At 43.4% G+C, this 213533-nt stretch overlaps 4 protein-coding genes across 16 annotated transcripts; 2 read left to right on the top strand and 2 right to left on the bottom strand.

Moving 5' to 3' along the window:
• Positions 1-25244: 25244 nt before the first annotated feature.
• DEPDC7 (DEP domain containing 7) lies at positions 25245-45488 on the top strand. 2 transcript variants are annotated; one of them, XM_062198043.1, is made up of 9 exons: positions 25245-25349; positions 34568-34958; positions 38395-38522; positions 39318-39507; positions 42980-43191; positions 44247-44389; positions 44579-44704; positions 44801-44879; positions 45176-45488. In XM_062198043.1, the coding sequence occupies exons 1-9, from the start codon at positions 25277-25279 to the stop codon at positions 45367-45369; spliced, it is 1536 nt and encodes a 511-aa protein (XP_062054027.1). In that variant the 5' UTR covers positions 25245-25276; the 3' UTR covers positions 45370-45488. The 2 variants fall into 2 exon arrangements, with proteins under 2 accessions (XP_062054027.1, XP_062054028.1); XM_062198044.1 differs by having other exon boundaries at positions 45222-45351.
• A 7704-nt stretch (positions 45489-53192) lies between these two features.
• Positions 53193-107669, top strand: TCP11L1 (t-complex 11 like 1). Of its 12 annotated transcripts, none has more exons than XM_062196341.1 (11): positions 53193-53281; positions 56840-57026; positions 73838-73970; positions 78518-78638; positions 81064-81284; positions 87376-87512; positions 90409-90605; positions 93396-93577; positions 94433-94605; positions 102961-103140; positions 107367-107669. In XM_062196341.1, the coding sequence occupies exons 2-11, from the start codon at positions 56864-56866 to the stop codon at positions 107381-107383; spliced, it is 1524 nt and encodes a 507-aa protein (XP_062052325.1). In that variant the 5' UTR covers positions 53193-53281; positions 56840-56863; the 3' UTR covers positions 107384-107669. The 12 variants fall into 12 exon arrangements, 11 of the variants coding, with proteins under 11 accessions (XP_062052325.1, XP_062052326.1, XP_062052318.1 ...); XM_062196342.1 differs by lacking the exon at positions 107367-107669 and adding an exon at positions 101032-101086 and having other exon boundaries at positions 102961-103032; XR_009866370.1 differs by lacking the exon at positions 94433-94605.
• On the bottom strand, positions 58671-70204 carry LOC133764839 (translation machinery-associated protein 7-like). The gene is made up of 2 exons (XM_062198490.1): positions 70001-70204; positions 58671-58714 (listed from the first exon to the last, which is right to left on the bottom strand). Exons 1-2 carry the CDS (start codon positions 70185-70187, stop codon positions 58671-58673), a joined length of 231 nt encoding a protein of 76 aa, XP_062054474.1. The 5' UTR covers positions 70188-70204.
• Positions 107670-112127: 4458 nt separating the features above from the next.
• On the bottom strand, positions 112128-203713 carry CSTF3 (cleavage stimulation factor subunit 3). The gene is made up of 21 exons (XM_062196333.1): positions 203502-203713; positions 175784-175885; positions 175566-175661; positions 138253-138285; positions 137249-137346; positions 136046-136112; positions 135931-135965; positions 135344-135470; positions 132269-132346; positions 131366-131528; positions 128058-128167; positions 127204-127320; positions 125872-125946; positions 124360-124503; positions 123660-123762; positions 119033-119102; positions 118025-118220; positions 115567-115720; positions 114515-114609; positions 114314-114374; positions 112128-112960 (listed from the first exon to the last, which is right to left on the bottom strand). Exons 1-21 carry the CDS (start codon positions 203526-203528, stop codon positions 112758-112760), a joined length of 2154 nt encoding a protein of 717 aa, XP_062052317.1. The 5' UTR covers positions 203529-203713; the 3' UTR covers positions 112128-112757.
• Between the last annotated feature and the right edge of the window lie 9820 nt (positions 203714-213533).

Genomic DNA, 213533 nt, shown 5'->3' with positions numbered 1-213533 from the left:
AATATCTGCTACATACTATATTCTCATTAAATATTTGGTGAAGGTTATGTGAAAGAAAAGTTACAGGGAATATTAAAAAGGTAAAGACAGCAAAGTATAGATTTTGCAGTAAAGACACAAATAACCCTAATGAGAAGTAGTAATTGCAACATTAGAAGAAAATGAATATACTGAGAGTTTGTATAGTATCAAAAATTGTTGTTTTTGAAAAAGTGAATTGCAGTAGCCATCTTTTTTTTTTTTTTTTTTTTGGACAGGCAGAGTTAGTGAGAGAGAAACAGAGAGGAAGGTCTTCCTTTTCCGTTGGTTCACTCCCCAAATGGCTGAAATAGCTAGAGCTGTGCCGATCCAAAGCCAGAAGCCAGGAGCTTCCTCTGGGTCTCCCATGCGGGTACAGGGCCCAAGCACTTGGGCCATCCTCCACTGCCCTCCGGGCCACAGCAGAGAGCTGGACTGGAAGAGGAGCAACTGGCACAGAATCCGGCACCCCAACCCAGACTAGAACCCTGGGGTGCCAGTGCCAGAGGCGGAGGATTAGCCTAGTGAGCCACGGCGCTGGTCTAGCCATCATTTTTATATTTTGTCCTCACACATTATACATTCCTGTGTCTTTGGCGCTTGAGATTCTCCAACACAGAATGATGGAGGGAGGGAAGAAATTCCTGGTAAACATTTTAAAATATTTGTTACATTCCTTCACTGTGAGCGGAGTAACCCAATAGAGGGGTTTATTTATTTGGGGAAGTTCATGGAAGTAGTAAGGATTCAGCTGAGCCTCAGGCTAGGAACTTGACAGATCTACATGAGAAAGAAGGCAAAACACTTAAGTTTGTGGTCAGGAGAATGGTGTCTGCTTCAGTTCTACCACTAAACTAGCTCTGTCCTCAGGCATGACATTTGAAACCTAATCTGATCTTACTTTCTTAAGATTTATTTATTTGAAAGGAAGAGACTGATCTACCATGCCCTGGTTCACTCCCCTAATGGCTGTAATAGCCAGGACTGGGCCAGGCTGAAGCCAGGACCTAGGAGCTTCTTAAGGGTCTCCCACACAGCTCAATCACTTGAGCTCTTCCCCTGCTTTCCCAGGTGCATTGGCAGGGAGCTGGATCTGAATTGGAGCAGCAAAGACTTGAACCAGTGCCTGTATGGATTCCGGCATTGCAGGCGACGGTGTAAGCTGCTATGCCACAACGCTGGCCCCTGAATCTTTTCTTACCCTGAAGGTGAAGTAAGAAACAAAGTCTTTTGAAACTGTTACTGTTCTTTGATTCTAGATGGACTAGAATGCTGAGAGCAGAGTGGTTCTATCTGGAAGCACCAGATGAGCAGAGTAGCAAAATAATGAAAATGGAAAGGTTTTAGTATAGTTCTACTTCTTGCAAGACTGAGTTCAAAATCAATTCCGTTATGTTGTACACACACATGCTCCCCTCCTCAGCAGTGCTTCCTTCCCCATGTGACACCAATATAGTATTAGAGCCATGTCAGTATCAGTTATGGAATGCTTAGGACCTGTATCCAGAGCCTTCATTCTTCTTCAGCAGCACAATAGGCTCCTAATAGGTCTGTGTTCAATAGATTAGTAAATATATAAATGAGAGCTTACCTGGAATCAATTTAAAGTGTTTCAAGCTTGGCCTCTTAGGTAGTTCGGAATGCCCTGTTGTCAGTGGTATGTTCCATGCTTCTTCTTTCTTGTGCGTGGGGTTTTGTTTGTTTGTTTGTTTGTTTGAAAGGCAGAGTTAGGAGCGGGGAGAGAGAGAGAGAGAAAGAGATCTTCCACCTGTTGGTTCACTCTCTAAAGGGCCACAACAGTTGGAGCTGGGCCGATCCAAAGCCAGGAGCTTCTTCCTGGTCTCCCATGTGGGTGCAGTAGCCCAAGGACTTGGGCCATCCTCTGTTGCTTTCCCAGGCCATAGTAGAGAGCTGGATTGGAAGTAGAGCAGCTGGGACACGAACCAGTGCCCATATGGGACACCAGCACTACAGGCCGTGGCATTAACCCGCTGAGCCACAGTGCTGCCCTCCCCCCGTTTTCTGTCTAAAATGTCTCTGACAATAGCCATCCTTTTCTTGTCATTCTTAGTTCTCATTGTGCTTGCTTTTCAACAGACTGGAATCCATACTCATATTTAATTATCATATTTAGATTCCATCCAATCTGTGGATGTGAATTGGCCACAGGTTCTTTGAGCAATGAAAGAGAGAGTTAAAAATACTAGTAGCAGCCTAACAGAAGGAACCTGGCTATAGAAGTCGAGAAGTAGGATTTTTCACAGCAGATACTAATGTAGGTACATTAACATTATCACAGGAGTTTGCAAACAATTCACTATCAAAAAATTATATATTAAAGCATCATTCAAAAGCACTGCAAAGGAAGAACTTGCCTTTTAAATATGCCCATACTGCTCATGAACAAGTACAGCATTCAAATGAGAAATATGAGAAGTCACCCCGATGGATACAGCTGACCACTATTCTGCTCACGCTTCCATAACAAAACAGGCTGGTGGCTTAAGCAACAGAGATATTTTCTCACAGTTCTGGAGGTGGAAAATCTTATATCAAGGCCAACAAAGTTGGTTTCTGGTGAAGTTTCTCTTTCCTGGCTTGCAAACAACTGTATTCTCACTGCCCTCACATAGAACAAGTATTAACAACAGTTAGTACTGGACATTTGGGGAATGAGCTAGTGGATGGAAGATCTCTTTCTCTGCCTTTCAAACAGATTAAATAACTAAATAAAAATTAAAGCAAAAGTAAGGGTGAAAAAATATACTATTTGTAAGTCAGTTGGTTAGCTCCCAAAAGGATATATTTCTGTATCCTCACTAAAACCTGTGAATGTGACCTTATTTTGAAATAGGATCTTGGGGCCGGCGCCATGGTGCAGGGGCTTAATGCCCTGGCCTGGAGGCCAGCATCCTATATGGCTCCAATTCCAATCTTGTCTGTTATGGCCTGGGAAAGCAGTACAAGATGGCCCAAGTCCTTGGGCCCCTGCACCCACGTGGGAGACCTGGAAGAAGCTCCTGGCTCTTGGCTTTGGATTGGCGCAGCTCCAGCCTTTGTGGCCAACTGGGGAGTGAAAACCATCAGATGGAAGACTGACTCTCTCTCTCTCTCACTCTTACTCTCTCCCTCCCTCTCTCTCTCTCCCTCTCTGCCTCTCCTTCTCTCTGTGTAACTCTGACTTTCAAATAAATAAATAAATCTTTTTTTAAAAAAAAAAAAAAGAAGGGTCGCCGGCGCCAGCACACCAGATTCTAGTCCCAGTTGGGGCGCCGGATTCTGTCCCTGTTGCCCCTCTTCCAGTCCAGCTCTTTGCTGTGGCCCAGGAGTGCAGTGGAGGATGGCCCAAGTGCTTGGTCCCTGCACCCGCATGGGAGACCAGGAGAAGCACCTGGCTCCTGCCTTGGGATCAGCGCAGTGTGCCTGCCGCAGCACAGCGGCCACGGCGGCCATTGGAGGGTGAACCAACGGCAAAGGAAGACCTTTCTCTCTGTCTCTCACTGTCCACTCTGCCTGTCAAAAATTTAAAAAAAAAAAAAAAGAAGAAGAAGAAGGGGCCAGCGCCATGGCCCACTTGGCTAATCCACCGCCTGCGGCACCAGCATCCCATATGGGCCACGGGTTCTAGTTCTGGTTGCTCCTCTTCCAGTCCAGCTCTCTGCTGTGGTCTGGGGGTCAGTGGAGGATGGCCCAAGTGCTTGGGCCCTGCACCCTAGTGGGAGACCAGGAAGAAGCACCTGACTCCTGGCTTCGGATCGGCGTAGCTCCAGCCATAGCAGCCATTTGGGGGGTGAGCCAACGGAAGGAAGACCTTTCTGTCTCTCCCTCTCACTGTCTATAACTACCTGTCAAATAAATAAATAAAATCTTTAAAAAAAAATTTTAAATGAAAAGGACCTTTGCAGATACTATTTTGAGATCATCTTGAATTTTCCAAGTAGATACTAAGTAGTGACCAGTGTCTTTATAAAAGATGGAAAAGGAAGAGAAACTGAGGAGAAGGTGATGTGAAGACCCAAGAGACAAGTTACACAGCCAGAAGCCAACAAACAGCTGGCATCACCAGAAACTGGAGGATGCAAGGAAAGACCCTGCCTAAGCCTTAGAGGGAGAGTGGTACTGCACCTTGATTTTGGGATTCTGGTATCCAGAGCTGTGAGGGTAGTTCTCTGCTGTTTAAGCCTCCAAGTTTATAGTAATTTGTTGTAACAGCCCTTGGAAACTAATACACCATGCAGATACTAACAAGAGAAAATTGAATGGGCCTCCATTAATTGTTTGTTTCTGGAACTTTTCTATTTAATGTTTTCAAACCATGGTTGATTGCAGGTAACTGAAATTCAGAAAGCCAAACTGTGGAAAAGGGATTACCACTATACCAGCAAAGCAAAAACTACTATCCAGATTAACAAGATTGGTTTCTTCCATGACAACGATTTCAATTTGTCAAGAGAACATAACAGTCGTAAGGATTTTGTACTTAATAACATAGCTCAAAAACCTGATAGAACTGAAAGGAGAAATCTGGAAACTCACAGTGAAGATGTGTAGTACAGGAACGTGGGAAATACTTTCAGGGAGTAGGCACTGAGCTTGGCAGATAAGGTGCATACACCCCACACTGGCAGACCTGCCTTCAGTGCCCACTCCGGCTCCTGACTCCAGCTTCCTGCTAATGCAGACCTTGATGGCTTAAGTACTTGTCTGCCACCCAGCAGGCCTGGTTTGAATACCCTGCTCCTGGTTCTGGCCCCAACCATTGTGGGCATTTGGGAAATGAACCAGGGGATGGAAATATTCTTTCTCTCAGAAAATAAAATACATTTTCAACTGAGCTAAAATAAAAGATAACAGAATAGGTCAAATTTAGCTAAAGCAGAGCTCACAGGAAAATGTATAGCATTTAACACATTAGAAAGTAGGAATCTCTTAAGATGAATGACTTAAACTTTAGAAAAAGAGGAGCCTTCTTTGTAACGGGTAAAGCCACCGCCTGTGACACCGGCATTGTTTGTGGGCCCTAGTTTGAGTCCCAGCTGTTCCTCTTCTGATCCAGCTCCCTGCTATTGTGCCTGGGAAAGCAGCGGAAGATGGCCCAAATCTTTTGGACCACTGCACAAATGTGGGAGATCCAAAAGAAGCTCCTGGCTCCTGGCTTCAGTCTGGCCCAGTCCTGGCTGTTGTGACCATTTGGGGAGTGAGCCCTTAGATGGAATATTTCTCTCTGTGTGTCTCTCCTTCCCTCTGTAACTCTGCCTTTCAAATCTTAGGAAAATAAAAAAAAAGAAATTAGAAAAAGAAAACAATAATCCAAAATAAGCAGAAGAATAATAGTGATGGGAGCAGAAATCAGTAAAATAGAAAACAATGAAATAAATAAACCCAAAATCAAACTACATGAGATCAATAAAATTAACCTCTTGCTGGAATAACCCAGAGAAAGAATACAATTTACCAATATCAGGAATGAGAGAGAATGCATAACTATAGATCCTATAGACACTAAGAAGATAGGGAATTATGGATAATTTACGCCAATAAATTTAAGATGAAAGAGATCTTGTAAACAGAAACTATCAAAACTCATTTAAGGAAAAACACTTTGCATTTATTTTTGTGTGGTGATCTTGTACCCTGCAAACCCACTTGAACTTTCTTAATAGTTCTGATAGCTTTTAATGGATTCTGTAGAACTTTATATATATTAGATTGTTTCTTGTACAAATAAAGATACATTTACCTCTTCCAATCTTGATGTCTTATTTCATGTTCTTGCCAAATCTTACTGGGCAGAGCATTTAGAAAAATGTTGAATAGAAGTGGGGAGAATTGACTTGTCTCATTTCTGATCTTAGGTGGAGAGCTCCCAGTCTTTCACCATTAAATATGATAGTTGGAGGGGTTTTTGGTAAACATCCTTTATAAGGTTGAGGAAGCTTCCTTCTACTGCTAGTTTGTGGAGTGCTTTTTTTTTATTATTATTATTATTTGACAGGTAGAGTTACAGACAGTGAGAGAGAAAGGTTTTCCTTCCATTGGTTCACTCCCCAAATGGCTGCCACGGCTGGCACGCTGCGCCGATCCGAAGCCAGGATCCAGGTGCTTCCTCCTGGTCTCCCATGCAGGTGCAGGCTCCCAAGCACTTGGGCCATCCTCCGCTGCCCTCTCGGGCCACAGCAGAGAGCTGGACTGGAGGAGCAACCAGGACTAGAACCTGGCGCCCATATGGGATGCCAGCACCACAGGCGGAGGATTAACCAAGTGAGCCACGGTGCCGGCCAACGTGGAGTGCTTTTGTTACAAAGGAGTGTTGGATTTTGTCAGATGCTTTTTCTGTATTTATTGAGATGGTGTGATTTTATTTTATTAATATATTAGTTTTTCTCTAGAAGATTTTGAAATTATATAAATGTATGGGATCCAGTGTGATAATCTTATATATAATGTGTAATGTTCAAATTAGGTCCGCATTCCATTTACATTTCTTTCATTATTTCTTTACTTAAGTTTTTTGTTTGCTTCTTTTTAGCAACTGCCCTAGAGTTTACCATACACATCTTAATAGAAGCAGCTTCAGATTTATATGAACTTAATTCTGGTAATACACAGAAATGTTACCCTTATATAGCTCTCATCACCTTCCCTGTTTGTGATATTATTGCTGTACATATTATATCTATGTAACAAAGCCAGCAGTACTTGATATAATTATTACATTATCATTTGTAGCTATTTTCTGAGCCCAACAGTGTGGTTCCCAAATACCTCCTCTGTGTTGTTTGTAACAAATTTCACCTACATTTCTGTATGTTGCAGGCCCAGGAATATATTATATACATATTATCTTACACAAATGCTTTTAAAATCATTAACAAAAAAGGAAAAGTACTCATACTGTCTTTCAAAAGTACATAATTGCCTTATGTACTTCTTGAAATTGAATTATCATCTGGTGTCACTTTCAGCCTGAAGAACTTTCCTTAGTATTTTTTGTTTGTTTATGTGACAAAGTCCACTTCACCTTCATTTTTCAAGGATGGCTTTTCTGGATATAGGACTCTCAGTTGGCAAGATACTTGAGTACTTTGAATACAGTGTCCCACTGCCTTCTGGCCTTGATTTTTCTGCTGAAAATCCAACGGTTCCTCTTACTGGACTTGTAAGGAACAAGTCATTCTCTCATGCTGCTTTTAAGAACTGCTTGTGTTGGACTTGGAGCGCCTTTACCCTGATCCGTCCATCTGTGCATCCCTTTGTTTATCCCACTTGGAGTTCACTGACTTTCCTAGACATGTAGGTTACTATTGTTTTTCACTAACTTTAGGAAGTTTTCCTCCATTATTTCTTCAAATGATACTTTTCCTGCTCCTCTCTTTCCTTCCATTTTTCCATTTCATATGTGTTGCTCTGCTTATCCCATACGAGGCAGGGGTGAAGCTTAGAGGTTAAGATGCCTGCATTGTCTTCCCCAGTGCTGCCTAGGGAGGTGGCAAACATCTACTCGGCGTCGTGGTTACCCTCAGGTCCCTTGTGAAGCCCAGGATCACCAAAAAGAGGGCCACGAAGTTCATCTAGCACCAGTCAGATCTGTGTGTCCAGATTAAGTGTAACTGGTGGAAATCCACAGGTATTGACGAGAGGCCATGGAGAAATTCAAGGGCCAGATCTCAGTGCCCAGCACTGATTCTGAGAGCAACAAGAAAACAAAGCACATGCTGCCCAGTGGACTCTAGAAGGCTCTAGTATATGACGTCAAGGAGCTGGAGGTACTGCTCATTCCAACTCTGATTCCAGCTTCCTGCTAATGCACACCTTGGGGGGCAGTTATGGCTCCGATAATTAAATTTTTGCCATCATGTGTGAGACTGGATTGAGTTCCCAGCTCTCAGTTTTAGCCTGGCCCAGCCCTGGCCATTGCACCCATTTGGGAAGTTAGCCAGTGGATGGAACATCTCCCTCGCCCTCTCCCTCTCTCTCTGTAAATCTGCCTTTCAAATGAATAAATCAGTATTTAAAAAATAAAACCTATAGAATAAGAGAAAATGCCATAAACCTGATAAGGAGTTAATATCTAAAATATATTAAGAAATACACCTCAGCAACAATAAAAATAAAGGACCTAAATAAAAGAAGATACAGAGGGGCTGGTGCTGTGGCATAGTGGGTAAAGCTGCCCAGCCTGCAGTGCCAGCATCCCATATGGGCAACAGTTCGCGTCCCAACTGTTCCACTTTCAATCCAGCTCTCTGATATGGCCTCAGAAAGCTGTACAAGATGGACCAAGTCCTTGGGTCCCTGCACCCACATGGGAAGACCCAGAGGAAGCTCCTGGCTCTTGGCTTCAGATCGGCGCAGCTCCAGCCATTGCGGTCACCTGGGGAGTGAACCAGCAGATGGAAGACCTCTCTCTCTTTGCCTCTTGTCTGATTTTCAAATATATATATATATATATATATATATATATATATATATATATATAGCCAACAAGCATCCAAAAAGATACTTAACATCACCAATCATTAAAGAAATGTAAATCCAAACAACCATGAAATGCCACCTCACACCCATTAGGATGGCCACTACGATAAAAGAAAAAGAACAAGCATTGGCCAAGACAGGGAGAAACTGGAAGAACTTTTCTGCATTGCTGGTGGGAATGGAAAATGTCATGGCTACTGTGGGAAACTATGAAAGTTCCTAAAGCAGCATAGAATTATGGTCCAGTAATCTCACTTTGGGGTATGTATATTCCAAAGATAGGAATGCAGATCTCAAAAAGAGATATGCAGCCGGCGCCGTGGCTCAACAGGCTAATCCTCCGCCTAGCGGCGCCGGCACACCAGGTTCTAGCCCCGGTCGGGGCGCCAGATTCTGTCCCGGTTGCCCCTCTTCCAGGCCAGCTCTCTGCTGTGGCCCGGGAGTGCAGTGGAGGATGGCCCAAGTGCTTGGGCCCTGCACCCACATGGGAGACCAGGAGAAGCACCTGGTTCCTGCCTTTGGATCAGCGCGGTGCGCTAGCCGCAGCGCGCCAGCCGCGGCGGCCATTAGAGGGTGAACCAATGGCAAAAAGGAAGACCTTTCTCTCTGTCTCTCTCTCTCTCACTGTCCACTCTGCCTGTCAAAAATAAAAATTAAAAAAAAAAAAGAGATATGCACACCTATAGCCAAAAAGTACAAGCAGCCCAAATTCCCACTGACAGAGTTATAAAGAAAATATTTTATATCTATTTTTCAGCCTTTAAGAATAAAATGCTGTCAAATGCCACCACATGGATGAACCTTGAGGACAGTAAGCTAAAGGAAAGCATGTGGTATAGCAGTTAGGAATCCACTTGGGATTCCCGCATCCCACATTGGAGTGTGTGGGTTCAAGTCCCTGCTCTACTGATGCAAGTTTCCTGCTAACGACAGACCTGGGAGGCAGCAGGTGATGGCTCAAGTAATTGGGTCCCTGCCTTCCATGTGGAGACCTGAATTGAGTTCCAAGCTCCTGGCTTTTCTCAGGCATTTGAGAAGTGAACCAGTAGATGAAGAGTGTTCTCTGTCTCTCTAACACTTTTCTGCCTCTCAAAGTTAAAAACTGAAGTCTTTGTATTGTGCCTCTACCTCCCTGAGTTAATGACCATGACTATCACATTTAAAAGTTCTTGAGTTTAATATTTGTGCACATTCATCAATGTGTTGACTCAAATAAGTTGACTTATTTGAAGATTCCTTTTTTTTTTTTTTTTTTTTTTTTTAGGATTATTTATTTGAAAGAGTAACAGAGAAAGAGGGAGAGCAAGCTTCTGGTTCACTGCCCAGATGGCTACAATGACCAGGTCTGGGCCTGGCTGAAGCCAAGAGCTTTATCCAGGTCTCCCATGTAGGTGGCAGGGGCCCATGCAGTTGGGCCATCTGCTGCTTTTCCCAGGCCATTAGGAGGGCACTGGATAGGAAGTAGGGCAGCCAAGACATGATCCTATGCTCTTATGGGATGTCAACATTATAGGCAGTGGTTTTAGCTGCTATGCCACAATGCTGGTGCACCTTTCTAATTTTTTTGACATTGACTTATTTGTAAAGCAGAGTTACAGAGAGGGGGAAGACAGACCATCCATCCACTGATTCATGCCCCAGATGGCTGCAATGACCAGGATGGTCCCCGCCAAAGCCAGGAGCTTTATCCGGGTCTCCCACATGGGTGCAGGGGCCAAAACACCTGGACCATTTTCCACTGCTTTTCCCAGGTGCATTAGCAGGGAGCTGGATGGAAGTGTTTTGCCCTCTAATTTTCTTTTTTTAAAAAAATTATTTATTTGAAAGGCAGAGTTACAGAGAGGCAGAAGCAGGGAGAGAGAGAGAGGTCTTCCATCAGCTGGTTCACTCCTCAGATGGCCGCTACAGTCAGAGCTGTGCTGATCAGGAGCCAGGAACTTCTTCTGGGTCCCCCACGTGGGTGCAGGGGCCCAAGGACTTGGGCCATCTGCTGCTGCTTTCCCAGGCCACAGCAGAGAGCTGGATTGGAAGTAGAGCAGCCAGGTCTCAAACCAGTGCCCATATTGGATGCTGACATTGCTTTACCTGCTGTGCCACAGCACCGGCCCCCTCATTTTCTTTCAGTAGAGACTAACAGTACTGGTTTAGACTTGAGTCCTCCTCATCTGTGTCTTTTTTCTTCACTGATCTCTTTGTAGACTGACCTCCCAATCTAATCTGCACGCTTTCATCAGAATTTGGCTTCTTTGATTACCAAAGACCACCATCATGTGGCCCATCTTATATTTCTTACCCATCCTCCCATCAGCTCTCCATCCCTGCACTGGGGACCCTACTCTGTAGCCACACAGAAGTTGTAACTGTTGAACACAACACTTTAAGCATGCATGCACACTCTCACTGAGCATGTTCTTCTGTCAGCTGAGAATTCCTCCACTTCCTCTTCTTTTAATTCTCAAGTTTAACACAGCGCTACAAGGAAGACGTCCTGTGCTTCAGAAAGTTCATAGCAGGATGGGAGTTGTGGCACAGAAATCAGGCCACTGAATGGGATGCCTGGATCTTGTGTCAGGGAGCGAGTCCGCGGCACAGCAGCTCCCTCCTGAATCAGCTTCCTTCTGAGGCATCTGGGGGTCAGCGGGTGATGATTCAAGTGCTTGGGGCCCCGCCACCCACATGGGAGACCTAATGGAGTTCTGGGTTTCTGGCTTCAGCCTGGCTCAGCCCTGGCTGCTATGGCCATTTGAGGAGTGAACCAATGGATGAAAGATTAATATTTTCTCTCTTGGGGCTGGTGCTGTTGTGCAGCGGGTTAATGCCCTGGCCTTGAAGTGCCAGCATCCCATATGGGCGCCGGTTCTAGTCCCGGCTGCTCCTCTTCCTATCCAGCTCTCTGCTATGGCCTGGGAAAGCAGTAGAAGATAGCCCAAGTCCTTGGGCCCCTGCACCCACATGGGACACCCGAAAGAAGCTCCTGGCTCCTGGCTTTGGATTGGAGCAGCTCCAGCTGTTGTGGCCAATTGGGGAGTGAACCATCGAATGGAAGACCTCTCTCTCTCTTTCTCTCTGCCTCTCCTTTCTCTTTATAACTCTGACTTGCAAATAAAATAAATAAATCTTAAAAAAAAATTTTCTCTCTCTCCCTCTCTCTGCCTTTCAAGTGGATAAACATAAACAAACATTAGAAAATTAGGGGCCAGTGTTGTACCTTGGGTTAAGCCGCCACCTGCAACACTGGCATCCCATATGGGTAGTGAATTGAGTCCCGGCTGTTCCACTTCTGATTCAGTGCCTTGCTAATGCACCTGGAAAAGCAGCACAAGATGGCCTAAGTACTTGGGCCCCTGCACCACATGAGACCCAGATGGAGTTCCAAGCTTCTGGCTTTGGCCTGGCCCAGCCTCAGCCATTTGGGAGTGAACCATCAGATGGAAGGTTTCTTTCTGTCTCTCCCTTTCTCTGTAACTCTGTATTTCAAATAAATAAAATTTTTTTTAAATTAAAAGATTAGTTTATTTTTGTACAAAAAATTTGAAATCCATGCATAGTTTTTTCATAATACACATTCTTTATAAAACTTTTGAAGAAGTACCCTCATATTTGGAGTAGAAGTGAGACCAAACAAAAAATTGGAAAACTAACTGTATACTATGGTTTGAATATGGTGTCAGTATGTCCCCCAAGGATTCCTGTGTTGAAATGTAATCCCCACTGTGAGGCATTAAGAGGGTAGAGACATAATCCAACTATGATTTTTTTTTTTTTGACAGGCAGAGTGGATAGTGAGAGAGAGAGAGACAGAGAGAAAGGTCTTCCTTTGCCGTTGGTTCACCCTCCAATGGCCGCCGCAGCCGACGTGCTGCGGCTGGCACACCACGCTGATCCAATGGCAGGAGCCAGGTGCTTCTCCTGGTCTCCCATGCGGGTGCAGGGCCCAAGCACTTGGGCCATCCTCCACTGCACTCCCTGGCCACAGCAGAGAGCTGGCCTGGAAGAGGGGCAACCAGGACAGGATCGGTGCCCCGACCGGGACTAGAACCTGGTGTGCCGGCGCCGCAAGGCGGAGGATTAGCCTAGTGAGCTGCGGCGCCGGCCCCAACTATGATTTTTTAAAAATATTTGTTTATTTTATTTGAAAGACAAGGTTACAGAGACAGAGAGAGATTTTCCATCTGCTGCTTCACTCCTTAAATGGCTGAGGCTGGGTCAGGCCGAAGTTCGGAGCTTCTTCTGGGTTTCCCATATGAGTGGAGGGGCCCAAGCACTTGGGCCACCCTCCGCTGCTTTCCCAGGCCATTAGCAGGGAGTTGGATGGGAGGTGGGGCAGCTGAGACTTGAACCGGGCCTATATGGGATGCTAGTATCACAGGTGGTGGCTTTACCCACTATGCCACAATGCCAGACCCGACTGGTGTTTAGAGATGAGGCCATGGAGCCAGTGCTGTGACATAGCGGGTAAGGCCGCCGCCTAAAGTGCGCGCATCCCATATGGGAACCAATTCAAGACTCAGCTCCTCCACTTCTGATCCAGCTCTCTGCTATGGCCTGGGAAAACAGTAGAAGATGGCTCAAGTCCTTGGGTCCCTGCACCCACATGGGAGACCCAAAAGAAGCTCATGACTCCTGGTTCCTGGTTCCTGGCTTCGGATTGGCACAGCTCTGGCCATTGCAGCCATCTGGGGAGTGAACCAGCAGATGGAAGCCTTCTCTTTCTCTCTGCCTCTCCTCTCTGTGTGTGACTGTGACCTTCAAATAAATAAATAAAATCTTAAAAAAAAAAGAGAGAGAGAGAGAGAGAGAGAGAGAGAGAGAGAGAGATGAGGCCTTTGGGAAGTAATCAGAATAAGCTAAGAAAATCAGGGTGAAGCTTCCATGGCTGGATACTGTTGGCTTTTTGAGAGACCGGAAGAGACACACACTTCCTTTCTCTTGCCATGTGATAATGTGTGCTGCCTTGGGGCTCCAGAACCATGAACCAAAATAAACCTTTTCTTATAAAATTACCCAGCCTCAAGTATTTCATTATAACAATGAGAAATGGACTAACGTATTCTGGTACACAGGTTTCATTAAGCATAATGAGCAGAAGACTCATTGGTGTAAGTTCTATGACCAGCAGGTAAAGTCATATAAATTTATACCAATGAATCCTCCTATTAAATATTTGTGAGGAGGTAATTCATAACAATGTATTATGTGGAGACACAAAGAAGATATGATTTCCCTATTTTTAAGCATAATTAGACTTGAATAGACCTCTTTTAGGAGTAATAAAAAAGAAATAAATGGAACCTGAGACTGTTTTGCAGTGCAAATAAAAGAAGCTGGTAGCAAAGAGGAAACTGCTTTTCAACCTTCATTCACGAAAGACTCATTGAGTTCCTACCGGATGCTGTGCTAGGTTAGGTTTATGTCAATGGATCTTGACCGTATGAGGATTAGCTGGGGGAGGAGCAGGACAGGCAGTAGATGGTTTGTTTGTTTGTTTATTTTATTTTATTTGAAAGCCAGAAAGAGAGAGAGATCATCTGTTTGCTGGTGCACTCCGCAAATGTCTGCAACAGCTATGGCTGGGCCAGGCTGAATCCAGGAGCCAAGATCCAGGTCTCCTAAATGGGTGTCAGTGACTCGATCTTGAGCTATCATCCACTGCTTTTTCTAGGCACATTAGCAGAGAGCAGGGTCAGAAGTGGAGTAGCCGGGATTTCAACAGGCACTCCAATATGGGATGCCAGTGTCTCAAGCAGCAATTTAACCTACAGCGCCACAATGCCCACCCCCAATTCTTAAAAAGTTCAGTTTTGGTATTTGAAAGAGATATGGGGGCCAGCGCTGTGGCTCAACAGGTAAAGCCATCATCTGCAGCTCCGGCATCCCATATGGTTGCTGTTTCAAGCTCTGGCTGCTCTACTTCCAGTCCAGCTCCCTGCTGATGCACCTGGGAAAACAGTGGAAGATGGCCCAACTCCCTGGGCTCCAGGACCCACATGGAAGACCCAAAAGAAGCTCCTGGCTCCTGGCTTCAGATCCTCCCTGCTCTGGCATTTGCAGCCATTTGAGGAGTGAACCAGCAGATGGAAGATTCATATTTTCTCTCTCTCTCCTCTTTCTCTGTAACTTTGCCTTTCAAATAAATAAATCTTAAAAAAAAAAGGGGGGGGGGCGGCGCCGTGGCTCAATAGGCTAATCCTCCGCCTTACAGCGCCGGCACACCGGGTTCTAGTCCCGGTCGGGACGCCAGATTCTGTCCTGGTTGCCCCTCTTCCAGGCCAGCTCTCTGCTATGGCCCGGGAAGGCAGTGGAGGATGGCCCAAGTCCTGGGGCCCTGCACCCCATGGGAGACCAGGATAAGTACCTGGCTCCTGCCTTCGGATCAGCGCTGTGCGCCGACCGGCCGCAGTGGCCATTGGAGGGTGAACCAACAGCAAAGAAAGACCTTTCTCTCTGTCTCTCTCTCACTGTCCACTCTGCCTGTCCAAAAAAAAAAAAAAAAAAAAAAAAAAAAAAAAAAAAAAGGTAGGGATATCAAATTTGGAAAAGAGAAAAAGACTATTATAAGGAAGACCCAGAGTGCTACCAGGTAGCAGTGAAAGCTGGGGGTTACTGTTGCCGTATTTAAATAGGATGACTAAGGAAGCCCTCATTGAAAAGGCGATATTATCAAGATTTGAAGAAAATAAGAAAGCTAACTATGTGTTTAGAGAAGAGCATTTCAGGTAAAGCAGCTCTACAGAGACTTGGGCAGGAATGTGCCTGACATGTTAATGACCTGCGAGGAAGCTAGCGTGGTTGGAAGAGATCGGTGAAAGGGTGGAGTGGTAGGAAACCATTGCCAAGTTTGAATCAAGGAGTGCCATATATGATTTCCACTTCAAAGACTGATGTTGTTACTTTGAAGACTGAAAAAGGTGAAGGCAAAGAACAAAACAAGGAGACCAGTTAGGAAGCTGGTGCAGTAATCCAGATAGAGACAATAGGGATTCAGGTCAGGATACTAGGAATGGAAGGAGTGAGACATAGTCAGGTTCTGGCATAATTTGAAAACACAGCTGAAAGATTTGCAGTCAGGGATGACTCCAAAACTTAGGGCCTAAGCTGCTCAAGTTGATTTTGCCATTAATTGAGCTCCAGAAAATGCTGATCAGATCTTGAGTAGGAAGATCAGGAGTTCAGTTTTAGACATGTTAAGTTTGGGATGCCCACAGGACATCCAAGTAGAAATGTAGAGTAGGCAGCAGGATAAATGAGGTTGAAAATAAAGAAAAGTTTAGAGTAGAAATATAATCTGGGGAGTCCTCAAATAGTTTTTAAAACCATGACACTGACAGCTGGTGTTGTGGCTTAGCAATTTAAGCTGCCGCCTTCAACGCCAACATCCCATATGGGTGCCAGTTTGAGGCTCCTCCACTTCCAATTCAGCTCCCTGGTAATACACCTGGGAAAGCCGTGGAAGATGGCCCAAGTCGTTGGGTCCTTTCTCCCACATGGGAGACCTGGTGGAAGCTCCTTCCTGGCTCCTGGCTTTAGCCTGGCCCAGCCCTGGTTGTGGCAGTCATCTGGGGAGTGAACCAGTGGATGGAAGATTCTCTCTCTCTCCTCTCTTTCTCTCTCTGCCTGTGTCTCTCTCTATGCCTTTCAAATAAATAAAATAAATCTCTTTTTAAAAAAAACAAAGCACTTAAGACTAAATGTGATTACTGAGGGAGAAAATAATAGAAAAAAGGACAAAGGACTAAGCCCTGGCACTTCCACATTGCTAGGCAGGGAGAAGCAGAGATAGCAGAGAAAAGAAGGCTCAGGAATAGCAACAGAGAGAGAGAAATGTTCTTATCTTGTTCTGGAAGCCACGACCTCAGCTCTGTGCTTGGTGGCTGTCAACCAAGGCTATTCTGGACTGGATGTTGACTCTTGGGTAGTATATTAACCCAAACTCTTTTTTTTAAATAGAGAAACCAAATATTTATGAATATAAGAAATTTTATAATTTAAAAAAATCAATGGTTTTTTTTTTAGGTTCTGTACATATTATTTTGGAAGATAAATAAAAAGCTATATCCATTTTGTGGGGGAGAACAACTCCATTTATAAAAGAGAAAATGGTTGATCAACCCAAACTCTAGGGATCTTAATATTACAACAATGGCCATAGTTTATCTCTACTTAAGTTTACCAGCCCAAAATTGTCACATGACTTTACTACAAATATTATGATGTTCTAAATATTTGTCATGGAATGTATTAGTCATTAATTAATTAAACATATGGAAAACAGAATAAAATGACCCATTAATGTATTTCATTAGTCCATGAGAAGGGTCATTGTTGATTTGTCACCTACTTAAAGACAAAAGGGGACAAATGTGGATAACTGGAACATTTCTACAAAGTACTTATGGTAAATATGATTTATTATAGTTTTTCCATAATTCCCAAAGCCTCTAACAAGGAAACTTTAAAAGTCCTGCTTTTTTGAAATCATATAAAGGGAAATTTCTTATTAAGGCTAATTTATTCTTCGGTCATCTCTGATTTCAATATCTAAGCAAAGGACACAGAAATTTACCTTAATATTTTCAGCTTTGATATAAAGAAAACTTAGAGTATCTTTATATCAAATATACTACATATAGCTAAAATTATATACTTGAAATACGTTTTATTAAGGCCTGCTGAATCTAAAATAAATACTTGATTCAGGCAGTCACAAAAATTAAGAGCTGACGATGAACCAGATTCAAAACTAAGTAATAAGAGCAATGAAGAGAAAAGATGAAAATCCACCCCCATCTAGGAATGTACACTGTATGGAAAAAATACTTCCAGGTAAAAGGGAACTCTGTGTAGCACTAGAGGACGACTCCCCAAAACATGCTTCTCTGAAATGGTAGTCATCATGAGAGCCTGTCAAAAACTATGAAGATTTGTGTCTTTCGTCATACTGGGGAGGAAAAAAAGATAGAGTCCCAGGGACTCTTCCTAAGAAGCAGTAAATCAGAACATGGGGTGGGAGAAAGGGATCTGCATTATTTTAAAAGTTTATCTGGGGCCGGCACTGTGACGTAGCAGATAAAGCCACCATCTACAATGCCAGCAACCCATGTGGGCGTTGGTTCAAGTCCTGGCTGCTCTTTTTCTGATCCAGCTCTCTGCTGTGGCCTGGGAAAGCAGCGGAGGATGGCCCAAGTCCTTCTGCACCCGTGTGGGAGACCTGGAAGGAGCTCCTGGCTCCTGGCTTCATATCAGTGTGGCTCTGGCTGTTGCTGCCATCTGGGGAGTGAACCATCGGATAGAAGACCTCTCTCTCTCTCTCTCACTCTCTCTGTCTCTGCCTCTGCCTCTCTGTAACTCTACCTTTCAAATGGATAGATAAATCTTTAAAAAAAACTTTATTATGTTTTTTTTTTTTTTAATTTTAATTTGAAAGAGAGAGAATCTTCTATCTGAAGATTCACTTCCTAAAAGCTGGGGCTAGGCCAGACTGAAGCCAGGAACCAGGAACTCCATTCAGGTTTCCCTTGTGGGTGGCAGGGACCAAAGTACCTGCTGCCTCCCAGGGTGTGCATTAGCAGGAAGCGGGATCAGAAGAAGTGGACCTCCATCCCAAGCACTCTGATATGGAGTGTGGTTGTCGTCACCACTGAGCCTCTTTAGAATATATTTTTAGAGTATACGTAAAGTTGTCATAGGCCCAGGGTCCTTGGGCACCTCTAAAAGGCCATTATGAGGTCATGTAAATCTAAGTTATATCTTTTAAATTCTGAGCATGGATTTAAGCCTGTTGAAATGCACTCATTTCTATAGACATTAGTCTATACTAAATATGCAAAATATCTGAGAAAAATCTTTCTTAAGAGACAGAAAAGGTATTTTTAATGTGTGATGCTTAATTTTTAAGCTTTCAAGGTTTTACAATAGCCTAAATAGAGAAAACAGTTTATAAGTCTTTTTTTTTTTTTTTTTTCATAGTAACCAATCATCTGGGAAAGTGAAGATACAGAATTTCCCAAACAAAGCTCGGGTTTGTAAACAAGAGGTAGACTACCTGGGATGTGTTCTAAGCCCAGGAAAGCTTGCTCTTTCAGTCAACAGAAAGGAAGCTGTTCTATACATACGGTCACAACAGACTAAAGAGCAGCTAAGGATATTTCTGGGAGTGACAGGATTCTATGAAATATGAATTCCAGGATTGGGATTCCAAATTTGGTATGAAGCTTTAAAAGGCCCTGACACAGACACCCTGTGCTGGACAGGGGAGCTACAAAAGTTGTTCCAAAGAATTAAAGAGCTTTTAACAGAAGCTCCAACATTAGGAATTCCTCAGCAAGCCATTCATAGAAACATCCCCTTCAGATCAGTTGCAGCTTAAATGGAAGGGACCTTATCAGGTGCTACTGAGCCATCTACCTCAGTACAATTAGGGTTAAACTTCTACCTCCTAAGTCTTCACAGGTGAACTCAAAAGACAGGCCTGATTATTCTTGTGAGCCAACTGAAGGTCTTAAGTACCTCTTCAAAAACAAAAAGATAATTAAAGCTTTTGCTTTCCTCACATCAAGACTGCTGCATCTTAAGGCAGACATGCTGTACCTGCCTCTTTGATTATCTACGGGAGCTGATATTGACAAAAAACTCCTTAATGGGTTCATCTATTATAATTCTCTATGCTCAAGCTAAATGAGTTTATAACTTACAAAAGGGTAGCCTATCACCACCCACTATCTGGGGAGTCTGTAAGATATGTTCTTTCCATCTTAAGGGGCACTTGCAATTGATTTTGTTCCAATTTTGCTTATGCTAATTAACAAACGAATAACTGACCATGCAGGGCACACAGCCATTGGTAGTGACCAAAAATTCTCCTGCTCATAAAGCAAATTCATTAGATGAGATAGGCGGAGACTTCCAGACCCAGGACAGGCAGGGCCTGTGCTATGCCCCTAATGAGCGGGAAGCAGCTATAGAAGGTGTGATGTTCAGCATCCCGTAAGATTAAGGTCTGGAGTCTCTGAGGGGGGAATGATATAGGTAAGCAGATAGGATCAAATAGATTAGCTGGAAGACCACACCTCCTGTGTGATCTCTTGTCCATGACCCCACCTGTATGCCCACCTACCAATCAGACTGTGTAACCACTCCCACTCTGGGAGTAAATAAAAGGCATGGAACAAGGTGGGCCCTTCCCTTGTTGCCCTATAGTCGTGTGGCTTTTCAGCCGCCCACTCTCTGCTTTCTGGCCTGCACGCTTGTTCCACATGGCTTGTGGCCTGCTCTCTGCCTTTGCTTTGCAGCTGCTCATAAACATACGCTTGTTCCACACGCCTCACTCCTGCTCTCTGCTTGGTATGGACCCAACTTAGCCTCTAGACCTCTCTTTCTTCCCTAAATAAAGCCCTCACTTTCCTGCACATTTCTCTCACTGAATAAATAGCTTAAAAATTTAAAAAACAAAACACAACAAAATCATCATTTGGAAGAGTCAGCCTTGGAGCAGGCATTTGGCTTAGTGGTTAAGACCCTGGTTAAGAGGCCGGTGCTGTGGCATAGCAGGTAAAGCTGCTGCCTGCAGAGCTGGCATCCCATATGGGTGCCAATTCAAGTCCCGGCTGCTCCACTTCCAATCCAGCTCTCTGCTATGGCCTGGGAAAGCAGTGGAAGATGGCCCAAGTCCTTGTGTGCCTATACCCATGTGGCAGACCCAGAAGAAGCTCCTGGCTTCTGGCTTTGGATTGGCTCAGCCTCACCCTTTGTGGCCATTTGGGGAATGAACCAGCAGATGGAAGACCCTCCCTCTCTCTCTCCCTCTCTCTCTCTCTGTAACTCTGCCTTTCAAATAAATAAATAAATCTTTTTTAAAATAACAAAGTTAAAAATAAACTACAAAAGATTTTCTTGCCCATCACTATCTTATATTGCCAGAGAGGCTGGAAGTGTTGTGGGGCGGTTTTCTATGTGGGTTTAGGATTATCTCACAACTGACTAGCGAATCATAAACTTTCTGTTTCCTATTGATTGGTTTATACCAGTTGGAAATCAGAGAAGTTTTTCTTATACTCTGTTAGGTAAGAAGTCAGATATGAGCTTATGTGTCTGTGACAAAGGCCTAAAGAGAAGACATCTATGTCCAGCATATGCATGTGCATCTCAAAGTCATCCCAATAACGTTTCAGGGACAGCCCAGTATTCGAATCCTGCCCTGTCCTGCCCCCTTCTACCCGATAACCTGCCAGGTGGGGGTCCCCACCCCTCCTGCCTGACAATCTTCCACAATCTTCCAGATGCAGCCCAGTATCTGCATTTCAAATACCCTGCTCTGGATCCTGATTCCCCAGGGGGTCTTGTTCACCCTTCCTCTATACTCAGGATGGCGCCAGCTAGGCTTCCTCCTGTCTGATACCTTCAGGGGAAAACTCAGATAGGAGCTCCTTAATATTTACATCCATAAAGTCCTTTGTTTCAGGAGGAGATGTGTGAAGACAAAGATCCATATCCTTAAAAACTCCCAGCCTCAACTGGACTGCACGCTCAGCCCTCTGCCTCTCTGCTGAGCCACCCACCTGCCTGCCCAGGTGTAATCTCTCCACTCAACCATGTAATCTCGCTCCTCCCCCAGTCCAAGTGACTGGACACTCTCTCTCAGGTTCTGTCTGGAGAGGTGCCCATCCGTCCTCACGGATGTCCCTGCCCTAATAAACCTTGCTATTTTACTTTCCACTACTCTCTGTCTCATGCCTGAATTCTTTCTTGTGTGAAGACAAGAACCCTGCCATTCTCCGGTACCATAATCATAATAAAGACTTGACAAACTTGTTTGAGAAATTATCAATAAGAGTGATTTTAAAGCACACCATAAATGAAAAAAATGTGCAAAAAATACAACCTGGGTTCTTGCAGCCAACAGTTAAATAGTACAGAAGGGGGTGGGGGCAAGGACAAAGGAAGAAAGGTACACAGAAAGCTATGCAGCTGGGTTAATTAGGAAGGGATGAAAGAAATTTGCATTTGTTTATAACTTGCCTGTGATATACGTTATGAGAGGATTATTTTTAGAAATTTAGAAAATTTAGGGCTGGCGCCGCGGCTCAATAGGCTAATCCTCTGCCTTGCGGTGCCGGCACACCGGGTTCTAGTCCCTGTCGGGGTGCCAGATTCTGTCCCGGTTACCCCTCTTCCAGTCTAGCTCTCTGCTATGGCCCGGGAGTGCAGTAGAGGATGGCCCAAGTGCTTGGGCCCTGCACCTGCATAGGAGACCAGAAGAAGCACCTGGCTCCTGGCTTCGGATCAGCGAGATGCGCCGGCCACATTGGAGGGTGAACCAACGGCCAAAAGGAAGATCTTTCTCTCTGTCTCTCTCTTTCACTATCCACTCTGCCTGTCAAAAAAAAAAAAAAAAAAAAAAGAAAGAAAGAAAGAAAGAAAGAAATTTAGAAAATTAGAAATTTTTTTATCAGATTATCCCAAACATTAGAATTTTTAAAAATTAAAAAGTATGAAGTTGAGACCAGCGCTGTGGCATAGTAGGCTAAGCCTGCAGTACTGGCATTCCATATAGGCACTGGTTCTAGTCCCAGCTGCTCCTCTTCTGATCCAGCTTCCTGCTAAGGCACCTGGGAAAGTGCTTGGGCCCCTGCACCCACGTGGGAAACCCGAAGGAAGCTCCTGGCTCCTGGCTTCAGATCAGCCCAGCTCCAGCTATGGCAGCCATTTGGGGAATGAACCAGCAGATGGAAAACCTTTCTCTCTGTCTCTCCCTCTCTCTGTCTGTATGCTACCTCTGAAGTAAATAAATAAAATTTTTTTTAAAAAGTATGAAGTTGGGGCCAGCATTGTGGTTGGGTGGATAAGGCTGCCTGTGATGCTGGTATCCCATTATGGGAGCCGGTTCAAGTCCTGGCTGTTACACTTTCAGATCCAGCTCCCTGATAATGCTTCTGGGAAAGCAACAGAGGATGGCCCAAGTGTGGGTTCCTGCACCCACATTGGAGACCCAGAGGAAGCTCCTGGCTCCTGGCTTCAGTTTGGCCATTGTGACCATTTGAGGAGATAGAAGATGGAAGATCTCTCTGTTTTTCCCTCCCTTTCAATTACTCTGTTTTCAAATAAATAAACACTTAAAAAAAATGATGCTTTAAAAAAACCCTCCATTTTGGTGCTGGCATTGTGCCACAGCTGGTTAAACAGCCATCTGGGATGCTGGCATGCCATATCAGAGTGCTGGTTGAAATTCTGGCTGCTCCGCCTCTGACCCAGCTCCCTGGTACTACACCTGGGAAAGCAGTGGAAGACAGTTCAAGCACTTGACCCCCTGCCACCCATATGGGAGACCCACACTGAGTTCCAGGCTCCTGGCCTGGCCCAGCCCTTGCTGTTGTGGCCATTGGGGAATGAATCAGTGGATAGATCCGCATCTCTGCCTCAAATAAATAAAATTACACTCTGTATTTTGGTGAGGACAATCAAAGTATCTACTATATGCCCAACAGTGTACAGATGCTGGGGAAAAAATCCAGTTTTGTTAGGTAATGGGTTATGTGTGTGTAGAATATCAGTGTGACGTGGGACTGAACAGTAATGCACTGGATAAGCACCACAGGTGGTCAGAGAAAGAATGTATCAGGAAACATGGTGTGGAAAAATCAGTGCAAGAGTAGGAAATGGGTTACGCCTCCAGGGTGTATGGAATGCAGACAGGTAGGTAAGAAAGACAGTTCCAGCGTTCCAGATGAAGTAGACAAATATTGCATGAACTATTGAAAAATCCTTGGAAAAGCTATACAAAGTACCTACGTGATCACTCAGGTCACCTGCCTTTCTCAAAAGACCACGTGTTAGCATTTGTGAATATTTTTTTGCCTGCAAGAGGATCAGCTTTTCCCCCTCCCAAGTAGATCCGGGTGTGCATTCAGCTATGTGGCATGGGGAGAGTTAAGGGAACTGCTGTGCTGCCCTGGTTGCCTGAAATGAGTCCTGAGTTATAGCTTATCTCTGAGTAGTAGCCAGCTGAGATAAAGAAAGGAAATTTCTTGAACAGATTTGATGTTGGGCTTTACTACCACCAGGGGGAGAAAACACATAAAAATTCCTAACTCTGGAGCAGCAACTGTCCCCCTCACATGGCACCCACTAAACCCAGGTTCTAAGGGCCATGGCTTCTTAGTTTGTATTTTCTGAAACCACACGTAGGAGCTTTGTCCAATAAGCTAAGGAATGAACTCCCACTTAAACATCATTCTAATTTATACACAGCATCCTCCTAAGAAGACATTTATTATATGTACCGAAGGTTGAAAATGATTGCAAAATTCCCAAACTTACAAAAAGTGGCCAAGTATCTTGCAATGGTATTACTGGTCTCTTAGGGAGCTCTCGGTTTCAGAGGTACCCCTGCATTTCCTGTCACAACTTCCCAAGAAACCAGGATGCTCCCAATTAACACCCCCCCCCCCAAGCCTGGTCTCTACCCACCAGCCTCAGAGCTACTTCAGAGGCAGTGCAGAGGCCCTGTGCACACAGCCCCCTGGTCTTTGGTCGTAACCTCTAGGCTTTGCTCTTCTGGCCAGATAAGGATTTGTTCTTTACAAGGAAGGATGCATGAAAACCTTGCAGTATTGGGGCCGGCACCTAGTTGCAGTAGGCTAATCCTCCACCTGCTGCGCCGGCATCCCACATGGGTGCCGGTTCTAGTCCCGGCTGCTCTTCTTCCAATCCAGCTCTCTGCTGTGGCCTGGGAAAGCAGTAGAAGATGGCCCAAGTCCTTGGGTCCCTGCACCCACGTGGGAGACCCGGAAGAAGCTCCTGGTTCCTGGCTTTGGATCAGTGCAGCTCCGGCCCTTGCAGCCATTTGCAGAGTGAACCAACAGAAGAAAGGCCTTTCTCTCTGTCTCTCCCTCTCACTGTCTGTAACTCTAACTCTCAAATAAACAAATAAAAATCTTTTAAAAAATTATATAAAAAAGAAAACCTTGCAGTATTTATTACCATGACATAATTTGAAGGATCTACATTCCAAATTGCAATTTACTAAATGCTTAAGGTAATCCCTCATTAAAAACCAACCAACACACAGAAGAAAAAAAAAAAAGACTTCGTGTGTTTTTTGCCAACACTTGGTACGACTGCTTCCCATACTGGAGTCCTGGGTCCGGGTCCTGGCTCCACTGATGTCCAGATTCCTGCTCAGGTACACCCTGGGAAGCAGCAGATGCCACCACGTGGGAGATGCTGAGCTCCGCGCTCCTGGCTTCCTTCCGCTTGGCCCAGCACCAGCTGTTGTGGGCACCTGGGGAATGAATCACTGGAAAAATCTCTGTCTCTCTCTCTCCGCCTTTCAAATAAAACGAAAGTAAATAAAAATTGTAAAACCATCTTCACACACACACACACACACACCTGCACACACACCTCCTAGCGGGTTCCAGTTCTGCTCCCCGCCTCACAGGTGAGGACACAGAGGCACACAGGGCTGAGCAGCTTGCCTGGGTCCAGGGACGCGGTTTGAACCCAGCGGGGCTGAGTCGCCGGCTGCGGGGCTGTCTGGGCGGATGTCAGGGCCCTGCCCAGTAAAATACCTTTCACCTGCTCTGGGTTCCGGTCGTGACCTGCCTGAGGTATTCAGAGGGGCAGGGGCTGCAGGCTGCGAGGTGCCCGGGAGCACGTGACCGGCGGCGGGGCGGGGCCTGCAGAGAGCCCCGCCCCTTGCCAGTTAACAGGCGGCGGAGGCGCGGGCGCGCGCAGTTCGCTTGTGGCCCTGGTGGGCGGACTTGGCGTCTGGGCAGCGAGGGCCATGGCCACAGTCCGGGAGAAGGCGGCCGCGCTGGACTTCTCGGCTGGCCACAGCCCCGCGCAGAGGCCTCCGGGTGGGTGTCGAGGGCTCCCTCCTGGGGCGGCGCGGGGCGGGCTGGGGGCGCGCGCTGTGGTCCTCGCGGGGGGCGGGCCGGGTGTGGGGCGCTCGGTGGCCGCCGCCCGGAACGGTCGGCTCGGCGAGCCTGGCAGCGCCGCGGCCCCTCGGACCGCGTTGCCCTCGGGCTGCGGCCCCTGCCGCCCGCGCCGCCCAGCTTTTCCCGAAGCCACCCGGACTGGAAGGGGGCCGCGCGGTGGGCCGTGCGCCCGCTGCGTGCCGGGCTCCGGCTGCGCGCGGGGACCGCGGACAGCGCGGGGACACCCGGAGCGTGCACGGTTCTCGGCCCGGCCGCACACCTTGCCCGCGCAGCGTGGCTCCTGGCCGAGTGCCTCTTCGCTTTGTTCGGGACTCCTGCTGGGAGAGAGGTTTCTGTTCCGTGAGTTACCCTTGGCAGGGACTTTTGGCCGAAAGGTGTTCATTGACTGAATAAGCAGATTTCGGCCAGGAGAAGTTTCTGGCTTTTTTTTTTTAATAGCTAAATGACATCAAGAGAGAAGTTGGTGAATATCACTCCTGGCTAATCATACCTTTGGGGGCAGTTCCTTTGGGATCTTGGCCTCTTCAGATGTTCAGACGGTTCTAAAATGCTGATCCTAGCCTATCTACAACTCCCTAAATAGGGGACTCAGATGGCTGTTAAGATACCCAGATAACTCTGGGCTTTTTTTTTTTTGCCCTTTGGATGAGTTACAACATTGTCCTCTTTCTGGAGCTGCAGTGGGGCGGGACAAAAGCCTATAAAACACCAACCAGTAAAACTGATTCCTTCCTCCAGGTCAAATGGGTTACCTCTCCGCCCCACTCTTGTGTCTAACTTACTAATTATTGTTCCTTTTAATTTTCAAAATGCTAATGATAAGTTGGGACAGAGAGCCAATTTTCATTTGTACTTTTCTAAGCTCATAATACTGTCTTCTGCTTCCATGTAAAAGACTCCGGCAAGCACTTTTGAGGCCATTGCCTTGATTGCTATTGGGAAGAGAAGAGAAATACTGAAACATTTGGGAATGTTGAAAGCCAAATGCTATAGAAAGCAGTCCTAAGAAGTCTTCCAGCTCTCTCTTCCTGAATGCAGAAAATTCCCGAATTTCACCTGATGGAAACCTGGCCGTTTGTCTCCTGGGTCAGCGGTCAGCTGAAATGCCAGTTTGGAGCTTTGGGCCTTTGTGAACAAGTTCTGAGAAGGGATACGGGAATATGTTTTTAAAAATTAAGTAGATGCCTCTCAGGAGAGTTGGAGGGCTGGTTAGCAGATTTGAACGAGGAGGAGACCGCTGTGGTGTTTACGCCAGGTGCAGTGGGCAGAGGGGCCCAGTGTGTGTGCTCGCTTGTTTGGCGTGGTGCAGCTGGCCCTACCTGTTGGCGTTTGGTAAACCCTCTTCCACCCGTTAGCTTGCCTGTGACAGTCCTAGTGAACAGAGCGATGGGAGCCAACGGTTCTTGGTTCCTTGCCATTCTTGTTCTGTGTGCTCTGGCAGACAGCTTTGCGCTTCTCCTTCGCGTGCCGGGCTTAGTAATTCTTCCATACTTTAAAGGGGTTACCATGACAAGAGACGTGCTTTCGATGAAGAAATACGGTCAAGATGGCAACCCTTAGCCAGTCCTTTGAAGACACTTGTCTTTGGACAAGAAAGTAGTGTGTTATCCTGTTATCCCTTTATACTGTAACCTAATTCTTTGAATTTGCCTGGTGTCACTTTTCCAGAGAGCTCGAAGTGCTTCCCGTATGCTGTCTCATTAATCTGTATGGACTACTGCAGGGGCCGGTGCTGGCTTTGGTTGATCATTATCTTAGTATTTTAAAATGGTTCTTGTGAGTAGATTTCTGTATTTCACCTGCCAGCAGCCATCTCTTCAGAGGCAATCTCGGGCTTCGCCATGTCTGTAAAGCCAACGGGAAGAAAATAAACTTTGAACTACCAAAACCAACATGCAGTAAAAGTGTTGCAATGTTGGCATTGGAAGCAGAGGAAGTAACCACTGCCCAGTTTTTTTTTTTTTTTTAAGATTTATTTTACTTATTTGAAGAGTTACATAGAGAGGTAGAGCCGGGGAGGAGGGTGGAGAGAGGGAGGTGTCTTCCATCCGCTGGTTCACTCCCCAAATGGCTGCAATGACCGGAGCTGAGCTGATCCGAAGCCAGGAGCCTGCAGCTTTTTCCAGGTCTCCCACATGGGTGCAGGGGCCCAAGCATCTGGGCCACTTTCTACCAGGCCATAGCGGAGAGCTGGATTGGAAGTGGAACAGCCGGGACTTGAATTGGTGGTGCCCATATGGGATGCCGGTGCTGCAGGCCAGGGCTTTAACCCACTGCGCTACAGCGCTGGCCCCAACACTGCCCAGTTTTAGCACCCCAAACACAATTATCCTTATATTTATTTTCATGAGATTTCAGTTATTGCCCATAATACAGTCCTTTTCCTTTGTTTTGAATTCCCGTGAGTAGTGTTTTAAAACCTCCTCTGAGAAAGTATTTCTTAAATCCTAAAAAGTACAGGATTTATAGATTTGTTTTCTGATGAAAAGTTAAATTGTCGGCCGGCGCCGTGGCTCACTAGGCTAATCCTCCTCCGCCTGTGGCGGCGGCACACCGGGTTCTAGTCCCGGTCGGGGCACCAGATTCTGTCCCGGTTGCCCCTCTTCCAGGCCAGCTCTCTGCTGTGGCCAGGAGGGCAGTGAAGGATGGCCCAAGTGCTTGGGCCCTGCACCCCATGGGAGACCAGGAGAAGCTCCTGGCTTCAGATCAGCGCAGTGTGCCGGCCGTAGTGGCCATTGGGGGGTGAACCAATGAAAAAGGAAGACCTTTCTCTCTCTCTCTCTCTCTCTCTCTCTCTCTCTCTCTTTCTTTCTCACTCTCACTGTCCACTCTGCCTGTCAAAAAAAATATAAAAATATATATATTTAAAAAAAGAAAAGTTAAATTGACTAGTGTGTGTCACATCTTGTCTTCATCTGCTAGTGGTCTTTGAATTTCTTTCAGGGGTGACATCGCCATCCAGGTGGTAGGAGTAGGTAAAGGATAAACAGTTCAGGGCAAGAAGAAGAAAGATACCTCCCGTTCTTTTTTACTTTTGAAACTTAAAATTTTAAAATAGATTCTGTTTACATAAAGTCATGAGGTTAGCACATAAAGTTCTCATGTGCCCTACAGTTACTTCTCATGATGTTAGTGCAGTCCATTTGTCAGCATATGAACCAATATTGATACGTGGTTATTAACTGAAGTCTGTACTCAGATCTCTTTGGTTTTTGCCCCTTCCTCTTTCTATTCTAGGATCCTATTCAGGATATGACATTGCCTTGAGTTGTGTCTCCTTGGGCTCTTCCAGACAGTTCCCCCTTTGTTTTTAGTTACACACCTGTTAATTACTGTTCACTGCTAGCTACACAGTCCTCACAATAGCATAGATCTAAGGTTAGTTCTCTTTTGCAACAGAGAAGTTAGGCAGTTTTTCCATTATTAGTAAATGATGGACCCAAAAATGGAACCCAGGTTGCTGAAACTTGGGAATCTACCTGTTTTCTACTTTTTGTGTTCATGGCACCTAATACTGTGCCCACTGCATTAACACAAGTTTAATTGCCTACTGAGAACCACTGTTAAACCCTTTTTAAATCATGTTTTTAATAGTTAGCTGTAATCTCCACTGATATTGATTAACCAGTTGTATTCTGTTGCAATCTGTAAAGCAGTTAAATAATTTGAACCTCTGAACTGTGAGGAGATTTGGAAGGAATAAGGCTAGCATACCGTTTTTCCAAGATTTATGGAAAATCAAGAGTTACCTAGATTCTTTGAAAAATTTAAAGCCTGAGAAAGAAAACAAATGTGTTGTGAGCTGGCATTGTGGTGCAGTGAGAGAAGTTGTCTCCTGTGACATGAGCACCCCATGTTGGAGTGTGGGTTTGAGTCCTGGCTGCTCTGCTTCCCACCCAGCACCCTGGACCTAGGAAAGCAGTGGAGGATGGCCCATGGAGGAGACCAGGGTGGAGTTCCTGGCTCCTGGCTTTGGCCTGGACCAGCCCCAGTTATTACAACCATTTGGGGAGTGAACCATGGATGGAAGATCTCTCTCTCACTCTGCCTGTCAAATAAATAAATAAATCTTTTAAAAGTGTATTTTAACAATTCTGTGTGTTTACATTAAGATCTAATTTTATAATGTGTATTGATCTACTTTGAAGGGTTAAATCTCACTACTGAAATGACTATAGAATTATTTTATCCTGGGGCTGGCACTGTGGTGTAGTGGGTTAAGCCACCTCCTTCCCTCCCTCCCTCTCCTTTCCTCTTCTCTTCTGTCTCTATTTCTTTATTTTGTTCTTTTAAAAGATGTGGTTATTTTATTTGAAAAGCAAACTTACAGAAAGAGATCTTCCATCCTCTGGTTCATTCCCCAAATGGCCACAATGGCAATTTCTGATCCAGGTAAAAACCAGAAACCTTTAACTCCATCCAGGTTTCCCACGTAGATGGCAGGGGCTCAAGCACTTGGGCCATCCTAGCACTGCTTTCCTAGGCTCATTAGCCGGGAGCTGGATCGGAAGTAGAGCAGCTAGGATTCCAACCAGCACGGTGATATGGGATGCCAGAGTGGTAGCTTAACATCCTATGCCACAGCACTGGCCCTTCAGTGTCCATTTCTAAAAGAAGGATATGGCTTTAGTTTTCAAATTCCTGTACTTGGCGGTTTCAACCTGAGGCCATAGAGTTCAACTGTTTCCTCAGTAGCTGAAGAAACCAACTCACAGAGGTTAGGGCTCTGACTCAGGGTTTCATAGCTGGTATCTAGACACTTTAATTCCTTTGCTTATGATGCTTTTAAAAAATAGCTGGGGCCGGCGCTGTGGCTTAACAGGCTAATCCTCCGCCTTGTGGCACCGGCACACCGGGTTCTAGTCCCGGTTGGGGTGCCGGATTCTATCCCGGTTGCCCCTCTTCCAGGCTAGCTCTTTGCTATGGCCCAGGAAGGCAGTGGAGGATGGCCCAGGAAGGCAGTGGAGGATGGCCCAAGTCCTTGGACCCTGCACCCACATGGGAGACCAGGAGGAAGCACCTGGCTCCTGGCTTTGGATCAGCACAATGCGCCGGCCACAGCGGCCATTGGAGGGTGAACCAGCGGCAAAAAGGAAGACCTTTCTCTCTGTCTCTCTCTCTCACTATCCATTCTGCCTGTCAAAAATAAAAAAAAATAAAATAAAATAGCTGGGCAAATGTGAATAAAGAAGCATCAAAATGTAGATGATGATGAATTTTAAAGAGTTGTCCTGCTCATATGTAAGTGAGGTTTGAGAACAAGTTCCAGCTTCTATTCTGATTGCTAGACATACAAAGCAATCCTTGTATACTCCTGATCTCTTAAATCCTGTGTAGAAATCACACTAAGTCATCTTCCTAGGCTGTGTTCTTCTCTATCAGTGTTCAGTTAGATGATGATAAATAGGTTTGAAACCAGGGATCTGTGTTCAGTTGGTGAAGTCAGCATTAAATACACAGGTGTCCTGGTGTGCGCTTTGGCACGTTTACTTGTCAAGCCAGGGTCCATTATGTATTAAAGATTCTGTATAGACATGAGCAAGTTTGAGTCTGTGGGTGGTGATGCTTGAGGGGAAATATCCCAGGATGCAATGGTTGGGAATTAATGGTCAGTGAGAACAGAGGAGTCCTGAGAGGGCTGAATTCTGTCATGCCTGGAGGACTCTGGAAACATTACGTGGCTCACAGGTGCCTACTCTTCTGCTCTAACCTGCTCTTTAATCTTTTCTACGGTGTTAGCCAGCCTTCAAAACTTCCTGATTTCCCACATTTCTGCAGCAAATTGATATGGGGAAATGTATTCTTTACCTCTTAATTCGCCTATAAAGACTAGCCTTTCCCATATCATTGAGACTGTTTGTCCTCTCCTCTCGCCCCTGTTTAGTTGTCCTATTAAATCTCAAATTAATAGGTGACTCAGCCTTATTGTCTAGGTTTTGTGTGCTGACCTACTTGTAGCTCAAGTATTATGGCTATGGGTTACTATATCTGTAACATTATCACTAGCCTAGAAGTGTATTTCATTGGTACCTAAAGGGAGACGGGCAACAATTCCTTGGTTAGTACTTCCTTATGAAATATCTTTAATTTTGACAAAAAACATTTAAACATCATAATGGTGAGTGATAAATTACCCACCTATTATTGGTCTTGGAAATATACAAATAATCAGTTAAGGGCTTTGTGTATGTATGTACTATTAATTTTCATGGTAAAGATGTCAAAATTGCTAGCAGCTAAAAAATATCTCTTTTCATGTCTCTGTAACTCTACCTTTTAAATAAATAAATATCTTAAGGAATTGTGCTATGAGTGGATGCAATGTAATGGTTCAATAAACACTCCTTATGTTTGAAACACAGGAGGTGAATTCCAAATGACCCACTTAAAATTCATGGTTCTAGTGCAGTCAGTAGTTTTCATTCCTTAAGAAATTTTTCCTAAATCATAAAACATTCTATGTATATAAAAGTAGGAAAGTAATTTCAAGTAGCCATTTCTTCTTCTTTTTTTTCCTTTTAAGTTTATTTGAAATGGAGAGAGAAGGCTGGCACTGTGACACAACAGGTTAAGTTGCTGCCTGAAATGCCAGCATCTCATATGGACGCTCCACTTTGGATCTGGCTCCCTGCTAATGTGCCTGGGAAAGCAGCAGAGGATGGCCCAAGTCCTTGGGCCCCTGCACTCATGAGGAAGACCCAGATGAAGCTCCTAGCTCCTGGCTTCAGCCCAGCCCAGCCCTGGCTGTTTGCCACCATCTGCGGAGTGAACCAGTGGATGGATGATCTTTGTCTCTCTTCCTCCCCACCCCCAGAACTCTGCCTTTCAAATAAGTAAATCTTTTTTTTTTAAATTATTATTATTATTATTAATTTTTGACAGGCAGAGTGGACAGTGAGAGAGAGAGACAGAGAGAAAGGTCTTCCTTTGCCGTTGGTTCACCCTCCAATGGCCGCTGCGGCTGGTGCGCTGAAGCCTGCGCACCGCGCTAATCCGAAGGCAGGAGCCAGGTGCTTCTCCTGGTCTCCCATGGGGTGCGGGGACCCAAGCACTTGGGCCATCCTCCACTGCACTCCCTGGCCACAGCAGAGAGCTGGCCTGGAAGAGGGGCAACTGGGACAGAATCCGGCACCCCGTCCGGGACTAGAACCCGGTGTGCCGGCGCTGCAAGGCGGAGGATTAGCTTAGTGAGCCGCGGCGCCGGCCCCAAATAAGTAAATCTTAAAAAACAAAGATGGGGGCGATCTTGATTTACTGGTTCACTCCCAGATATCCCACCGCAGTCAGGACCAGGCCGAAGCCAGGAGCTTGGGACTCTCAATCTGGGTCACCCCTGTGGTGTGGCAGGCACCCAGCGACTTGGGCCGTGACCTGGTGCCTCCCAGGATGCATATTAGAAGGCTGGACTGGAGTGGAGCCAGCACTGAAACGCAGACACTCTGATGGTTACGTGGCATCACAAGTGGTGTCTTAACTGCCGCACCAGAAGTCTGCCCCAGCAGTTTGTTTAATTATCATTACTCCTATCCTTTTATTGCACTGATGAGTACTGTGGAAGGAAAATGTATCTCGCGTTGCCTTGAAGTAGTAACTTTGTAACTTCTTTGCCAAAATATCCCAAAAATAAAGGAACTAATGTGCCTAACAAAAAATGGGGACTCAAGTTAAGACTACTGAACTTTCTGAGGATGATTGATAAGTGCAACACGTTAAAAGGCACACGCTGTTTATGTAAAGACAGGAAGAGTACAGCTGCCAGCTCCCAAGCTGGTAGCTAGACCCGGTTCCCTTGGCTTACTAAACCCACCTGATCGTTTTTCCTTCCTTGTAGTTTTGCCATCAGTTTATTACAATGAGGAAAAATACGATAGGAAATTGTTGAAAGCTTGTTTTTGTTTTGTGTTTGGCTAAAATCTTGCTTTATTTGTGTGCCCACTCTGTCTTCGTAATAGGTCATCCTATTGAACATAAACCAAATTGTTGCTTTATCCTGCTTTAAAAGTATTTAATTTTAAAGCCTAAATAATGGGAAGCTTTAACATAGTAATTTATTCCTGCAACCAATGTGTATGTGTTTCTGACTGATAAATGCTTTGAACTCATATAGACCACAAGCCCAATATGGGTACTGTCTCTTTCAGTGTAATATCTGGAAGTTACACGTAACCTCTTTGGATCTGTTTTTTTATTTTAAAAATTTGGTTATTTTAAAAGTCAGAGATACAGAGAGAGATATTTTCCATCCTCTAGTTCACTCTCCAGATGGCTACAATGGCCCAGACAATTCATCCAGGTCTCCCACATGGGTGCTGGGACCCAGGCACTGCTGCTCTCCCAGGCACAGCAGGGAGCTGGGTCAGAAGTGGAGCAGCGGGGAACCGAACCAACACCCATATGGGAAGCATCACAGGCGGCAGCTTTACCTGCTGTGCCACAGTGCCGGCCCCTGTGAATCTGTTTTTAATCTCAAATAGAGGTGATATCTACTTCATTGAACTGCTAGTGAACATTGGATAATTTATGCAGGGTGCTAACAGAGTTCCTTGAACAAACTCATAGCTGCCACCAGGCTCTACGTGATGGGTCCCTTCCCCTGCCTTCTCTGCTCCCTGCCAGCTCTCACTTCCTCCTCGAGCTTCCTGCTGGCCTCCTTCAGCTCTGCCAGGCCCACTTCACACCAGGGCTTCGCTCTTTCTGTTCTCTGTCCTTTCCCTAGGCTCCTACACAGCGTGTGCTGGTTTCGCTCAAGTTGCTACTGAGATACGACCTCGCCGGAGAGGGCTTTCCTGACGTCCATTTAAGACAGCATTCGCTTGCTTACCCTGCTTTTTCCTTTTAGCATGAATCAAACACAAGCACAGCCTGTGTCTTCTCACAGAATCTACACCTGTGAGAACAGGTACTTTATTGGAAACTGTTCTGTTGTAGCACTTTTAACAGCGTTTGGCACATGGTAGGAACTAGTTTTTAATTAATTGCTATTAATAGCAATATCTTAATTTGCCTTCATGATTGTTCCTTATTAATATCTTTGAAAATTGCTGTTTTTCCTGCCTAAGTGTTGTTTGGACCGTCTAACAAGGTAGTAATGAACAAGGCAGTAATGCTCAGTTTCTTTGCACGTTTTCCCTTTCAAGGTTTCAGTGTGGCCCAGAAGCCGTTTGGAGCCACCTATGTGTGGAGCAGCATTATAAACACTCTTCAAACACAGGTGGAGGTGAAAAAACGAAGGCACCATTTAAAACGACACAATGACTGCTTTGTTGGTTCGGAAGCTGTAGATGTCATTTATTCTCACCTAATTCAGAATAAGTATTTTGGTGACGTAGATATTCCTCGGGCCAAAGTGGTGCGAGTGTGTCAAGCACTTATGGACTACAAAGTATTTGAAGCAGTTCCAACCAAAGTCTTTGGAAAAGACAAAAAACCTACCTTTGAAGACAGTAGTTGCAGCCTGTATAGATTCACGACGATACCTGACCAGGACCGTCAGTTAGGCAAAGAAAACAAGCTGTGCTCACCTTCCAGGTTAGTACGTGGCATTAGATTATCATGGGAATATCAGCAGCATTTCGTTTATTTTTATGAGGTGTTGACTGGCTTTGTATTTTTAAGCAGTATGTTTGGCAAATCCTAGACTTGTTCATTTTAAAATTATAAGTTTTTTTTTTTTAAGTGCAACAATTTTTAACATTTTGCCACATTCACTTCAAATGTAGAGGCTAGCTACATAAACCTATTTACTACTTTTTCTTGAAATCGGATAATCTCACAAAGTGAGGGACTCATGATCATAACATGGGGAAGAATGTATATATTGTGTGATTCAGCAAAAACAGTTTTTGTAACTTTATTTATACCAAGTGGTATGGCATCCACACAGCTTTTATACTCTCTCTGTCAATTTCCTCAAATAAGAGAAAACGTGATATTTGCCCTTCTGGGTCTGGCTTATTTCACTTTGCAGAATGATTTCTGGCTTCATCCATTTTGTTATAGATGGCATTTTGTTTGTATTTTATGTGTAGCAGAAACAACCACCAAACTTTGCTATTTCTGCTTCGGGTTATAGTTACAGTACAAAATAGGGGATTCACCCTCATGGGGAGGGCGTTTAGCGTAGTGGTGAAGATGCCGGCATTCCATCGTGGAGTCCTGATTTGAGTCCTGGCTATTGCACTTCTGATCCAGCTTCCCGCTAATGCACACCGTGGGAGGCAGCAGGTGATAGTTCGAGAAATTGGGTCCCTGCCACCCATGTCAGAGACCCAGGTTTAGTTCCTGTCTGCTGGCTTTGACCTGGCCCAGCCCCGACTGTTACAGGACTTAAAGGAGTAAGCCAGTGGATGGGAGATCTCTGTCTTGCCATTTCTTTCTCTCTGCCTTTCAAATCAATAAAATCATAAAGAATTTACACACAAAGCGGCATGAGAGCGGGGGAGGGTACAGACAGGCAGGGAGAGAGCCCTGTCATGGGTTATCTCTAGGATCCACCAAGTGGCAGATGAGAAGTGTGAAAGGCGTGTGGGAGCCAGAATGTAGAGGGCCTCATGTGACATCCTACGGGATTGATTATTCTTCATAATTCGTAATACACATTGGGGAGGCTACAGAAAGAATTTAAACATGATGAGATTGTACAAGGAGCCTTCAAAAAGTGCATGTAGAATGTATCATGAAAAAAACTATGCATGGATTTCAAGATTTTTTATACAAAAATAATCCTTAAATTCCATTTTCTATGAACTTTTTTTGAAGTCCCCATGTGTGTTAGAAAGGTCATCCTGGCAGTTGCGTGGAGCCTGCTGGGGAACGCTGGGTAGGGATCTGTTACAGTACCGCTGGCTGCAGAAAGTGAGGGCTGAACCAAGCTGCCTGGGGGGCGGGGGGGTCATTCCAGGGGACACTGGGGAGCCAGCATTGTGGGCACCAGCAGTTGAAATGGATGTGGGTGGTGAGGACGTTGTGGACTTTGTTATTTATCATGAAACACCCATCAAACAACTTGAGCTTCTCCCCTGTTTTCTCAGCTGCACTGTGCAGAGGGGACAACGTAGTGCAGACCTGACCTGAAGTTCTAGAGTATTTCCCTTTGAATGTTTTTTTTAAATGTTTGTTTATTTTCATCAACTTGAAAGGCAGAGCAAAGAGAGAGAGCTCTTCTTTCCATTGGTTCGCTCCCCAAATGGCTATGACAGCCAGGGCTGGGCCAGGCCAAAGGTCTCCCACTGGGTGGCAGGGGCACAAGATCGTCAGTCATCATCTGCCGCCTCCCAAGGGATTCATTAGGAACTGGATGAGAAGCTGAGTCGGCAGGACTGGAAGAGGCACTCGGACAATGGGTGCAGGTGTCTGAAGTAGCAGCTTTATCTGCTGAGCCACAGTACCCACCTCACCTTCAAATATGTTCTCATTCTTTGAAGAATACAGAATCTGCCTCTCCATATAGGAAGCAGATAGGAGGATAAGGGCATGGTGAACACTTTCAGATTCAGGCTTATATATTGGAAACCCTTGGGACCAGATACATTTAGGAATTTGTAACTTTGCAGAGTTTAAAGAGGTTATTTTGGGGGCTGGTGCTGTTTCACAGTAGATTAATCCTCCTCCTGTGGCACCGGCATCCTATGTGGGCTCCAATTCTTGTCCTGGCTGCTCCTCTTCTGATCCAGCTCTCTGTTATGGCCTGGGAAAGCAGTAGAAGATGGCCCAAGTCCTTGGGCCCTTGCTCCTGGTTTTGGATCAGCTCAGCTCTGGCCATGGCTGCCATTTTGGGGGGTGAACCAGCAGATGGAAGACCTTTCTCTGCATTTCTCCCTCTGTCTGTAACTCTGCCTCTCAAATAAATCAACAAAATCTTAAAAGGTAATTTTGTACATAGATCATTTGCAGGTAAATGATTATAGATCTATATTTGAAAATGAGAACTATCCACCAAAGAATGCCCCAGAAATAGATATAGCTAATAAAACAGTAAGTGCAATCAAGTTTTACTATGTTTTAAAATTGGTGACTAAAATTTGGTCACTGAATTACTTCAATCTAAATATTTATAGGGTCAGTGTTGCGGTTTAGTGGGTAAAGCTGCCACATGCGACACCAGCGTCCCGGCTGCCCCACTGCCCATCCAACTCCCTGCTAACGGCCTGGGAAAGCAGCAGAGGATTGCTCAAATCCCTGGACCCCTGCCACTCACGTAGGAGGTCTGGATGAAGTTCCTGGCTTTAGCCAGTGAATCAGTGGATAGAAAAGATCTCTTTGTCTCACCTGCTCTCTCTGTAACTCTAACTTTCAAATGAATATATCTTTTAAAAACAATTCACATGACATAAAATTCATACTTAAAAAATATCTAAATGGGGGCCAGCATTGTGACACAGTGGGTAAGGCCAGTGCTTGCAACGCTGGCATCTCGTATGGGCATGGGTTCCTGTCCTGGCTGCTCCACTTCGCATCTAGCTCCTTGCTAATGTTCTGGGAAAAGCAGCAGAAGATGGCACAAGTGTTTTGGCTCCTGCAACCACACGGGAGACCCAGTTTAAGCTCCTGGCTTCAGCCTGGCTCTTTTGGCCCTCTGGAAGGTGAACCAGTGGATGAAGGATCTCGCGCGCGCTCTCTCTCTCTCTCTCTCTTCATCTCTCTCTCTCTTCATCTTTCCCCCTCCCTCCCTCCTTCCCTCCTTCCCCTCTCTCCCTCCCTCCTTACTCTCTTTCCAACTCTGACTTTCAAATCTTTAAAAAATAAAAATTAAGAAATCTAAATATTGAAAGGAGAATTTATTTATGCTATGTTTATTTAGACTTGAGAAAAGGTGTGGAGTGTTTTTATATTTTATTATACTCAGAATTTGTATTTGTTATATTTTTGTTTGGAAATACATAAATATTCTAGAAACTATTAGATCTCAAGTACTAAAATATTTCTGTGCCTATATTAATAATAACTTATAAGAAATTTATTTTAGGAATGCAAATGCATTATTTAAGTCACCTGATCCCAAATCAACCAGTCTGGAGGATTTGTGGGAAAATCTGAGTTTGAAGCCTGCTAACTCCCCTCACGTAAATCTCTCTGCAACCTTGTCTCCACAAGGTAAGCTAAAGATGCACAAAGCGAGAAACAGAAGACTTCAAATAAAATTATTTAAAACTTTTCAGTCTTAACCTTTACTAGAACTTAAATATTCAAAGTGCGGAGAAAGCACACTATGTATTAGAGCTGTTTCTATTAAGTTTTAACAGAAGTCTATTATCTTTAACAAACGCATCAGTGTTAGAGCTCTGGAACACTGACTTTTGTCCTATCAGCTGGCAGAGGTTCAAAACTGAAATGTTTGGCGTGCAGATTTTTTTACTTGAAATCTGTTCTCAGATATTTCTCTCCCTAAATTTTATTAGGTTAAAGAAAAATTTCAAAATTACATTAAAACATGAACAGAATTTGTGTGCTCCTCCTTGTGTGTGGCGGTAGAATGCAGCTCAGTGGCTCTCATTCCCCCTCCTTCCTCTGTGCCACTTGTGGAAACCCTGAGAGACTGCTCTGCAGCCAGGCATTTCAAACCAGTCCTTAGATTGAATGGATCATTCTTTCTTCCAAGTCCTTATTAACATGGTATATGACTTGATCTCTTATCTCTGCCAGATTGCTGTATACAGCGCAGAGAATGAAAAGAATTCCTGTTGTCCAAAGTCTGTTCTCCTACACTTTAAACAAATCTTGGATTGTTTTACTTTGTTGCAAGAAAGCACTTCATCAAGTTAACTTGTTCTTTTTGGTGCTGGGGGATGGGGGCACCCAAACTTATTAGCTTAGACCTGTCTGGATAAATACTGTTGTGAACATGTAATATTTATTCCTGCTTCGCACCTCCTCATTTTCCCTGTGTAGTTATCAATGAAGTATGGCAAGAAGAAACGACTGCACGGCTGCTACAACTTGTGGACCTTCCACTTCTTGACTCCTTACTCAGACAGCAAGAGGCTGTGCCTCAAGTTCCCCAGCCTAAGAGGCAGCCTGACACGATCAACAGCAGCAACTACCTAGATCGAGCGATCCTCAAGGCTTACAGCGACTCTCAGTATGTGGAAGTGCATGTGATAATCGGAGTATGTTTGCAGGAAGATTATAAAAAATGGCTTTAAGATAATCTTTTGAATTCTACTTTCCATAGGATCAAATATGCATTGCCATTTGGTATAATCAGTATTTGAGAAAGAACACAATTAGTTAAAGTTAGGAAATAGTTTAAATTTCATTGCTTTTCCTATCATTTTTGTTTCACATGTATACTTGCACACCAGGTAAAATGATTATGCACCATCTTAGTTAAAATGTAAGACTGTCAGGTCTCTTCTGAAGATTTCTCAAAGGGACCGAGAACAAAATTAACAACAGATTAGGGAGTCAGTGTCAGTGGCACAGAGGGTTAAGTTGCACTGGACACCAGCATCCCATATGGGCAGGGGTTTGAGTCACAGCTGCTTCACTTCTGATCTGGCTCCCTGCTAATGGGCCTGGGGAAGCAGTAGAAGATGGTCCATGGCCCCAAGTTCTTGGGCCCTTGCCACCCACATGGGAGACCCAGATGGAGTTTTTTTTTTTTTTTTTTTTAATTTTTATTTTATTTATTTGAAAGAGTCACAGATAGAGGTAGAGCCAGGGGAAGGGTCCCCAAATGACAGCAATGACCAGAGCTGAGCTGATCCAAAGCCAGGAGCCTGGAGCTTCTTCTGGGTCTCCCACACAGGTGCAGGGGCCCAAGAAATTGGGCCATCCTCCACTGCTTTCCCAGGCCACAGCAGAGAGCTGGCTTGGAAGTGGAGTAGCCAGGACTTGAGCTGGCACCCATATGGGATGCCAGCACTGCAGGCCAGGGTTTTAACCCACTGCACCACAGTGCCCTCCCCCCCCCCCCCCCCATGGAGTTACAGGCTCCTAGCTTCAGCCTGGCTCAGCCTTAGCTGTTGTAGCCATTTGGGGAGTGAACCAATAGATGGAAAATCTGTGTCTTTCCTTTCTAAGTCTACCTTTCAAAAAAAAAAAAATCTTAGTGGTTTTTTTTAAACATAGTTAAAAAATTCTTAGAGTCCTTTTAACTACATATGCTTTTATACTCCTCTAGAATGCCTGTTAAGTACGTAATTTTGAATTAACTAGTTTTACAAAAAGGTCTTTCACCTCTAGCTACCATTTTACTAAATATAAATCTTAAGGTTTGAAGATGAAACTGCAGGTGCTACAGAAATTAAGATCCCTCTCCTTCGGAATAGTTCTGTATTCCTCGTAACTTTGAAACTCATCTTCTGAGAAAAATTATTAAAGGTTAAAATAAGGGCCCATTCTGTGGTGCAGTGGGTTAAGCTGCCATCTGCAGCATGGGCATCCTGGCTGCTCTATTTCTGATCCTACTCCCTGCTCATCACCTGGGAAAGCAGTGGGAGATGGCACAAGTCCATAGACTCCTGCACGCATGTGTGAGACCTGGAAGAAGCTCCTGGCTTCAGCCTGGCCCAGCCCTGGCTGTGGCATTTGGGGAGTGAACCAGTGGATGCACAATAACACACTCACACACACTTGCTCTCTCTTTCTGCCTTCTCTGTAACTCTGACTTTTAAATACATAAATATTTTAGGAAACAAAGTTAAAATAAGTGCTTATATTTTCTAGTTTATTTAACTTTTAATTATCTTGCTTTAGCAAATAATGTTCCACCCGCTTTAAGGAGATAGAAATGTTTGAAAGGAAAGCAACGTACATTTTCAGTACTTCACTAGGTCTGCATTAAAGTGAACTTTTTTTTTTTATTTTATCTTTATTTTTTGACAGGCAGAGTGGACAGTGAGAGAGAGAAATAGAGAGAAAGGTCTTCCTTTTTGCCGTTGGTTCACCCTCCAATGGCTGCCACGGTAGGCGCGGTGCAGCCGGTGCACCGCACTGATCCGATGGCAGGAGCCAGGTGCTTCTCCTGGTCTCCCATGGGGTGCAGGGCCCAAGCACTTGGGCCATCCTCCACTGCACTCCCTGGCCACAGCAGAGAGCTAGCCTGGAGGAGGGGCAACCGGGACAGGATCGGTGCCCCAACCGGGACTTGAACCCGGTGTGCCGGCACTGCAAGGCGGAGGATTAGCCTATTGAGCCATGGCGCCGGCCTAAAGTGAACTATTAAGATACTAGCTGTATGCCAAGATGTAGCTGAAAACCTTATATAAAAAAAGCGAATCCCAACATAGTTGTTCAAGTCTGCTCACATAATAGGAGGGTTATTCTACAAGAGTTCAAATTACTTTTCTACAACCTAAAGTAATATCTGAAAACATTTTTAAGTATCTTACTTTTCCCATACAGAGTCTGTATGTCACAGTGAAGGTCATCCAGCCTCATCTTACTACAAAGCCAATGAGGCTCGTGCCAGCGAGGGAATGACTTGCCTGGGATACTCATTTGGGTCATGCAGAAGTAGTTGTCCTGAGTCCACGGCAGTAGAAGACATTGTTTTAAACTGTATATATTAACAAATTGAATATTAAGAGCTAGCCATTTTATTTCTTGTAGCATTTTTGTAAAGTTACCCAGCTGCCATTTGACTAGACACGGTAGTTGATATTTAATTATTTTGAGACTTTTATCTTCCTCTGTTTGAGAGATGACAGTGAGAGATCATAGATCACACATCCTCTGAAGAAGCAACCCTGTATTACAGAAATACTGGCCTAGGAATCAGACCTGGGTCCTGGTCCTGCCTGGGGCCTGAGCAAGTAACTTCCAGCTTCCGGGTGTCCTTTTTGATGTCTGAACTGTAATAGATAGTTTTCTGTTTCAGTGAAAAGGAAAAACGTAGCCAAGTTGAATTTTCTATCTTTGATATATGATCTAGCTATATATTAGAATGCTGTATATATGGCCTAGTAGTTAAGATGGTGGTTGGGACTGCTAGGGTTTGATGCCTGGCTCTAACTCCTGATTCTAGCACTTGCTAATGCAGACCCTGTGAGGCAGTGGTAAGGCCCACCAAGTATTTATGGGAGACCGGGATTGAGTTCTAAGCTCTTGAGGGTATTTGGGGAGTGAGCCAACAAATGGGAGATGTCTGTCTAATTGAAAAAATAGATAAATTGGGGGCTGGTGCTGTGGCACTGAAGGTTAAAGCCTTGGCTTGCAGCACACCGGCCTCCTTTATCAGCATCAGTTCAGGTCCCCACTCTCCCACTTCTAGTCCAGCTCCCTACTAATGTTCCTGGGAAAGCTGCAGAAGATGGCCCTGCACTCACGTGGGAGACCCAGAAGAAGCTTCTGGCTTCGGAGCTCCTGGGTTAGCTCCGGCCGTTGCAGCCATTTGGGGAGCGAACCAGTGGATGGAAGACCTCTTTCTGTTTCTATGTCTCTCTCTGTAACTCTTTCAAATAAATCTTTAAAAAAATTTTTTTTAATTAAGCATATCTTTACGTGGATAGGCAGTTATCCTGGTAGCAAGCTTGAAATAGTAAATTACTGGTATTATGTTTGTTATTCCCTGCTTTGTAAAGTAATCCTCCACTCTCTGTCTCACACAGGGAAGATGAATGGCTCTCTGCAGCAATCGACTGCTTGGAATACTTTCCAGACCATTTGGTGGTGGACATAAGCAGAAACTTCCCTGAGCAACCAGACAGCACAGACATGGTGAAGAGACTTCTGTTTGATGCCATTGGCAAATATTACAGTAGTAGGAAGCCTCTGTTAAATCATTTATCTGATGTTCATAATGGAATTGCAGAACTCTTAGGTAAGTGAGATCCTACCAGAGAGAATTTATCTTCTGGAGGAAATAGGAAAAGGTTAATTTTCCTCAACAATAACAAAAATAGCATTTATTACTTGAAGCTAGGAGTGGACCTGGATTAATCCATAGAAAGAATGCTTATTCCAAAATTTCTTTCATTCATTTGGAAAGAGGCTTTAACGAGCTCTAAAGTACGCAGAAACTTCTGGTTGCAACAGGAAAACACACTCATTCACTGGAAGCCTAAACCGAGAGCAGCAAACTCTTTTGGTTTTGCTTTAAGATTTCTTTATTTGAAAGTTGGAGTTCAAGAGGGAAAGACACATAGTCCACATGCTGGTTCACTCCCCAGATGGCCCAAAGGCCAGGGCTGGGCCAGGCCAAAGCGAGGAACCAGGAGCTTCATCCAGGTCTCCTATGTGGGTGGAAGGGGCCCAAACACTTGGGTTGTCTTCTGCTTTCTCAGGCACATTAACAGAGAACTGGACTGGAAGTGGGGCAGCCAGGACTTGAGCCAGTGCCCAAATGGGATGCAGGCGCTGCAGGTGGCAGCCTTACCCTCTATGCCATGCCGCTGGCCCCAGCAGTTCTTTAGAGGAATGACCAGCACCAGCACCATGGCCCCTTCAGTCTCAAAGATGGCAGACATTCTGCTTTGTCTCTTCATCAATGAGCCAGACATTCCACTTGGGCTGTTTAAAGCAAATTGGAAGTATCAGAAAATTCCTTCTGTTTCTCTGAGGCAGAGATGGATAATCAGCATCTGCACGTAGCATATTGAATTAATGAAAAATACAGGCTGGGGAATGTATCCTCAAAGCCAAGAGTTAGATTTAATGACCTAAGATACTGTTACAAGAACTTAGGCAATTAGTTGCCAACTGGAGAACAGGCTCTCTTTATGATATGGGTCATTCATTGTAGTTCCTAGTCTTGTTTTGGTTTTGGAAACAACTTTGAATAAATGTACTGTATGGTTTAAGCTATAACTTGAGTTTTATTCCCTTTAATATAGTCATGTTTGGTCAATTAAAAGCAGTTTTTTCTTTTGGCCAAAGTGAATGGGAAGACAGAAATAGCATTAGAAGCTACTCAGCTCTTTCTAAAGCTTTTGGATTCCCAGAACAGAGAAGAATTTAGAAGACTACTGTATTTCATGGCTGTTGCAGCACATCCTTCTGAATTGAAATTACAGAAAGAAGTAAGTCTTTTGTTTAAATGTTAATTGTATTGAGTAACTTTAGTACTCACAGGACCCATGTGTCAGATTATTCCATCTTTTTCAAGTATGCTGGAATGGATAATAGCTATTAATATTCCCTTTTCTATTAAAGGAAATAAACCTTAAGTCTTCTGAATACATACTACACAGTGTGTTTTATTTTTATAGAGTGACAACCGAATGGTTGTGAAAAGGATATTCTCAAAAGCCATTGTTGACAACAAAAACTTATCCAAAGGCAAAACTGATCTTCTGGTACTCTTTCTAATGGATCATCAGAAAGATGTTTTTAAGGTATGCTAAATTTAACCATCTTCAGGGTTAAATTTATTAGACTGCCAGATTGAAAATGCATTTGAATAATGTCCTATGTCCCTTCTTTTTCTTAAGATTCCTGGAACCCTACATAAAATTGTCAGTATTAAGCTTATGGCCATACAGAAGGGAAGAGACCCAAATAAAGATGCAGGTAACCTGAGAAATACTATTTTCAAAAGACAGATTCTTAGTGTTTATTTGAAAGTATTTTGCTGTAAGCGTTTGCACTTCAATTTCAACTGAATTCTAAACATTCTCTGAGTTACACAAACTTAGCACAGAGCCTATTTCAAAAAGCAGATTGACCAGGCTTAGAGAAAATCAGCAGTGTTTATTTCTTCAATGCATCTTACAAAGTGAGAAAGAAAAATAAATATTAAAATATTGTTTGACTTTTGTTAAAGGAGCAGTGTCATTAAGTGAACTTTTTTACTTTTACATTTTAAGGATATATTTATTGCCAGAGAATTGATCAAAATGACTATTTCAACAGCACACAGAAATCGACGAAAGACGAGCTCTTGAACTTACTAAAAACTATTGATGAGGACTCAAAACTGTCTGCCAAAGAGAAGAAAAAGCTGCTAGGTCAGTTCTATAAGTGTCACCCAAACATCTTTATTGAGTATTTTGGAGACTGAGTTTCTAATGTTTGTATATAAGTTGTGTATTTTAAGAATAAATAATGTATTTTAAATATCCAATCATATTTGTAAGCTTGGAATTTCTAAATATGAAGCTGTACCTAATAAAAATTCTTTTTATAATCTTATGTGTCAAAAACTGAGTGTTAGTAAGATGGCATATTGCTGTTGCATACTGTCCACTGTGTTCAGTACTTTATAGAATATGGTAAGAATTTAGATGACCTGTACTGTTTACATAAGAAAGTATGAGATAATAAGGAAGTCTATTACATATTATAAGGAGTGTCATTTATATTTTGAAAAGTACTTAAAGATGCAAGGTAAGAAACTTATGGTATGATAGGAAAGTAGTGACAGATGGCCCAAGTGCTTGGGCCCCTGCACCCACATGGGAGACCCAGAGGAAGCTCTTGGCTCCTGGCTTTGGATCTCCCCAGCTCTGGCCATCATGGCCATTTGGGGAGTGAACCAATGGATAGAAGACCGTTCTGTCTCTCCCTCTCTTTCTCTCTCTAACTCTTCCTCTCAAATTAAAAAAAAAAAAAAAAAAAAAAAAATTGGGACCAGTGTTGTGGCGCAGTGGGTTAAAGCCCTGGCCTGAAGCATTGGCATCCCATATGGGCACCAGTTCTAGTCCCACTGCTCCTCTTTGGATCCAGCTCTCTGCTATGGCCTGAGAAGGCAGTAGAAGATGGCCCAAGTCCTTGGCCCCTGCACCCACGTGGGAGACCCAGAAGCTCCTGGCTCCTGGCTTCAGATCAGTGCAGCTCTGGCAGTTGTGGCCATTTGGGGAGTGAAATAGTGGATGGAAGACCTCTCTGTCTCTACCTCTCTCTGTAACTCTGTCTTTCAAATAAATAAAGTAAATCTTTAAAAAAAAAGAAACTTAGGCTATGATAAAATGAATCTTAATTTTTTTAAAGATTTATTTATTTGAAAGTCGGAGTTATACAGAGGAGAGGCACAGAGAGAGAGAGAGGTCTTCCATTCCCTGGTTCACTCCCCAAATGGCCACAATGGCTGGAGCTGTGCTGATCTAAAGCCAGGAGCCAGGAGCTTCCCCCAAATGAATCTGTTAATTACCATGAGTTGTAGATAAGCCAGAAATCAGACATCTACTGCTTCTGAAACTTCATCTGTTTAAGCATATTGTGGAAAATTTCAAGTGTATATGAAAGTGGGGATAATGGAATATCCCAGGTACCCATACTGACAGTTGTGAACTCACAGCCAATCTTGTTTAATCTGTTCCCCACCCAATCCTTGCTACCATCCCAGTGACGTATCACTTCCTGAATAAAATTTCAGTGTGTATTTCTGAAAGGACATTTAACACATTGACAATATCCTTATGAGTCATACAAACACAGTTCCTTAGTATGAAGTATGCAGTTAGTGTTCAAATATTCTGATGATCTCAGATGATTGAGTTTATTCAAATAGAGATCCAAATAAACTGGAATTGGTTAGTGTGCTTCTTAAAGTCTTTAAATCTGGCCGGCACTGTGGCTCAACAGGCTAATCCTCTGCCTTGCGGTGCCGGCACACCGGGTTCTAGTCCAGGTCGGGGCGCCGGATTCTATCCCGGTTGCCCCTCTTCCAGGCCAGCTCTCTGCTATGGCCCGGGAGTGCAGTGGAGGATGGCCCAAGTGCTTGGGCCCTGCACCCCATGGGAGACCAAGAGAAGCACCTGGCTCCTGCCTTCAGATCAGTGTGGTGCGGCGGCCATTGGAGGGTGAACCAATGGCAAAAGGAAGACCTTTCTCTCTGTCTCTCTCCCACTGTCCACTCTGCCTGTCAAAAAAAAAAAAAAAGAAAGTCTTTAAATCTGTAGGTTCATCTCTCTCTCCCCACCCTCTTTTCTCTACTCATTGTCCCTCTTTGCTAGTCGCTATTGATGAATTTCCTATAGTCATGATTTTGCTAATTTTAAGTCTGGGCTATCCTTTATTGTACTCCATTGTGCCCTAAACTTGTAAATGGGTCATTAGAGCCAAAGTTTTAAACAAGTTTTAAACTTTTTATTTATTTGAAAGACAAACACACAGATCTCTTATCTGATGGTTCACTCCATAAATGCCTATAACACCTAGGGTTGGGCCAGGTTGAAGCTAGGAGCCAGGAACTCAGTCTGAGTTTCTTATGTGGCCAGCAGTGACTCAAGTACATGAGACATCACCTTCTGCTTCCTGGGGTGCACATTAGCAGGAAGTTGGCATTGGGAGTAAGCGTGGACTTGAACCCAGGCACTCTGGGTTGTGATGCAGTCTTACCTGCTACACTAAATACCCCTCTCCCTCCCCTAACACATTTTAATCAAGTTAATGATTACTTTGGAATGAGTGCACACTGAAGGAACATTTGGTAAACAATATAATACAGCTTAAAATACAATTACAACTTGAAATTGTTCAGTCTTACAGCAAAACCAAAAGGTAAGCAAATGAGATTGAATTTTAGCCTTTTTTTTTCAAATTATATATATTTTTTGTTTTGTTTTTTGACAGGCAGAGTGGACAGTATGAGAAAGAGAGAGAGAGAGAAAGGTCTTCCTTTTTGCCATTGGTTCACCCTCCAATGGCCGCTGCGGCTGGCGTGCTGTGGCCGGCGCACCGCGCTGATCCGAAGCCAGGAGCCAGGTGCTTCTCCTGGTCTCCCATGGGGTGCAGGGCCCAAGCACTTGGGCCATCCTCCACTGCACTCCTGGGCCATAGCAGAGAGCTGGCCTGGAAGAGGGGCAACCGGGACAGAATCCGGCGCCCTGAACAGGACTAGAACCCGGTGTGCCGGCGCTGCAAGGCGGAGGATTAGCCTGTTTAGCCTGTTGAGCCACGGCACCAGCCTCGAATTATATATTTGAAGAGCAGAGCCACGGGGAGACAGGGAGAGGAGGAGAAATCCATCTTTTATATGTTGGCTCACTCCCCACATGGCTGCAGTAGCCAGGTGTAGACCAGGCTACAGCTGGGACTCGAACTCCATCCTGGTGTCCCATGTGGTTTGCACAGTGCATTAGTAAGGAGCTGGGTTAGAAGTGGAGCACCTGGGATTCCCAGCACTGACACAGGATGCTGGCATCGTAGATAGGTAACTTAACCTGCTGTGCTACAACATTGGCCCCCTGAATTTTCTTTTTTCTCTCTTAAAGAACTTACTCTACACCTATTATACCACATAGCGTGTTTAAACACTGGCATAGGGGTACAGACAAAAAGTTTATTAGAAACAACATATTATTACTTAGTCTTCAAATATTATTGTACTTCAATTTTCATAAGCTGACAAAGCATTCATAAAATCATCTGCAGACTAGTTCTAGCAGACAAATATCACTTTAAAAAATTATTTGAAAGATTTACAGAGGGAGAGTCAGATCTTCCATGTGCTGGTCACTTCCCAAATGGCCACAACAGCCAGCACTGTGCCAGGCTGAAACCAGGAACTTGGAGCTTCATCCAGTGGGTCAGGGGCCAAGTTTGGGCTATCTTGCACTCTCACTCATTAGCAGAGAACTGGATCAGAAGTGGAGCAGCCAGGACTTGGAACTGTTGCTGATCTGTGATACTGGCATCACAGGCAGTAGATCAACCTGCCATGCCATAATGCCAGCCCCAAAATGACATCTTTAAGTAGACGTGACTTCTAAATTGACTAGGTCTGTTTGCAATGATTTCTTGTATTAGTGGTAACAGTGCAGCTGGAGGCTGCTTGCGCCTTTGCATGTTGAGAACCATCAACAGGGGTGGAACTTGTGATTTTTGAGTCTACTGCTCTTGCTGCCCGCAGGGGTCAGGCCAGGCATCTCCCTGTGTTTGTGTACTGGTGATCCACTGAGTGTCAGGATTTCTTCCAATAGCTTTTTGTTTGTTTTTTAAAAAACATTTATTTAAAAGAATTAGAGATCTTCCACCAGCTGGTTAACTCCCCACAAACGGCTGCAACAGCAGAGGCTGGACCAGGCCAAAGCCAGACACCTGGCACTCCACCTGGGATTCACACATTGGTGGCGGGGGCCCAAGTATCTGGGCCATCCTCTGTTGCCTTCCCATGTATGTTACCAAGAACTGGATTGGAAGTAGAGTAGGCGGGACTTGAACTGGTGCTTATATGGGATGCTGGCATGGCAGGTTGTGGCTTAACGCACTGTGCTGTAACACTGACCCCTTCTGATAACTTTATGGAATGAATAAGAGTAACCTCAAAGAATGTGTGCATGGACTCTTCATCAACCCAGTAAGAATACAGGACTCTGAAGACCCCCACAGTGTTGTCCAGATTGTTCCTTGGCAGCACACTGAAGGCTTCATGCAGACTTCATCCGCCTAACACCGTGATGGACAGGCTTGCTGTGGGTCGCACCCTTAGGAAATGTGCGCTATGGACACCATAGGACATGGGTCCTACATACACATGCCTTGCTTGGCCTTGTGTCCCAGGTCCTACATACACATAACCTTGCTTGGCCTTGTGTCCCAGGTCCTACATACACATAACCTTGCTTGGCCTTGTGTCCCTGGTCCTACATACACATGCCTTGCTTGGCCTTGTGTCCCAGGTCCTACATACACATGGTTTGCTTGGCCTTGTGTCCCAGGTCCTACATACACATAACCTTGCTTGGCCGTGTGTCCCAGGTCCTACATACACATAACCTTGCTTGGCTTTGTGTCCCAGGTCCTACATACACATGCCTTGCTTGGCCTTGTGTCCCAGTCCGCTTGCTTTGCCAGGTGGGAGGGAGTCCTGTGGAGCACAGACAGCTGGCAGTACTGTTAGCAGTGGACCTTTAGGAGCAAGGGTGTCACATGGGACTGCTCCTTTCTCCTCAGCTCCTGGATGTACTTGTATGCACCCATCCTGGTGCCTGGCACACTGAATTTTAACTGTTTTAACAGACTATTATTGAGAAGTAGGGAAAGAAATTATGTATCCAAATACTTGCATATCAATGACCTTTTTTCTCAGCTATTACTGATGCTCACTAGCCTTTAAATGAAATTTAAGGACTAACATCTGTAATGTATATATGATACCAATTTACCTAATTAAACAGAATAACAGTTTTTTGACATAGGTAAGAAGGGAAAGTACCTCTCTTTACAATGAGACGAGAGAAGATAGTTCATGATTTAATTGTGTTAAGGGAGTTTTCAGAAATAAGCTGCTGAAACTGGCAAGACCAATTAAGTAGGCAGAGCAACTATGTGCTGTCTGATCTGCAATCCTGATTTTGCACATAATTGAGTAGCATAATTATTTGGCAACCAAAACTAATACCTTCAGGGGAAACCAGAACTAATTGGTTAGTTATATTCATGCCTCTAGAAGGCGCAACATTCTAATAGAACCGTTTCATGGAAAATATGCTAGTAGCATGACAGTTTACCTAACTTCATTAGAATAAAATTTTAAGAATTGCACATGTTTACTGCAGGCATCAGGAAGGTTTGAAACCAGGTCTAGTGCTACCCTGAATACCTTGAGTAGACTTCCTGGATCACTAGAACGGTCAATTACTGGCTGCTGTAGGCCCTCATTCATCTATGACACCTTCTTGGGGACCCATCCCTTGGGGACCCATACTTGTATATCTTATACCTGAGTGACTCTTGAGCCTTGCTACCACCCTAACAGTAGATAAGAATAGGTACCTGGTCCAAGGGCAGCCTCCCTGTAGGCTGCCAAGACTGCAAAATGAGCTTGGCCAATTGAATTCTGTATAGGTAAATCTAAAGTGGGAGGGCATAGCGAGTAAGAAAATCCAACCTTGGGCCAGCTGTGGCTTAGCAGGTAAAGCAACCACCTGCAGTGCCAGCACCACATATGGGTGCTGGTTCAAGTCCTGGCTGTTTCATTTCCGATCCAGCTCTCTGCTATGGCCTGGGAAAGCAGTAGAAGATGGCCCAAGTCCTTGGGCCCCTGCACCGCATAGGAGATCTGGAAGAAGCTCCTGGCTTTGGATCAGCCCAGCTCCAGCTGTTGAGGCCATCTGGGGAGTGAACCAGTGGATGGAAGACCTTTGTCTCTCCCTCTCTTTGTAACTCTGCCTCTCAAATAAATAATAAATCTCTTAAAAAAAAAAAAAAGCCTGCAGAGTAGAGGGAGGAGTGGAATAGACTATAGGGAGAAGCAGAGATGTGATGAGAGAGCTCCCTGTGCTCCAGGAAGGTAATAGGCTGGGAGCCGAGCCCCGGAGCAGCTGCGTCTTTCTCCTTCCAAGTCCAGCAGCCTTGCAGTGCACTCCCTTTCCCTTGAGTTTCCAGTCCCTGCAGCCAATGATGAAAGGAACATGTGTCAATGTATTTAAAGGAAACAGGTTCCAAACACCCAAAGCTTACAGGTTAATCATTCCAAATTAAATCAGTAGTTTTGGTATGGTCACAGCATCCTCTCCAAGAGAAACTTGGGTTTTATTAATCCATTGGTCCCAATGAGTGAAACCTGGTGATACTAATCCTTCAAGGGAAGTAGGGGACTCTTACTCTGAGAGGCATGGATGGAGCTGTAGCTGGGTTGCAGACTAGAACACCTGGTAAGGTTTTACGCCTTCTTGTGTGGCATCACCCCATCCCCACCCTGGATTTGGGATGGAGTTTCAGAACCACTGTCCCCCAGGTTCTAAGTTGTCGTCAGCATTAACAAACACTCATCTGGAGACTGTGCTGCGTAAGTCTGTACTCATTAGTGAGAACTGAGTGTCTTCTTTGAGGAGCTCAGCCGTTCCAGTTGAGCATCTTAAGGGTTCGGGGATTTTTCTCTCCTAAAGAGAATCTTCATCTGAGAATGTGTGTGTGTTTAAGGGGACATTCTTACATGCTAATTGATAAATGGCTTGAGGGTGCTGTATTGCACTCAACCATTAATACTTGAGGAATAACTACCTACACATCTATTTAGAAAGTAATAGTGTTTGCAAGCCCTAATTCTGCCCTTATCTGTTTTGCGCTAATTAATTAAGTGTAATGGGCTGTAGGTAGGAGACTTCATTTTAAGGCGTAATTACAAATGCACTGTTAGCAAGACTCACGTACCTTGCACTTTTTAAGAACGGGCACAGGGGCAAACTATCAGTGTAGTTTGGGAAAAGCCTGGTTTTCTCAGGGCAAAGTCCTCAACAGTCACAGCCCGGCTCGGGGGCCGAGGCTACCAAATGGGCTTCCCTGGTCCGGGTTCACCAGAACGCTGGTCCTTTCTGGAACGCTCTGCGCGCTCACCGCGTGGGAACTGTCCACACCCGGAGGAGCCCTTAGGCGACGCTAACCTGCGGCCTGAGGGCGTTTCAGAGCTGAAGTCTTACTCTTCCGACAGACAACGGGCAGCAGCTCAAAAAATGACTCAAAACCCAAACCAAGTCAGCCGCTGAGGCTTGACTGTCCGGGTGGTGGGCGCGTGTTTAACCACCCAAACCAAGGCACAGGAATACAGTTCAGGTAGCGACCGGGACGACGGAATATTTAAATTTCAAAGCCCAGACGGGGAAGGTTTGGATCACCATTGCTCCCGAAGAGCCTTTCCTTTTCCCGCCCTCTCTCCCTCGCGTCCCTCTCAGGTCGCCGGCTGCTGCCGCGCTGCCCGCCTTTCCGTACAGAACCATGGCGCCGCCCAGCTGCGAGCCGCCCGCCTTTCCGTACAAAAACATGGCGCTTCCCTGCGCGGAGCAGGCGCCGCCGCGATAAGTGCTGCCTCCCCGCTTCCCGACGCTCGGGAGCAGCCCCTCTGGCTGTTGCCCACTGGAAGCGGGCAGGGAGAACCGCCCGCAGCGCGGCGAGGGATGCGGCCTCTGAGGGGCCGAGGCTGAACCGCCCCTGCCCCCCGCGCATCGCTCCCGCCTCTGTGCCGCGGCGCCCGCCCCTCGCGCTGATTCGCGGCGGGAGAGGCAGCAGGGAGAACGGCGGCTCGGCGACAGGTGAGGGGAGCGGGCGCGGAGGCTGGCGGGGCCCGCACGGGAGGCGCGAGGGCGCAGCCACCGGCATTTGTTTGTGTTTTCCCCGTCGGGTCGGGCCCCGGCGATGCCCGGCGGGGGCGAGGAAGAGGCAGGGCCGCCGGGCGGGTGGAGCCCACCTCCAGAGGCCGCCCTCCGGGCACGCCCGGCTGCCCGCGGCCGGCCCGGCCACTCCCTCGCTGCCCAAACTGTTGTTTACAACGGAATCTGGAGGTGGGGGGAGCGGCACTGAGGGCCGCCGGAAGCGACTCCCCTTTCTCCGGCGGGGAGCCCCTCGGGTCCAGCGTGGGCCGGCGTGCGGCTCCCGCAGATGCCGGTCCTCCCCGCAGGTGCGAGGGTCCCGGCACCTCGGCTCCGTCTGTGGGCTTGTTCGGGGTTGCTGAGTGAATGAGCGAGCACGGTGTGAGCAGGTGAATGGTGCCTGTGGCCCCGGCATCTCGTTCGTTAGCATTTGCGGAGAGCCGTTGGGAGCCCGGCCCCACGTTTTCTCTCTCCCCATACCGAGGCGGTAGGTGGGCTGGCTCCATTTTACAGACGGGAGACCCCAAAGTGCGCGGCTCGCAGAGGGCCGGGGGTGGCCGTGGCCAGCGCCCAGCGCTCCCCAACGCAGTGGCATCCGGATGACACAGGGATTCGTCGCTGCAGCCAGACGAAGTGGGCATCTACCTGGGGGAGTTCACCTGTGCGTGTGCCGTAGGTGTGGGGAGTGTGGTTGGTCCTGGCTTGTTAGAAGCTAAAAAAGCCGGGTGAAGAGCTCTTACAGAGCTAAAAGGGACACGTTTGCCGTCGGGCCGTCTCCCACTTTTGTCACTTAGCCAGTGAAATGTCCCTCCCCCCTCCCCTACTTTTCTTAAATTGAGTGAAATCCGACTCCTTTCAAAGACCAGCTCAAATGTCATCTTTTCCGGGAAGATTTTCCCAACCTCCTTCCAGGCAGGATTAGTTTCTCCCTCCGCTATTCTTAAGAGCCCGTTGGCTCTTTCCCCATACCGAGGCGGTAGGTGGGCTGGCTCCATTTTACAGACGGGAGACCCCAAAGTGCGCGGCCCGCAGAGGGCCACCTTTAGTGCTTAAGTTTTATTATGGTTCCTTGTAAGCACGAATACCTCCCTTTTTGGACTGTATTTTCATCTTTCTAGTCCTAGTCAAATGAGCATATTTTGAATTGAATTGAAGGCAGTGATCATGCCGGATCCCTAGTAACGGGAGGTTTACCAGCGCAGGCGGGGTGGGGGATGGCGGTGAAAGTATCCCGGGCGGAGATAGGACTTGAATTTTAAAAGGGTGGGGTTAGTGTACTCAGCTGAGCTTTAGAGATCTAGAACTCTTGCCTTTCCCCTTCCCTGCGCACGAGAATTACTTCATCTGTTCTGGGCTGCTTCTCATCATGTGAGGAAGATAAAATTAGGAGTGTTTGTGTTTGTCCTTTCTTATGGAATATGCTGGTTACTGTTAGCCTTTGGCTCTTGGAGCATTTCCAAACCCTTAATAGGATTTTGAGCTGAGGAGATGGGTGTTGGAAGGTAAAGTGGTACTGGAAGGAGGGAATGCATTAAACTAACCTTCCTGTTAGTAATAAAGGCCTGAAAAATTTCAGTTCCAGTAACTTTGTTCTTTGAATGGAGATCCCTAAAATCTCAGATGATTGTATCAAGTGATTCCTTTCAAATGTGCAGAAGAGTCTGGCAGGCCTCCCTGGAGCAGTCAACGTTTCTTTTGATCCCTTGACTATCCTTCAGGTGTGTAATAGAGCCTAAGTAGTGTATATGGATGTGTTTTACGACCTTCAGGTGCTGCCAGTACAAATGTTAACTATTTTCAGTATTGTTAATGCAGAAACATTGTGTCTGTCTTCCTCCTTGATGAGAAACACCCTAGGAATAGAAAACCCTGGAAGGGGTGGGGGGTGGGCTGTGGCTTTGATGAAAGGATTTTGTGTAATTGAGAGCTTTATTGGGTGCAGTCTATTGAACTGCTGCTCTGGAACCCTGCAGACCAAATCAGAGTGCCTGGGATCAAGTACCACTTCTGCTTCTGATCCAGCTTCCTGCTGATGTACCTAGGAGAGGCAGCAGATGATGACCTAGGTGCTGGGTCCTGGCTTTGACCTGGTCCAGCGCTGGCTGTTGCATCTGGGAAGTGAAGCAGCAGATGGAAGATCCTCTCTAACCCCATCCCCACCCCACCCCTGCCTTTCCAATAAATCTTAAAAAAAAAAAAAAAAAAGCCATTGAATAACTGATCCAAACCTAAGTGTCAGGTGTCAATCCTATACCAATCACCTGAAAGAATGAAAACCCCCACCCAATCACAAGTATTTAAGTTACTTGCAACTTCTTTATTTGCCGTGTTTTCCTATTGTCTGGCAATGAGTTAATGAAAATATTTACCCCATACATTTCTCTTAAATGCTGCATAAGAGTCTACAGTCCTGCTGGCGCCGTGGCTCAACAGGCTAATCCTCCGCCTGTGGCGCCGGCACACCGGGTTCTAGTCCCGGTTGGGGCACCTGATTCTGTCCCGGTTGCCCCTCTTCCAGGCCAGCTCTCTGCTGTGGCCAGGGAGTGCAGTGGAGGATGGCCCAAGTGCTTGGGCCCTGCACCCCATGGGAGACCAGGAGAAGCACAGTGCGCCGGCCGCGCCGGCCACCGGAGGGTGAACTAACGGCAAAGGAAGACCTTTCTCTCTCTCTCTCTCACTATCCACTCTGCCTGTCAAAAAAAAAAAAAAAAAGTCTACAGTCCTGATTGTTATCACCAGCTACCTTATCCACATGATAGGGCCAGAAAATCAACTACAGCTCTGTGTATTCACTTGGAAGCCTGATTAAAAGCATTATTTCCAAGGAGTTTCCCTATCAGCGCTCAGGAACGGAAGTCAAAAACTTAAGATTGCATCTCTTCCCTTTTTTAAACTAAAAGCAAGCAGTTTATAGTGTTACCTTCTAATAATTTCAGGCCCTGGTTCTTGTGACATGGTACTTGGGCCTGGGTCAGAAATATCCCAACTTAACACTATGGGAGCTCCACAAATTTGATAAATCATGGGTGTCGCTTTTCAAGGGTCTGTTTAATCATTGAAGTGCAGTATTAAAGCTGAATAAGATCTTAGCAAGTCCATTTATTTTTTAAGATTTATTTATTTATTTGAAAGGCAGAGTTAGAGGCAAACAGCGAGGTCTTCCGTCTGCTGGTTCACTCCCCTGTTAGCCACAACGACTGGCACTGCACTGATCCAAAGCCAGGAGCCAGGATCTTCTTCTGGATCTCCCACGTGGGTGCAGGGGCCCAAGCACTTGGGCCATCTTCTGCTTTCCCAGGCCACAGCAGAGAGCTGGATGCGAAGTGGAGCAGCCAGGACTCGAACTGGTGCCTTTACCTGCTATGCCACAGTGACAGCCTCAGTCCATTTATTTTATAGGTGAGAAAACCGAAATCCGAAAAGATGAAGGATTTGTGCAGAATCACACTGCTAGTTGGCAACAGAGCTAGAACTCTTGGTTCATTGTTTTTTCTTTCCTAGGAAAGCATTCAATCCGAACTGAGAATGTCTGAAAACCTTGACAAGTCCAGTGTAAAAGAAGCAGGAAAATCAACATCGAGTGATCCTGAGCGAGGCCTTGCAGATGCTGTGGAACCTTCTGATGAAGCTGTGCAGGACAAAGCCAAGTCGGACTCCCCCAGCCCCCACAGGGTGCGCAGACCTCACTGTAAGCAAATTTGGCTTTGCTTAGAAGCAGCGTTGGCGTCACTTCTCAGATTACTTTTTCATTTTACTTTTTAACAGACTCAGTATGATTTATAGATACAAGTCTAAACATGATAAAACCGCCCTCCCTCCCTACCACCCACCTAACTTCTCTTTTTTTTTTTTTCCAGTTTTTGAGATAACTTATTTTAAACTTACATCACAGTAAAAAGACTTAGTGCTTCACTGAATAAGAAGTTTAACAAGTAAAAAGCAAAAAGACCCTTGTTTAGTGGGAATATGACAATGGCTATAAACAATAAAATTGGATAGAAAAATGACCATTTCACCAAATATAGTTTTTTGTCAATTATTCATTATTTCTTTCAATGAAATAGAACCAATGACAGTATAGCATCTGAATATATCTTGTGTGGTTACAAGATAATAATTAAGTTCATTTAAACTTTAAGCCATTTCCTCTCAACAGTTTATGCACAGGAATAATTTTATGCAGATTGAATGCAAATAATCAGGCTTTCTTATGCATGTGGCCTTGAGCTAGGGTTTAATACTACTTGTGCGGTAACATTGTCAATAATTAGCATTGCACTGTGGCACAGCAGGTTAAGCCACTGCTTGACACTGACATATATTGGAGTGCTGGTTTGTGTCCTGGCTGCTCCACTTCCCATCCAACTTCTGATGTGCCTTGGAAGGCAGTGGAAAATGACCCAAATACTTGGACCCCTGCCACCCATGTGGGAGACCCAGCTGAAGTTTCTGGCTCTTGGCTTGATCCTGGCCTAACCCTGGCCATTGTAGCCATCAGGGGAGTGAACCAACAGATGGATAATCTCTCTGTTGATCTGCTTTTCAAATCAATAAGTCTTTAAAAAAAAAAAAAAAAAAAAAGCAGTTGCTCAAATGGCAGCCTAGTTACTTGTGGTTTTTCAATTGCATGAGAAATTAAGATTTTAGAATAATGTCCAGAATGTTTGTGTCTCCAGTCTCAGTAACATTGTAATTTTTCTGAAGTGCTCTGAGAAACAAGAGGGTGGAGTATAAATTGCAGGTTTAATTAAGAGTGTTTGAAAAGGGGAAAGCTGATTCCAGCCAGGGTTGTGCTTGTGCAGGTTAAAACTAAAAAGTGAATGAGTTCACCACACCCTAACTTCACTGCCTGGGGGCCTGGTTCCCGTGAGATTGAGAGCATTCTGTTTGCTGCCTGTGTTTGGCGGAGTCATTTCAGATCCCTGGCAGGGAGCAAGTCTGGTAGACGAAAGGATGGCAGTTTCTGCGCATACTCCCAGCAGTGCCCGACTTATTCACGTCTTTTATTGAGAATGTTTTTTGAAGTGAGTCCAAAAATGAGAGTTTTAAGAGGGAGTGTCATAGTCTAAGAATGTCAGTGTTGATGCTGTCTTTTTAAAGTGTAGATGATCAGTAATTTTACATATTTGGCAGAAGTGCAAAGGTTTTGGGGTTTGAGGTGTGTTTCTTCCAGGATGATCAAAGCCCTTTCCAGCTAATTTATTAGTCAATATACTTTTACAGCAGACATTAATGGGTCCTATTTTATCGTGGCTTATTATCAGGTAGGTTTGATAAAATAATGGGTCACATTATCTCTAGGGAAACATGCTGGAAGCACATCATGCATTTATTAGGCCTTCTCGCCAATATACAAGAAATCGTCTGTTTTCCCACCTTTAAAACAAGGAAAATACGTCTGTCTCTTCAGGTGGTTTTGTTACCAGAGATGACCGAGACAGAGCTTCTTGTCCCCTCCTTAAAAGAATTTCAGAAGTGAGACACAGATTGGCAAAGTTTGCTGAAGAGTACACCAGACAGGCTGGAGGTGACTCAGCAAGATACTGAGTGCCCAGTCTGCATTTAGACTGGGGTTTGTAGGGGTATGGGATCCAATTCTTCGCTCCTTTTCTTCTTCCCCTTCCCTCTTCTGGAATATTGCTGCACAAAGGGTTTTTGGGACATGAAATTCCTCCTGAGGCTTTGTCAGACCGAATAGCCCCCTTGCTGCTAGGCCTGGGATGTTTCCGGGGGTGGGGCTGGGACCCCCCCCCCCCCCCCAAGGTTATTGGACATGGGCAGTACTTCTGATGTGTACATACTGGGCTGCTTCCAAAGCATGCTTCTAAGGTTGCTATGTGCCTTTCCACATGAACTTCTTATCTTTGCCCTTAGCCCCTTTTCACACACACAGGCTAATATCTACCTTCCTACCTAACAGTTTTAAAAATTAAATGAATTCATGCAATATGCTCAGAGCAGTGCATTAGTTGTTATTACTCCTACTATTAACGTATGGCATCTGTTGCATCTCGTGGTGCCAGGATTGATTGTTCAAATGTGGGTGTGTATGGCTGACCTAGTAGTTTTATTCCCTTCTGTTTCTGATAAAAGAGGTCTTTTGGTTTAGGTGTTTAGTTGTTCTTTGCTTGATGGCCTTGCCTTTGGTGTCCTGTGCGTTGACAGCATGACTCCAAAATCGCGTCAACTCAGTACTTGTCTGTGTTGTCTGAAACTGTGTGTAGTTATGCTCTTAAGGCAGGAGTCCCTATTCCGGGGCCTGTGATCAAGTTTTAAGGGATCCCGAACTGCAAAAAAGTGCCTCAGCATTTGTGTGTATATACTTTTTTTGGGGTGGGGGGGAAGATAGTAACTTTGGAAGCTTTCTTTACATTTTCATGAACGTCTGCTGTGGTCTAAGTGTGTTTTGACCCTAAGGGTTTTCATGTGCGGAAGCCTTGGCATCCTCTATAGTGGTATTGAGGTGGTGGAACCTGTAAAAGGTGAAGCCTCGTGGAAGCCTAGGTCCTCCGATGCATTGCATTCGGATGGGATTAGCACTTTCGTGGGAACCCTGGTTAGTTCCCCTGAGCATGGGTTATAAAAGAGCAAGTCTGGCTGCAGAATCCATCTCTGGCTTCCTGTCTCATCATTTGATCTCTTTTATGCCTACTCTTGCCAGTGTGATGCCATCTGCTGAGAGGCCCTCATTAGAGCAGAGCGGATTCTGGCCCCGTGCTCTTGAATCTCCAAAACTGTGTACTGAATAAAAATATTTTCTTTGTAAAATAGCCAGCCTCGGGTATTTTGTTTTAGCAATGCAAACAGACTAATAAAAGGCCCATATCAAAGAAATGTTTTAAAATCAATGCCTTCAGATGTTTCTTTTGGCTTCTTTGCCCTTCCTCTTTGTAGTAAGAGGTGGTTACAGGGCTATGAACCCAAAAGGTAAAGCTAAGATCTGTCTTTGTTTCAGGACCAAGAAGGAAGCATCATTGCTCACAAAGAACATAAATGAAAATTTACAAGATATAAGCAAGTGCCGATGCTACGGCTCAATAGGCTAATCCTGCGGCGCCAGCACACCGGGTTCTAGTCCTGGTCGGGGCGCCGAATTCTGTCCCGGTTGCCCTTCTTCCTGTCCAGCTCTCTGCTATGGCCAGGGAGTGCAGTGGAGGATGGCCCAAGTCCTTGGGCCCTGCACCCGCATGGGAGACCAGGAGAAGCACCTGGCTCCTGGCTTCGGATCAGCGCAATGCGCTGGCTGCAGCGCGCTGGCTGCGGCGGCCATTGGAGGGTGAACCAATGGCAAAGGAAGACCTTTCTCTCTGTCTCTCTCACTGTCCACTCTGTCCAAAAAAATATATATATATATATATATATATATATAAAAACAAGTATATGTGAAGCTGATAAATTTAAAATATTTTTTAAAACAAATTCTATAAAATTAAAATACAGAGGCCAGCACTGTGGTGTATCAGGTAAAGCCGCTGCCTGCAGTGCCATCATCCCATAGGGGTCCCTGCACCCACATAGGAAACCTGGAAGAAGCTCCTGGCTTCAAATTGACCCAGCTCCAGCTGTTGTGGCCATTTGGGGAATGAACCAGCAGATGGAAGTGCTCACTCTCTCCCTCTCATTAACTCTGCCTTTCAAATAATAAATCTTAAAAAAAAACTTATAAATGGCAAAACAGATGACATTTTCTTTTTCTTTTTTTCAAAGATTTATTTTATTTATTTGAAAGAGTTAGAGAGGTAGAGCCACAGAGGGTCTTCCATTCCGTTGGTTCACTCCCCAGATGGCTGCAACGGCCAGAGCTGCACCAATCCGAAGCCAGGAGCCAGGAGCTTCTTCCAGGTCTCCCATGCGGGTGCAGGGGCCCAAGAACCTGGGCCATCTTCTGTTATCCCAGGCCATAGCAGAGAGCTGGATGGGAGGAGAAGCAGCCAGGACTAGAACCGACGCCCATATTGGGTGCTGGCGCTTCAGGCCAGGGCTTTAACCCACTGCGCCACAGCACTAGCCCCAGGACCATCTTCTACTGCATTCCCAGGCCATAGCAGAGAGCTGGATCAGAAGAAGAGCAGCTGGGACTAGAACTGGTGCCCATATGGGATGCCAGGGCTTTAACCCGCTGCGCCACAGTGCTCCCCAACATTTGCTTATAAATTATAACAGTAATATTTAAAAAAAAGATTTATTTATCTTAAAGGCAGAGTTAGAGAAAGAAACAGAGTGAGATTTTTCCATTCACTGGTTCACTTCCCAAATGGCCACAATGGCTAGGGCTGGGCCAGTCTGAAACCAGGAGCCTTGGAACTCCATCTGGGTGTCTCATGTGGGTGGCAGGGGCCCAAACACTTTGCCCATCTTCTGCCTATCCAGTCATATTAGCAGGGCAGTGGATAGGGAATGGGGCAGTCAACTGACGCTCTCAGGGAATGCTGGCATCTCCAGGCTGTGGCTTAACCTGTACCACAATGCCAGCCCCATAACACTAATATTTTAAAGGTAGAATTGCTATTGGTAACTGGTAGAGAATCTTGGAAAATGGTTGGCTTAAAGAATTGGTTGGAACTAGTCCGAGGTGGTGATTTGATTCTAAAAGACGATCTGTTCTTTAAACAGAGATCGTTAGAATAAGGATCAGTAAACTGCAAGATCCTCTACTTCCATAAGCTTTCATTCTCTCCTCACAAAGCATCTTCTGTTTTGGTATTGAATCAGCTAGTTGATGATCAAAGATGCCATAGTCAGTTGTTAATTCTAGTTAATAGTTCCCATTCAGTGCAGTTGGCCCTCCAGTTCCATGGATTCCATGTCCATGGATTCAACCAACTACAAACTGAAAATATTGAAAAATAAATTGTGATTGCATTGAATATGCACAGACTTTTCTCTTGCCATTATTTCTTGAACAATAAATATTTGCATATAATTTGCATTACATTAGGTATTGTAAGTAATCTAGAGAAGATTAAAGTATCCAAGGGGATGTGCGTAGTCTACATGAAAATATTACACCAGAGCATCTATGGGAATTGGTATTTGAGAGGGGTCCTAGAATCAATCCCCAATGGATCCTGAGAGCTGACTGTATTTTGGATTATTAAATAAGACTGAGTTTAATCAGTTTAGTCTTAATTTATTAAACTATATCATAGTTTAAATAGTAGGTTCCAGTATACTAATTGTAAACTCTAATTTACTGATTAACGTGAAGTTTAATTAATGAGTTCAGTTTTTTTTTTTTAAAGACTTATTTATTTGAAAGTCAGAGTTACATAGAAAGAGGAAGAGACAGAGAACCACTCCACTGGTTCACTCCCCAAGTGTCTGCAATGGCTGGGGCTGGGCCAGGCTGAAGCCAGGAGCCCAGAGTTTATTCCAGATCTTTCACATGGGTACAGAGTCCCAAGCACTTAGGCCACCTTTCGATGCTTTCCCAGGCACATTAGCAGGGAGCTGGATTTGAAATGAAGCAGCTAGGACATGAGCTAGTGCCCATATGGGATCCTGGTGTCTCAGGCACCAGCTTTACCCACCACACCACAATGCTGCCTCCCAGTCATCCTTAAATAAATGTGTGACCTCGAGCTCCTATATTTTTTATTTTTATTTTTTTAAGTTTTATTTATTTGAAAGGCTATGTTACACAAAGATGGAGAGACAGAGAGGGTTCTTCCATCTAGTGGTTCACTCTCCAAATGGCTGCAACAGCTAGGGTTGGGCCAGGCTGAAGCCAAGAGCCTGGAACTCCATCTGGGTTTCCTACATGAGTACAGGGGCCCAGAGACTCGGATCATCTGCTGCTGCTTTCCCGGGCACATTAACAGAGAGCTCTATTGGAAGTAGAGCATTCAGGACTCAAATCAATGCCCATATGGGATGCTGGCATCACAGGAAACAGCCTAACCAGATATGCCACAACACCATCCCCAATTTCCTGTATTTTTTAAGTTCATGAACAGACTGAATTTTGGTGTCTCCACAATCACACAAATTTTTATTGAGTGCAAACTATGTATCAGGGATTGAGTAGTGAACCAGGCACAGGTAGTTTCTTCTTGGAGTCTGCAGTCTAATGAAGGAAACACATTTTTTTTTTGTTGACAGAGTGGACAGTGAGAGAGACATAGAAAGGTCTTCCTTTTTCCCTTGGTTCACCCCCCCCCCCCAGTGGCCGCTGCAGCCAGCGCACCACACTGATCCGAAGCCAGGAGCCAGGTGCTTCTTCTGGTCTCCCATGCGGGTGCAGGGCCCAAGCACTTGGGCCATCCTCCACTGCACTCCCTGGCCACAGCAGAGAGCTGGACAGGAATCGGAACAACTGGGACAGAATCCGGCACCCCGACTGGGACTAGAACCCGGTGTGCCGGCACCGCAGGTGGAGGATTAGCCTATTGAGCCAAGGCGCTAGCCGAAGGAAACAAATTAACAAGATTAACAAGCAGTTTCCATCCAGTGTCTTATATTCCATGGATCACCTTTTTTTTTTTTTTTTTTTACAGGCAGGGTTAGAGAGAAAGGTCTTCCTTCTGTTGGTTCACTCCCCAAATGGCCGCTACAGCTGGCATGCTGCGCTGATCCGAAGCCAGGAGCCAGGTGCTTCTCCCTGGTCTCCCATGTGGGTACAGGGGCCCAAGCGCTTGGGCCATCCTATACTACTATCCTAGGCCACAGCAGAGAGCTGGACTGGAAGAGGAGCAACCGGGACAGAACCGGCGCTCCACTCGGCACTAGAACCCGGGGACTTTTGCCCTTGCTTTCCTGTACACTCTATAGAGGCTGTACAGGTCATGGTTGCCATTTGCCCTCCATAAATGCTCATCCACTTAGGTGAGTAGAAGCATCTTTTTAGAGTGTATAGACTTCTCAGATCCCAGGACACTTTAGAAAAGAAAGCCCGCGCCTTGGCTCACTTGGTTAATCCTCCGCCTGTGGCGCTGGCATCCCATATGGGTGCCGGTTCTAGTCCTGGTTGCTCCTCTTCTGATCCAGCTCTCTGCTGTGGCCTAGGATAGTAGTATATGATGGCCCAAGTGCTTGGGCCCCTGTGCCCGCATGGGAGACCAGGGAGAAGCACCTAGCTCCTGGCTTCGGATCGGCGCAGCGCTGGCCATAGTGGCTATTTGGGGAGTGAACCAACGGAAGGAAGACCTTTCTCTGTCTCTGTCTCTCTCTCTCTCTCTCTCTCTCTGTAACTCTGTCAAAATTAGAAAAAAAAGAGTACCATCACTTATTTCATTTTGGATTCTGTCTGCCAGCCTCCTAAAGGCCAGATTTAATTTACCTTGGATTTCAGTTTTTCTAACAGGACATCAGTGCACAATGTAACAGAATTTAGCAATAGCTTTAGCTTTATGCAGCTTGATAAAATAAACTCCCAGATAAGATATATGTAACCATATTACTCTTCATGGCTCGTATTACTGCTCAGGTTCTCTTTACAAGGGGAGGTGAAAGGCCGGCACCGCAGCTCAATAGGCTAATCCTTCGCCTGCGGTGCCGGCACATCGGGTTCTAGTCCCAGTCGGGGCGCCGGATTCTGTCCCAGTTGCCCCTCTTCCAGTCCAGCTCTCTGCTATGGCCCGGGAGTGCAGAGGAGGATGGCCCAAGTGCTTGGGCCCTGCACCCGCATGGGAGACCAGGAGTGGCTGCGCCAGCCGCAGCACACTGGCCGCAGCGGCCATTGTGGGGTGAACCAATGGCAAAAGGAAGACCTTTCTCTCCGTCTCTCTCTCTCTCTCACTGTCCACTCTGCCTGTCAAAAAAAAAAAAAAAAAAAAAAGTGGAGGTGAAGCCATGTTGTCCACCAAATTGCTTTATAACTTCTCACTTGTGAAATTGATGTTTGAGAACTCTCAATACAAAACCCCATAGTTCTGTAATTTGTATTTGACTGATTCCTCTGTGTGTAGATCCGTAATGTATCCTGATTATGTCTTAGAATTGTAGCTTTTATCTTGCTTGTTCAGATACGCTCCGAAAGTAAGTCTGATTTTAAGTAGTCTAACTTGGACAGCTCCTAGAAGCTTTCTTCTGATTGTCAGATGTTCTCAGCACTTGATATAAGTAAGCTGTTTTGTCCCACATGTGCTCAAAACACAGAGAAGACACCTACCTAGAGTTTAGAGGATTCTTATCTTTTATAGAAATCTTTTAGACCATTATCTTCTTTATGCATATTGAGAAACAGTGGCCCTGAAAAATTTATGTCTTGTTCAAGATCATATTCAGTCTAAATCAAAAGCTGCACTACTCAAATGCCCAAAATTGTTGAAAACAGTTTCTCATAAATTTAAGGTAGCACTTTGTTTTTGTTTTTGAAAAGCTAAGGTTGAAAACAACTTGGGGATGGCTGTTTGGAGCAGAGTTAAGATACTACTCAGGACACTCCCATCCCATATTAGAATGCCTGATCAAATTCTATCTCTGCTTCCTACTAATATGCACCCTGGGAAGTATCAGGTGATGGCTCAAGTATTTGGGTCCCTACACCCACTGAGTTCCTGGCTCCTGGTTGTTGCTGTCATTCGGGGAGGGAATTAGGATGGAAGATCTCTGTCTCTGCCTTTCAAATAAAATGAAAATAAATTTAAAAAATTTTAAAAAGCAAGCAAACTTGGAAGCCCTTCTAACATTTCTTTTAGGAGATAAGGACTTGACAGAGCTTAAGAATTTTTCAGGCGTGATGATACTCTCCATTAAAGTTCCATTTTGTGATAATTAGTAACAGAAAATATGAGCTTGCAGGAATTCAGTAACCTCTGTGTATGTGTATCAAATAATTTTTGAGTGCCTTCATTTTTGTCAGATTTACTGAATATTGATATAATTTATATAATGAAATTCATTAACTTCAAGAGTACAGTTTGATGACTTTAACAGACACACAGTTGTGTGATGACCACCAGTCACAAGCGGCTAGGAAACGTCTGTGGTCCCAGAAGTCCCCTTGTGCTCCTTGGCAGTGCGTCTTTTCCTTCACCCCTAGTCCCTGACAACTACTGTGGTGCTTTCTGTCACTGTAAACTTACCCTTTACATAAAATTTCATGTGAATTGGATCCTAGTGAATGTAGTGTTTTATATATGACTTCTTTCACTTAGGTTAACAGTTTTTCAGATTCATCCATGTTTTTGTAAATATCACTAGCTTATTCCTTTTTTTAATTGCTGACTTACTTTGGATGATTAGGCTAAAATTTGTTCATCTATTCTTCTAGAAGTGATTTATTTATTTATTTGAAAGTTAGAGTTAGAAAGAGAGACCTGCATCTGCTTGTTCACTCCCCAGATGGCTGAAATGGCTGGGGCTGGGCCAGGCTGAAGCCAGGAGCCAGGGACTTCATCCCAGTCTGTCCTGTGGGTGCAGAGGCTCATGGACTCGGGCCATCCACTGCTGCTTTCCTGGGCACATTAGCAGGGAGCTGAGTTGAAAGTGGAGCAACTAGAACAGAAACCAGCTGCCATATAGGATACTGGCATTACAGTCAATGGCCTTACCCACTATGCCACAACACTGCCCCCCGAGCATCTTTTATGAGCTTACTGGCCATTTATACATCTCCTTTGGAGAAATGTCTGAATCTTTTGCACCATTTTAATTTTTTTGTGCATCTTCTATTATTGAGTTCTAAAAATTCTCTATAGGGGCTGGCTTCATGGCACAATAAGTTAAGCTACCGCTTAAGACTCCTGCATCCCATATTGGAGTGCAGATTGGAGTTCCAGCTGCTCTGCGATTGGGCCATCCTCCAGTGGTTTCCCAGATGCATTAGTGGGGAGTGGGATTAAAAGTGGAGCAGCGGCTGGCACCGCAGCTCAATAGGCTAATCCTCCACCTGCGGCACTGGCACCCCGGGTTCTAGTCCCGGTCAGGGCGCTGGATTCTGTCCCAATTGCTCCTCTTCCAGGCCAGCTCTCTGCTGTGGCCCGGGAAGGCAGTGGAGGATGGCCCAAGTCCTTGGGCCCTGCACCCACATGGAGACCAGGAGGAAGTACCTGGCTCCTGGCTTTGGATCAGCGCAATGCAGCAGCCATTGAGGGGTCAACTAACGGAAAAAGGAAGACCTTTCTCTCTGTCTCTCTGTCCACTCTGCCTGTAAAAAAAAAAAGGGGGGGGGGGGAGGAGCAGCTGGGACACTAACCAGTGCCCGTATGGGATGCCAGAGCCACAGGCGGTGGCTTTATACTAAGGCGCTAACCCCATAAATAAGTATTCTTAAAGGTTTATTTATTTATAATTTAATTTGCTTAAGGAATACAACTTCATGCATTTAATATATACAGATTTGGGAAATGATGCTTCCCCCCCCCCCAATACTCCCACCCTTCTTCTTCCTCCTCCCCTTCCCATTGTTATTTTTTACAGAGATCAATTTTCAGTTAATGTTTATACTCATAAGATTAGCCCTACACCAAGTTTTGTAATTCTGGATACAAGTTCTTCATCAGCTATGTTTTGCATGTAATTTCTATTCTGTGGCATGCCTTTCCATTTTCTGAGTATAATCTTTCACAGAGTGAAAGTTTTACATTTTTATAAAATCCTATTTTATCTTTAGTAAACTTAGTTTTTTATATCTAAGAAATATGTGTTTAATCCAAGATCACAAAGACTTTTATCTGTATTTTCTTCTAGAAATCTTAGTCTTTTTGTTTATTTAAAAGATTTATTTATTTGAAAGGCAGAGAGAAAGGTCTTCCATCTGCTGGTTCACTCCTCAAATGGCTGCAATGGCTGGAGCTGGGCTGATCCGAAACCAGGAGCCAGGAGTTTTATCTGGGTCTACCATGTGGGTGTAGGGGCCCAAGGAGTTGGGCCATCTTCTACTGCTTTCCCAGGCCGTAGCAGAGAGCTGGATCAGAAGTGGAGCAGCCGGCACTTGAACCGTTGCCCACGTGGGTTGCTGGCACTACGGGCAGCGGCTTTACCCACTACACTACAGTGCTGGCCCCAGAAATATAGTCTTGACTCATATTTAGGCCTGTGATCCATTTTGAGATATTACTTATCTGCAAGGTAAGGGCCAGTGCTCACTCTTTCACATTTAGATATCTAATTATTATTGGCACTATGTGATTAAAGAAAAAAATCAAACTGCCCTAGCCTCATTGACCACACACTAAAGTACATATGTGTGTACTTTTTCCTGCTCTGTCAATTGCTCTATATATTTATCCTCATGCCAAAACCAGTCTTGGTTATTGTCCTTTTAAACAAATCTTGAAATCAGTTAGTGGGGCTGGCGCTGCGGCATAGCAGGTAAAGCCACTGCCTGCAGTGCCAGCATCCCATATGGGCACCAGTTCAAGTTCTGGCTGCTCCACTTCTGATCCAGCTCTCTGCTGTGGCCTGGGAAAGCAGTAGAAGATGGCCCAAGTGCTGCACCCACGTGGGAGACCTGCAAGAAGTTCCTGGCTCCTGGCTTCAGATAGGCGCAATTCCAACCATTGTGGCCACCTGGGGAATGAACCAGTGGATGGAAGAGTTTTCTCTCTCTGCCTCTGCCTCTTTGTAGCTCTGCCTTTCAAAAAAAGTAAATAAATAAATCTTTATCGAACAAAAAGAAATGTTAGTGTAAGTACTCTAATTTTATTATTTTTCAAAATGCTTTTATATTTCCACAGAATCAACTTGGCAATTTTTGTGGAAAAAAAAAAAAAAAAGCTTCATTTACTTGAAAGAGTTACAGGGAGGGAGGGAGGGAGGGACAGAGAGAAAGGTTTTCCAGCCACTGGTTCACTCCCCAAATGGCTACAATGGCCAGGGTGGGGCCAGGTCAAAGCCTGGAGTCAGGAGCTTCGTCTCAACCTCCCACATTAGTGGAGGGGCCCAAGCATTTGGGCCATCCTCTGCTGCTTTCCCAAGCACATTAGAAGGGAGCTGGATCAGAAATGGAGCAGCTGGGACTCAAACCGGTGCCCATGTGGGATGCCGGTGTCATAGGTGGCAGCTTAACCACTATGCCACAACGCTGGCCCCAGTTTGGCAATTTCAAGAGAAACATGCTGGGATTTTTTTTTTTCTTTAGATAATCACTTGGATTTTACTTTTCTTCTCTTTTAAAGTTTTTCATCTACTTGAAAGAGTGAGCGTCATCTACTGGTTAACTCTCCAAATGCTTTTTTTTTTCCCCCTTTTTTACAAAATTTTATTTGTAAATGTACAACAGGCTCCAAGGTAACACTTAACTCTTAATACTTCATTCTAACTACAGGTGGCATAAGATGTTATGGCCGGGAATCGAGATGTTTAGCTAGGAATGCAATCAAGGGCATCTCACTTCAGGCACAAGGAACAGCTTACTTTTTTGCCAGATTTATTTATTTTTTTTATTTTTTTTTTTTATTTAGACAGGCAGAGTGGATAGTGAGAGAGAGACAGAGAGAAAGGTCTTCCTTTTTGCCATTGGTTCACCCTCCAATGGCCGCTGCGGCCAGCGCATCTCACTGATCCGAAGCCAGGAGCCAGGTGCTTCTCCTGGTCTCCCATGCGGGTGCAGGGCCCAAGCACTTGGGCCATCCTCCACTGCCTTCCCGGGCCACAGCAGAGAGCTGGCCTGGAAGAGGGGCAACCGGGATAGAATCCGGCGCCCCCACGACCGGGACTAGAACCCGGTGTGCCGGCACCGCAAGGCGGAGGATCAGCCTGTTAAGCCACGGCGCCGGCCGCCAGATTTCTTAATTCCACCTGTGGCCAGGGGGCCCTTCCCTGCTGCCTTCGCTTTTAGCTCCTCGAGTTTCTTCTGCTCCTCTTTCTGTTTTTGCTTGAAAGCCTTATCTTCCTCATCCATCTCCTTGGCCTGCTTCTTGGGCTGTTTCAGGGGCTGCTTCTTGCCACCTTCCCGGCCAGACATGGCGCCTGCCGCCCCTTCCCCAGACCCTGCCTCCAAATGCTTTTAACAGCCAGGACTGGGCCAAGCTGAAGCCAAGAGCCTGGAACTCCATCTAGGTCTCCCACGTTAGGTTGCAGGACCCCAGCTCTTCAGCTATTATCTGCTGCCTCACAGGATATGTTAGCAGAAAGCTGGATCAGCTCAAACCAGCACTCCAGCATGGGATGCAGGGGTCCCAAGTTGTGACTTAACCCATTGAGTCACATCTACCCCAACCTGCTGGAATTTTAATTGAGATTGTGCTTAATCTATAGATTGATTTGGGAAATGTTGACATCTTAATAATAAGACTTGAAAAGATGTCTGGGCTTTGATTATGAGTATTTATTTCACCAGTACCCACAAAGCCAATTTTACTTGTGTATCCATTTTGTATTCTTATTAATATTCTCTGGAAATGTTGAGATAAATTTTGTGAAGAGGAATTTTGAGAGTTTTCCCAACTTCCCCTTATGTGACCAAATAAAGATTTTTACCAGACAGGATATGACCAGCTCTTAGATTTGGTTCCTTTTTTGTGTGTGTGTGAGCAAAAGAAGAGAGTAGAAGGAAAAGGAAAACAACTTGTCATTAATTCAAGATCCTTTTTATTTTTAAAAGATTTATTTGTTTTATTTGAAAATCAGAATTATAGCGAGAGTGAGAAACAGATCTTCTATCCACTGGTTCACTCCCCAGGTAGCTGCAACAGCTAGGGCAGGGCTAGGCCAAAGCCAGGAGTGTCATCCAAGTCTCCCACTTGGGTGACAGGAGCCAAGCACTTGGGCCATTTTTTGATGCTTTTCCTAGGCCTTTAGCAGGGGCCTTTAGCTGAAGTGGAGCAGCCAGGACATGAACCAGCACCCCTATGGGATGCTAGCATCACAGGCATTGGTTTTACCTGCTATGCCAGCCCCCCAAAATATCTTTAACCATTAAATCCTGTGCAGACTGGTGATGTTACTTATCTCATTTTATGCTCAGCTCTTGTCAGCATCACATAAAATTGATATAGTTATCTTCTAGGCTTCCAGTGCTTCTCACACTGTGGTTTCTGGGAGGATCAGCATCAGCTATAGTTTTGTGAGAGAGGTAGATTGTCAAAGCCTGCCCCAGACCTGCCTACTCAAAAACCCAGAGAGAGAGAGAGAACCCAGCAGTCTGCTTTCACCAGCCCTCACTCAGGTTCTGGTAACAGGTTGAAATTTAAGAACCATGGACTTTTTATTTATTCTACTTATTTGAAAGGCAGAGTTAGGAGAGAGAGATCTTCCATCCGCTGGTTCAGTCCCCAAAGGCCACAATGGCCAGGGTTGGGCCAGACTGAAGCCAGGAGCCCAGAGCTTCTTCTGAACCTCCCAAATGGGTGCAGGGGCCAAAGCACTTAGGCCATCTTCTGCTGCTTTCCGAGGTGTATTAGCAGGGAGCTGAATGGGAAGCAGAGCAGCTGTCTCCAACCAGCACCATATGGGATGCTGGTGTTGCAGGTGGAGGCTTAACCTGCTATGCCACAACACCCTTGATGGACTTTTTTAGAATAAAAATTACCCTTTGTTCCTTGCCTCAGAGCACCTAGGGAGAATTGTATGAGAATTTTCTTCCTAGAAGTTAAATCTCGGCCGGCGCCGTGGCTCAACAGGCTAATCCTCCGCCTTGTGGCGCCGGCACACTGGGTTCTAGTCCCGGTTGCCCCTCTTCCAGGCCAGCTCTCTGCTATGGCCCGGGAAGGCAGTGGAGGATGGCCCAAGTCTTTGGGCCCTGCACCCGCATGGGAGACCAGGAGAAGCACCTGGCTCCTGGCTTCGGATCAGTGAGATGCGCCAACCGCAGCGGCCATTGGAGGGTGAACGAACGGCAAAAAGGAAGACCTTTCTCTCTGTCTCTCTCTCTCACTATCCACTCTGCCTGTTAAAACTCAAGATTTAACCTTTTTTTTTTTTTTAATCAAAATAGAAGTATGACAACTGATTATGGGGCTGTTGAAACAGTTGATATAGCAGTGAAGTCTCCAGGGCTTCTGTAACAAGGCAGTGGAAAAGGAAATCAGTGATTCTTTTTCAAAGTATTTGATTTAGCGGGTTTGCTTTCTACAAAATTATTGTGACATATCTTCTATTCTTTGGTCAACCTCAGAGCTCTCATAGTATCCTGTACAGGATAGTGGTTTTAAACTTTTTTAAAAAAAGATTAATTCATTTGTTTGAAAGGAAATTAGATATCAGATCTTCCATGTACTGATGCACTCCCTAAATGACCACAACAGCTGGGGCTGGGCCATGCTGAAGCCAGGAGCCCAGAGCTCCATCTGGATCTCCCACCTGGGTTGCAAGGTACTTGGACCATTTTCTGCTGCTTTCCCAGGCACATTAGCAGGGAGCTGCATCTGAAGTGGAGCTGTTGGGAGTGGAACCAGGGCTTATATGGGATGTTGGTGTTGCAGGTGACTGCTTAACCAGCTGTGCCAAAACACTGGCCCCTGAACATTGTTTAAAATGCACCTGGCACCCTGGAGAACTTGATGCTGTTTTTATTTGTAGTGATGCATTCTTGGCACAGTGGTAATTGTAGTGTAAGAGTAAACTGCTGATGGATCAAAAGAGATCTTAAAGTGAATGTTTCCGGGGCTAGCACTGTGGCGTAGTGGGTAAAGCTGCCACCTAAAATGCTGGCATCCCATATGGGTGCCGGTTCGAGTCCCGGCTGCTCCACTTCCAGTCCAGCTCTCTGCTATGGCCTGGGAAAGCAGTAGAAGATGGCTCAAGTCCTTGGATTCCTGCACCTGCATGGGAGACCCAGAAGAAGCTCCTGGCTCCTGGCTTTGATCGACACAGCTCCGGCCGTTGTGGCCATTTGGAGAGTGAACTCGCGGATAGAAGACCTCCCTTCTCCCCCCCCCCCCCCAACTCTGCCTTTCAAATAAAATAAATCTTAAATACTGAATGTTTCCTTTTTTTCCATTTAGGAGTCAAGAGTTAGAACATAAGCTTTCCACTTACTAAAGAAATGATAATCTTTTTATTTTTTAAAAGATTTTATTTGAGAGGTGGAATGAGAGACAGAGGGAGAGACAGAAAGGTCTTCCACCTGCTGGTTCACTCCCCAAATGGCTGCAATGGCTGGAGCTGAGCCGATCCGAAACCAGGAGCCAGGAGCTTCTAGGTTTCCCACAGGGTATAGGGGCCCAAGGAATTGGGCCATCTTCTACTGCTTTCCCAGGCCAAAGCAGAGAGCTGGATTGGAAGAGGAGCAGCCAGGACTTGAACTCTTGCCCATATGGGATGCCAGCAACACAGGTGGAGGATTAACCTGCGCCACAGCGCTGGCCCCAAGGGAAATGATAATCTGTAACTAGAGTGTATCGAAGCCTCAATTTACTGTAATCATTTTACATTTAGTGAAAAGCTTAGTGAAAATCAGATGTTTCAAAAATTATAAATGATCTCTGCTTTTAGGCTTCTAACTTAAAAAAAAATAAAGGTGAAATAGGTAAGATTCTGTAGCTGTTTGAAAATGCCAGACGATTTCAACAGAAGGCAGAATATTTCCTGGTATCAAAACTGATGCTTTCTCCCTATTTTTGGAGAAATTTTACTCTATGGGAGGGAATCTCTTACACTGGGTTTGTGTTGCAGCCAGCCCTGCTCGATTTGTGACAGTAGAAGAACTTGTAGAGACAGCGAAGGGAGTCACTAACATGGCTCTAGCCCATGAAATTGTAGTAAATGGAGACTTTCGGATTCAACCAGCTGAACTACCAGAAGACAGGTAAGGTGACTGCTTAGTTGTCTTGTTCATTAGATCACTAGCATTTCCCACTTCTGGAAATTCCTTCAGTCAATAACACTATATTCCAGCAAGTTTTTTCTTTTGTACATTATTGCTAAAAAAAAAAAAAAGGTTCCTATCCTAGGAATTCCTTAAGTTTGAAAGTGAATCACTGATCCTTCAAAGTGCAAATACACACGGTCTGGAAGTCGGTGAAAGTCTTTCATGCCAGCTTTTCCTTACTTAATGGGATTTAACTGCCTCTTGTGTTTTCATTGCATCGTTTCATTAGTTTCTTTGTAACTGTCACATAGTGCTGTTGTTGTTGGTTTACTTGCATCTTTCACCAGATTGTAAATCTCACAAAGGCAAGGACTATGGCTTATTCTTTGTATCCCTCATGCCCACAGCTATCAGGTTTTGTTTTGTTTTGTTTTGTTTTGTTTTTTTTAATTTTTCCTATTTTTTCTTTTTTCCAGATTTATTTACTTGAAAGGCAGAGTTAGAGGGAGAGGCAGAGAGAGAGATTTTTCATTCACAAGTTCACTTCCCGAATGGCTGTAACAGCCAGGGGTAGGCCAGGCCGAAGCCAAGAGCTAGGAGCTTCATCTGGGTCTCCCATGTGGGTACAGGGGTGCAAGTATTTGGGCCATCTTCCACTGCTTTCCCAGGTGTATTGGCAGGGAGCTGGATCATAAGTGGAGCAGCCAGGACTCCAAGTGGTACCCATGTGGGATGCTGGTGCTATAGATGGTAGCTTAACTGGTTACACCATAGTGCCAGCCCCCAGAGTTATTTTATTTATTTGAAAGAGTGATGGAGGAGGGGAGATGGGAGGAGAGAGAGATTACATTTACTGGTTCACTTCCCAAGTGACCACAGTGTCTGAGGTTGGGCCAAGCTGAAACCAGGAGCCTGCAATTCCATCCAGATCTCCCACATAGGTGGCAGGAGCCCAAGGTCTTGGACCATCCTCTGCTGCCTTCCCAGGTACATTAGTAGGGAGCTGGATTGGAGATGGAACAGCCAGAACTCCAACTGGCAATCACGGGAAGCTGGCATCACAAATGGTGACAGTCAACCCACTGTACACAGTGTTGGCACCTATTTTTCTGTTTTTATTGAATCTGAAACTGCTGATTGTAAGATATACCCTTTTTAAAAGTATTGCCGTAAGAATTGCCCATTGTAATCTTATTGTTATAAGAAAGAAGAAACATTGCCCATTATAATCATTGCCCAGGGACACATTAAGAAAGATCCAGGGGCCAGTTTTGTGGCACAGTGGGTTAAGCCGCCACCCGCGATGCTGGTATCCCAAATGAGTGCCAGTTTGAGTCCTGCCTACTCCACTTCTGACCCACTGCCACCCATGTGGGAGACCTGAATGAAGCTCCTGTCTTTGGGCTGGCCCAGCCCCAGCCTTTGTAGCCATTTGGGGGGTGAACCAGTGGATGGAAGATGTCTCTATCTAACTCTGCTTTTCAAATAAGTAGATATTTATTTATTTGGGAGCACCACAGACAGAGGGAGAGACAGAGAAAAAGGTCTTCCATCCGCTGGTCCACTCCCCAAATGGCTGCAACGTCCAGGAGCCTCTTCTGGGTCTCCCATGCGGGTACAGGGGCCAAGCGTCTGGGCCATCTTCTGCTTTCCCAGGCCATAGCAGAGAGCTGGGTTGGAAGAGGGACAGCTGGGACTAGAACTAGTGCCCATATGGGATGCTGGTGCCATAGGCGGAGAATTAACCTACAGCACCAGGCCCAAAGTAGATCTTTAAAAACAAAGCAAAACAAAGGAAAATAAGTTGCAGAGTTTTTTTTTTTTTTTTTTTTTTTTTGACAGGCAGAGAGGATAGAGAGAGAAAGGTCTTCCTTTTTGCCGCTGGTTCACCCTCCAATGGCCGCTGCGGAGCCAGGAGCCAGTTGCTTCTCCTGGTCTCCCATGCGGGTGCAGGGCCCGAGCACTTGGGCCATCCTCCACTGCCTTCCCAGGCTATAGCAGAGAGCTGGCCTGGAAGAGGGGCAACCGGGATAGAATCTGGCGCCCTGACCAGGACTAGAACCCGGTGTGCCGGCGCCGCAAGGTGGAGGATTAGCCTGTTAAGCCACGGCGCCGGCCAGAGATGTTAAAATGTGAAAAAATATAGTTGGTTTTAGATTGAGGAAGTGTGGGTGGGAGGTGCCCTTCTTTCAGCAGTTCACTGACATCAGAACTCCGGAGTAGGGGCAGGTGCTGTGGTGCAGCAGGTTAAGCCATCACTGCAGTGCCAGCGTCCCATAAAGGTGCCAGTTCAAGTCCCAGCTGTGCTACTTCTTACCTAGCTCTCTGCTAATGCACCTGAGAAAGCAGAAGATGGCCCAAGTGCTTGGGCCCCTGCACCCATGTGGGAGACCCAGATGAGGTTCTTGGCTCCTGGCTTCAGCCTGGCCCAGCCCTGGTAGTTGTGGCCATTTGAGGGGAGGGAATCAGTAGATGGAAGATCTCTGTCTCTCTATCTCTCCCTCTCTTTCTCTTTAACTCTGGCCTTTAAATAATAAGTAAGTCATTTTTTTTTAATAACAACTCTGGAGTGGAAGCCTCTGATTTTCTTGGCCTGCTCCTCATGCCAGTGTCAGACCCTGTGGCAAGGAGGAAGAGGCTGGGTGGATCAGGGCTCTCATGTTGATAGGGAAAGAACAGTTTTCTGTGGAGTCAGGAAGCAGACATGCCTTAATGTCTTGTTAGGCAGCATTTGACGACGTGCAGCCCCAGCTATTAAGTGAGCCTGGGAAAGCTTAACTCTGGCAGTGGGGATTGGAACTGCCATCATGGGCTTATTAGATCAGTCATGACTTAGTTTCACAGGCAGAGTATCTTGTTGCGCTGAAAAACACTGGTTTCTCTTACCAAAATATACATATGCCTGCTGGGATGGCAGGCTATCCCTTCTACTGTCGGAGGCTTATAAATTGGACTTTACAAGTATTTGTTATATTACCTTTTTTTTTTTTTTTTAAAAGACTTATTTTAAAGGCAGAGTTACAGAGAGGCAGAGGCAGAGAAAGAGGTTTTCTATCCATTGGTTCACTCTGAAATGGCTGTAAAGGGCAGAGCTGGGCCAATCTGAAGCCAGGAGCCTGGAGTTTCTTCCAAGTCTCCCATGCAGGTGCAGGGTCCCAAGCACTTGGACCATCTTTTACTGCTTTCCCAGGTCACAGCAGGGACCTGGATCGAAAATGGAGCAGTTAGGACTCCAACCAGTGCCCATATGGGATGCCAGCACTGCAGGCAGTAGCTTTACCCACTGTGCCACAGTGCCCTTTGTTACTTTTTGACAGTAATGAAAAAACATTTGTTTTGCTCTCAAGGCACAAGACTGGTTTAATGAGATGTTACACCTATATTTAATTGTTATAGCTTGATACCTATTTAAATAAATGTCCCATGTATCTCATGGGAAATAGGATATTTTTAGGAACTCACGTCTTTCTACTTGTTACATATCAAATAGTTTTCATCTTTTTTTTTTTTTTTTTTTTTTTCCCGGACAGGCAGAGTGGACAGTGAGAGAGAGAGACAGAGAGAAAGGTCTTCCTTTGCCGTTGGTTCACCCTCCAATGGCCGCTGCGGCTGGCACGCTGCAGCCGGCTCACTGCGCTGATCCGAAGGCAGGAGCCAGGTGCTTCTCCTGGTCTCCCATGGGGTGCAGGGCCCAAGCACTTGGGCCATCCTCCACTGCCTTCCTGGGCCATAGCAGAGAGCTGGCCTGGAAGAGAGGCAACCAGGACAGAATCCGGAGCCCCAACCGGGACTAGAACCCGGTGTGCCGGCGCCGCAAGGCGGAGGATTAGCCTATTGAGCCACAGCGCCGGCCTTTTTTTGTTTTTAAGATTTATTTGTTTAAGAGGCAGAGTGACAGAGAGAGGCAGAGACAGAAAAAGATATCTTCCAACCTTTGGTTCATTCCCCAAATGGCTGCAACAGTTAGGACTGGGCCAGGCTGAAGCCAGGAGCTAGGAACTCCATCTGGTCTCCCATTTGGATGCAGGGGTACAAGTACTTGGGCCATCTTCCAGTGCTTTTTCCCAGGCACGTTAGCAGGGAGCTGGATCAAAAGTGGAGCAACCAGGAATTGAACCAGTGCTCTGAATTCAGCATTATAGGGTGCATCTTAACCTGCTGTGCCACAGCTCTGGCCCAGTTGTCATCCTACACCTCTTAATTATAAATATCCTAAGAAATTTACTGATGCCAGGGAACTAAAAATTAACAGCTCTGCTATTTTTATCATATTTCACCATGACAAGCTGTTAGCTGGACTGATATTGGCTGTCCAATTAATTGGAAGTTGTACTTTCCAATCAGGTATCAATTGGGAAAAAGAAAAAAAACACTAAAATAAAGTATGTCAAAGTATGTCTTTGATTTTAAATAGGCTTGGAAAATATTTTGTTGAACCAAAATTATTTTTAAGATTTCTTGCCCTGACCCATAGGATTTGTGCTTTTAAAAGTGATGCTGCAATATTTTGTTTAACTTCTTGTCCTGTTTTTCATTGCCTCCAGCTTGGAGAAGAAAGTGAAAGAGATTGTACATAAAGCTTTTTGGGATTGCTTGAGTGTCCAGCTAAGCGAGGACCCCCCGACATACGACCACGCCATCAAACTTGTAGGAGAGATCAAGGAGGTGAGACATAGAGCAACTGGTCTTTTCTAATGTCAGGAACATTTATTCCACCGCGTGGTGTGACTGTGCCGGAGACTTGAAAGAAACTGAAGGATCAAGAAGTTAAATTCCTTGCTAAAATGTGGATTAAGAGTGTCTTGGGCCTAATGCCCTGTTTTTAAAAATGTCGAGCAAGTCACGATAACCTGAGGGTATTATTCTTGTAAACAAAGAAAGATTAATAATTTTTTTTTCCAAAATGAAAGCTACTTTATTAGGCAGATTAAGTTGATTATATGCTCACTTGAGCAGTTGAATTGTCCAAGAAATTTCCTTTCTGAGACCCTTCAAGACTTAGATTCCATTTATGTGCAGTTGTTTTCTCAGACCTCTAACTTCAGCCTGGAGTTGAGCAGAAACACAGCTTAGTTTCCCTCAGACCACTCCTGGACTCCAGGCAAAGTGCTGGACTTTGAGCTGATGAGCAGTACTGGTACTAGTTCCTGGAGAAAGACCAGGCTATGGCTGAAAGGTTCCTTAGACGTGGTTGCCCCCATTCCTGGCTTCCCCAGTTGCTCAGATGTTCATAGTTTTTTAAACAGAATTACTTAAAGCCAACAAAAGTTATTTTATAAAATATTTGATTATTTATAAAAATTTTAAAAAGATTTATTTATTTGAAAGGCAGAGTGACAGCAAGTTCTTCCATCTGCTGGTTCATTTCCCAAATGCCTATTACAGCTGGGGCTGAGCTAGACCAAAATCAGGAGCCAGGAACTTCATCAGAGTCTCCCATATGGGTGACAGGGACCCAAGTATTTGGGTCATCATTTGCTGCCTCCCAGGCACATTAGCAGGAAGCTGGATCAGAAATGGAGGCAGAACTGTATCCTAAGCAGACCCACATGGAATGCAGACATCCCTGGTAGCAGCTAACCCATTGTGCCACAATGCTGGCCCATATACATTCTTTTTTTTTTTTTTTTAAGATTTTTATTTATTTGAAAGTTAGAGTTACAGAGAGGGAAAGGCAGAGAGGGAGGGAGAGAGGAAGAGGGAGAGACTGTGAGTGTTATCTTCCACTGTTGGTTCACTCCCCAAATGGCCTCAATGGTCAAGCCTGTGCCAGGCTGAGCCAGAAGCCAGGAGCTTCTTCCAGGTCTCCTTTGTGGGTACAGGGGCCCAAGCACCTGGGCCATCTTCCACTTCTTTCCCAGGCACATTAGCAGGGAGCTGGATCAAAAGTGGAGCAGCTGGGATTCGAACTGGCACCCATATAAGATGCCAGTGCTGCAGGTGGTGGTTTATCCTGTTATGCCACAGTGCTGCCCCACCCATAAATTCCTTTTTTTTTTTTTTAATTTTTATTTACTTATCTGAGCGGTAGAGTTACAGACCGTGAGATGGAGAGACAAAGGTCTTCTATCCGCTGATTTACTCCCTAAATGGCCGCCAATGGCCGGAGCTGCCAATCTGAAGCCAGGAGCTTCTTCCAGGCCTCCCATGCGGTGCAGGGGCCCAAGGACTTGGACCATCTTCTGCTTTCCCAGGGCATAGCAGAGAACTGGATCGGAAAAGGAGCAGCCAGGACTCAAACTGGTGCCCATATGGGATGTTGGCGCTGCAGGTGGAGGATTAACTTACTACATCACAGCTGGCCCTTATAAATTATTTTTTTTCTTTCTTGCTTTCTTGCTTTTTTTTTTTTTTTGACAGGCAGAGTGGACAGTGAGAGACAGAGAGAAAGGTCTTCCTTTACCCGTTGGTTCACCCTCCAGTGGCCTCTGCGGCCAGTGCACCGCGCTGATCCGAAGGCAGGAGCCAGGTGCTTCTCCTGGTCTCCCATGGGGTGCAGGGCCCAAGCACTTGGGCCATCCTCCACTGCCTTCCCGGGCCACAGCAGAGAGCTGGCCTGGTAGAGGGGCAACTGGGACAGAATCCGGCGCCCCGACCGGGACTAGAACCCGGTGTGCTGGCGCTGCAGGCGGAGGATTAACATAGTGAGCTGCGGCGGCCGGCCTATAAATTCTTAATACATGTGGATGCATTCTATTTATAATGGCAAAGCAGTTTCTTTGGAATAGAGAAGACCTGAGGTGGAAGGACTGGTTTTGTAATGCCTTTACAGATCAAAGAACTTTATCTGTGGAAACTGGAATCTGTGGTTGGCTCTCAGGCTTACATTAATCCATGTGTTTTCTGTTTTCACCATGAACAGTTTTTCCTTTCATCAGGTGATTTCTACCTAGAGCTTAAATGGAAACTTAAGTAGCTATTCTAAATAAGTTGTAATAAGCATGTTTTTCTGTAAATTTGTTAACAAGAGCTTCAAATATGTGCAGCTTTACAGTAACAGTTGGTAAGTCCTTTTTTGTTTAGTTATGAATTCTGTGTAATAAAACATGTCTAAGAAACCTTGATTAAACTTAACTGTGCTCTCTTGTAGACTCTCTTATCTTTCTTGCTGCCTGGTCACACTAGACTGAGAAACCAGATAACAGAAGTCTTGGATCTGGATCTGATAAAGCAGGAAGCAGAGAATGGGGCCCTAGACATTTCCAAGCTGGCAGGATTCATTATTGGCATGATGGGGACGCTGTGTGCACCTGCTCGAGATGAGGAAGTTAAGAAACTAAAGGACATTAAGGAAATAGTGCCCCTTTTCAGGTAGGAAAACAGTTAATAGCCCTCTACATTCAAAATGCATTGCCTATTTTCAGATTTAAACTTCCTGAAATCTAATGATTTATGCATTTGAAAAAAAATTTAAATATTTAAAATATAGAAAACTAGGAACAAAAGTCACCCATAATTTTACTGCATAATCACTATTATCATTTTGATATATTCTTAAAAATTATTTATTTACCGGCACACCGGGTTCTAGTCCCGGTTGGGGCACCGGATTCTATCCTGGTTGCCCCTCTTCCAGGCCAGCTCTCTGCTATGGCCTGGGAAGGCAGTGGAGGATGGCCCAAGTGCTTGGGCCCTGCACCTGCATGGGAGACCAGGAGAAGCACCTGGCTCCTGGCTTCAGATCAGCGAGATGCGCCGACCGCAGCGGCCATTGGAGGGTGAACCAACGGGTAAAGGAAGACCTTTCTCTCTCTCTCACTATCCACTCTGCCTGTCAAAAACTAAATAAATAAATAAAAATTATTTATTTAAAAGGCACAGACAGGGGCCAGCGCTGTGGGGTAGTGGGCAAAGCCGCCACCCGCAGTACCAGCATCCCATGTGGGCTCTGGTTCGAGTTCCAGTTGCTCCACCTCCAATCCAGCTCTCTGCTATGGCCTGAGAGGGCAGCAGAGGATGGCTCAAGTCCTTGGGCCCTGCTCCCGTGTAGGAGACCAGGAGAAGCTCCAGGCTCCTGGCTTCTGATCAGCACAGCTCCAGCCGTTGTGGACATTTGAGGAGTGAACCAGTGTATGGAAAACCTTTCTCTCTGCCTCTGCCTCTCTGTAACTCTGCCTTTCAAATAAACAAATAAATCCTCAGAAATAAATAAATGGCACATAGACGCACACGCACACACATGCACACAGAGCAAAGAGAAAGAGTTCTTACATCTGCTGGTTTGCTCTCTATATGCCCACAACAGTTGAGGTTGGGCCAGGTCAAAGCCAGGAGCCTAGAACTCAGTTCCATTCTCCCACATGGATGGCAGGGACCCAAATACTTGAGCCCATTTTTGTGTGTTTATCAGATAATATATACCATATTAATATTAATATATTAATAATTGTAATATATAAGGTTTTTTTAGAAAAAATTCTAAGCTTACAGACAAGTTGAAAAGCAGTACAGTCAACATTCATGTATCCTTGATGTGAAACTACCAGTTTCATATTTTGTCACATTTGCTTTATCTTTTTTGTGTACTTGTATACTGTTTTTTCTATATACATACTTAAAATTCAATTTCAGTAAGATTAGTAACAATAAGAACAGTTGTAACAGTCGACTGTAATAAATGTTATGTGAATGTGATCTCTCCCTCTCTGCTCTCCCTCTTTCTCTTCCTCTCTCTGAAATTTTCCATTTTTGGCCTGTAGTTCACTGTGGGTAACTGAGACCTTAGAATGCAAAACTATGGGTAAGGGGGAAAGTGTTTGAGTCAACTTTTTATTACTATAAAAATACCTGAGGCAACCTAACTTTATGAAGAAAAAAGTTTATTTTGGCTCGAGGTCTAGGGGCCTCATCTGGCAGTGGCCTTGTTGCTGGCAGAGTTCTGAGATGGCACAGGACATCATGTGGCAGGATCCAGGAAGCATGCATGTCTGTCTGTGTGTGGTTTCTTAGCCACCAGGATTTAGTCATGTGGGCCCCACCCTAGCCACCTTGTCCAATTTAATCACTTTCCAAAGTCCTCACCTGAAAACATATTAACTGGATTCTTGTACCATTAGCGTCAGACTTTGAGGACTAAACCCCTGAGTGCAAGGGGGACAAATTTTCAAACCAAAGCAGATGGGGGATGACTACTACAGCTTCACAATGTTACCATTGGGGCAGCTGGTTAATGTGCACTGTATTTCTTACAACTCCATGTAAGTACATTTGTACACTTATTTTATAATGCTTTCAATAAGTAGCTGACATGAGTAGGGATAGTGTTAACAGAAGTCAGGCCTGCTGGTCCCGTGGGTCTTAGGTTCGGCCCAATATTCAGACTCACAGGACTGCCCTGGGCCATAGGTTTGGCTCCGTCTCTACCACGGCTTGCCTGTGGGCAGCCTGAAACGTTCACCAGACAGCTCGGGTATGAGAGGAGCCTGACAAAAGGGTGCAGACTCACCTGGTTTCAGGAGCCGAGGTGTTTTATTACAGCTCTATAATCTGGCTTCCAGGGTTCCCATAAGGGACAAAAACATTTATATAAGCTATCCCATACAGGGAAGTCCAAAGTGTGGTGTCCCAGCCGGTATTTGTGGTTTGTTATTTCTTTCATTCCAGATGCAATTTGTGAGTCAGATGTTTCTTTTCCCATAAAGGAATTGCTTAGCACCATTTTGATATATACACTTTTATCTGTTTATAGGAAAGCAAAGCCAAGCAGTTAACCAGAAATCAAATCTTCAGGCATAATCATATCACTCCTTACCCATATTAGTATAAAAATTATGGACACTTGATTGCAGTTATATATATTTAAAATTAAATATGTAGAAGACTAAAAAGTTAATATGGACTATATGTTAATATGAGTAGATAAGGTTTGGTACTATCCTCAGATTCAGGCATCCTCTGAGGGTCTCGGAAAACTCCCCATGAACTTGGGGAGGCTACTGTAATATCACAGCTGACATACTGACATTGCTGTGAACCATTCTTCTTATTTAGAGTTCCTTTTTCACTTGTACTCATTTATTTATTTGTGTATTTAGCTTTTATACAATTAATTTTAATTGTTTAAACTTGTATTTCAACACAATAGGGATCTTTTGCATTACCTTTTTTAAAAAAAATTTTTTTTAAAGATTATTTGAGAGGCAGAGTTACAGAGTGAGAGAGAGACACAGAGAAAGGTCTTCCGTCTGCTGGTTCACTCCACAAATGGCAGCCACTGCCGGAGCTGAGCTGATCCGAAGCCAGACGTTTCTTCCAAGTCTCCCACGTGGGCGCAGGGGCCCAAGCTCTTGGGCCATCTTCCACTGCCTCCCCAGGCCATTAGCAGAGAGCTAGATTGGAAGAAGAGCCGCCAGGATACGAACTAGTGCCCATATGGAATGCCCGTGCCATGAGGCTTAACCAGCTACACCACAGCACTAGCCCCTATTTATTTTTAATTAAAATTTCCTTTTTCTTTAAAGATGTATTTATTTGAAAGGTAGAGTTACAGAGAGGAAGAGGGGCAGAGACAAGTCTTCCATCTGCTGATTCATACCCCAAGTGGCCGTAATAGCCAGGGTTGGGACCTACTGAAGCCAGGAGCCAAGAGCTTCATCCAGATCTCCCACGTGAATGCAAGGGCCCCAAGGACTTGGGCGCATCAGTAGGAAGCTGGATCAGAAGCAGAACAGCTGGGATTCAAACCGGGGCCCATATGGGATACTGGCGCTGCAGATGGCAGCTTAACTCACTGTGGCACAGTGGCAGCCCCCCAAAAAGATTATTTGAAAGGCAGAGTTATAGAGAGAGAGAGGCAGAGATCTTCAGTCCACCGGTTCCCTCCCCCAAAATGGCCACAGCAGCCAGGGTTGGGCCAGGCTGCAGCTAGCAGCCTGGAACTCTATCCAGGTCTCCCATGTGTGCCACTTTTCCAAGCGCATTAACAGGGAGCTGGATTGGAAGAGGAGTAGCAGGTACTCTAGCCGGTACCCATATGGGATGCTGGCGTTGCAGATGATGGGTTTAATCCATGGCACCACAACGCTGGCTCCTGCATTACCCTTTTATATTGTTTTTTAAACTTCAAGAAAGCATTTTATTGAAGTTTAAAAAGGTTTTTTAAACTGTTTTCTAAACTTTAAGAAAGCTTTTTTCATGGTTGCCACATATTTATTTACATAATGGAATTAGCTAATTCTTAAGAAAGATGGATAGATAATATATAATTTACATTTTACTACTTAACCCTCCAGTAAATATCTTTGTACACAAAACTTTTTTTTTTTTATATTTCAGGTTGTTTCCTAAATATGGGTACTTAAAATGGGGCTACTGTGTCAGAGGATGTGAACAGTTTGAAGACTGTTATTGCATATTAGCAAGGCGATTTTTTATAAGTGGGCATGGATATTTGGCCTAACAGTTAAGATCTCCTATCTTATCCGCATCTCCTATCAGAGTGCCTGGGTTCAATTCCTACTTTCAGCTCCCTTTTCCAGCTTCCTGCTAATGTACACTCTGGGAGGCAGCAGGTGGCAGCAGGTAATAGCTCAAGTAATTGGGTTCCTGCCACCCATATGGGAGACCTGGATTCAGTTCCGGGCTCCCAGCTTTGTTCCTAACAGGCTGCGCATGCTCTTTTCTCTCCCTCACATCCTTTCCCTCCTTCAATATCTGTCCATCTCTCTGTCTTCGAAATAATTTTTTAAAAAGTTTTATAACCAAACAAACTTTGATTTCCAGTTTAAAAAAAAAAAATTATTTGAAAGACAGTTACAGAGAGAGGTCTTGCATCTGCTGAGTCACTCCCCAGATGGCTGCAATGACTGGGGCGGGGCTGGGCCAGGCCAGGCCGAAGCCAGAAACCTGGAGCTCCATTTAGATCTCCCGTGTGGGTGGCAGGGGCCCATGCACTCTTCTGCTTTCCAGGCATGTTAATAGGGAACTGGATCAGAGATGGAACAGCCAAGACTCGAACCAGGGCTCACATGGAATGCCAGTACTGCAGGCAGCAGCTTAAACTGCCACACCACAACGTTGGCCCTGTTTCCAGCTTTCTTGATGAAAGAGGACAGATGGCATATCCTCTCTCCCTTCCTCAGGACACACAAGAATGCCCTGCATTGTAAGGTTACCTCAAAGTTTAAAAATACTTCTTAAAAAAATTTTTTTTTTTGGTTCATTGGACAGGCTTTTATTGAACAGTCTTCTGTGTTGGGTGTGGTGCTGGAGCCTAAAAATAAAATAATGAGGAAGAGCTTAGAGTAGGGACTGGTGTTGTGGCGTAGCAGGTAATGCTGCTGCCTGCAATGCTGGCAGCATCCCATCTGGGCTCTGATTTGAGTCTCGGCTGCTCCACTTCCCATCCAGCTCCCTGCTAATGTGCCTGGAAAGCAGTGGAAGATGACCCAAGTCCTTGCATCCCCACACTCACATGGAAGACTCATAAAAAGCTCCTGGCTTCAGGCTGGCCTAGACACAGCTGTTGACCAACTGGGGAGTGAACCAGCAGATGGAAGATCTCTCTGTAATTCTGCCTTTCAAGTAGATGAAAAAAATATTGAAAAAAGCTTAGAGTCTAGCAAAGTTAAATGAGGAAGACCTTAAAGGAGAATTCTCCGAGAGAAATAGAATGAACGCCAGTCCCACCATAAAGAGAGAAGGCACTGGGGAGACCACAGCAATTCGGGAGAAGATTTGGGAGTAGCAGAGGGAGGGCCACAGGGTATGGATGGAGAAGGGTTTGAATAACCCTCAGTCTGTGTATCCTTCCCCATACTTTGGGCCCTTCCACTTATTCTGTCACGTAGTGTACAGTCGGTCCCAAAGGGCATCAGGGGACTTTGGAGTCCGCTTGATCCTGTTCCTGCTGCTGCATAAGACCATGACTGCACTTGCACATTAGGTTCTTAAAGCCTGCAGATAGGTGCTTAGCAGATCTTGACACGTGGCAAGGTTTTGGTATGTGACAACAGCAGGATCAAAGTTGGGTCCTTGACATCAGGTCAGGTGAACTAGCTCCCAGCCTCACCTTCCGGTCCTTCCTCGGTGGCTGCCACGAGGGCTGGCCCAGAGCAAGAGACAAGTCAGGTTCTGGGCTAGAAAGGCAGCCGAGGAAGCTGCATTTGCTTCAGGGACAAGCAACAAGGATACGGGGAAAGAAGACAGCTTCAGAGTTCTCAGGCTTTTCACATTGGTGTTTAAATGTCTTTTTTCCTAAATTTGTTTTTCTTAGTACTTTCTTGTGATTTTTCAAAGTTTTCTTCCTGTCTTTTCTGAAATGAAAAGATGGTCTCAAATCAGCTTACCTGTCTCCTCTGAAACCACATTTCCAAAAAATTCCTGTTTCTGATTTCCGTCACCCATCTCCTCTAGAACCACACTGCTGGAAATGCCTGGTTCTAAATCCTCTCCTCCCTTTCAGGGCAATATTTTCTGTGCTGGACCTGATGAAAGTGGACATGGCGAACTTTGCTGTCAGCAGCATTCGACCGCACCTCATGCAGCAATCAGTTGAGTATGAAAGGAAGAAGTTTCAAGAGCTTTTGGAGAAGCAGCCAAGTATGTTCAGAGCTTTGTGGCGCTCCTTGGTTGTCTGTGTTTTTTCATTTAAGTTGCTGTAGCTGCTTTATTATTATTATTATTATTATTTGAAAGGCAGATACAGAGAGAGAAGGGGAGAGAGAGAGAGCAAGAGAGTGAGCTTCCATCTGCTGGTTCACCCCCCAGATGGCTACAACAGCCAGGGCTGGGCCAGGCTGAAGCCAAGAGCACCTTCTGGGTCTCCCACATGGGTAGCAGGGGCCCAAGCACTTGCGCCATCCTTTGCTGCTTTCCCAGGCACATTAGCAGGGAGCTGGATCAGAAGTGGAGCAGCTGCAACACGAACAGGGCCCATATGACATGTTGGTACTGCAGGCAGAGGCTTAACCTTCTATGCCACAGTACCGGGCCCTTAATGGTACTGTTTTCTTATTGGTAGTGTTTTCAAAAGAAAATTAAAATTCGGTGTGAGAATAGTCTAAGTTGAGGAAGGAAAAGTACAACATGTTAGGACTACAATTAGAGTTGTGAAGCATTTGAAGAGAAAATTTAACTGACAGGAAGAACAATGGAGGATATGAGAATAGAAATGAAAGAACACGGGAGTGCTAAATTAAATAGTTAATGAAAATGCCAGCTTCAGGTAAATTGTATCCTTGTTATTTATTTTATTAAAGATTTATTTACCAGGATTGGCACTATGGTGCAGCAGGTAAAACTGCTGCCTATAATGCCAGCATCCCATATGAGCATCGGTTTGAGTCCTGGCTCCTCCACTTCCAATCCAGCTCCTTGCTAATGTGCCTGGGAAAGCAGCATAAGATGGTCCAAGTGCTTGGGCCCCTGCCTCCATTTGGGAGATCAAGAAGAAGCTCCTGGCTTCAGCCTGACCCAGCCCTAGCCATTCTGGCCATTTAGGGAGTGAACCAGCAGATGGAAGGATTCTCTCTCTGTCCTTTCTTTCTCTGTAACTTTGCCTTTCAAATAAATAAATGCTTAAAAAAAAGATTTATATACTTATTTATTTCAAAGGCAGAGAGTCCGAGAGAAAGGTCTGGGCCAGGCTAAAGCCAGGAAACAGGAACTCATCCTGGTCTCTCGCATGGATGGCAAGGGCTCAGGTACTTGAGCCATTTTCTGCTACTTTTCCAGGCACATTAACAGGAAGCTGGATTGGAAGCAGAGCAGCCAGAACTTGAACCAGCACTCTGATGTGGGATGCCAGCAATGCAAGTGGCAGTTTAATCTGCTGTACCATAATGCTGGCCCCTCTTGGTCTTTTTAAAAACGACAAACTTCATGTTAATTCTGTACGCATAGATCTTTCACACCCAGGAAGTCTCATTTCATGAACCTATAGAATCCGAAACTATGTTGTATTTCTAGGGTGCTATTTTTGGTCTCTCCATTGGCAGCTGATGTTCTGGGTAAATTTTAGGCTTCAGATGGAGTTTATTGTGAATCCATTTGGCCTCTGACTTTGCTGGTAACAAGACACAGATAGCAGCCTCTGGATAGATCCTGTTACCTGACAACATTTGAGGCTTCAGTGCCAAGAGCAGTTGAGTCACCCAGCCCCAGACAGAGAAGTCTGAGGTGGTGCTAGGCCCAGGTGGAGTCTGGAAAGAGCAGAACAGAAGCAGCAGCAGCACAGGGAGACTGGCTGACAGTTCCAGGCTTGCACCGAGGGCTGTGCGTGCCTTGTCATTCATAATCCTGATGCAGCAAGCCCATGAGTTTAGCGTTGTTATTTAAGTCTGACAGATATGGGAAACAGGTTTTGAGAGATCTTTGACCCAGATTGATTGAGCACACTCTGAAGCAGTGTCATAGAGCTTGAGGGTCCCGGGGGCACAGTTTTACAGGCCGAGGAGTCTTTTTTTTTTTTTTTTTAATTAAAGATTTATTTATTTTATTTGAAAGTCAGAATTACACAGAGGAGAGGCAGAGAGAGAGAGAGAGAGAGAGAGAGAGATTGATCTTCCAACCTCTGGTTCATTCCCCAAATGGCTGCAACAGTCAGGGCTGGACCAGGCAGGGGCCAGGGGCCAGGAGCTTCATCCATGTCTCCCACGTGGATGCAGGGGCCCAAAGACATGGGCCATCTTCTGTTGCTTTCTTAGGTAAGTCATCAGGGAGGCAGATTGGAAGTGAAGGAGCTGGGACTCTGACTGGCACCCGTATGGGATGCTGGAGCTGCAGATGGCAGATTAATCCACTGCACCACAGCACAATCCTCTGCCCACTTGGTTTTAAAGAGGCGAGCACTGGCAGAGCTGCAGCACCTGCCAGGACCCAGCAGGTCACTCTTCGCTAAGCTAACTTGCACAAGGTCTCCTTATTCTTTCTCTACACCCCTCAGAGTGTCCGCTGCACTAATCAGTTTAGAAAAGTAGAGTGTGAGGGCTGATGAGAGCCAGCTCCACATGCTGAGTTACACGCCAGATACCGTGAGGCCAGAAGTGCACAAGACTGGTAGATGAAGATTAGACAAGACAAGGCCTCACGATCAGCATGGAGGAGACTTGCCACAGGGACCTCTGAGCTGGTATCTCATCCCGCCCGAGTCCAGCCATCACCAGAGCCCTCAGCCATGTCTCCTGCAGTGGTCAGGATGGGCGAAGAGAAGGGAATGACAGTTTGTTGAACACCTGGCAGGTGGCCAGGCCTGGCCAGGTGCCGCGTCCCAGCGTTCATGATCTTGTTTGATCTGCACGGAGGCCTGTGAGGCGGGTGTTGTAAATGTCTTCATATCAGGAATTCAGTAATCAGGCTGGCACTTGCCTGAGGTTACACAGCTGGGGATTGCAGTTCCGTGGTTTGAACGGGGTACTTCTCTGTCCGAAGTTCATACTCCATCCTGGGTCACACTGCCTCGGGGTCACGGTAAGAGTCACAGCTTTGTTTTTCTCAGATTCCCTGGACTTTGTCACGCAGTGGCTAGAAGAAGCCTCAGATGACCTTATGACTCAGAAGCGTAAGCCTGCGCTGCCAGGCGGGGAGGAGGCGGCCGGCTCTAGGGACACCCCCGTGCTGAGTCCTGTCGCTGTCCAGAACTGCGCATACCTGAAGCTTCTGAAATGGGACCACCTCCGGAGACCTTTCCCCGAAGTAGGTGCTCCTGTGCGCGCTCTCACGCTCTGGCTGTGCTGCTGATCTTTAAACGAACACCTTGTTTTCTGGTAAAATTCACGTCACAGATAATTCTGTTTTAAAGTGGACAACTTAGTAGTTTTTAGTGTGTCTGCCAAATACGCAAACATTATCACCATTTAATTTAGAGCATTTTCACCACCCCAAAAAGGACTTCTGTACCCATTAGCATCCCAGTCCCTTCCCTCCTCCCTCCAGCCCCTGGTAACCACTCAGCTGCTTTCCCGTCTCTGTGAATTTGCCTATTCTGGATACTTTATGTAAATGGAATCCCAACATATTGGCCTTTGATGTCCAGCGTTTTTCCCTGGGGGTAATATTCATCCATGTTCTCTTAGGTACCTCTACTTTCTTTCTTTTTTATTGTATTTTTAAAAAGATTTTATTTATTTAAAAGGCAGAGTTACAGAGAGGCAGAGGCAGAGGCAGAGAGAGAGAAAGAGGTCTTCAGTCTGCTGATTTACTCACCAAGTGGCTGCAATAGCCGGAGCTGAACTCATCCAAAGCCAAGAGCTAGGAGCTTCCTCTGGGTCTCCCATGTGGGTGCTGAGATCAAGCACCTGGGCCATCTTCTACTGCTTTCCCAGGCCATAGCAGAGAGCTGGATTGGAAGTGGAGCAGCTGGGACTCAAACCAGCACCCATATGGGATGCTGGCACTGCAGGTGGTGGCTTTACCTGCTGGGCCACAGTGCTGACCCCTATTATATTTTTATGGTGGTAATATACACAGAACATAAAATGTACCCTTTTGATCATTTTAAGTGTACAATTCAGTGGTGTGAAGTATATTGTTGTTCAGTCATCACCCTCTCCATCTCCTATCATCCCAAACTGTGAAACTCTCTACCTGTCATACCATAATTTCAGAGTCCCACCAATTCCCTGGCCCCTGGAACCCTCCATCCTCCTTTCTGTGTCTGTGAATTTGACTACTGTAGTACCCTCATCAAAGTGTGTTTGGCCTCTTTCACTTAGCATCATGTCTTTGAGGTTCAGCCTTGGTGTATTATACATAAGCATTTTCTTCATTTTTGAGGCTGAATATTGTATTCCACTGGGTGCACATTTTATTTCTTCATTCATCAACTGATGAAAACACGGGTTGCTTCCACCTTTGGCTGTTGTGAGTTATGCTTCTGAATGAACATTCATGTACGAGTTTTTATGTGAACATAGGATTAGAATTGCTGGGTTACGTGGCGTCCCTAAGTTTAACGTGCTGAGGAGCTGCCAAGTTTTCCCGAAGCAGTTGCATCATTTCACAGTCCCACCAGCAATGTCTGATGCTTGCGGTTTGTGCCACTGATTTGTATCCTGTCTTAAAGCCACAGCAGTGGCGTTGCTTTGTAGCTCTGTTAGAGGAGCTTCCTCGCCTTCCACGCTGAGCACACTTTTGTCTTCTGATGTTTTCCCAGTAACTACCTGTCCTGCAGACCTGTTTCAGAGCGTGCCTACCAAGAGGGCTCCCACTTTGTCTGTAAATGGCTGTTGGGGTGTATAGACATCCCCACCCCATTTTCTCGGGCACTTAAGCTCCTCATCTCTAGCCACAGATCCTGCTACTTCTCTAAATCTCTCTCTCAAAAGTTCCTGATTTTTTCCTTTCAAGATGCTGTAAGTTTAGGTTTCATCTCCCGCCTCTGAGTCCCCTGTTTTGTGCAGGAGCAGCCTCTGCAGGGATGTGGCCTGCTGGGGAGTATGTGCCTTTCTGTATGTCAGGTGGCGGGGTTTCTGCTGGTGGGATGAGCCAGCCTGACGCGTCCCTGAAGGAACCGTGGTTAAGTGGTACCTTTCCCCAGGGCAGGAGCTCTTGGAACTGAGCCTTGGAGAGCTTTTCCTCAGTTACAGGATATTCTTGGGAGAGCAGAGGGAAGTACAAGAGCTCAGGTGGGAAGTCCCTTGAGGCCTGTCTGTTCACCAGCAGAGCACCCACAGTCTTCAGAGGTAACTCACTTCTCAAGAAGAATTCTGGGCTGTGATCCCAGTTGTCACTGTCCTGATCTGGTGCACCACAGCTTTTCACTGCAAGACTGACCTTAGGTTATTTGATGAACCAGTGTAAGCTCAGCTCAACCCTTGCACCACATTCACCCTCACTGCGCCCCAGGGACTTGCACCCAGCTGGCCCGGGGGCTGCCTCTAACCCCGCAGAGCTGTGTGCTTTCCTGGCGGCTCTGGGTTGTCAAATGTCTATCCTCTCCCGTTCCCTTTCCTTCTCCTTAGCAGCTCCTGAGAGCCTCCTTTCGCTGGCGCTGCCCACCCCCTCGCCCCGCCCCCACAAGCACAGTGCACCTGCTGTCTTGCTTTGCTGGGGGCCCAGGGTGCTTTGCCACAGCACTTGGAGCAGTCCTGAACAGTGTCGGACGAGTTGGTGCCCTGGCGCTGCTCCTTGTTCCTCTTGCCCCCTGGTGACACAGATCTCAGTGACCGGACGCTGGCTCTGCAGGCCACTGCACACTTTCACAGCAGCCCTGCAAAGTAGGAAGAGCCCAGCAGGACTGGCTGCCGTTAGAGCTTTTGGAGCTGGGGTCTCTCCCCAGGGCTGCCCCGTGCTCTTCATGAATGTGAGTCCTGCATCCTTCCTGAGGAAGAAGGGGCACCCGAGTGATTCACCTGTGACTCCCAGGAACACTGAAACGACTGGAAAATCCCCAGGGAAGCGGCAGGGGCCGCCTTGGCGCTGTGGCCCAGCGCCCTCTGCTGGCCAGCCCGAGCCCCCGCTGAGCCAAGGCCCTGTGTGTTGCAGACAGTGCTGATGGACCAGGCCCGCTTCCAAGAGCTCCAGCTCCAGCTGGAGCACCTGACCGTGCTGGGAGCCGTGTTGCTGGTCACATTCAGCATGGCAGCCCCAGGAATTTCCAGCCAGGCCGACTTTGCGAGGAAACTCAAGACGATGGTGAAGATTCTGCTAACCGATATGCACCTGCCGTAAGTGACTGAGAGCCTCGGAGTTGGCCTTTGATGGATGGGGGTTGAGGTTGGGGGTGGGGGCAGATGGCTGACTGGGGTGGGAGTGTCTCCAGGAGCTGAGAGGGAAGCTTGCTGCCTAATTATTCACTTGGAGGAGCCCATGGCAGATGTTCAGGCCAGGAAGCTGCATGCATGCTTGGCCATCTAGCCTGAGGCCCTTGGACGATGCAGCCTGGGCTGTCACCTGTGTCCCCCACAGATGCTAGAACTTCTCTTTCAAAGCTACCAATGAGAGAGGCCATGTCCAGGGTTCCTCTGGCCCTGTACTGCCCCCTGCGCCCTGGCACTCAGAGGCTGGCACAGGGTTGTTTCCAGCAGTGAGTCCAGGGCGTGTTATCCTGTACGAAGGGTCTGGACCCAGAACAGAGACAGAGACCTTCTCAGAACTCTGGCCAGCAGGAGGGCTCCCCACAGCTGGAAGGGAGTCTGGGCCCCAGGGGATCATAGTGGCAGTGCTTTTTTAAAGTTTGGATTTTAGTTTTCGTTGTTATTCTTTATTTAAAAACAGTTAAGATGCTTAAGTGTTTCAAAAAGTCAAAAGGAACAAAAGTGTATCCGGTAGAAACTGTCTCACAGCCACCAGGCTCTGGGCTTCCTGGGTGTCCTGCCCGGGGCTGTCTTGGGACAGGCTCCAGTGAGCGCCAGGCCGGCTTCCTGGCGCCCAGGCCCGCTGAGCTCTGCTGCCCTTGCCAGAGCAGGAACGGAAGCCCTCCGAGGCGGGCCCGAGGGGCGCGGGCGGCCGCCAGGAGGGGCTACCGGGCTGCTTGTTCATCAGCCTGCTCTCTCCGACTTCCCCTCCCCTCTCGGCTCAAGCTCCTTCCAGCTGAGGGATGCCCTGACCACCATCGGGGAGAAGGTCTGCCTGGAGGTGAGCAGGTGCCTCGCCCTGTGTGGGGCCGCCCCCTGCACCCCGGACAAGGAGACAGCGCTCAAGGGCCACATCCAGGCGCTGGCCAGTGCCGACGAGCCGGTCCGCAGGCTCATGGGTACGTGTGCGAGCGGTAAGGGGGCGGCGGGTGGGGATATGTCCCTGAGGCGACTAGTGCTGGTGGTGAGGGGCGGCCGGGACCCTGAGGGAGCTGGCATGGGGGTCCCGGCCTTGGTTTGGAAACCTGCCCCAGCGCCCACCGCGCGGCTGGGCGGGCCTGACTGGGAAGCCATGGGTCAGACGTCAAAAGAAGGAAAGGAATAAGGAGGGGCCTGCGCTGCGGCACAGCGGGTAAAGCCACTGCTGCCTATGGTGTGGGCATCTCATGTGGGCACCGGTCCAAAACCCGGCTGCTCCGCTTCCGATCCAGCTCTCAGCTATCCTTGGGAAAGCAATAGAAGGAGGCCCAAGTCCTTGGGTCCCTGCACCGAAGTTGGGGACCTGGAAGAAGCTCCTGGCTCCTGGCTTCAGATTGGTGCAGCTCCAGCCATTGTAGCCAATTGAAGAATGAACCAATGGATGGAAGATCTCTCTCTCTCTCTTTTGTAATTATTATTTGACAGGTACAGTTATAGACAGAGAGAGACAGAGAAAAGTCTTCCTTTCGTTGGTTCACTCCCCAATGGCTGCTACGGCCGGCACTGTGCCAGTTCGAAGCCAGGAGCCAGGTGCTACTTTCCTGGTCTCCCATGCGGGTGCAGGTGCCCAAGCACTTGGGCCATCTTCCACTGCCTCCTGGGCCACAGCACAGAGCTGGACTGGAAGAGGAGCAACTGAGACTAGAACCCGGTGCCCATATGGGATGCCGGCGCTGCAGGCAGAGGATTAACCAAGTGAGCCACAGTGCCGGCCTCAATTCTGACTTTCAAATAAATAAATATTAAAAAAAAAAAAAGAAAGGAATAAGGAAGGAGTGGGGAGGTCAGGATGGGAAGTATCACTGTACTCTCAGGTCTGCATATATGAAATACACAAAATTTGTTCCCCCTTTGTAAATAAAAGTTATTTAAAAAACACAAGTTGCAGCCGGTGCCATGGCTCAACAGGCTAATCCTCTGCCTAGCGGCACTGGCACACCGGGTTCTAGTCCTGATTGGGGCGCCGAATTCTGTCCCAGTTGCCCCTCTTCCAGGCCAGCTCTCTGCTATGGCCCGGGAGTGCAGTGGAGGATGGCCCAAGTGCTTGTGCCCTGCACCCCATGGGAGACCAGGAGAAGCACCTGGCTCCTGCCTTCGGATCAGCGCGGTGCACTGGCTGCAGCACGCCGGCCACGGCGGCCATTGGAGGGTGAACCAACAGCAAAGGAAGACCTTTCTCTGTCTCTCTCTCTCTCTCACTGTCCACTCTGCCTGTCAAAAAAAAAATATATATATATATATATATATTAAAAAACACAAGTTGCCATCATAAATGTGTAAGGTCAAAGAAAAGGAGTGTGTGTTCATATTTAATGTGATGTAAATCATTATTTCCTTCTTTTTTATAGATTCTTAGAGGCAAGCTTTCTGAAAATATACCAGGAGGAAAAGCAATTTTAACCTGTAACATTAAAATAAGCAAAGTGCCATCAAGCATAGTGGGAGATGGCTTTGAGCCATAGTTTGTAATTAGCCTTACTTCATATCAGGATGAGTTAGTAATCTGCCCATCAGTAATCTCTTATTGAGTTTTGAAAAAAAAGATGACTGAGCATGGATATATTTTTTAAAGAAGCTTTTTTTCAAGAAAATTTTATTTTAAGGTGAACAAATTCAATGCGTTTCATATATAAAGCCCTTTTGCCAGTTGGCTAACAGTTAATTTATTTGTTGAAACTACAAAAATACTTAACTCATCAAAACAGTGCTGCTGAATGCATTAATATATAAAGGTATCAGATTTTTCATCATAAAATAAATGTGATTCCGGGTTCCTGCTCGTGTGCACCTTGGGAGGCAGCAGGTGATGGTTCAAGTAGTTGTGTCCCTGCCACTCATATGGGACACCCGGATTGAGTGTCTGGATCCCAGCTTCAGCTTGGCCCAGCTCTAGCCGTTACGGTCATTTGGGAGAGTGAACTGCAGCTGGAAGCTTTCTCACTGTTTCTCTCTCTCAAATAATTTTTTAAAAATTCTATTAGCTGCTACTTTTCACCTTCACAGTAGTGGCACTGCCGATGAAAAGTTCCATTAATTAGCTTGACTTAATCATACTGTAATATACAGTTATATTAAAACATGTGCACTGTGAATATATTCAGTCATTTGTCAGTTATACCTGAGAAAAACTTAGGAGTTCTGTTTTATGGGTGATTAAGGAGCACAGTGTTTACTTTTTAAAATTCAGATTAAAATCTTTAGCTTGATTTAATTAGGTTCCCCCCCCCCCCAAAGAAACTTTTTACTTAAGGAGTACAAATTTCATAAGTACAACTTTAGGAATATAGTGATTCTTCCCACCATACCTGCCCTCCCACCCCAACTCCCACCTTACCTCCTCTTCTCTCTCCCATTCCCAGTCCCATTCTCCATTAAGGTTCCATTTTCAATTAACTTTATACACAGAAGGTGAACTCTATACTAAGTAAAGATTTCAACAGTTTGCACACACATACACACAAAAACAGAAGTTTTACAGTTAATTCTCATAATATAACTCATTGAGGACAGAGTTCCTGCATGGGAAGTAAGTGCACAGTGACTCCTGTTGTTAACTTAACCGCGATCACCTGAAGCTCTTGACACGCGCTGCCTTTTGAATCCACAGTCTCCATCAGTATTTAGACAAGGCCATTAGCAAGTGGATGTTCTTTCCTCCCTTCAGAGAAAAGTACATGCTTCTTTGACCACTTCTTTCCACTGGGGTCTCATTCACAGATCCTTTATGTAGGACATTTTTTGCCACAAAGTCCTGGCTTTCCATGCCAGAAATGCTCTTGTGGGCTTTTCAGCCAGACCAGAATGCCTTAAGAGCTGATTCTGAGGTCAGAGTACTATTTAAAGCAATGGTCATTCTATGAGTCTGCTGTGTGGACTGCTTCCCAAGTTGGAACATTCTCTCCTTTTTAATTCTATTATTTTTATCAGACACTTGATCCTATTTATATGATTACTTTTAACACTTAATCCTATCTGTATGTTCACTTTAACATTTAATATGATAACTTTAACACTTAAGATGGCCTTTTTACCACCCAACTTAATGGGATTTGGGGTCCCATGGTAAGTTTATAAACTGTACCTTTAGGAGTAAATCCGCAGGAATGTATTCGGAACTATATAGCTTCCTCTTCCCTCTCTTATTTCCACTCTTTATTTTTCACTGAGATCAATTTCAGTTGACTTTATACACTTATGATTAATTATGTTAAGTAAAGAATTCAACAAATAGTATGAAGGAAAAGAAACTGTTCCCTTGACAGTCAAGACAAGGACTGTTCAATTCATTGCTTCTCAAAGTGTCAGTTTCACTTCTATGGATTTTCTTTTAGGTGCTCTATTATCACAGATCAGGGAGAACATATGATATTTGCCCCTTTGGGACTGGCTTATTTCACTAAGTATGATGTTTTCCAGATTCATCCATTTTGTTGCAAATGACTAGATTTCATTTTTTTAACTGCTGTGTAGTATTCCATAGTGCACATATTCCATAGTTTCTTTATCCAGTTTTTGGTTGACATTTATGTTGATTCCATGTCTTAGCTATTGTGAATTGAGCTAAAATAAACATGGGGGTGCAGATAACTCTTTTATTTGCTGATTTCATTTCCCCTGGGTAAATTCCCAGAGTGGGATGTCTGGGTCATATGCTAAGTCTATATTAGGATTTCTGAGGTATTCCCATACTGAGAATGTTTACATTCTCACCAACAGTGGATTAGGGTGCCTTTTTCTCCATATCCTCGCCAGCATTTATTGTTTATTGATTTCTGTTTGAAAGCCATTCTAACTGGAGTGAGGTGAAACCTCAGTTTGATTTTATTTGTATTTCCCTGACAGCTAGTGATCCCAGACGTTTTTTCATGTGTCTGTTGGCCATTTGGATTTTTTCTTTTGAAAAATATCTGTTTAAAACCTTTGCCCATTTCTTATCTGCATTGTTGTTTTGTTGTTGTGGAGTTTCTTGATCTCTGTATATATTCTGGTTATTAATCCTTTATCAGTTGCATAGTTTGCAAATAATTTCTCCCATCCTGTTGGTTGCTTCTTCACCTTCCTGAGTGTTTCTTTTGCCGTACAGAAGCTTTCTCAATTTGGTGTAATCCCATTTGTTAATTTTGGCTTTGATTACCTGTGCCTCTGGGGTCAGGGTTTCCCCAGTGTTCTCTAATAATTTGATGGTATCAGGTCATAGATTTAAGTCTTTAATCCATTTTGAATGGATTTTTGTGTGAGGTGTAAGGTAGGAGTCCTGCTTCATGCTCCTGCTTGTGGAAATCCAGTTTTTCCAGCACCAGTTGTTGAAGAGACTGTCCTTGCTCTAGGGATTGGTTTTAGTTCCTTTGTCAAAATAAGTTGGTTATAGATGCTTGGGTTGATTTCTGTTATTTATATTCTGTTCCATTGGTCTATCCATATGTTTTGTATCAGTACCAGGCTGTTTTAATTAAAACTGCCTTGTAATATGTGTTGAAATTTGGTATTGTGATGCCTCAGGCTTTGTTTTTGTTATATAAGATTGCTTTAGCTATTCGAAGTATTCTGTGTTTCCATATGAATTTCACCGTCATTATTTTTAGATCTGAGAAGAATGGCTTTGGTATTTTGATTGGTATTGCATTGAATCTGTAAATTGCTTTCAGAAGAATGGACATTTTGATGATATTGATCCTTCTAATCCAAGAGCATGAAAGATTTTTCCATTTTTTTGTATCTTTTTTTTCTTTAGTGTTTTGTAATTCTCATTGTAGAGATCTTTGACATCCTTGGTTAAATTTATTCCAAGATATTTGATTTTTTTTTTGTAGTTATTGTGAATGGGGTTGATTTTAGAAGTTCTTTCCCAGCCATGGCATCGTCTGTGCATACAAAGGCTGTGGATTTTTCTGCACTGATTTTATATCCTACTACTTTACCAAATTCTTCTATGAGTTTCAATAGTCTCTTGATGGAGTCTTTTGGATCCCTTATATATAGAATCATGTTGTCTGCAAATTAGGATAGTTTGACTTCCTTCTTCCCAATTTGTATCCCTTTGATTTCTTTTTCTTAATGGCTCTGGCTAAAACTTCCAGGACTATATTGAATAGAAGTGGTGAGAGTGGGTATCATTGTCTGGTTCTGGATCTCAGTAGGAATGTTTCCAACTTGTCCCCATTCAATAGGATGCTGGATGTGGGTTTGTCATAAATTGCCTTGTGTTGAGGAATGTTCCTTCCATACCCAATTTGCTTAGAGCTTTCATCATGGAGGAGTGTTATATTTTATCAGATGCTTTCTCTCAATCTATTGAGATAATTATATGATTTTTGTTCTTCAGTTTGTTAATGTGATGTATTACATTGATTGATTTGCAAATGTTGAACCATCCTTGCTTAACAGGATAAATCTCACTTGGTCTGGGCGAATGATCTTTCTGATGTATTTGGATTTGATTGGCTAGAATTTTTTTGAGGAAATTTGCATCTATGTTCAATAGGGAAATTCATCTGTAGTTCTCTTTCTCTGTTGCATCTTTTTTGGGTTTAGGAATTAAGGTGATGCTGGCTTCATAGAAAGGATTTGGGAGGATTCCTCCCTTTCAGTTATTTTGAATAGCTTGAGAAGAATTGGAGTTAGTTCTTCTTTAAATGTCTGGTAGAATTCAGCAGTGAAGCCATTTGGTCCCGAGCTTTTCTTTGTTGGGAGGGCCTTTATTACTGATTCCATTTCCATCTTGATAATGGGTCTGTTTAGGTTTTCTATATCTTCATGGCTCAATTTAGGTAGGTTGTATGTGTCCAGGAATCCATTTCTTTTAGGTTTCCCAGTAGGTTAGCTTATAGCTCTTTATATGTAATTTCTGATAATTCTTTTGATTTCTGTGGTATTTGTTGTTACATTTCCTTTTTCATCTCTAATTTTATTGATTTGGGTCTTCTTTTTTTTGTTAGTTGGGCCAGTGGGGTATCAGTTTTGTTTATTTTTTCAGAAAACCAGCTTTTCGTTTTACTGATCTTTTGTATTTTTTTTTTGTTTCAATTTTGTTGATTTCTTCTCTATTTTTAATTATTTCCTTTCTCCTACTAATTTTTGGTTTGGTTTGCTGTTGTTTTTCTAAATCATGGAGATACATTGATAGCTAGTTTGTTTGGTGCCTTTCCAATTTCTTGATGTAGGCACCAATTGCTATAAACTTTACTCTTACCACTGCTTTTGCTGTATCCCTTAAGTTTTGATATGTTGTATTGTCATCTTCATTTGTTTCCAGAAATTTTTTGCTTTCTCTTTTGATTTTTTTCTGTGGCCCATTGTTCATTCAGGAGCATGTTGTTCAGTCTCCATGTGTTTGCATATGTTCTCAGATTCCTGAGTTGCTGATTTCCAGCTTCACTGCATTGTGGTCCATGAAGATGCATGGTATGATTTTTATTTTTTTTTTAACTTGCTGAGACTTCCTTTATGGCCTAGCATGTGATCAATCCTAGAGAAAGTTCCACACACTGGAGAGAAGAATGTATATTCTGCAATTGTAGGATGAGAAGTTCTGTAGATACCTGTTAGGTCCGTTCTGTCTATAGTGTCAGTTAAGGCAGAGTTATAGAGAGGCAGAGGCAGAGAGAGAACGAGGTCTTCCATCTGCTGGTTCACCCCCCAAATAGCCATAATGGTTGGAGCTGGGCTGATCTGAAGCCAGGAGCTGCTTCTGGGTCTCCTACTTGGGTGCAGGGGCCCAAGGACTTGGGCCATCTTCTGCTGCTTTCCTAGGGCTTGGCAGAGAGCTGGACTAAAAGCAGAGCAGCCAGGACTTGAACCATATGGGATGCCAGCACTGTAGGCGGTGGCTTTATCTGGTATGCCACAGTGCTGGCCCCTGAATTAAGTTGTTTTAAAGCCTACTTCCGCCTTACCCTGCACAGGTCACAGCTAGGTGAGTTGGGCTCTTGCAGATCTTACAGTTCCTGGGTCTTCAAGGTTACATCCTCTGTGTTGCAAGCAAGGCGGGACGGGCCCTGTAACCAGATTGTGACTGACAAACTGCTCCTTGTCCTGGTGTCTTGGTTGCTTTTACCCTGCAGATAAAAACCAGGCCTTGGGTGGGAATGATGCGAGGATCTCTACTTTGGAGTGAAGCTTCCAGCCTTGGGAGCCTTAGAGAGCCACACTAACCTGGGTATGGGGTGCTAGGCCCCCGCCCATTGGTAGGAAGGAAATGAATCGTTTGTACCTGAGAAGATACTCCAGGGCAGGGGTTGGGGCACGTAGTTAAATGTCCCTATTGTTTCTATAATAAAATCTGCAAAAAATGTGACTTGACCAAACCTTGTTTGGCTGTTGAGGCTAACAGGAGAGTACAAATGCTTTGGGGGGAGGTGCTAAAAGAGTTAACCAGACTACTGCTCGAAGTGGGGCAGGTTTAAGATGCGGTGGCTTCTGAGGCCCTGAGGAGGCTCCATGAAGGAAGCTCCTGGTTTTTCACGGCTTCGTGAGAAAAGGCAGATCCCCAGTCAGTGGTGCTTGAGTTGTCCCTTTTCCCCCTCTTTATTGAACTGATAGTTCCTGCTGTATTTTGTCCTCCTCTTATGTGACGTCCAGCGATGATGGTTGGTCTCAGTATGAGAGCAGAGCAAGTCAGCACTCAGCTCCCCTTCTTTCATCCATATACACACCCCTGTGGTCCAAGTGTGTGTGTGGGTGTTTTGAGATTTTTCTGTTTTCAAAGAGTTACAGAGAGAGAGAGAGAGAGAGATCTTCCATCTGTTGGTCCACTCCCCAGATAGCCACAAGGGTCAAGCCAGGTTGAAGCCAGGAGCTAGGAGCTTCTTTCAGATTTCCCATGGAGTTCAGGGGTCCAAGTACCTGGGCCATCTTCCACTGCTTTCCCAGGCATTAGCAGGGAGCTGGATCGGAAGTGGAGCAGCCGGGTCTTGAACCAGTGCTTATATGGGATGCCAGTGCTGCAGATGGTGTCTTAACCTGCTACGCCACAGAGCCTGCCCCACAAGTGTGTTTTGAGCTTCTCCGGGGAGCCAGGTCTCATCTCGGGCATCGTGCTGGGTGCTGAGGAGAGATGATGAACAAAAGTGTGGTGCCTACCTTCATGAAACTGACCTGCTGGAGAGGAAGGAAAACATTACAAATGGGGTGAATGTTCAGAAGCAGCGAGGTGCCGTGGGCGGCGAGGAGGAAGGGTTCCGTGAAGACATGGCGGTTAAGCTAAGAGCTAAAGCCTGTCAGACGTCTGTATGGTTTCCGGAACAGGGAACAACTCACCACTTTCTTTCCCATCACAGAATCCCGAATCCTGACCTTCTTGGAGACCTACCTTGCCTGGGGCCATCAGAAGCCATTGCCCGCGGTACCTGGAGGGTTGGGTCCTGTTCAGAAGGAGCTGGAGGAAGTCGCTGTTAAATTTGTACGCCTGGTCAACTATAACAAGATGGTCTTCTGTCCCTACTACGATGCAATCCTCAGTAAGATCCTCATCAGCTCCTAACGTGGACACCTGTGCTGCAGCAGTGCTACTCGCCTCCGAACACCTGTTCTCAACCGTAGTGTTGCTTTGGAAAATGGCTATGTAGTACAAGTCTATTTAATAGCTCTGATTCCAAAGGGAAGAATATCGTGTATCACTGTTGAGAAATCCACTGGGTTCTACTTTGAGAGATTGTATTTATGAGTGCAAGTTGACAGATCAGAGAAGCTTCCTGTTACCCTGGTTTTGTAGGTAGCTCTCAGCTTTGAAACAGTTGGCTGCCTGCATCCGCACTCCTCCTCCACCGTGGTTGTAGCAGCCACGGCCTCTCAAGGGGGCTGAGGCCTCTCTCTCCTGCGGCCTGGAGTAGGTCTTTCAGACCCTCCTGCCCCAGCTCCCACGGGGAAGAGACCAAGCCCCGCCTTGCACAGTGGCCACCCAGCATTCTGTGTTGGGAGGGCGCCCATGGCCTCCCTCCCGCAGCACTTCCTGCCTGCCTAGCCAGGTCCTCAGAGCTCTCTTGTTCTAGAACAGAGTTATTTGTTTTAAAAAGTCTTTCTTCTCTACAGTTACTTACAACCTGAATGATAGCAGTTATGACTTACAGGATCTAAAGAAAAGAACGTCCTTGGTTTTGTTTTTTTTTCTTTTAAGCCTTGAAAGTTAGGAGGGAATTTTAGAAAATATGTATGTATGTGTATATATGTATTAATGTGAAAGGAAAAATGTGAATTTTACTGAAAAATTCACTGATACAAGACACAGATGTGCTGATTGAATTAGAATTCTGGAATTAAAGTATCTTCAGGGAAAACAGCCCAACCTCAACCTCACTAATCTCTTAGATAAGGAGGTCACAGAGAATCTCTGACTTTTGAGCAGTATTTTTCAAGGAACTCCAGCGCTCAGAACTGCTGACATGTCGTGTGGTCCCAGCAGTGACCTGGGTCTCACAGATGATCTTTTCTGTTAAAAGGCCTGTGTGTCTGTGTGTGTGCAGTCCACGTGCTTTCCCCAGGGACGGTCTATCAGGAACACAGCCCAGGACCTGTTGGAGTGCTCTCTAGCTGCCCAAATAGCAGGGGTAAAATCGCTGGAGGAAGCCCTTGGTGAGAGGGATGGCAGGGCAGGACAGAGCCAGAGGGGCCGGGGAGGGGCTGGGGGAAGAGTCCCTGCAGGCCGCCTGTGACGCCAGGCGTCATAAGTCAGTGGGTATATGAGGGATGCAAGTTCTTCCGATACATTCAACAAACTCTGCCCATCGTTTAGTCGGAAACTTATGCTTCATTGTGTGGCCAAGAGGTCATTAAAGCTTAGAAGCAAGGACACGACCTCCCTGGCTCCTGCAGAAGGAGGAGAGCGTGGTGAGAAGGATCCGGGGCAGCTGCACGGGGACTCGGACGCCCCTGCTATGCAAGGGGAAGCGGCTGCACGGACCTTGGCGGGCGGCCCCACAGCAGCATTGGGCAGAGGGCGGAGCGCCAGAGCTGGGGGTTCTGGGGAGACCACAGTGGTCCCAGGGCTCGTACACAGGACTTGGATCTGATTTTGATGCGTGAACGGATGAGTGATGAACTTAGTTCTAACTCGTGGTGGTGGGGTGCATTTAAAAAATCACTAAGTAGAGTCAGGGCATCTTCAGGTCCCAGGCAGGAGACCGTGGCAAGCCTGGGGCCTCTGTAAAGCGCAGACAGTGCATTCCAAGTCACACCTGTGCGTTGTGAGTGATGTGGCTTCCAGAGGTGGGGGTCGCTGTGGGGCAATGGTGCTCCTGGTGAATGATGACTGGGCTCCGAGCACCCAGGGATGGCCCGGCTCAGCCTCCGGATGTCTGGGGCCTCTCCTCCCGCTCCGAGCAGGAGGACGGGAGCTATGCTGACACTGTGCAGGGGGCATCGCCACCCCCCGGCCCCTCTTCGCCAGTTTCCGGAAGGCTGCTCCTCTTCTTCATGGGTTCGTAGCTTGACAAGCTGGGGCCACTTGAAGTTGTGATGCAGCTCTAGTAAGCAGCTTCGCAGCCTTTCTCAGGCCTCTACCTCAGTAGTGGACGCTCCCAGCTGGCAAGGCCAAGGACGAAGGGGCCGAGTTCAGAGCGCCGGCGTTCCCAGGAGCCTCTGCTGCTCCGTGAAGGTAATGAGCTCGTTTGCTTCCTGGGGTCTCGGAATTAGCAGCAGGGGCCAGGACATCCGTGCAGTTCACTGCTCACTCAGGAAATCTTATGAAACATCTGCTTGTATCTCGCTCCCACCCCATAGCTCTCCCTCCAAGACGAAACGTTCTTGGAGTATACAGCAGCCTTCTTCAGAATCGAATTGATTCTGCCTACCACAGAATGATTGGCTGGGACCTAGTTCCTGACAGGTTTGTGGAGACAAGTGCTTTGGCGTGAAATGCTGAGTGTCCCCGGTGGCAGTACCTCCTGCCTGGGCACAGGGCCGAGCCCTCAGAGGGAGGTCACTGTCACCAAGCCTCTTAGCCCTGCCGCTTTCATGAATGAATGGGTGTCTGGAGCAGTCACTGCTGCGTTGTTGGCTCTTGGTTAGGTGGGTGGATTCTTAGCCTAAGTGGTTTTGTTTTTGTTTTTTCTTAAACTCTTTTCCTTTTAAATCTAGCTGCAAAATGGAACCATATAACACGATTACAAATGTTCTTCAGATAAGAGCCGCACTGATAGGAGGGCTAACTGATGAACTGCAGAGGGTTAGGTGTATGAGAACGTGTTCTCTAGGAAGGAAAGTTGCCGGTAAGGTGGACTTCCCAGCACGCAGCAAGCTCACACAGGCCAGCGGTTCGCGGGGTGTGTGTGTGTGTGTGTGTGTGTGTTACTCGGCAGCCGCTGTTCGTGGCGGTGCTGCGTTTTTTTTGCAAAGCCTTAAGGTGCCTGGGAATAGAGGAAAGATTGCCGCCGCCAACCCTGCTGGTGCGTGCCAAAGGGGCCAGGCCTGGCTGCGTGGTGTGCAGTGCCCTGCGCGTGCCCCGTGTCTGAGTACAACATTTGTGTTTCTTTTCCTTTTGAGGTGGGGTGGGAGGGAGAAGCCAGGGGTCCTGCCTCCGCCGCGGTGCCTCCTCACGGTGGCCCGTCAGGGCTGGGCCCCCACACCCGCACACCGCGGGACTGCGCCTTCCAGTCGGAACATGCAGTGACAAAGTTCCCGCCTTAGAGGGAGAGCTGGCTTCAGGTCCTTTTTCCCCCTCTGTTGCCTTGTCACTGGCTGTGGGATAGTGGACCAGGCGTTCTCCCTTGGGCCTTTGTATTTTCATCTATAAAATGGAGCACTTACACTGTTGCTATGGGATTCTGTTTGGTACTGGATGTTAGGATCCTTTGTACATAGAGAGGGTCTGCTTATTGTTTTGTTAGTAATAACAGAACATGGAAGCCTCTGCGTGTTGGTGCCCGTCCGCGTTAGGGGTGGCTCCCAGGTTAGTGTCCAGGCTCCCTTCAGTCAAGCGCACTGGGAAGGTTTCCTTCCCATCGGCTCCCACGGCTGTTTCCTCTCATCACCTCCTGCCCCAGACCTGCAGGCTTTACCGCTCCTTACCGCCCAACATCCACCTCGACCCCGGCGTTTTCTCCTCCTCTCCACTCACGTAGCTGAATTAAATGCATGCATGAAGGAAAGAACAGATGATTGAGTGGTAGTGGATGATGGGCTGTGAAACTCATATTTAAAGGCACTATCATTTTTTAAAAAGTCTATGTCTACAGTGATCTTTGCAATTGTATTTATAGTAGATTTTTGTATTATATAATTATTTTAGTGGATACCCTTTTTATTCACAGGCAACTTCACGGGTGGGGAAGGGGATAACCTTTAAGCCCAAGTCAGCGCCATTTATTAACCTGTCACACATTGACTGGTACTTTCAGAATTAGCCAGAGACCTAGAAAATCAGTGTCCGAAGCCTAAACAGACAGGGTTTTACTTAAAACCTCTCCTCGTGTGGATTTCTGTTATGCCTGACTTAACTTTTGAACCTAAGAACCAGAAATACGCTGTCCTCCTGGTGTGACCAAGGGGCACTTGCCTGAGTTTGATCAGATGTGTGATGTTAGCAGCACTGGCTAAACTGGACTCCCCTTAAGCCTAACAATTTTTAAGCTCGCTTTATCTGAACTAAACACGGAGAACTTTGAACTGCAACATCTAACTTAAAACTAACCTTCAAATTGAAATAATACTATTGTTTTTCTCTCTGATTCGTGTTGCCTCTGCCTTTTAGAGCGCTGTCTTCCTTAATGCCCACAGCAGAACTTCGGTCGTGTTCAGACAGGGAAGGAAGTTTAGCACATGGCTGGACTGTTTTTCTTACTCCCAAAGTTTGGTAAGCTGACACTTCGGTTGAATGATTAAGATGTACTTAAATCAGTAACATGTACATGAATTGTGTTACTTGATGAATAACCATTTTAATGAAGTTTGCTTTGGGAATGGAAATGTAAGAAAACAGAATGTGAACCTGGTGATTTATGTATTAACTATAGGTCAACAGAGGATTATATAAAATTACTAAATAAATTCATAATTATTGACCCAGGTCAATATTCTAACAAAAGTGGTGTATTTTTTTCATTATTTTTCGGTGGTACAATTTGCTTGTTCAGTTTTATATTACTATTGGCTTCTATAGTCTTTACTTTGTTAAGTGTGGCAATATGGATAGAAGCTTGTTTTAAATTTAGTGATAAAGGCCAGAGTTTGACTAATTTTTGTTTAGGAAAAATTTACAGATGTCCTTGAGAAATTTGTCTGGTTCTAGAATCTTGGGGAGATGTTATCATGGCTCTTAAAAAAAAGAAAAGGTGAGAGTATCATTTGTCAATTTCTTTTGGTCTAGCTCATGTATAAATATATATGAGAGTCCTTTGGAATATAGGACTGATTATACCATGAGAGTTGCACATTAGATTCCAAAATTCAGATTTCTAACATTATATATGTGTACGTATGTATACACACAGTTTTCTCTTCATTACATTCTAAAAAAATCATTTTCCATGCATGTTCATGTAGCTTTTATTACCTAGGGGAACACTACTATAGATCACTTATAGGTGTTTGGAACTCTATCATCTTCAAAGCACTAACCACCAAAGATGGCACTTCAGTAGAGTCTGCACCTCTATTTTATTTTTTTTAATAATTATTTTATTTGGCCGGCGCCATGGCTCAACAGGCTAATCCTCTGCCTTGTGGCGCCAGCACACCAGGTTCTAGTCCCGGTCGGGGCACCAGATTCTGTCCCGGTTGCCCCTCTTCCAGGCCAGCTCTCTGCTTTGGCCCGGGAGTGCAGTGGAGGATGGCCCAAGTGCTTGGGCCCTGCACCCCATGGGAGACCAGGAGAAGCACCTGGCTCCTGCCTTGGGATCAGCGTAGTTGCCGGCCGCAGCGCGCCGGCCACAGCGGCCATTGGAGGGTGAATTGCAGTTAAGGCAAAGGAGGACCTTTCTCTCTGTCTCTCTCTCACTGTCCACTCTGCCTGTCAAAAATTTAAAAAAAATAAAAATAAAAAAAATTATTTTATTTATTTGAAAGAGTTAGAGAGCTAGAGCCAGAGAGAAGTCTTCCATCCACTGGTTCACTCCTCAAATGACTGCGATGGCCGGAGTTGAGCTGATCTGGAGCCAGGATCTTCCACCAGGTCTCCCACGCAGGTGCAGGGCCCAAGGACTTGGGCCATCTTCTGCTGCTTTTCCAGACCATAGCAGAAAGCTGGATCAGAAGTGGAGCATCCAAGACTAGAACAGGTGCCCATGTGGGATGCTGGTGCTGCAGGCTGGGGCTTTAACCCACTGCACCACAGCGGTAGCCCCTGTACCTCTCTCTCTCTCTATATATATATATATTTTTTTTTTTTGACAGGCAGAGTGGACAGTGAGAGAGAGAGAGACAGAGAGAAAGGTCTTCCTTTGCCGTTGGTTCACCCTCTAATGGCCGCCGCGGTAGCGCGCTGCGGCCGGCGCACCGCGCTGTTCCGATGGCAGGAGCCAGGTGCTTCTCCTGGTCTCCCATGGGGTGCAGGGCCCAAACACTTGGGCCATCCTCCACTGCACTCCCTGGCCACAGCAGAGAGCTGGCCTGGAAGAGGGGCAACCGGGACAGGATCGGTGCCCCGACCGGGACTAGAACCCGGTGTGCCGGCGCCGCAAGGCGGAGGATTAGCCTGTTGAGCCACGGCGCCAGCCTGTACCTCTATATTTTAAAATCTATGCCACATGCTCCTACTTGTGCCTTTAAGATTGTTTTGTTGGGACAGCCATTTGGCTCAGTGGTTAAGATGCTCCTTTGGGCTACCCCCATCTTGTATCATTGCCTGGATTCAAGTTCCAACTCTGCTCCCCATGTGCACCCTATAAGGCAGTGGTGATGGCTCAAGTAATTGGGTCCCTACAACCCATGTTGAAATCAGATTGATGGCCAGCGCCACAGCTCACTAGGCTGATCCTCCGCCTGCGGCACCAGCACCCTGGGTTCTAGTCCTGGTTGGGGCGCTGGATTCTGTCCCGGTTGCTCCTCTTCCAGTGGTCCAGGAAGGCAGTGGAGGATGGCCCAACTGCTTGGGCCCTGCACCCACATGGGAGGCCAGGAGGAAGCACCTGGCTCCTGGCTTCGGATTGGCGCAGGCGCCAGCCGTAGCGGCCATTTGGGGGGTGAACCAACAGAAGGAAGACCTTTCTCTCTGCCTCTGTCTCTCTAACTCTACCTGTCCAAAAAAAAAAAAAAAAAAAAAATCAGATTGAATTTCTTGGGATCCTGGCTTCATCCTGGTCTGGCCTCCGCTGTTGGGAGCAGTTGGGGAACAAACTAGTGGACGGAAGGTCAGTCTGTTTTGCAAATAAATGAAAAATAAGTACATAATTTTGTAAGATTGTTTTGTGGATAACTATAATAAATATATTTTTAAAACCCACACAACTTGAAAGTGATACTAGTGAGGATCAGATCTGAGATAGAGGCAACTGACTGTTTTGAGGCAATTTCAGCCTTAAGAGAAAATACAGGAGACTAAACACGCTTATGACCAACTTGTAGAACCTTGATACGCATAAATGAGAAAATGATTCAAGATAATCTTTTTGTATTACAAGAGGTTCTTTTGTTTAAGATTTATTTATTTGAAAGGCAGAATTAGAGATCTTCCGTTTGCTGGTTTACTGCTGAAATGGCCAAAACAGCAAGGGCCGGACCAGGCCAAAGCCAGGAGTTCTAGGTCTCCCCCATGGGTGGGAGAGCCCAAGCCCAAGCCCAGGCACACAAGCAGGAAGCTGGATTGCAGGTAGAGCAGCTGGGACTGGCACTGGCCCTCATGGGATGCTGGCATCATAGCAGCCTAATCCACTGTGCTATACCACCAGCCCCTGTAGAGTTTTATGGAAAACTTGAAACTTTTTAAGATTACTTAATCCCATCTAAATTCAGATTCTAAATTATGTTCCCAATAGATAAGATAGTTTATTTATAACCATGTTTTATTTGTTCCATTCCTGGTATTTAGCTTTCATTCTGAATCACAGTTACTTAGGCTTACCTAGTTTTCTGTCTAGTAATTTTTCTAGATTTTTTTAATTTGACAGGTGGAGTTATAGACAGAGAGAGATAGAGAAAGGTCTTCCTTCCGTTGGTTCACTCCACTCCCCAAATGGCTGCTACGGCTGGTGCACTGCGCCGATCCGAAACCAGGAGCCCGGTGCTTCTTCCTGGTCTCCCATGGGGTGCAGGGGCCCAAGCACCTGGGCCATCCTCCACTGCACTCCCGGGCCACAGCAGAGAGCTGGACTGGAAGAGAGGCAACCGGTAGTAGAACCCGGCGTCCATATGGGATGCTGGCGCTGCAGGCGGAGGATTAACCAAGTGAGCCACGGTGCTGGCCCCTCTGTCTAGTAATTTTTCTAAAGAATCAGTTTGAAGAAGGTAATGTGGCTGCCATACAGCAAAACCTAATTCTCTGGCCTAAAATTGCATGATGAATTTTTGTTTATGCTAACTAGAATTCATTTGGCTATCATTTTACCCTTTTAAAGATTTATTTATCTGAAAGGCAGAGCTACAGAGAGAGAGAGAGAGAGATAGAGGGATTTTCCATCTACTGGTTCACTCTACAAATGGTTCCAGTGGCCAGAGCTGGGCTGATCAGGAGCCAGAAGCTTCTTCTGGGTCTCCCAGGTGGGTGCAGGGGCCCAAGCACTTGGGCCATCCTCTGCTGCTTTCCCAGGCGCATTAGTAGTGAGCTGGATTGGAAGTGGAGCAGCCAGGACAGGAATTCTCACCCAGGACTCCAACTGGCACCCATATGGGGTGCTGGCACTGCAGGTGGTGGCTTAACTTGCTACTTGTGTTTAGCACCTAAAAAAATGTTCTTGAGCACTGAGCACCATTAATAGTATATTTGAGAATATAGTGGGTGGTTAAAGGATCCCCACACTTGTGTTGCTTTTCGGAGATGAACGATCTGCCTCACATTTAATTGGGGGGAAATACATTCATATTTGAGGACTTGTAAAATATTTAACTTGCCTGTGAGAAATGCACTCAGCCAGTACCATAAAAGATCAGGAAACAAGATATGATTAAAAAAAATTTATTTTTATTTGAAAGCAGAGTCACAGAGCGAGATCTTCCATCTGCTGATTCATTCCTGAAATGGCTGCAATGGTCAGGGCTGAGCCAGGCTGAATCCAGGATCCTGGGACTGCATCTGGGTCTCCCACGTGGGCGCAGGGGCCCAAGCACTTGGGCCATGTTCTGCTGCTTTCCTGTGCACATTAGCAGGGACTGGGTTGGAAGTGTGATTAAGTGTACATACAGTGATGTGCCATACAACGTTTCAACAACAAACTGCATAAGCCACGTAACTTAGGGGTGTCGTAGGCCTTCCCATCAAGGTTTGTCTGAGTACATTCTGTGTTTGCACAGGACAAAATCACCTAACAGCATATTTTTCAGAATGTATTCCATCACTTAGTGACACGTGACTATAATTATTACAGAATGACTTTTCCTTGGATTTTTGCCATTTATTTTTAAATGACAATGGCTGAATAATGTTGTTAGTGGCTATTGCAAATAAATCTGAATGAAGAAGCAGGAGGCGGCATGGTGTTGTTGAGACCCTTTTATTTTTTTAAAGGACTGTTTTAAAATTTTCAACTACAAAACAGACTCCATACATTCTGCCATAAATAAAAACAAAACAATAAGGCAGGACTCTACAGAAGCAAACCAAGAACAACAGTTTCTCAGAAAATGTGATAAAATGCTTTACAATCATAAGCCATCCAGTTTTTAAAATAAAACTGTTGAAAACTCACAGATCTTCAAACGGCACATACAAGACACCCTTGAAGAGGGAACAAAATGTGGTTCTGCCATTTTGTACTGTTCTCACATTTTTGAAACCTAATTTGTTTAGAGCATAGGTCTGTTCCATATTCTAAACTTCACACTGGTTGGTTGGTTGGTTGGTTGTTCTCAAGAACCATACGATAGAGGCACCAATGACAATACTTTGTTTCTAAGAACCTTGGAACAAAGTGTTGTCTCTTTTAAACATATGACTTAAGAGGCAGAGAGGAATCCTGGGTGAGTTCTCCCAGCGGCAGGTTTGGAGCCTGCCTCATCGGATCCGCTTCTGCTGCCGTGCTCTGTAAATGTCGTGAACGGGGGGGACGACAGCTCCCTTTTCTTCATCGTCATCCGAGTCCTCGTTGGGCCTCTTGATGGCCTTGGTGAGCACTGCGTTACTTTCCACTGGGCCGTTGCCTTCTACAGCCAGCTCTGGGGCCCCTCCAGTAATGATCCTCACAGCTTCCTCGACAGCTATTGCAACAAAACAAAAGGGCTATTGGATGAGATTTAAAATTAAGCTACCATGAAAGACTATGTATGTTCCTCTTTATCTTGTTTTTTAATATGATTTATTTATTTGAAAGGTTCACTTCGCAAATGGCTGCAAGAGTTGGGGCTGGGCCAGGCTGAAGCCAGGGGTTCATCCTGGTCTCTTGATATGGGTGCAAGGGCCCAAGCTGGGCCATATTCTGCTTTCCCAGGCACACTAGCAGGAAGCTAGATGAGACGTACAGCAGCTGGGACCGGAACTGGTGCGCATATGGGATGTCAGCATGGAAGGCAGTGGCTTATCCCTCTGTGCCACAGTGCTGGCCAAGTATGTTCTACTTTAGAGACTTTGTAGTTCATTTCATAGCCTACTGTTGGCAACACATGGAACAGTACCATGTGATAATTAAAGGGAAAAGACAAAAGTTGCTGTTAAAAACAGAGGCTGGCATTGGGGCACAGTAGGTTAAGCCACTGTGAGGAGCTGGCATCCCATATCAGTGCCTATTCCAGTCCCAGCCGCTCCACTTCCAATTCAGCTCCCTGCTAATGCACCTAGGAAGCAGCAAAAGATGGCCCAAGTCCTTGGAAGACCAGCATAGGCTTCCTGGTTCCTGGCTTCAGTGTGGTCCAGACCTGGCTGTTGCAGGCATTGGGGCAGTGAAGCAACAGAGAAGATCTCTGTGTGTCTCCCTCTCTGTCCCTCTGCCTTTCTTTCTTTTTTTTTTTAATTTATTATTTTTTTATTTTTTTTATTTTTGAGAGTGGACAGTGAGAGAGAGAGAGAAAGGTCTTCCTTTTGCCGTTGGTTTACCCTCCAATGGCCGCTGCAGTAGGCGCGCTGCGGCCGGCGCACCACACTGTTCCGATGGCAGGAGCCAGGTGCTTCTCCTGGTCTCCCATGGGGTGCAGGGCACAAGCACTTGGGCCATCCTCCACTGCACTCCCTGGCCACAGCAGAGAGCTGGCCTGGAAGAGGGGCAACCGGGACAGGATCGGTGCCCCGACCGGGACTAGAACCTGGTGTGCCGGCGCCGCAAGGCGGAGGATTAGCCTAGTGAGCCACGGCGCTGGCCTCTCTGCCTTTCAAGTAAATAAAGTCCCTTTCATAAGCTAAGTCTGGTGGCATGCATTCACATGAACAGAAGTGAATGACAGTTTACATAGAATAGGAACAAGCCTGCCTGCTAAGGAGGACTCCAGTTACTCCTGCGTCTGTACGGCTTCCCGTTGCCTAGTTGCTGTAGAAACTTCCAAGGCAGTGCACACTAACTGTTCTGGACTAGGAGACCATAATGTGAATTATACTTTGAAAATGGACCTTTCATTACTCACTATTTGGTATCTTGCATCTTCGGAAAATTTCCATCAATTCATCCACTTGTACAAAAGGACCCTATGTTGACACAAATTTTAATCGTTAGTAATACAACAGGTTAAAATGGCAGTACTTTATATATTTCCCATTACACAAAAGAAGAAGCACACAGTTACTGTAACCCATGGAGTGTACCTACTGCGAAAATAGGTACAAACCTGGAAGCAGATAGGAGGAGGGAGAAGTTTCATTAAAACGACGGCTGCAGGGGGGACAGGGAACACTCCACCAGGGACAGGGTGCAAGCCTGGAGCTGTGAGAGAAAGAAAAATGTGAGTCAATGCGATGAAAGTGTCTAACAGAGAAACTAAAGTCATTTGTAGGTAAAGTTTTCTATGTCTCTTTGTTCTGGACATTTTAAAATGCTTTTAGTGCTTGTACCTGCTTGACCACATTCAAGTAGGTAAAACAGGAAAAGCAGTCTCAATCTACTGGGAGGCAGAAAAGTAGACAACTTTGTAAGACAACCCAGGGGTTAAGGACTCTTTCTGAGCCACCCAAGTCATTGGTTGAACAGTCCTGTTAAAGCCAGTTATTCAGGGGCAGGCATTTGGCATAGTGATTAAGCCACTGGTTGGGACACCCATAGTCCATAGTGGAGTGCCAGGGTTCCTATCCTGGCTCTCCTGATTCCAGCTTCTGCACATGTGCACCCTGGGAGGCAGCAGGTGATGGCTCAAGTAGTCCCTGCCACCTACACGGGAGGCCTGGATTGAGTTCCTGGCTCCCTGCTTCAGCCTGGCCCAGGTCTAGCCCCAACTGTTATAGGCATTTAGGGAATGAACAAGCAGGTGGGAGCTATGTCTCAATTTTTTTTTTTAAACCCATTACTCAACATGTTTAATCATAAGGGCCCTGTTCAAAAAGTATGTGGAAGGGCTACTGACCATTGAGTGTAAGTATGCCCAAGTAACACTGCTGAGTACGTTTCCAGCTGGTCAGGTATTCTGCATGTAGCAACATTTCTGAAAACTCAGTATCACTGCCAAATGGGTTACTGGAATCTGGATCATTGAGCATTTGTTTTTGTTTTTTAAAGAATATTAGTTCAGCTGGTTCAAAGATTACTGCCAAGTCATTTGTTATAGTGACCCTAAGTCTAGTGGTTAACCGACCATGGAAAGGCCATGTTACTCCCCCGCCCCACACCTTGGATTTAAGTCAACAAACAAACTGAGGTCTTGGTATTGGATCTAAAGTCATGGCTTACGTGCTAAATGCCGTGGCTGAAATGGAATCATCTGCTGAGTGTCTGGCTTAGGGTATTCTGGTTTTCTATCCACTTCATCTTTCAGGACAGGCACTATGGAAGGAGCTACAACTGGGTCTGGAATTATAGCTGCTAGCTTAGCACGGGAAACATCCTGAAAATGCAGAACAGAGAATCCTAAACCTGAAAAAGGGACTTACAGAATATAACTGTGCACTTCTACAGTCTTGAGGACTCGGTGTGAATAACTGAGTTAAAAATGAAAGAAAATGCAGGAGGGTTAAACAAGAAACTTAACAAGGAAAACGATCTGGCTCTGAAGGCTTGGTGCTTTATAACCTCGCCCACCCCTTGGTAAGAACCCCTGGACGTGGAGCCAGTAGGGCAGTTGTAGAATACAACATACAAGCTTCTGTGGATAAAGCTAGAAACCTGGCATCAAGAAAAGGAAGGGTCATTCGGAGGAAAATCCAGTGTTTTTGATCTGCCCCTTCCACTGTAACTTTCTATACATTAACTACAGAAGCTAGCTTAAGTGAGGTCCTGCTCCATGAAGAATAAAAGTTTATCATTACTTAACACTGGTTACTAGATTTTGCTAATGAAATGAAAAATCATTCCGGATATGTTCTTAACAAGGGAGAAGGAAGACTGAGCAACTGCTATTTGTCACGCAGCTTTAGCCACTTGCTGTACTTCCTCTTTGATGAGACATAGTAACCCCTCCCTGTTATAAAAGGGACTGGGGGTCAAAGACGTTCACACAGTTGATACGAAAGGCTGGGGAGACCTCAAACCCATCCACGGTCTTTTCACTCCACCAGCAACGCCCTGCGAAGGCCACAGAGTCTACGAAGCACATCAGAGGAGCAGGACCATCACCTATTAACAGAAGCCCTGTTTAAGAGGAGCTCCTCTGTTACAGGCGACCACGGATCAACATGCCTCTTGAAACAGAAAGGAACCCCCTTCCACTAACAAGGGTACAAAAGCATTTCATCTTACCAAATTGTGCTTAATTGATGACATCTGCTCTTACATGGGCAAACTGAAATTAGTCAACATACTGGGAAATGCTTTTCTCCCTTGTGTATACCATAGCATTCACATGTAGAAGCAGCACGTTAATTCTTCCCCAAGAAAAGCATAAAAGTAGCAGTAAAGTGGAAAATTCATTTTCAATAACTCGATCTACTTGGAACTAGAAAATCTATTTATTTAATTTCCATTTTCATCTTGGAAAAGCTGAAATAACCTTTTGTAATAATTCCACAAAGTAATTTTAAAATACCTGACTTTTCATTGAGAAACTACGAGCAAAACCGGATCATTCCTGAGCTATAATCCCTTGGTTCAAAATAGGAATTTGAGAATTTTCTCACTTATATTTGAAAAATTATAAAAACAATTTTTTAAAATAAATCTTTCTACATTTTTAATAGATTCCAAATAAACTGCAGTAATCCTGTTATACAAGTTTTGATTCTTCTCTTATTCTTGTTTACTTTTTGTACAGCACTGTTCTTTTATAGTAGAAATTCAATACAATATAGTAGTAATTTAATAAAGACATAGGGCTAGAGTGAGTTGTGCATTAAGGATTGAAAAAAAAAATAGGAATTTGGAACTGGCACAGGACTGGAGCTTCCATTAACAGAAATGAAACTCCATGCTGATTAGTTGTCTCAAGGCTCTTAATGTGGTTCAGACATAGAGCCAGGCCAAAAGAGGGCAGCGAGGACAAGAATGAAGGTCAGGAAGCAACAAGGACTTGGATATACAACTTCCCTCTGGATTTCCACCTTGGTCTTCATTCTCATAGCACAGAAAGATCCAGGGGTGACAGAAAAATGGTTTACCCAGCAAGAGTGTTCCTGGGGCTGCGTAAACATTTGTTCTCCTGAGCCAAACAGGTTCAAGTACTAGATTTGTCTCCTGGGGATTCATTAGTGTGTGTAGAAGAGTTCCAGTACTAGAAGACAAATTCCCTGAAGGGCCCCTGAAGGAGTACTACTGTAAGGATACAAACCCCTCAGGTACTATGGATTTACTAAGCTGTAATGTGTCTTCATTGTATGTTACAAAATACACAGCAGGAACTACATTTGGTTTAACATCTGTCAAAACATGTTCATCGTTTTGGTAAGAGCAATTGGAACAACATCAACAAAAGAGTCAAAGCCCTAAAATGATAATAGATATTCTTTTTTCTTTCTTCCACACTAACAATATCAAGGAAGGAATCAAAGTGTTCGTTAAATCTAACTTTAATTCTTACTTTCTTCAGCGATATTTGATACTCATAAAGCCAAGGAAAATAACTGAACCTGTCTTCTAGAAATCTTGTTAAAGCTCGATGAATTTACATTTCAGAATTTAAGAACAAAGGTTACCGTGAATTCTCCTATAGCCCTGGAAGAGTAAGAGCACTCCACACATCCTGATGCTGTGGACGTACCTTGTAACCCAGCGCTTTCAGCTCACTGGCAGAGCAAGGATATAAATCCATGAACTTGTATCTGTCTACCAGCAAAGCCGTTTCTTTGCCCTCATACTCTTCTTTGAAGGCTGTAAATCTTCTTTTCTCCACTTTGAGTATGCTAGCCAGATCACCAATATTACTTTCGAAAGCTAGAAACCGGGCCCAGATTTCTCTGCGAGGAAATAAATATAATCACTACTTAATTATTCTGGGGTTAAGGCAAGAAGTCCACTTGCAAAAAAGCCTGAAGTTCTCTTCCCCTTTTTCTAAATTATAAAAAGCTTTTTTTTATTACAAAGACTCCTAAGCTACAGGGCAGTAGATGGTAGATAACGAGTGCCTATACCATTATTCAGATTTACTAACAACATTTGGCTGTGTTTGCATTATTTCTTTTTTGAGAGGTTAGACAAGAGCTTCCGTCCACTGGTTCACTCCCAAATGCCTCCTACAGTTGGGGCTCTACCTGGCGAAAGCCAGGAGCCAGGAATTCCATCCACGTCCCCCACATCTGTGACTGCAGCCCAGAGTCTGCATTGGCAGGAAGCTGCAGTCAGGTACGAGTGCCAGGAATCTAACCCAGGTACTCCAGTGTTGGCACGGGGCATCTTACCTGCTAAGCTACACTTAGCCTACTGCCTGAAGCAAACTTTGAATATGTCAAGTCTGCTTTTGACTAAGGGAGGTAAAGATTTCAGAACTAAATGATCATACCAATTTCTGTGACATAGTCAACTAGAAAGACATGAAAATATTCAGTAATAAATTGGTAAGAGAGATCTCAAAACATTCTAGTCACTATGCCAATAAATAAATAAATAAAACAGGTATGGACATACTGCAAGTAGGCTTAAAAAAAAACAAAGCTTGAGAGAAGAGAGAATTCTTCGGATATTCATATTCAAGCAAACATTCATCCCATGGGTCACATCATGGTTAAAACTTCCACTAGAACCTAATAACCGAGTTGGGACAATGACTTACCCAGACTTCTCTGGAGGAAGGCTTCCAGATGTTAAAACTCGTTCAAACAGAACTCGGGTGTTATTGTCCTCTAGGATATTTTAAAAGATTTTATATATTAAAATTTGTTTTACAATTCAATAATGTGCAAGAATACTTCAAAAGTTTGTGGGAAAATGGAATCTAAAGTCTATTTTGCTGCAAAAAAATTAGAAACCCATGCATGGGGGGGGGTCTTCAAAAAGTTCATTAAGAATATGTATTATTAAAAAACTGTGAATTTCAAAAATTTTAGCAATAAAATAATTTTTTAACTTATTGAAAGGCAGAGAGAAAAAGGTCAGTCTTCCATCGACTGGTTTACTCTCCACATGTCTACAACAGCTGGGGCTGGACCAGGCTGAAACCAGGAGCCTGGATCTCAATCTTGAGCTCGTTTGTGGATGGAAGGGACCAAGGTACCTGGGCCATCATCTGCTTGTTGCTCCCCAGGGTCTATGTTAGCAGGAAACTAGAATCATAAGTGAAATAGGACTCAAACTCAGGAACTCCGACATGGGAAGTGGTTGTCCCAAGTGACATTTTAGATGCACGATCAAATGCCAGCCCCAACATAAACACTTTTTTTCTGTAGTACTTTGAAAATGAACTTTTCTAATTCCATTTCCATAAACTTTTTGAAGTACCCTCCTGTTTTCACAAGCATTATCTTCATCCTCACAAAATTTTAGAGAGACAACTATTATCTGATTTCTATAGATGAGAAAATTTGAGGTTCAAAAAGATTGACTTTTTAAAAATTTATTTCAAAGAGTTACAGGGGAAGAGAGAGAAGAGGAGACAGAGAAAATCTTCTAAATGCTGATTCTGTCCTCAGATGGCTGAGCCTCACCAAGGTCTCCCACACGGGTCAGGGGCCCAAACACATGGGTCAGCGACAGTGACTTTTAGCTGGCTAGTGATGAACAGAGCTGTATGTGGAAGCCACATCTTATTCCATCTACTTGACTCTCCTCTGTGTTATGCTGAAGTTATAATGGAAACATCCAACTGGACGTCTGAACCAAATATCTTATTTGCCTTTTTAAAAAAATGCAAATTCCTTATCTGCTGACATTATAATGGTCAGGCTACTGATATTTTAAAAATACATGGACTATGAAGGCTGTCCAGTTCAATTTTAGACATAATTGAGTTTTTTATTTCAAGATACCAGAACTACTCTGTATTTAGTTATTTTTACCTTCTTGGAAAGATACAAAAGCTAGGTTAGTAAGTAAATATGTGAGTGGTAAATGAAGTAAGAATGATTGCTATAAATATATTAAATTTTAAGAATCTTAGGAGATCTTCTGTAGCTGAAAGTGGGAAACGACACATCTTGCTAAGCTCTAAGGCGTCTTAAAATCTAAGAATTCAGGTCTGTGCTATGGCACTGTAGGTAAAGCCACTGCCTACAACACCAGCATCCCAATACGGGCACTGGTTGTGTCCCAGCTGTTCCATTTCTTTTCTTTCTTCCTTTTTTTATTTTTTTTAATATTCTTTAATTGATATTAATCACTGCAGGATCTACACTTATATCCTCTTTTTATTCACACTTTTTGTTTATTATTTCAGTTTTTTTCAGCTGTTCCACTTCTAATTCAGCTCCTTGCTAATGGCCTGGGAAAGCAGCAGAAAATGGCCCCAAGTACCTGGGTCCCTCTACCCATGTATGAGACCCAGATGAAGCTCCTGGCTCCTGGCTTCAGCTTGGCCCAGCTCTGGCCGTTGCGGCCATCTGGGGAGTGAACCAGTGGATGAAAGATCTCTCTGCTGCTGTCTCTTGTTCTCTCTGTAACTTTGACTTTTAAAATAAATAAATTTTTAAAAAATGAAATGGAAGAATCCACCAGTAAATATAATAACCACTTTATTTTAAAAAAATATTTATTTATTTGAAAGGCAGAGTTACAGAGAAGCAGAGAGAGAGAGAGAGAGAGAGAGAGAGAGGTCTTCCATCCACTGGTTTACTCCCCAGATGGCCACAATGGCCGGAGCTGCGCCAATCCGAAGCCAGGAGCCAGGAGCCTCTTCCAGGTCTCCCACATAAGTACAGGGACCTGAGGACTTGGGCCATCTTCTACTGCTTTCCCAGGCCATGGCAGAGAGCTGGATTGGAAGTGGAGCAGCCAGGACTCGAACCGGCACTCATATGGGATGCTGGCATTACAGTTGGTGGCTTTACCCACTATGCCACAGAGCTGGCCCTAATAATGACTTTTTTAAGATTTATTTATTTGAAAGACAGTATGACATAGAGAGTGGGAGATCTTCCATTGCTTGTTCATTCCCCAATAAGCTGCACTCTTAAAATGAGTGGGGCCAGACATAACAGGTAAAGCTGCCGCCTGCAATGCCAGCATCCCATATGCGCACCCGTTTGAGTCCCAGCTGCTCCACTTCCGATCTAGCTCTCTGGTGTGGCCTGGGAAAGCAGTAGAAGATGGCCCAAGTCCTTGGGCCCCTGCACCCACGTGGGAGACCTGGAAGAAGCTCTTGGCCCCTGGTTTCGGATTGGCCCAGCTCCGGCGGCCATTGCGGCCATCTGGGGAGTGAACAGTGGATGGAAGACCTCTCTCTCTCTGCCTCTGCCTCTCTGTAACCCTGCCTTTCAAACAAACAAACAAAAATCTTAAAAAAAAAAAAAAAAAAAAGAGTGTATTTATGGTATATAAATTATACCCCAATAAGGTTGTGGCTAGCAGGTAAAGCCACAACCTGCTGTGCCAGCATTCCCATATGGGTGCTGATTTGAGTCCCAGCTGCTCCACTTCTTATCCAGCTCTCTACTATGGCCTGGGGATGCAGTAGAAAATGGCCCAAGTCCCTGGGTCCCTGCACCCTTGTTGGAGACCCAGAAGAAGCTCCTGGCTTTGGATCAGCCCAGCTCTGACCATTGCTCCGATTTGGGGAGTGAACTAGTAGATGGAAGACCTCTCTCTCTCCCTCTCTCTCTCCCTGCCTCTGCCTCTGCCTCTCTGTAACTCTGCCTTTTAAAGAAATAAATAAATCTTTAACAAAAAAATCCAGCAGAGTGGTTGGCTTTACCTCAGGGTAGCTAACTTATTATGTGTCCATATGCAAAAGAAAACCAAGAAAGAGTACATGTATTAAACCAAAGCACCTCATTAGTGACTTCCACCTACAGTTTAACATACTGTACTTTATTTCATCTTTTTTGTTATCCCAAGCTTTGCAGCAGTCACACTTTTTACTATTCCATAGAACTTTATAATTACCCAGCAGTGTAGGGGCTACCACAAATGTACAGCACAGCCCCTCTCTGTGCTTCGGAAGTGCTTCGTCCAGTGTTCTGTCACAGTAGTCAGTTTATCTGATCATGATCCGCACAGTCATCACAGTTAACACCTACAGAATTCTTACCACCTTCTACATATAACCCTGACACATGCAGAAATCATTTAATCCTCTGAAGATACTATTATGACCATCCTGCAGAGGAGAAAACTGACATCTAATATTAGGTACCTAACCTTGAAACTATACTACAATGAAGCTTCAAATGATGATGCAATTCTATTACACATCGGATTCCCCATGAGAACACTCTGATGCTTCCCTTCACTTCTGTATCTCCAGGGTCCTTTCACCTTTGTACCCCCAGATTTTAGTAATCAGAAGGTAAAGAATAAATATTTGATGCATGGATAGATACATGGACAGACAAATGAACTAAGACTGATTTTGGAAGATAGTAATATTGACATCAATAATCCTCACTTGAAAAATAACAAATATTATACAAACTAATAACTAATAAAAAAAGCAAAATAATGTGGTGAGGAACACTGATTTCATACAAGAAAATGTATCAATTAAATGCCCCACTGTCTCACTTTTTGAAGTTGTCTTTTTCCATTGTGTAGAGTCACTAAACTGAAATACAAAATCATATTTAAGTTTTATCCTTTTATGCTATTTGGGTATACAGAAAGCTATTTTACAGAAATATCATTAAATTTATCAATATATACTTCATAATCATTTACATGGTATACACTTATATATTTCTTTTTTAAATAAACATTTTCTCCAGATTGTTTTCTGTTAAGAAATTGTGCATCTTGGGTTGTGGGTAACTAGACTAAATGAGGTGTGTGTGTGTGTGTGTGTATGAATTATCTAGTACAGTGCCTAGTACAAGGTAGAAATTCAATATGGGATGACTATTATTTCAACAGAATAGGGCACTAAAAATAAAGGTGCCAATAATCATAATATTTTTAAAAATCTCTTCCCCAGTAGCCTCAAAGCACTTTACTACTTTGAGTGTTGGGAAACAGGGGAGAATTTGCCTGGAGTCATCAGAGTTGAGATACGAATAGTTCTGTACGGTCTTACCCTGTGACTGATAGGACCTGACACATAGAGACAGTTCTGCAAACTCAAAAGGCAGCTATCACTATTCAATAAATATCAAACTCATGTTTCATTGATCACAGACATTTCTTGAGTGCTTCTCAAGTGCCTGGTTCTGGTGTAATATCAGAATTATAATACATTCAAGAAGGAAAACACACAGAAACATAATTTCAGATGGCTTAATGTTAAGCAACCATTGGAAATTCCTGAATCAACTTACCATTGAGGTGAGAGAGATAATCAATATAGGCCAGGACATATTCTGGAATATCTCCATATTTCTTTAGCCCCAGCTCAAAAATCTTAAAGGCAACCGATTTGTCCTAAAAGTAAAGAGAGTAAAGTACTGATACCCTTCAAGTATCAGACAAGATACTCAAAACTACAACACCTAAATTTGACAAGACAAAATTAAAATATTAAGTAAAAACTGCTGAGCTTAAAACTATAAGTTTAGGTTCAGAATACGTTTCTTAATAAGATATAAATTAGTAAGCAGTTAGAAATTTGCTGGAGGCCAGCGCTGTGGTGTAGCAGGTAAAGCCACCGCCTTTAGTGCTGGCATCCCATATGGGCACTGGTTCAAGTCCCAGCTGCTCCACTTCCGATCCAGCGCTCACTTATGGCCTGGGAAAGCCATAGAAGATGGCCCAAGTCCTTGGGCTCCTGCACCCACGTGGGAGACCTGGAACAAGCTCCTGGCTCCTGGCTTCAGATCGGCACAGCTCTGGCCATTGGGGCCAATTGGGGAGTGAACCAGCGGATGGAGGACCTCTCTCTGTATAACTCTTTCAAATAAAACAATAACTCTTTTTTTTTTTATTTATTTACAACCCTAGCCCCAGACTACTTTTCTTTTAATTAATGTATCTCAGGTGAAAGAAACGACTTCATCTTTATACCTGGATTTCAGTATTTACCTTACTACAGTAATATTCCATGAGTGCTGCAGTAACATAGACATGGTGGCGAGTTCTGGTGTCTTCTCTTGCTTTTTTAAATATCATTCTTCCAGATTTGATACCTTCTGCTCTCCTCGCAAATTTCATATACTGGATATACACCTATGCAAAAAAAGTATTCATACTCTACAAATCAGAACTGTGACCCTTGTAGCAACTAATACTGTTTCACTTTATTATACTATTATGTTTCCTGTATAGGAAAGCAATCCTGAATATCTAAGAAGTTAGAAGGTAAGTAGGATTACAGATAACACACTAGTTAAATCCGCAAGCTACATTTACTGAGTACTACAGATGCATGCAAATTGATTTTTTTATTGAGATGTAATTCACATATCACAACATTTACCCTTTGAAGTGCACAATTCAGTGGATTTTAATAGAATCACAAGGCTGGGCAGTCATCACTATTTAATTCTAGAATATGCTAATTTTAAGGGGGAAAAATGTAAAAACTACCAGAAAACACTCCATTAATGCATATTAATATTTAGAAAACTCAGTTCAATTTAATGGAAACATGTTTTAAAATACATGTTCAATTTTGCATTTTCATGGTTTATTTAAAAAGCTCACTACAATTTATGAGCCTTTTTTTTTACTAAGTACCTTCAGAATATCAAACATGAGATGAATGTGCAGTATTTGCTTATAGACCAATGACTAGCAGTAGAAGTCCTGGTTTGCTCAGTTCTGATGTCAAACTGTGTTGCACAGTTCAATGGAGGGCTGAAGGAACTGAGTTCTTCAAGGAAAGAGTGTGATGTAGTTCGGCACGTTGCTGCCATCTAGCACAAGGCACAGACTCTAGCAGTGTTCTGACTGAACACGTCTGCTGAATGAATTCAAAAATACTGAATAAATGTGAGCAGTTACCGCAGTGGCATCGCACTACCAACGAACAGACAAAACCCGTAATGTAGCCCGTTCCCGTGAGGCGTGGGTCTAGAGCCCCGGCCAAGGCTGATCTCCTTTCCGCCCAATCACAGGGCTCCACTGCGCTTTCAGAGAAACTCAGGGCTTGAAAACCAGAACTACAGAGCAGCGTTCAGGATGAAGTCCGCTCCTCTCCAGGCTCTTGGAGAAGTTGGTTTCTCCTGCCTCTACTTATTGAAAAAGAAATATTAAGCAACAATGATTTGGCATAAACTGACTTCAAACCATGATCACAAGAAGAGTGTTAGAGAAAGCATCTCTCCAAGTGTTGTGTATTGTGGCACTGAAAAAAAAGGCCAACAGAGAACAGAGCAGTAATTGTCAGTGGTTATGGCAGATGGCTGGGTCACCTAAATTGAAGGAAACTGGGGTTGGGGAGTGTTTCGTATCTTGATTGTGATGATAATCTTGTGACATGCTGTTATTTGTAAAGGTTCATAGAACGATATTACAACAACAATGAATTTTATATATGTAAATTCAATTATTTTGTTACATAAGTTTGGAAAAAAAATCTGTAAAGCTGCTCACCAAGGTTGGGTCAATATCCTCAATTGCCAGAAGTCTGTTATATATACTGTGGACCTTCTCATACTTCATGCGACTCTAAGGGAGTAGAGAAGTGAACATAAATATATACTCATAAACAAGCAGCACTGATCCAGATGCTGTACCAACTCATTCACAATGATCCATGCTGTGCAATATAAGCTGAGTACTAAAAACTGATCACTGGGGCTTGTGTTGTTGGTGTAGCAGGTAAACCCGTGGCCTGAAATACTGGCATCCCATTTCGGCACCAGTTTGTGTCCAGTCTGCTCCACTTCTGATCCAGCTCTCTGCTAATGGCCTGGAAAAAGCAGCAGAAGATGGCCCAGGTGCTTGGGCTCATGCTACCCCTGTGGGAGACCTGAAGAAGCTCCTGGCTCCTGGCTTTGGCCTGGCCATCTGGAGAGTAAACTGATGGATGGATGATCTCTCTGTTTCTCCCTCTCTCTCTCAGTAACTCTTATCAAGCAAATAAATCTCTTCTTTTAAAAAAAAAAAATCATTTTATATCATCTCTGTCTAGCAAAAGCAGTATACCTGGCAAGGAAGCAGCCAGTAAAAAAGTTCATTCCCACAATGAAAACTGAACTATAGGGTTGAGTGCTGTGGTGCAGCAGATTAAGTTGCTGCGTGGAACACCCACATCCTATAGCGGAGTGCCTGTAAGAGTCTTGGCTACTTCACTTCCAATCCAGCTTCCTGCTAATGCGCCTGAGAGACAGCTGATGATGACCCAGGTACGTGGGTATCTCCCACACATGTGGAATACCTGGATGACATTTCTGGCTCCTAGCTTTGACTTGACCCAGCCTAACATGTTTGTAGGCCTTTGGAGAGTGAATCAAGGAATGGAAAATATTTCTCTTTTCCTCTCTGCTTTTCAAATTAATTATTAAAGAATTATTATTTTAAAAAACAGTGTGTCCCAAATATTGCATGGAACACATTTATTTAAAATTAAGTTGAATTATAAGAAAGTTCGAGGGGCTGGCACTGTGGCCTAATAGGTTAAGCGATGCTGGCATCCCATATGGGTGCTAGTTCGACTCCTGGATGCTCCCCTTCCCATCCAGCTCCCCACTAATGCACCTGGGAAAGCAGCAGAGGGTGGTCCTAGTGCTTGGGCCCCTGCACCCATGGGGGAGACCCAGAAGCTTTGGCCTGGCCAAAGTGTGGCCATTATGGCCATTTGGGGAGTGAGCCAGCAGATAACAGAAGCTTCCTCTTCCTGTCTCCCTCCTCTTTCAGTAACTCTGCCTTTCAAATAAATAAATCTTTAAAAAAAAAAAAAAAAGTTTAAACATTTTTACTCACCTCTTCATAATCTGCATATGCAAAATACAGAAGCATATTCTTCTTCAATAAAGTGCTTATGGCTCTTTCATATATATTAGCAGCTTCATCACTAAATAATTTGGCATTATTCATATCCTAGGAGAAAAAGAAAGCTCAATAATTTTAACACAGTTGAAAGAGAATAAGATGAATCTGCCATTATATATATATATGAAAACACACCCACACGTACACAATTATGCATTTCTAGATTCTAAAAAAATTCCAGGGGCCAGCGCTGTGGTGCAGCAGGTTAACGCTGTGGCCCTAAGCACCAGCATCCCATATGGGCGCCGGTTCTAGTCCAGGCTGCTCCACTTCCAATCCAGCTCTCTGGCGTGGCCTAGGAAAGCAGTAGAAGATGGCCCAAGTCCTTGGGCCACTGCACCCATGTGGGAGTCCCAGAAGAAGCTCCTGGCTCCTGGCTTCAGATCGGCACAGCTCCAGCCATTGCGGCCATCTGGGGAGTGAACCATCGGATGGAAAACCTCTCTCTCTCTCTCTGCCTCTCCTCTCTCTCTGTAACTCTGACTTTCAAATAAATAAATATTTTTTTAAAAAATTCCAAAAACTTCCTCCATATTTTAACTTACAGAAGAACCATGTAAGCGCTCTAAATGCTTCATCCCTTTAATACATTTAAAAATAGTCACTATATTCTGACTAAGGCAGTCTGTCTAATCAAGTGAGTCTCACTAAGATTCATACTGAAATATATTTAAAATTTTCAACACTTACACTTTATTACCCAAATTCAGTGTTGTGTTTTTCAGCAAATCATTGCTCTATCAAAACCACAAAAACCAAATGTAGGGGAAAAAAGGCATACTCACCCCCTTCTCTGCGAGCAGTTTACTTGATTGCTCAAGATACTGGGCAGCTTCATACCAAATATCAGGATGATGGCCCAGCACAAGTAGGCACTGTTCATAAGCAAACATTACTAAGGGAAGACATTCACAAGTAAGATCTAATTAAACATTATTCGTAACTACCAATACATCACAATTAAGTTATCAGGCTAGGATAGGGTCTGAAATAATAAATAATTAGAAAAAAAAAAAAGCTTTAGTGTTTTAAATTTACAGAATCTTTAGTGATTTCTGGAACCATCATTCAAACAAGCCCCATCTTTCCATCATCTATTAGATTATATTTATTCAGCTCCAACTCGATGCTAGGGAATATGAAAGACACTATGACTCTCTGCCTCTGCCTCTCTGTAACTCTGCTTTTCAAACAAATAAATAAATCTTAAAAAAAAAAAAAAAAAAGAAGAAGGGATGGAAGCTGGTCAGATGGGAAAAGTGGAGTGGAAGAAGGACATGGATAGCTACAAAAATCATGTAGGCAAAAGACAGTATTAGCAAAAGCTTATGGGTGACAGAGCAAGACTGAAGAATTCAAGAAACTTCCAAACTCTAGTCCAGCAGGGGCGGAGCAGTTTGTGTAAGAGTAATGCTCCTCAGGGCCGGCGCTGTGGCGCGCTGTGCTAAGCCGCCGCCTGCAGTGCCAGCGTCCCATATGGGCACCAGTTGGTATCCTCTTCCAATCCAGTTCTCTGCTATGGCCTGGGAAAGCAGTGGAAGATGGCCCAAGTGCTTGGGCCCTGCACCCACGTGGGAGACCTGGAACAAGCTTCTGGCTCCTGGCTTCGGATTGGCCCAGCTCGGGCCACTGCGACCATTTGGGGAATGAACCAGCAAAAGAAGACCCTTTTCTCTGTCTCTGCCTCTCTCTGTAACAATCTCTCAAATAAATAAATAATAAAATCTTTAAAAAAAAAAAGTGAGGCAACTAACACAAGGTATATTTGAAAGTGACCAAAAAGCAAAAGTGGGCCACACCAAGTTAGCTCCATACTCAGTATTGCCTTTTTTTTTTCCAAAGCATATTAGGCCAGCACCACGGCTCACTAGGTTAATCCTCCGCCTGCGGCGCTGGCACCCTGGGTTCTAGTCCAAGTTGGGGCGCCAGATTCTGTCCCGGTTGCTCCTCTTCCAATCCAGCTCTCTGCTGTGGCCCAGGAAGGCAGTGGAGGATGGCCCAAGTGCTTGGGCCCTGCACCCGCATGGGAGACCAGGAGGAGGCACCTGGCTCCTGGCTTCAGATCGGCGCAGCACGCCAGCCATAGCAGGCCACTTGGGGGGTGAACCAACAGAAAAAGGAAGACCTTTCTCTCTGTCTCTCTCTCTCTCACTAACTCCTCCTGTCAAAAAAAAAAAAAAAAAAAAACATATCAATATCTGCAGTTCTGGGATAACTAGAACTCAAACAAATGCTGCATTCTTACTGGCTTGAAGTAACATGGAGTTCTGGGCTATAAGAGCAGATGGAATTGATTCCCAAAAGGAGAGGTGAGAATCTGAAAACTTGGGCATAAAGGTCCCCAAATCTTTCAGAATCCAATTAGATGGTTTGCGTAAACACTTTCAACTTTCCATTATGTGTAGTAATAAAAACTGTCTCAGGACCAAGGGATTTAAACCCTGAAATTAAGAATAAAACTAGAACAGATCCATCCTAATAGTAAAATATGAATCCTGTACACAGTCTAAGTGATGTACCAGTAATTTAATTTTGTGTTAAAATGAAATTCAACATTCTTCAGAGGAGAATGACAGAATCTTTAGAGAATTTACTTTTTCTAAGATTTATTTTATTTATTTGAAAGTCAGAGTTACGGAGAGAGGCAGGGAGAGAGAGAAAAAGAAAGAGAGAAAGAGATCGATCTTCATCTGCTGGTTCACTCCCCTAATGGCAGCAACGGCTGGGGCTGGGCCAAAAGCCAGGAGCCAGGAGTTTCTTCCAGGTCTCCCACGGGGATTCAGGGGCCCAAGCACTTGGGCCATCTTCCACAGCTTTCCTAGGCATAACAGCAGGGAGCTGGATAGGAAGTGGAGCAGCCAGGACTCTACCGGTTCTCATATGGGATGCTGGCATTGCAGGTGGCAGCTTTGCCTGCTAGCCATGACAGCCCTAAGAATTTACTATTTGTACATTCAAACAGTTTTTCTTTTTCTTTTTTTCTTTTTTTTATTTGACAAGTAGAGTTAGACAGCAACAGAGAGAGAGCAGTGAGAGAGAGACAAAAAGGTCTTTCTTCCATTGGTTCACTCCCCAAATGGCCACTATGGCCGGTGCTGCCCTGATCCAAAGCCAGGAGCCAGATTCTTCCTACTGGTCTCCCATGTAGGTGCAGGGCCCAAGCACTTGGGCCATCCTCCACTGCCCTCCGGGGCCACAGCAGCGAGTTGGACTGTAAGAGGAGCAACCGGGACTAGAACCCGGCACCCATATGGGATGCCGGCGCCGCAGGCAGAGGATTAACCATGTGAGCCAAGGCACCAGCCACCTCAAACAGTTTCTAAAATAAGTCAAATGTCTAGACAATGTGATAAAACAGGAAAATGTGAGCCAGAGTCAAGAGGAAAAGCAGTCAAAGGAAACTTACCCCATGATGGCCAGTGGCCCAGACGACTTGGTAACTGCTGTTATGTGTTCAAGAATATAAAGAAAATGGTCTGGCATTGCGGCCCAGTGAGCTAAGCTGCTACCTACAATGTGGACATCACATATCAGAGTGCTAGCTTGAGTCCTGATTGCTCTGCTTCTCATCCAGTTCCCTGGTAACATGCCTGGGAAGGCAATGGCGAATGGCTCAAGTGCTTGTGTCCCTGCCACCCACACGGGAGACCCAGATGGAGTTCTAGGTTCCTAGCTTTTCCAGCTGATGTGGCTATTTGGGGAGTGAACAAGCAAACAGAAAATCTCTCTATTGCTCTGCCTTTCATATAAATAAATAAGTAAATATTTTTAAAAATGCATAAAAAGATGGTAACAAACATACATGGAATCTCAACAGAGAAATAGAAACTGTAAAAAGTTTTTCTCAGATGGAAATTTATAAAAGTGAAAGTATGGTATCTTAAATGAAGAATTCACTAGATGGGCTTAACAGCAGATTACATTTGATAAAACACAGGGCCAGTGAACATGGACACAGATCTACAGAAATTACTGAATCTGAAGAACATAAGAGAAAAAGAGATTAAGAGTAAAAAGGGAGCTTCAGTAACCCACAGGATAATATCAAGTAGCCTAATGTGTAACGGGAACACAGGCTGGTGCATCGTGTTACCTCTTTTTGTTATAAGGGTCTGGTCCTCTGTCCGAAGAGGGTTGCTTTTTTCCCATTGTATGTATTTCTTCCACATATCCACCTGCTGCGCTTCTTGAGGAGTATTCTGAGGAGGCACTGAGGGAGCATTGCGATCCAAACCTTTCATTACAGTCTCATATTCCTAGACAAGAAGCATTGAGAGTTCTTTGTTGAGCCTGGAACAACTCAGATATGTGGGATGGAGTTGTTAAGTTTGAAATACTTACTCAAAATGCCTATTTCTTCCTCCAAATACTATTGTATTAATATAATCTAAAAACAAGTAAGAGTAGGGAGAAAAATATCATAGTATCTACCCAAGAACAGGTTCCCAGGAGTGGATGGACAGAACACCCGTGGGCTGTCTCTGCAGGTGATCCAGGATGTTGACAGGCCACGTGATTAAAGATCTGGCAGCATTACTATCGCCATCTTTGGAGCAACTATATGTGTTTTTAGATTTACATAATTTGCTTTAATAACAGGATATTTTTCCTAACTTCTATGAGTGCCAATGGATGGAAAATAGGCATACAGTATAAAGTCTCTTCTTGAGAGCTACCTCAGAGTAGCACAGTATTTAGATGAGGAGATATGAAGGAAAGATAGGAACTACTTGATCAATTCTACGTAGAACCTGGGCTCTATGCCATCTGTTTCTGTATTCAGAAAAATAATTTCTTCCAAATCCTAATGATTCTATTTTCTTCCTTTAACATATGTACAAGGAGGTATTTCATTTCAAATTATCATCTGTTCAGACACTGTAATGAAGTATTTTTAGTTAAAATACAAAAATATCAACAATGATATAAAACAGGAAAAGTTCTGGTATAAAAACATACTCATAATAATAATAAACAGCCTGCTGGAATTTCCTACCTTTGCCACACGTCTAGCATTCATGTAATCTCTACTCCGATCTTCAATCATTTTTTTAGCTAAATGAATATTGATACCCTAAGGAAAAATGAAAGAAATTATTTTCAAATTAAACACAATATAACCAATTCATTTGCTAAATAACTTTATTTATTTTAAAAGATTTTTTTCAAATAAAATAGAGGCTCAATCACATTACATGCTTCAAGGACCAAGGAGGTGCTATTATGAGTTTCCCTATATCAGGAACTTCTAAAGCTAGGGAATCTGGGGCCGGCGCTGTGGCGCAGCAGGTTAAAGCCCTAGCCTACCACTCCAGCATCCCATGTGGGCGCCGGTCCAAGTCCCGGCTGCTCTACTTGTGATCCAGCTCTCTGCTATGGCCTGGGAAAGCAGTAGAAGATGGCCCAAGTCCTTGGGCCCCTGCACTCACATGGGAGCCCCCAAAGAAGCTCCTGGCTCCTGGCTTTGGATCAGCTCAGCTCTGGCCACTGTGGTCATTTGAGGATTGAACCAGCGGATGGAAGACCTCTCTCTCTAGCGCTACCTCTCTGTAACTCTGTCTTTCAAATAAATAAATTAAATAAATAAATCATTAAAAGAAAAAGGGACTCATTTGGGATACTTCAATTATTTCCTATAAAATTCTACTAATTAAAGAATGATGTGCAGAATCACCTGGATGAATAGCCACAACTAAACTTTTTTTAAAAACCTGTTAGTTGCTTTAATGTCAACCCCAAACGACTTTTTTTTTTTTAAACAGGCAGAATTAGACAGTGAGAGAGAGAGAGACAGAGAGAAAGGTCTTCCTTTTTCCATTGGTTCACCCATCAAGTAGCCGCTACAGCTGGCACGTTGCAGCTGGCATGCTGCACCAATCCGAAGCCAGGAGCCAGGTGCTTCTCCCTGGTCTCCCATGCGGGTGCAGGGCCCAAGGACCTGGGTCATCCTGCACTGCACTCCCGGGCCACAGCAGAGAACTGGACTGGAAGAGGAGCAACCGGGACAGAACCGGTGCTCCAATCAGCACTAGAACCCGGGAACTTTTGCCCTTGCTTTCCTGTACACTCTACAGAGGCTGTACGGGTCACGGTTGCCATTTGCCCTCCATAAATGCTCATCCACTTAGGTGAGTAGAAGCATCTTTTTAGAGTGTATAGACTTCCCAGATCCCAGGACACTTTAGAAAAGAAAGCCCATGCCGTGGCTCACTTGGTTAATCCTCTACCTGCGGCGCTGGCATCCCATATGGACAACTGGGACAGAATCCGGCGCCCTGAGACTAGAAACCCAGGGTGCTCACTACCGCGGCACCAGCCCACAACTCAACTTTAAGAGCCCTTTGTGAACTAGGTCTCTACAGCTTTGCAAAAAACCAGAAGTAACAAGGAAAGGTAAGTAAGCGTTAGCTCTTGTGCCTAGTATTTCTAATGAGTTATCTAAGGATTCTAAGATCTAAGGATTCCTGGTCTCTAATACACTTTCAAAGTGTCTGTGAGAAACAATTTTCATATAATGCTAAGACATTATTTGCCTCTCTTACAATTAAACATACAGTGGAGTTTTCCAGAGGCTACATGATGTTCAGGATCAAAATACATTGAATTCAGAAGCAGATATGAATATCTAGCTGTCTTCTAGTAAGCTAGATATTAAAGAGATTTGCAAAGAGTATAAAACAATGTCACTTGTGAAGTTTTTTTCTCATTTCAGAAAAAATAATTTTTATGTGCAATTAAGTGTAAATAAGGGATTTATTATTCAGTGAATTAATAAGTATCTTGAAAATTTGTCAACTTTAACTTCTAACATGCTATCTACTGATAGATAAATGCTACATTAAAAATAAAAGTTCTGGGTCCGGTGCTGTTGCGTGGCGGATAGGGCCACTGTCTGCAGTTCTGGCACCCAATATGGGCCGTATCCTGGCTTCTCCACTTCCTATCCAGCTCTCTGCTATGGCCTGGGAAAGCAGAGGAAGATGGCCCAAGCCCTTGGGTCCCTGCGCCCGTGTAGGAGACTCGGAAAAACCTCTTGGCTCCTGGCTTTGGATCAGTGCAGCTCCGGCTGCTGTGGCCAATTGGGAAGTGAACCAGTATATGGAAGACCTCTCTCTCTCTTTGCCTCTCCTTCTGTGTGTAACTCTATCAAGTAAAAAAAATAAATCTATAAAAAAAAAAAGTTCTGGTGCTGTGATACAGTGGGTTAAAGCCCCAGCCTGCAGCGCCAGCATCCCATATAGGAACTGGTTCGAGTCCCAGTTGCTCCACTTCTGATCCAGCTCTCTACTATGGCCTGGGAAAGCAGTTGAAAATGGGCCAAATCCTTGGGCCTCTGTACCCACATGGGAGACCTGGAAGAATTTCCTGGTACCTGGCTTCAGATTGACCCAGTGCTGGCCTTTGTGACCATTTGGGGAGTGAACCAGGGGATGGAAGATCTAGCTCTCTGCCTCTGCCTCTCTCTCTGTCAAATAAATAAAATAAATAATTTTTTAAATTCCAATACCAATTTTGAGAGCCACTGCTCATGTTTGCAAGGGAACAATTTCACTACCCTATATAGTGCTTCCAAATAATAAGGCATATATGAGGAATTTATAATGACTGAGCTTATTTAGCATGAATGTTTACATATACAAGCTAATCAGCTTAGTTAGTTAAAGCATGTAGGAATGACAAAAAATTATTGTTTTCAGCTCATCTCATAAATTCAGACTGATAATCACAATACTGTAATTAAATGCAAGAGGTACATAGCAACTGATCATTACCATTTCCATCATAATCCCAAAAAAGATATAATTTCATAGGTCAATTATGTACATGAATGTGCAGCTATGATTGAGCATCAAATAGTTTGTAAAAGTTGTAGCTTTCGCAAAGTATTCTCTAAAAAATATGGAGACTCAAAATTGTAAAAATATTGGGTTTTCCATTCCAATTAATATAGAAAAAGTACAACACTGGTATGCAGGTATCTGATACTAGAAAAGTTAGAATCCACAAATTCACAATGCATAAAAATTAAAATGCCTTGCTTTATAATAATAAACTGTTTGGCCTACTTTACCTCTTCATACTTGTTATAGTCTCTCCAGAGTTGTTCAATGTTGATCATTGGGTTTACACAACCTCGTTGATAAACTCTTCGGACAGCTGTTATTCTCTGGTTTTCTGCATAAGATCCAACAGCTTCCCTTAGAGTGGATAAGAAATACCGTCAGTTACATCGTAGCTAACCTGTTTATATAAGAAAAAAAAAACCATAGCCGGCGCCGCGGCTCAACAGGCTAATCCTCCACCTTGCGGTGCCGGCACACCGGGTTCTAGTCCCGGTCGGGTGCCGGATTCTATCCCAGTTGCCCCTCTTCCAGGCCAGCTCTCTGCTATGGCCCGGGAATGCAGTGGAGGATGGCCCAAGTGCTTGGGCCCTGCACCCACATGGGAGACCAGGAGAAGCACCTGGCTCCTGGCTTCAGATCAGCGCAGTGCGCCGTCCGCAGCACGCCAGCCGTGGCAGCCATTGGAGGGTGAACCAACGGCAAAAGGAAGACCTTTCTCTCTGTCTCTCTCTCTCTCCCCACTCTGTCAAAAAAAAAAAAAAAAAAAAAAAAAAAAAAAAAAAAAAAAGGAAAAAAAAACCCTAGAAATACTTACACGCCTTTTAAGAAATTGATGTAATCCACCCAAATCTAGGAAATAAAATAAAATGTTAATATCTTTCTTAATATTTTCAAATTCAAGTGTATCTGTCAAAAAAATTTAACTATACCTGATAGGACATAATTTCCATTCCAATTTTATCCAGTGCAAAATCATAAGCTTGAGCCATTTTTTCTCTGAAATTAACATGAAAGATGTGGTTTTTTTAAAAAAATTGGTACTAACACGTATCTCCAGCCAAAACATAACTTCTAATTATATGATCAGGACAGCATTTGAACTTTTATTATAAACAAAATTTAAGGATATCTTTTTAAGTATGAAAAAAACAGCTTTTAACTTAAGCTTTCAATGTCATTCATTTATGTACTTTTGTTCCTTTTGTCCATTGCTTGTGGGCTTATCAAAGATAAAGGTCATTCTTTATATTTACATCCTTTAAGTTGTTTAATTTATATGTAGCAAATTCAAGTGTGTAAATATGTGGTTCTGTCAATAAGGAAGTAAGTTACATCTTAAGATTTATAGGTTCTGACATAAAATTTAGGGAGAAAGGACTTCCTCTTCAATATAAGACAATAAAATATAATCAGGAGAAGAGCGTATAGAATCCTACTCACAGAAATAACATGCCTATTTGTTATACATTAAAAATAACATGAGAAATCCTATTATCTCAACTACACAACAATAGACTTGTCAAAGATGCTATCTTGGATCACTTAAACAGTTCACTGCATTATAACCTGTCAAGAGTGGTGACCGAAGTATGGACATGTTTTTAAAAATGTTTTACAAGCTTCGGGGTGCTGGATTCTGTCCCGGTTGCCCCTCTTCCAGGCAAGCTCTCTGCTGTGGCCAGGGAGTGCAGTGGAGGATGGCCCAAGTGCTTGGGCCCTGCACCCCATGGGAGACCAGGAGAAGCACCAGGCTCCTGCCTTCGGATCAGCGCGGTGCGCCGGCTGCAGCACGCCGGCCACTGCGGCCATTGGAGGGTGAACCAACAGCAAAAAGGAAGACCTTTCTCTCTATCTCTCTCTCACTGTCCACTCTGCATGTTAAAAAAAAAAAAAAAAAAAGTCTAGTGTTGCAAAGATAGCGTTTCAGTATAAAAGAGTTTGAGTGATTTAATTCTCGTGAGTAGGGATAATGGCTGTGGCTTTCTTTGAAGCACTTTTTCTAAGGTTGATGATGTTTTAGAAAATTCTAACTTTTGGAAATCCTTAAGTCTCTTTCCACCTGGAGCTAAGAGAGGGTGTGAGTTAGTGGGGCAGACCACGTGCCACATTCTTAAAATCCTGATTTCACTTACTTGTAACTCGGTAGTTTACCCTTGGTTTCTCGGACATATGAAAGATAACACTTCCATAAATCAATGTGCAAAACCTTCATAAGGCATCTCTGAAATAGCTTTGAATACAAGAAAATATTATCAGAATCTGGGTAATTAACTTTCACCCATACATAGATAAAATGGAACATTTAAAAAAATGACTGTCCTCTTATAAATAATTTCCTCTAGTTTTCAGTTTTGACAATTAAAATTATTCTCATGATTTTGGTCAGTAAAGAATATTGGGGCCAGTGCTGTGACATAGTGGGTAAAGCCGCTGCCTGCAGTGCTGGAACCCCATATGGGCACAAGTTCAAGTCCTGGCTGCTCCACCTCTGATCCAGATCTCTGGTATGGCCTGGGAAGGCAGTAGAAAATAGCCCAAGTCCTTGGGCCCCTGCACCCACGTGAGAAACCCGGAAGAAGCTCCTGGCTCCTGGCTTCAGATAGGCCATCTCCACCCGTTGTGGCCATTTGGGAGTGAACCAGCAGATGGAAGACCTCTGTCTCTCTGGTTCTGTAACTGGGCCTTTCAAATAAGTAAATATAGCTTAAAAAAAAAAAAAAAGAATAATTATCCAAAGTTTTTATGGCAAACAATTGTTAGTATGTAAAAAAAGTTGAGAAAGTAAAATGAACTCCTATGAATCACTACCTAGATTCAGTAATTGTTCACATGTATTTGTCATATATATCTTAAAACTTCAGCAAGGAAGTGGGTATTTGGCACAGCTGTTAAGATGCCCACATCCCTTATCAGAGTGCCTAGATCAGAAACCCAAATCCCCTTTGGATTCTAGCTTCATACTAATGTGCACTCTGGCTCAGATCCTGGCTTTGGCTGGTACAGGTATTTGGCAAGTATAGCACTGGATGGAACACATCAGTCTGCCTATCTCTGTCTCCGCTTTTCAAATAAATAAAAATGAATTTTTTTAATAAAAAATCAGTATAAAATTCAAAGTAAATTCAAGAGGACTCACCTTTTCGACCTTGTCATAATTTTTAGCTTTAATCTGAAGAGAAGCAGAGAAAAATACACAATTAACTTCATTCTTTTCGTAGTATTAAATACTATTGAATTTTGGATCAATTTATTGGACTAATTTTTAACCAACCTTACAAATTCTCTCTATACATTCCTAATAATGTTACTCTTCAAAAATAATGAAAGTTTAAACCTCAGACATATACTATTCATTATAAATATGCCTTGTATAAATATTTATACTCATTTACACTGAAATTTTGTAAATTATAAATTTTGTAAAATAGTGAGGAGAAAAATACAAAAACATATACCAGATCTACCCAAATGCCAATTTTACTTTTCTTAAATATCCACTACTAGTATGATTTGAGCAGGGAGAAAAAAAAGGTGGGGGGAAGATTTGCAAATTTTCATTACACATACTCAGTCATTATGATAGACACTGGGGCTACACAATGAACAAATGAACCAGACAGGCCTGGTCTGTGTCTGCCCAAACGGAAGGTCATTAAAAGAAACTATGATAAGCTAAAATGGAATAAGCACATGGGAGCATTTAGGAGGAGCATAAGATCTCAGACTTGGGGAGTTAGAAGTTTTTCTATTTCCTAGAAAATGTTAAGATCCTGTAGATGAGGAGTTCAGTAGAGAAAGGAGGCAGTTGCTCCAGACAAGACAAAGAGCATGTGGGAAGGCCACGGGTGAACATTACTAGATTTCCACTTGAGTATTTTCATTAGATGCTAGGGGAGGGTAGTTGATCAATTGTGTGACGTCAGCGAATTTTATCAAATCTTTGTTCCACCCTGAAAGGTAAATATTTTGGCTCATGATCCTTTTACAGTACAGAGTTTTGTGCTACAGATGAGATTGCTGAAGACTGCCTTTGCTGATAACTTCCTCCCTGAGTTTATAAATCGAGGATATGCCCAAACACAGTCTTTGTCCTTTGAGGCAATTTGGTCAAACTCTGGAGCCTCCTGCACTAGCATCCTGACTATCCATTTAACCTCTTTCTCATCTGAATCAGCAGGTAACAGCACCTATTTTTTAGGGCTAAATGAGGATTCAATGTGTTAATAAATGTGAAAGCTCTGGCAGAGCAATTATCATTTATTAGTTACCACCAATTCTGCTTGGAACTTGGCATGCCTCTTCAATGCAAAACTCAGGTCCATTTTAGCTCAATAATTTTGTTTTAAAAATTATCCTTGTCCAGTTTTCTCCTTCTAGAACTTATATTATACACATTAGGTCTCCTGGGTCTATTCTCAAAATGTTACCTTTACCTTTCATTGAGTTTTTGCTCAATGTTTTAAAATAGTTTGTCCACTAGATTCTCCAGGCTATTAATTTAATCCTGCATGTGACCATTCTCCATTAACCTATTGCTGGATTTTGCTCACAAATACTTAGTTCAGTTCCAGGTTTTTATGTTTAATACTACAATTTGAACCTTGTGTTCCTATTATTTTATTCCAGTTGTTGTCTCTCTCCTCTAGCAGCTCTATTTTGTTTGCTGCTTGTCCTGTTTAACTTTATACTCCTTTCTTGTTACATTCTTAGATGTGGGTCCTTTTTTTGTCTGTTCATTGAACCAGTGTTGGCAGTCCTACAGTATCATAAATGAACCCCTTTGTCTACCATGACAGCTGTGTAGGAGGTGTAGCCTGCAAACAGGTTGCTGCTGGTCCTTTGCCCAGGAACCAGAAAGAAACCTCTGAGTAAGAGCAGGGAGGACTCAGTCTGCCTGTTTTGTTCCTTTTTCATATGCTAGAGGCCAGGCTGATGTCCACATTCATCTGGGGTAGGAAGGCAGGCTTCTTTAAGACTCCCATTGAGCCTGAGGCCGCCTTGTTTCCAGCTGCTCGGCTCAGTTGAGGTCAACAGGCTGAGCTGAAAGCAGGAATGAAGTAGGATATGTTCAAGTCACCAGCTTCCAGGTGCAAATGACCATCTTACAACTGGGCAAGGAAACCAAAACTACTCACTGGGAAAACTGGGAAGAATTATGAGTAGACAATTCCCAGAAGAGAAAGTCTAAATGGTTAAAAAACATACGGTAATATGTACAAATTTCTAAAGTGACAAAGATAATCTGAAATAATAAATGCCACTTTATACATCAAAAAGGAAAAAAACTTTAAAAAGGGTGTTAACACTACTGATGCTATGTAAGGAAGAGATTTTATACAGTGCTAGAGGAAATAGTCATTATTAAAGCCTTTATGGAAATCCAGTGGTAGCAGCAATTCCAATCCTAGGATCTATTCCACAGAAATAAAAACACCAGGATTTAAACCTATTTATACAAGATTAATTACCACAAACTTAGTAGCTGCAAAAAAGTTAAAATGGTAAAGGTCCACCAAGGGGGAAATGGTTTATTAAATTGACACATACACATCATGGATTATGCATCTATATAAAAATACCTAAATCAGGTAACTGGGAGGGATTTCATCTTATTGAAAGAAATATTAAAAATATAATGTGTCCTTATAAAATAATGACTAAAATAAATTTTATGTGAGTATGTATGTTTATGAGCATGAAGAAAAATATGTACACACAAGGATGATAATCAGTTATGGTTAGCAGGGTGATAAAGGTAGAATAGAGATATACTACAAGTATATGATCTCATTTATGCATTTTATTAAAAATTATGTCTAAGAAATTATGTGTAAGAAATATAAATACTCCTTGGCCGGTGCCATGGCTCACTTGGCTAATCCTCTGCCTGTGGCACCAGTACCCCAGGTTCTAGTCCCGGTTAGGGCACTGGATTCTGTCCCGGTTGCTCCTCTTCCAGTCCAGCTCTCTGCTGTGGCCCGGGAGTGCAGTGGAGGATGACTCAAGTGCTTGGACCCTGCACCCGCATGGGAGACCAGGAGGAAGCACCTGGCTCCTGGCTTCAGATTGGCGCAGCACTGGCCATAGCAGTCATTAGTGGAGTGAACCAACAGAAGGAAGACCTCTCTCTCTGTCTCTCTCCCACTGTCTGTAACTCTCTCTGTCTCTCTCTCACTGTCTAACTCTGCCTGTCAAAAGTAAAAATAAATTAAAAATAACTTTAAAAAGAAATATATACTAGTCCTGGTTGGGCGCCGGATTCTATCCTGGTTGCCCCTCTTCCAGGCCAGCTCTCTGCTATGGCCCAGGAAGGCAGTGGAGGATGGCCCAAGTGCTTGGGCCCTGCACCCCATGGGAGACCAGGAGAAGCACCTGGCTCCTGGCTTCGGATCAACGCGATGCGCCAGCCACAGCAGCCATTGGAGGGTGAACCAATGGCAAAAAGGAAGACCTTTCTCTCTGTCTCTCTCTCTCTCTCACTATCCACTCTGCCTGTCAAAAAAAAAAAAAAAGAAAGAAAGAAATATATATACCCCTTTGGGGCTGCCATTGTGGCACAATGGGTTAAGCAGCCAGCTGCAATGTCAGCATCCCATATAGGTGTCAGTTCAAGTCCTGGCTGCTCCACTTTCAATCCAGCTCCCTGCTAATGTGCCTGAGAAAGCAGAAGGACTTGGGCCCCTGCTACCCATGTGGGGAGACTGAGGTGAAGCTCCTGGCTCCGCCTGGTGTGGCCCTGGCCATTGCAGCCATTTCAGAAGTGAATCAGAGGATGGAAGCGCTCTCTCTCCCTCTCTCTCTCTCTGTGACTGCCTTTCAAGCAAGTAAAATAAATATTGGAAAAAAATTTTAAAAAGAGGGGCCAGCACTGTGGTATAGTAGGTTAAGCCTCTGCCTGCAGCACCAGCATCCCATATAGGTGCCAATTCAAGTCGCAGCTGTTCCACTTCTAATCCAGCTCCCTGCTAATGTGCCTGGGAAAGCAGAAGATGGCCCAAGTGCTTAGGCCCCTGCATCCACATTTGAGACCCAGAAGAAGCTCCTGACTCCTCACTTCAGATCAGCCCAGCTCTGGCCATTGCAGCCATCTGGGGAGTGAACTAGCAGATGGAAGATCTCTCTCTCTATAACTCTTCCTCTCAAAAAAAAAAAAAAAAAAATTTACATTTTCTCTCCTAAAAAATTAATTTTGTGCCCTAGATTCATCAGTTATTTCTCCAATTAGCATTAATACTGTAAATATAAGAAAAATATGACATTTTTGACTAATATAGGAACCCTATTTGACAGTTAGTACATGGCTGCTGATAGTCATTAATCAATTCAGCCAATAAGCATTGACAGCCCCTCTACAGAGCCAGTACTGGACATTACCACAGCAATTATCATCTCATTATTTTTAAAACATCATTCAATTAAATAATCATTATCAGTCTTCTTTGGAGATAAAATTTACAGAGTGATAAAAAGAAAAGAATTTGACCACATTGTCAACTACTTAATCTACCCCAGCATCAATTTTCCCACTTACAAAACAGGAATGATAGTAACATCCACTTTAACAAGTTGTTCCAAGGATTGAAAATATAAAGCATCCCAGACATTCCAAGTGCTCATAAATCATACAAATTAAAACTATGAACCACAAGAGTATAAACTTTTCATTACATCTTCCCTAGAAAGAGCTATGTAAACCAAGTAGCCAGAAAGGGAAACACTGTTGTAACTGGCTCCATCTGATTGAAAATCAAGGTTATGGTGCATATCATATTCAGATTCCTTTATTGAGACTAGCACATCAACATGTTATCATCAGCCATCCTAACACCAGATTACTTTTCTTCCTTAAGAAATTATTATACTCCTGTCCATCCTTCCTCTAACCGGGGCAGCCAGGCTGCCTCCTGTCAGATAACTTCAGGGGGAAAACTCAGAAAGGAATTTTTAGTATTTACATCCAAAAAAGTCCTTTGTTCCAGGAGGAGAAGAGGTGGGAAGACAAGACCCATCCCCTTAAAAGCCCCAGCCTAAATGTAAACCAGGCACTCTTTCTCAGGTTCTGTCTGGAGAGGTGCCCATCTGTTCTTACAATGTCCCTACCCTAATAAACCTTGCTATTTTGCTTTCCACTTTAAAAAAAAAAAAAAAGAAAAAAAAAGAAATTATTATCCTAAGTATTATTTACTAATGCTTATATGAAGCATCTTAAAAGTTTCCTTAAGTACACTTAGGTAGTTATGTGCATTTCTACCAGAATCCATTCTACCTGTTAATAAAAGCTCGGTTTAACTTTATTTATTTTTAATTAAGTTAATTTGAAAGAGTTAGCGAGAGGGAGAGAAAGAGAGAGAGAGAAAAAATATCTTCATCTGCTGATTCACTCTCCAAATGGCTCCAACTGCAGGACTGGGCCAGGCCAAAGCCAGGCACCAGGAGCTTCATCCTGGTCTCACACATTGGTACAGCGGCCCAAGTACATGGGCCATCTTCTGCTGCTTTCCCACGTATATCAGCAGGGAGCTGCTTCAGAAGTGGAGCATAGCAGTCCGGATCTGAACTGGTGCCCATATAGGATGCTGGTGCTGCAAGTGGAAGCTTAACCCACCTGTGCCATAGCACCAGCCCCTATATTTTAAAAACAAAGAAATTATTGATATTATGAACTGTTTTGATATTTAGATCTTTGTCAGTAGCCAATATAAAATTTCTTCATTTAAAGCCCATTATATACATACAAATAATTTTATAAAACTAAGATATGCTTATCTATTAAGGACTTTCAATAAAATTATTTTTAAGGAAGGGTGTTTGACATGGCAGCTAATGCACTTCCTGGGACACCTGTATCCTACTCAGTACTGCCTGATTGAGTCCTAGCTTCTCTGCTTCCAGTCTAGCTTCCTGCTAATGCTAACTGGGAGACAGCAGGTGATGGCTCAAGTAGTAGGGTCCCTGCCATCCACGTGGGAGACCAGATTGAGTTCCAGATTCCTGGCTTTGGCCTGGCCCAGCGCAGGCTATTGTGAGCATATAGAGGAGTGAATAGGTGCACAGACAATGTATCTTTCCCTGCGCATTTCAAATAAAATTAAAATAAATTTAAACACCTAAAAAAAGTATTTAGTCACCTGAGCAGTAGTACTGAAGCTTCAATGTGCAAACAATTACCTGGGTTGATAATGAAAAGTGTAGCTCTATTCTTTATTAAGAATCCCAAATTATTCTAATGTAAAAATATCAAGGAGTCCACACTTTGGAAGCTCTGACCTATAAAAATTCTTACTTCTATTAAAAATAGATTTTTAAAAAGTAGTTGGAGATATACTAAAACTTGATTCCTTGTAATATGATGAAATGGTTGTTCAAAATTTCTATCATGTGGACTTTCTGTAATTAAAAAATCATTACAGGGACTGGCACTGTGGCTTAGCAGGTAAAGCCGCCGCCTGTAGTGCTGGCATCCCATATAGGCACCGGTTGGAGTCCTGGCTGTTCCACTTCCGATCCAGCTCTCTGCTATGGCCTGCGAATGCAGTAGAAGATGGCCCAAGTTCTTGGGCCCTTGCTACCATGTGGGAGACCCAGAAGAAGCTCCTGGCTCCTGGCTTCAGATTGGCACAGCTCCAGCCATTGTGAACATTTTGGGAGAGAACCAGCAGATGGAAGACCTCTCTCTCTCCCTCTCTCTAACTTTGCCTTTCAAATAAATAAATAAATCTTTAAAAACAATCATTACAATAAAAATTAAGGACACTTTTTACTATGCACCATTCCAGCACATCTACTGTTTATCATAGCATCATTGATTTTTATGAGTCATCTGACCCTTACTAAGATATGAAAAAAAGCAATGGAAGGAAAACAATAAAATTTTTAAAATTACCAACTTCCTAATGATCATTTTTACTTATAGAAAGGTAAGAGAGCTGAAATATCAAGAATAATTAAGCTCTAATTAAATTCAAATAAGTGGCTATTTTTTTTCGAGAAAAACAAGTATAACACAGTGAGCAGATACTAAGTATTAGATCTCTTCTTGATACTTTGAATACTTCATATTTCCAGTCCTTTGTAGAGGCTGGCGCTGTGACACAGCAGGTTAAAGTCCCAGCCTGTGGAGCCAGCATCCTACGTGGGCACTGATCCAGCTCCCTGCTAATGTGCCTGGGAAAGTAGTGGACTTGGGCCCCTGAACCCATGAGGGGGACTGAGAGGAAGCTCCTGGTTCCGGCCATTGCAGCCATTTGGGGAGTGAATCAGCAGATGGAAGAGTTCTCTGTCTCTGCCTCTGTCTGTAAGTCTCTAAAGTAAATAAAATAAATCTTAAAAGAAAAGAAAAAAAGTTTCAATAAACAGACTAACTGGGATATCTACTTTTAACAGTTTAGATTAGCCATCCTCTTTGCCTTGAATATTTTTATATGTAGATCAAAAGAAGCCATAATAATATTTAGCTGTTCAACAATAAATTAGTTTTTCCTAATTAATTTGAGAAACATTTTTCATGTTTCATGAAGTATTATATTAAATGATGGTGGAAATAACAATAACATTTTTGTGCTAGAGAAATAAAATTCTATTTCAGCAGTATTTTTATTGATATCCTCAAATTCAATTTTTTTAATCCATTGGGAAAAAAATCCCAAAATATCAGAATACTTATAAAAAGTATGTTTGCATGCTATTTTTTAAATCATTGATTATAATAAGCATTAATAAATAGCTGTATAACTAACTTGAAATGGTTCAAAAACATTTACTAAATGAAACCAACTAACCTACCTCTATGTAGGAAAATCAAAAAGCAAGACAATGTAAAAGAAAAAGTCTCTCCATGCTTTGTTTAGGTTTCACCAAGTAACCATATGGAACAAGTAAATGCTTGATTTTTAGAAGGTACTAGGCACAAGCAGAGTCAAGGCGAGGGTGCACCTAACCTGACTGCCAATGGCAGCTGCTTACCAATAAATGTGATGAGTGCACAAATGAATTGCAGACCCACATCCTAATTTGTTCCTGCATCGTTTCTACTCTCTCCTTTCTGTAATCAATTCCAATTTTAAGGTAAAGATATCAGGAGAAGAATGTCTGCAAATAAGTTCATTTTTGTTCAAAAATCATTAGGTGCCTATGTGGCAGGCCATTTTCCAGCACTGGCGATACAGTGGTGAATGAAACTAAGTCTTCTACTGTTGTCCATCAATGGATGAATGGACAAAAATAAAATACATTATACACAATGGAATATTATTCAACCAATAAAAGAACAAAATCCTGTCTCTTGCAACAACACAGGTGGAACTGCCGGACATTGTTAAGTGACATAACTCAGGCACACAAAGAAATACTGTATGTTCCATCTCATAGGTGTAATCTAAAAAATCAGTTTCACTGCAGTACACTAGTATAGTGGCCACAAGATATTGGGAAAGACAGAGGGATAGGGATAGAGGAAGACTGAATAACAGGTACTAAAATATAGTTACATAGGAGGAATAAGTTATAATGTTCTATAGTATGTTTGGGTAACTATAGTTCATAATTTATATTTTATAAAGACTTACAAGAGAGGGTTTGAAGGTCCCCAACATAAAGAAATGATAATTAAGTAAACAGAAATGCTAATCACCATGATTTGATCACCACACATTGTATGTTAACTTAAAAAACAAGTCTTATATTTCAGTTATACTTCAGCAAAGAGAACAGGTAAACTAAATACGTAATGTGTTGTTTATGTTATCTGTATTTCCTATTTTTTCCCAAAATGAACCATATTACTTTTATAGTTTATCATCTTCCTATTAAGTATAGATACAATAGTTATATGTACACATACACCAATTTAGATTTAAGTTGGTCAAAATCTGTTGATATCCCACAAATTTTCAGTCCTTGAGGTGCTTAAATAAATCACAGAATTAACTGTTTATTAAACATGAACAAATACTAGAGATCCCTGTGAGTTACTTTCTCATTATGACTAAAATTAAAATATGCTAAACAAAAATGATTAACTTCAGGTCTAGCTTAAATTTATTTTCATTTTGGTTCTTTGTAATAACCATTAGGTATTAATTCATCTTCCACTTTGCTGAGCCAACAACAAAGTATTTGAAATGTGTTTTTAGGATGTACCAAACAGATATGGATGGCCCCAAACCCATTGAAGGTTTTATCTAGTTGGACACACATAGCTGATGTTGGAAAAAATACAAGAATGAATTTAAATTATTTGGTATTTGGTATATGCTTCATGTCCTATACAGTTGAGAGGAAAGGGAATTCCTGGCCAACTAGAATTCTTGAGGAAAACTTCACTGAGCAGATGGAATCCAGGCCATTATGAAAATATAGAACTTGTTCCATTCAGTGTAATAACCTGAGCTTCTGTAGTTTTCTGTAGGAATAGTGACATCAATGCAAAAAACAAAATATGCATTGGAAAAAAATAGGTTGGCTAACTGTTGTGAAGATCTCCCACATGGGGCATAAAAACTTCAGTAAAGTGAAATCTGATAAACAAACAACTGGTCACCACTGAGATCTTTCTGGCAGGTGTCAACCATGAGGTAGAGAAAGGACAGCTCATCAGTAGGATGGGGGGGTGCTGATGATAGGAGGATGAGCCTTTCAGTGCTGTGGCATCAGACAAGATGCTGTTGCTGTTATACATAAAAGAAGCAACATTGGCCTGACCCTGGGTGACAGAGAACAGATGGAAAGAAATCCAGTAATGTATAGGAGGAAAACAACAGTGACACTGTTACTGAAATAATGAATAATGGCCTGAGAAAGCAACAGAAGATGGCCCACATCCTTGGGCCCCTGCACTTGCATGGGGGACCTGGAAGAAGCTCCTGGCTCCTGGCTTCAGATCAGCCCAGCTCCAGCCGTTGCCTCTACCTCTCTGTAACTCTGCCTTTCAAATAAATAATTAAACCTTTAAAAGAAAAAAATATAGACAAGCAAAGATTATTTCTTCAAAAATAGCCATTCTACCATAAAGCTCTCTGCTATGGTGTGAGAAAGCAGTAGAAGATGGCCCAAGACTTTGAGCCCCTGCACTCCTGTGGGAGACCCGGAAAAATCTCCTGGCTCCTGATCGGCCTAGCTCTGGCTGTTACAATTATTTAGGGGAGTGAACCAGTGAATGGAAGATCTCTCCGTCTTTCAAATAAATAAATCTTAAAAAGAAAAAAAATATAGGCAAGCAAAGATGACTTCTTCAAAAATAGCCATATCCAGGTAGAGAAAAAGAAGAGGTTACTAAGGAGTACTTAAGGGGCCACTGCCTGCATCCCATATGGGCGCTGGTTCAAGTCCTGGCTGCTTCACTTCCGATCCAGCTCTCTGCCATGGCCTGAGAAAGCAGTAGATGATGACCCAAGTCCTTGGGCCCTTGCACCCATGTGGGAGACCCGGAAGAAGCTCCTGGCTCCTGATTGGTGCAGCTCCGGCCATTGTGGCCAATTGGGGAGTGAACAAGCGGATGGAAGACCTCTCTCTCTCCCTCACTCTCTCTGCCTCTCCTTTCTCTGTGCAACTCTGACTTTCAAATAGATAAATAAATCTTAAAAAAAAAAAAAAAAGAAAAGAAAAGAAAAGAGAGAGAGACCTGGTAGACTGTGAACTATGTAACAGATCAAAAAGGAGGATATCAAAAACATCAGTCGATCTGTCAACAATCGTCATTACTTATTTATTACAAATTTTAAGTTGAAACTATGCTTGTTAGCAGTTGGAGTTCATGATAATACAAACTCTGGTAGCATTTATTAAACATTTAATGTAGAATCATACTGAATAGAAATATATCCACAAAAATCATTTTTAAATTGAATTCTAAGAAGTATATACTGAGTTATACACATTTGGTAGGTGTATCTCTCTCTCTCTCCTCCCTCCTTGCAGTGCAAGAGACAAACTCAGGAAGAAGGTATTCAGCCGACCAAAATTTATCAGAGGGTGTTGAGATGGTAATTCTGTCTCAATTGCATATTTGTTAATTTATTTTCATTCAAGTTCACACCAGTAAAGAGGTTTTTTGTTTTGCTTTTTTCTTTTTTTAAACATGGAAGACAATCATAATTCATTGTGAAAACTGAATTTCTCTTTGAAGTAATTCATTGGTACTCTCCTTGGTATACAAACATCCCACTTTGAATGTGTTTTTAAATACTTTCTCATTCATGCCTACAAGGCTAAAAAACTTAAATAACTGCTAGATAAATCATTTATTTGAACCAATACTATTAAAGGTAAAACTGCCCTGAATTTGAATCTGTCCCAATTTATAGGCCAGCTACCAACAACCAACACTTAACATTCATAGACTCAGCATGTTTTACTTAATAATTGTCTAAAATCTTTGGGTAATCTTGGTCAACACAAGCCAAATCTCTCAAAGAATAATTAATCTGCAATTTTTGAGTAAGAAAAATCCAGAAGGATATTACTTTGAGAAAAAGTGATTAATTTGGCCTCAAGTATATAAAATCATGTTACCTCCCACTAGGTCACCTCTCATGGTGCTCCTCAAAATTATTTTCTGGCATATAACTTCTTTCTAAAAGATTAAAACTGAGGCCGGTGTTGTGGTGTAGCAAGTTAAGCTGCTGCTGTTGACATCAATATCCCAAATAGGCCCCAGTTCAAGTCTCGTCTCCTCCACTTCCAATCCAGCTCCCAGTAATGTCCCAGGTAAAGAAGCCAAATATGGCCCAAGTGCTTGGGCCGCTGCCAACCATGTAGGAGACCTTGAAGAAGCTACTGGCTCCTAGCTTCAGCCTGGCCCAGCCCTGGTCATTATGGGGACTGACCTAGAGTATAGAAGCTCTCTTTTCTTTCCCTTTCTCTATAAATGACTTTAAAATAATCTTTTAAAAATACAAGAGGTTAAAACTGAGAATAAGAAATGTGTACAGCTGTTTGAGATCCTCAAACCATCAAGGAGGTCAAAATTTTAGTCTGAGCTAATAAACTGCATCAACTCCACACTAAACAGCAACAGTACTCAAGACTGTTGATTCACTTCCTTCGAAGCCCTTGGTTTTACTGCACATTAACTTGATCTTTTCTACCCTATTATCTCAACTTGAAACGTTATGAATTGTTCTTTTATATACTGCTTTAGACAATATCGCTGCACTCTTTCATTTGTTGAGTTGATCTCCCATCAATCACACCTTCTTTAATGTGTGGAGGCGAAAATTTTCAGTAAATAGAAAAGTATTCACTTAAACTCTTTCCAATTCTTTCATTTCTCATTATACTTCTCACTGCATACAAACTGAAAATTGCCACTTAAAAAATATTAGCAGGGCACACATTGCAATGCAGAAAGTAAGGCTATCACTTGGAAGTCAAGCTACTCCACTTCCAATCTAGTTCCCTGCCAATGACCCTGGGAAGCAGCAGATAATGGCTCATGGGCTTAAGTCAGCTACCTGTGGGAGACCACCATGGAGTTCTGTGCTCCTGACTTCAGCCTGGTTCAGACCTGACTACTGCTGCAGGTATACAAGGAGTGAACCAATGGACATTGGATCTGTCACTTTGCCTTCCAAATAAATATTAAATAAATATTAGCAACTGAACTATCACTGAACAAAAAGCCTTTAGTCATTAACTTTAACTTAGATCACTCTAGTTTCACTAGAATAAAATCATTTCTTCTCAAGTTCAATATTCTTCTAATGTCATTTCACTTACTTATCAATGGCATCCAAGGGACTCATATTTTTTTGCTTCATTTCCTTGTTACTAACTTAATCCTAACTATACTTTTATATTGCAGAATCAAATATTTACACCAGATATCTAGTATCATAATACTTCATTAAGCCTTTCTTAAAATGCTTTCAAAAACAGGATTAAGCTTTTCTATAATGAATTTGATACAAATTGAATGAACTATATTTTTCCATTCTGTGATCAACTTGAACTCCTATAGTCTTTACCTATCAACATAGACTCATATTTGTGGAAATACCTCATTTCTTCATTCCAAAAAACTTACAGTATTTGCCTTAGACTATCAATTTCACATTTTTATTAATACTGGTGTTCAAATGCTTTTTAGAACAGAAAGTATAATATTCTAATTTCATTCTGCAAATTTGATTTTGATTGTATCCAAGAGAATATTATCAACATTTCTATTACAACCCATTTCTAATTTTTCTCAATCTTATAGTTACTGAAGTAATCTAAGGTCCTTTAAAAAATATACTTATCAAATATTCTTCTAATCATCTTTTTCACCAAAAATGTATTTAGCCAAACGTCTACTTTGTATTCTTGGACAAAGTACACCTTAGCAACTTTACTAAAATTACGCAACAATTGGCTCAATGTGAAAGGTTATACCAACAACCTTGGACAGGGAAATACAAATTGTAAAAGGTTGGCTTAACATGAGTGTTTCTGCTAAAGAAAAATTGGAATATGCATGAATAAAGGAATAAACATGTATCTAGAAAAGAGTGCTGTACCCCATTAAGCGATTTTGTAGGGAAAGCATTTGGCCCAGTGGTTGAGACGCCAGCCACGAATGTCTGCAGTCCAAAGTGCAGTGCCTGGGTTCCGACTCCTAACTCCAGATCTTGATTCTTTTACACATACGGAAGAGATTTATTTATTTATTTGAAAGTCAAGAGTTACAGACAGAAAGGGAGAGACAGACACATTTTCCATCTGTTGATTCACTCCACAGAGGGTCACAATAGCCTGAGCTGGGACAGGCCAAAGCAGTGAGCCAGGAGCCAGGAGCCTTGAGCCTCTTCCAAGTCTCCCATGTGGGTGGCAGGGGCCCAAGCACTTGAGTCATCTTCCACTGCTTTCCCAAGCCATTCACAGGGATCTAGATAGGAAGTGGAGCAGCTGTGACTCAAACCAGCACCCATACAGGATGCCAGTGGCATCCTAGGCAGTGGCTTTACCAGTTAAACCACAACACTCCAGCTCCTGATTCTAACTCATTGCTAAAGCAAAACCAGGGAGGTAGCAATGATAGTTCAAGTAATTGGGTTCCTTACACCATGAGAGTTCCTAGCTCCTGGTCAGCTGAGGAATAAACCAACGGATGGAAGCTTTTCTTTCTGCCTCTCAAATAGATAAGTAAATAGAAATATTGGTAACTTTTTAGGGGTCAGTGTCATGGCTCACTTGGTTAATCCTCTGCCTGCGGCACTGGCATCCCATATGGGCGCCAGGTTCTAGTCCTGATTGCTCCTCTTCCAGTCCAGCTCTCTGCTGTGGCCCGGGAGTGAAGTGGAGGATGGCCCAGGTGCTTGAGCCCCTGCACCCACATGGGAGACCAGGAGAAGCACCTCACTCCTGGCTTCAGATCGGTGGCCATTTGGGTGGTGAACCGACGGAAGGAAGACCTTTCTCTCTCTTTCTCTCTCACTGTCTAACTCTGTCAAATAAATAGGTTTTTTTTTCTTTTTTCATTTTTTGACAGGCAGAATTAGACAGTGAGAGACAGAGAGAAAGGTCTCCTTTCCATTGGTTCACTCCCTTAATGGCCACTACAGCTGGTGCGCTGCGCCTGGCACGCTGCGAATATCCAAAGCCAGGAGAAAGGTGCCTCCTCCTGGTCTCCCATGCGGGTGAAGGGCCCAAGCACTTGGGCCATTCTCCACTGCTTTCCCGGGCCAGCAGAGAGCTGGACTGGAAGAGGAGCAACCAGGACTAGAACCTGGGGTGCCGGCACCGCAGGTGGAGGATTAGCCAAGTGAACCGTGGCGCCGGCCAATAAACAAAGTTTTTAAAAGGGATTTTTTACAATAGTGTAACAAAAAATATGCAAAAAACAAGTTACAAAAATGTTTTGAGATTTTTTTTTTTTTTTAAATAGGCAGAGTGGACAGTGAGAGAGAGAGACAGAGAGGAAGGTCTTCCTTTTTGCCGTTGGTTCACTCTCCAATGGCCGCTGCGGCCAGCGCATCTCGCTGATCCGAAGCCAGGAGCCAGGTGCTTCTCCTGGTCTCCCATGCGGGTGCAGGGCCCAAGCACTTGGGCCATCCTCCACTGCCTTCCTGGGCCATAGCAGAGAGCTGGCCTGGAAGAGGGGCAACCAGGATAGAATCCGGCGCCCCAACCGGGACTAGAACCCAGTGTGCCGGCGCCGCAAGGCGGAGGATTAGCCTGTTAAGCCACGGCGCCGACCTATGTTTTGAGATTTTATAGGTAGAACTAGGAAAGTTGGCAGAGATTACTTTGAAGAAAAGTAATGTTTTAACAATTACATATTCTGGCCGGTGCCGCGGCTCACTAGGCTAATCCTCCGCCTTGTGGCGCCGGCACACCGGGTTCTAGTCCCGGTCGGGGCACCGATCCTGTCCCGGTTGCCCCTCTTCCAGGCCAGCTCTCTGCTGTGGCCAGGGAATGCAGTGGAGGATGGCCCAAGTTCTTGGGCCCTGTACCCCACAGGAGACCAGGATAAGCACCTGGCTCCTGCCATTGGATCAGCGCGGTGCGCCGGCCGCAGTGCGCCTACTGCGGTGGCCATTGGAGGGTGAACCAACGGCAAAAGGAAGACCTTTCTCTCTGTCTCTCTCTCACTGTCCACTCTGCCTGTCAAAAAAAAAAAATACATATTCTGCTTTTTCTTCCATCTTTAAGTTTCATTCAATATTACTTTATTATGCTTGCCTTTTAAAATTAGCTACTCAAAAAAATTAAGTTAAAAATGAGCCATTCAATCCCAAATAGTTTGTTCAGGTATTTACTTTCACTGAAACATTTAATTAAAGCCTACCATGACAACTGATTTTATGTAGTCCATCTATGAATTATCCTGCTTAATCATTAGAAAACAAATTTGAAATTCCAAAGACATTAACTTTTGGTTTTATTTCATAGCACCTAGAACTGAGTCCAACATAAGACAGCCAACAAATAGCTGCTAAATTAATGTGGATAAAAATGTGCCAGTTATTTGCATTCGTGTGCAAATACTCATACTGCATATTCATAAATATTCAAAAGTAATCTATATATATTATACTATTTTAAATATTAGAGGAATATAAAAATAAATGTAGAAATTCTTCAGAAAGTTCATTTGAGTTTTGTAATCCTTGTTACATTAACTGAAAAACCACCCTCCAATAAAAAGGCATAGAAAGCATAATCAGTGTAATACAGTTAAGAATAAAATAATTTTACAAAATGGAGAACTGATTAAAACCCTAACATGGATTATGAAAATCAGATTTTCACATGATTTAGATCTGTCCAAGAGTATACCTAAATCAATTCCATTTTCCATTAATTTTCTTGGTTTTTATTTCCCAAATAACACTGATTCAAACAGCAACATAAAAGAAATTAGAGATTTAAAAAATACAGGTATGAAGAAGACATAGCTTACAAATCATCTTTATGAAAGCCAAAGAAAAACTCAGTTTAAAAAAAATCAAATTCTAAAAGGATAAAGATTGATATGAATTTTCTCCTCCTTTATAATAGGAACATTCCAAAATTCAAAATTTGACCCTTATAGTGCATTAAATCCTAATTTGAAATTTGAAGTAATTTATCTCAAGAATATTTACAGGCCGGCGCTGTGGCTTAACAGGCTAATCCTCCGCCTTGCGGCGCCGGCACACCAGGTTCTAGTCCCGGTCAGGGCGCCGGATTCTATCCCGGTTGCCCCTCTTCCAGGCCAGCTCTCTGCTATGGCCCAGGAAGGCAGTGAAGGATGGCCCAAGTGCTTGGGCCCTGCACCCGCATGGGAGACCAGGAGAAGCACCTGGCTCCTGGCTTCGGATCAGGGAGATGTGCCAGCCGCAGCGGCCATTGGAGGGTGAACCAACGGCAAAAAGGAAGACCTTTCTCTCTGTCTCTCTCTCTCACTATCCACTCTGCCTGTCAAAAAATAAAAAAATTTAAAAAATAAAAAGAGTATTTACAAACAAATCTGCTATCTACTTAAAAAATTCCCTTACTACATAAATTCCTGGATGCATGTCCCCAAATGTGTCTATACTTAAGACTTAACAAGAGCATCCTATATTTTCCCTGAAACTTGCTTTAAAATATTTGAAATATTTGGTTTATATTTTCATATTTTACCTTCTCCAAATCTTTGTGATGACATTTTCCAAAGGTAAAGCATGAAATTCAAATTCTTTAAGATTTATTTATTTATTTATTTTTTTGACAGGCAGAGTGGATAGTGAGAGAGAGACAGAGAGAAAGGTCTTCCTTTTGGCTGTTGGTTCACCCTCCAATGGCCGCTGCGGCTGGCACATCACGCTGATCCGAAGCCAGGAGCCAGGTGCTTCTCCTGGTCTCCCATGCGGGTGCAGGGCCCAAGCACTTGGGCCATCCTCCACTGCCTTCCCGGGCCATAGCAGAGAGCTGGCCTGGAAGAAGGGCAACTGGGATAGAATCTGGTGCCCCAACCGGGACTAGAACCTGGTGTGCCGGCGCTGCAAGGTGGAGGATTAGCCTGTTAAGCCACGGCGCCGGCCTTCTTTAAGATTTTAACAGACAAAATACATAGATTGTACTGGAACTCCTGCCACATTAAAAAAAAAAAAAGGGCTGTCATTATGCTGTCACTAAAATATAAAGAAAATTGATACTCAATGGAGATAGATTATTTGAAGCTATGGCATGTAAAAAAATAACAGGAAAAGAAAATTCCTAGTGCTCAGTGTCTCAAAGCAGCTGAGCTCCTGGCAATCCTTTCCTAATCACTTCCTAAATCTGAGGGAAGAGGAGCAGGTACAGACCACTACTCATACACTGTATTAGTCCCCTACAATATGCATATACTACTTAATTACCAATGCGGAAACTGGCTTAGAAATGCTTAATGTTATGTTAAAGCTATAAATATAACTTTTACACATAAAACTCACTTCAAAGGTATTTTTGATTCTTGAAAGATGCCTGCAAGATGCTGATATCTATTAGTCTATAAAATGATTTTATTGAGTAGTTTAACAAAATTTGTAATGTGAATCAAGAATTTTCAAGTATTCTATAGGCAAATCAATTTCAGGGGAAAATAACACAATTAACAACAGAGATACATCATATAAAAGTCTATTTTAAAGTATGCCAATAACAACACAAGATGAGCAAAGGAAAATATTGATCTCTCATGTCAACCATGTTTATCACTCCTTTCACTGACATTAGAAAACAGGCAAAGGCATAAAGATAACCCACTATTTAAACATTATATCAAAAGTATTTCATCTTCTAAATAGCAAATCATGCTGAAATTCCTTTAACATCCCTAGTGTGTTCTTCCAAGAAAAAATAAAGAGGAAAATGGACTATGATCAGTTTTGAGAAAAAGAAATCTAAAAGTCTCTTAACATAAGAGGAAATGCTCAATCTCATAAGAAAAATGGAAATACAAACCATATTTTAAAAACCATATGAGGGGCAGATGCTGTGGCATAGGGAGTAAAGCGGTCACTTCAAGTGCCAGCATCTCTTATGGGCACCAGTTTGAGACCTGGCTGCTCCACTTCTGATCCAACTTTCAGCTAGTCTGGAAAGCAGTGAAAGATGCCAGGTGCTTGGGCCCCTGCACCTGTGTGGGAGACCGCGAAGAAACTCCTGGCTTCAGATCAGCCCAGCTCGGGCAGCTTTAGCTATAGAGGGAGTGAACCAGCAGATGGAAGATCTCTCTGCCTCTGCCTCTCTGTAACTCTGCCTTTCAAACAAATAAATAAATCTTTAAAAGAGAAAAACATATTGACCTTTTCTATGCCAACACTCAAAAATTAAAAAATGTTAAATACATCATGTGGAAAAGACATGGGGAAATAAACTCTTTTGAATACCAAAGGGTTTCCAAATTGTGACTTCTGTGATTTAAATGTAGAAAATTGAAAGAAACCTCACATATGCCTTTATAAGGAAATTTAACCTAGAGAAATATTCACACAAATGGAGATGACATGCATACAACTACTCATTGCTCTAAATCTGTAATAAACCGATTTGGGGAAGAACTTAAATGTAAGAGATCACATAAAATATGTAATTATCATGTACTTGTAAAATTTTTGTCCCAAAATTTACTGGTAAACAAAACCAAAAAAGCAAGGTTCAAAAACTTTAGGTGTGAATTAAAGAGGTCAATTTCACAATCTTCCAGCTGTCAACGTAACTGGCATTTCTCTCAAAGTCATTTCTCTTTATATCTGGCTTTTTGTTTTATTCTAATCTCTAGCTTCGTTCTCATGTGTCTAAGTGTAATTATTTTGTTAAATCATTAATAGAATTGAAAAAGCATCCTGAATCTGCTAATTTTTATTCTGAAAAATTAGTGTTTATTTTTTCAAATTGTCACTCCTCCACTTTTAAAATTTCAGACATCTTTTCACTCCAAGTTTTGTACCTTTTAAACATTTTTTGATGTTCAATTTAAGCTCCAATGAGTTACTTCAGTTCTCAGATTTTTTCACTAGCCTCTAATCTGCCACAGAACTCATCCTTACTGTTTCTGAAGTCTGTCTTTGTAGGTCTGTTTCTGCTCTATATTGTTTATGTTTACTTTATAACAACTGAACATTCTTTCTTGCAAGATTACTTGTGCACATTTGTTGAGGCATAGGACAAATACATTCCTACAGAAAAGTTTTGAGGGGCTGGCGCTGTGGTACAGGGGGTTAAAGCTTTTGAGGCGCCGGCTGCTCCTCTTCCTATCCAGCTCTCTGCTATGGGCTGGGAAAGCAGAAGATGGCCCAAGTCCTTGGGCCCCTGCACCCACTTGGGAGACCCAGAAGAGGCTCCTGGCTCCTGGCTCTGGATCTGCGCAGCTCCGGCCATTACAGCCTTCTGGGGCATGGATGGAAGACCTTTCTCTCTGTCTTTACCTCTCTATAACTCTTTCGAATAAATAAAATAAATCTTTAAAAAAAAAGTTTTGAGTAGGCTATTATAAGACACCTAAGGGATAATTCAGGATGAGTCAACCTTACATTCAATCATGGGTTGAGGTTTTCTGAACCACCCAAGTGATGTCTATTTGCACAAATCCACACAAGGAACACTGTTTTAACAACTCAGGATTTCCCTTGTTCCATTTTACTCACATCAAAGCAACTTTGTCAGTCCCCTCAGGTAGCATATTGTACAGATTCACTTCTGGTTGCTTCATTGTCATCCTGAATGTAGCTTTTTGTGCACAGAACTTCAAAGAGATGGGATGTCCCATTGGACACCCCACTGCTATCTGAACTCCTAAAAGCCTTTAAAATTGTACCTTAAGTTCTCCCAACAGGCAAACACTCTCAGAGTGAAAACAAGTTTTGATGCTCTGCTTGTGTCCTTGTGTTTCTTTTCTTGCCCTCCCAATTGGGTTTTGGCTGGTAATTCCTCACAATACTGACAGTTCATCAATACCTGTAAGATGTTCTCAATCCTGCCCAGCAGCCTTAGTTGTCCCCAGTGAGTGCTGATCTGTATAACCTAGCTCATACTACTCAGTAGTCTCTCTCAACCTATTTTGTTATCATTAAGCCTTTCAAATACACATACACACACACGGATACACACACAAAAAATTAGGAAAACATTTTGTATGCAAACTGTCTCGAAAGACAACTAAAAACCCTAAAACCCAGCATCCACAGAAACACTAAAATCTAAAGGTAAAAAATGACCATGAAAATAAAAAAAACAAATATATTTAGATTCCCAAGCATAATTAGGTTCTTTAAAACTTGAGTTTACTTTTTTTTTTTTTTTTATGCTTACTTTTTCTTAGTAATGAAAGGTTTGGGTAAAATAAACCCATAAGAAAAAAAAAGTAAAATGCTAAGTTAACATAATTCAACACAGAATTCTGTTTGATTTAAAACTGAAAGCCAGATTTATCTTTTATATTTTTTGGAAATAAGTCTATAGGGGCTTGTGCTGTGGCGCAGCAGGTTAAGCTGCCACCTGCAGCACCAGCATCCAGTGAGTGGCTGCTCCACTTCTGATCCAGCTCCTTGCTAATGTGCCTGGGAAAGCTGTGGAAGATGGCCCAAGTCCCTAGGCCCCTGCCATCCATGTGGGAGACCCAGAAGAAGCTCCTGGCTAGCCCTGGCCATTGCAGCCATTTGGTGAGTGAACCAGTGGACGGAGCATCTCTCTCTCTCCTCTCTGTAATTCTAACTTTCAAATAAACTAAAAATATTAAAAAAGAAAAAAATAATATTAAAAAAGTATATATATAATTTATGGGTTATTAAAACAGGAGTTTATATTTTAATCTTAATTTCTACCTATCAGATGTAAAAAGGATACAAATATATAGTACTAGTCAAAGCTGTCAAGAGTTAGTTTATGCTTTACTAATTTGACAAAGCAATCTGTGACATTTAACAAGCCAATACATGAAAATTCAACTTTTTATCAGGTACATGCACCTAAACATATCTCAGAAATTTTAATCCAATGTAAATGTCTAAAAGTTTATTGTAGCTAACCAGTAATTTATCTTCAATTATCTGGTTAACTCATCAGAAAGCATTTCAGAATCACAAGCAACCATTTTTTAAAAAAATGATACTTCACTTCCAAGTAAACTAGTAATAGCTATGAATTGGATAAAAATTCAAGAAATAAAATGTTTCTCTTGTGTATATGTTAAGGTAATTCTAAATGTCAATGACACACTTAAAATAGACTTTTTAAACCTATGTTAACTGTAAAGATCTTAGGCAATTCCAATATTAATTATAAAAATAATATTGTTATATATCGAGAAATTCGAGTTGAAAAATACAATTATTTCCATGACAGATTTCTCTCAACAAATATTTGTAGTGCTACTATATGCCAGGTATTGGTTTAGGTTCCTTGAACTGATCAATATCCAAAGGAGACACACTGTAAGCATCATAGGTAAACTGTTTAGTGTATTACAAGGTAGTAAGCAATAGGCAGGAGAAGGACACGACGGTAAAAGATGAGTAGCTCTGGAGTACATGGTATAAAGATGGCAATCTTAAATAGGTGGTCACAGTAGAAGCCACTGAGATCATTTTTGTAAAGATTTGAAGAAGGCTAAGTAGCGATCTAGAGAAACAGCGTTAGACCAGATAAACAACTAAAGCAAAGCTCTCAATGGGAATGTGTCTGGAATGAGCTGAAGAAACATCAATATGGCCAGTATGACTGGACAAGGAATTTTGCTATATGGATTATCTACAGTGCAGATATTACACACAAAACTTTATACTTAAACCGGTATTCTCATAGTCACTCATTACATTAGCATTCCATTAACAAGAAATATCAATCAGCCTACATGAACACTGATACATTTCCTTCCTCACAGCACTTTGCCCATATGTAGGCAATCCCTATATAACATTGTTGAGATTTAAAACTCGACAATTTGAAACGAAAATTTAGAAACTGATAAAAATCCACAAACTTATTTTTTGACACTTTTTTTTTCAAACCACTGTTTTAATTTTTAACCGTATTTCAGAGATAACCAGAAGACATCAGGATATTAGTTTCAGGACTTTGTTTTATTTCAGCCTTTGATACTACAATCAGTGAAAAACTGGTATCTTATAATCCTCGTGATTATATTGTTTATCTGGTCCTTTTAGCACACACTTGCATTCTAACTTATGCATTTAATCAAAACAGAGGGGAAATTTTCAATAAGCCTCATTGACAAAAATCACATAACAAATGAGCAATCTTTTTTTCCCTCTGTGTATAACTGTCAATTTGAAAACTCTATGCCATCTGATGGGCAAGACATTAACAATGTGGTTCCCTTAGGACTGTCATTTAGTAGATTTTATTCATGATGAAATATCTCAGAATCAAACTGCTTGGTGCAAGCTGCTCAAGTTTTATGTAATATAGAAAATAGCCATTTTTTTTCCTTAGAAAAGGCTTTTTGTTACTCTCAAAAAATGAAGCTTATACCAACTCATGTCCCATTTACCTCAAACTACATGAACATCATTAAAGAGAAAATGGTTTTTACAGCTTCTTAACTCTACTAGTTTCTTAAGACTGAAATCCAAAGTAAAAAATAAATGAAAATGTGGCTGGTTGTTTGGCATAGCCATTAAATAAATCACTACTTGGGATGTCTGCATCCTGCAATAGTGCCTGGGTAAAAGTCTTGGCTCAGCTTTTGATTCCAGCTTCCTGATCATGTTCGCCCCTGGAGGCACCAGGTACTTGGGCTGAAACACTTAGGGCTCTGTCACCCCTGGGGAAGATCTGGATTGAGTTCCCAGCTTCTGGCTTTGGCCTGGCTCAGCTCTGGTTGTTGTGAACATTTAGGAATGAATCAGCAGGCAAGATCTTTCGTCCTCATGCTCTGCTTTTCAAATAAAAATAAATTCCAGCTAACCTCTAAATTTTCACATGCATTTGAGTAACATTAATGGTACAAAACTATGAATGGTATCTCAAGGTTTTTCTAAAACAATATTACATTGACTTCAGTCATTTTAAATGCAGATGTTCATGGGTTTACTCCAACTTTATTCCCTGTAACATTTTAGGTGCAACTCTAGATTTAACTATTGGCCATTAAGCTAATATTTTCTAAGCTTAAAAAAAATTTCATTAAATCTTAAATCGTCTGTTAGGATATTAGGAACCAACAGCAGCAAATCAGGGTAACTCCTCAAAAACAAACATGTTTTCTGTACCTTAAGGCATCTGTACACGTAGCTTTTTGTTGGGGAGTCTGTCTACACCTACTTCAGACCTTTGTTTTCTCTACTGAAGCACCTACTACCAATTATCCCTATGCTGAGGTGTCCACTAGTGTTCATAACATCTAACAGCTTCTGACATGTTCATTCAGTAGATACTGAGAAGTTAAAATTTTAGAAACAATTCAGGAAGACAATTTTCCCCTCCTTGCCTTGATTTATAAAGAACACCTCTGGCCACATAAAAACCTATGAAAATAAACAAATGCAGTGGAGCCTACAAAAGTACCAGATGATCTTTTTGAAATTCAGTCATTTTGGGGCCGGCGCCGTGGCTCACTTGGTTAATCCTCTGTCTGCGGTGCCAGCATCCCATATGGGCGCCGATTCTATTCCTGGTTGCTCCTCTTCCAGTCCAGCTCTCTGCTGTGGCCCGGGAAGGCAGTGGAGGATGGCCCAAGTGTTTGGGCCCTGCACCCGCAAGGGAGACCAGGTGGAAGCACCTGGCTCCTGGCTTCGGATAGGCGTAGCTCCGGCCGTAGCGGCCATTTGAGGGGTGAACCAATGGAAGGAAGACCTTTCTGTCTCTTTCTTTCACTAACTCTATCTGTCAAATAAATTAAAAAAAAAATTTAATAAAAAAAAGAAATTCAGTCATTTTACAAGTGGAAAATAAAGTAACACTTTGGGCAATTCTATGTCAATATATGCAGGCAAATACAACGGATCTTTCTAAGTTTCATTACACTGAAACTCTACCACTTTAGGGAGCTGTTAAGGACTAATCCTTCAAATATAAAATCGTTGCTGAGAGTTTCCGAACAGTTTCTCAGGTTTTAGTCTTATATTTTTAGTCTCCTAAAAGTTACAAACTACAGTTTATAAACTTTTGTTCCTACCTATAAATTCCTATAATAAGCATCATTAAATACATTAAAGTAAAATTCAAGAGTACTTTCATTGTGGAACTCTTAGAATTTCAAATTATGTTTTAAAGGTATATAAACCGGCCGGCGCTGTGGCTTAATAGGCTAATCCTCCGCCTTGCAGCGCCGGCACACCAGGTTCTAGTCGCAGCTGGGGTGCCGGATTCTATCCCGGTTGCCCCTCTTCCAGGCCAGCTCTCTGCTATGGCCCAGGAAGGCAGTGGAGGATGGCCCAAGTCCTTGGGCCCTGCACCCGCATGGAAGACCAGGAGAGGCACCTGGCTCCTGGCTTCGGATCAGGGAGATGCGCCGGCCGCAGCGGCCATTGGAGGGTGAACCAACGGCAAAAAGGAGGACCTTTCTCTCTGTCTCTTTCTCTCTCTCGCTATCCACTCTGCCTGTCAAAAAAAAAAAAAAAAAAAAAAGTATATAATCCAAATTTTGATATAACATAATGGTTTACTTAAAATCAGTTGAGCAGTTTCATGCAGCTGCACAAAGATAACTCTGTTTTCACTGACATACACACCCTGAAGATATACTCAAAAAGTTTACCTTGAGTCTCCTAAGACTGACAAATAAAATACATACTGGAAATGTAAATGTGGTTTCAATAAATATGATTTCCATTAGCAGTCAAGATACTTGTTCATATTTTTAAATAGCTAGATGTTCTGTCCCTGACTTCATCATTTCCAATGAAGTTTTTAAAATTCTAAATAAACACCTTCCAAGTCATATCACAAAGAGTAAAGTCTATCCTATCATAAAATTGATTTTAAAGACTTCTATACTTTAGAAAGTATAAAGAATGAAGAAATCCATTTGATAAACAGGCATACAGATTCTTAACATTGGCCTTGATTTAAAATAAAACAGCAAAAATGGTAAAATTGTTCTCACAGTAAAGAATGTGTTCTTATAAATGTCTTAAAGTGCAGACTTGCTTCTTTTATATGTAACACCTTTCTATTTGAAATCAGACCCAAGTACATAGACAAATATATATATATATATATATTTATGAATGAGGTACACAAAATAGCAACTAGAATTTTAGACTATTAAAAACTTTAGACTTCAAGGAAGTTACTGTACTTTGCCATCTTCTAAAAGGTTTGTTGAAGATTCAATTAAAGTGACTTTATGTAGCTGTTCAGTAGCTGCAAATTTTTTCCACATGCTATGCCAGAAATCTGATACACTCATAACTAAGAGAACTAAGAATGCAAGAGGCTGGCGCCGTGGCTTAACAGGCTAATCCTCCACCTTGTGGCGCTGGCACACCGGGTTCTAGTCCCGGTCGGGGCGCCGGATTCTATCCTGGTTGCCCCTCTTCCAGGCCAGCTCTCTGCTATGGCCCAGGAAGGCAGTGGAGGATGGCCTAAGTGCTTGGGCCCTGCACCCGCATGGGAGACCAGGAGAAGCACCTGGCTCCTGGCTTCGGATCAGGGAGATGCGCCGGCCGCAGCGGCCATTGGAGGGTGAACCAACGGCAAAACGGAAGACCTTTCTCTCTGTTTCTCTCTCTATCCACTCTGCCTGTCAAAAAAAAAATTTAAAAAGAAAAAAGAAAAAGAATGCAAGAAACTCTTGAGCAAAGAAAAAGAGGCTTCAGTTATAAACCTATTGGGGCCAGTGCTGTGGCTTAGCAGGTTAAGCTGCCGCCTGAAGTGCTGGAATCCCATATGGACACCAGTTCGAGATCCGGCTGCTCCACTTTCTGATCCAGCTCTCTGCTATGGCCTGGGAAAGCAGTAGAAAATGGTCCAAGTCCTTAGGCCCCTGCACCCATGTGGAAAACCTGGAAGAAGCTCCTGGCTCCTAGCTTTAGATCTGCACAGCTCCAGCCGTTGCAGCAAACTGGGGAGTGGACCAGTGGATGGAAGACCTCTCTCTCTTTGCCTCTCCTACTATCTCAGTGTAACTCTATCAAATAAATAAATAAACCTTTTTGAAAAAATAAGCCTACTATATAGCTATATATTTTAGGTATCTTATAGTGGCTAATTATGAGCAGCCTAGATCAAAGAATTAGCAGTAAGTGGGCATAAGCTCTCAAATTTCCCACTTACCTCTCAGTTGTTTAAACTTAATTTTGGTAATTTAGGAAAGCTAGTTAACTCCTCTAAATATCAGAAAAACTGAACATTTTAAAAAAGGGTTATACATACAAAAACAGTAAATTGTATTTAATCATATAATCCAGTGTTAACTGAAGAGCAAAATACTGAACCTAGGTGGCTAATTCATGATCCACTTTCTCATTGTTTCTAAAGTCAATCAGATTTCTAAAAGACATGTAAATTCTAGGAAATGATTTCCATTTCATAAGTAGGTCAAAAGATAATTTCCTTCCTGTCACCCATAGCAGTTCTTTTCAAAATTTGCTTTTATAGAATCTAATAAGTGAGCTATTTTTAAAGTTTTCTTCCTCATGATTTTTGAGAATTGATAGCATTACTCGCAGATTGAATAATTTTATAGATAAATTTACTGTGATCAAAACCCAATAAAATCCTATAGATCATCTGTCTTAACTACACTCAATAGTAACTTTAGGGGGAAAAAAAAAAAAAAAAAAACTTGGGGAGGGGAATCTAGTACTTTCTAAGAGTTTTCAAACGTAAGTAACATGATTTAACACTGCACCAGAGTACCCATCTACACTTAACCATAAACAACCGGAAAACACTAATTTGATGGGAAAATATCACTGGTTTAGATAAGAATCATTAGGTTCAACATAGGATAGCCAGTGGTTTGATGGAAATAGGGTATTTCAAGTCTTAAAAATATATCCTACTTTTCCTAGTAATCACAAAAAAAATTATATAGAGGAGAAAATGCTAAACTAGCTAGTCATCGAACTGCCATCACCTTTAAGAGGGAAATTAATATCACTCTTTCTGGATAAGGCAAATTAATAACACAGAACCATTTTTTAAGCTTTTCAGTTAAAATATATAACCTAAACTTAATGAGGAAGCAGCAAACAATTTAAAGATTAACTGTTCCACATCAAAGCAAGCTGAAGAATGACAATTTTATACATATCAGAAGTAATTGGCAATAAAGGGCTTTACTACAATGAAAGTAAAACAAAAGGCTACAGAAAAAGTATGCTACTTATGATGTATTTCTGAATTTGTTAACTGTGGTTATGTCTAAGAATATCTTCATTAGGAAACACATCAAAGTCCATGATGTATGCAATCCAATCAATCGCCTTTAGAAAAAGATTGATGAAGCATATGTCAAAATGATAAAAACTAGGGGCCAGCATTGTGGTGCAGCAGGTAAAACTGGAAGAAGCTCTTGGCTCCTGACTTTGGCTTGGCCCCACCTGGACTTTGAGGTCTTGAGGAGTGAACCAGTGGAAGGAAGATCTGTCTGTCTCTCCCTGTATCTGTTAAGTCTTTCAAATAAGTAAATATTTATAAAAATGATAAAAACTAGTATCATGTATAAATGAAGTTCTTTACAGTATTCCTTCACTTTTATTAGTTAAAAACTCCATAAAAGTTCAAAATGCTTGATAAAAAGTGCTTGAATTAAAAAAGGTCAGTTTGCAATCACCACAAGTTATTCACCTGCTATTCAACCCATAACACAACAGATGTGATCTGGTATCTGGAGTTTGTACCTTTAATATAAATACTGACAATGTACATAACAAATTTTCAAAGGTTTTTCACACCTAATATATCCCAACTGAGAACCACAAAACCTTCAAAAATTCTAACTGCAAAATAGACAAAACTAATAAAGAAAATCATCAATGAGAACTAAGTTAATTATACAAGTAGAGGGGAAGTTATCTTACATTTTTTTGCTTCAAAGTACTTTCAGTTCCTTTCTACAACACTGCACTTGATAGTTATGGTAGCAATTGACAATAAAACTTAGAAAACTTTCTAAATACCATAGTGCTTAGGATGTAGTATCTGGAAAAACCATCCTAAAAATACCATTTATTAGTAATCATGTCTTATTTTTAAACTTTCAGAAGCCATTAGGGAAATACTCAAATGTTTTTCAACAGGTGCAATGATTGTGAAACAAAACCTTTCTACTTAGTGAAAATTTGAGAAATGGATTAAAACCTAGTATACATTAGAACTACCTAATTCTTTGTGTTAACACTCCATTACACACTCCTTAAAGAATGAGAACTTCCAAGGTTGAGATTCTAGTAATACTTCAATAAAAAATGGTAATACATCAGACATGACTTTCTTCAAATTTTCTAGAAGGTACAAGTTCACTAACACAATAAGCTGCAGTTAATTCTTTAACACATTCCCTGATCACTAATACTTTCACAATACTTGGGACCTCTCAAGAGATCATCTGACTCAACTTAATGTTTAATATTCATCCAATTTTTAGAGTATGGAGCAAGAAAAAAAATTTTTTTTAAAGATTTATTACTTATTTGAAAGGCAGAGTTATAGAGACAGAGGCAGAGAGAGAGGTCTTCCATCTGCTGCTTTACTCCCCAAATGGTTGCCAATAGCCAGAGCTGGGCTGATCCGAAGCCAGGAGCCAGGAGCTTCTTCTAGGTCTCCCACGTGGGTGCAGGGGCCCAAGCACTAGGCCATCTTCTACTGCTTTCCCAGGCCACAGCAGATGGTTGGATGGGAAATGGAACAACAGCCCGGAGTTGAATTAGCACCCATACAGGATGCTGGTGCTACAGGTCAGGGCTTTAACCTGCAGTGAATGCTGGCCCCTGGAAATCTGGTTTGAAACCTAAGAATATGACAACTCTATTCCTAACTATGGATTTTTTTTTTTTGACAGTCAGTGAAACAGAAAGTTCTTCCTTCCGTTGGTTTACCCCCCAAATAGCCACTACAGCCGGAGCTATGCCCATCTGAAGCCAGGAGCCAGGTGCTTCCTCCTGGTCTCTCACGTGGGTGCAGGCGCCCAAGCACTTGGACCATCCTCCACTGCCTTCCCCGGCCACAGCACAGAGCTGGACTGGAAGAGGAGCAACCGGGACTAGAACCCGGCGCCCATATGAGATGCCAGTGCCGCAGGCGGAGGATTAACCAAGTGAGCCATGGGGCTGGCCCCCTGGATCTAAGAAATAGTAACCACGATATTATCAATCACAGCAGATACCTCCAAGTTTATTATTTTGATAAAGTGTAAAGAACAAGCTAGGAAACGGACACATTGTTCAGGGAAGTATAAGGAATGTTTTTGCTAAACATGAAATTAATAATGATAGTAGTAAGATTAAATGACTTTCCCCTAATGCCTCAATTTGTTAGTCTGCCACAAAAATCTTTCAGCAACAGGGTCAGCCATTCTTTTATGCTAATTAGAAAGCTTGTACATGCCTCAAATGCTTCCCAGATGAGGGTAAAAGCAGCATTTTATACAAACTTTAACTCCAAGGATAACAGTCTCAATTCATTTTGCTCAGGTATAAAATGAGTGGGCTGAATAATCTTACTTAAAACATGTTTGAAGGCCAGGCTGTGTTGCAGCAGCTTAAGCCCAGTGCCAGCATCCCATATGGGTGTTGGTTAGAGTCCCAACGGCTCCACTTCTGATCCAGCTCCCTGCTAATACACCTGGGGGAAGGCAGCCAAAGATGGCTCAAATCCCTGGGCCCAGCACCCACATGGGATACCCAGAAGCAGCTCCTGTCACCTGGTTTTGCCCTGGCACAGCCCTGCTGTTGCAGCTACTTGGAGAGTGAGACAGTGGATGGAAGCTCTCTCTCTCTGCAACTTTACCTTTCAAATAAATAAATCTAAACAACAAAACACCCCCCCACCCCAATGTCCACTTCAGCTTTAAATATGTTATGCTCACAACACTGAGTTTGGTGAATGAAAAAAACCAGTCAGGAAGTGACCAAAACATTTGTGTTCAAATCCAGTACAAAAAGCTGCAGAAATTATCACTGCAAAAAGACCATTTTCCACATACAAATCTTTAGATTAAGGTATTATTTACAGCAATGTCATTGGTATCAGAAGTGAAATTTATTTAAAAACTGGTGCAATTAAACATGTCCCATCACACGAAATTTATGTTTTAGAAATGCTACAAATGGCTAGATCGTATTTGGTATCTGTAACCTTACATTTTAATGTATTATTCCCAAACTACAGTCCAATCCTGTCTTTGATATAATCTCTTTATCATTTAACCTATTATGCCCCATTATCCATTATAAAGTATACCTATAAAGCCTTAAGTTGAACAAGTATACATACCACTTAATGACAGCTCTGAAATGCATCTATGCTGTTGAAGTATTTGTAGAATTGAGAACTTTGGGACTTAATGGGTTAGTATTTCCAAATAAATGTTCTCTGGCACACAATAGTAAAACTTACCACATTATGCGTCCCTGAACCATAGAAAAGCAGAGCTGAGTTTCTCATGTATTCAAAGTATGCACAATTTGTTTAAATTGTTGAAAATTCTGGTATTTGGAAGGGAAAAAATCTAAACTTCAACCCATTACACCACTATACTAACTTTTTGTTTTCTGTTACAAGGCTGCTAAGAGCTGCAGGTTAGAAGGTTAAGCCTTCGCCTACAGTGTCAGCATCCCATATGGGCACCAGTTCGAGTCCTGCTTGCTTCACTTCGATCCAGCTCTCAGCTAATGTGCGTGGGAAAGCAGTGGAAGACAGATAAAGCACTTGCACCCAAGCAGGAGACCTGGAAGAAGCTCCTGGCTCTTGGCTTGGCCTGGCCCAGCCCCAGCCATTGCAGCCATTTGGAGAGTGAACAAGCAGATGGAAGGTACTCTGTCCTTGTATTTCTGCCTTTCAAATAAATAAATTAACCTTTTAAATAAAATCTAGTGAAAGTTTACAAAGAAATCATTTACAAGTCAATAAATTGTATTAGTCACATTTAAAGGTGCTGCTTTTGATAGCTATTACTGGTGGTATTTTTAGACATTTTCATTTCTTAGTATTGCCTTGAACAAGACTCAAAAAGAAGAACTATTTCAAAGTTGATACACCAAACAGAATAAAAATGAACAATTAGGAAATATTTGAGCTTTTGCCTTTTATTTTTCTTAAGGGCAGATCAATTGCCACATTATTCCCCTAAACTCAGATTAGAACTCAAACTTTCAGGCATTCCAAAAAAGGTTTTGTGTATTAATTTCCTAATATGTATGTTTCTATTTCTGTAATATAAAGTATACAAATTTTTATTTTGTTCATGGCAGCTATGTGGGAACCTATCTTTAACATCTTAAGATAGTGATGGTAGGGTGGTGATAAAATTAATCCTTGTGGATCTTAATGACTACAGAGCCCATTATCTTTTCAAAACTAAGTATTAATGTGTAAAGTTTAAAAAAAAAATAGCTGACCTGAACTTAGAACAGTGATTACCAAAGGCTGGGAAGGGTGTGGGGGAAAGGCCAGAGAGGTGGGATAATAGGTACCAAAAGAGTAAGAAAATAACAAGTGTGGGGGCTGCTGCCTGCAGCGCCAGCATCCCATATGGATGCCTGTTTGAGTCCTGGCTGTTCCACACCCAATCCAGTTCTCTGCTATGGCCTGGGATAACACTAGAAGATGGCCTAGGTTCTTGGGCCCCTGCACCCGCATGGGAGACCTGGAAGAAGCTCCTGGCTCCTGGCTTCGGATCGGTGCAGCTCCGGCCGTTGCGGCCATCTGGGGATTGACCAGTGGATGTTAGGCCTCTCTCTCTGTCTCTCCTTCTCTCTGTGTAACTCTTTCAAATAAATAAATAAATCTTCAAAAAAATAAATAACAAGTGTTAGTGTTCCTTAACACAATCAGGTGACTAAGGTTCACAATAATGTATTATATACTGTATAAAGAACTAAGAGAGTGGAGATGGCAGGGTTCAAGAACCAAGAAAAAGAAATGGAAAAACTGCCTATTTTGTTTGATTTACCCTGTGTAATACTATTCTGTACCCCATGAAAAATACAAGCATTGCATGCTAATATTTTTAAATAATGTGAAAAGTAGGTACTATATATTATGTATTGCTATTACATTATATACAAGGAATTTAGGCTAAAACATTACTGTCTGTGAAAAATTCAAATTACATGATCATAGTCTTCAATTTCACAACTAATTTCATAATGTACTGTTTATCATAAACCTAATCTAGAGATGACCCATCCCAGAATGTATTTTCAGAATATATCACAAGTTTCATTACACAAAAGAACAAATATAAAGTTAAAAATTCAAAATTATTTGCAGAATAAAATGATTGTATTTTTTAGTGTTTCCAAATTTGTGCAGATTATAGTTTTGCTTTCTAAAAATGGAAGGATACAAAAGCAATCGGACTGACCAGCAGAGTACTTTGCTTGAAAATAAATGGCTATATTTCACAATAAATTACCAAGAAGATATAAAGATTAGAAAACCAAAGATTTTATTAAGGAAATTTTGTTATTTAAGTGATTATGTCCCCTTGCAAACAGTTTATGAAATGCCTTGAGTGAAGAAAAAAGGCCCCAAGGGGAGAAGGTGTATAGATTATGTTAGAAGTGACAACACCAAAACATCTTTGCTATAAAAAGGGACAGAGAAAAAAAACTGGAGTAAGATACTTGAATACAAGCTGAAAGTTTCCTACTTAACAGTGAACGTGTAAATATTTTCTTTGCTTATCAAACAGCACTACAGTTATCTGAAGTACTCTCAGATAGCTGAACGGTTGTGTTGGCTGGCAAGTACTCCCTGTTTTCTTTTACATCTCTACTCTACATTTAGGTATGTATTCAAGAACCTGTAGCACACTGAGATCTAGAGAAATATCTGAATAATCACACAGACATGGACCAACATTTATTACGAACAGGAAAAGTGCAGATCAATAAGAAAAGAGTACAGAATTTTTTAAAGGCTGCAAGTTGAAGTATAAAAATCATAACCTATATAAAATATATTCTGTAATAACTTTATATGCATTGTAAAATCACATTGTTCAATATACACACAACATCGTAATACAGTAATTTTAACTGCTAGATAAAGGCATTAAAACAGTATCAACAGTGAATACGTTTATTTCAATTTAAGTCACTCATGTTCCATCATGGAATTTCACTTCCATTTTCCAACAAGAAAATTTATTTTTTTAACTTCTTTTTCCCAAGAAGATAGATCATTTTTAAAAATTGAAATGTAAATTTCACAACCTAGTACTTACAAGGAAAAGATAAATCAAGTATATGAAAAAGAATTTTTAAATAAAAGCAATCAATTCACTATATACTTTTATTAAAGGATTACAACTTTCACAAACAGCAAGATACATTGTTGCTATTACCAGCAGTATTACTTTCTTCGTTTCTTTCAGCTACCAATAAAGAAGATCCTTCAGTGGAAAATTTCCTATGAATGTGGATTAACTCAATATAAGTAACATCTAACAAAATATAATGTAGCTGGTGATGTTACACTGATTAATTACACGAAAAGCTACAGAAACCACAGAAGAGGGAGATTTAAAAGATGAAAAAGTTGTATAGGTTTTCTCAATTTTGTGATAGTGACCTTGTGATCACTATAAAAAGCTTTTTTTTTTCTTTTTCCCTAAAAAAAGCACTGAGGCACTGGTGGGGGTAATCCCCTTAAGTCTTAAGTGTTTAAAAACTTGCAATTCTTAACTTCAAAAATATACTTATTTGCATTGTAGGAATCTACAAAGAATTAAACAGTGGAAGAATACTGTTTCCTTAAGACCAAGAAGCAGCAAAAGTAGCTTCATACCACAGTTTACACCATAGCTTTGTATCATTTAAGCTCTGTACTTGAAAATTATATCACTTTCAAAAAGTTTACTCTTATGATGATATTAAATTATGTGAAACAGTGGTTTTAGAATCCAAGAGTAAAGCAATACATTTCAGGGACTTGAGACAAAACGTGATCTCCTACAATATACCCAAGTAATTTGACCTAAATTCAGAAATTATGTACTTATTTTCTAAATATATAGAAGTTGGTTCTAAAAGCCTGTTCATTAGTTATCAAGAGAATTTTACTTCCAACAATTTCTATAGTGTAACAAAAAAAAAAAAGCAAATTAAGGAGGACATTAAAATCCAAAATGTCACACAGGTAGATAGGTACTCTCTTTGGCATGAGAAAGACTGATGTACCATTAACTTCTTTTTCAAAGTTATGCAGAATCTTCAAAAAGTTCATGGAAAATATGCATGATTTTAAAAACTGCATGGATCAACATTTTTTTACATGAAAACCAATTATTTAGTTCCACTTTTCCACAAATTTTCTGAAGTGTCTTCATATTTATAATATGCTCTCATTTTAAATGAATGGTTCAGGCCAAAGTTAAAAAAAATTCTAAAAAACACTTTATTCTTTTGTTACTTTGTACTAAAGCAGGAATTACCAGAAATGTCTCGGGGAAGTAAATTGCCTTTTGTTATTTACAATGTATGTGTTTTCTATTAGGAAAAAAATTAACTTATACAAACTGTTTTAGTTGAATATAAAAAAATTGAAAGATTTCAATTTTCCCACCATCAAGTACTGAGTTAACACCAAATGAATTAACAAAACTTTATTTTGAGAGCGCATACAGGATGTTAAGTAAACACTGTTAGTATTACTTTCAATGTAAAGACATTCTTATTATCACTTCAGTTTCTTAAAAAGTATTAAGTAGGTTATGTGTCTTCTCCAGAAATATTAAAGGCCACACTGAGTGATATGATCAAAGAAAGCTTTAACGTCTCATATTCTACGAAAGTATAAAATGTGAAAATAAAGAGCAAATCAAGAAAGAGAAAAACACAGATCAGGGATGTTTCTGAAAGCAGTATTCAATTTAATATCTTAAGTCCTCAACCAGAAGTATGAAATTTTTATGTACACATTTGTATTCCTTATCATTCTCAAAGATGTTTTATATAAACAGATATATTTGCATGTCTTTTGAACATACATTGATATTTCTGTGTGTGTGTTTGTGTGAGTGTGTATGTGAGAGAGAGAAACACAAGCAAACATTACCAACTAAATAAATTAGGTAACTGCTAGCAAGTCCACAATACTATAAGAAATGTGTCTGTTATTTATACAGCTTTCAGTCCCTTAGAATAATATGTTCTTTCTTCAAATTCTTTTTGAGAACAGTCTGTATCTTACAGCTAAGAAATGGGAGAAATCAACTCATTGTGTTTATAATTACAGATTAGAGTACTTGACAATTTCAGATTAACACAATAAAATACATGGAGAAATTTTGGAGAAATAGAAATTTTAAAAACTTAGAAAATACTACTTCATTATACCAAAACAACCATGTATCATGTTCACGTCTGATGAATTTGAACTTAAGCTAGTATGTTTATAAAGTGAAACTAGACTGCAGAGCAGGTGCAGGTGATCCAGGTTCCTTGCTTTACTGAGTAATAGGAAGCAGCACTGACTTCAGCATACCTCAGACATGCCTCACCTGTTGAATGTCGTGCCAGTCTACTCTGGTGACTTAAATATATGAAGCACAGACATGATTCCAGGATAGGCAATGAAACCTTATGGATACAGTCATGGGCTAAACTACCAGACTCCACAGAAGGTACAATCTCTCTCACACAAACACACATACAGACCATATGCACAGCCACACACACAAAAACAAAACACACAAAATGTTCCTGCTATTGTCCTGCTGTAAGTACTTTCCGTCCCCACAAAATAAGACAATTTAAACTATACTACAAATATACTGAGTACACTGTAGCCTCTATGTAAATCTGCTGTTGGCTCTAAGGCGATATCATATAGGTGATGCTATGTTATGCTGAAGGCTTTTTAGTACTGTTGGTGACTACAGCCCTTTGAATAGGTCCAAAAAAGACCCACATTATGAAATTTTAGCTTTATGCAGAAATGTTAAGTTGAGGCTGCAGTGTACTTAATAATGTTGAGAATTTGTATTATTAATTTAAATTAAAAATGAGTATACTGTGTATTATAAATACATAACAAAAAGCTGATGTTTTCAGTTTAAAGTGAATATGAATTATTTCTATCTCACCCATTCTATCCCATAAATTTATAATCTAAAAATGATCACTTGGTGCATACTATTATTGACATATTAAAGATTTATTATTATTTTGCCTGAGAACTGCAGTCTAGAAAAATATCTTTCTTCTAATCATAATCAAGAGTGGGGTTATTACTCTTTAAAATAAGCATGCCTGGCTTCAAATTTCAACAGATATTAAGAAAAAAAAAAAAAAAACTATCACTATCACAGGGTAACTTATTGCTAAGTAAGTTTGAGTCACATTATTCCTTTATAATGTAAACCTTACCTTACAAAATCTTTTCTTTAAATATTGAAGTGCTTACACTGACAAACCATACATTTTCACAAAATTAAAATATTAAATTCTCTTAAAAAAATTTCATTTCAGCAAACATTCCAAATACCCTGAGACTAAGTTAACATTTCTGTATTTTCACATAATCCCATTCATATTAGTTTGTAAGTAGGAACAAAAAAAAAATTAGTTCTAAATAAATGACACAGGAGGCAATAAATTGACACATGACAAGTAAATAAAAGGCTAAAGCACTCCAATACCATTGAAACTGTTTTAATGTTGTTGCAACTCCAAAATGCAACAATCATCAGTTTGCAAAAGACCCAAATTTCAAAAATGCATTTTAATTACTCCTTCATACCTATTTTACAAAAATAAAGGCAAGAGACATTTAAATCCTCCTTGTCTTACTTGTGCTATGTTCCTAATTTGCTTTCTATTACTACAGTGTATGCTGTAATCCCCATCAGATGCTATATAAGAAAAAATAAAATAAAATATTAACCTCTGCTTCAATGTACAGTTTCCAGAATCTGCCAGAACTGGGGAACTGGGCAACAAGGCGTTCATAAGTCTTCCGTGCTTTGTCTATAGGTTGATTCTAAAATTGAAAACCAATAATCAGCATTTACAATGTTAGGATTATGAAAATATTATTTACTGTTGAACCAAGTAGTGTGATTGGACCCATAGAGAAGGAAATGTAATCCTATATCACTAAACCTGTGCCTCTCGAATGAGAATGCTCCAAGCATCAAGGTCATATGGATTCTCTTCTAATTTCTTTTCAGCTTTCTTCACCTTCTCTGGGACATACTCAGCTGCCTGGAGAAAAAAAAAAAAGATAACAAAATGAAGTTACTATTTAAAACAAAAATCTAATGCCTATTTTAATTCAAGAACAGAAATATCAGTCCCTGGATGCAAGGTCATAACACAAATAATATATGTATTATACACTTTGTCAGCAAGATACTTGCATAAAAACAAAATCAAATGGCCACATACTTTTAATCCAAATAAAATTTTCACACTATGTACTATTTATCAGCAGTTCTCAAACATTTGGTCTCAGGAAGCCTTTACACTTTTCTTAAGATTTATTTGAGAAGCAATTACAGAAAGGGAGAGACAGAGAGGTCTTCCATTCTCTGGTTCACTCTCCCAAATGGCCATAGCTGGGCCAATCAGAAGCCAGAAGCCAAGAACTCCTTCAGGGTCTCCCATGCGGGTGCAGGGGCTCAAGCACTTGGGCCATCTTCTACTGCTTTACCAGGCCATAGCAGACAGCTTGTTCAGAAGACTAGCAAGTGGGATATGAACTAATGCCCATATGGGATGTCAGTGCCACAGGTAGACATTTAGCCTATTATTGCACAGCGCTGGCCCCAAACCTTTTACACTCTTTAATAAATACTTTCTACATGTTAACATAAATAATAATGGCTTTTTAAAGAAATAACAAAAAATTTGGTGAGAAGGGGCAGCAACACAGCAGTTTAAGCCACCAGCTCCAACACTGGCATCCCTCATGGGAACTGGTTTGTGTCCTGGCTGCTCCATTTATGATCCAACTCTGCTGATACACCTGGGAAAGCAGCAGAGGACCGTCAAGTGCTTGGGCTCCTGCACTCATGTGGAAGACCTGGAACAAGCTCCTAGCTCGTGGCTTCACCTTGCCCCAGCCCTGGCCATTGCAGCCAATGGGGAATGAACCAGAGGGAAGATTTCTCCCTCTAATAGTTGACTTCAAGACTGCTGGATTTTCGTAAGTGCTCTTGCATTCTATCTGCTTGATGATATCTTACACAGATGCTGAAAAATTCCACTGTACATTTGAGATTAACATTGAGTGAGGGGCCGGCGCCATGATGAAGTGGGTTAACGCCCTGGCCTAAAGCACCGGCATCCCATATGGATGCCGGTTTGAGACCCGGCTGCTCCACTTCTGATCCAGCTCTCTGCTATGGCCTGCAAAAGCAGTGGAAGACAGCCCAAGTCCTTGGGCCCCTGCACCCTCGTGGGAGACCCGGAAGAAGCTCCTGGCTCCTGGCTTCGGATCAGCACCGCTCCGGCCATTGTGGCCAATTGGGGAGTGAACCAACGGACAGAAGACCTCTCTTTCTGTCTCTGCCTCTTCTCTGTGTAACTCTTTCAAATAAACAAATAAATCTTAAAAAAAACCTGAGTGAAAAAGGGCAGCAGGCATTGTGGCGTAGAACATAAAACCATTGTCTGCCACTGTCTGCAACACTGGCATCCCGTATGGGAGCTGATTCAAATCCCAGCTGCTCCACTTCTGATGCAGCTCCCTGCTAATGTGCCTGGGAGAGAAGCAGAGGATGGCCCAAGTGTTTGGGTCCCTGCACTCACATGCAGACCTGGAGGAAGCTCCTGGCTTCACTGCAGCCATGTGAACCTGAAGTGGAAGATATTTGTCTAACTCTGCCTTTCAAAAAAATTTTCTTTAAAACAAAGTAAAAAAGGCAAATAATATCCACCATTAATTATGAAACTGTGAACTCACAGACCTTCTAAAAGTTTAGAAACCCCAAGAGTCCCTGGACTAACTTTGAGAAATGCTGCTGCTAGCACATTTATCCCAAGCTACACATAAAAAAGCATGAAATGACAAGAAAATTTTATTTTGATGTGAAAATGTGAAATCATAATTCACAAACTGTATCTACAGCATAATAAAAACTATAAAAGAAATCAACAAGAGTTTTATACAAATTGTGTATACAACCTAATGAAACTATAAAAGAAATCTGCAACAAACATTTAAATGGTTAGAATGGTCATGTCAGAGTAACAGGTAGTGGAAGTACAAGTGATCTCCCTTTTAATGTTTCCCATACTCTTTAAAACGTTGGTTTTATGTTTATTATACAAATTTCATCATTTAAAATATCTAAAATGGTAGCTAGCACCTCAGCATAAATGCAGGTATTACTTCTCAAATGCTGTTAATACTTCTGTGTACCACAATAACAAAGTGATGCTCAAGTCAATCAGATAAACATTAATTTATATCAAATCTGTTTTGCCTTTTATCCAGGACTTCTTATAACTCATAATGTGCTAATACATACTGATCACAATCAAGGACAAAGAAGGAAGCACTACTCCTCTTATCTTTCTTTTTATTCCTTCCCTTTTAATGTAGAATTAATCTTTATTCAAGTTATCTGTTTAAAAGAGAAAAATTACCTAGGAGAAATAACTCTTTTCTTTACAATAAATTAGTGTGGGCCAATGGCAAGTATACACATTCTTGGAAAGAAAAACATGCTTTAAAAGACTACTGTACAGGGGCCAGTGCTGTGGCATCATATGGGCACCGGGTGGTGTCCCAGTTGCTTCTCTTCCTATCCAGCTCCTGCTATTGTCTGGGAAGGCAGCAGAAGATGGCCCAAGTGCTTGGGCCCCTGCACCCTCATGGGAGACCTGGAAGAAGCTCCTGGCTTTGGATTGGCCCACCTCTGGCCGTTGCAGCCATTTGATGAGTGAACCAGTGGATGGAAACCCACCTTCCCAACCCGCCTCTGCCTCTCTATAACTCTGTCTTTCAAATAAATAATAAAATAAAAATCTAAAAAAAAGAAAAAAAGAAAAAAAGAAAAAAAGACTACTGTAGGAGCAAGCGCTGTGGTACAGTGGTTTAAGCTGATAGGAAGGACTTCCGTATCCTCTGCTGGAGTGCAGAGTGGAGGATTCCAGTCCTGGCTCCTCCACTATCTGGATTCCTGTTACTGTACATCCTGAGAGGCAGCAAAAGATGGCTCAAATACTTGCCACGGGGGCTGGTGCTGTGGCGCCTACAGCTCCAGCATCCCATAAAGGTGCTGGTTCAAGTTCTGGCTACTCCACTTGCAATCCAGCTCCCTGCTAATGCATCTAAGAAAGATCTGGAAGATGCTCCAGGTCCCTGGGGCCCTACACACATGTGAAAAACCTGGAAGAAGCTCCTGGATCCTGGCTTCGGATCAGCCTAGCTTTGGTTGTTGTGGTGATTTAGGAAGTGACCAATGGATGAAAGATCTCTCTCTGCCTCTGCCTTTCTGTTATTCTGCCTTTCAAATAAATATTTATTTAAAAAAAACAAAAAAAAACATTTGTCACCCATTTGGGAGACCAGATACAGCTCCCACCTCCTGGCTTCAGCCTGGCTGATCCCTGGCTATTGTGGGCATCTGTGGAGTAAAGCACAAGATAGAAGATTCTTTCTTTTTATTTTTATTGGAAAGGCAGAGTTACAGAGACAGGAGGGAGACAGAGATCTTCTAACCACTGGTTCACTCCCCAAATAGCCACAATAGCCAGGGCAGGGCCAGGCTTAAGTCAGGAGCCACAAGCTTCTTCCAGGTTTCCCACACTGGTGCAGAGCCCAAAGACCTGAGCCATCCTCCACTGCTTTCCCAGGCACATTAGCAGGGAGAACTGGATCAGAATAGGAGCAGCCGGGTTTCAAACCAGTGCCAATAAGGGCTGCAGGGGCTGCAGGCCATGGCTTAACTAGCTTCATCACAGCGCAGCAGACAGGAAAATCTTTGTCATTCTTCCTTTCAAGTAAAAAAAATAAACTTAAAAAACAAACAAACAAAAACCTGTAGCATAGCAGGTGAAGCCGTTGCCTGCAACGCTGGCATCCAATATAGGCACCAGTTTGAGTCCCGGCTGCTTCACCTCTGATCTAGTTCCCTGCAAATGGCCTGGAAAAGCAATGGAAGATGGCTCAAACGCTTGGCCCCTGCCACCCACATGGGAGATCCAGAAGAAGCTCCAGGCTCCTGGCTCTGGCATGGCCCAGACCTGGCTGTGTGGCCAGCAGAGGAGTGAACCAGTAGATTAAAGATCCTTCTCTTTCAGATAAATAAATAAATAAAAAACTCTGCAATTTGAATACAAACTATGATGTATATTAATATAAGAGCTTTATAAACATCTCGTCAAAGAGACTAAAATTGGAAAAGAGGTTATAAAGGAAAACTACTGGTCCCACCTACATATAAAAGCAAAACTAGTTTGGTAATGGTAAGAAACCAATCACTGGACCAGGAGGATTCAGAATTAAGAAGAAATAAAAAGCCAGCAATTAATGACACAGAATATTGGACTGCTCAATAAATATTATAATAACTATAGTCATCTGTTGGAATAACTGTAAATTTAGTTAAAAAGATGCTGAATTTTACCCTTTCTACCAAAATCAATTTAAGGTAAAGATTTAAACGTTAAAAACAAGAACACAATAACACAAAACTAACATGTTTTTACATGTTAAAAGTGTTACAGAAACCTTTTAAAAAGTTAATTTTAAATTACATAATTAACTTTACATTTGTACATGAGAAATGTACCAAAATCAAAGTCAAAAGACAAACAATGTAAACCATAAGCTAGAGATTAAACGTTTTATAACACTACACTAACAAGAATATGCAGAAACAGACCTTCTTCTATTGTTGGCAGACATAAGTAGCAATACTGATTAAAACTTTCTTTTTTTAGATTTATGTTATTTGAAAGTCAGAGTTACAGAGAGGCAGAGGCAAAAAGATAGAGAAGTCTTCCTCCACTGGTTCACTCCCCAAATGGCCACAACGGCCAGAGCTGGGCCAATCCAAAGCCAGGAGCCAGGAGCTTCTTCCAGGTCTCCCACATGGGTGCAGGGGCCCAAGCTCTTGGGCCATCTTCTATTGCTTTCCCCAGGCCAAAGCAGAGCGCTGGATAGGAAAAGGAGCAACCAAGACTTGAACTGACACCCATATGGGATGCCAGCACTGCAGGCAGCAGCTTTACCACGCCACAGCGCCAGTCCCCCTGATTAAAACTTAATACATGAGCACAAAAATATAAACTAAAAGTGCCATAATGTAATTGCTCAAGACTGAAAAATCTTTTCTAAAGATCTATTTATTTATTTCAAGGGGAGACAGAGCCAGGAGCCAGTAACTCCTTCTGGATCTCCTAAGAGGGTGGCAAGGGCCCAAGTACTGGGGCCATCATCTGCTGCTTTCCCAGAGGATTAGATGGGAGCTAGATTAACAAGTAGAGAAACCAAATTCAACCGTCCTGGCAGCTTACCCTACTGTGACACAATGCCAGCCCCCTGGAAGTAATAATCATATAAAAGGATCAGTTAAATAAATTATGGAATTTGTAGTCACTAAAAATAACAAGACAGTACAAGTAGCAACATGGCACAATCTCCATATTATTTTTAAAAAAGGAGACACACACATCACACATAAACTCATTTTATGCCATATACCCATCTAATGTTTGAATTTTTATTATTTGTTCAGTGCCTACCATGTACTAGACATTGCTGAAAGGGCTCCTGGGGTGGGGCTGGTGCTATGGCGCAGCAGGTTAAAGCCCTGGCCTGAAGTGCTGGCATCGCATATGGGCACCGGTTCTAGTCCCAGCTGCTCCTCTTCTGATCCTGCTCTCTGCTATGGCCTGGGAAAGCAGACGATGGCCCAAATCCTTGGGCCCCTGCACCCACGTGGGAGACCAGGAAGAAGCTAATGGCTCCTGGCTTCGGATCAGCGCAGCTCGGGCTGTTGTGGCCATCTGGAAAGTGAACCAGTGGATGGAAGACCTCTCTCTCTGTCTCTACCTCTCTCTGTAACTCTTTAAAAAAAAATAAAATAAATCTTATTAAAAGGGGAGGGGGAGGCTTCCGGGATATAGCAAAATAAGAACTTTTCTCAAAGGATTTACTTTTTAATGTATTTAAAAACAGATTTAGGTATTTATTTGGAAGGCAGAGTGACAAAGAGAGAAATACAGAAAAATCTTTCATCTGCTCATTCACTCCCCAAATGGCTTCAACAGCGGGGCTGGGTCATACCAAAACCAGGAGCTAGGATCTCCACCTTGGTCTTCCAGGTGGGTGGCAGGGACCCAGTACTTGAGCCATCATCTGTTGTTTCCCAGGCCCAATAACAGGAAGCTGGATCAGAAGCAGAGAAACCATGATATGAACAATCTTTTAATTTATGATATATTACAAGTGGCAGCTTAATCTACCACACCACAACGCCCACTATCAAAGGGTGTACCTGAAAAAAACAATTTTTAAGGTAAACTAGAGTTTTAGTTTGTGAGATATCAACTATAAAATAATGCTAAACTGAGAAGTAAGACTGTTACAAGAACTAACAGACAAAAAAGGGCATTTAGCCTGGTGGTTAAAACACCTGCAGAAGGCAGAGATGATTGTAATTGGGTCACTGCCACTCTTACGGCAAACACAGACTGATTTCCCAGCGCTGGGCTTCAGCTTTCCCTGACTCATCCCCAGCTATTAAGAACATCTGGGGAGTGAACCAGAAGATGGGAGGGCTCTCTCAAACTAAAAATAAATAGGTAAATAATTCTGCTTTATGATGTTAAGGGTATCTTCTGGAGCTCAAGACCTACTTGCTAAAAATTAATCTGTCAAATTAGGTAATATGTACCAAATTATAAAAAATTAGGCAAACTCAGAAGACAGAATATTTGACTAGTGTTGTGGCATACATAGCATGTTAAGCCACTGCCTGCAGCCCCTGCACCCCACAAGGGTACCAGTTCATGTGCCAGCTGCTTTACTTCCAATCCAACTTGCCTGGGAAAGCAGTGGAGAACAGAATAACTGCTTGGGTTCTTGCACCCATGTGGGAGACCTGCAAGAAGCTCCTGGCTCTGGCCTGGCCCATCCCCAGCCAATAAAGTAACCATCTGGGGAGTGAACCAGCAGAGGGAAGATATCTCTCTCTCTCTGTTTCTCTCTCTTTCCAATTCTCCTTTTCAAATATATAAAATAAATCTTAAAAAACAAAAGTAGGAAGAATATTTGACCAGGCAGAATCACAGCAAACCAGATACATGCCTCTTTATTAAGTAAGCCACCCCCTTATTTTTAGTGCTTCTCAACCTTGGCAGTGCAATAGCATCATCTGGGGAGCACAATTTTAAAAGATGCTCAAAATCTACTTTACACCAATTAAATAAAAATCTCTAGGAATAAATGTGCCATCAGTATTTTTCTAATAACGTCAGGAGATTCTAATGTGCAAATTGGTTGAAAGTATGGTTCTTGCAAGTATGGTTCTGGTGCCACAGAAACTTTCTGCTGTTTAGGGAAGTCTGAGTCTTTTCTCAAAATAATGTTCTATCACACAAAATAAATTCTAAGAGATTTCCAAAGGAATGTTAACTTTACTGAACCAAAATTATCAAAATGTTTCTAAACCCAAGTTTTACAGTGATATACACTTACCAAATAACAAGTTCTAGTGGCTAGTTCAGCAATGAGTGCTAACAATATTTTGAACATTTATGTCAAAGCCATAGCTGCTGCTAATAATACTACTGTGGTTACTGAACATAAATAATAAAAGAAAATATTTGTACTTTTCCTCTTTGTTATAGAATAACAAAATCCTACATACAGATATGGGAGGATTATCAGAAGTATCAGCTACATCCATAAATGATTTCTATGGGCAAAGGTGGTACTTATAAATGTCATAAAACAATCTACATAGGTAACTCTCAAACAATGATTAATTAACAGTGGAAGGTATACAAATGGCAATGAGAATATCCTCATAGTTAAGGCCACACAAGACCAACAATAAAAGCCTAGTTATGAACCAGTTTGGTAACCAACGCAGAGTGTAGCTTTTTTGTCTCTGACCTAGTTATTAAATTGCCATGGGACAAAATGACATTTCCGAATACCCACAAGAGACACTGGGCGTCCTTAAGGCATGGAGTTGTTATTTCCTAATTTATTGATAAAGTAAAAATATGTCACTTTAAGAAAACTCTAGAGGGGTGGGTGTTGTAGCACAGTGGGAGTGGGTTAAACTGTTGCTTCAGCCACCTGCACCCCATATTGGGAGTGTCTGGCTCAAGTCCTGGCTATACTGCACTTCTGCTTCAGCTTCCTGATAATGCACCTGGGAAAGCAGAGCCCCCCCCCCCCCCCCCCACTACTTCTGCTGCTGCCAGTTGTGTGGAAGACCAAAATGGGAGTTCTTGGATTCTGGCCTCAGCCTGGCCTAACTCTAGCTGTCACACTTGAGGAGTGAAATAGAAGATGGAAGATCACTCATTTTCTGTCGCTCTGCCTTTAAATAAATACATCTTTAGGGGCCGGCGCTGTGGTATATTGGGTAAAGCCACTGCCTGCAGTGCCGGAACCCCATACGGGTGCCAGTTGAGTATCGGATGCTTCATTTCCAATCCAGCTCTTCTCTGCTATGGCCTGGGGAAAGCAATAGAAGATATCTCAAGTCCTTGGGCCCCTGCACCCACGTGGGAGACTTGGAAGAAGCTCCTGGCTCCTGGCTTCAGAATGGCCAAGCTCCAGCCATTGCAGACAATTGGGGATGGAAGACCTCTCTCTCTCTGTTTCTGCCTTTGCCTCTCTGTAGCTCTGCCTTTAAAATAAATAAAATAAATCTTAAAATAAATAAATGAATACATCTTTAAGAAAAAAAAGGAACTTTGTACAGTGGGTAATTCAGCACAGCGGACATGCCACTGCTCAGGACACCCAAATCCTTTATTGGGATGTCTCGTTCAATTTCCAGTTTCTCTGTTTCTGGTCCAGATTCCTGCTAATGTGCACCCTGGAAAACACCAGGTATGGTCTAAGTACTTGGGTTCCCACTACCCACGTGGGACACCCAGATGGAGTTCTGGTTCCTTGTTTCAACTTGGCCCAACCCTTGCTTTTGAAGGCAGAAGGAAATCTCTCTCCAAACAAATTTTTAAGAGATGTTTTAATGATTTATTTATTTTAAAGGCAGAGTTACAGAGAGAGGGAGAGAAAAAAAAGAGAGACAAGCAGACAGACACATCTTCTATCCGCTGGTTCACTCCCCAGATGGTCACAATAGCGAAGGTAGGGGCCAAGCAAAAGCCAGGAACCTGATACTGTATCTGGGCCTCCAAAGTGAGTGGCAGGGGCCCAAGCACTAGGCCATCTTTTACTGCTTTCTGAGGCACATTAGCAGGAAACTGGATTGGAAGTGGGGCAGCCAGCCCTTGAACTGGCTAGCGCCCATGGTTTGCCAGCATCACAGGCTTAAACCACAAAGCTTTGACACTGGCCCCACAAAAAATTTTATTTAAAGATAGTTTGGGCAAACATACAGTGGCTACCTGCAATGGCCTGACACTATAATTCTGCTTAGATATTGCAAAAGAACAGCTGTCTCACATTAGTGTTCCAACACATTTCGCTTAAGAAATAAACAGGGGCTAGCACTGTGGTGTGGCAGAATAAGCACATACCAAAGCACTGGTTCAAGTCCTGGCTGCACCAATTCCAATCCAACTCCCTGTTAATGTTCCTGGGAAAGCAGTGGAAGATGGCTCCCAAGTGCTGGAGCACCTGAACCTAGTGGAAGACCCAAAAAAAGCTCTTAGCTCCTGGCTTCAGATCAGCCCAGCTCCAGCCGTAGCAGCCATCTGGGGAGTGAACCAGTGGATAGAAGACATCTCTTCTCTCTCTGCTTCTCTGTAACTCTGCCTTTCAAACAACCAAATATTTTAAAAAAAATAAGATCACTTCTTGGCCTTTTGGCTAAGATCAAGTGTAAAAAAAAAAAAAACTGAGGCAATCAAAGGGATTTTTTTTTTAAATATATGGGTTATATTTAAAAATATTTATATACTAGAAATTAAAACTGAAAAAAAATTAAGGTATGTAACTCACTTAAAAAAAAAACTCCTAAATATACTAACACAAAATGTGAATAACGGTGGACGTACAGTGAGAGATATATGGGAATTCTTTGTATTACTACCTCACCACTTTCTCTTTTTTAAAATATTTATTTATTTGAAAGGCAGAGAGAGGGTTCTTCCATCTGCTGGTTCACTCCCCAAATGGCCACAACAGTTAGAGCTGGGTCAATCTGAAGTCAGGAGCTAGGAGTTTCTTCTGGGTCTCCCACGTGGGTACAAAGGCCCAAACACTTGGGGCATCTTCTACCAGTTTCACAGGCCATAGGCAGAGAGCTGGATTGGAAGTAGAGCAGCCAGGACTCAAACTGGCACCTATATGGGATGCCAGCACTGCAGGTGACAGCTTTACCCACTACACCACAGCAACAGCCTCCCTAACCACTTTTGTTTTATAAATGTAAAGCTGTTCTGAAATAAAATGTTAAAAAAGAAAAAATAATAAACTCCTTAAATGTCTATACAAAACAATGCCTGAATGACACTGTTTTACATTTTTCGTAACCTTTTTAATATAGTGCTGAATAGAAGATATTATTTATTGCTGCCCTCAATCTAATACAATATATTGTTTGAAGTATATGAAGAAAATTCAGTCTCACACAGTCAGGTAGTTGGAAAAGGGAAGAAACATTTTTCATAGCTCTTTCACCTAACTGTGGCTATATCATGTAGTCTCCAATCCACTTTCTATATGAGCTTTTTTTAGGGTGCTCTTAATAGGAAGATAGGGTGTGAAGAGCTTGGACTTAAGATTAAGCCATTGCTTGGGACACCATTCTACACAGGAGTGCAGGTTTCAGTCCCAGCGAGTCCCAGACACTGCTTCTGATCCAGTGGCTGGGAAAGCAAAGAAAGCCCACATATTTCGGCCCATGCAACCCATCTGGGAGACCAGGATGCATTCCTGGCTCTGACATGGCCTTGTCCTGGTTGTTACAGTTATCTGGGAAATAAACCAGTGGATGGAAGATTTTGCCCCCTCCCCAGTCACCCCCCTTAATTGTGCTTTTCAAATAAATAAAATTTTTTTTGACAGGCAGAGTGGACAGTAGAGGGAGACAGAGAGAAAGGTCTTCCTTTTTGCCGTTGGTTCACCCTCCAATGGCCGCCGCGGTAGGCGCGCTGCGGCCAGCGCACCACGCTGTTCCGATGGCAGGAGCCAGGTGCTTCTCCTGGTCTCCCATGGGGTGCAGGGCCCAAGCACTTGGGCCATCCTCCACCGCACTCCCTGGCCACAGCAGAGAGCTGGCCTGGAAGAGGGGCAACCGGGACAGGATCGGTGCCCCGACCGGGACTAGAACCCGGTGTGCCGGCGCCGCAAGGCGGAGGATTAGCCTACTGAGCCACGGCGCCGGCCTCAAATAAATAAATCTTAAAAACATATACAGTCTAATTTCTTCCCAATCCTAGTAGGCAGTTAAAAATGACAGGAGGAAAAAAAGGTAGCTCCTTCACCAAAGGGGTGTTTTCACGGTAAACTGGAAGAGTGCTATTCTAGGGGACATAATCAAATTGAAGATCACCTTGATCCAAATGATACACATCAAAATTATGAGGGGGAATAAACTTGATAGGTTAAAGGATTTAAGCATTTAAATTCTTGATCATGACCATCAGAAAAAGCTCAGATGGTTTGGTAATTAATTAAGATTTTCCACTATTAAACGTAATGACTATCTAAATATCATGGGGGAATGGGAAAGAAATCAGTAAAATATAAGAACTTAACTAATAATCTCATAGCTAGATTCACATCGCCATCAGCGAAGTATACAGTAAGTAGAAAAAAAAAAACCTCCCTTTCAGACCAAAGGGAAAGAAAGTTTTAAAGTGAGAATATAATTTTCCTCATGGGCATTGTCTACCTTAGAAAAACTACTACAGAACATGCCTGTGACTATAGACTTGTAGTTCAGGCCACCGAAGATTAGAGATGGGACACGGGCACTCCCTTGACTTGCATCCTCTGGTCTGCTTTAACACAAACCAGGAGGAAAAGAAAGCTAGGCATCAGAAGCAATGGGTGGCAGGCCTATTAATGGCTGATCTGTGCAGTGATCTGCCCTCAAGGAGACCCAACAGCCCAGTCCACTGCAGTGGCTTTCAATGTGGTAAGCCTGGGCTTCAGCAGAAATCAGCTTGTGAAGAGCCCTGGCAGCTCTGCCAAGAGTTGGATCACTGGAAATGGACCTGCCCTGGAGTCGAAGGATGCCCAGGTCAGAGCCACAGATCTTATTGGCTCCAAGCTGAAAAGCCCTTCACTCAGCCCAACTTCCAAAGGGACCACTGCAGCTGAGGGGATGGTCAAGTAGGGTCAGCAACATTGCAGGCAGAACTGTAAATTTCTTGTTAGAGATGCCCCCTGCCTTTACCTGGCCAGCTCTCCTCCCAGGCCAGCTAAGTAATGAAAGTCAACAGAGTGCCTTCCCCTAGGAGGTTCACACCTCCCTTAGGATATACCCCATGTGAAGAGATAGGTAGGTCTGGGCCTCTTAACTTACAAGGCCTAAAACCCAACAGATTATTATCAAGCCCCTTCTATCAGGTTCTATTTGCCTCTCAATCAGAAAAATTACTTGTAGCTTAGACAGCACCTTTCTTAGCTCCTCTAATAATGACTCTGTCCTTTGTTCTAGACCCTGTCTAGTGCACTTGAGCCTCATTCCTTTGTAATCATAACCTCTACTCTACCACCAATGGCTCTACTCCCAACCTGTGTGTACTGATGGTCCTCTTCCCCACTTAATGCTGTATAATTGTTCAGACCTGGTTAAGGCCACTCTTAGGATCATTGGTTACTATCCTCACCCTGTCTTTTATGACCTTGTCTAAATATGATCAGAGTCGGGGAACTTGGAAGGCTTCCATAGCCTTGGCAACTCATGACGACAGCCTAGGGTGGTTACTGGCGCCATAAACTAGAGTGTCAATTTGTTGGGTCAACAACAGGAGCCACTGTGCGCTTGCTCCTGATGTGGGATCTCTGTCCTTGATGTACTGTACATTTTGATTTAATGCTATAACTAGTACTCAAACAGTATGTTTCACTTTGTGTTTCTATGTGGGTGCAAACTGTTGAAGTATTTATACTAAATTGATCTTCCGTATATAAATAGAATTGAAAATGAATCTTGATGTGAATGGAAGGGGAGAGGGAGCGGGAGAGGGGAGGGTTGCGGGTGGGAGGGAAGTTATGGGAAGGGGAAGCCATTGTAATCCATAAGCTGTATACTGGAAATTTATATTCATTAAATAAAAGTTAAAAAAAAATATTCTCAATCTGCAATTGTTTTCACTACTTTCAGAAAAATAAACAAACAGCTTTCAAAGCATCCTCCTCTTCCCCTAATGGAGTGGTTTGCACGCTTTCATTTACTTTTTTTTTCAAAGATTTATTTATTTGAAAGTCCGCATTACTAACACACACACACACACACACGGACAGGAAATGAATCCCCTAGTTCACTCTCCAGATACCCACAACAGCTGGGGTTGGGCCACGCCGGAACTAGGAGCTTCATCCAGGTCTCCCACATAGGGGAAAGGGGCCTGAACACTTGGGCCATCTTCTGCTGCTCTCCCAGGCCATTAGCAGGGAGCTGAATTGGAAGCAAAGCAGCTGGGACTTGAAACAGCATCCATATAGGACGCAGGCAGCAGCTTTACCCACTACGCCAGAAGGATGGCCTCTATGCTTTCATTTACATAAAAATCATCTGTGGTACTTATTTGAAATGAAGACTTCCAGCTCCATTTACAGAATCTAATATAGAAGGTCTGAAATTAGAGCCTAGGCATCTACACTTTGTAAATGCATTGAAATGTCTGACACAAATCATGAACTTCATTTTGAGAAACAGTGTCGGTCACATACCATACCTATACTAAAAGGGTCTCATAATAAAACAATGGACTTGAAAAATTCCACTATATCCCAGTAATGTCTTTGGAAAGGTTAATATCATAACACAATGCATTACTCATGTGTTTATGGTGATGCTGGTATAAACAAATCTGCTCTTATAAAAATACAGCACAAACAACTATGTACAGTACATAATACTTGATAATAACTGTTGATTCATGTATGTATTATACTTTTTATCATGGAATGTAACTTCTATAGGCTATTTTAGAGTAAATGCCTACTTACCAAAGAATTTTACTATAGAAGAGTATGCCTTCTTAGGCTGGCAGCAGCGTAACACACCTCATGCTTACTGCACCTTTTTTTTCCGAAAGGCAGAGACAGAGAGAGAGGTCTTCCTTCTGCTGGTTCACTCCCCAAATGGCCACAATGACCAGAACTGGGCCGATCTAAAGCCAGGGGCCAGCAGCTTCTTCTGGGTCTTCCACGCAGGTACAGGGGCCCAAGGACTTGGGCCATCTTCCACTGCTTTCCCAGGTCACAGCAGAGAGCCGGATTGGAAGTGCAACAGCTGGGACCCGAACCAGCACCCATATGGGATGCCGCTTTGGGGCCAGCGCTGTGGTGTAGTAGGTTAAGCCTCTGCCTGTAGCACTGGCATCCCATATGAAATCGGTTTGAGTCTGGGCTGTTCTACTTCCAATCTAGCTCCCTGCTAATGGCCTGGGAAAGCAGTGGAAGATGGCCTAAGTGCTTGGACCCCTGCACCCACTTGGGCGATCCAGAAGAAGCACCTGGCTCCTGCCTTTGGATTGGATCAGCCTAGCTCCAGCCTTTGCAGCCATTTGGGGAGTGAACCAGAGGAGGGAAAACCTCTCTCTTTCTCTGTCTCTGTCTCTGTCTCTCTCTGTAACTGTGCCTCTCAAATAATCTTTAAAAAAATTTCAAAACATTATTTGAAAGGTAGACTGTCAGGGACAGGGAGACACAGACACAGGCACACACACACACAGAATATCTTTGATCCACTGGTTTACTCTCCATACAGTTTCAACAGCCATTCTGGGCCAGGCTGAAGCCAGGAGACAAATCAAACAGGGTCTCCCATGTGGGCACTTGAGACATCCTCCTCTGCTTTCCCAGGTGCATTAGCAGGAAGCTGGATCAGAAGCAGAACAACCAGTACTCAAACAGGTACTCCAATATGGAATGCTGGTGTTGCAAGCAGAGGCTTATCCAGCTGCATCGCAATGCTGTCCCCCAAACTTAACTTTCAATTTCACCTGCCACAAATATTTTGAAGTACACATGTATATGTGTCTTTACAACCTAGGTTTGTAGTAAGTCATACCATCCAGGTTTTTAAATTATGCTTCATGATGTTCACGCAATGACAAAACTGCCTAGTGACCAACTTTCTGTGACAAAGGAGGGAGCCTCAAAAAGCTTATGGAAAACCTGGAGAATTTTATTTATTACAAACTCAGAGAAACGAAGATCATTTGCTGGGCTCTCTTTCCAGAGACCTACCATCAGCCAGGGGTGCGTCAGTCCCAAGCCAGGAGCCCACAATTCAGTCTGGATCTGCCAGGTGGGTGGCAGGGATCCAACTACTTGAGCAATCACCTACTGCCTCCAAGGGTTTATATGTAAGACGTAGGAATCAGAAGCAGAGTCAGAACTTGAGCCCAAGCCATCCCTATTATGAGATGTGGGAGTCCCAAGTGGCATCTAAATTGCTATATCAAACATCAGCTCCTGCATTATCTTTTAATTCAATTTTCCATGAATTTGTGAGGGGACCTAATAACCCATATTACCTGATCTGTTCTACAAATACAGATTTTCAAAATCCTAAGTCATTCCACTGAATTTCTGCTAAAATATTTTTAAAACTGTATATACTAAGTATTTGGACTTTCTTCTTTAAGGATTTATTTATTTAAATGGCAAGGTGAGAGAGAGAGAGAGAGAGAGAATCTTCCATCTACTGGTTTACTCCCTAAATGATTCCAACAGCCAAGGCTGGGCCAGGTCAAAGCTAGGAGCCAGGAGCTTCATCCAAGTCTCCCACATGAGAGCAGAGACCCAGGTACTTGGGAAAATCTTCCACTGCTTTCTCAGGCCAAAAGCAGGGAGCTAGATTGGAAGTAGAGCAGTCAGGACTCAAACTAGTACCCATAAGGGATGCTGGCACTGCAGGCAGCAGCTTAACACACTAGCCGCACATTGGTCCCCATATTTGAACTCTTTAAAAAAAAAACAAGATTTTTTTTAAATTATTTTATTTATTTATTTATTTATTTATTTATTTGAAAGAGTTACACAGAGAGAAGCAGAGAAACAGAGGTCTTCCATCGAATGGTTCACTCCCCAACTGGCCACAATGGCCGGAGCTGCACCGATCTGAAGCCAGGAGTTTCTTCTGAGTCTCCCACGTGGGTACAGGGGCCCAAGGAGTTGGGCCATCTTCTACTGCTTTCCCAGGCCATAGCAGAGAGCTGGATCGGAAGAGGAACAGCTGTGTCTCGAACCGGTGCCCACATGGGAAGCCGGTGCTTCAGGCCAGGGCGTTAATCTGCTGTGCCACAGCGCTAGCCCTATATTTGAACTCTTAAAGTCTCCCTGTAATTAACTTTTTTCACTATTAAATAAAAGTAGACTAGCAGGGTTGGTGTTGTGGCACATCAGGTAAAGTCAGCACCTGTGATGCCAGCATCCTATTTGGCACCAGTTTAAGTCCTGACTGCGCCACTTCTGACCCAGCAGCCCTAGCCCTTGCAGCCATCTGGGGAGTACACCAGTGGATGGAAGATCTCTTTCTTTCCCCTTTTCAAATAAATAAATCTTCCAAAAAAATAAAAACCAGAATAGCACTCTACCCCACTTTACAACAGTTACAGAGTAAACCCAAATGCCTAGGGAATACAGTGTTTTACATGACAGGTTTAACGTTAGGACCAAATGGCAAGTTTAGTTCTAATGTTCCTTTTCTGATACAAGCAAACTACATTAGATGTCGTTTTGTGAAACAAAACTGATCATACCAGAGTGGGCACAGCAGGTAAGCCACCATTTGGGATGCCCATCCCATGCTGTACTGCTGCTTCCAATCCCAGAACCTCTGCTTCCAATCCTGTTTTCTACTAATGCATCTGGGAAGCAGCAGATGATGGCTCAAGCACGTCAGTCACTGCCCCCCCCCCAACGTGGGAGACCTGGGTAGAATTCCTTGTCTGATCCAACCTTGGCTGTTGCAGTCATCTGAGGAGTGAACCAACAGATAAAAGATCTTTCTTACTATCCCTCTTTCATTCTGCCTTTCAAATAAAATAAATGTAAGAGACAAAAACAAACAAACAAACAAAAAATCCTGCAATACAAAACATTAACCCCCTCAGGTCTTTGCAGTCTAAAAATCTAAACAAACAGCAAAAAAAAAAAAAAAAAATTTTTTTTTTGACAAGCAGAGAGGACAGTGAGAGAGAGAGACAGAGAGAAAGGTCTTCCTTTGCCGTTGTTTCACCCTCCAATGGCTGCCGCGGTTGGCGCGCTGCAGCCGGCGCACCGCGCTGATCCGATTGCAGGAGCCAGGGGCTTATCCTGGTCTCCCATGGGGTGCAGGGCCCAAGCACTTGGGCCATCATCCACTGCACTCCCTGGCCACAGCAGAGAGCTGGCCTGGAAGAGGGGCAACCGGGACAGAATCTGGTGCCCCGACCGGGACTAGAACCCGGTGTGCCAGCGCCGCAAGGTGGAGGATTAGCCTAGTGAGCCGCAGCACCAGCCAAAAAAAAATTTTTTTTCCTAGGTATGTAGGCTTAAAGTATTGGTACAAATAATTACTTTTTATTGAATTTGTCTATTAATCTCCTAGGAAGCAAACAGCTACAAAATACAATCAAATATCTTAATCTTTTGGAACTGAATTTGAAAGACAAGTCTTCTTTCAACTAAGAGAAGCCAGGTACTAATTCACTAGATAAAGCTGAACATCAGAAAAGCATCAATTAGGAGACAGTTTTGCCCTTCTGATTTCACTCAGTATTTATTCTGTAAATTAATTATTAGTTTAAGTATCTGTTTGAAAGGCAGAATGACAGCAGAAAACAGCCCAAGTCCTTGGGCCCCCACAACCCACACTGGAGTTCCTGGCTCCTGGCTTCCACCTGGCCTACTTCCAACTGCCACAGCCATTTGAGGAGTGAAACAGCAGATGGAAGATCTCTTTATCTCTGTCTCTCCCTCTCTGTCATTCTGCCTTTCAAACAAATGAAGTAAATCATTTTTAAAAACAACTGCTGGGGGGCCAGTGCTGTGATAATTACGGGTGAAGCCCCTGCCTGCAGTGCATCCTATGTGGGTACCGTTCAAGTCCTGGCTACTTCACTTCTGATCTAGCTCTCTGCTATGGCCTGGGGAAGCAGTAGAAGATGGCCCAAGTCCTTGGGCCCCTGTACCACGTGGGAGACCCACAGGAAGCTCCTGGCATTGGATCAGCCCAGCTCCGGCCTCTGCAGCCATTTGGGGATTGAACCAGCAAATGGATAACACCCTCCACCCCCGCCGCTCTGTGGCTCTGACTTTCAAATAAATTTATTATTATTATTTATTTATTTGACAGAGTTAGTGAGGGAAAGAGAGAGAAAGGTCTTCCTTCCACTGGTTCACCCCCAAAATGGCCCCAACGGCCAGCGTGCCATGCCAATCCGAAGCCAGGAACCAGGGGCCTCCCCCCCCCCCCCCGGTCTCCCATACGGGTGCAGGCGCCCAAGCACCTGCGCCATCCTCCACTGCCTTCCCAGGCCACAGCAGAGAGCTGGACTGGAAGAGGAGCAACCGGGACTAAACCCAGTGCCCACATGGGATGCCGGCGCCACAGGCAGAGGATTAACCAAGTGAGCCACGGCACCGGCCCCTCAAATTTTTAAAAATCTTTAAAAAAAAAAAAATAACTGTTGGTTCAAATCTCTTTTTTAAGATCAATTCTTGGATGGCGCCATGACTCAATAGGTTAATTCTCCGCCTGTGGTGCTGGCACACCAGGTTCTAGTCTCGGTCGGGGCGCCGGATTCTGTCCCGGTTGCTCCTCTTCCTGTCCAGCTCTCTGCTGTAGCCCAAGAAGGCAGTGGAGGATGGCCCAAGTGCTTGTGCCCTGCACCCGCATGGGAGACCAGGAGGAAGCACCTGGCTCCTGGCTTCAGATCAGCGCAGTGCGCCAGCCACAGCAGCCATTGTGGGGGGGTGAACCAACGGAAAAGGATGACCTTTCTCTCTCTCTCTCACTGTCCACTCTGCCTGTCAAAATAAAAGATCGATTCTCACAGCATTATCACTGTCCAACAAAATACAACACAACTAGAACTCACAACTTGGTCCTATTTAAAGAGAAATGTAGATTTAAAGACATGGCAGAAAAGCTTAAAACTATGAATTATTTTTCACAACTGTTCAGTTAATAGGTACAAACAACTGAATACAGATTCTGTCCCTCTGAAGATCCACCTAGAAAATAAACTCTTCTATTCCCTCAAACCACCTAACCCAAAGGAATGCAATCTCTCCCAAAACAGTACCTTTCGGTTCTAAGAAAATGCAATACTAAATAGCAAATTGCTCTTAGGAACAATTATTGCCTTAGAGTATTCCATAAAGTCCAGTTTTCCTAAAAAATGCTAACAATAAAGATCAAACCAATTTGCCTACCAAAACCATCTTTCTAAATATAAGTTAAAGTGTCAGGGAGAAAGGGGTGCGATGCTGTGGTGTAGCTAGTTAGGCCATCACTTGCAACAACAATACCAGTAGCTCACTGTTTTGAGTCTTAGCAGCCATTTGGGGACTAATCCAGCAGACGGAAGATCTGTCAGTTTGCCTTTCAAACAGGTAAGTATTTTAAAGATTTATATGAAAGGTGGAGTTAGAGAGGGAGACAGGCAGAGGCAGAAAAAGTCTTCCACCCGCTGGTTCACCCCCCAAATGGCAACAAGAGCCAGGCTGGGCCTGACCGAAGCCAGGAGCTTCTTCTGGGTTTCCCTCCAGGTCTCCCACGTGGGTGCAGAGACTCAAGCACTTGGGCCATCTTCCACTGCTTTTCCAGGTGCATTAGCAGGGAACAGGATCAGAAGTGGAGTAGCTGGGACTTGAACCAGAACTCAAACGGGATGCCGACCTTGCAGGCAACTGCTTAACCCACTAAGCCACAGCACCAGCCTCTCAAATAGATAAATCTTTTTTAAAAAATGGGGGTAGGGGCAGCAGGTATTTGGCACATCAGTTAAAACATTCCTTATTGGAAGTCCCAAGTTAAAGTCTTGGCTTTGATCTCCACTCCAGCTTCCTACTAATGTACCATGTTTGAAGGCAGGGCGTGATGGCTCAGCTAGTTGGGCCCTTACCACCTACACAGGAACCCCAGATTGAGTTCTGGCTTGGACCTGGCACAGCCCTGGTTATTGCAGGCACTTGAGTGAACCAACAGATTCAAAATATCTCTTTCTCTTCCAAATAAAACATAATAAATATTTAAGAATAAATAGGTAGGGGCCAGCATTGTGGTGTAGCAGTGCAGCCATCCTATATGGGCATCAGTTTGAGTTCCAGCTTTCCACTGCCAATTCAGTTCCCTGCTAAATGTATCTGGGAAAGCAGTGGAAGATGGTCTAACTCCTTGGGCCCCTATACCCATGTGGGAGTCCTGGAAGAAGCTCCTGGCTTCAGCCTGGCCCAGCTCTGGCCATTGCAGCCATTTGGGGAGTGAACTAGGTGATGGAAGATCTCTCTCTCTTTCTCTTTGTGTCTCTCTCCTCTCTCTGTAATTCTTCCAAATAAATCTTTTTTTAAAAAAATAAATAAGTAAAATGGAGGAGGGGAGGAACAGCTATTACAAAGATTTTCTTAAAAACAGATAGAGGGGCCGCCGCTGTGGTGTAGCGGCTAAAGCCACCGCTGCCTGCAGTGCCGACATCCCAAATGGGCACCGGTTTGAGTCCCGGTTGTTCCACTTCCAATCCAGCTGTTATGGCCTGGGAAGGCAGCAGAGGACGGCCTGGGAAAGCAGTAGAAGATGACCCAAGTACTTGGGCCTCTGCACCTACATGGGAGACCTGGAAGAAACTCCTGGCTAGACAGGCACAGCTTTAACCGTTGCTGCCAATTGGGGAGTGAACCAGCGAATGGAAGACACTCTCTTCCTCTCTCTCTCTCCTTCTCTGTGTAACTCTTTCAAATAAATAAATCTTAAAAAAAAAAAGAAAAGAAAAGAAAAAATAACAACAGATAAAGTAATCAGAACCAAAGAATATACTGTCCAATCTATAGGAGGCCTTTTCACTCCCTTCTCCTAAGTCCCATTCAAATCCACCTTGATTTTAAAGTTGTGTGGCAATGTTCTTACCTTTGAATAGCTTATAAGTACTAATGGCTACCCAATAAAATAAACCAGGTTTCAACACTGGGTGGTCCCCTCCAGCTTTGGTATCTGGGCAGCCTGAGACACCAGGCAAAAAAACACAACTGTAGGTATTTCATTTCCTCAATAACCAGTGCATGGAACATATATTTTTCATATTTTCTAAATCTTTTTTCTTCAAGATTTATTTATTTATTTGAAAGAGTTATACCAAGAGAGAAGGAGGGGCAGAGAGAGAGAGAGAGCGCAAGCGAGCACGTGAGCTTCCATCTGCTGGTTCACTCCCCAATTGGCTGTAATGGCTGGAGCTGCCCCAATCCGAAGCCAGGAGCTAGGAGCTTTCTCTGGGTCTCCCACGCAGGCGCAGGGGTCCAAGGACTTGGGTCATCTTCTACTGCTTTCCCAGGCCATAGCAGAGAGCTGGATCAGAAGTGGAGCAGGGCCGGCGCCATGGCTCATTTTGTTAATCCTCCGCCTGCAACACCGGCATCCCATGTGGGCACCGGGTTCTAGTCCCGGTTGCCCCTCTTCCAGTCCAGCTCTGTGCTGTGGCCCGGGAAGGCAATGGAGGATGGCCCAGGTGCTTGGGCCCCTGTACCTGTATAGGAGACCAGGAGGAGGCACCTGGCTCCTGATCAGCTGTGCCGGCTGTTGGGGCCACTTTGGGGGTGAACCAAAGGAAGGAAGACCTTTCTCTCTAACTCTGCCTGTCAAAAAAAATAAATAAGTGGAGCAGCTGGGACTCAAACCAGCACCCACATGCAATGCTGGCACTGCAGGCGGGCCACAGCACCGGGCCCTCTGTATCTTTCAAAACCTTGTTTTTCACTTAAAGAAAAAATAGATCCACAGCCCTGAATTTCCCAATTTGCTAGGAATTTCTGACATTTAATTGCTCTTCTTAGTTCCTTCTTTTAAAAAATGAAAATCATTTTCTTGCTAATTTAGGCATTCCAATTCTAGGATAAGCTATATATATATATTGTGTACATTTGTGTGTGTATACACACATATTTATATAAAAATATTTCTAAAATTTCAGGGGCTTAAAGGTGTGTGGGTGGGTGTTTCTGTGTGTGTGCATATAATATAAAATAATGTGACCCAACACATTTCTCTCCACTCTGTATCCAACCAAGCTAAAAACCCTCAACTCTTACATGCTAAATGTTAAGACTCGTTAACTAGTTACATACCTGACTTCCCAGTGGTATAAATTCTTTGAGTAACTTGTCATGCATTCAGTCTACACAACAAATTAATCCATTCATTTACCAAACACCATTAAGTATCAAAATATTACTGCCTAGGTTTCTAAGATGTAAAGCTGAATAAAGTGGACTTTTTATTAGTTCATTTAACTAATAAAGCACGAGATCAAAGGCCAAACCAAGGAGCAAAAATACATACACAAAATAAAAACACAGCCATAATTCCATACAAAAACCAAATGTGTTTGCTGTGGTTGTTGATCTATGAAGAGTTTTAGCACCACTAAACTGACATAAACAGTAAACAGGGAGCTTCAGAAGCACTCCTTGAAGGCTACAAAGTACTTTAAATAGCTTTCTAAATACAAAATTGAACTTCCTTACAAGTTCGGGGAAAAAGAGTTACGATAAGCTTTAGCAGTGATTTTTCTTGTCTACAATCATTTCCTTCCTTCAAAGGGCACAAATCTTAGTACCAAGAGAGAAATGACCATCCATACTTTTTGGTAACAAATTTAATAAATTATCAGGTTTATCCTACCTATGTGAGCTTTAATGCTACTAAAATGCTACTCTCTTTATCCTGTACGATTCTGTCTAAACCAGCCTCTGGCCATCATTTCAAAGTAAATCCTGATTCAGGGTGGTTTTCATTTTATTATCCTTCAGTTTTTCTCACCCATCACTTTGAGTCATCTTAAAATTTTCAGTCTTATTTTATACATAAAGCAAGGTAAGCATTCACATTTTAAATATCACTCTTCAAGGTATTATTTAATTACTACTTCAGTTAAAAGTTGAATAACACAACATTTGGAATCTGCTTCAGAGTAATGAGACTGGCAGATATAAGTGAAGTCCTGGGAAAAACAAGATTGGCCATAAACTGAAGTTCAATGATAATCACACCACACTTAATGTTATTCTCTTTTCCTTGTATGTTAGCAATATATCATGGGGCAGGCTCTGTGGCACAGTGGATAGAGCTGCCATGTGTAGTGCTGGAGTCCCGGCTGCTCCACTTACAATCCAACTCTCTACTATGGCCTAGGAAGGCAGCTGAAAAAAGTCCAAATCCTTGAACCCCTGGATCGACATGGGAGACCATGAAGAAGCTCCTGGCTCCTGGCTCTGGAGAGGCCCACCTCCAGCCATTGCAGCCATTTGGGGAGTGAACCAGTGGATGGAAGACTTATCTCTCTCTGCCTCTGCCTTTCAAATAACTAAATATTAAAAAAAAAAAAAAAAAAAAGAAATGCATCATTAAAAATTTATGAAGATGACTCCTTGTTGGTAATAAGATATCAAAAGATACCTTACCTTTTAGGGGCTAGTATAGCAGCACAGCAAGTTAAGCTGTAGCCTGCAATGGCACATCCCATGTTGGATCCAAGGGTTTAAGTCCAATCTGTTCTGATCTACCTTTCCACTGATGTGCCTAGGTAGGTAGGGGTAGATGGTCCATGTGCTTGGGTCCTTGCCACCTGAGTGATAAGACACTGAGGCAGTTCCAGGCTCCTGGTTTCAGCCTGGCCAAGGGCAGTGAACCAGTGGATGGAAGATCACTCTACCCCTCCCTTTCTCTGTAACTCTGACTTTCAAATAAATCTTAAAAAAAAAAAAAAAAAAAACAGTAACTTGAATAAAATAAAATTTAAAAATTATGGAGGCCAGCAGTGTGGCTTAGTAGTTTAAGCCATCGCCTGCAATGCTGGCATGCCATTCAGGCACTAGTTCAAGTCCTGGCTGCTTCACTTCCAATCCAGCTCCTTGCTAATGTGTCTGGAAAGGCAGTGAAAGATGGCCCAGCTGCTTTTGCCTCTGCTACCCTTATGGGAGACCTGGATGAAGCTCCTAGCTCCTGGCTTCAGCCTAGCTCAGCCCCAGCCAATGTGGTCATTTGGGGAGCAAACCAGGGGTTGGAAGACCTCTCTCTCTTGTATCACTCTCTTTCTGTGACTCTGTGATTCAAATAAATCTTTTTTTAAGCTATCCATTAAAAATTTTAAGAAAAACTGTCAATAATTTTTTTAAACATCTTTAGACTGAAGAGAAAAAAAGATATAGGAGCCATCACAAAGATTAAATAAGCTGAGCACCCAAAAGAAAAATGGCTACTGGTGATCTTAACATACTAAAGGGAAACCCAATGAATACAGTGATACCCAGTCTTTAAAAAGAAAAAAATGACCTTTCTGTCTAGAAAATTATAAGCCAGTAGGTAGACACAGAACAGAATTTTTTTAAAAACACCATTTGCCACCTCTAATGTAATCAACAACTTAGTAAAGGTTTATCAACTGATAGTAAGGTAACTAGGTGAAAGGTTGTAGAGGAACAAACTATCAATTCACAGATTACTAACCACAAAAGGGAAAGATATATAATGAAGCGATCCAGCGGTCATCACTCTCATCAAGCAAATAAAACCAACCATTACTAATAGAACTACCTAGCAAGAAGTCCCTTTTGATGTAATGATGCGAAGTACTCAATCCAAAAATATGAAATAGCCTGAATACTACCAAGTCTCTGAGGATACACTTAAGTATGAAATTTTCAGGAAATACAGAATATGAAAAGTTAAATGACAACGCCAACAACAAAAACAAAAGAAACCCAGAAAAGTACTAAATTCTATAAGGATCTCTATATAGATAATATCCCAGGAAAAACAGAGGGAACAGGAGGTCTACTTAAGAGTCAATAACATGCAGCCAGTACTGTGGTATAGCAGGTAAAACCACTGCCTGCAGTGCCGGCATCCCATATGGGTGCTATTTCAAGTCCTGGCTGCTCCACTTCCAATCCAGCTCTCTGCTATGGCCTGGGAAAGCAGTACAAGATGGCTCAAGTCCTTGGGCCCCTGTACCTGTGTGGGAGACATGGAAGAAGCTCTTGGCTTCAGATCGGCCCAGCTATCCCCACTGGGGCCATCTGGGGAATGAACCAGCAGATGAAAGATATTTTTCTCGCTCTCTCTGCCTCTCTGTAGCTCTGCCTTTCAAATAAATCTTAAAAAAAAAAAAAAAAAAAAAAAGTCACAACAAAATGATTCAATATGTGAACCTAGATTTTATTTTGAATACAGAGAGTGGGTAGTACTGTGGCAAAGCAGGTTAAACTTCCACCTGCAACACTGGCATCCCAAATGGATGCCAGTTCATTTCCCAACAGCTCCACTTTTCATCCAGCTCCCTGCTAATGCACCTAGGAAAGTAATGAAAGACGGCACAAGTCCTTGGGCCCCTGCACCCATGTGAAAGACCTAGAAGAAACTTCTAGCTACTGGTTTCAGCCTGGCCCAGCCCTGGCCATTGTGGTCATTTAGGGAGTGAACCAGCAGATAGAAGACCTCTCTCTGTCTCTCCCTCTCTGTCACTCTACCTTTTAAATAAATAAAATAAGTCTTTAGGAAAAAAAAAAAAAAACCTCTATAATCACATTCTGGGACAACTGGAGAAATCTGAATATGGACTACATTTAGGAATACTTGTGGCTGAAATATGATCTATCAACTTATTTTGAATAAATCTGAATAGAGAGAAAATTAACACAGGGCCAACACTATGGTGTAGTGGATAAAACCACAGTCTGCTATGTTGGCATCCCATATGGGCCCCAGTCCAAGTCCAGGTTGCTCCATTCTGATCTAGCTCCCTGCTAATGGCCTGGGAAAGCACTGGATGATGGCCCAAGTGTTTGGGCCCCTGCCGCCCATGTAGGAGACTTGGCTGATGCTCCTGGCTTCTCCCTGACCCAGCCCTGGTTTTGTGGCCATCTGGGGAATGAACCATCGGATGGATGGAAGACCTCTCTCTCTCTCTGCCTCTCCTCTCTCTGTGTAACTCTTTCGATTAAATAAATAAACCTTTAAAAAATAATAAAATACTACAGTTCGAAAATGTTCAAGATCATGGCAACACCTCTAGCTTTACAATTTTAGATAAATTTAAAAATTAATGAATTTGTACACTTTCAATGAACCTAAGGATACTATTGCTCCTTCACTTTCAGATGACAAAACACTAATCCAAAAAAAGATTGAGTACAAAAACAGTTTTGATAAAATAGTCTTTGCATTCTTGTAAAATGCAAACAGTATGAGATTTCATAACTGAAATCAGTCCTCAAGCTAACACAAAACTAAGCCAAATTTTGCTACATAATGAAACTTACAGTCACACACAAATTATTTGCTAGGAACGCTCCTATTCTGCCTCATCTCTGTTAACCTCTAGTAACAGCCTCCACGTTATGACTTGAAAAACAAAAATCTAAGTGTATTGTTGCTATGGCAATAGGAAATTTCAGGAAATCGAGACTGCAGGCGAGCTAGCCTCCATTTTTTAAAGTGTATTTATCTAAACATACGAGGACTTACATCGAAAATCAAATTTAATGACTTCTTCCATAAAATGTTTTTCGCACCAAAAAGGTATATACTAGCCTACAAAATTCAGAATAGTAGGAGCAAAAGAAACATCGCTTCGTCTAAAAGCCTGAATTATAACATATTTAAATGCCACTCATATGTACTATTAAAACAGACACTTTCGTTAACACTAACAAAAATAGACGTCTTATTTCCCACTTATTCTGCAATCTACGTGTATACGAAAAAACGAAAATGAAAAGTGGTTAGAAGGGAGACAAGGAATGAAGCGAAAGCCACAAAATTCCCCAAACCTCAGCATAACCATGCTCTATTTCTACGCTTCTTCATTAGCTCTCGAAAGAGTCTATTTCTCCAGATTAATTTCATCTCAAATTACTTCTCAAACTAGTAACCTCTCTCTCTGGGTCCAGTGTGGGGGTGGGGCGGAAGGAACGCCAAGTTTTTCGAAAACGACAAGAACACGTTAAAATAATCAGCTCCTAACCAACCGAGTAAAGAATGCTATCAAAGGAAGGCACCCCAGCTGGAGTATCCCCATAAATAAGTAGGACGAAGCATTGTCACGGCTATTGTCTAAATTAAATGTTCGTACTGAACGCCTAAGACAGAGTCAGAAATATTTTAAATCTCAGATCTTGCTCCCCAGTCCCACTTTTCCCCTGTACCCCGTACCCCGGGTCACGAGACCCCCCACCCCGCTTTCCTCCCTCAGGCGAGCAGAGCTGGAGTACTCGGAAGAACAGAGACGTGGAGAGAAGAGGTCGCCACGAGGCCCCACCACTCTCCTTCCTCACCTGCTCCGTGGCTGCGTCTCCAGACATGGCCTCAGCTGACTAGAACGTGAGAACCGGCCGGCGACTGGAAGCTACAAAGGAAAAATTAAACTAAAAACCACCCCCAAGCCAGTAAAGTTACCCCCTGCCCCGAAGAGCCAGACCGCCAACAGGAATCGCCACCGCCCACTCAGATATGAATTAAAATGGCTGCACCCCAGCCGGCCGAGGAGGGGGTGTGGCTTCTGCATTAACTTCCGGGGCAGAGGGTGGGGCTAAAATGGCAACGCGCCGGTTATTCTGGGCGCGCAGGGGCAGAGAGATCCCAGGGGCGGGCCCACTGCCTGCGCTGACGTCAGGGCGGTGGGTTGGGAAAAACTGTTGCTGAACTGGTTGGAACCGGCTGGGAGGCGGGAAACTCTTGGAAGCTGGAGCGCTTGTAGGAATTTAATAGCCAAACCCGCTTCCTCTGTTGAACTCTGCCAGTCACTCAGTTCCGGAAAACTAAGCATTTTAGGGAACAACGCCAAGTGATAAATGGCCCCCATGTTTCGAGGATAGACTCCGCCGACGTCTTTTTCGGGTCTCACCTCCTGCGCTGGGAGGAACGGGTCTGCTATTGTATAGAAAGCTTTCTGTTTCTGGGGCCAGAGTTTCTCTCTCACCGTCTCACCGTGGGCCGTTGTCTGCATAGTGAGGCCACAGGCTGGATCCTGATTGCGTGGGTACCTTCCCGTTAGAGGAACTTGGGCAATTTAATTTCTCAGTGCCTGTTTCCTTGCCTAAAGATGGAACTAATAATAGCACCTGCAATTAAAATAAATTGATACAATAAAAAAAAAAAACGTTTGAAACAGTGCTTGGCATAGTTCATGATCAAATGAAATCAAGTCTCTCTTAAACTCCTCCTTTTCCATTAAGGATCATCGTGTTTTTCCACCCTTGGCTGCCTATTGTGCTCTATACCCCAGGCTGCTGCAGACGCAGGGAGAAGCAGTTGAACCATCTACCTACAGGATTTGAACCAGGCTTATACCAGTTTAGGGAGTCAAAGCTAACCTAGACTGATTATGTGCATATAATACACTGGCATGCTAAATGATACACCTACCAGCTGCCTTGGGGGGAAACATCGGACCATATAAGCCGCAAAAAGGAACGGTAGCTAGAGTCCCAGAAATCTCCACCTTCCCAGAAAAACCTTGAGTATTCTTCTGCCTTTAAATGTAATTCAGGGCCAGAGCTGAGGCTCAGCAGGTAAGCTGTTCCCTGTGAAGTTGGCATCACATAGGAGTGCCTGTTCCTGTCCCGGCTGCTCCGCTAGCAATCCAGCTCCTTGCTAATGAAGCTGGCTCAAATGCTGAGACTCCTGCCACCCATGTGGGATATCTGCTCACTATTTGCTATTCTTTGACTCGCTCCTGAATTCCTTCTTGAAGCAAAGTCAAGGACCTGGGTACTGGGCAGCTACTGTATCTGGCAACCTCTCTACTGAAAGGCAGAGTGACAGAAAGAGATCATTCATCCAAATGGTTATGACAGTTGGGACTGGGCCAGGCTGAAGCCAGGAGCCAAGAACTCCATTTGGGTCTCCCACGTGGGTGCAGGAACCCAAACACTTGGGTCACCAGCTGCTGCTTTCCCAAGAGCATTAGCAGGGAGCTGGGTCAGAAGTGGACCAGCCAGGATTTGAACCAGTGCTCTGATATTAGATGCTGGCATTGCAATTAGCCGCTTAACTTGCCGTACCACAGCCTGGCCCCTCAGGTAATATGTGCTTGTTTTAGATGTAATTTTATGTTTAAATGTGAGGGTGTGAGGAGTTAGATGGGCCAGTAGGCAGACTGGGGCCTGTGCTGTGGGATAGCTGGTGAAGCTACCACATGTGGTGCCAGCATCCCACATGGACACCAGTTCAAGTTCTGGCCTGCTAATGTGCCTGGGAAAGCAGCAGAGGATGACCCAAGTGCTTGGGCCTCTGCCCCTACGTGGAACACCTGGAAACTCCTTGCTCTTAGCTTTGGACTGGCCCAGTTCCTGCTGTTGTAGCCATGTGGAGAGTGAACCAGAGAATAGAAGATCTCCCTCTGTGTCTCTCCCTCTCTAACTCTGCCTTAAAAGGGGGGGGGGGGGGGGAGTAGGAGGTGAGGGTGGGGCTTAGTGTCTCTAGAGTGGACAAAATACTTACTTCTCCCCAGAAGCTGCCTTTGGCAAGACAAAAGTACTGATCCCACCCATCTGATGAGTTTCTAGTTTTATCATGAGAATAGTAAAACAAAATTGCCAATCCCACCCTTCTGATAGGTTTTCTGTTTTCTAAGGAGCGGTCTAGACAGGATTGTAGTGCCAACCCACTGAAGGGTTTTGTCTCAATAAATCTTGCTTTGCTCACTGTCCCTGTCTGCATGGATATTCTCTGTGAGACAAGAATTGAGATGGCCTTCATCATCCCTGTAACAAGGGAACTTCAAGGAGTCCAATGGAAAATGGAATTAAAGGATAAACTTATTTTGGTGAAAATTTTTTAAAAATTTGCTTTGTTAATTTAAGAGAGAGAAAGAAAAAGAGGATCCCATCTGCTGGTCCACTCCCCATATGCCTGTAAAACCTTGGGCTGGGCTGGGCTGGAACAAAGCTGGGAGCCAGGAAATCAATGCAAGTCTTCCATGTGCATGGCAGGAACCCAAACACTTGAGGCAGTTTAAGCTGCCTTCTAGGGTCTGCATCATCAGAAGCTGGAATTAGCAGTGGAAAATGGCCCAAGTGTTTGGGCCTCTGCCATACATGTGGGAGACCTGGATAAAGCTCCTGGTTTCATCCTGGCCCAGCCCCAGCCACTGTAGCCACCTGGTGGGTGAACCAGTGGATGGAAGATCTCGATATCTATGTCTCTCGTTCTCTCTCCCTCCACCCGTTCCTCCTCCCTCTCTGTACTTCTAACTTTCAAATTAATTAATTAATTTAAAAATGTGTTGGAAAGTTTGCCTAAGTTGAAATGAACAAGCATTAATAGTTTTGGGGACTAGCACTGTGGCATAGCCGGTAAAACCACCACCTGCAGTGCCGGCATCCCAATATGAGTGTTGGTTCAAGTCCTGGCTGCTCCACTTCCAATCTAGCTCTCTGCTAGGGCCTGGGAAAGCAGTAGAAGATGGCCCAAGTCCTTAGGCTCCTGTGCCCACAGGGAGACCTGGGAGAAACTCCTGGCTCCTGGCTTCAGATTGGCCCAGCTCTGGCTATTTCAGCTATTTGGGGAATGAATCAGTGGATGAAGATCTCCCTCTGCATCTGTTTCTGCCTCTCTGTAACTCTGCCTTTCAAATAAATAAATAAATCTTTAAAAAAATTAGTATTGAGGGGGGTGGCACTGTAGCATAGTGGGTTAAATCTCCACCCGAAGCACCGGCAATCTATTTGGGCACCGGTTCTAGTCCCAGCTGCTCCTCTTCCAATCCTGCTCTCTGCTATGGCTTGGGAAGCTGTGGAAGATGGCTCAAATGCTTGGGCCCTGAAATTGCGTGGGAGACCCGGAAGAAGCCCTGGCTCCTGGCTTCAGATTGGCCCAGCTGTTGTGGCCATTGGCGAGTGAACCAGTGGGTAAAAGACCATTCTCTCTGTTTCTCCATCTCACTGTCTCTAACTCTACCTTTCAAATAAATAAATTCTAAAAATCTTTTTAAAAAATAGTGTTGATAACAGAAAGTATTGGTGCTGTTGTGGCAAAGTTTAAGCCTCAGCTTGCCAAGCCAGCATCTCATGTCACGTCACAGCACTAGTTCGAGCTTCCACTGCTCTGCCTCTGATCCAGCCTTCTGCTAATGAGCACCGTGAGAGGCAGCAGTGATGGCTCAAGTGACTGGGTTCCCGCCACGCACATGGGAGACCTGAACTTAGTTCCTGGCTCACAGCTTTGGCCCAACCCAAACTAATATGGGCATCTAGGGATTGAACCAGTGGATGGGAGCTCTCTCTCAGCGCTCTGCTTCTCAAAAAAAAAAATAATAATAATAATAATTTTTTAAATGGAAAATTGTGGCCAGTGCCTTGGCTCAATAGGCTAATCCTCCGCCTGCGGCGCCTGCACACCAGGTTCTAGTCCCTGTCGGGGCGCCGGATTCTGTCCCGGTTGCCCCTCTTCCAGGCCAGCTCTGTGCTGTGGCCCAGGAGTGCAGTGGAGGATGGCCCAAGTCCTTGGGCCCTGCACCTGCATGGGAGACCAGGAGAAGCACTTGGCTCCTGGCTTCGGATCAGCACGATGCGCCGGCCGCAGCGCGATGGCTGTGGCGGCCATTGGAGGGTGAACCAATGGCAAAAGAAAGACCTTTCTCTCTGTCTCTCTCTCACTGTCCACTCTGCCTGTCAAAAAGAAAAAAAAAAAAAAATGGAAAATTGCAAATTTTATAATGGTAAGCCAGGAGCCAGGGCTTTCATCCAGGTCTCCCATGTGAGTGTCAGGAGTCCAAACTTTTGGGTCATCTTCCACTGCTTTTCCCAGGATTTAGTAGGAAGCTGGATGGGAATTGGAGCAGTCGGGACAAAAACTAGTGCCCATAAGGGATGCCGGTGTTGCAGGAAGTGACGTTACCTGCTATACCACAGTGCCAACACCACCATCACTGCTTTTTTCCAGGGTCTGCCTTAGCAGGAAGCTGGAGTCAGGAGCCAGAGCTGGGTGTCTAATCCAGGTACGCTGAGGTGGCTCGCAGTCACCCTAACTGTTGTCTTAACCGCTAGGCTGAATGACCATCCCAGTGGCAAAGTTTTTCATGAGCTGTCCTTCATCCTACTTTTTAAAAATATGTCCTTGTATTTTCTGTCTTTCCTTTTTTTTTAAAAGACTTATTTATTTATTTATTTGAAAGAGTTACACAGAGAGAGAAGGAGAAGCAGAGAGAGAGAGAGAGAACTTCCATCAGCTGGTTCACTCCCCAGTTGGCTGCAACGGCTGGAGCTATGCTGATCCAAAAGCAGGAACCAGGAGCTTCTTCTGGGTCTCCCATGTGAGTACAGGGGCCCAAGAACTTGGGCCATCTTCCACTGCTTTCCCAGGCCATTAGTAGGGAGCTGTATTGGAAGTGGAGCAGCCGGGATTCGAACCGGCGCCTATATGGGATGCCAGCACTGCAGGTGGTGGCTGGTAACCCACTATGCCACAGCGCCAGCCCCAATGACCTTGTATTTTCAAGCAAGCAATTTGGCAGAAGGTAATGTTATTTTAGCAAAGAATGTATTGCACTATAGCAGAAATATATGAATATCCTGATACCTTTATTCCTCAGTTTTGCCATTACTTCACTGGCCACAATTATGTGTGTGTGAGAGAGAGAGACAGAGACAGAGCCAATGTCACTTATAAAACAAATATCATACCTTAATATATTTACTGCAATATTTTTGTTATCATGTTTTGCCACTTGCAATATTTCCATGAATCCCCCAGGTGGCAGACAAATACACTTTCTGCCTAATGGTTAAACAAACTTGATAAGAACATTGCTTCCCCATCACAAATCAAATGGAAATGTTAATCAGAATCGTATTGTCCAAGTATATTTACCATATGGTAAGGAACTAATAATATATATGAAGATTTTATTAGAAAAGTAAATGGCAATTGTTAAGTTGCATAACCAATCACTTATAATTAGTCACTCTAAAAATGTAATTTTCATAAGCTCCATCATTCTAGGCAATTAGATATGTGTGTCCTGGCTATGAAAGCTAGTTTTGGTCCTATGTGTGAAATCTGAACAAAATCAATTAAGCATCTCCCATAAAGCAAAAGGCTGTTAACAACATGATTGAATTTTTTTAAAGATTTATTTTATTTATTTTTAAGTCAGAGTTACAGAGAGAGGTAGAGACAGAGAGAGAGGTCTTCCATCCACTGGTTCACTCCCCAGATACCCACAATGGCCGGAGCTGCGCTGATCCGAAGCCAGGAGCCAGGAGCCTCTTGCGGGTGTGCCATGTGGGTGCAGGGGCCCAAGGACTTGGGCCATCTTCTACTGCATTCCCAGGCCATAGCTGAGAGCTGGATCTGAAGAGGAGCAGCTGGGACTACAACCGGCGCACATACGGGATGACGGCGCTGCAGGCAGAGGATTAACCTACTGTGTCACAGCGCTGGTGCCTACATGATTCAATTTTCAATCTTTGGAAACTTTTTTTTTTTTTTTTACAGGCAGAGTTAGACAGTGAGAGAGGGAGACAGAGAGAGAGAGGTCTTCCTTCCGTTAGTTCACTCCCTAAATGGTTGCTATGGCCGGCGTGCTGCGCCGATCCGAAGCCAGGAGCCAGGTGCCTCCTCCTGGTCTCCCATGCGGGTGCAGGGCCCAAACACTTGGGCCATCCTCCACTGCCTTCCCGGGCCACAGCAGAGAGCTGGACTGGAAGAGGAGCAACCAGGACAGAATCGGGCGCCCCAACTGGGACTAGAACCCGGAGTGCCAGCGCCGCAGGCGGAGGATTAGCCAAGTGAGGTGCGGGGCACCGGCCTGGAAACTTCTACAGTAAATTTTTTAAGATTTACTTATTTATTTGAAGTCAGAGTTACAGAGAGAGATGGAGAGGCAGAGAGATTGGTCTTCCATCTGCTGGTTCATTCCCCAGATGGCCACAATGTCCAGCACTGGGCCAGGCCAAAGCCAGGAACCAGGAACTTCATTCAGGTCTCCCACATGGGTTGCAGAGTTCCAAACACCTGGACCGTTTTCTGCTGCTTTTCCCAGGCAGGGAGCTGTATCAGAAGCAGAGCAGCTGGGACTCGAACCAGCACCCACATGAGATGCCAGTCTTGACAGGTGGCAGCTTCACCAGCTACGCCACAACAGCAGCCCCTCCACAGTTATTTCTAATGTAAAACATGTGTCATGGTTAAAAGTGCTCAGGAATGCTTGAGTGTATTTTTTAAAGATTTATTTATTTATTTGAACAGCAAAGTGACAGAGAGAGAGAGAGAGAGAGAGAAAGAGAGATATCTTCCATTCAGTCCCCAGATGCCCTCAAAGCCAAGGGCTGGTCAGGCTGAAGCCAAGAGCAAGAAACACCATACAGGTGTACCACATGGGTGGCAGGAACTTGAATATGTACAGCACCACCCAGTGCTTCCCAGGAGTATTAGCAGGGAACTGGATGGGGGGCAGCGTAGCTGGGACACACACACTAATGTGGCATGCAAGCACCCCAAGCATCAGCTTAACCCATTGCTCCAAAACATGTGCTACCAAAGTATATTTCTACTTGATATAATACATGCTTGCTATCAATACAACAATTGTACCCACATCCTCACCTTCATAGCTATCTTTTCCTAATGTCTTTTGTCTGCTTTTTTTTTTTTTAAGATGTATTTATTTATTTGAAAGTCAGAGTTATACAGAGAGAGAAGGAGAGGCAGAAAGAGAAAGGTCTTCCATCTGCTGGTTCACTCCCCAGCTGGCTGCAATGGCCTGAGCTGAGCCAATCCGAAGCCAGGAGCCAGGGGCTTCTTCTGGGTCTCCAATGTGGGTGTAGGGGCCCAAGGACTTGGGCCATCTTCTACTGCTTTCCCAGGCCATAATGGACAGCTGGATCAGAAGTGGAGCAGCTGGGTTTGGACAGGTGCCCATATGGGATGCCGGCACCACAGGTGGCAGCCTTACCTGCCATGCCACAGTGCCAGCCCCTGTCTGCTTTTTGTACGAGAGTATTTTAAAAAATTCATGGAAAATGGAATTACAAGATATTTCAGTTCAAATTATTTGTAAGCATACCTATTTGTATTTTAATCTATTTTACAGAAAAGGTTAATAGGATATGACTTAAGCTATGTAGCGTGGTCAAATATTTTAAAAGCTTGTAAGAGGGACACAGATATATCTGAGATTTAAAAAAAATTTTTTTAAACATTTTATTTATTTGAGAGGTAGAGTTACAGACAGAGAGAGGGAGAAACAGAGAGAAAGGTCTTCCATCCGCTGGTTCACTCCCCAAATGTCTGCAATGGCTGGAGCTGAGCCAATCCAAAGCCAGGAACCAGGAGCTTTTTCTGGGTCTCCCACGCAGGTGCAAGGGCCCAAGGAGTTGGGCCATCTTCTACTGCTTTCCCAGGCCACTAGCAGAGAGCTGGATCAGAAGAGGAGCAGCTGGGACACAAACCAGCACCCATAGGTGGAGGCTTAGCCTACTACACCACAGTGTCAGCTCCTGAGATTTTGTTTGGTATAGCACTCCAAATAATGAATGCTCTGTGTACTTGTCGAAACTAACTTGATGATTCTTGAATATTTTGAAGTACAATGTTGAATAAACACTACATCACTTACACAATTCCTAAGTATAATCTAATGCTGGAGTTTTAACTGATTTGAAATGAAAATAACAGGGGCCAGAGCAGTGGGTTAATGCCCTAGCCTGAAGCGCCAACATTCCATATGGTGTCAGTTCGAGACCTGGCTGCTCCACTTCCCATCCAGCTCTCTGCTATGGCCTGGGAAAGCAGTAGGAGATGGCCCAAGTGCTTGGGCCCCTGCACCCATGTGGGAGACCTGGAGGAAGCTCCTGCTCCTGGCTTTGGATCAGCATAGCTTCAGCCATTGTGGCCAATTGGGGCGTGAACCAGCCGATGGAAGACCTCTCTGCCTCTCCTCTCTGTTTAACTCTGACTTTCAAATAAATAAATAAATCTTTAAAAAAAAAAAAAAGAAATGAAAATAACAAAAGGTAATCAGTTTAAAAGTACTTAGGCACTGTTAAATTATATTTACTGTTGAAAATATTTTTTTAAAGATTTATTTGTTTATTTGAAAGTCAGAGTTATACAGAGAGAGGAGAGGTAGAGAGAGCGAGAGGTCTTCCATCCAATGGTTCACTCTCCAGATAGCTGCAACGGCCAGAGCTGCGCTGATCTGAAGCCAGGAGCCAGGAGCTTCTTCTGGGTCTCCCACATGGGTGCCCAAGGACTTGGGCTATCTTCTACTGGTATCCCAGGCCATAGCCGAGAGCTGGACAGGAAGTGGAGCAGCCGGGTCTCGAACCGGCGCCCATATGGGATGCCGGCGCTTCAGGCCAGGGCGTTAACCTGCTGCGCCACAGCGCCAGCCCCTGAATATATTTTTTAAGCTTTCTTAAATTAGTCAAAGCACTATAACGACAGTATTGAAGAAAACAGAGAAAAAAAGCCAAAAATCTCAACACTTTTGAAAAACTATTTTTATTTCATATAGTCCTTTTTTTATTCAATCATATGCATACTTCCCTCTCACCATTGTAGTCATTGGGCATATACAATTTTGATTTATTGTAGAGGAATCTTCTTAGGTTTTTTTTTTTTTTTTTTTTTGACAGGCAGAGTGGACAGTGAGAGAGAGACAGAGAGAAAGGTCTTCCTTTTGCCGTTGGTTCACCCTCCAATGGCCGCCGCGGTAGCGCGCTGCGGCCGGCGCACCGCGCTGATCCGATGGCAGGAGCCAGGGGCTTCTCCTGGTCTCCCATGGGGTGCAGGGCCCAAGGACTTGGGCCATCCTCCACTGCACTCCCTGGCCACAGCAGAGAGCTGGCCTGGAAGAGGGGCAACCGGGACAGGATCGGTGCCCTGACCGGGACTAGAACCCGGTGTGCCGGCGCCGCAAGGCGGAGGATTAGCCTGTTGAGCCACAGCGCCGACCTTTTCTTTTGTTTTTAAAGATTTTATTTATTCGAAAGGCAGTTACAAAGAGAGAGAATGAGATGGGGGAGAGACAGAGAAACATTTTTCTACCTTCTGGTTCATTCTCCAAATGGCCACAATGGCCAGGGCTAGACCAGGCTGAAAGCAGGATCCAGGAACTCCATCTGGGACGTCTATGTGAGTGGCAGGGGTTCAAGTACTTGCACCATCTTCCACTGCCTTCCAGGTGCATTAGCAAGGAGCTGGATCAGAAGTGGAGCAACCAGGACTCGAACCAGTGCTCAGATTCCCATCTGCCAGCATCGCAGGCAGTGGCTTAAACTTCTGGGCCTCGATGCTGTCGCCTTATTTTTAGTTTTAAAATGTGTGATGCCTATAGTAACTAGTACAAAGCAGACTTTACT

This window comes from Lepus europaeus, chromosome 7 (genome assembly GCF_033115175.1).
Source record: "Lepus europaeus isolate LE1 chromosome 7, mLepTim1.pri, whole genome shotgun sequence".
NCBI classification, from domain to species: domain Eukaryota; kingdom Metazoa; phylum Chordata; class Mammalia; order Lagomorpha; family Leporidae; genus Lepus; species Lepus europaeus.
Note: the sequence above shows the minus strand (reverse complement) of the source record. Positions and strands in the feature narration are given on the sequence as shown.

Coding starts and splice junctions, on each gene's coding strand:
- CSTF3 (XM_062196333.1), bottom strand. CDS start 203,528: ATGTCTGGAGACGCAGCCACGGAGCAG. Junction 125,947..127,203: donor CATATGCAGATTATGAAGAG/GTGAGTAAAAAT, acceptor CTACTCCCTTAG/AGTCGCATGAAGTATGAGAA. Junction 114,375..114,514: donor CTCCTCCTATCTGCTTCCAG/GTTTGTACCTAT, acceptor GTGTCAACATAG/GGTCCTTTTGTACAAGTGGA.
- TCP11L1 (XM_062196334.1), top strand. CDS start 56,864: ATGTCTGAAAACCTTGACAAGTCCAGTGTAAAAGAAGCAGGAAAATCA. Junction 73,971..78,517: donor GCTGAACTACCAGAAGACAG/GTAAGGTGACTG, acceptor CATTGCCTCCAG/CTTGGAGAAGAAAGTGAAAG. Junction 87,513..90,408: donor GCTTTTGGAGAAGCAGCCAA/GTATGTTCAGAG, acceptor TGTTTTTCTCAG/ATTCCCTGGACTTTGTCACG.
- LOC133764839 (XM_062198490.1), bottom strand. CDS start 70,187: ATGTCTGGCCGGGAAGGTGGCAAGAAGCAGCCCCTGAAACAGCCCAAG. Junction 58,715..70,000: donor TGGAATTAAGAAATCTGGCG/GCCGGCGCCGTG, acceptor CTTGTTTTAAAG/GTGGGAAAACAGACGATTTC.
- DEPDC7 (XM_062198043.1), top strand. CDS start 25,277: ATGGCCACAGTCCGGGAGAAGGCGGCCGCGCTGGACTTCTCGGCTGGC. Junction 44,705..44,800: donor ATCAGAAAGATGTTTTTAAG/GTATGCTAAATT, acceptor CTTTTTCTTAAG/ATTCCTGGAACCCTACATAA. Junction 44,880..45,175: donor AGACCCAAATAAAGATGCAG/GTAACCTGAGAA, acceptor TTACATTTTAAG/GATATATTTATTGCCAGAGA.